We start from the raw sequence: 213,923 nt of genomic DNA, 5'->3' as shown, positions 1-213,923 counted from the left end.
AGTACCAGAGTCAAAACTCTTTTGCTTGAATCATAGAAGGTGAACAGATGGAGGGACTCTTCTGTCATAGTATAACTATATAATTTTTCCAACATTCCCTCCTGTTTATGCTATGAAGTATTAAAACTGTACAATTAACATTGAATGTATTTCTATCGTTCGCAGTGCATAGGAGCGAAAAACCCATTTGCTTTATTTACGGGAAAATTCTCCTATGGCCCCATTCTCTCCTTGGCGACCGACCGCTTAGTCACTTTCTCAGTATCAAAGGTCGCACTCCGAACCATTAATTTCAATGAATGGTGATGGACCTCGGTGTGACCAGCAAACACAAAACGGATACAACCAAAAATACATGGAAATAAGGACAAAAATCAATAAAACTATGACTAAATGATTAATGGACAAAATTAATACAATGGAATAATAAAAATGGAAATATGACACAAACAAAAATTAATGAAATGAAAATAATAAAATAAATGAAAATATGATTATATGCAATTAATAAATAATATGAAATTGATATTAAATGGAAAAATTAATAAAATGAAAAATAATAATAAATGAAAATCAAGAACAGTCAAACAATAATAATAATAATAATACAATGCAGTTTATTCAGTCCACTCTGCAATCGTCTGCTTCTGGCCGAACATCAGTCCGGCTGGGTCTGGAACTGCTAAGCTATCTTGGAAGGAGAGGTTACCAGCACTTCACTTCCCGGAAGAGGTCTTTACCACCTCTTATTCCCTAACTAATCCTCTTTTAGGACACTTCAGGATATAATTCAGCCATACAGTGGTTGGAGGCTGTAAATTGTTAGACGTTACTTGGTGGAATGAACTCTTCAAATCAGCTTTTCATTCAGTTGGGGTGGAGCGCTTAGCTTCACCGTCCACCCTTTTGTACACATGTGGATAAAAATTTGTGATTGTTCCGCCATCATCTTGGCATGATGGGAATTCCAGAAACCTGTTCAGTTACCTGACTTTGAGTCCTGTAGTGGTTCTGCTGCTGATGCAGTTAATTTAACCTGTGGACAAATGTTAGCAGGAAGAAGCAACATATCATCTTTACAATGCTCTACATTCAGGAATTGCCTTTTATTAGGTCCAATTCCCATGTTCATTGGTCTTTCATATGAACGCAAAAATAATCATTAAAGAAATCATTTAGAATTCACTCGGGGTCATTCAAAGTACTTTGAACTTTAAAGGTTATCATCGTCTCCATCGTCCACGTGTAGCTCGTTGTCATCATCTCCCTCTATCTGTTGATACATTATGCAGGTAAGGGTGGTTTCAATCAGTCTTTGGGACAGTCCTCTCAAGCATGTGATACAACATCAAGCACAGGTGGCTACTATGGCTGTTACAACAGACAGAGACCAAACCACTTCTCCATCATGTCAGTGAAGGGGTCGTTGATTTTCTATCAGCTCTGCAGAGAGTGAGGCGAGTCCCTCTTTGTGATTCTGCCATCTGCGGAAGTATTGTTAGGAATAAAGGAGCAGGATAAAGTTCCAAACATTTTAATTGTTCAGCAATGCCTCGTAGATGTAATTTATCCAATAAACATTTTTATTTATTGTTGCCCACCAGAAAAGAAAAGATTCAAAGTCTGTAGTTACTTGATTTCTAGCTTTAAATTCATCTGGGACTCAGAACTCCAATGCTATCCAGGTACACTCTGTTGTCAAATGAACCTCCAGACGCAGTTGAACGCTTGAGACATTGCAGCTTCTCACCCAAGGCCTTAAAGTCCCCCACAGGGAACAGATGGAGAGGCATCAGTAGTTGGGCTATTGTGCAGCTGCCAGTTAGGCAGAAGGACGGACCTCAGTTTCATATCCCCACACAGCCACCAGAGGTCTGTTCTCATGGAAGTTTGGTTCCGAAACCAAGATGCTGAGTAGTTACCTGCATCCTGAGTGACATTGATGGATTTTTTACAATAATCTGACATGAGTGTACCCACATTCTTACCTGTACCCCTGTGGATGAAACATATATAATTACCCTTATAAGCCAACGCTGAGGGCAGTTGTCTCTTTTCTTAACTGCTGGGAACAACAAAGAGAGAGTTTTACATTGCTCTGTGTTAGGTACAAAAGATTCATTATACAATTGTAATGCAATTGTAATGCTTCTTTTCTAAATTTATTTTCTGGCCTTTGCACATTCAATACAATTAGATTGGTTATTTTGTCATGCTGTATACATTCTAACAAAATTCCAACTGATACACTGATGATTCTTCAGAAATCTTGTATTAACATACGTTTCACATATGTACTTTTCAGAATACACATGGGCTTTTTGGTTGTCTTTACATAAAATAATTGAGCATAAGTCAATGTCAGCCACCCCATCTATTCCTGCAACAAAAAATAGGTTGACAAGTTGTCTGTTGGACCTGAGGGACCTCCTATCTCTGTGGTCAGTCTGGGTCTGTGTGATTCATTGTAGTGCATTATCTTTTAGTTTTTTATTAATCTGTGCTTAATCCCATAGAATTAGCAATACGATAATAAGAATAATGATTAACAATACACAGCTGGTTCCTTTTAACCTACAAAATCCTGGTAATCTGAATGGATGCCACGGCTGCTGTCTGTCTATCCCTGTCTTATTTTAGCCACACCCTATGTTCTCATTTTAGCCGTCGTTTTCTTCACTGAGGTTGAGACGAACCCCCTCCTGTTGAGAGAATTCCCCTTTGTAGTCAGACTTATGCCTCAGAGAACGGTGGTGGGTAACTAATCTTTCCCTACTTCTGCAGGTCGTGGCCTTACTGGTTTATAGTGTGATGAGGATCCAGGATATATTAGTTTAGCTGCTGTGGGTGCTGTAAGCAGTACCTGCTATGAACCTTCCCACCTTGGGCTGGAGCAGTTATCTTTCTTTATCACTTTGATGAGGATCCAGTCTCCAGGTTTTAGAGATTCCTCCACAGGGTCACCTGGAACAGACACTAGACAGAATAGATCTCTCTACTTGTTAACATTTTAACCATGTATCCTGCTAAGGTTTCTTCTCTTTCTTCATCATGTCTGGTGAATAGTTCTGTGGTAGTAAAAATGGTCATACATTTTACATCCTCTCAAATAGAGTTAATTCTGTGCTAGTTAGAGTAATATGTATGTTTAGGACTACTAGTGGTAAACAGTAACCCAATTCTTCCCAGTTTCTTCAGTCTTGCACAGTGGTTTCTGAGATCCTTTTTTGTTTTAAAGTTCTTCGCCATTTGTTTACAAAGTGCGTCCCTGTTATCACTGTAGATTTTTTCAGGAATTCCAAATCTAGGTACTATTTAATTCACCAGTGTTGAGGGTACATCTGCCTGTGCATCTGGAAATACTTCACTTCATTTGGTAAAACATCCCTAATCACCAGGGAGACACCTTTATTTAATTCAATGAAATCCATACAAACGTGTTGAAAAAGGTCCTCCGGCCTCGGGAACTGTCCTCGTCCCGGTCCTAGGCCATATGTATGGATCATATTTTGCACATATTTGACATGTTAGACAAAAATTCTTTATTATCATATTATGATATTATGATTTTATTATAATTAAAACCATACACTGCAAAAACCTTGTTCATTGTTGCTACCATCCCTCCTGTAGAGACATGCCGTGCTCCATGGCTCGATACTGAAGCATATTTAAACAAACTCTTTGGCAGTATAAGTTCTACATTTCATAGTAAATGGCACCTTTATTCTTCCATATCTGTCCTTGTAAGTGTACATTTGGTTTTGCATGTGTGGTCCAATTTAATGGACTAGTATATGCATCCAGTTTCCCAGAATACTCTATTCCTGGCTCCACCTTCTCCCAATCTGAGGCTTCTTCACATGCAGTCCCAAACACACCTAAACGCCTCCAGTGGTCATCTGTGGGTTTGGAGAGTGACACATGAGGCGCATTCCATGATCTTAAAAACTTTCTCATGCTGTGGGAGAGTGAGCAGCGAGCTGCATAACAACTCTCTTTATTCCAGTATAAGTGTTCTAACTTTAGCATGTTTTAACTTTCTCATTTGTTTAAAAAATAAAATATGTCCTCCCCTTGAGTATATTTGTAATACACAGTACAGTGTACTTCATGTGGTGACCTGAAGGTGAGCTTTCCTGAGGCGTGTTCTTTTGCCTTCTGAAGGAGAGGAAGCGTGATAGAGCTGGGGCCTGTAGACACAAGATCCAAACTATACCAGTATGAAGGTGGTCTCGCGTCATGCTGAATCATTGTTTGAGCGGACTTCATTCAAACTACAGTTAACCCTTTTTCTTCTGGAACTATTCCTAGCTTCAATAAATGGAGTAAATCCCTTCCCAGTAAATTACAGGGACACAGAGTGGACAAGACAACCTGACAATCAGCACTTACCCCACTCCGTGTATCTGTTACTGTCAAGAGTTTTGATAAACGCTCAGGATGGCTCTTACCATTTGCTGATTTGACCCAAATAATTTCTTTGGATTCCTCAACTCCCGGAATGTCATCAGGATGGATTACAGTTCGTGTTGCACCTGTGTCGCATAGAAAAGTTACCTCCGTCCCGGAAACATTCAATCTAATCTCAGGTTTGATGTCATACTATAAGATAAGTTCAATTCCCTCTAAGTTTAACACTTTTTCTGGCTTTCCTGCTTCTATCCTGGTTACAGCTCCTGTTTTTTTTTTCTTATCTAGTCATAACTGACTCCCAAACTCTTCCTCTATCTTACTGTTGCTCCTGCAGTCCCTCGCCCAATGCCCCCTCCTTCCACACAGCCTCCTGCTCTGTCTCTCCTTCTACTTCCTCTGTCTCTGCTCCTGTTGTGATCTGTGTTTTTGCTTTCCCTCATCACCTAAATAGTTGCTTCTCTCCCTTCCAACAAAAAGTTTAGTCCTTTCTTCCTTTTCTTTTTGTTGTCAGAGCGCTCCTCTGCATGCCCTCTTTATTCCATTGCTGTGCAAACACATTAAGATGACTGTTTATTGTCATGTTACAAGTCACACAAAATTACTCTCTGCATTTGACCCATCTAGTTTGGCACCTGTTGAACACACATGCACACACCTTTCTGTTTAATTTAATTAATATTTATCTGCAGGCTTAGAAACTGCTTATAGTATTAATATATTACTCCATATATTACGCTGATTTATTGCAGCTGTCTTTAAATTTCTCTTTAAGAAAACTATTGTTTGATATTTGACTCACATAGCATATTTCATTGCTGTGTTGGTTTTTTTAAAAATATATTTTATATATAAAATATATAAATATATTTATATATCTATATATATATACTAATACTCACTTTAACCCATTCTGTGAGATAAATTCTTTAATCTCTGATGAATATGATGTCAGTTCATAAGTTTTAGGGAAGTTAGTCAATCAGAAATAATGAAGCATTACTTAACTTAACATCAATATGTTAAATTCTCTATTTCCGGCTCATGTTTCTGATACACTTATAATTTTGTCTAAGAAAAGCTAATCTCAAATTTAGAAAATGTTTCAGTTTGGCTTGAAAACCATCTGCACCTGAAAGGTTTGACTGTCTGGTCTCAGACCTGCTTCAGGTGGAAAGTATTTCATTTTTAATGCCTTGAAATTTGTCAACTTCATTACCCTTATATGTAGAAATGAGTTCTAAATGCAACCTGGAGGGTTTGTTAATCTGTTTACTGTAGCAAGCAAGACATGAGAGTTGTTACTGCAGTTTTTTTTATGATTTCAGAAAATAACTCTCTCTTCATCTATGCAAAGTCACACACTGAGTTAGACCAAACATTTCAAAGACAGCAGTGAGTTCTTTAGCTTGCTTATTATGGGCTACATCTATGTGCACCTTCAAGTCCCCTGTTATGATTAAACAGTCAACAGCAGTGCACACAATTTAAAGAAATTCCAGTAAAATCATCAATAAAATCATTCTGCGGTGAGACAAAGTATTTAAGATAATTTTATCTCCCTTTTTAAATGACACATGCTCGAATTAAAGACAAAAATAAATGTTTTATCTTGTGAGTGGGTATATTGGCCCTGAATATGGCACAAAGACCCTCTCCACTCTCGGTCTTGTTGTTTCATCTCTCAGTTAAACACATAAAATCAAGACTGTGAGAGGAAAGTATCAAAAGCATTGTTAGACAGGAAAAAGTCAGAAAGCTGTTGGTATACAACTTTTCCTAGGACTTTGCCTAAGAATGGCAGGTTTGATATGGAAATGATAAAAATCACAGGTTGTAAAACATCTTTTGCTCAGACAGTTTTTCCTGTGAAAGGAGTAATGATTTGAAATGATCTGTTTGTTTGTCTGAGATCTTCTGAACTTTAACTCTTTAAGAGAGCTGCTAAATCTTAATACACAAACTTGTACAAATGTCTAGCTCTAATCCTTGTTGTTCTTTTTTTTTTTTTTTTTTGTGTTTTTTTAAACTAGATTTACTTTGTACATTACTTTTGTCTTCCCCTTCTCTAGGATTGGACAATTTTACCATGTTCAATTCTCCCTCAAACCCAAATTTATTTTCTCATCTCTCTAAGTATTCAATATTATCGGGTTTTTTCTGAAACATGATTTTAGCACTCCCACTTAACTCCCGGTTAGCTTTAAAACAGGTATTTCCCATACTGTCCTTTTGCAGCTAATCAATTTTCAGTGGAGTTATTTTGAGTACTACTGAATGAAACACTACTTCTGTCGTTATGTCACGAGCAACAACCAGATTCCAATGTTCACTTCAACTCAATTAGTCAGTAATACATTTTTTCTGTCGTCACCATCAACAACATCACACACCAGCAGCTGTTTCACTCTTATACATACATAGCAAATAAAACAACACTGCAGCAAAGAAGGAAAAAATCACAATTTAACAAACAAATAATTCAGCAACCAGCCCTTTTAGCAAACCAACAATTCTATCACAAAGCAACAGTTCAACAATGACCTATACCTTCAGCAACAATACACACACACACACACACAGCTGTTTTACTCCCATACATACATAGCAAATAAAACAACACTGCAGCAAAGACTTTAACAAACAATTCGACAAACAAACAATTTAACAACCAGCCCCTTTTTACAAACAAGCAAATTAATTTCACAAACTAACGATTCAACAATCAGGTCATTTAACAAACAAACGATTAGACGTATAACACTAACAAAAACTAACATGGATTTAAAACTTGCGATCTTTCATCGCAAACTCTCTTAAGAAAGATTCCGTTTTCTAACGCGCGGTGCGGAGTTATTTATTCCTGTAGTCTTCTCACACAGACTATGGACTAACCTTTTCTGACTGCATTTTTGTTGTCCTTGGTTAATCCCACCACTACACACGGTTACCAGTTAAAAGGTTGACCTTTTCTGATCGTTTCATATGTGGGTTAATCCAACACAACATACAGTTACCAGTTAAAAGGCTTTTTTCCTTTGCCTCACCTTTTCTGACTGCTATTATGTTTTCATGGGTTAATCCTATACACAGTTACCAGTTAAAAAGCTGACCTTTTCTGACTGCTTCTTTTATGGCTAATCCAACACAACCTACACACAGTTACCAGTTAAAAGGCTGACCTTTTCTGACTGCTATTAGGTTTTCATGGGTTAATCCTATACACAGTTACCAGTTAAAAAGCTGACTTTTTCTGACTGCTTCTTTTATGGGTTAATCCAGCACAATTTACACACAGTTACCAGTTAAAAAGATGACCTTTTCTGACCGCTAATTAGGTTTTTATGGGTTAATCCTATACACAGTTACCAGTTAAAAGGATGACCTTTTCTGACTGCTTCTTTTATGGGTTAATCCAACACAACCTACATACGGTTACCAGTTAAAAGGCTAACTTTTTCTGACTGCTTCATTTGTGAGTGATCCAACATAACTTTTACACAGTTACCAGTTAAAAGGCTTCTTTACTAGGTTGCATTCGAAATAGTAATATTCTTAGGAAAATAGCAACGACTCAATCTATTTAAAAGCCTCCAGTTACCATCAATTGCTAGTTAATTAATCAAAATTTTCCCTAATAATCACACTATTTCCAACCAACAATAGTAACATAAAGGGTTCCTTACCATAAATCCACTGGTAAGTTAAACAACGAAGAATCCAGCGAGTCTGTCCACTGATTCAAAAATAGATCCTGTCACCTTTCCTCCAGCCAGTGGCAGCCGGCCTCTATCAGAAACTGTGCTGAGAGGACTTCAGTTAGGAATCCTGGACTCCCCCGTGCACGGTTTCAGCTCCGATTCTGGAAGGTGGAAAGGACTTAGAATCCGGCTCGAAGGACCATTATGTTAGAAAAATTCTCTGTAAAATTAGGCTCAGAGTCGCTGGATACAATTAATTAACACAAAACATTTATTTCTTGCAAGAAAGAGACAAGTCCGCACAAATCCACACAACCTGTCGGGAAGACCGCTCAGAGTTGTCTCCCGACCAAATGGTGCTCCAGCTATTTATGTTGTTTATGCTTGCTGATCACACAATGTTATGAGAAAAGGCGCTTTTCTCACCATTCATTATTATGGGAAGGAACATTCAATGTTATGGGGAAAGGTGCTTCTCTCCCCATTCCTTGTTATGGGAAGGAACATAAGAGGTGCTTCTCACCAGTTAATATTATGGGAAAGACTAGTACCAGAGTCAAAACTCTTTTGCTTGAATCATAGAAGGTGAACAGATGGAGTGACTCTTCTGTCATAGTATAACTATATAATTTTTCCAACATACATGTAGGAGCCTTTTTCCTTTGTTCACTCAAGCAGATCTTTACACAGAACATTTAACAGCTTTATGTTGGTCTGCAGCTCAAAAACATCACAGTTTCTACATAAAGGGTGAAAAACTGTGGAATGACTGTTTTCCTGACTTTTCCCTCTTCCAGAGATACAGCTTACATCTCACTATGTGATGATGTTCATGTTAAACGTCAGTCAGCTGACTCCCAGGTCAGAGTTCAGACCAACCTGACATGTTGTCCACAGTCCGTTCACTTTGTTAGTTCGTTCTCACTCACCAATGATCACAGTTAGGAGTTAAAAACACACAGTCAGGGTTTTAAATTAGAAATGGTTACAGATCACACATTTGACCTCTCAGTCCAGCTGCATCAGGTGATCCGTGCAGTTTCACCACTTAATGACGTCCACATTTCTGGCCCTGATGGGCCTCTGCTGACTGGCTGCTGATGAACTGGTGCTGCTGCTGTTGACCTGCTCACTTTGGCATCGGTTCAGCATCAAATTCATCCTGTTTTAAACTCACTGTCATACTCTGAATGGACGTAAATGTGATTTTCAGATTCAGAGAAATCTTCCTCGTCATTGTCTTCCCAATCTTCTTTCTCTTTGGGCTTTGACTGAGCTGTTCCAGAACCCTGTGTTTCTGTTTCCTTTGGAGAAGTTTCTTGGTGGATTTACTGGAATGTTTTCTCTCATTGTAATGCAGCATGGTCCACCTCTGCTTCAGCTGCAGTTTCTGGACAGATGATCTCACATTTTCCTCAAAGAGCCTCTGAAATGGTGAAGAATTCATGTTGGATTCTGTGATGGAGAGTTGACCGGGCCCTGCCTCAGACCCAAACCATTACATTTACAGCTTCAGGCTTCACTGTTGGTTCTTCTGCTCAAATATTGCCTTTAGTTTACACCAAACAAGTTCCCTGTTACAGTGTCCAAATAATTCAGTTTTAGATCCATCCAAAATGATCCAAAGTCCAGGGACCAGATGCATAAATCCATTCATCCATTTTCTATAAATGCTTAGTTCAGTTCATGGTGGCAGGAACTGGAGCCTATCCCAGCAGCCACAGGGCGAGAGGCAGGTCCACCCTGGGTGGGTCTAGAGTCCATCTCACACACAAACCGCTCATACAGATGTTCCTGCATTAAATAAAGAGAATCTGCACACTTCACACATTCCTCAGACCGTGCATACAGATGTTTTCAGTGTAATTTAAGTCTGATCCGAAGTGGAGATGAAACTTCTGAAACATCCCATACTGTCCACGTACTTTCATAACTTATTTCCATAACTTCAGACACAGTCGGCTCCTTTTCCTTTCACCGGCTCATGAGCTGGTTAGAAGTGATGAGGAGCAGCGAGGGAGGAGCAAACCTCTGTCAGGAGGAGGAGGAAATGTCTGCCAGCATTAGCCGGTGTCCCCTTAAAACAGCGTGGATCTGTCAGAATGATGGAGGTTTATCAGGTCATTTCTGAGATAAATGGGCCACAAAGAAAACATACATACCAGCAATCATCTGCTGGTTAATGCACAGCCTGTAAGGAAACATATTCAGCAGATTCAGAGGCTTTATTCATCCAGTTAAAGGGATATTTCTGTGTTTTCCAAGTGTGGCTGTGTGAAGGACTCATGAGCAGTCAGCATCTTCCTCGGTGTAGAACAATGTGTGTGTGAGAGCCATGTAATGTCCATGTGTGCATGCTGAAAGAGACGGTGCTGCTCTGACCCCCCTCCTCCTTTCAGGGTGGAGCCTGCTGGAGAACGATGGCTGACACCAGGTCTGAGGAAGTGTAAGTGTGTTCTTCATCTGATTCATGACATCCAGCCATCTTCACACTGTCACATCACTCACTGATCAAAGTGAACAGATGATAGATCAATAACTGCAGCTGGATTGTGTTTGTTCTCTCCATCAGATTCCTGTCGACTCACCATCGACACAAACACAGTGAACAGAGAACTGAAACTGTCTGACAACAACAGGAAGGTGACACGTGTGAAGAAGGTTCAGTCATATCCTGATCATCCAGACAGATTTGATTTCTGGCCTCAGCTGCTGTGTAGAAATGTTCTGACTGGTCGCTGTTTCTGGGAGGTCGAGTGGAGCGGAGAGGTTTCTATATCAGTGAGTTACAGAAGAATCAGCAGGAGAGGAGGAGACTGTGTGTTTGGATACAACGATCAGTCCTGGAGTCTGAGATGCTGTGATGGTTCTGGTTACTCTGTCAGGCACAATAACAGAGAAACATCCATCCCCTTCTCCTCTGTCTCTCACAGAGCAGCAGTGTATGTGGACCGTCCTGCTGGCACTCTGTCCTTCTACAGAGTCTCCTCTGACACACTGATCCACCTCCACACCTTCAACACCACATTCACTGAAGAACCTCTGCATCCTGGGTTTACATTCTGGTTTGGGTCACCTGGTTCCTCAGTGTCTCTGTGTTGAGCATAAAGAGTTTCCTCCTGTCAGAGAATCACTGTTGAACAGATAGTTCAGTCTGTACATGTCTGTCTCTTTCACTCAGAAACACCTTTTCAGATTCATGGATTCAGTCAGTTTTTGGTTGAAACTCTTCTAAATGATTCCTTGGAAACTTCTTCCTCTTCCAGTCCTTTAAAGATGGAAGCTGCCATTCTTCCAGGATGTTGTTTTTCTGTGTTTCCAGTCAAAGCTTCACACTGAATATCAGTATGTTGTGTTTCTCTGCAGCTCACTGCAGCTGAGACCATTCAGCTGCTGTCAGCTGCAGTTAGTTTGCTGCACATGTGACAAACTGTGACATCAGAGAGGAATCACTGAGCTGCAATCAGCCCAGATGAATTTCCAACTTGCTGACAGATCTTCTCTGGTTCTGCTCCAATGAGCAGAAGGTTGGTGAGCAGCCAGGGTTCATCCTGATGATGTGCAATTATAGACTGAATTATTGAGTTCTGATCGCAGACTTTTGATATTTTACATAATTTTACATCATTATTTTTAACATTCAGTCTCACAATGTTTGACTTTGTGTTTGAAATGTTGAATTTTTAAAATCTTCAACAAATGTTTTCAAAAATCATTTTGATATTTTCTCTTTTACATTAAATTTGTTTTTAGTATCTGAACATTTAGACTTTTTAATGATTTTAGACTTTTTGATAAAACGTTTAATTATTTATCTAAAAACTTTACTTCATCGATGAAAATGTATCATTTTTACAAACTGTAAAAAGGATGATGTAAGCATGACATTAATATGCATCTCTATTAATGTCCTCACTGCTTTAACACCTGTCATTTGTTCCAGTTACTGGAAACTTAACTGCTCTATGCTACAAAATAGTGAAACTAAAAAATTATGAGGGATATGATCTCATTTTACTGGTCCAAAGCAAACAATGAAAACTCTTTTGGGACTAATTGGGAACTCCTTAAATATGAGTTGGGAACATTTTTAGGAAAGTGTGGAGCTCAAGCTGTCAAAGCGAGAAAAGCAGAAGAGTTGAAGCCTGTGTGGAGCAGAACTAACTTATCCAGCAAAAACCCGACTCCTCAACAGAGGAAGAAACAGAAGAACTCCTTCTCCTGCAAATCAAACTCCATGACTTATATTTCCAGAAAGCAAAGGGTGCCTTTATTAGGTCTCGTTCCAAATGGTGAGAAGAAGGAGAACAAAACACTCATTACTTCTTTAATCTTTAATGCCGCCAACAATAATATTAGTAGGTTCAGTATTAACGGAGCTGTTACTGAAGATCATCGTAAAATAGCAGGTTTTTGTTCTCATTGTTCTAAAGACCTGTACAGTTCCAAATGTTGTCAATCTGCAGCTGATAGTTTTTAAATTCCCTGTCGGTTAAGACAACAGGTGAAGCAGATAAAGTATCCTGTGACAGGCCTTTATCTGCTGTAGAAGTGCAGCAAGCCATCAATCAGCTCAGAAACAATAAATCTCCAGGGTCTGATGGACTAACAGCTGAATTTTAGAAATCTTTCATTGCTGAACTGACTCCCTTTTTACAGAAAGTCTTTATAGAATATAGAAATAACCAATGCCCCCCCCCCCCCAACACATTTACTCTCACTCTTAATTCCCAAAGCGAAAAAGGAAAATCTACTTTTAGACAATAGGCGAGCGATCTGCTACTAAAGAACGATTCCAACATATTAGCTCACTTATTGGCAACAAGATTCAGATCAGAGCTGGACTCTGTTACCATGGAAACACAGTCAGGCTTTATGAAGAAGAGGCATGTTGCAGATAATGTGAGGCTCGTCCGAGACATGTTGGATTATCCAGAAATGGTGGAGGATGATGGGTTCATTGTGTTTCTGGATTCCTACAAAGCCTTTGATACAGTCCAACATCCGTTCATTTTACAATCCCTTAAGAAATTTGGCTTTGGCAACTATTTTTTCTCAGCTGTCAAAAGTCTACATCACAGAAGTAACAGCTCAGTTAAACTAATGGGTGGAATGTCTCCTGGATTTAATGTCTCCAGAGGCATTAGACATCGGTGCCCTGCTTCACCTGTTCTTACTTGCAGCTCAGCTCAGAACATCAGAGGGATGTTCTGTTTGGGCTCTTTGACTTCAACGAAAATAAAGAAAAATTCAACAAAACATTTATTATTAACCTCATCATACTGATGGCGAAATTTCACATTCATAAATGTAAATTTACTCAGACCTTCTTTTGTTGCCTTTCACAGTGAGCTCAGGCAGTTTATTTTCTCCATTAAATTTTCTAACAACCATAAAGATAATATCTGAAAACAATTTCTTTAACAGTTCTTGGTGGGATGGCTCGGGAGTCTGCTGTATCTGTACAATGTTTTGTGTGCTGTGCTTTTTGCACATTTACGTAGAATAATATAAGTAATAATAATAATAATAGAGTTTCTTTCAAAGAATCCCAAGCGGCGCAGGAGAGTGACGTCAGTGACCGCTCTTCTTCTGCGTTTGTCGGGCTCAGCTGCACACAACATGGTGCCCTCTGACACCGTCGCACAATCCTGGTGAAAATTAGCTTCCCATGTGGAGTTGAACACAGTTTCTGAGTCGGATTCCCGTGACAGACTTGAGCAGATTATAGAGAACTTGGCTGCATACTCTGCCGTCACAGATACGATGTCAGCGAAGCTGCCCGAGCTAACTGGCTCTCAGTCCTTCAGCGACTCGACGCCGCGGTGCCTGAGAGGGGACGACCGGTGTCGTGCCGAAGTAGTTCTCCCCGACAGAAGCTGTAGGAGAGCTGGCTCCTCCTAACTATACCCGATTGCACCCATGTCCAGAGGAAAGAACAGTCTGCAGGTCCCTGAAGTTATTGTTTGATGGCTGCTGCTGTCAGTGAGGTTTTGCTAAGTCTCTCATTATTTGCAGCACAACACCTGCTTGGATTTGTCTGCAGCCAACGTAGGGCGCTATGATTCATTTCAAAGAGCTGAGAACACCCACACAGAGAACTAAACAATCGTACTGTAGCCCAAACTATTTCCCACCAAAATCCGTCTCATTCTTTTCTTTATCTTTTAACAATGTTTTAATGCGCGCGTGTCCTGACGCGATTCCACGAATAATGTGAAGAAGCGGTGTCCAATAACACGCTGGAAGAAGTTTCCAGCCAAGAATGCGCTGAATGAATGCGGCTGTTCTCATCGTGGTGACGGGCTGACAAATCTACATGGTTGGAACTTTTAATGTTGGAGGGTTGAGATTCCCATCATGCTGTGTGAATGTCACAAGTTACAATATTTCTGTAGAAGTCACAGAGAGTTAAAAACATGTAAAAATCCGCTCTGCCACTTACTGTGGGCTGGTTCAAACTGTCACAACTTGGAGGGTATAGTTCAGAAAGCTGAGAATTATCTCCAGATTTCAGCCACATCTCATTTAAAAATATAAAATCAGGCTGAATATAAATGATAAAACCATCTAAAATCAAAGTGCTGTTGGAAAGAGCTTTTTTACTTTAAAAAGAGTGAATTTAACCGAGAAAATAAAGAAGCTGAAGAACCTTTAATCAGTTCATATCAGTCAGTTATCTCTCTGCTGACTCTCTCATTATCAGACTGATGAACATTAGAGCCAGAATCCTGCAGTAAGAGGAGTAATGTTGGTCAGAACATCAGTATTACTGTATGTGAGGAGTTGTAGTTACTGACCGTGACCACTGGAGGGCAGTGATGATCGTAGTTTCTCTGTTACAGTCCACATGATGACAATGACGGCAGCAAGCAGCAGGGGAGTCACAATGCAACAGTTAAAGTAGTTTATACAGAACATTATGTTAGAATAACCAATAAGAATAAATAATGACAGAACAGCTGAAAATATAGATTAAAAATATAGAACTTTATCTACAGAGTGTCCCAAAATTTAAAAGTTGTATAAATATGGCAGTGCAATAAAACTATTTATTAACAGTGGTGTCATTAGGCTGAAGCCCCCCTAAAATATTATTTTTTAAATAAAATTAATTATAATCATATTTTTTTAAATAAAAAAATGCCGACATATTCAATATAAAATGGCCAGAATATGAGTAATAATAATATAACTTGTCATTATTCCCTTGAATATGATGATAAATCTGTCAGTTTCCCCTCACTTCATAGCGTAAGGTAGAGAGAGCCCCTTCAGGGCCTCGTTATCCAGCCCATTCCACCTGTTCATATGGAGAACTCCCACATCACTGAACATCCTGTCCACGTTTCCCTGTGACTTTGCTTGCAGTCGGTACCTGCAGCGCTGTACCTTTGAAGCACTCAGAGCCCAACAGAACAGCATCAGGAGAAGAACGGATGGATGAAGAATGGATAGAAGCACGTTCTTCCAAAAAGTCCTTCTTCATCACTGCTGGTAGTAACAGTTAGTTAGCTCCATCCCCAGCTAACAGCAGAAAGTCTCATGGAGTCAGTAAACCAAATGCTCTGTGTTTGACAAATAAAAACCTGGCTTGCATCCTGTAGACAATCTGTGCACGTCTTTGGTGTTTTTTGCTCAGTAGTTATATCTCAGCTCTGAAAGAGACTTCAGACCTGGCAGAAGCTTTGATCTGTGAACAAGCAGTGTGTGACACTGTGATTTAGTCACGTCAGGCATCATGGAGTGGAGCCAAGGCCGTAACTACCATTGAGGCCTCAGAGGTCGTGTCCTCGGTATTCTTTATTCTTTATCCTTTTTAGGAGTTGTGACTCATGACCTCAGTATTTATTCTGCTTACGGCCCTGAGTGGAGCCACATAGTTTTTTGACCTCACTCTTTTTATTTGTATTTCTCATTTTTGTGGATGGTCATGCTGGACTGTTGCATCTTGCTTTATTTTATAAGTAAATGAAGGAAACTAAGGAGAGGATCCTGTGGAGTTTTTCCTTTGAGTGTGAGGTGGATAACGAGGCTGAGAGCGTCCAGCTCATGGCTTCATTATTTAGGAACCTACACCAGAGATAACACAGCAATAAAGGCGACCTATGACCTCTGTTCAGTTTCTCTGACTGTGGGATTTAGCCACACCCATTCCTGAAGTCTCCATGATGGGCTCAGTTTTATGGAGTCACTCTGAGCTGCTCGGATAGATGAATTATTGACTCCTCAGGCTATCAAAGGTGGCTGCTGTGGGATGTGTTCTCTGCTGGTTATGGCCTGTAAAGTCTATCTGCCTGCAGAGGCCAGCAGCTGTGCTTCTGAATGTTTGTCTTTGTTGGTTTTATCCACCCTTTAAGAACATATTAAAAACCAAATCCAAGTGAAACACTTTTTCTGGATAAATCACTTGTTTCTGTGTTATTTCAATATGAATCTCCTCTGGGAGGGGAGGCGGGTGTCCTGATCGACTCCTGCCCTCCTGAACATTTACTGTCTGAGCTTCGGCCCTCAGAGGGCCCAGATTTTCATTATTTCTGCTCTTTATCCACCGTCTGAACCACCAAACATCTGAAAACCAAACAGAAAATTACAGGAAAGTGTTGTTTCCTTTAGCTTTTGTGAATCATTCCTAAACACCTTCCCCACATGACTGATCACATGATCAATCAGCTGTTTGAGGCAATAAACATGAGCAGCACTGATATAAAAGAAGAATCCCAGCAGTTTAAAGGATTCCTGCAGATCTCTCTCCATGTTTCTCTGCTTTTTCTTGTGTTTTCTTCCTTCAGGTTTAGTTTCCAGTGAGCCACCGATACTCTGTTTATTTGGACAGCAGCCTTTAGCGCCCCCTGCTGGCCGCAGCACACACTACTTTATTCAGCCCAAACCAGCTGATGGAAACACAATTAGATCACAGGGGGTCAAGGAAGAGCTGAACCGCATCAGCAGCTTCAGGCTTTCTCAGCTCATCCTGCAGGCATCACTGTGGAGACACTTCTGAGTCTTTGAAGGGAACATTTCAGAATAAAAGAGCAGGAAAGTCTTTCTCTACAGTCAGCAGCATAAGAGCATAAATTCTGTCCACACCACACTACATTTGGGCTGTTTGAGGCAACAGCATGAAATATTCAGAAAGACAGAAGTGAAACACTCAAAGCTTGTTGTGGCTGAAGTGTTGATGATGAAGCTCTGAGGCTCACTGTGCTGCTGTTTAATGTTTAAATCCTGCTTCTGCTGGGAGAAACAGAGAAATACACCTTTAGTTTGAAGCTTTGACGCAGGACAAAAGCAGCAGTCAAACACACCTAAAACTCTGGGGAAATGTTCCACCCAGTTTGCTAAAAACACCTTTGTCTTAGACTTAAAATCCATCTTTTTTTATTCTACTGAGATCAAAACTGGTCATCAGCAGGAAAATCAGAGCAAAATATCGACTGAGATTAAAGCCTGACTCAAAGCCAACCCTGGATCCAGTTCAGCCCATCCTCTGCTCCCTGACTGCCAGGATGAGTGGTCTGTTCACCCAGAGTTCATTTCACTGTTGATCCTGAGCTGGTGAACATCAGTCACACCTGAACACACCTGTTCTGATGCAGAGACAGCCCTACAGGAAGCAGAGACATGTTCATGAGGGGAAGTTAGAGGCTGAATCTCAGAGAGAACTGCAGAACAAAGTTCAGAGTTTGATGTTCAGGAGCTTGGAGGCGTGTTTTAACATGAACTCCACTGGTCAGACAGCTTCTATCTGTCCCGCCTCCATCACAGGTGGACTCTGCTCTGACTGGTTCCAGGAAGCAGCTCACCTGTGTCTCAGTCTGTCGAGTGGAGAGTCTTCTTCTTCTGCAGCTCTGAACAATCTGTGAGTTTCCTGTTTGTTTCTGCTCTGTAATGTTGGAGAACATGTTCGCTTCTTATTTCAGAACAAACTTTGATCACTTTGTGTTTGAAGACAAATCTACATGATGATCAGGTTATTGATGAACTGGAATCAATCAGCATGATGATCAGCTGATGTTTCTGTTTGTTTCCTTCTCAAACAAACTGCTTCATGTTTTATTTCTGGAATCAAAGTGTCGTCTCCAGCTTTAAAGTCAGAAAGAGCAGCTTCCTGTGAAAAAAAACACCGTAACAGATATTTTACAGTTTTCCATTTTACAGACGCCTTGTCCTCCCCCAGCAGGCGAGTATCACATGTAATAAATGAGATTCTGCCTCCTCCAGAGATAACACAGGAATAAAGGCGACCTATGACCTCTGACAGTGTTTAGTTTATCTGACTGTGGGACTTAGATCAGATTAGATTCAACTTTATTGTCATTGTGCAGAGTACAGGTACAGAGCCAAAGAAATGCAGTTAGCATCTAACCAGAAGTGCAAAATACAGAATTATTTACAGAAAGTGCAGTGGAAATCTTCTAGGAATAAATATCTATTATAAATATATGTACATTGTGAAGAGAGTGCATACAGATGAGGTGTGCACATTCAGTGAGTGGAGAGGGCAGCTTACTGTGCTAAGAGCTGCATGCAGACAGTGTTGTAGAATGAATAATATGTACAAAGGCGTGAGGCCTGAGTGAGACACATAAGCTGTGCAGAAGGTGCAAGGCTGCAGTGAAGTGACGATGGTAGAAGTTAAAGTGACGGTGCAGAACTCAGCAGGGTCACAGCCTCAGAAAGAAGCTCTTCCTGAGGCTCCTGTAACGTCTGCCAGATGGGAGAAGGGTGGAAAGACCGTGGCTGGGATGAGACACGTCCTTGATGATGTTCCTCACCCTGCCCAGGCAGCATCTGTGCTAAATGTCCTGGATGGAGGGTAACTGGGCGCCTGTGATGCGTTGGGCGGTCTTTACCACCCGCTGGAGTGCTCTGCGGTGTTATGAAATGCATCCCCTGCTGGTCCTGCTTTAAAGAGAGTCTGGGATGGAATGATGGGACTTCATCATAATCTGTTTACCTGATGAAGCATTAAAATAATCAGGTTTCACAGTTTTAGGTTCATTTTTAGATGATTTCATTGGGCTACACTGAGTAAAGATTGTTGATAGAAAATGTCTCCAGCCGTGTTTCGGGCTGACTGCAGAAGTGTTGCTCAGGGCCTTACTTTGGAGGATTTCTACAATAATATAATAACAGGTGAAACAGATGCTCTAAACTGTACAATTGTTGGATTAACATAAGTGTGCATGTATTATTCATCCATGAAGAAATGAGAAAAAAGATGAAGGAATGAAACACCGTTGTCAGCTCAGTGTTATCACTGTAACTTTATTGGATAAATGTAATAATCCACACCTGAAACGGCTCCCGCGCGCTCCCGCGAGCTCCCGCGCGCTCCCGCGCATATGGATGCATTTCTGTGCATAACAGCTGTCAGCTGCAGAGGAACTGCGGTCCCTGGAATCAAAGTGTCGTTTCCAGCTTTAAAGTCAGAAAGAGCAGCTTCCTGTCAGACCTTTCAGAATAAAATGAGCTGAATGTCAGTGATGAAGCTGTGATGCAGCATATATTTAACTTGTTTAGTCTGATGATGAGGAGGATGTTCAGAGTTCATTGTGCTTCAGTCAGACTTTACATTCAGACTAAAATAATTCTTTAACATCATCCTTTAGTTTCTGCTGTTGACCTGTTTCCTGTTTTCAAATGTTTCATTTGATCTAATTTCAGCTCCTTTTTCTCAGTATTTAGACTTTTGATCAGCTTTATTAAAGCCTCACACAGCTAAGATCTAACATCTGTCTCTGTTTGTATTTGCTGTTAAAAAGTCCTCTGAAAACTAAACTAAAGAATCCTTCATCATGGTCATCGGGATCATGAGGTGTGTGCTGGGCTGTAGCTCCATGCCTCCACCTAGTGGACAGGTAGTGGAAGTACAGCAGCTGATGGCAGCTTCCTCTGCCTCAACACTCCTGTCTGACTGCATTCAGAGACACTGATATGAAACAGAGAATCAGAGCCAATCAGTGGAGGAGCAGCTGATCTGTTTACAGCTCAGATGATGGAAAAGAGGATTTGAGTTGATGTGCAGATGAATGATCTGTGTTTCCTCTGCAGATGAAGGTAGAAAGTGTGTGTGAGCTGATGTGAATCCAGCAGCATGGATCAGTGTGAGGACACTAAAACCACTCTGTGTGGGGAACATGAGAGCCAGAGCAAAGCTCAGAGGTGAGACCACCATCTCTAACTGTCCATGACTCTTCTCCATGTCAGAGCTCAGCGCTCACATCACCAAACCACCTTTATTCACAGGAACCAAGCTGGATCTGCAGCTGAATCTGGACCTGAACCCAGCTGTGTGTCCTTTAAGAGCAACAGGTCCAAGGATCGGTTCATTCATTTCCAACATGATGTTCCATCAGACAAACAGTGAGTATCTGTCAGTATTCAGTGGAGGCTGCATCATGGTTCAGATGAATTATTTCAGACTTGGATCAGTTCTTGATGTCTCTGATGAGATTAATCAGCTGCATCATGTGTGTAATGTGATGTTTGCTTTAGTCTTTCTGCTCTTTATTAAAACAAAGTGAAGTTTTCAGTTGATTTATTCAAAATCAATAATTTTCTGTCACATTTTTACTTTTTAATCCAAACTGAATTTTACTGAACATGTAAATTTAAATTAAACAAGTGTTTTTTTTCCTATAAGCAGCTTTCAGAGACCTGAACCTGAACCTGAACCTGAACCTGAACCTGAACCTGAACCTGAACCTGAACCTGAACCTGAACCTGAACCTGAACCTGAACCCAGCTGTGTGTCCATGAGGAGCGACAGGTCAAACTATCGTCTTATTGACTTTAAATCAGTCCAACGTTCACGGTCTCAGAGGTGAGCTGAGTGTAAATGGTGTAACACTGTAAAATGTTGTAGAGCAACCCAGTCTCACAGCAAATTCTACTTGGGTCCACAACGGAAACTAACAGTTTCTGTCGGTGACAGAGATAGCAGCGTCCATGGCAACCACCTTAACAACGGTAGTAAACATTTTATTCTTATGTTTTCTTCAAGGAGACACTAAAATCTTCTGTGAAACTAATAAACGAGTAAAGCTCGTCTACATTCCCTGAACGAAGATGATGAAAATATTATGCGTAGTTCTCGCTAGAAATTTCATCAAAATGCAGACAAATGCTGTCTTAAAATGTTATATTTTTCACAGAAAATGGCCGACTTTCAGCCATTTTCTTTTTTTTAATCGCTGAGGGAAACTTGATAGTAAACAGTGAAAAGGCCAAATAAAACGTAGTATTGTCACAATATTGGGGGTCAAATTGTGACAATTCTATGTTTTATTTCTCTTGTGGACAAACCAATGAAGTGATTCCAGATTGAAGCTCTTGTTGTATTTTAGAAACTACAGCTACAATCCAACCAACACGTCAGCTGGACTCCTCACAAACACACAAATCTTCTGTCTGTTCACACAGTTCTGTGTCCCTTCCTCCTCAAACTGCTTCATCTGACATCAGCTTCCTCCCACTGTTAGAGACACACTGAGCTCTTATCTTCTGGAACACAGATGCTGCTGATGTGCAGCTTCAGAGTTAATCAGCTGCTTTATGGCTGCGTTCACTGTTCACATCCACACATCCCTTCATGGACCTTTACCTTGTGTTTGTCTCTGTGTGGACAGACACAATGTGAGCTCATTCTTCATCATTCCTCCACAGAGTGGACCAGCAGAGCTCAGAGGTTCCCAGTGGTCAGTCTGCCCAGCAGCATCAGACACAGCTGGACTCCATATTTATGGTCTGTACATGTACAACAGCTACTTTTCCATCTATTGTGTTCACAGTCATCTCCAGGCTGCACTTTGTAGACCAGCGGATTGTCAGTGTGTCCAACATGGATCTGATGTTTGGCTCCATGATTTCAGCATGATTGGCTCATTCTTATAGTATTCTGTTCCAGCTGCTGGAGGACAACATGCTCACTTTTGTTAAGGAGGAGCTGAAGAAGATGCAGAAGGTTCTGAGTCCAGATTACCCAGAATGCTTAGAGAGTCACGGGGAGGGTGAGGATGAAGAGCAGAGGAGCAGCAGAGAGGCATTAGTGAAGATCACAGTTCACTTCCTGAGGAGAATGAAGCAGGAGGAGCTGGCTGAGCGTCTGCAGAGCAGTAAGAGGATTTCTCTAAAGATTTAACCTGCTGGATAAATGACACATTTACTGATGTCTCAGCTCACAGAACAACACATGTTCAAATACTCATTCTTTACAGGGCGGAAATGTCTGTTTACTGATGTTATTTCTTGTCTTCATTCAGAACTTTCTCCAGTTTATAAACTTAAATCTGCTCTGAAGAAGAAGTTCCAGCGTGTGTTTGAGGGGATTCCTAAAGCAGGAAACCCAACCCTTCTGAATCAGATCTACACAGAGCTCTACATCACAGAGGGGGGGACTGGAGAGGTCAATGATGAACATGAGGTCAGACAGATTGAAGCAGCATCCAGGAAAGCAGGCAGAGCAGAAACATCCATCAGACAAGAAGACATCTTTAGACTCCCACCTGGAAGAGATGAACCAATCAGAGCAGTGATGACAAAGGGAGTGGCTGGCATTGGGAAAACAGTCTTAACACAGAAGTTCACTCTGGACTGGGCTGAAGGCAAAGCCAACCAGGACATCCACTTCATGTTCCCATTCACTTTCAGAGAGCTGAATGTGCTGAAAGAGAAAAAGTTCAGCTTGGTGGAACTTGTTCATCACTTCTTTACTGAAACCAAAGAAGCAGGAATCTGCAGCTTTGAACAGTTCCAGGTTGTGTTCATCTTTGACGGTCTGGATGAGTGTCGACTTCCTCTGGACTTCCACAGCAAGGAGCCCCTGACTGATGCTACAGAGTCCACCTCAGTGGATGTGCTGCTGACAAACCTCATCAGGGGGAACCTGCTTCCCTCTGCTCGCCTCTGGATAACCACACGGCCTGCAGCAGCCAATCAGATCCCTCCTGGCTGTGTTGGCATGGTGACAGAGGTCAGAGGGTTCACTGACCCACAGAAGGAGGAGTACTTCAGGAAGAGATTCAGAGATAAGAAGCAGGCCAGAAGCATCATCTCCCACATCCAGACATCACGAAGCCTCCACATCATGTGCCACATCCCAGTCTTCTGCTGGATCACTGCTACAGTTCTGGAGGATGTGTTGGAAACCAGAGAGGGAGGAGAGCTGCCCAAGACCCTGACTGAGATGTACATCCACTTCCTGGTGGTTCAGGCCAAAGTGAAGAAGGTCAAGTATGATGGAGGAGCTGAGACAGATCCACACTGGAGACCAGAGAGCAGGAAGATGATTGAGTCTCTGGGAAAACTGGCTTTTGAGCAGCTGCAGAAAGGAAACCTGATCTTCTATGAATCAGACCTGACAGAGTGTGGCATCGATATCTCAGCAGCCTCAGTGTACTCAGGAGTGTTCACACAGATCTTTAAAGAGGAGAGAGGGCTGTACCAGGAGAAGGTGTTCTGCTTCATCCATCTGAGTGTTCAGGAGTTTCTGGCTGCTCTTCATGTCCATCTGACCTTCATCAAGTCTGGAGTTAATCTGATGGAAGAACAACAATCATCATCAGCTCCTGTCGGGGCACAAACATCTCTTTTTTTGTCTTTTATAAATATGTTCGGTTTTCGCTCTGGTGTCAATCAGCAGAAAGAACAACAAACATCCTCCCAGACATCTGAAACAACAGAAGATCAATCTGCAGATTCTCTTCGACTCTTCCATCAGAGTTCTGTGGACAAGGCCTTACAGAGTCCAAATGGACACCTGGACCTGTTCCTCCGCTTCCTCCTGGGTCTTTCCCTGCAGACCAATCAGAGGCTCCTACGAGGCCTTCTGACACAGACAGGAAGTAGCTCACAGACAGGAAGTAGCTCACAGACCAATCAGGAAACAGTTGATTACATCAAGAAGAAGATCAGTGAGGATCTGTCTGCAGAGAGAAGCATCAATCTGTTCCACTGTCTGAATGAACTGAATGATCGTTCTCTGGTGGAGGAGATCCAACAGGCCCTGAGTTCAGGACGTCTCTCCACAGATAAACTGTCTCCTGCTCAGTGGTCAGCTCTGGGCTTCATCTTACTGTCATCAGGAAAAAATCTGGATGTGTTTGACCTGAAGAAATACTCTGCTTCAGAGGAGGCTCTTCTGAGGCTGCTGCCAGTGGTCAAAGCCTCCAACAAAGCTGTGTAAGTACAGAGATAAATATGTTTTAAATACTCTGTTTACTTGTTAAAAGGAGAGAAAATAACTGAGTTATTTCTCAGATAATTTCAGTTTGTAGATAACACAGATTCACAACAAACAGTTCCATCAGATCAGTTCACATAAAGAGGAAAGAAACACGCTGCAAGTATGTGGCAACACTTTATAATGTAGAATTAGGATAAATGTCATCATTATTTATTAATTTAACCATCTTTAATGTGAATAATTAATAATTACATAACTTAACTCTTTTCCTGTTATTCCTCCTCAGACTGAGTGACTGTAACCTCTCAGAGAGAAGCTGTGCAGCTCTGTCCTCAGCTCTCAGCTCCCAGTCCTCCAGTCTGACAGAACTGGACCTGAGTAACAACAACCTGCAGGATTCAGGGGTGAAGCAGCTGTCTGTTGGACTGCAGAGTCCAAACTGTAACCTGGAAGCTCTCAGGTCAGGATTAATTCAGCTGTTCAACTGCTGATCATTTTAATTCTGCTTTACAGTCATGGATGAACAGCTGAGCTGTTCAGGATGGTGTCTGCTGTTGGTGTCTTTTCTCTCAGTATCTGCCATTTGTGTTGTTTTCTGCAGCCTGTCAGGCTGTCTGATCACAGAGGAAGGCTGTGCTTCTCTGATCTCAGCTCTGACCTCCAACCCCTCCCATCTGAGAGAGCTGGACCTGAGCTACAACCATCCAGGAGACTCAGGAGTGAAGCAGCTATCAGCTGGACTGGAGGATCCACAGTGGAGGCTGGACACTCTCAGGTATGGAGAGGTCTGCTGCAGCATCACACAATGTCTGATGGAGGAGGAAGAGCTGGAAACATGTTCTCTGTCCTTCACTCAGCCCTGTCTTTTTGCTTCATGCTGGTTCTGAGTTTTATATGAACCTACATGTAGGAGCCTTTTTCCTTTGTTCACTCAAGCAGATCTTTACACAGAACATTTAACAGCTTTATGTTGGTCTGCAGCTCAAAAACATCACAGTTTCTACATAAAGGGTGAAAAACTGTGGAATGACTGTTTTCCTGACTTTTCCCTCTTCCAGAGATACAGCTTACATCTCACTATGTGATGATGTTCATGTTAAACGTCAGTCAGCTGACTCCCAGGTCAGAGTTCAGACCAGTTTTTGCTCATTGTAATGCAGCATGATCCATCTCTGCTTCAGCTGCAGTTTCTGGACAGATGGTTTCACATTTTCCTCAAACAGCCTCTGAAATGGTGAAGAATTCATGTTGGATTCTGTGATGGAGAGTTGACCGGGCCCTGCCTCAGACCCAAACCATTACATTTACAGCTTCAGGCTTCACTGTTGGTTTAAAGTTCTTCTGCTCAAATATTGCCTTTAGTTTACACCAAACAAGTTCCCTGTTACAGTGTCCAAATAATTCAGTTTTAGATCCATCCAAAATGATCCAAAGTCCAGGGACCAGATGCATAAATCCATTCATCCATTTTCTCTACCTGTTTAGTTCAGTTCATGGTGGCAGGAACTGGAGCCTATCCCAGCAGCCACAGGGTGAGAGGCAGGTCCACCCCGGGTGGGTCTAGAGTCCATCTCACACACAAACACACAAACCGCTCACACAGATGTTCCTGCATTAAATAAAGAGAATCTGCACACTTCACACATTCCTCAGACCGTGCGTACAGATGTTTTCAGTGTAATTTAAGTCTGATCCGAAGTGGAGATGAAACTTCTGAAACATCCCATACTGTCCTCATACTTTCATAACTTATTTCCATAACTTCAGACACAGTCGGCTCCTTTTCCTTTCACCGCCTCATGAGATGGTTAGAAGTGATGAGGAGCAGCGAGGGAGGAGCAAACCTCTGTCAGGAGGAGGAGGAAATGTCTGCCAGCATTAGCCGGTGTCCCCTTAAAACAGCGTGGATCTGTCAGAATGATGGAGGTTTATCAGGTCATTTCTGAGATAAATGGGCCACAAAGAAAACATACATAGCAGCAATCATCTGCTGGTTAATGCACAGCCTGTAAGGAAACATATTCAGCAGATTCAGAGGCTTTATTCATCCAGTTAAAGGGATATTTCTGTGTTTTCCAAGTGGGGCTGTGTGAAGGACTCAGGAGCAGTCAGCATCTTCCTCAGTGTAGAACAATGTGTGTGTGAGAGCCATGTAATGTCCATGTGTGCATGCTGAAAGAGACGGTGCTGCTCTGACCCCCCTCCTCCTTTCAGGGTGGAGCCTGCTGGAGAACGATGGCTGACACCAGGTCTGAGGAAGTGTAAGTGTGTTCTTCATCTGATTCATGACATCCAGCCATCTTCACACTGTCACATCACTCACTGATCAAAGTGAACAGATGATAGATCAATAACTGCAGCTGGATTGTGTTTGTTCTCTCCATCAGATTCCTGTCGACTCACCATCGACACAAACACAGTGAACAGGAGACTGAAACTGTCTGACAACAACAGGAAGGTGACACGTGTGGAGGAGGTTCCGTCATATCCTGATCATCCAGACAGATTTAATGTCTGTCCTCAGCTGCTGTGTAGAAATGTTCTGACTGGTCGCTGTTACTGGGAGGTCGAGTGGAGAGGAGAGGTTATTATATCAGTGAGTTACAGAAGAATCAGCAGGAGAGGCAGAGACTGTTTGTTTGGATACAATGACCAGTCCTGGAGTCTGAGCTGCTCTGATAGCTCTGGTTTCTCTGTCTATCACAATAACAGAGAAACATCCATCCCCCCCCCCTCCTCCTCCTCCTCCTCCTCCTCCTCCTCCTCTTCCTCCTCCTCCTCCTCCTCCTCCTCCTCCTCTGTCTCTAACAGAGTAGCAGTGTATTTGGACCGTCCTGCTGGCACTCTGTCCTTCTACAGAGTCTCCTCTGACACACTGATCCACCTCCACACCTTCAACACCACATTCACTGAAGAACCTCTGCTTCCTGGGTTTGGGTTCTGGTTCAGGTCACCTGGTTCCTCAGTGTCTCTGTGTTGAGCATAAAGAGTTTCCTCCTGTCAGAGAATCACTGTTGAACAGATAGTTCAGTCTCTACATGTCTGTCTCTTTCACTCAGAAACACCTTTTCAGATTCATGGATTCAATCAGTTTCTGGTTGAAACTCTTCTAAATGATTCCTTGGAAACTTCTTCCTCTTCCAGTCCTTTAAAGATGGAAGCTGCCATTCTTCCAGGATGTTGTTTTTCTGTGTTTCCAGTCAAAGCTTCACACTGAATATCAGTATGTTGTGTTTCTCTGCAGCTCACTGCAGCTGAGACCATTCAGTTGCTGTCAGCTGCAGTTAGTTTGCTGCACATGTGACAAACTGTGACATCAGAGAGGAATCACTGAGCTGCAGTCAGCCCAGAGGAATTTCCAACTTGCTGACAGATCTTCACTGGTTCTGCTCCAATGAGCAGAAGGTTGGTGAGCAGCCAGGGTTCATCCTGATGATGTGCAGATATAGACTGAATTATTGATTTCTGATCGCAGACTTTTGATATTTTACATAATTTTACATCATTATTTTTAACATTCAGTCTCACAATGTTTGACTTTGTGTTTGAAATGTTGAATTTTTAAAATCTTCAATAAATATTTTCAAAAATAATTTTGATATTTTCTCTTTTACATTAAATTTGTATTTAGTATCTGAACATTTAGACTTTTTTAATGATGTTAGACTTTTTGATTGTTTAATTATTTATCTAAAAACTTATCATTTTTAGAAATTGTATCTCAGATGTTTTATTTTAAATTTTTATTTCTTTATGGATTGTTAGTTCAAAAATTAGCCGGAGCAAAATTTATTTTATTTTATTTATTTGATAAAGATTTTATTTTCACGTATTCAGTTCTGCATTCTTCATGTGTGCTCCTTTAAAAGATCCCTTTAGTATGATGTAAGGCATGTATTTTGTATGTGTACGTTTTATAAATACTTTTTTTATTTTTTTTATTTCGCAATTCCAAGCGGCGCAGGAGAGTGACGTCAGCGGCCGTTCTTCTTCTGGGTTGGTTGGTCTCACCTGGTGCGGAAAGGAGCCGATGAGATGGCGGCGTGAGCAGTCTTAACCTTTCGAGCTCTCAGCACCAAACGTATTTTAAGCTTTTTCTGACGGTCCTTTTTAGTTGAAACAGCTGGCATAATCCATCTGAGACCTTTTATAGCTACCCTGAGTGTGAAACGAAGGCTTATCCAGCCAGGATGTCGAAGAAAACATCCTCTCATCATCAAACATAACTGTCGCGAAAAAACCGAACCCATTCCATCCGCTTAAAGATACATATTAGCTCACTTATTGGCAACAAGATTCAGATTACAGCTGGACTCTGTTACCGAGGAAACACAGTCAGGCTTTATGAAGAAGAGGCATGTTGCAGATAATGTGAGGCTCGTCCGAGACATGTTGGATTATCCAGAAATGGTGGAGGATGATGGGTTCATTGTGTTTCTGGATTCCTACAAAGCCTTTGATACAGTCCAACATGCGTTCATTTTACAATCCCTTAAGAAATTTGGCTTTGGCAACTATTTTTTCTCAGCTGTCAAAAGTCTACATCACAGAAGTAACAGCTCAGTTAAACTAATGGGTGGAATGTCTCCTGCCACATCCTGTGGGCTGGTTCAAACTGTCACAACTTGGAGGGTATAGTTCAGAAAGCTGAGAATTATCTCCAGATTTCAGCACCACATCATTACCTGGTAATCTCATGCTAATGTTAACGTTACAGCTTCACTAATGATGGATATGAAAACTGTGTCATAATGTTAACGTTTTTATAACGTTATGTTAGGTCTTCAGTTTAGAAAAACAATCATACTTTAATGTTACATCACTTCACACACACTCACAGCCAAGTCTCCTGCCAGTTCACACAAAATAAATAAGTTAATACACAACATACCATTTATGGCGGCTGCTGGTCTAATCCACACACACACACACACAAACACACACTTTAGACCTGGCAGAAGCTTTGATCTGTAAACAAGCAGTGTGTGACACACTTAAGGGCCTCTGAGCTGCATGAGAGAACCAAAGCCCTGTGCCACACCCACAGTATCCATGAACCAGGTGCCAAGACAAGGCATAAACAGAGGGAAATGGAGGATTTTGTGCTGGTGGCAACTGCAGGTTCATGCACTGAACTGAACAACTCAGACACAATGAAAAGAGAGTTACTTTTCCCTTAATATTAATGCAAACATTATGCAGTGTCAATACAGGGCCACTAAAAGGCATCCAGGCATCCTGAGAACTTCTTGAGTGAATCACACACTTGAGTGAACTTGCAAAACACTACAGTGACCTGAAAACAGAGGAGGTTCTGTTGGCCAGAAACTTGGTTCTCTTGCCGTCAGCATATTTAAATGTTAATCTTTCATCCATCACAAACAAACAGGATGGAAAATACGGGCTGAATCCTGAAAGGCAGGTTCATTGAACACCCGTAGAAGCATTGTTTGCTCACTCTGTATTTGTTTTTCCATCAGCTGACTGTGGGTTTGTCTTGTCATGCTTTTCTTTTACAATGATTCCACAGATTCGGCCTCCTGCTGTCCTTATAATGTGAGTGTTGATGTTGATTATAACAGTGAGTGAACAGGGGCAAGTACAGAGGAAATTAGTTCACAGACAACCCTTGCTTTATCTTGGAATAAACCTAAAATTTAATGCCAGAAAAAAGGTTAAAAAAATCATTTATACTGTATATTCTATTTATACTGCAGCCTCTCTGTGAGCTGCTGCCCACACCGCAGGCAAATTTCATGTAAATGTTCTTGTGTCATAACTGAAGGTAACTTAGTGGCCAACATAGATACATCCCAGGTCCCCAAAGAACTGAAACAGTTTGATCAGAAGGTGAACACAGTGATATTTCATGGATAAAAAAAAGTGGATAAAATACTCAGATTTCATATCATTTCTGGATTTCCAGTCATAGCATCAGAGAGTTCTTTAAAACAGAACTTTAAAACTTTAAAATCTTTAAAATTTGACTTGTTCTCAGACTGAGTCAGAGGAGGAGTCTGACAGCTTCAGTTGCTTCATCTCCTCTTTCAAACCCTCCTCCTCCATCTCATTGTCTCAGATTACAGAAATGTTTCCCTCTGGAGGCGACCGTCCAAGTTGCCCAACAGGTCCTGTAGTGCACTGCATCGGCTGCATCCTGGCTGCGTCAAACAATGGGTCAGAAAAGACTTCACAGTCTTGCAGTCATGTGTTGCACCCTCAAAATGAACTGCCAAAAACCACGTCCATCTTCGTTTTTGCAACTTTTAACAAAAGAAAAACTGTCCAGTGTTCAACACAGGCGCACCGTTTTTTTTTAGCCTGCATATGCAACAACGTACTTCACTTCCTCTTAAAGCGACGGTACATTTTCTAAAGAATGAATACAAACATTTCCAATCTTCAAAATATGCAGAAATTCAGGTAAATAATATTTTAACCTTGAAATAATTACAATAATATGAATTAACTGTAACACATATCAAGGAATATACTTCCACTGGACACTGATATTCTAACATTAACACATGAAATTACTGTTCCAGTGTCCCACACATGTCACCTGAAAAAGACGAGCTTCAGTATCTGAGTCCCAACAGAGTGAGCGATTTGCCACCCTTAAAAACAGCCGGTAGTCTTTGATGCTTCCATCTACAGAGTAACTGGTTATTTTTCTTGTTAATGCTGTAAACTGTGCAAACCTGTTTGTTGTTGTTCTGTATTAAAAAGACAGACTTAAATAATAATGATAATCAATAATTTCTCAGCCTTTGTTAGCTGTTTGTGAAGTTTTGTGCTTGTGCGCTACGTTCGCTCACATCCTGTGCATCTCCTGGGGGCTAAGCCCCCCTGTCCTTAAGAGCTAGTGACGCCCCTGGTCCCGAAGGTGATGAAGCCCGGCTGGTTGCTGCTGATCTGGCTGTTGATCCAGGACTGGTATGTGACACTCATCCAGCTGATCCAAAACCCTGCAGCCAGAGTTCTGATGAGATCTAACAGCAGAGATCATGTTTCTCCAGTTTTAGCTTCTCTTCATTGGCTCCCTGTTAAATTCAGAATAGAATTTAAGATTCTTCTCCTCACATATAAAGCTCTTAATGACCGAGCTCCATCACATCTTAAAGATCTCACAGTTGGATATTTCCCCAACAGAGCACTTTGCTCTCAGGCTGCAGGTTTCCTTGTGGTTCCCAGAGTTTCTAAAAGCAGAATGGGAGGCAGAGCCTTCAGTTATCAGGCCCCTAAAAGCAGAATGGGAGGCAGAGCCTTCAGTTATCAGGCCCCTAAAAGCAGAATGGGAGGCAGAGCCTTCAGTTATCAGGCCCCTAAAAGCAGAATGGGAGGCAGAGCCTTCAGTTATCAGGCCCCTCTCTGTGGAACCAGCTGCCAGTTTGGCTTCAGGAAGCAGACACCCTCTCTACCTTTAAGATCAGGCTGAAACTCTCCTTTCTGATAAAGCTTATAGTTAGGGATCGATCCTTTAGCTAATGGCCTCCTATAGTTAGAGTTCAGGTGCTGCTGTTTTTATATGTGTGAGCAGAAAAAGAAACTCAAGATTCCAAATGTCAGATCAGATTAATGAAGGTTTTGAAGTCCAGAAAAAGTTCTGATCTGTGACTGATCCTGACTCTCATCAGGAGAAAGACGAGGGAGAACAGAGAGGTAACAAAGTACAAATACTTTTTACCGTGTTTAAGCCAAAGGACATTTTTCTGTGACAACACTGGATCTTACTGTGGTATTCGTGTCTCATCCCATCATCAGCATTACAGCACCGCTGTTGGAGCTGATGCAGATACACAGGAGAGAGGACTTTAACATTTTATTAGCATCAGTTTTACACACAGACAGCTGGATCCAGGATGGCTCTGATTGGTCTGCAGACCAGAGAGATGTCACCTTGATGTGTTCACAGTTTGTCACATGATGACAGATGTTTTCAGTCTAGCTGCACACATCTGGTGCATCTGCAGCAGCACTAAAACTACAGAGCTGCTGCACAGAACAGATCCCAGTTCAAAGCCTGGTTTTAATGTTTCTGATGGCGATTCAGGAGAATCTCAGAGAACATTCAGAGAGAACGGCTGAATAAATGTTTTCAGATCAGAGTTTGATGTTCAGGAGCTTGGAGGCGTGTTTTAACATGAACTCCACTGGTCAGACAGCTTCTATCTGTCCCGCCTCCATCACAGGTGGACTCTGCTCTGACTGGTTCCAGGAAGCAGCTCACCTGTGTCTCAGTCTGTCGAGTGGAGAGTCTTCTTCTTCTGCAGCTCTGAACAATCTGTGAGTTTCCTGTTTGTTTCTGCTCTGTAATGTTGGAGAACATGTTCGCTTCTTATTTCAGAACAAACTTTGATCACTTTGTGTTTGAAGACAAATCTACATGATGATCAGGTTATTGATTAACTGGAATCAATCAACATGATGATCAGCTGATGTTTCTGTTTGTTTCCTTCTCAAACAAACTGCTTCATGTTTTATTTCTGGAATCAATCAATCTGTATGCACAGGACAGATTGAAATAGCATCTTATCTTATCTAAACATGAAGTAAAATATAAAGTAGAAGATAAAAAAACTATATTAAAAATATATATACAAGCTAAAAGATAAGAGAAAAGGTAAATCTGTATAAATATGACACATGGGGGGGGGGTTCAAACTGATCAGTCGAGTGATGTCGCTGTCACAGGTCTGTTGTCGGGGTTTATAGTCCCTGATGGTCTGTAGCCACAGGCTCCTTGTGTCTCTGCTGTCAGTGAAGTGTTGCGTCATCCTGCTGCTCTGCTGCCTCTTTGCTTGTCTGATGCCACGGAACCAGTTGGCTCTTGCTGATCTCAGACCAGCCTCATCACCTGCTCTGAAAGCAGCGTTCTGGGCTCCCAGTAAGATGTGGACTTCCCCCGTCAGCCATGGTTTCTGGTTGGCCCGTGCTGTGATGGTCTCGGTGTCCGTGACATCATCAACGCATTTCCTGATGTAACAGTTTACGATGAATACTCCTGGATGTGGATCTGGTGGTTGTAGGTGGCTGCCTGCTTAAACATGTCCCAGCCTGTGGTGTTAAAGCAGCCTGTTGTAGTGAAATGCTGAGGCGACACTGACCTGTACCTGCTGGACGGTCTGGTGACTTTAACCTTCAGCCTGTATGCTGGTATTAGCAGCGGGGGGGGTGAGACCTTGTATTGTGTAAACCAGGTCCAGTTTGTTGTTGGAAAGTCAATGTGTTGGTACAACTGAGGAAACACTGTTTTGAGATTTGCATGGTTGAAATCTCCAGCCAGGGTGGGACTTTCCACCTTTAAAGTCAGAAAGAGCAGCTTCCTGTCTGACCTTTCCAAATAAAATGAGCTTAAATGACCTTCCGTTCTGAAGCTGTGATGCAGTGTATGTATGAGGAAGTTCAGTGTTCATTGTGGTTCAGTCTCTTCACTTCCTGCATTGTCCTGCAGGATCCAGTTGGACCAATCAGAACCTGCAGTGTGGGATTCTGTTGCTCTTTCAGTCAGACTTCACATTCAGACTGAAATCATTCTTTAACATCATCCTTCAGTTTCTGTTGTTGATATTTATTCATTACATTCAGAGTACAGATGCTGCTGTTTTTCAGTTGTCAGCAGGAAAAGAAACTCTGAAGTGTCTAAAAGTCAGTTTAGAGGAGATGTTAAAGATCAGGGGCTGCGTTCATAAAAACTCTGTAAAGAGCTGCTCCTGCTGATGAAAATCTAACCAGATTCTTAGACTGGTTGAGAATGAAAGAGTAGATCCTACTAAAGATAAAAGTTATTCAGCAACATGTTAACCCTTAAAAGGAAGGAGGATTTGAGTTGATGTGCAGATGAATGATCTGTGTTTCCTCTGCAGATGAAGGTAGAAAGTGTGTGTGAGCTGATGTGAATCCAGCAGCATGGATCAGTGTGAGGACACTAAAACCACTCTGTGTGGGGAACATGAGAGCCAGAGCAAAGCTCAGAGGTGAGACCACCATCTCTAACTGTCCATGACTCTTCTCCATGTCAGAGCTCAGCGCTCACATCACCAAACCACCTTTATTCACAGGAACCAAGCTGGATCTGCAGCTGAATCTGGACCTGAACCCAGCTGTGTGTCCTTTAAGAGCAACAGGTCCAAGGAAGATATTATTAATTTCCAACATGATGTTCCATCAGACAAACAGTGAGTAGCTGTCAGTATTCAGTGGAGGCTGCATCATGGTTCAGATGAATTATTTCAGACTTGGATCAGTTCTTGATGTCTCTGATGAGATTAATCAGCTGCATCATGTGTGTAATGTGATGTTTGCTTTAGTCTTTCTGCTCTTTATTAAAACAAAGTGAAGTTTTCTGTTGATTTATTCAAAATCAATCATTTTCTGTCACATTTTTACTTTTTAATCCAAACTGAATTTTACTGAACATGTAAATCTAAATTAAACAAGTGTTTTTTTCCTATCAGCAGCTTTCAGAGACCTGAACCTGAACCTGAACCTGAACCTGAACCTGAACCTGAACCTGAACCTGAACCTGAACCTGGACCTGAACCCAGCTGTGTGTCCATGAGGAGCGACAGGTCAAAGGGTCGTCTTATTGACTTTAAATCAGTCCAACGTTCACGGTCTCAGAGGTGAGCTGAGTGTAAATGGTGTAACACTGTAAAATGTTCCAGAGTCAGTCTGAACAGTTCTTATTCCAACTTGTGTTTAATGTGAGCTCTTATTCACATCATTTCATGTTCACATGTGAAACTGTCAGAGTGGAAAGAATGGATGTTAAAACAGGTCTCTTTCAGTGAATCCTCACAGTCCCGCATTGAGACCAAGAGACACAGTCGACAACAGGAGCTGGTTTATCTCTCGACTAAGTCCATTCACTTTGCTTGCGAATTTTAATATCACACTCTAAATTAGCTCAAACTATGGTACTAAAACGGCTGCAGCTAACACAGAAATTTCCGGGCAGAAAGTATCTGGCTGAGTATACAGGTCTCGCTCCAGTATCCAGGTACAGAATGTCGTCTTGTCCCATCTCGTCCCAGTCGTCGTTTTTCGTCAAGCCCCGCCCACAAAATCCACACACACAGTCAAATCAATTAAGGACCAGGATTGCACATCTTCTCTACAAGTGCTTCCTCTTTCCCCATTAACTTCTTCAAAATAAAATAAAGTATTCAACATTGCACCTGTGTGTCTCTTTAAAATGTTTTAAACTTATTTATTGCAATTATTTTATCAAACCATTTTATGTTTGTTTATGTTCCTTTATGTATGATTCTGTATTTATATTTATGCATTTAGCAGACGCTTTTATCCAAAGCGACTTACAGATAGGCAGATAGAGTAAGGGGGCCTTAATGACATCTAATGGAGGTAATACTTTTCATGCAGGGGATTTACATTTTAAACTTCATGGAAAATTCTTTTTACACTTTTAATATCAGTTTTACCCAAGTATAACATATTTAAACTATTAATTATTTATTATCTATTTTTTATAGATAGGGATTTATTAGCAGGGTTACATGTGCAGCAGATGTGAAGGAAGCTGTCAGCAGCAATGTTAGGAAGCAGATAAATCAGTTTTTCCCAGAAGCAGCTGAAACGTGGACTCATCTGCCCACAGAACACGTGTCCACTGTCTTTCTGTCCATCTGAGATGAGCTGGAGTCCAGAGAACTGGGCCGTGGTTCTGCTCAGAGCTGATATATGGCTTCCTCCTGGTGTGATCCAGCTTCAGCTCACATTTCTGGATGCAGCCGTGGACTGTGTTGAGTGGAAATGCTTTTCCCAGCTCCTCCTGAGCCCATGTGGCTGTATGGATCATGGTGGCCTGACGGTTTCTCCTGCAGTGCTGCCTGAGGGCTCCGAGCTCATCCAACAGTGCTTTCTGTCCTTGGCCTTTCCACACTGAGATTTCCCCAGACTCCCTGAATCTGTTCCCAATATTCTGCTCTGTAGATGCTGAAAGACCAAAGTTCTTTACAGTCTGACTCTGAGGAATATTTCCTGAACTTATTGATGATTCTCTGATGGAGTTTGGCACAAAGCGGTGAGCCACGACCCATCCTTGTTGGAGAGGCTGAACCTTTGGTGGAAGCTGCTTTTATACCCAATCCTGACACCCTCACCTGGCAGCAGGTAACCAGCTTCCTCCCACTGTTAGAGACACACTGAGCTCTTATCTTCTGGAACACAGATGCTGCTGATGTGCAGCTTCAGAGTTAATCAGCTGCTTTATGGCTGCGTTCACTGTTCACATCCACACATCCCTTCATGGACCTTTACCTTGTGTTTGTCTCTGTGTGGACAGACACAATGTGAGCTCATTCTTCATCATTCCTCCACAGAGTGGACCAGCAGAGCTCAGAGGTTCCCAGTGGTCAGTCTGCCCAGCAGCATCAGACACAGCTGGACTCCATATTTATGGTCTGTACATATACAACAGCTACTTTTCCATCTATTGTGTTCACAGTCATCTCCAGGCTGCACTTTGCAGACCAGCGGATTGTCAGTGTGTCCAACATGGATCTGATGTTTGGCTCCATGATTTCAGCCTGATTGGCTCATTCATATAGTATTCTGTTCCAGCTGCTGGAGGACAACATGCTCACTTTTGTGAAGGAGGAGCTGAAGAAGATCCAGAAGGTTCTGAGTCCAGATTACCCAGAATGCTTAGAGAGTCAGAGGGAGGGTGATGATGAAGAGCAGAGGTGGAGCAGAGAGGCATTAGTGAAGATCACAGTTCACTTCCTGAGGAGAATGAAGCAGGAGGAGCTGGCTGAGCGTCTGCAGAGCAGTAAGAGGATTTCTCTAAAGATTTAACCTGCTGGATAAATGACACATTTACTGATGTCTCAGCTCACAGAACAACACATGTTCAAATACTCATTCTTTACAGGGTGGAAATGTCTGTTTACTGATGTTATTTCTTGTCTTCATTCAGAACTTTCTCCAGTTTATAAACTTAAATCTGCTCTGAAGAAGAAGTTCCAGTGTGTGTTTGAGGGGATTCCTAGAGCAGGAAACCCAACCCTTCTGAATCAGATCTACACAGAGCTCTACATCACAGAGGGGGGGACTGGAGAGGTCAATGATGAACATGAGGTCAGACAGATTGAAGCAGCATCCAGGAAAGCAGGCAGAGCAGAAACATCCATCAGACAAGAAGACATCTTTAAACTCCCACCTGGAAGAGATGAACCAATCAGAGCAGTGATGACAAAGGGAGTGGCTGGCATTGGAAAAACAGTCTTAACACAGAAGTTCACTCTGGACTGGGCTGAAGGCAAAGCCAACCAGGACATCCAGCTCATGTTTCCATTCACTTTCAGAGAGCTGAATGTGCTGAAAGAGAAAAAGTTCAGCTTGGTGGAACTTGTTCATCACTTCTTTACTGAAACCAAAGAAGCAGGAATCTGCAGCTTTGAACAGTTCCAGGTTGTGTTCATCTTTGACGGTCTGGATGAGTGTCGACTTCCTCTGGACTTCCACAGCAAGGAGCCCCTGACTGATGCTACAGAGTCCACCTCAGTGGATGTGCTGCTGACAAACCTCATCAGGGGGAACCTGCTTCCCTCTGCTCGCCTCTGGATAACCACACGCCCTGCAGCAGCCAATCAGATCCCTCCTGGCTGTGTTGGCATGGTGACAGAGGTCAGAGGGTTCACTGACCCACAGAAGGAGGAGTACTTCAGGAAGACATTCAGAGATAAGAAGCAGGCCAGCAGCATCATCTCCCACATCCAGACATCACGAAGCCTCCACATCATGTGCCACATCCCAGTCTTCTGCTGGATCACTGCTTCAGTTCTGGAGGATGTGTTGGAAACCAGAGAGGGAGGAGAGCTGCCCAAGACCCTGACTGAGATGTACATCCACTTCCTGGTGGTTCAGGTCAAAGTGAAGAAGGTCAAGTATGATGGAGGAGCTGAGACAGATCCACACTGGAGTCCAGAGAGCAGGAAGATGATCGAGTCTCTAGGAAAACTGGCTTTTGAGCAGCTGCAGAAAGGAAACCTGATCTTCTATGAATCAGACCTGACAGAGTGTGGCATCGATATCTCAGCAGCCTCAGTGTGCTCAGGAGTGTTCACACAGATCTTTAAAGAGGAGAGAGGGCTGTACCAGGAGAAGGTGTTCTGCTTCATCCATCTGAGTGTTCAGGAGTTTCTGGCTGCTCTTCATGTCCATCTGACCTTCATCAGCTCTGGAGTTAATCTGATGGGAGAACAAAAAACAACTTCTGTGTGGTCAAGATTATTTAACATGTGTAATCTAAAATATCTCCATCAGAGTTCTGTGAACAAGGCCTTAAAGAGTCCAAATGGACATCTGGACCTGTTCCTCCGCTTCCTCCTGGGTCTTTCCCTGCAGACCAATCAGAGTCTCCTACGAGGCCTGCTGACACAGACAGGAAGTAGCTCACAGACAGGAAGTAGCTCACAGACCAACCAGGAAACAGTTGATTACATCAAGAAGAAGATCAGTGAGGATCTGTCTGCAGAGAGAAGCATCAATCTGTTCCACTGTCTGAATGAACTGAATGATCGTTCTCTGGTGGAGGAGATCCAACAGGCCCTGAGTTCAGGAAGTCTCTCCACAGATGAACTGTCTCCTGCTCAGTGGTCAGCTCTGGTCTTCATCTTACTGTCATCAGGAAAACATCTGGATGTGTTTGACCTGAAGAAATACTCTGCTTCAGAGGAGGCTCTTCTGAGGCTGCTGCCAGTGATCAAAGCCTCCAACAAAGCTGTGTAAGTACAGAGATAAATATGTTTTAAATACTCTGTTTACTTGTTAAAAGGAGAGAAAATAACTGAGTTATTTCTCAGATAATTTCAGTTTGTAGATAACACAGATTCACAGCAAACAGTTACATCAGATCAGTTCACATAAAGAGGAAAGAAACATGCTGCAAGAATGTGGCAAAACTTTATAATATAGAATTAGGATAAATGTCATCATTATTTATTAATTTAACCATCTTTAATGTGAACAATTAATAATTACATAACTTAACCCTTTTCCTGTTATTCCTCCTCAGACTGAGTGGCTGTAACCTCTCAGAGAGAAGCTGTGCAGCTCTGTCCTCAGCTCTCAGCTCCCAGTCCTCCAGTCTGACAGAACTGGACCTGAGTAACAACAACCTGCAGGATTCAGGGGTGAAGCAGCTGTCTGTTGGACTGCAGAGTCCAAACTGTAACCTGGAAGCTCTCAGGTCAGGATTCATTCAGCTGTTCAACTCCTGATCATTATAATTCTGCTTTACAGTCATGGATGAACAGCTGACCTGTTCAGGATGGTGTCTGCTGTTGGTGTCTTTTCTCTCAGTATCTGCCATTTGTGTTGTTTTCTGCAGCCTGTCAGGCTGTCTGATCACAGAGGAAGGCTGTGCTTCTCTGATCTCAGCTCTGACCTCCAACCCCTCCCATCTGAGAGAGCTGGACCTGAGCTACAACCATCCAGGAGACTCAGGAGTGAAGCAGCTATCAGCTGGACTGGAGGATCCACAGTGGAGGCTGGACACTCTCAGGTATGGAGAGGTCTGCTGCAGCATCACGCAATGTCTGATGGAGGAGGAAGAGCTGGAAACATGTTCTCTGTCCTTCACTCAGCCCTGTCTTTTTGCTTCAGGCTTCACTGTTGGTTTAAAGTTCTTCTGCTCAAATATTGCCTTTAGTTTACACCAAACAAGTTCCCTGTCACAGTGTCCAAATAATTCAGTTTTAGATCCATCCAAAATTATCCAAAGTCCAGGGACCAGATGCATAAATCCATTCATCCATTTTCTCTACCTGCTTAATTCAGTTCATGTTGGCAGGAACTGGAGCCTATCCCAGCAGCCACAGGGCGAGAGGCAGGTCCACCCTGGGTGGGTCTAGAGTCCATCTCACACACAAACCGCTCATACAGATGTTCCTGCATTAAATAAAGAGAATCTGCACACTTCACACATTCCTCAGACCGTGCGTACAGATGTTTTCAGTGTAATTTAAGTCTGATCCGAAGTGGAGATGAAACTTCTGAAACATCCCATAATGTCCACGTACTTTCATAACTTATTTCCATAACTTCAGACACAGTCCGCTCCTTTTCCTTTCACCGCCTCATGAGATGGTTAGAAGTGATGAGGAGCAGCGAGGGAGGAGCAAACCTCTGTCAGGAGGAGGAGGAAATGTCTGCCAGCATTAGCCGGTGTCCCCTTAAAACAGCGTGGATCTGTCAGAATGATGGGGGTTTATCAGGTCATTTCTGAGATAAATGGGCCACAAAGAAAACATACATACCAGCAATCATCTGCTGGTTAATGCACAGCCTGTAAGGAAACATATTCCGCAGATTCAGTGACTTTATTCATCCAGTTAAAGGGATATTTCTGTGTTTTTTAAGTGGGGCTGTGTGACGGACTCATGAGCAGTCAGCATCTTCCTCAGTGTAGAACAATGTGTGTGTGAGAGCCATGTAATGTCCATGTGTGCATGCTGAAAGAGACGGTGCTGCTCTGACCCCCCTCCTCCTTTCAGGGTGGAGCCTGCTGGAGAACGATGGCTGACACCAGGTCTGAGGAAGTGTAAGTGTGTTCTTCATCTGATTCATGACATCCAGCCATCTTCACACTGTCACATCACTCACTGATAAAAGTGAACAGATGATAGATCAATAACTGCAGCTGGATTGTGTTTGTTCTCTCCATCAGATTCCTGTCGACTCACCATCGACACAAACACAGTGAACAGAGAACTGAAACTGTCTGACAACAACAGGAAGGTGACACGTGTGAAGAAGGTTCAGTCATATCCTGAGCATCCAGACAGATTTGATGTCTGTCCTCAGCTGCTGTGTAGAAATGTTCTGACTGGTCGCTGTTACTGGGAGGTCGAGTGGAAAGGAGATGTAGATGTATCAGTGAGTTACAGAAGAATCAGCAGGAGTGGAGGAGGCAGTGACTGTTTGTTTGGATACAACGATCAGTCCTGGAGACTGAGGTGCTCTGATAGTTTAGTTTACTTAAGTTACTCTGTCTGTCACAATAAAAAAGAAACCTCCTCCTCCTCCTCCTCCTCCTCCTCCTCCTCCTCCTCCTCCTCCTCCTCCTCCTCCTCCTCCTCCTCCGTCTCTCACAGAGCAGCAGTGTATGTGGACCGTCCTGCTGGCACTCTGTCCTTCTACAGAGTCTCCTCTGACACACTGATCCACCTCCACACCTTCAACACCACATTCACTGAAGAACCTCTGCTTCCTGGGTTTGGGTTCAGGTCCTGGTATCCTGTTTCCTCAGTGTCTCTGTGTTGAGCACAAAGAGTTTCCTCCTGTCAGAGAATCACTGTTGAACAGATAGTTCAGTCTGTACATGTCTGTCTCTTTCACTCAGAAACACCTTTTCACATTCATGGATTCAGTCAGTTTGGGTTTGTATTTCTTGTAGTTTTTCAACAAAGCTTTCCTTTGTTGTTGGTAAAAGGCAACAGTTTGGAGCGGGACCTTTTGTTTTTTTGGAGTTCAGAGGTCAGCCTCCACCTGGATGGCCAGAGGAGAATTCCCCATCAATAAAGTTATGCAAACTTTAAAACCCAAAGCAATACTCCATGTCAGATTATCTGAGCTCTGTAGGTGACCCCAGACTAAGTAAAACGTTGACTATGTACAGACTCAGCAACTACACTTTCTATCACACTGTTAATACACGTTTATTACCCTGTTATTTTCAAAAATTAAAAATGACCAAGATTTTGATCTTTCTGAAATCAGAAAAGAAATCCTTTCTGATCAGGAGAAAATTAAACGTATGCTTGGAGAACACAGTGTCATAGAGGCAGAAAAGATTATGTCACAGCCTGAGAGAGACACAACAAAACAACACAGTCTCCTAATAGCACTCTGCCTGTTTGGTGTAGAACGTGCATGGTATAAAATAGTTAATGTATTTCTATCTACCTATCTAAAATTGAATGTATCTAATGTATCTCATGTAAATAATATGTAATTGTATTAATATTTAATGTAAAATTGTATTATAATTCAATTGAGTCTATATATGTATATGTTTCAGCTTTCTGCAATAATAGTTACCAATAAATGAAACCATAAATGAATACCATTAAATTATCATGCCAATAAAGAAAATTTTAATTTCAATTTATGAGTTACAAACAGAAGCAGCCAGACGGGTTTTTCGCTCCAACACGCAGCAAACTGTGGATTAACAAGGTGGTAACAGTTGATTTATTACATTAGCACAACAATAAATGTGTCTAATACCCAGCTGGTTGACACCTGCAGCAATGCTGTGGCCCCATCTGTAATGCACCACTCGGGTATGATGCCTCTAGTTGCATCAGCTGAGTTGCTGCGGTGTGACACAGACGACCTTTGAACTCTGTCTTTGTTGTTAGTGAGTCTCTAAGTTTATTTCTCATGCTGTTTCCTGCCATTGTCCCTAGATGTCCTCAGTTGCCTTTCTTTCACCATGTTACCGCCTGCTCCTTGTGATCATTACTCACCTGCATCCACCCATCCAATCATCCCTCCCAGTATATCTGCTCCTGGGTTTTTGTTCTATCCAGGTCCTTGTTTGATGGTTAAAGGCTTGTTGGGGCTGAGGTTGCCGAAGTGGCAAGGCTCCCGGGGGTCAGTGAGGTCCGTCCGGAGTTCCTCAAGGCTCTGGATGTTGTCTTGGTTGACCTTTGCAACATCGCATGTACATCGGAGGCAGTGCCTCTCGACTGGCAGATCGGGGTGGTGGTCCCCCTCTTTAAAAAGGGGGGCCGCAGGGTGTGTTCCAACTACAGGGGAATCACACTCCTCAGCCTCCCTGGTAAGGTCTATTCGGGGGTACTGGAGAGGAGAATCTGTTGGATGGTTGAATCTCGGATTCCGGAGGTGCAGCGTGGTTTTCGTCCTGGCTGTGGAACAGTGAACAAGCTCTACACTCTCAACAGGGTCCTGGAGGGTGCATGGGAGTTCACCCAACTGGTCTACATGTGTTTTGTAGACTTGGAGAAGTCCTTTGGCCGTGTCCCTCGGGGAGTCCTGTGGGGGTGCTCCGGAAGTATGGAGTGCCGGCCCCATTGATAGTGGCTGTTCGGTCTCTGTATGACTGGGGTCAGAGTCTGGTCCGCATTGCCGGTAATAAGTCGGATGTGTTTCCGGTGAGGGTTGGACTCCGTCAAGGCTTCCCTTTGTCACTGATTCTGTTCATAATTTTTATGGACACAATTTCTAGCCAGGGCGTTGAGGGTTCCGGTTTGGCGACCTCAGAATTGGGTGTCTGGTTTTTGCCGATGATGTGGTTCTGATGATGAGGTTTAGCCCACTAGCCTGGAACAAGATTTGCAATAAGGTTTTTCCAAACTGCACCTTTATCTCTATACTATAGTTCCCTGATAACTCTAATCTCTGCTGTAAATGTAAAGTATACAAAGGTACATTCATTAATTTGTTTTGGTCATGTGACCACATTCAAACTTTCTGGAAAAGGGTTCATTCTGTAATTCAGAAGGTCAACAGCTACCACTAACTCCTTCTTTATGTCTTTTGAACCATACTGCAGACAATCTTTCAGACACATACTGAGTCACTGCTAAAGATTATTCTATTTCTGGCTAAGAGATGCATTTTGTTGTGGTGGTCTACTCCTCAGGTCCCTACAGTTGACACGTGGATATCACAGATATCAGCCCTTACCCCTCTTGAGAAACTGACTCATGATCATAATCACGGTCATGTCTCTAAAAGGGGACCACAGGGTGTGTTCCAACTACAGGGGGATCACACTCCTCAGCCTCCCTGGTAAGGTCTATTTGGGGGTACCGGAGAGGAGGATCTGTCGGATAGTCGAATCTGGGATCAGTAGGAGCAGTGTGGTTTTCGTCCTGGCCGTGAAACAGTGGACCAGCTCTACACCCTCAGCAGGGTCCTAGACCCTCTGGGATGGGAGTTCGCACAACCAGTGTACATGTGTGTTGTGGACTTGGAGAAGGAGTTCGACCGTGTCCCTCGGGGAGTCCTGTGGGGGGTGCTCCGGGAGTATGGAGTGCCGGAGCCCTTGATAGGGGCTGTTCGGTCTCTGTATGACCGGTGTCAGGTTTGGCGACCTCAGAATCGGGTCTCTGGTTTTTGCCGATAATGTGATTCTTTTAGTGTCGTCGGGTCGTGATGTATCATCAAGTGCAGCAGCTTTAGAAGTATCTTTAGAACCTGATTTGTATTTAGACGGCTTCTGCCCAGTTGATCTCTCTGAGCTAACAACATCAATAGTCTCTTCTAAACCATCAACTTGTATTTTAGACCCAATCCCAACCAGACAGTTCAAGGAGGTTTTCCCCTTAATCAATACATCCATATTGGATTTGATCAATCTGTCTTTGTTGACAGGACATGTACCTCAGACCTTTAAGGTTGCTGTAATTAAACCTTTACTTCTCTTGATTCAGAAGTGTTGGCTAATTATCGACCTATATCCAATCTCCCTTTTTGTCTAAAGTTCTTGAAAATGTTTGTTTTCTCCTTAAACTGAATAATTCCAGTGAAAGCTGTTTAAGGTAGGGAGGTGATGTGGGTTGGCTGGGAAACACGTTCAGTCCACAGGTAACGAATCAGCGTTTAATGAGAAAACAAAAAACTGGACTAACAGGATCAACCGTCAGGTATCAGAGCAGGAAAGCGTCAGTAGGTGAGTCACAGTGAGTTTAAAAAAAGCTGTGAAACTGTCACCTCTGAGCTTTTTCAACCAAGGTAAGTAAAGACAGAAAAGGTGTTTTTCTGGATCTATTGAAGATGTTTTTTTACTTCCTTTCCCTCAAATTGTATGTGACAAAGAACCCGTTTTCAGTGGGACGGATCTTTTGATCTTCTTATTTAAGTTTTCTCAGGTGTTATTAGGCTTCTTTGGCAGCAGGTTGACACAACAGGTCTCAGGCAGCGACTTGAACCCGGGATGCTTTCTTAACCCACGCCCCAGCTAAATACAAGTTCTGGGTCGACACGAAGAGAGATTTAGAGTTTATTGTGACTTGAGGGTTGAAATAATGAAGATATTTCAGATTAAATAAGACGCTGACATGTTTTAGATGTGAGGAAAAACTAGTTCAAATAAACCAAATCTGTCTGAAAAGTTTTTAAGGTAAAACGTAACGTTGGGAAAGTTTGTTTCGTGCACTAAAACGGACGCATGCGCACTCTTCTCTGCTAAACCTGGCTGTTGATTTAGCATCGGAGAGTCGTGTGACAGAAACCTCGATAGTTTCCTCTTCACATCGTGTTTTATAGGAAATTGTAGTAATAACATATTCGGTTTTGGATTAGCTTCAGTTTTAGAGCTGAAAATGTTTCCTGTAAAATATAAGCTGCTGATTTTCAATCAACTGGCTGTCAACCTCGTGTCGGCTGCATCAGGTGAGCTTTAGCTTTAGCTCTGAAGCTAAACTATGTTCGTATCTGCGATGTAAAGAAGGAAAATCAAAACCTTGTTTACACAGTGAGAATATCAATGTTTACGAGTGTTTTAGCAGCTTCTCTCAGACTCAACTTCACTTACTTTTTTAGTGAAATTTGAACTTTTCCTCAGAGACACTGAAGGTTGGCTTCATGTGTCACATGGTGGGCTGTAATGGGGGGACTGTAATGGAGGGCTGTAATGGGGGGCTGTAATGGTGGGGCTGTAATGGTGGGGCTGTAATGTTGGGCTGTAATGGGGGGCTGTAATGTTGGGGCTGTAATGGAGTGGCTGTAATGGTGGGAATGTAATGGAGGGCTGAAATGGGGGGGCTGTGATGGTGGGTTGTAATGAAGGGAATGTATTGGTGGGCTGTAATGGAGCGGCTGTAATGGTGGGGCTGTAATGGTGGGCTGTAATGGAGGGAATGTAATGGAGGGCTGAAATGGGGGGGCTGAAATGGGGGGGCTGTGATGGTGGGTTGTAATGAAGGGAATGTATTGGTGGGCTGTAATGGTGGGCTGTAATGGAGGGAATGTAATGGTGGGCTGTAATGGTGGGAATGTAATGGAGGGAATGTAATGGAGGGCTGAAATGGGGGGGCTGAAATGGGGGGGCTGTAATGGTGGGCTGTATTGGTGGGAATGTAATGGAGGGCTGAAATGGGGGGGCTGTAATGGTGGGGCTGTAATGGAGGGAATGTAATGGAGGGAATGTAATGGTGGGCTGTAATGGTGGGAATGTAATGGAGGGAATGTAATGGAGGGCTGAAATGGGGGGGCTGAAATGGGGGGGCTGTAATGGAGGGCTGTATATTCTGTGTGGAGCCACTCTTTTAGCAGAGAACTGGTTCCACCTGGTTCCAGCAGTAATGTCCCTTTAATCCTCTGATAAAAGCTGATCCTGGCAGGTTTTAGAGAGTCAACCAGCTCAGAGCCTCCTGAGGTCCAGTTCAGAGCAGTGTGGTCTCTCTGGTGTCTCCTCCCTCTGATGCTGCTGTGGAAGGGAATAGTTCCACTTTGACCTCTTTAACCTCTCTGCTCTGTGTTGTTTCCTCTCCTGCAGAACAGAGAAACATCCCAGCTGAACCTGGACAGGATGTTACTCTGACATGTGGAGTTCCCAACAACAACAAAACCATCATAGTTGTGAAGTGGAACAGAACTGATCTGGGTGAAAAACATGTTCTTTTGTACAGAGACAAACAGTTTGACCCATATAACCAGCATCCATCTTTTAAAAACCGGGTGGATCTGCAGGACAGTTGGATGAAGGATGGAAACGTGTCTCTGATTCTGAAGAACGTGACGACTGATGATGGAGGAACATATGAGTGTCGAGTCGCCCAGAGAGGAACAGACCAGGGGAGGAATGAACTAAAGATCCTCAGCATCATCTACCTGAAAGTTTCTCCAGCAGGTGAGTGTGAGTCTGGATCAGAGCTGAAGCAGCTTCCTGCTTGTTGATGTGAGAGTGAAACATCTCAGATCAGATGTTTTCTAAAGATGTTGTTGATGAGACTCTGTAGAAAGCAGCTGGTCTGAGTGCAGTGATCAGAGTGCAGTAGATAATGTGTGACAGCAGTTTGAAGAGGAAATGTTCTTCAGTCATCACCTGCCTGACAGCTGATACTCACACCTGCTTCTCACCTGCAGGGGACCAGGATGGAAGAAGAGAGGATGGAGGAGAAAAGAATGGATCTGTTGGACTGATAGTTGGTCTTTCAGTTTTATTAGTTTTTTCTGTTGTTGTTGTTTTTGTTGTTGTTACTTTATATAAAAGAGCTTCTAGACTGAGGTCAAATCAGGCTCCAGCTGAGCCACAGCAGGTAGAAATGAGTCTGATTCCAGTCCCCTGAGCGTCCTGCTGCTGAATGAATGAACAAATGAACAGTTTAACATGTGGAACAGAAGGTCTGAACAAAGGCAGAAGCTGCACATCCTGATGTGAAGGAAGGAAGGAAGGAAGGAAGAGAGAGAGAGAGAGAAAGAAAGAAAGAAAGAAAAAGAGAGAAAGAAAGAAAGAGAGAGAGAGACAGAAAGAAAGAAAGAAAGATAGAAAAAGAGAGAAAGAAAGAAAGAGAGAGAGAGAGACAGAAAGAAAGAAAGAAAGATAGAAAAAGAGAGAAAGAAAGAGAGAGAGAGAGAGAGACAGAAAGAAAGATAGAAAAAGAGAGAAAGAAAGAAAGAGAGAGAGAGAGACAGAAAGAAAGAAAGAAAGATAGAAAAAGAGAGAAAGAAAGAGAGAGAGAGAAAGAAAGAAAGAAAGCTAGTGAATGTGAAAACAGAGGCATCACATTGTTACCATCCATCTGTCTTTATATTGTTCATCGTGTTTTAAACACAAACCTAACTGTTAAATTCTTTATTCTCTAAATAAAGTTCCACATGTTCTGGAGTCGATCGTGTGTCTTTATTTCACTTCAGGTTGATGTTTCTCAGTTCTTTGACGAGTTGATCTGCTGGAAACTTCTCATCGGGTCTGTTCTGGGTCACATGACCTTTCCCCAGGCGTCACTTCCTGTTCCTGCTTCTGTCCCGTTAGTCTCCGCCCCCTCCTTCCTCAGCGTCCGTGCGTCAGGTCGACGTCTTTCAGAGTCGATGGCGGTGCGTTCGAGTGTCGCAGAGCTCCTCTGCAGATCAGAGTGAACCAGTAGATCTGCAGGGGCCACAGGAGGGCGGCCCCCAGGTTACACTGCCACGGGGCCACCAGGGGCACCGCGTACACCGGGATGGACGCATACCTGCAGCGGCAGACAGAGGGCGCTGTGGTCACAGTCTGAAACTGTCCGTGTAAAGAAAGACCTTTATGGAATGACTAAAATAACTGAAAAAAAGTAAAATAATTCCAGATTTTCTGCTTTAATGTTGTGTTGATTTAGATGTTTGTTTGATTTAACTCAGGTTTAAACTTTATTTTCTGAATTTAATTGGAATCATTCTGATTTCTGAGTTATTTTTGTATTAAGTTCTGTGATTTTTCCCTTTTATTGTATTTATTTATGTTTTATTTCCGAGATACATTTATTTACTTTTATTCAAAACTTATTTATTTATATATTTTAGTATTTATTTCAGATTCTGACAGTTTCGGTCCATAAAAGTCAGACCAACAGACGTCTGTGATTATATCAAATAAAATAAAAAATATATAAATGAAATAAACTGGAGAAAAATAAATAAAAATATAACAGAAATAAATAAGGTCTTAAAATAATTTGGAGTGAATAAAAAGATCATGAAATGGAGTAATTAATTATATTTTTTCTATTTAATTTCAGTCACATTTATCATGATATACTTCATATTAATTTAGATTTTTATATATTCTAATATTTATTTCAGATTCAGACAGTTTCACTTAAACTAAAGGACAGAAGCTGATTTTTGGGTTAATTTTTCACAAGTTAACTTATTGTTCAGGAAATTTCCTTTTTGCAGTAAAAAAAGAGAAATTAAGATGATAAATATACATGTATTTAAGCTTAAAATAGAAAGAAAATAGGATTACTATTATTATCAGACAGGTGAAAGTCCAGAAAAGTGTTGGAACTGGTTTAATTTATTAAAATGATTTAAAAAAGACTCGTTAATTATCAGGAAATCCTGTTAAAATCACTCAAAGTGCATTTTCTCAGTCTAAGAACAGTTTATAATGAGCAGGAGGTCAGAATCAGATCATCAGCGACACTTTGAGGTGTTTATCATGTAATCTGCATCAGAAATAAAACGTTAATATTACAGTTTATCTGCTTCCTGAAACATTAGTTCTATGGTGAAAATAATGCAGCGAATCCTGAGGGAAACACAGGTGTGGTTACCTGCTGTAGGCGTAGTACAGGTAGGGGAAGAGCAGCACCCGGCAGCTGAAGAAGGTGAGCAGCATGACGACGCCGTTGACTTTGTGGAGCAGAGTGTGTTGTTTCTTATACTGAAGAGACAGAAACAGACAGACTGACGGCTTCAGCTGAGACCAAACTGAAGAGGAGAAAGATTTAACGTCCAAGTCCTCAGAAAACACACTTTTTATTCTCCATCATATCTTAAAGATCTCACAGTTGGATATTTCCCCAACAGAGCACTTTGTTCTCAGGCTGCAGGTTTCCTTGTGGTTCCCAGAGTTTCTAAAAGCAGAATGGGAGGCAGAGCCTTCAGTTATCAGGCCCCTAAAAGCAGAATGGGAGGCAGAGCCTTCAGTTATCAGGCCCCTAAAAGCAGAATGGGAGGCAGAGCCTTCAGTTATCAGGCCCCTAAAAGCAGAATGGGAGGTAGAGCCTTCAGTTATCAGGCCCCTAAAAGCAGAATGGGAGGCAGAGCCTTCAGTTATCAGGCCCCTAAAAGTAGAATGGGAGGCAGAGCCTTCAGTTATCAGGCCCCTAAAAGCAGAATGGGAGGCAGAGCCTTCAGTTATCAGGCCCCTAAAAGTAGAATGGGAGGCAGAGCCTTCAGTTATCAGGCCCCTAAAAGCAGAATGGGAGGCAGAGCCTTCAGTTATCAGGCCCCTAAAAGCAGAATGGGAGGCAGAGCCTTCAGTTATCAGGCCCCTAAAAGCAGAATGGGAGGCAGAGCCTTCAGTTATCAGGCCCCTAAAAGCAGAATGGGAGGCAGAGCCTTCAGTTATCAGGCCCCTAAAAGCAGAATGGGAGGCAGAGCCTTCAGTTATCAGGCCCCTAAAAGCAGAATGGGAGGCAGAGCCTTCAGTTATCAGGCCCCTCTCTGTGGAACCAGCTGCCAGTTTGGCTTCAGGAAGCAGACACCCTCTCTACCTTTAAGATCAGGCTGAAACTTTCCTTTCTGATAAAGCTTATAGTTAGGGATGGCTCAGGTGAGCCTGAAACATCCCATAGTTCTGCTGCTATAGGCCCAGCCTGCTGGGGGAGCTCCCATGATGCACCTCTCCTCCCTCCATGTACAGATGACATCATTGCTGTCATTAACTTGTGTTTCTCTCTCTCAGCAGGTGTCTCTGGCCTGGTGTTACGGTGCTTGTTGTCCCCTCTTTCCTGTCCTCTCAGCCCCAGCTGGTCCAGGCAGATGGACCCTTCCTGGTTCTGGTTCTGATGGAGGTTTCTTCCTGTTAAAAGGGAGTTTTTTCTCTCCACAGTCGCCTCGTGCAGCTCAGGACAGGGGTTTGGATCAGAGAGAAGTTTCAGAAGTTTTATCCACACCAGCCCACCGAGTCAGAAAATCCCCCCGCCGAGCTGCTGACAGTCGTCCTCGCTGTTGCCTGGCAACGATCGCGGAGACGCCAACCACAGCTGTCGTGGAACACGGCCTTCAACATCTGGGACTGAGTCCAGCTGCTGCTGACGTGACTCATCAGTCTGTCACCGTGGCCCAGCTCCGGTGGTCACATGACTCCCCTCAGCCTGACTCAGCTGTTTGCTCCCTTCATGCTCCAGCTGTGGGATCATTCTTTAACTTAACACTTTCACCTCTGAAAATCCCAACAACTCGTTAAAGGAGGAACTTTCAGACAAAGGTAACTAAAATAAAACCAGGGTTGCGTTTTGGGGAGTTCGGACACCCTAATATCTGCTGCCAGGAACAGGAAGGAGGCATTTTCCACACCTTTAAGGTGCGAAACAGGAGTGTTTATGTTTATACATTTAGCATTTAGCATTTAGCAGACATTTACAGACAGGCAGGTAGGGGGTCTTGCCTAAGGACCCCTACTGGAGACAGTATCGTTCATGCAGGGGATTTGAACTCAGGTCCCCCACATGAAAGGTGGCAATCATATCACTACACTATCCAGAGTGAGAGTCTAAATAAGAAGAAATAACGTGTGCAGCTGAGGAGAAACTCAGTGAGGAATATTAACGATTTCTGAGGAGAACTAACAGGGTTTTCAAGGTGGAATCGAATAAAAAGGAGTTTCTGCAGGTTTCAAACAGCAGAAATCAAACATGAAATCCTGCGTTTTGGTCGGCTTTGATGTGAAAAGAAAAGAGAAAACGCTCATCACGGTGATTTCTGAGCAATTACTGAGGCGGGCGATGGATTACCTGGATCAGAACTTTCCCCAGACAGACGGACGGCGTGCTGAGCTCAGCCAGAAACAGGACACCCTGGAAGTAATCTCCTTTGCCCCGGCGCCACAGCTGATGCACACAGGAAGGAGGAAGGTCACACGGCTGCAGATTCTGTGCAGAACTTTTTATCTGAACAAAGGTAACAAACACTTCAGGATGGAGCTGCACCTGCTGCACCTCGGCATCATCACGCCTCCTGATCCGATCAGAACTATCAGAATCACATTCAGTCCGAAACCTTCTGCTGAGCTTTAAATGCTGCAAAAACACAGTTTTAGAACTAGTTTGGAACGCCGTTCAGACTCGGTTTAGACCTGATTCTGGACTTTGTTTTGAACTGGTTTCTGATTTGGTTTAAAACTTGGTTCTGAATAGGTCCATTTGGATTTCTATTTCGGCTTAATTTGCTTTTAGAGCCGAGTTTAAAGATGATTTTACATTTGGGACTTTCAGTGTTTGAATTTGGTTTTGGACCAGTTTTGTAGTTCGTTTTAAACTGGTTTCATTTGGTTTTGGTCCGGTTGTGGACTAGATTCAGTTCTGGTTTTAGAGCCGGCATTGTGCTAAAATTCAACTGGTTAACTTTGATGTGGACTAAGTTTAGATTTACTTGATCTCAGACTTCATTCAGTTGGACTGGTTCTGGGTTGGGTTTTAGATTTATTAAATATCAAAGTTGAACTGGTTTAAACTAGGATTTGGACCAGATTTAGTTGAACTCATTAGATTCATTATCGCCTCTATTATCTACCTCCCTGAAGGACGGGTTCTGGTCACATGATCCAAGGTGTGAATGGTTCTGAAACTGCCCGGGGTGCAGAGACAATGTGTTGTGGGTGCTGGGAAGGTGATTACACCTGGAGTTGGACTGGTTCCAGACCCAGGTTGAACTGGGATTTGGACTGGGTTTAGATTTTGTTTGAGAATCTTTCTTATTGATGCAGTTAACTCTAAGATTCATACACAGGTTTGAACTGGTTTCAGACCTGGTTCTGGACTGGGTTCTAATGGGTCGACTGGTTCTGGACTTTATCTTGATCTGGTTTTGTATTTGGTCTCCAACTGTCCATTTCTAGTTAAATTATTTAATTGATTGGTCAGATAAATGACAGTCAACCAGCGAGTTCATTCATGAAAGGTGATGTCATCCATAGCCTCAGAGTTAGCCCCGCCCACCCCGTCACTCAGATCGTGTTACCAGAGAAGCGGGGAAGCAGAAGGCCACCATGAAGACGTGATGCAGCACCATCAGGACCTCTCTGCGCAGGTAACCCCCCACCGCAGCGCTCATCGAGCCGTCGCCATGCCCCGACTCCTCGTGACCTTTGACCTGCAGCTTGTGCCAGTAGCACAGGAACATGGCGTAGATGTCGTAGGCGAAGTAAGGCGTGGCGAACAGGATGTAGGCGTTGGTCAGCCAGTGTCTGAGGAGGAAACAGCAGTTAAGCTGATGGAATGATGAACCTGACATCAGGAACTTCGGGTCATTAAAGCAAAGACGAGTCGGATTCTTGAAATCATTTCCAGAACCAACAGAGTTTTGGACTTTTAGCTTTTAATGTGGTCTGATTCTGCCATTTAAACGGGTTTTAGACCTGGTGTCGGATCCTGTATTTAAGCCAAGTTTAACTTTAGTTTAGACCGGGTTTGGAGCTGATTTTCATCTGGCTCTAGATCTAAGTTTATATTTGTATAATATATTTCAGATTTGAGTTATATAATGAGTTTAAACCTGTTTTAGATGAGTTTAAACCGATTTTAGATGAGTTTGAACTGGTTTTAGATGAGTTTGAACCAGTTTTAGATGAGTTTAAACCGATTTTAGATGAGTTTGAACCAGTTTTAGATTAGTTTAAACCGGTTTTAGATGAGTTTGAACCGGTTTTAGATGAGTTTAAACCGATTTTAGATGAGTTTAAACCGGTTTTAGATGAGTTTAAACCGGTTATAGATGAGTTTAAACCGTTTTTTGATGAGACCTGGTTTGGATCGGGTTCAAACTGAACCTGTTGATGGTCAGTAAATTAATTCAGGTGAACTTCAGACCACATTGACCACAGAAAACTTTGTCAGCGGCTGAGGAGCAACCTCAGCCATCATTTGGAGTCACTGATGGATCCAGAATCGACTCTTTTCGATGGACTTTTGGTCTCTACAGTTCCTGAAAGAACCACTTCGAGATCAGTTGAACTTCGAGAGCAAAGCTGATAGTGACGCCTGTAAGAACCCACATTTTGGTTCCCTTCACTCATTCAGACTGGGTGCAAAGTTCTGTTCCACTTCACATCTGAACGCATCATGTTGGGAGAAACACATTCAGGTCAGCTGGAGGAACCTGAGATGGTACCGACAGGAACCTGTGATGGTACCGAGAGGAACCTGTGATGGTACCGAGAGGAACCTGAGATGGTACCGACAGGAACCTGAGATGGTACCGACAGGAACCTGCAATGATACCGACAGGAACCTGAGATGGTACCGACAGGAACCTGCGATGAACCTGAGATGGTACCGACAGGAACCTGCGATGATACCGACAGGAACCTGTGATGAACCTGAGATGGTACCGACAGGAACCTGAGATGAACCTGAGATGGTACCGACAGGAACCTGCGATGGTACCGACAGGAACCTGTGATGAACCTGAGATGGTACCGACAGGAACCTGAGATGGTACCGACAGGAACCTGAGATGGTACCGACAGGAACCTGTGATGAACCTGCGATGGTACCGACAGGAACCTGTGATGAACCTGAGATGGTACCGATAGGAACCTGCGATGGTACCGACAGGAACCTGAGAGGAACCTGAGATGGTACCGACAGGAACCTGAGATGGTACCGACAGGAACCTGGGATGAACCTGAGATGGTACCGATAGGAACCTGCGATGGTACCGACAGGAACCTGAGAGGAACCTGAGATGGTACCGATAGGAACCTGAGATGGTACCGACAGGAACCTGAGAGGAACCTGCGATGGTACCGACAGGAACCTGAGAGGAACCTGAGATGGTACCGATAGGAACCTGAGATGGTACCGACAGGAACCTGAGAGGAACCTGCGATGGTACCGACAGGAACCTGAGAGGAACCTGAGATGGTACCGACAGGAACCTGCGATGGTACCGACAGGAACCTGAGATGAACCTGAGATGGTACCGACAGGAACCTGAGATGGTACCGACAGGAACCTGAGATGGTACCGACAGGAACCTGAGATGAACCTGAGATGGTACCGACAGGAACCTGAGATGAACCTGAGATGGTACCGACAGGAACCTGAGATGGTACCGACAGGAACCTGAGATGGTACCGACAGGAACCTGAGAGGAACCTGAGATGGTACCGACAGGAACCTGTGATGAACCTGCGATGGTACCGACAGGAACCTGAGATGAACCTGAGATGGTACCGACAGGAACCTGAGATGAACCTGCGATGGTTTGTTGGATCCCTTTTGTCAGAAGTCGCACTTTATTCCAGCTGAATAAAGTTCGACCGAACTCTGCAGCTTCGTTCAGGCTTTACTTTCACCAGATTTCACCCGACGGTTTTCTTTGCTTTTATTCTTTCTCATCCTGTAACTTCCTGTTTTCTTCCTGCTGATTTGATTTTAAAGCAAGTTGTTCTACTTTATCTGATTAGACTTCAGAGGTTTATTCTTTTTTAATGCTGATGGAGATACTGATTTGAATAAAAGCTTCAGGTTTGAGATGCTTTTTTAATGGCTTTAAGGCTGAAAGTGCATCATGAAAGTGTAAATAAGCATTTCTTTAAAGTCTAAATGAGAACATTAACTGTTGTAGTTTAGGATTAACTGCAGTAAACCGGCTGAAACTGAAGTTTCCTGTTGTTTCGGTGCTTTAACTTGACTGAACCTTTGGCCCTGCAGCTCAGCCGGATGATCAATGAAATTCTCCCAGAGTTCCTTGCAGCTCCTGGTTTGATTTGATAAACAAATGCGGCTCAGCTCAGACTCAGACCTCCGCTCCACTTTGACTGGGAAATGAGGAACCTTCACTTCCACCCTCCTCCTCCTCTGCATCGGTTCATCTCCCATCATGCTCAGCGAGGAGGATTAGAGACGGACTGAAATAGCTCTGCTGCCGCTCGGCTCAGAACTCAAATTAATCCCCGATTGTTAATTAGATTACAGGCTGGCAGGAAGACGCTCACAAACTGAGAGAAATCTGACATCAGGAAGAGGCAACGCTTCCTTTTAAGCACCGTTAACCAGCTAATCTGCCCTACATTCACAGACTAAAAGAGATGCATTTAATCTGAAGCAGGGAAACCAGATGTGGGACGATTGTTTACACAACATAAAAAACAAGTTGCAGCTGCTTCACGTCTAATTTTTTATATTTTTATGTGCATTAAACCAAAAAGTTTGAAATCACGTCGATGCAGCAAACAGGAAGGAACCAAAGCACAGACATGACAGAGAAAAGGTGGAGAGAGAAGAGGAGGGTTCACCTGTCCTCGATGACGTCACTGCAGGACGAAGCGATGATGCATCCGGCCGACGAGGCCATGACGGCCTGCAGGGACGACACCAGGCTGAGGGCACAGAGGGTCAATGTTCAGCTCAGCGAGTCCCAAGAGTCCCGAAACAGCTTTTAAAGAGTCGTGTTGTGGTTATTAGATGCACGAATGTGTAAAGAAAAGAGTCTGATCCATCACCGTCTGGGTGAGACTCAGAGTGTTAATAACTGCGTAAAAACTGCGTAAAAACTACATAATAACTGCGTAATAACTGCATAATAACTGCGTAATAACTGCATAATAACTGCATAATAACTGCGTAATAACTGCATAATAACTGCATAATAACTGTGTGAATAACTGCATAATAACTGCATAATAACTGTGTGAATAACTGCATAATAACTGCATAATAACTGACTCAGACGGTGAGTTTTACTGCGGAGACGAGCCGTCGCTGGATGCCAGATTCTGATCATGTGACTAAAAAACAGAAATAAAAAAACAGACGAGTTAAAAATCAACTTTTAAAGGAAAGATTTAAGAGAATCGAGCCTCTGATGGTTTCCTGCAGAATGACAGAAGAGAAATCTGATGATGTCACAGATGACGTCATCACTGAGCTGGACTGTTGTGACGCAAAATGTTTTCAGGAGGAGAATCAGCGCACGTGAGCGCGCACATCTCCAGTGAAACACAGTGTGTGTGATGCATTGTCCTCTGAAGCGTGTGCGTGTGTGTGTGTGTGTGTGCGTGCGCTCACCGCGTGGACAGCACCGCGGCGTCGCCCTCGCTCCATCCCAGCGGGCGCTGCAGAGCGTGCTTAGAGACCAGGAAGAGTCCGGGGAAGAAGACGGAGCCGGCAGCCACCAGGGCCAGCATGCTGGAGGAGGGAGAGACGGAGGAGGTGTGGGCGAGCGCCGACAGGTCTGAGGGAGGGACGGCGTGAGGGGGCGGGGCCTAAACCTGTCACCTGTCAGAGGAGGTGTGGTGATGGGGGAGGAGCCGAGAGGAGGAGAGAGGAGGAGAGAGAGGAGGAGAGAGAGGAGAGAGGAGAGAGAAGGAGAGAGAGGAGAGAGGAGGAGCAGAGAGGAGGAGGAGAGAGGAGGAGGAGAGAGGAGGAGAGAGGAGGAGAGAGGAGGAGAGAGGAGAGAGAGAGGAGAGAGGAGGAGCAGAGAGGAGGAGAGAGGAGAGAGAAGGAGAGAGAGGAGGAGAGAGGAAGAGAAGAGAGGAGGAGGAGAGAGGAGGAGAGAGGAGAGAGAAGGAGGAGGAGAGAGGAGGAGAGAGGAGAGAGAAGAGAGGAGGAGGAGAGAGGAGGAGAGAGGAGAGAGAAGAGAGAGAAGAGAGGAGGAGGAGAGAGGAGGAGAAGAGAGGAGGAGGAGAGAGGAGAGAGGAGGAGAGAGGAGGAGTGAGAGGAGCAGAGAGGAGGAGAGAGGAGAGAGAGGAGGAGAGAGGAGGAGAGAGGAGGAGGAGAGAGGAGGAGAGAGGAGGAGGAGAAGAGAGGAGGAGGAGAGAGGAGGAGGAGAGAGGAGGAGAGAGAGGAGAGAGGAGGAGAGAGGAGGAGCAGAGAGGAGGAGAGAGGAGAGAGAAGGAGGAGAGAGGAGGAGCAGAGAGGAGGAGTGAGAGGAGCAGAGAGGAGGAGAGAGGAGAGAGAGGAGGAGAGAGGAGGAGAGAGGAGGAGGAGAGAGGAGGAGAGAGGAGGAGGAGAAGAGAGGAGGAGGAGAGAGGAGGAGGAGAGAGGAGGAGAGAGAGGAGAGAGGAGGAGAGAGGAGGAGCAGAGAGGAGGAGAGAGGAGAGAGAAGGAGGAGAGAGGAGGAGCAGAGAGGAGGAGAGAGGAGGAGAGAGGAGGAGAGAGAGGAGGAGAAGAGAGGAGGAGGAGAGAGGAGGAGAGAGAGGAGAGAGGAGGAGAGAGGAGGAGCAGAGAGGAGGAGAGAGGAGGAGAGAGGAGGAGAGAGAGGAGGAGAAGAGAGGAGGAGGAGAGAGGAGGAGAGAGAGGAGAGAGGAGCAGAGAGGAGGAGAGAGGAGAAGGAGAGAGGAGGAGAGAGGAGGAGCAGAGAGGAGGAGAGAGGAGAGAGAAGGAGGAGAGAGGAGGAGCAGAGAGGAGGAGAGAGGAGGAGGAGAAGAGAGGAGGAGAGAGGAGGAGAGAGAGGAGGAGAAGAGAGAGGAGGAGAGAGGAGAGAGGAGGAGAAGAGAGGAGGAGGAGAGAGGAGGAGAGAGGAGGAGAGAGGAGGAGCAGAGAGGAGGAGAGAGGAGAAGGAGAGAGGAGGAGAGAGGAGGAGCAGAGAGGAGGAGAGAGAGGAGGAGAAGAGAGGAGGAGGAGAGAGGAGGAGAGAGGAGGAGAGAGAGGAGAGAGGAGGAGAGAGGAGGAGCAGAGAGGAGGAGAGAGGAGGAGAGAGGAGGAGAGAGGAGGAGAAGAGAGGAGAAGAGAGGAGGAGAGAGGAAGAGAGAGGAGGAGAGAGGAGGAGAGAGGAGGAGCAGAGAGGAGGAGCAGAGAGGAGGAGCAGAGAGGAGGAGAGAGGAGGAGCAGCAGAGAGGAGCAGCGAAGCATCGACTCCGGCTGCTTCAACTTATTTACATAATTTGATTAAGTGCAAATTTACAGAAACTGGAGCAACGTTTGATTTTTACGTTTCAGGTGAAATTTGACAGAAGCATCAATGAAATGTGGAAGTTTTCATCCAGGAGAGAAGCTGCGTTTCTGCCTGCTTCTGGGAATAAAGCCAGTTCCTGTGATTAGAAAGCAGCTCTCAGCTCCTTTTAAAGGTTTTCTCTCCTTAGAAACTGACCACAGGTGACTGAGCTGCAGCCTGATGTCTCAGAATCAGTCCAAAGCAAAGTTCTGGATGTTTAGACAAATCCCTGAAACTTCCTCAACGTTTAAACTTTACAGAAGACTGAGGCGGTTTGGAAGAATAAAGCAGCTTAGAGTGAATAAAAGGACCACATATGAACTCATATCAGAGGTAAATTTGACTTTTTTCTTTGGACATTTTCTGCTTTTTCCCTCATCTTCAGTCCTTCTTCTTCAGTATTTTCATGTGTTTTTTCTCTGTTCAGCCACTTAACTCTGACCTTTGAACCCTTCAGGCATAAAAAAGGCTCCTAACTCAAGGGATGAACCAGTGTTGTGTCGACACAGAACAGACAACTTAGCAAAGAAGCCATTTTAAACTGGATCTTTAGGCTCTTTGTCACAAAGACACATCATTTGTTCCCATTTCTTTAGCTGCATCTATGAAAAACAGCAAAGAAAACACAGTTTGACAGACAGAAAATAGGATTTCTGCAGCAACAAGGTGATTCCCAAAGAGCTATTAGCTGAAAACTTGGCCTATCTCAGCATGGTGTGCAGTGTGTCCTTAAAACATTTGAGGAAACTGGACAAGTGGAGGACAAAAGAAGAAGTGTCAGGCCTAAAAAACTATCTCCAGCAGATGAACAGGATCTGAAAGTGATGTCCTTAAGAAAGAGGAAAAAATCCAGCTGTGACCTGACAGGACCTGAGAGATGCATCTGGACCTTCAGCTGATCCATCTACTGTTGGCCCAAGCCTCATCAGAAATGGTCTCCATGGAAGGGTGGCTGTCAAGAAGCCGTTCTTAAGGAAGGGAAACAGGGAGAAAAGGCTGAGCTGTGCCAAATGACACAAGAAGTGGACTGAAAATCAGTGGCAACAGGTCTTATGGAGGGATGAATCCTCCCCAGAGCCCGGACCTCAACATTATTGAAGCAGTGTGGGATCATCTGACAGAGAACGGAACAAAAGGCAGCCCACATCCAAAGAAGAGCTTTGGGATGTCCTTCAAGAAGCCTGGAGAACTATTCCTGAAGACTCCTTAAAGAAATGACAGAAAGCTTGTCTCAGAGGGTTCAGGCTGTGTTGGAGAATAAAGGAGCTCAGACCAGAGATTCACTTTAAAGCTGCTGAGAACTGAGAAAAAACTCTGTTTCTGCCTCAGATTCTGGGTTTATGTTCAGGTTTGAACATGTTTCAGTGAATCTCTGCAGCTGCTTCCTGTTTTTATATAAAATATGTGAAGAAATGAAGCTGATCAGAACTGATGATTTTCTTAGAAATATCCACTTTAAAGTTGGATGCACATAAATAAATGAGTTAAACATTAAATCTTCAAACGATTTGCTTCATGAATTAAAAGAGTTTTTCTTTTCTGAAATAAATCACAAATAATCAGACGGCTGAGGAATATTATCCAGTGTCCATTTATTTATTTATGGTCATTCACTACTGAAACTAAACAATTTTTAAGAAATTCAAGTATTTGTCGGGAACACAAGTCAAAAATAAAAAAAACAACAAAACTTTTAGCTAAAACAAAGACAAAAAACATCAGTTTAAAACATCAGTTTCATATTTAGAATAAGAAGAATAAACACATCAAGTTTCTTTTCTGAGCAGGAAACGATCTAACGTCTACAGAGGCTCAGCCGCGGCTCGCCACCGCACCGGCGGCCCGAGCCCCGGACAGAGTGCGGGGAGGGGAAAGACCCAACGCGGGTCGTCTACTCAACAACGGCCGCTAACCCGGGGGGCCGCGCTAACACCACCACGGGGGAGGAGTCCAGAAGTGACGTTTGCTTCCAGCTTCACCTGAAAGTCACACGGTTTGTGCCTCAAATCAAAACGCAGCCGCTGTGGTGGCTCGACTCGTGGCGCCGGAGCCGTTTGTGGCGGCTCGACTCGTGGCGCCGGAGCCGTTTGTGGCGGCTCGGAACCTCAAAGTGGGATTATTGCTTTCGTGGTCGTGTGGAGGTGCTCGCAGCACGCTGGGCTGCTCCCAGAACGCAGCTGCTGAGGGAGCTGCAAACGAGCCAATCAGAGGCCAGCCTTGGTCTGCAGGGTCGCCCGCAGCGACGGGGGGGAGCTGATGCGGCACCCCCACAGAAAGCAGCAGCAGCTCGTGGGTCTGACACGTCTGCTGAGCCGAGGACGCGCTTTAGACCAAACAGCAGCAGCGTTTCTGTCATGTGACCACAGCCAGACGAACAGAACCTGTGTGAGCTTCGCTGCCCGGAAACAAGGCCTTCGGACTCCAGGAGAAGGAAAACGGAAAAGCTAACTCCATCACAACAAACAAAAAGAATCCAAGAAAATCACCTCCTAACCGATTAAATAAACGACCACGATCTCGCCGACGGACTCAACCGTCGCACAGCATCCAAACCCAAACGCTCGCCACGGGCTAAGAAATATACACATGCAGATATACAAGCCGGCACAGCGGCCCAGAGGAGGACCGGCTGAGGTTCAGGGCTTCCAGAAGGTCTCCGTCCAGCAGCCGGAGGGGCCCGCCATCAGGGGCCCCGCCCTCTGGAGGTTCAGGGTCAGTACAGGGCCCGCCATCAGGGGCCCCGCCCTCTGGAGGTTCAGGGTCAGTACAGGGCCCGCCATCAGGGGCCCCGCCCTCTGCAGGTTCAGGGTCAGTACAGGGCCCGCCATCAGGGGCCCCGCCCTCTGGAGGTTCAGGGTCAGTACAGGGCCCGCCATCAGGGGCCCCGCCCTCTGGAGGTTCAGGGTCAGTACAGGGGCCCCGCCCTCTGGAGGTTCAGGGTCAGTACAGGGCCCGCCATCAGGGGCCCCTCCTGCTGGAGGTTCAGGGTCAGTACAGGGGCCCCTCCTGCTGGAGGTTCAGGGTCAGTACAGGGCCCGCCATCAGGGGCCCCGCCCTCTGGAGGTTCAGGGTCAGTATAAAAACAGAGCTCTGAAAGTCAGACGGTGGGGACGCCGTCTGCGGCGCCTCCAGCTCTCAGAACATGATCCAGGAGCTGTGGGGCGTTTCCACGGTTCCTGACCCGGTTCTGCTGAACAAACACGTCAGGACGAGCCTGCAGCTGTGGAACCAGCCGACCCTCATTTATTTACACCTTCTCAGCCAACTGCAACCAGCTCCGAGCGGGTTTAGAACCTTCGTGGAACCGGGCCGTAGTCGGGTTTCACCAGACACCGAGCTCTCAGACCCAGTTAGAAGCAGTTGCTGAGCAGTTCCTGAGCTCTGGTGATGGAAACATAAAGATGGTTCTGGTTCTGAGCCAGAAGTGGAGCCACTTTGTTGGAAAAGAACAGGTTCAGAAAGGGGAACCAGCTCCAAATCAGCCCAAAAACAGCCAACTGAAAGGTTCCTGAGACAGTAAAAAAGAGCCTTATGGAACCGGTTCTGAGAGGAGGACCGGGCTGATGGTTCTTCGTGTTCTGAACACTGAAACCTTCTGAAAGCAGAACTTTGATGTTCCACAGGTGGAAATCACCCGTCAAACTAAAAGCTTTAAGGAACACGAGAAGAACCGCCAGCGCGGTCCCTGAACGCCTCGCCTGGACGCCTCGCCTGAACGCCACGCCTGAAGGCCTCGCCTGAAGGCCTTGCCTGAAGGCCTCGCCTGAACGCCACGCCTGAACGCCTCGCCTGAAGGCCACGCCTGAAGGCCTCGCCTGAACGCCACGCCTGAAGGCCTCGCCTGAACGCCTCGCCTGGAACCTTTAGTTCCTGGACCTTCGATGGAAAATGAGCAGGATGAACACTGGAGCGTCCTTTCGTGGCGTTCTACAGTTCATCGTCTACAACAGCACACCTGAGCCTTAAAGGAGACAAAATTAAAGGAACAGCAGCAGCATCCCACCTCAACCCGACCCGAGCGGCGTGCTGAGAGGCGAGCGCGAGGTACAGCCAACGTCCTTCAGCGTTTTATTTCAGTTCGTCTTCAAAGGTCTGAGGTAAGCGAGACTCATTTCTAATAACTTAAGAGGAAACCCGGCATCGCTGCTGCTTCCTCTCGCCGCTGGAACCAAACGAGGCGCTGGGCGGGGAAACGAAAACACTGGAACTCTGAGGAGGGATGAGACGGCGACAGGAAACCAAAGGTTTGGCGTCCTTCCATCAGCAAACACGGGTTCAGACGACTAAAACACTGAAGGTCTCACTTCCTGTCGTCCCTTTCAAAGTAAAATCCAGCTGTTGGCAGCGGGAGGAAACTCCAGCCGGGAAACAACGGAAAGCAGAAACACCGGTTGGTTAAAGCTGCTACATCTGGTAGGTTGCATTATTGTCGCCGCGAGACGAAAACACAGTGAGCCAAGTGTCCAAATGTTCGGATAAAGTAAAAGACGAGGGATGAGGGCGCTCCGAGGGTTCACGCCGCCCGCATTCAGCGCTCCTTTTTAGATTTCAACCATATTGCACGGGGCAGGAATGACTTCAAACATCAACTAAGCATCGATTCTAGCAAACAGTTCAAAGCATAATTCCTGAAAGTCTCTACACACTGAGTACCGAGTTCAGTCCTTTTCTGTCCAAGAGCAGCATTATTTTTCTGATTCAGCACCGCAAACGTCTCGCGCGTCACGTGTTCGGGTCGGTAAAGTTTCATATTCTGGGAGAAGATCGTTTTCTTGAGGTGGTCTGTTGTGGTTGGGCGTGTCGTTTCCCCTCCCCTCCGGACGAAGAAGAAAAGAAAAAAGGAGACCCAAACTCTTCGGTATGTTCAGACGCCACGGCCGATGAAATCCTCCCGGACTGCCGTCGCTCCTCGCCATGAAGAGGAGAGCGTTCATCTCTCCTCCTTCCTGGACACCTTGGAGGAGTGCCACGCCGTGGACCTGAGGACGCAGAAGAGGCATTAAGACGGCGCCGGCGTTAAAGCGCTACACAACGTTTAGATCTTCACAACCGCACGTAAGAGACGCCAAAACGGCGAATAAACAGACTCCAACATTCTAAAAAGTCTCGTCGTGTCCAGATTGAAAGTTAAATAAAAGTATACAGACATCTCATCTCAGCCTGTGCTCTTTCCTCATCTGATCTACTCATTTTATTATCATAAAGTAAAAAAATAGTGTTAAAATATACTAAACTGAGCGTATTATGAAAATATAAACTGACACACAACTGCCGGTACCGGCTGGAACCGGTTTGATCCGGCCTCAGAACACATGTGACACCCGGCTCCAAACCAAGCCAATAGGGGAGAAGTACTGGGTGTGACACCGCTGTTGCCGGGCAGTTTTTTTCCCAGAATATCAGTGAACAAAAGCCTGAATGAAAGAGTGTTTTTCCAGAAATTAGTCTAGTTTACTTCTTTTTTTCCTGAATAAACTCCCCAGCATCGGATCTTTGTTTTTTCTGACTCCAACACACACTTTAAAAGGAACTAAATGCTCTGACAGCAGCTGATGCTCCAACATCAGGTGGCTAACGCTTAAACGTTGTCTTTAAGCAGGAAGATTTCGTGGAACGTGGTCCAGTGGATCGAGTACTTCCTGCACTCCTTGTTCTTAACCTTTAAAGCTTCGGTTCGCCTTTAATGTTGAACCATTTCCACACCAGAAGAGAAAACGTTCAGCATGTGAATAAAGACTGATACGGACTTCTGACAGAACCTGATGAACCTGTGAGTATTCAAACTGAATGTTTCCTGCAGCTCGGCTTGTTTTAACACCCGGCTGTAACTCAAACAAACGCATATTTCTCACTGGAAGAGTGTAATATGCATGTTTTACAGAACAAGGCCAAGGCTTTCATTGCTGCCGCCTCATCTGAGCAAGAAAACCTCATCGACTGATTAGATTTACCCCAAAAGGCTGAAGGACGGGGGAATAAATCAGCTGTGGAGTTATTCAAGTTTCTGCTCAAATAAACGTTTCAGAATGAATTCATACGATTATAAAAGAAGCGTTTCAAACTAATAAAAACCAAAAAGATTTCAATTTGAACATTTTTCCTGCTCGTTTCTCTCGGTTTTCATATTTCAAAAGAGATTTTGAAGTAAGAGTGAAGCCGTCACCTGATGAAGGTCTTGAAGGCGGCACTCTGAGGGTTGATGCACAGCGGCACCCGTTTGCCCTGCTGGTGCTCCGTGATGAAGCGATGGATCAGCTCTGGAAGCACAGAAGCAGTAATTACAGCTCCATCTGCAGTGTGAGGAGCTTTCAGCCAGTTGACTACTGCAATGCTCTCCTAACTGGTTTCCTAACTGGTCTCCTAACTGGTTTCCTAACTGGTCTCCTAACTGGTCTCCTAACTGGTCTCCTAACTGGTCTCCTAACTGGTTTCCTAGCTGGTTTCCTAACTGATCTCCTAACTGGTCTCCTAACTGGTCTCCTAACTGGTTTCCTAACTGGTCTCCTAACTGGTCTCCTAACTGGTTTCCTAGCTGGTTTCCTAACTGGTTTCCTAACTGGTCTCCTAACTGGTCTCCTAACTGGTCTCCTAACTGGTCTCCTAACTGGTTTCCTAACTGCTCTCCTAACTGGTCTCCTAACTGGTCTCCTAACTGGTCTCCTAACTGGTCTCCTAACTGGTTTCCTAACTGCTCTCCTAACTGCTCTCCTAACTGGTTTCCTAACTGGTCTCCTAACTGGTCTCCTAACTGGTCTCCTAACTGGTTTCCTAACTGGTCTCCTAACTGCTCTCCTAACTGCTCTCCTAACTGGTTTCCTAACTGGTTTCCTAACTGCTCTCCTAACTGGTCTCCTAACTGGTCTCCTAACTGGTCTCCTAACTGGTTTCCTAACTGGTCTCCTAACTGCTCTCCTAACTGGTCTCCTAACTGGTCTCCTAACTGCTCTCCTAACTGCTCTCCTAACTGGTTTCCTAACTGGTCTCCTAACTGGTCTCCTAACTGGTTTCCTAACTGCTCTCCTAACTGGTCTCCTAACTGGTCTCCTAACTGGTTTCCTAACTGGTTTCCTAACTGCTCTCCTAACTGCTCTCCTAACTGGTCTCCTAACTGGTTTCCTAACTGGTCTCCTAACTGGTTTCCTAACTGCTCTCCTAACTGCTCTCCTAACTGGTCTCCAGCCTGTGAAACCTCTGCAGATGATCCAGAACGCGGCGGTGCGTCTGGTCTTGGATCAGCCTAAAAGAACACGTCCCCCCTCTGTTCATTGAGCTCCTCTGGCTGCCCTTAGCCGCCTGCATCAGATCCAAGTCCCTGATGTTAGCTACAAAGAGCTTAATGGAACGGCTCCATCTACTTGAATGCTCTTGCAAAGGCTTCTGTCCCAACTGGGTCCCTCCGTTGGTCCCAGGATTGTCGTCTAGCAGCTCCTACACCACGCCTAAGACAATCCAAACTCTGTTCATGTGTCGTCCCACGATGGTGGAATGACCTACCGAGCGCTACCAGAACAGGGGCGTCCCTGTCTATCTTCAGGAAGCTCCTGAAAACCCAGCTCTTCAGAGAGCATCTCCTATCCCAGCACTTACCTTGTACTTCCCTACCCCCTCTATCTCTGCTCTTTATCTTTCTGCACTTCCTTCTCTGCCTGCACCCTATCTCTACTCTGTCCCCTCTGACAGAGTCGGACTCCTGGGTTCCTTCTATGTAGCTTATTGTTAGCTTTTTATAAAGCTGTTATATCTTCTTTATAAGTCGCTTTGGATAAAAGCGTCTGATAAATACAGAAACAGAAACAGCTCTGGGCTCAGTTTTATCACCTTTTCCCTGCCACACAGACAGCAGGCTGTTCTCGTAGCTGTGGCTGAACGGCCGCTCGGCGACCGGCTCGAAGTCGCGGGTGTAAACTCGCCCGCTGGGAACGGAGTAGCAGCACTGACACATGCAGGTGTGGTAACGCAGACGGCCTTCGTCCAGGTACGGGTGGGACAGCGCGTCGCTGCCAGAAATCCTTTTAGTCTGGAAACAGAAGAAGAAGAAAACCACCGATTAGAGGACCAGGCAGGAACTTCTCACTCATGAACAGATAGGAGATGCCGGCTGAACTCACAGGATCGAACACCAGCATGCGACAGAGCAGGTGCACGGCCTCGTGCGTGGCGCCGTCCGACAGCATGTAGAGCACCGACAGCGACGGCTGAGGACAGAAAGACAAACTCATGTCCGATAACCAGCAACGACAGTTTCTGCTTTGAGATCAGGAGCGTCGTGATGTCATCAGAGGAGGAACAGAACCGCTCCATCATCAGAAGAAACCATGAAAACAGCATTTATTCAAGCTAAAACTCTTCATATTACAAGCTTCAGCAGGTACAGGAGGAAATACATGTTTTACTTTAACTTAATTAACCTGCAGCAAATCAGAAATAACTTCCAGATATTTAAAGTATTCTGGAAAAAAGGCCAAAAGCACCAGCTCACAGGACATTTTCTGTCCCTTCTATGGTTAAAAACGTGTGGAGGCTTCGGTGTTGAAGTTTAAAGCATTTCCTCCTTTAATCATCAGGGGAAATGTGAGATCTCTGGGGGATAAAATGGACGAGCTCGGAGCCCTGATGAGGACACAGCAGGAATATCAGGCAGAAAGCAGAAAAGGTGAACCTGTAGGTTGTAAAGAGAACACCTGAGCTCAGGTACGGGTGAGGCAGCAGGTGACGTACCGGTTTGTGGGGGCCCCGCAGGATGTGGGCTCTGGCTCCTTCACAGGCCGACGACAGGGCCGACAGCGGCGGCGTCCCGAGCAGATCTGTGATCAGATCCAGCTGGAGCAGAGAAGAAGGATTGAATGGAGGTGAAACCTCTTCTCTTTTAAAAAGGAAACTCGTTGTTATTTCACTCTGCAGAGTTCCTGCCACACATCACACCAACATTCAAACACACTCAGGTTCCTGTTCACCAAGAACAGACAAAAACACCATCAATCAATCATGTTTCCATCAAATCAGCTGTGGGGCCACCACAGGGGGGCGCTGGAGGCTACGCTGTCAATAACTCCATGTTGTGTCAGCAGGACTGGGTTTCTCCGAGTACTGATGAAGTGAACCGGGGGGGGGGGGGGGGGCTGTTGGCTGTGGAGCAGACAGATGGGACAGATGCTGAGCCCACTGAGCTTTTTTCCCTCTTCCTCACTGATGATTTCTGGACTCTGAGAACAGATGAAACTGACAGATATAAACACCAGTTCTCTGCCACTCAAACACTGAAGAATCAGGATCTGATTAAAGACTTTTCACTGATTCTTCCTGACGTTCCATAAAACTAAAACACAGCGTGGTTCCACAGGTTAGAACGAACTGTCTTAACCTTCCTATCAGCATATCATCCCTTATGAAACGTCCCCAGTATTCAACACACGCTCCTTCACAATCCTCCCTACTTCTGATGACCATCGTCCGACTCTCTGCATTAAGACCTGGTTGGTTGATCGAGGTTCCAGTTACTGAGCAGCTCTGGTAAATCCCAGTGAAGATCAGAGGAATAAGATGCTTCCCTTGGTAACCCCACAGCAGACGTTCAATCATTTTAAATAGCGTAAAACCATCCTGGTCAGGATCCATCTCTTTGGCCAGGTTCATCTTTAATAACAGAACAGGCAGAAGGGAAAACTAAAGTTTCGGTGCAATCTGTTGGTTTCCTTAGCTAGGATATTATTTTTTAATTGGCTCCATATGAATTAATTGGATTATGATTACAATGAATTGAATTCCAATTGGCTTGAATTGGACTTTATTACTTAAGTGCCTTGAGATGACAATTGTTGTAATCTGGCGCTATATAAATAAAAATGAATTGAATTGAATTTAAAACCCAACAAAGCCAACAGAGGAACCCTAAACTCACAATGTTTCTGCCACATCTGGGTCATTTCCTCCGAAAACATCAGACAAACATGAAAAACACCAGAACCTGCGACAGCTTTGGTCACAGATGTTCACACAAACTCAGAAAAGGATCAAAAACAAAAGAAAAACACGTGGAAGTGTGTTCAAAGTCCAACGTTCACGACAACTTGCACAATCCAAGCTGCAGTGACGTCATCAGTGATGTCATCGCATGCAAATTAGGTGATTAGAAGTGTTATCTTCCTAAACTTTGGGTCACCCTGAATATCTACCTTTCCCTCGGACTGTTTTTAAGCTGCAGCCTGTGGTCAGAATCCTTCAGTGGGTGGAGCCTAAATACCGCCGTGCCTCACCTGCTGAATGGGGCTCTGGGCCTGGAACAGGATACGCCGCCCCAGCAGCTCTGCGAAGATGCAGCCCACTGACCACACGTCGATGGCCGAGCCGTAGTGCCGGCAGCCCATCAGCACCTCCGGCGCCCTGTAGTACTGCGTCACCACCTCCTGGGTCATGTGACGCGATGGGTCGGGCTCCTCCACACGTGCCAAGCCGAAGTCACAAATCTGAGCAAAGACAGGTGGTGTCAGCGTGGCCTTTAACCCTCCAAACTCAGCTTTAAAGGTGACTTTTTCTGCATTTTTGACAATATGACAGTTTTCTGAGGTCTTTGGGACTTAAGGAGTCACACGAGGAACTAAATAAATCTCAGGGGTGTGTTTCTGGGGAGTTTTACACCTGCTGGTGGAGCAGGAAGAAGGGATTTTACACTTCAGATGCCCTGATATATGCTCCCAGGAACAGGAATAGGGGTTTATACACTTCGGACGCCCCGATATATGCTCCCAGGAACAGGAAGAAGGGGTTTATACACTTCGGACGCCCCGATATATGCTCCCAGGAACAGGAAAAGGGGTTTATACACTTCGGACGCCCCGATATATGCTCCCAGGAACAGGAAGAAGGGGTTTATACACTTCGGACGCCCCGATATATGCTCCCAGGAACAGGAATAGGGGTTTATACACTTCGGACGCCCCGATATATGCTCCCAGGAACAGGAAGAAGGGGTTTATACACTTCGGACGCCCCGATATATGCTCCCAAGAAAAGGAAGGAGGGGTTTATATACTTCGGACGCCCCGATATATGCTCCTAAGAACAGGAAGAAGGGGTTTATACACTTCTGACGCCCCGATATATGCTCCCAGGAACAGGAAGGACGGGTTTATACACTTCGGACGCCCCGATATATGCTCCCAGGAACAGGAAGAAGGGGTTTATACACTTCGGACGCCCCGATATATGCTCCCAGGAACAGGAATAGGGGTTTATACACTTCGGACGCCCCGATATATGCTCCCAGGAACAGGAATAGGGGTTTATACACTTCAGACGCCCCGATATATGCTCCTAAGAACAGGAAGAAGGGGTTTATACACTTCTGACGCCCCGATATATGCTCCCAGGAACAGGAAGGACGGGTTTATACACTTCGGACGCCCCGATATATGCTCCCAGGAACAGGAAGAAGGGGTTTATACACTTCGGACGCCCCGATATATGCTCCCAGGAACAGGAAGAAGGGGTTTATACACTTCGGACGCCCCGATATATGCTCCCAGGAACAGGAATAGGGGTTTATACACTTCGGACGCCCCGATATATGCTCCCAGGAACAGGAATAGGGGTTTATACACTTCAGACGCCCCGATATATGCTCCCAGGAACAGGAAGAAGGGGTTTATACACTTCGGACGCCCCGATATATGCTCCCAAGAACAGGAAGAAGGGGTTTATACACTTCGGACGCCCCGATATATGCTCCTAAGAACAGGAAGGAGGGGTTTATACACTTCGGACGCCCTGATATATGCTCCCAGGAACAGGAAGAAGGGGTTTATACACTTCGGACGCCCCGATATATGCTCCTAAGAACAGGAAGAAGGGGTTTATACACTTCGGACGCCCCGATATATGCTCCCAGGAACAGGAAGAAGGGGTTTATACACTTCGGACGCCCCGATATATGCTCCCAGGAACAGGAAGAAGGGGTTTATACACTTCGGACGCCCCGATATATGCTCCCAAGAACAGGAAGAAGGGGTTTATACACTTCGGACGCCCCGATATATGCTCCTAAGAACAGGAAGGAGGGGTTTATACACTTCGGACGCCCCGATATATGCTCCCAGGAACAGGAATAGGGGTTTATACACTTCGGACGCCCCGATATATGCTCCTAAGAACAGGAAGGAGGGGTTTATACACTTCGGACGCCCCGATATATGCTCCTAAGAACAGGAAGGAGGGGTTTATACACTTCAGATGCCCTGATATATGCTCCCAGGAACAGGAAGGAGGGGTTTATACACTTCGGACGCCCCGATATATGCTCCCAGGAACAGGAAGAAGGGGTTTATACACTTCGGACGCCCCGATATATGCTCCCAGGAACAGGAAAAGGGGTTTATACACTTCGGACGCCCTGATATATGCTCCCAGGAACAGGAAGGAGGGGTTTATACACTTCGGACGCCCCGATATATGCTCCCAGGAACAGGAAAAGGGGTTTATACACTTCGGGACGCCCCGATATATGATCCTAAGAACAGGAAGGAGGGGTTTATACACTTCGGACGCCCCGATATATGCTCCCAGGAACAGGAAGGAGGGGTTTATACACTTCGGGACGCCCCGATATATGATCCTAAGAACAGGAAGGAGGGGTTTATACACTTCGGACGCCCTGATATATGCTCCCAGGAGCAGGAAGGAGGGGTTTATACACTTCGGACGCCCCGATATATGCTCCCAAGAACAGGAAGAAGGGGTTTATACACTTCGGACGCCCCGATATATGCTCCCAGGAACAGGAAGGAGGGGTTTATACACTTCGGGACGCCCCGATATATGCTCCCAAGTACAGGAAGAAGGGGTTTATACACTTCGGACGCCCTGATATATGCTCCCAAGTACAGGAAGAAGGGGTTTATACACTTCGGACGCCCCGATATATGCTCCCAAGAACAGGAAGAAGGGGTTTATACACTTCGGGACGCCCCGATATATGCTCCCAAGTACAGGAAGAAGGGGTTTATACACTTCGGACGCCCCGATATATGCTCCCAAGAACAGGAAGAAGGGGTTTATACACTTCGGACGCCCCGATATATGCTCCCAAGAACAGGAAGGAGGGGTTTATATACTTCGGACGCCCCGATATATGCTCCCAGGAACAGGAAGGAGGAGTTTATACACGTCAGATGCCCCGATATATGCTCCCAGGAACAGGAAGGAGGAGTTTATACACAATATGTCACCTTTAAAACTTATAGCGAGTCAGTAACTGGATATTTTGGGTGTATTTAGGTGTGAGGTCTGCATCTTGACATAGAAACACTGTTTTGCCTCCTGATGTTGAAATCTTGAGGCCTTTCTGAAGGTCTGGGATGACTTTAAATCACTTTGCTGACAGTCTGGAGTGTTTTAACGGGATTCAGAGGGTTGATCTGATCTAATTTAATCTAAAGATAGTGTTTCAGATGTGGCTGCAGCCCCTCAGAAGGATGATGTTGGAGTTAATTACCCGAAATCTGGTGAAGAGTCAGAGGCTTTAGACCAATCTGACGCTTCTAAACATGGAATAATTCTACCTTTAAGTATTCCAGCCTTTTCTTTGCCGTCTCAGTGAGTTGCTGCACATCTGGTCAGTTTAAACGGCAGCTTCAACATTTATGTTGGAATAAAGCTGCAGATTATGCCAGAGGGTCGTTTCTTTATCTCATGGATCTGAGACTTTGGCTTTGCTTTTTTTATCTTTCAGTTATCTAAGTCTGGTCTGATTTCTCTGCAAAGATGCAAATTAATGCAAATTTTTCATAAACTAAGACAAACTGGGTCGCGGATGCTGAAGAAGGTGAAATCTGACACAAACAAACCCAAACAGAGCCTCGTTTTCGTCTCCCTGGTGGATGTTCAGCTCCATGATTCAGGATGAGTTTTAATTATTCACCATGTTTGTTGCAACGCGTCAAACTCTGCTTTTATCCACACGCCAACTTTTCCACCTGGGGGTAGAAGCTTTGTTTGAGAGGCAGCGGCACAGAAACAGACGGAGTTCAGCGTCACCTTGAGCAGACAGTTGCTGTTGACCAGCAGGTTTCCAGGCTTGATGTCTCTGTGCAGGATCCCAGCGGAGTGCAGGTACTTCAAACCTGAACAGAGACATTTTCATGGTTAAAACTGATTTTAGGGGAATCATCTCTACTGTTTACAGCTCGGTGAGCAGAACCGAGGCTTTTGGGCCTCGGTTTGAAGCTCGGTGAGCAGAACCGAGGCTGTTGGGCCTCGGTTTGAAGCTCGGTGAGCAGAACCGAGGCTGCTGGGCCTCGGTTTGAAGCTCGGTGAGCAGAACCGAGGCTTTTGGGCCTCGGTTTGAAGCTCGGTGAGCAGAACCGAGGCTTTTGGGCCTCGGTTTGAAGCTCGGTGAGCAGAACCGAGGCTGCTGGGCCTCGGTTTGAAGCTCGGTGAGCAGAACCGAGGCTTTTGGGCCTCGGTTTGAAGCTCGGTGAGCAGAACCGAGGCTTTTGGGCCTCGGTTTGAAGCTCGGTGAGCAGAACCGAGGATGCTGGGCCTCGGTTTGAAGCTCGGTGAGCAGAACCGAGGCTTTTGGGCCTCGGTTTGAAGCTCGGTGAGCAGAACTGAGGCTGCTGGGCCTCGGTTTGAAGCTTCTGCAGCCTGAGCTGGATGCAGATCTGTTAATACTCTGAAAATATTCTTTTTTTAGCACAGAATCTCTGGTTTTTGTTACACTTTACAAAATAAAAGCTACAAAACTAGTTCATGCAGCAGATCTGGAGGCTGAAGTCAGTCAGTTTACACTCCAACATGTGTGTGAATCTGGGCTGAATCAGCTAAACCCTCACAAAGCTGCATGGTCTCACCTCGGAGGATCTGATAGAGGAAGACCTTGATGTGGTCGGTGGTGAGAGGCTGAGGAGACACGATCACTTTGTGGAGGTCGCTCTGCATCAGCTCTGTGATCACGTAGCTGCGAGGCGGTTGGCTGTCAAGGAAAGATGGACCTCCGCCTACATGAGCACCTCCGAGCACAGGCCTCAGTTTCAGCTGCCGAGCAGCTTTCTTTACATATGAACTGCCCACATTAAACATTCAGCAGCTGCACATCTGCAGCCACGACTCAGAGCAGACCAGCAGCTAATTTAAGAGAATTAAAGGAGGGCAGCTAATGAGGGGAAAGTGGGACAGATGGGAGGAAGTAAATGAAGGTGGTGAGTCTGAGCGAACGCCAAACCGACCCGGGACTCCTGATCTCATCGTTTTCAGCTGATAAAGGATACATCTCCTCAAAGCAGTCGATCTGTGGAGGCTGCAAAATGTCCAGAGCCGACAACACCTGCAAACAGACAGCAGCAAACATTTAGAGTGATTTCACCAGCTGATCCGGAGCCTCTCACCCCCCTCTGCTCATTACGTTGTCATGCTTGAAGAAGCACAGCATCCTCAGCTCTCTGAACACCCTCTTGCAGGAGACCAGGTTCTGGAAGACATTAGGCATCTTCTTCAAAGCCACCTTCCGACCGTCCCGGGGATCAGTCACAGACCTGCAAACAACCAGGCGGTTCAGTCACGTTTCAGGCCAGAGTGGATGAAAAAGTGGCGTAATAATGGCTTTAATAATCTGATAAACCTTCTCTTCACAGAAACAAAGCTTCCATCTTTCTCTGAGCTTCTCCTAAAACTTCCAAGCAGCCTGAACCCAACAGAGTCAGGCAATGACGTCTGTTTTGCTCTGAGAAAGGTGGATGATGGGGCCACAGGAACGCCAAAACCTGACAGACAGGTTCACATCCACACCATGATCTCATAACTTAACTCTGGATAAGGCTGCAGCGAGCACAAACAGACCAGGTGTGGACTCACATCTCCTCCCCCAGACTTAATGCTGTGTGACCAGGCAGCCTGTGAGGGACAAATAGCTGGGTTTGACCTGGAAGAATCAGGTAAAATAAGGTCTGGATCTTGGCAGACCGTTGCTCAAAGGTGCAGATGTGCGATAAGTAAACGGATGGCTGAGCTTCTTCATAACCCGTCTGACCCGTGTTCATAGAGACTGAGAGGAGGCTGGTTAGTGCAGACAGAAAAGGACAAGGAGAGTAATGAAGCTGGGGAGGATGAGGCAGCCAATCCTGGATGATCCTCAGATTAGCAGCGCAGTCGAACTCCAGAGATCTGGCAACACAAGGCCGCCCTCTGCAGCCGATTTTAATCCCAGGGTTCCTAGTTTCTTTTACTTTCTGCGACTACATTACAGCAGCAGAATTACTGTAAAATATATACAGGCAGCAGCATGATAACACTGAGTTAATAAACAGGTTATAAGCAGTACATTTAGGTGTTTTCAACAGAAGTCTGACCAGTAAAAGCAGGCAGCACGCTCAGATGATGATGTCTGGGTCAGACATCTCCAGCATGGCTATGTTAGAAGAGCTGTGCCCATCCCCCACAGCTCCTGTCCTGGACTTGGACCAGGAAGTAGACGGTGCCAACAGAGAGAAACCACAAGGGATCGAGGTACAGCATGCATGGTGCTGTTAACCAGCTGCTTACCCTGCCCTCAACCAGCCCCTAACCATGCCCTTAACCCTGCCTTTAACCAGCCCCTAACCCTGCCCTAAACCAGCCCCTAACCCTGCCTTTATCCAGCCCCTAACCCTGCCCTAACCCTGCCCTTAACCAGCCCCTAACCCTGCCCTTAACCAGCCCCTAACCCTGCCCTTAACCAGCCCCTAACCCTGCCCTTAACCAGCCCCTAACCCTGCCCTTAACCAGCCCCTAACCCTGCCTTTAACCAGCCCCTAACCCTGCCCTTAACCAGCCCCTAACCCTGCCCTTAACCAGCCCCTAACCCTGCCTTTAACCAGCCCCTAACCCTGCCCTTAACCAGTCCCTCACCCTGCCTTTAACCAGCCCCTAACCCTGCCTTTAACCAGCCCCTAACCCTGCCCTTAACCAGCCCCTAACCCTGCCTTTAACCAGCCCCTAACCCTGCCCTTAACCAGCCCCTAACCCTGCCTTTAACCAGCCCCTAACCCTGCCCTTAACCAGTCCCTAACCCTGCCCTTAACCAGCCCCTAACCCTGCCTTTAACCAGCCCCTAACCCTGCCTTTAACCAGCCCCCAACCCTGCCCTTAACCAGCCCCCAACCCTGCCCTTAACCAGCCCCTAACCCTGCCTTTAACCAGCCCCTAACCCTGCCTTTAACCAGCCCCTAACCCTGCCTTTAACCAGCCCCTAACCCTGCCCTTAACCAGCCCCTAACCCTGCCCTTAACCAGCCCCTAACCCTGCCTTTAACCAGCCCCTAACCCTGCCCTAACCCTGCCTTTAACCAGCCCCTAACCCTGCCGTTAACCAGCCCCTAACCCTGCCTTTAACCAGCCCCTAACCCTGCCCTTAACCAGTCCCTCACCCTGCCCTTAACCAGCCCCTAACCCTGCCCTTAACCAGCCCCTAACCCTGCCCTTAACCAGCCCCTAACCCTGCCTTTAACCAGCCCCTAACCCTGCCCTTAACCAGCCCCTAACTCTGCCCTTAACCAGCCCCTAACCCTGCCCTAACCCTGCCTTTAACCAGCCCCTAACCCTGCCCTTAACCAGTCCCTCACCCTGCCCTTAACCAGCCCCTAACCCTGCCCTTAACCAGCCCCTAACCCTGCCTTTAACCAGCCCCTAACCCTGCCTTTAACCAGCCCCTAACCCTGCCTTTAACCAGCCCCTAACCCTGCCTTTAACCAGCCCCTAACTCTGCCCTTAACCAGCCCCTAACCCTGCCGTTAACCAGCCCCTAACCCTGTCGTTAACCAGCCCGTAACCCTGCCTTTAACCAGCCCCTAACCCTGTCGTTAACCAGCCCGTAACCCTGCCCTCAACCAGCCCCTAACCCTGCCGTTAACCAGCCCGTAACCCTGCCTTTAACCAGCCGCTTACCCTGCCTTTAACCAGCCTGTAACCCTGCCTGTAACCAGCCCCTAACCCTGCCTTTAACCAGCCCCTAAACCTGCCTTTAACCAGCCTGTAACCCTGCCTGTAACCAGCCCCTAACCCTGCCTTTAACCAGCCCCTAAACCTGCCTTTAACCAGCCTGTAACCCTGCCTTTAACCAGCCCCTAAACCTGCCTTTAACCAGCCTGTAACCCTGCCGTTAACCAGCCTGTAACCCTGCCTGTAACCAGCCCCTCACCCTGCCTTTAACCAGCCCCTAAACCTGCCTTTAACCAGCCCCTAAACCTGCCTTTAACCAGCCTGTAACCCTGCCTTTAACCAGCCCCTAAACCTGCCTTTAACCAGCCCCTAACCCTGCCCTTAACCAGCCCCTAACCCTGCCTTTAACCAGCCCCTAACCCTGCCTTTAACCAGCCTGTAACCCTGCCTTTAACCAGCCCCTAAACCTGCCTTTAACCAGCCTGTAACCCTGCCGTTAACCAGCCTGTAACCCTGCCTTTAACCAGCCCCTCACCCTGCCTTTAACCAGCCCCTAAACCTGCCTTTAACCAGCCCCTAAACCTGCCTTTAACCAGCCTGTAACCCTGCCTTTAACCAGCCCCTAAACCTGCCTTTAACCAGCCCCTAACCCTGCCCTTAACCAGCCCCTAACCCTGCCTTTAACCGGCCCCTAACCCTGCCTTTAACCAGCCCCTAAACCTGCCTTTAACCAGCCCCTAACCCTGCCCTTAACCAGCCCCTAACCCTGCCTTTAACCAGCCCCTAACCCTGCCCTTAACCAGCCCCTAACCCTGCCTTTAACCGGCCCCTAACCCTGCCTTTAACCAGCCCCTAAACCTGCCTTTAACCAGCCCCTAACCCTGCCCTTAACCAGCCCCTAACCCTGCCCTTAACCAGCCCCTAACCCTGCCCTTAACCAGCCCCTAACCCTGCCCTTAACCAGCCCCTAACCCTGCCTTTAACCAGCCCCTAAACCTGCCTTTAACCAGCCTGTAACCCTGCCTTTAACCAGCCCCTAAACCTGCCTTTAACCAGCCCCTAACCCTGCCCTTAACCAGCCCCTAACCCTGCCTTTAACCAGCCCCTAACCCTGCCTTTAACCAGCCTGTAACCCTGCTCTTAACCAGCAGTGGTTTAGAAACATCTGGAGGCACCAACTGCACTTCTATTCTTGTTTAGAAGAAATTAATCTGAAAAGCTGAATGGAAACAGCATAAATTAACTAACGTTGAGCTGGTTCCTGAGTCTCTGAAGAGGACCTGAAGCACATGTGAGGGGAAAAGGAAACTCGTCTCACTGACATTTCTCTTTCGTGCTTTCAGATCTGCTTTGATAGTTGATGGAAACCCAAATGTTTCCACCAAGATGAAGCTCGGTGGATAAAGCTCGTCTCCATCCGTGGTTGGAGTCACAACATGCCAACGTTACTGCCACCCACTGGTTAATTTGGAGTTAGAAATGCCTCCACCCACTGTCCAGCAACAAAATGTATGCTCATCCGTCAGCTACAGCTGCTCCTTCTGGAGCCATTACACCGATATTTATTCTGGTTGTCTGTTCCTGCATTATGTAAGACACCATCCTCCATCCTCCTTGGATGTTTTCCCTCCAACTTCTCACAAAAACAACACCCACAGCTACCGAGTCCTCCACTTTCTTCTTCTTTGGTCCTCTGAACAGTGCTCTTCTTCTGCTGGCCTTTTATGGTGGTAATCTGACCGGCTGCATAAATGAAACAACTGCTTCTTTCTGAGGGAATCAAGACGAAACCATTTGTTTTGCAAAGCTATGAGACCTCATCAGAAATATAGTTTTTAGTTTATGATATCCTGCTTCTTCTCATCAGAACCAAACTGCTGATCCTCATTCAGATCAATTCAGAGAGAGGAAACACAGAAATAAAAAGATTCTGACAGAATAAACTGCTTTCTCTTCCACTTTGTGTTTAAATGGTCCAAACCTGTAGAAAACAGTTGGTTTTCTGGTTGATGTTGGACCGTAAACGCATTTTAAACCTCATCTGTTTAATCACAGGAAGTCAAAATTCATTAATGTTCCACTACAAATGTAAGAATCAGGTGTACAGGCTGCGCTCAGCAGGCCGTAACAAACAGAAGTCATCGCTAACTGCAAACTAAACTTTGACAAAAAACAGAGAAAATGCAGAGAAAGTATGAACAGCTAATCAATGCATGAATATGTTGAATAAATCAAAACTTGTTCCACACGACAACTCCAGAAAGAAGAATTATCACGTTTCTTCTCTGCTTTTTCTGTGTTCAAATTAATTCATTAATGATTTAAACACAAAACAAATCAGCCATTAATGACAGCAGTGTTTTCTTCCTCAGTTCCACATTTCCAGCAGAAACAAACTCTTAAAGCAGTTAAGACGCTGACATGATGGAAACTAACATCATCCAGCTGCCTGGAGCTCTGATTATGAACCATTTCTAAAGTTTTACACTTATATAAGACGTCAGTAAAAAAGGGAAAAGTGTAGGATGTGTTTCGGCCCCTCTTCTTACCAAACGACACCGAATGCGCCATAACCAATGGGTCGGTCCGGCTCCATCTCGGCCGGGCTGGGCACCTCGCTGGCCGGGTTACTGTACGGCTGAGGCACCGCCGCTCCGCCGCCGGTGCTTCCTCCGAGAGCTGTGGGGTGTCGGGGGGTCCCCGCCGGGGCAGTGGGTCCAGTCAGGCACGGTGTGGCGCTGAGGCCCGTGGAGGGAGCTCCGCAGGAAGAGTTGACACAGAAATACTTGTGGCCCAGCTCAGAGCCCGGAAACAAATCTCCACAGACAGTCTGCCGGCCTGCGCCGTGAAATGCCATCCTCCTCCCACCGAACCCAGAAACAGTCCACTTTATGCGGGCGGAACCGAGCTGCTGCTGCTCCCGGCTAGGCGCGGAGGAAACACCGCTCCTCACTCAGCATGACCCATCAGCTTCCTGCGTGTGGACACGGGGAAATGTAACGTAAACAAGGGAGCAGAGGCCACGAAGAAGAGACGCAACCGCGGCAGGTGTAACGCGAAATTCCGTGACCGTCAGATTCTGTGACCCACACGCTGAGGAAATTTGGTGTTTTTACTCGCTGTCAAATCTGACAGTTCACTGTGAAACACTCATAACCAGAGTGGAAATGTTGGGTCAAACAGCTTTTAAGAGCTGTGGCTCTTTATAAATGTGGTGGTGCCATCATGTTCGTAAATTGTACAAAAAGTTGACTGACACCATCTAAAACAGCCAGAAATCCTTATCGGGTCACAGAATCTAAAGGGAACAGAACCTGCCGTTACACCGGAGTCAGGCTCGATTGTTCAGCCAACATGTGCAAACAGACACCTAAAAAACACGCGTTTTGAAGCAGGAAATTAATTGATTTAACACTAAACTGGATGTGGGTTAAAGGCTAAACTGAAGTCTACTAAATAACTTTAACCAGCTAGTTTAAATGCCTTTGTTAGCATCGAGCTGGTTGTTAGTGAAGCTGCTAACAGTAGCCACCTAGCAACCGAGTTAGCTTCAGTGTAACAAAATCAAATTCAACCAGATATTAATCCTTACCACCAAATCTACAGGGCACGTATCGCCAACACAAAGCATATGTCTATCTATTTGTAACTTTACAATTGAAGAAATAAAAGAAATCAATAAGCAGCTACCGTGCTAACCAGCTGTTCCAGCTAACTAGTTAACCCAACGATGTCTGTGACCCACATAATCAGACGACTACGGTGACCTGAATCTTTTTAAAACAGAGAAATCCCCATTTGATTTTATGAGAACATACAAACCCAGGTCGTTGAATAGGTTGATGACATGGCACAAAATCAGGCTCTTAAAGGCGAAACAGCAGTTAGATGCTTGTCGCCCCGGATCTCCCGGAGCTAGCTGCAGCTAGCTCTCCGCTGCTCGCTTGCTGTCCATCGCATCGTGATACCCGACGTTTCAGCGTCCCATAAAAGCAGTTTTCTGTGTTTTGTGTATTAAGGCTCATCCAGGAGGCTCTATATGAACACGGTTCTGCAGCCCAGTTGCACTTCTGGTCGCTTTTACAGCAACAGCTACAGCTAGCAGGCTAGCTGTAAGTAGGAGGAGCTGGAGAAGCCGGATGGGGGAGGGGTGGTGCTTTCCACTGCGCTGTAAACAACGTTAACTAGTCCTGCTGGAGCTTCATACCACCATGGACAGATTAGTCAGTGAGCCGACCAGGCACAGGGCCAGGCCACTAAAGCTCATATCCCGGGATTTATAATGTATTACAGCAACCAAAACAGATGCAAAGTGACCACAATGTGAGACCAAACACCCTAAATGACATGCAAATGACCACAAATAGATGAAAAATGAGCTAAATGAGACACAAAGCAACATTCAGCAGATAAAAAAATGACACCAGACGCAAATCGTCCAAAATCTGGCGCTAAACAACCAGAGAGATGAAAAATCTTCCCACAAAGAAACACCACAGGGTTATTAGGGAGCTGAAAATGACAAACAGCAAAAAAAAAAAAAGAAAACTACACAATAAATATAAATACAGTATAACTCACATCAGGAACAAATTAAGTAAATTAAAGGCAAAAAAACAAAAAGGAGTCAAAGATGGAAAATAACAAAAAGACACAAAGGAAACAGACAACAAAATGAAACAAAAATATTCAAACTGGGCCACAAAATAACAAAAAATGAGGCACAAATTCAACCCCTAAAAGGTACCAAATGACCTCAAAGACTCACAGAATCATTACAAAGATGCAAGATGACAATAATGAGTTGTTACACAATAAAAATGAAGAAAATAGGACAAATAGAATATAAATACATATATAAGGAGATTTAAAACTACCACAGAGATGCAGGATTGTCACAAACTAAGAAGAAAATATGAGAAATAACTTGTGGGAGAAACTGTGATGACCCACCTGAAGGATAAAACAGAACAATTATAACATTTACCATCAATAAAAGCTGAATTAAGACTGAATGTGAGCAAAGGGATCCAGAATGATCAGAGACACAAAAAGACCACACAGAGATAAAACGACCACACAGACGGCTGTTAAAGAGATGGAATAAAGCAACATGACGTAAAACAACATTTTACAGAGGAAAATAACTCGGATCAGACGCAAAACAACCAAATTAAAGGAAATAGATACAGAATGGCAACAAATCCTAAACTAAAAGAGACAAAAATAATAAAACTGGGTCAAAATACAACCATAAAGAAAAACAAATCAATAAAAATGACTTCAAAGCACACAGATCGGCTAAAAGGAGACGCAAAATGAGATGTTAATTAATAAAAATGGAACAAAAAAGACAAGAACAGTTACCAAAGAGATGCAAAACCAGCAAAAGAAGAAAGAAAATGACCATGAAAGATGCTAAATCCTTCATAAGAGACACAAACTGATGACCCGACTGAAAGAGAAAACAACATTATGACAGAAAATGGCCACAAACAGCCAATATGGCTTAAAAAAGATAGAAAATGACCATGAAAGATGCTAAATCCTTCATAAGAGACACAAACTGATGACCCGACTGAAGGAGAAAACAACATTATGACAGAAAATGGCCACAAACAGCCAATATGGCTTAAAAAAGACAGAAAATGACCATGAAAGATGCTAAATCCTTCATAAGAGACAAACTGATGACCCGACTGAAAGAGAAAACAATATTATGACAGAAAATGGCCACAAATAGCCAATATGGCTTAAAAAAGACAGAAAATGACTTCTAAAAGATGCTAAATCCTTCATAAGAGACAAACTGATGACCGACTGAAGGAGAAAACAACATTATGACAGAAAATGGCCACAAACAGCCAATATGGCTTAAAAAAGATAGAAAATGACCATGAAAGATGCTAATTAGCAACAAGTAGATGTAACCAGAGGAAACACAACCAGGAAGAGTTGTTTGTGTCTCTGTGTGTGACAAGTTTTCCTTCCTCAGAGGCAACAATCACTCAGACACACTTCAGTCCACGCATGCATTTTACTGCTTTTTAATAGAGTAACGAGGCGCTTTGCACTATGCATCAAGTACAATCAATATGCACAGCCACAGAAAGGTGTCACCAAGGGAGCTACAAAGTACATGGCAATTCAAAGAGTTACAAATCAGCATCCAGAGTCAGAACGAAGGTCAAACGAAGCAGAGAAGTTACGCACATTCAGTGTTCGGAGGGAATATTCACAGACAACGATCAGTTCATCAGCTTTAGAAAAGAGGGTCTGTACAGCAGGGTTCTGCCCGTCAGAGATCAGGAGGATCAATCAGTACCTGGTCAGGAACAAACACTGATAACATGGAGTAGAAACAGTTTAAAAACAGCTTTACAAAACCATGAGAGGCGGCGCAGGACATGATGGGAGCTAAATGCAAAGCGGCGGCGGCAACAAAAATACACATTTATCCTCCTCCTCCAGCAGGAAACAGAGTCCGCTCTTTGAGGCTCTTCTCTGAGGGCGCTGGAGGCAGCGGGAAGGTCCGGATCCGGGTCCACATGTGGTGAAACTATCTGAAACACAGAAACAGGCTGATGAAAGCACGCGGCGCCGTTTGTTCCTGTTTAACACGCCGCCGCCACCGCTGAGCGTTACTCTCTCAGACGCTCGCCGCTTTAACTCAACCCGACGTCTGAACCAGCTTCCTGCTGACGTTCTGGATCCATCTGTGACGCGTTTACACCCAAAACTGGTGTGAAATGTTGGATTTACCATCACAGCAGCGGCAGGACGTGTGAGATTTAATGAGTAAAAAAGCTTCTTTTAGCTTTTTGTTCCCTTTAACAGCGTCTGAGTCAAATTAAAGAGAAAAACTACTGTAAACGCAGTAAAACCCAAGAAGAAGAAGCCAGTAAAGTGGAGCGTGTTCCAGCGACTTCATCGCTCAGGTTTGGTGTTTTTCTCCGAATTAAATTCAATATAATTCAGTTAAAAAGCAGCATTCATTTACTGAAAAGAGAAGAAGAAAGCGTCTGAGTCAAATTAAAGAGAAAAACTACTGTAAACGCAGTAAAACCCAAGAAGAAGAAGCCAGTAAAGTGGAGCGTGTTCCAGCGACTTCATCGCTCAGGTTTGGTGTTTTTCTCTGAATTAAATTCAATATAATTCAGTTGAAAAGCAGCATTTATTTACTGAAAAGAGAAGAAGAAAGCGTCTGAGTCAAATTAAAGAGAAAAACTACTGTAAACGCAGTAAAACCCAAGAAGAAGAAGCCAGTAAAGTGGAGCGTGTTCCAGCGACTTCATCGCTCAGGTTTGGTGTTTTTCTCTGAATTAAATTCAATATAATTCAGTTAAAAAGCAGCATTCATTTACTGAAAAGAGAAGAAGAAAGCGTCTGAGTCAAATTAAAGAGAAAAACTACTGTAAACGCAATAAAACCCAAGAAGAAGAAGCCAGCAAAGTGGAGCGTGTTCCAGCGACTTCATCGCTCAGGTTTGGTGTTTTTCTCTGAATTAAATTCAATATAATTCAGTTAAAAAGCAGCATTCATTTACTGAAAAGAGAAGAAGAAAGCGTCTGAGTCAAATTAAAGAGAAAAACTACTGTAAACGCAATAAAACCCAAGAAGAAGAAGCCAGCAAAGTGGAGCGTGTTCCAGCGACTTCATCGCTCAGGTTTGGTGTTTTTCTCTGAATTAAATTCAATATAATTCAGTTGAAAAGCAGCATTTATTTACTGAAAAGAGAAGAAGAAAGCGTCTGAGGCAAATTAAAGAGAAAAACTACTGTAAACGCAATAAAACCCAAGAAGAAGAAGCCAGCAAAGTGGAGCGTGTTCCAGCGACTTCATCGCTCAGGTTTGGTGTTTTTCTCTGAATTAAATTCAATATAATTCAGTTAAAAAGCAGCATTCATTTACTGAAAAGAGAAGAAGAAAGCGTCTGAGTCAAATTAAAGAGAAAAACTACTGTAAACGCAATAAAACCCAAGAAGAAGAAGCCAGCAAAGTGGAGCGTGTTCCAGCGACTTCATCGCTCAGGTTTGGTGTTTTTCTCTGAATTAAATTCAATATAATTCAGTTGAAAAGCAGCATTTATTTACTGAAAAGAGAAGAAGAAAGCGTCTGAGGCAAATTAAAGAGAAAAACTACTGTAAACGCAATAAAACCCAAGAAGAAGAAGCCAGCAAAGTGGAGCGTGTTCCAGCGACTTCATCGCTCAGGTTTGGTGTTTTTCTCTGAATTAAATTCAATATAATTCAGTTGAAAAGCAGCATTTATTTACTGAAAAGAGAAGAAGAAAGCGTCTGCGGCAAATTAAAGAGAAAAACTACTGTAAACGCAGTAAAACCCAAGAAGAAGAAGCCAGCAAAGTGGAGGGTGTTTCAGCGACTTCATCGCTCAGGTTTGGTGTTTTTCTCTGAATTAAATTCAGTATAATTCAGTTAAAAAGCAGCATTCATTTACTGAAAAGAGAAGAAGAAAGCGTCTGAGTCGAATTAAAGAGAAAAACTACTGTAAACGCAATAAAACCCAAGAAGAAGAAGCCAGCAAAGTGGAGCGTGTTCCAGCGACTTCATCGCTCAGGTTTGGTGTTTTTCTCTGAATTAAATTCAATATAATTCAGTTGAAAAGCAGCATTTATTTACTGAAAAGAGAAGAAGAAAGCGTCTGAGGCAAATTAAAGAGAAAAACTACTGTAAACGCAGTAAAACCCAAGAAGAAGAAGCCCGTAAAGTGGAGCGTGTTCCAGCGACTTCATCGCTCAGGTTTGGTGTTTTTCTCTGAATTAAATTCAGTATAATTCAGTTAAAAAGCAGCATTCATTTACGGAAAAGAGAAGAAGAAAGCGTCTGAGTCAAATTAAAGAGAAAAACTACTGTAAACGCAGTAAAACCCAAGAAGAAGAAGCCAGCAAAGTGGAGGGTGTTTCAGCGACTTCATCGCTCAGGTTTGGTGTTTTTCTCTGAATTAAATTCAGTATAATTCAGTTAAAAAGCAGCATTCATTTACTGAAAAGAGAAGAAGAAAGCGTCTGAGTCAAATTAAAGAGAAAAACTACTGTAAACGCAGTAAAACCCAAGAAGAAGAAGCCAGCAAAGTGGAGCGTGTTCCAGCGACTTCATCGCTCAGGTTTGGTGTTTTTCTCTGAATTAAATTCAATATAATTCAGTTAAAAAGCAGCATTCATTTACTGAAAAGAGAAGAAGAAAGCGTCTGAGTCAAATTAAAGAGAAAAACTACTGTAAACGCAGTAAAACCCAAGAAGAAGAAGCCCGTAAAGTGGAGTGTGTTTCAGCGACTTCATCGCTCAGGTTTGGTGTTTTTCTCTGAATTAAATTCAGTATAATTCAGTTAAAAAGCAGCATTCATTTACTGAAAAGAGAAGAAGAAAGCGTCTGAGCTGATGGAGGAACGCACCTCTACTGGCTGCTGTGTCTCAGTCCTCTCCTCCACCCGCCCTCCGTCGGCGTGCTAGCTGTGGGGCTGGGGGGCGATACTGGAGCAGTCGGTGACCAGCAGCCCCACGGCGCTCGGGCTGGACACGGTGATGGCCACGCTGGTGGTTCCCACGGGCCCGGCGCTCGTCGGGTTGGGGTCGCCCTGCTGGGCGTGGGTGCCCATGTGACCCTGGAGCTGCGTGGCCGTCTTGCACTGCACCCCGCACAGCTGGCAGAGCAGCACGCCGCCGGCTCCCGTGCCGCCGAAGCCCCCCCGCGCCCCGCCGCTCTCCTTCCACTCCTGGCCGTGGTGCTTCTGGGCGTGGACACGCAGGTAGGTGAGGGTGGTGAAGCCTGCAACACATGAAGCCGTTAGGGGCGACGACGCTGGAGGAAATGGTGCATTCTGGGACTATTTCCGGCGGCGGATTGATCCCGGCAGCACACGTGACGTGATGCGGCGGCGGCGGCGTCTTACTGCGGTTGCAGAGGTGACAGGAGTGATGCTGCGACTGGTTGTGGACCCTCATGTGGTCGGTGATGTAAGCAGCCGACAGCAGCTTCCCGCAGATGTGACACGGCACCTTCTCCTCGTGGCGGATCAGGTGCGCACGGAGGCGGTCCCGCGTGGCGAAGGCCGACGTGCACGTCTGAGGAGGAAAGGTGGCGCATTTTTAATGAAGTTTAATGGAAATAAAGTCACGGATTTCAGATCTCTGAAACATTTACAGACAAAATATCCTAAATCTAGTGAAAACAAACCTCCTCCACCAGCATTTAATGATTAATTAGTGATTCATAAATGACTAAATGATTCATAAATATTAAATAATGACTCATAAATGACTAATAAATCATTAATATATGCACTCATGTGAAAAACAAAGTAACTTCTGCAGGATTTACGTATTAAAACAGAATAAAAGCCGTCTGATCCTCATCAGGAGGTAAAACTGATCCCAGATCACACCGTACCGTGCACTTGAAGGGTCTCTCTGTGGAGTGCACCTGCCGGACGTGACTGTTGAGGTGGTCCGGCCTGAGGACACAAAGCAGAACAGAAGTCACTCCAAACCAAAGAGTTTATTCACAGAGCAGAACAGATGAAGTAAGAGACAAGAAACCAAATAAAATCCTCTGAAAGGAAGTCAGACTGGAGCCAAATGCCAAGGAGAAGAGATATGGAGGTAAACTGTTCCACCATCACTTCTCACAGCATCTGGTTGGTGGATCTCAGAGCATCTGGTTGGTGGACCTCTGACCATCTGGTTGGTGGACCTCTGAGCATCTGGTTGGTGGACCTCAGAGCATCTGGTTGGTGGACCTCAGACCATCTGGTTGGTGGACCTCAGAGCATCTGGTTGGTGGATCTCACAGCATCTGGTTGGTGGACCTCTGAGCATCTGGTTGGTGGACCTCTGAGCATCTGGTTGGTGGACCTCAGAGCATCTGGTTGGTGGACCTCAGAGCATCTGGTTGGTGGACCTCAGAGCATCTGGTTGGTGGACCTCAGAGCATCTGGTTGGTGGACCTCAGAGCATCTGGTTGGTGGATCTCACAGCATCTGGTTGGTGGACCTCTGAGCATCTGGTTGGTGGACCTCAGAGCATCTGGTTGGTGGACCTCAGAGCATCTGGTTGGTGGACCTCAGAGCATCTGGTTGGTGGACCTCAGAGCATCTGGTTGGTGGACCTCAGAGCATCTGGTTGGTGGACCTCAGAGCATCTGGTTGGTGGACCTCAGAGCATCTGGTTGGTGGACCTCTGAGCATCTGGTTGGTGGACCTCTGAGCATCTGGTTGGTGGACCTCAGAGCATCTGGTTGGTGGATCTCAGAGCATCTGGTTGGTGGACCTCAGAGCATCTGGTTGGTGGACCTCAGAGCATCTGGTTGGTGGACCTCAGAGCATCTGGTTGGTGGACCTCAGAGCGTCTGGTTGGTGGACCTCAGACCATCTGGTTGGTGGACCTCAGAGCATCTGGTTGGTGGATCTCAGAGCATCTGGTTGGTGGACCTCTGACCATCTGGTTGGTGGACCTCACAGCATCTGGTTGGTGGATCTCTGAGCATCTGGTTGGTGGACCTCTGAGCATCTGGTTGGTGGACCTCACAGCATCTGGTTGGTGGATCTCAGAGCATCTGGTTGGTGGACCTCAGAGCATCTGGTTGGTGGATCTCAGAGCATCTGGTTGGTGGATCTCTGAGCATCTGGTTGGTGGATCTCACAGCATCTGGTTGGTGGACCTCTGAGTAACTCAGGCTATTTCAACCTTAAAAGTGAGCTCAGAAGACTGAGATATGATTTACGATCTGATCCAAATCCAAAGAATTACAGCAGTCCAAGAACCAGGTGAGGGGACACTGAGTTTATCTTCAGCTCCACTGGGGAAGAGAAGCTTTCATCTTGGAAATAAGGCTCACTGATAAAAACTAGTTTTAGCGGCTGCACTGATGTGTTTGTCCACTTTAAAAGAGCAGTGGACGATTATTCCCAGATTTCCCAGGAGCCAAACGACAGGGGCTAAAGTTCCCAAAACTAATCACCTCAGTTTAACTTTCATTTAGATTCAGAGCTGACCAGGTCAGCAGAGGTCAGATAGGCCTGTAAACATAAAGATGGACCCCAGAGCTAAAAGATGAAGAAGAAGAACCCAGAGTGATCAGAGGTGGTCGGTGTCAGAGCATTCAGAGAAGAAAACCCCTCAGACTGTCTCTGTTTCAGGCCTTTGGCTCGGCGGCGGAGGAGGAGGCGTTACCTGGAGAAGGCCTTGGCGCAGTGCGGACAGACGTAGGGCTTCTCCACGCCGCCTTGGTGCGAGCGCACGTGGTAACTCATCCGGTCTTTCCTCTTGAAGCGCTGCTGGCAGATGGGGCAGGAGTACGGCTTCTCGTCCGAGTGGGACAGCCGGTGGCGGTTGAGGTGATACACGTCTCTGAAGGCTTTCCCGCAGGCCTCGCAGGCGTGGTTCTTCCTCACCTGGTTGGAGCTGGGAATGGGGTTGGGGTTGGGATTCTGGTGGACAGAAGAAGAGAAGCTGAGAAAATCTGGGAATTTTATTCTATTACAGACAATGTGAACACAAGATATTTCACATAATAGTTCTCCAACATTCTCTGCTGGGGACGGTCCAGCACCCGTACCTCTTCTTCCTCAGCCAGGCCTCTGGAAGTGGGCCCTGATACAACCCCATACCATCACAGAGGTGGAAGTATAAGAATAAAAAAGTCAGGACAGTAAATCTTTTCCCACTTTGTTTCCTTCTGCCAACACTTAAAGCCGTTCTGACTCTGAGGAAACCAGGTGAGGCAGAGTTCCAGCTGTTATTTTGTCCCATTCTTCCTTAAACAGGTCTGAATACCAATAATGACCAAATTACACCAAATAATGTCCGAATTACACCAAATAATGATCAAAATATACCAAATAATGACCAAACACTTTGTTTCCTTCTGCCAACACTTAAAGCCGTTCTGACTCTGAGGAAACCAGGAGATGCAGAGTTCCAGCTGTTATTTTGTCCCATTCTTCCTTAAACAGGTCTGAATACCAATAATGACCAAATTACACCAAATAATGATCAAAATATACCAAATAATGACCAAATTACACCAAATAATGATCAAAATATACCAAATAATGACCAAATATACCAAATAATGACCGAATTACACCAAATAATGATCAAAATATACCAAATAATGACCGAATTACACCAAATAATGACCAAATTACACCAAATAATGTCCGAATTACACCAAATAATGACCAAATTATACCAAATAATGACCAAACACTTTGTTTCCTTCTGCCAACACTTAAAGACGTTCTGACTCTGAGGAAACCAGGTGATGCAGAGTTCCAGCTGTTATTTTGTCCCATTCTTCCTGCAAACAGGTCTGAATACCAATAATGACCAAATTACACCAAATAATGATCAAAATATACCAAATAATGACCAAATTACACCAAATAATGATCAAAATATACCAAATAATGACCAAATATACCAAATAATGACCGAATTACACCAAATAATGATCAAAATATACCAAATAATGACCGAATTACACCAAATAATGACCAAATTACACCAAATAATGTCCGAATTACACCAAATAATGACCAAATTATACCAAATAATGACCAAACACTTTGTTTCCTTCTGCCAACACTTAAAGCCGTTCTGACTCTGAGGAAACCAGGTGATGCAGAGTTCCAGCTGTTATTTTGTCCCATTCTTCCTGCAAACAGGTCTGAATACCAATAATGACCAAATTACACCAAATAATGACCAAATTACACCAAATAATGACCGAATTACACCAAATAATGACCAAATTATACCAAATAATGACCAAACACTTTGTTTCCTTCTGCCAACACTTAAAGCCGTTCTGACTCTGAGGAAACCAGGAGATGCAGAGTTCCAGCTGTTATTTTGTCCCATTCTTCCTTAAACAGGTCTGAATACCAATAATGACCAAATTACACCAAATAATGATCAAAATATACCAAATAATGACCAAATTACACCAAATAATGATCAAAATATACCAAATAATGACCAAATATACCAAATAATGACCGAATTACACCAAATAATGATCAAAATATACCAAATAATGACCGAATTACACCAAATAATGACCAAATTACACCAAATAATGTCCGAATTACACCAAATAATGACCAAATTATACCAAATAATGACCAAACACTTTGTTTCCTTCTGCCAACACTTAAAGACGTTCTGACTCTGAGGAAACCAGGTGATGCAGAGTTCCAGCTGTTATTTTGTCCCATTCTTCCTGCAAACAGGTCTGAATACCAATAATGACCAAATTACACCAAATAATGACCAAATTACACCAAATAATGACCGAATTACACCAAATAATGATCAAAATATACCAAATAATGACCGAATTACACCAAATAATGACCAAATTACACCAAATAATGACCAAATTACACCAAATAATGACCGAATTATACCAAATAATGACCAAATATACCAAATAATGACCAAATTATACCAAATAATGACCAAACACTGTAAAATCTCAGGGAACTTTTCTGCATTAATGCTGCCATCAGAAGTGGAAGTGGGCCCTGATCCAACCCCATACCATCCCTACAAACAGACAGAAACTAACCCTTGTTGGTTGAACCTCTCGGGTAGCTCCTTGACTCCAGTTCAAACTAAAACCAACATGTATTTTGACCAAAGCGCCTCACACAACGCATTCAGAGCTCAGAACTGTGCTGAATGTGTCACCTTTAAGCTGAGTTGCCTTCCACAGAGCAGAGCCAATAAAACCTGAGACTGGAACCAAAACTTGGTCCAAACACTTTTAAGCAGAAGAAGAAGAAGAAGAAGAAGAAGAAGAAGAAGAAGGCTGCACACCCACCTGCTCCATGGACCCAACTACGACCACAGCTGCCTGGATGGGTTGAGGCGGCGCAGCCATGGTTACTGTTGCAGGGGCGATGGACACGGGGACCAGCTGGCCCTCCGGGTTGGTGTGCTGACCGGGTTGGGGGAGGGTCTCTGTGGCGGGAGGCGGAGGCTGTGGGGGGAGGGTGAGCTGGAGGAGAGACAGGGGGATGGTCTGCTTCTCCACCCGGCCCGCCTTCGCCGCTTCCTCCTTCTCCCGCGCCGTTCGGTCCTTCATCTTGATGCCCGTGTGCACGGACTGGTGCCGCCGCAGGTTGTAGCTGTTCTTGAACTCCTTGTTGCAGGTGGCGCAGATGTGGGCCGGCCGGCTGGGCTTGGCGAGCGGTTTGACTGGCGGACACAGCAGACATGGCAGCAACAGTTCAGATCCGACTGAAAGAATCAGCACCAGTGAGGTTAAACCCTTTCTCTTTTTGCCCTTTGGCTCCGCCTACAGTTGGGTGATGTAACGCCGCCGTCACAGAAACACATCTCAGTGGGAGCCCTGCACATGCACAGCCACACACGTGAATTTCATGTTAAAGACGCCATCGGAGGCGGTTTCAAACCCGGGAATGTATCCTACGGTTGGAAATCAACCAATCACAGCAGAGACGGCTCGTCTTTGCAGCCAATGGCTGCCACTTCTACGGTTACCATGGTTACTAACCTGAGCAGGGAGGGGCTTTAAGGAGCTGAAGCACAGCAGAGGGAGGGGGAGGAGCCAAAATGTACTTTTTACTTTTGAAACTTTTTTAATTCATGTCCACAACGATGAACAAATCTAAAGTTCTGATCGTTTTCATGTTTTTTTGTCATTTTATCCACATAAAACAACAGGTGTGACTCAGGAGGTCATGTGACTGCACACAGGTGGACTTTAACTAATCATGTGGCACCAGATCAGATTCAGGCTTCATATTAAAGGTCTGTGTTTGTGTGCAACACTTCTTATTTTTTACATTTTGCATCATTAATCTGGAGGATTTTTCCACTGAAAACACTTTAAAATGAGGAAAAACAACAGGAAACAGAACCATTTGGATGGATGATCATCTCTCCAGCCTCCTGTGTTTACATTGTGCTCTAAGTCCTCACCGGGCAGCGGCTCCTCGCTCAGAGCGGCGGTGTCCACGGTGGACGGCGGCGCCACGATGTGCTCCGCCGGAGGACTCTGAGCCGGGCCGGTCAGCTCTGGCAGCAGCTCGGACTGCAGAGGCGTGTCCGGTTGGTTCTGAGTCGGCGTCGTCTGCAACGGTTCAACAACATCTGTATTAACAGTCCAGAAGTTTAAGGAGAAACCACACGGACCTGAGCCCAGGAGAACGGGACGTTTCACAGAAAAGTTTCAGAAAAGTTTCTAAAATACAACAAAATTTAGAGTTTTTAAATGTTTAACGGTTTATTTAACAGATAAAAATCTAAATAAATGATTTTCAGAGTCTTCACTGATCCACTTTATTGATCTCTGGACATTTCTGGATGCAGCCGTGGACTGTGTTGAGTGGAAATGCTTCTCCCAGCTCCTCCTGAGCCCATGTGGCTGTATGGATCATGGTGGCCTGACGGTTTCTCCTGCAGTGCTGCCTGAGGGCTCCGAGCTCATCCAGCAGGGCTTTCTGTCCTTGGCCTTTCCACACTGAGACTTCCCCAGACTCCCTGAATCTGTTCCCAATATTCTGCTCTGTAGATGCTGAAAGACCAAAGTTCTTTACAGTCTGACTCTGAGGAATATTTCCTGAACTTATTGATGATTCTCTGATGGAGTTTGGCCCAAAGTGGTGAGCCACGACCCATCCTTGTTGGAGAGGCTGAACCTTTGGTGGAAGCTGCTTTTATACCCAATCCTGACACCCTCACCTGTCAGCAGGTAACCTGCTGCTTGGAGAAGCTCCAGAAGCTGTTGCTGTAGATTCTATAAACTTTCTGTCTTTCTTTGGCTCCAGAACAACTTTTACTGAGTGATGCTGCAGCAGATTCTACATTTGCTTCTTTTTTCTAAATATAAAGAAGTTGGTCAGTGAAGACTCTGAAAATCATTTCTTTGGACTCGTTTCTGTTCAATAAAACCTCAAATTAATCACAGATTTATATTTTTAAAGGATAAAGGATGTAAATATATATTAGGCCTCCTGCTGTGGACGACTGAAACTTCAATACTGCAAAATAAATACAAAAATATGAGTGACTGAATAAATAAGTTTATATTATGATAAATGGAACTAAAATTATATTAAAAAATAATCTGTACAACAATTATTTAATAGAATGTGAAATAAATACATTTTTATGTTTTAATTTTCTTTACTTTGACACCTTTTTTTATTAATATTTAATTATCCTCAAAATGATCAATTGTCTTTTTGATGTGACTTTAATTTGATCTCATTTATGAAAATTCTCATTATTATTTCTCATATTAATTGTTTTATTACTTATTTTTAGTTGCAGTTTTTAAATCATAAACTTTTTTATTTAAATATTTTTGTATTAATTTAAAAGCAGTTTCTGTTCTCCTGTACATAAAATTAACTAATTAATAAACATTTCTAATATAATAAGTTCCTTTTTAAATGACTTTGAAAAGCTGAAATAATGCATCTTTTTGCTAATCTGAGCATCTAAATATGAGATTATTCTACTTTTCTGACTTCTGTCACTTTGACCTCGACACAAAGTTTTGGTTTCCGCCTCGTCGTCGTTATTCTGAGTGAAGATTCTGCAAATGTGACGATTATTTATCGTCTCAAATGTGTTCAGAAACAGAAAAAAAGGCAAAAGATGAAGTTTTTCTTTGATAAAAACGGAGCAGACGAGTCGTCTGCTGCCTGATCGGAGCAAAAAACCCGAGAAAAAAGGGAAAAAAGATGAATTAATACAAATAATAATAATCACAATGTTTAAAAGAGAAATACAGACATGAACAAACAAAGAAATTTATCAATAAATCATGATTTTAATCAGTCTTTGCATAATGCTGCATGTTGACTTAGATTTAAAATGCATCAATTTTCAGCTTTTTATGGAAAACTTCAATCATTTTGTGAGATTTTGACTATTTTGTCAAAACAAAGAAGCTTAAAGTGTCAATTTGTGTGATTATTTTTTGTGAAACATCCAATCAATCAATTAAAAGCGAAAAATTGTGATAAGTTGATAAAATTATTCTACTGATTTTTCTGTTTCCACGTTTTATTTTCTTCCTCTTTGTGGCACTCTTTGTATTCCATACACCCACATATGACCCACAGCTTCAACCCAACAGGAAGTCAGTCATTTTCTACGTTTATTTCTCAGTTTTGGTCCAGTTTCTGACATTTCTGCACATTTTAACAGCCTCTTTCAGGTCTACTTTGGTCGGGCTGAACCAGACGTGTTGGTGCGGCCCGACTGAGAAGCTTTGGAGTCTTTAAGGAGGCGAATCTCAATGTTTTGCCAAGAAAATGATGATGTAACCGACTGAAAATGTTCAATCTGCTCTGAAACTGACAGGTTATGAGACCAATCGCTGTTGATGTCATCATCGGTCAGGGTTCAGTTCAAGTTGATTTGAACCCAAATTCAGTTTCAGTCTGTGAGGACAGTGTATGGACCTCAGGTCATTAATTCTCTCTCTCTGGGGAGAACCAAACCAAAAACTCCCCCCTGACCCCTTAATGACCTCCCCCATCCTCTCTGACCCCATCCAGGGATGTGAAACACCCCCACCCACCTCCGTCTTCTCCTCCCCACACATATAAAAGCTCAACCACAAAGCAGCTCCAGCCTCAATTAACAACTCACCTGAAAGAGGAAATTACTCCAGGAGGTATCCATCCTGAGGGGCTGAGAACGACCCCGCCTGGGACCACAGAGGGGCGGGAGGAGGGCGACGGAGCCCTGGGAGAAACGCTCCAAGAGCTGCTACAAAAACAGTCTGAGGCCTGCGGCGCTCCTCTGCCCGCTCGGGTTATTGAGTGGAAAAATGTGCTGACACCGGACGATTTTCAGATTAAATAAACTAACACTTCTTGGCTGTTTCGCTGCTATAAATTATGACTTTACGTGAAAATCTGTTGGCGACAAACAGGCTCTGACGGGATGATTTTGTAGATGCGACAAAATGGTTGGTATCATGCTTGCTTTCAAGGTGCATTTTAATACAATTTGCTTATGTCTACTGTCGTAAAAATTAGTGAATTGCATGCAAAGTAGAGATTATTTTAATTCGGATGAGCAGTCGGACCGTGCCAATCATGTTCAGCAGCTGTTCAGGAGTCATTTATGCTCGGTAGCTCCGTGAAGGCCGCAGCGGCGGGATCCAAGCCTCGGCGTTGCGTACAGCTCGTCCCCTCACTAGAGGGCTCCCAGTCGGCCGCGGTCCGTGGCTCCGCCTCGGTGTTTCGATCGGCAGGATGACATCTTTCTCTTTTTTTCAAACTCCCTCCCTCCCTCTCTGTCTTTCTTCCTTTTCTTTTTTTATCTCCTCTTCACCCCCTCTGTCCCTCTCTGCTTTAAAGGGAAAGTATTTGGTGCGTGCACCCTCCTCGCGGACCCCGTCTCGTGCCGTGCCGTCCCACTCGCCCCCGCCGCCGCCGCCACTTGTCGGTAGGCCGACAAATAATGAAATCCGACATTTATACTATCAGCGCGGCCGTTAATCCTTCCGCTCAGCCGCTATAAAAATATCCGCCGCTGCCCGTCACAAACCCAGACAGCCGAACGGTCCGGACCGCGTTCGCCAAACTCGTCGATAAAATGGTGTCGGGTTTAGCTAAAACAAGGCTTTATCCCTCGAGCATCTTAAAGGTAACGATTCGCGCAAGTGCAACAGCTGGATCTAACCTCCATACACATGACGTCCAACCCTGAAAGGCCGGCGCCGAGCCGCCCGCCAGACTCCATGTAAAAAATGTTTGATTTTAGGTTTTCTCCTTCGTCCGCATGATTTGATGCACGAAAACAGCTTTTTACCATTTTATATAAAGCGTCCACGTATCCGGCTTACATGGAAATAAACATTTTATTACTTAAAATTATATTTTTAACTAACTGGTCAACATGTGGCTCGTTTTTTACGTTTATACGTCGGAATAGACACAAAATGAATTGAAAAATGCATGTAAAATAAATCACAGACATGTTGAATTAGTCGAGAGATGAGTAGAGATGGAAAACCGCCAAAAAGAGAAATTAAATATCTGTTTGATACACAAAACCCCCAAAAATCCATGAAATAAAACCAAATGGTCAAAGAGATGCTAAAGTATTTAACAAATGTGCCAAATATTTACACCAAAATGGGACAATATCACTTATGATCATAATAAATCCATTAAATTATCAACTGAAGCAAACAATATTATATTAATTATATATAAACTACCGAATGTGACACAAATTTAGCTTAAAAGTGACTAAATGATGTGAAATCTTTTGTGTTTAAACCGTTTATCTAAATTATTTTGAGCTGTAACATGATCATGTGACGATATGAGTTTAAACGTGTGATGGTTAAATCGACTAATATTTACAGTTTGATGGTAATTAATAAAAATAAGAAGCTGAAGATGCCAGAGTATCTTCAGCTGAGGTCCAAAACAGCTGAAAGAAAGCAAAACGGTGTTCCTGATCCTTCGTTTTATCGAGGTTTTCCTCCTCAGACAAACGAGGATACGTCAGGGCTGAGGAACCAGCTGTAACTCTGTGAGAACTGCAGGTTCAGAGGACTTTCAGCTCAAAGTTCTGGTCCACAGGTGCTGACCCAGACCTCCAGGTCAGCCGGGACGGCCCAAAACATCCAGAACTTCAGCATCTCGGGGCGAATCTCTTCCCTCAAAGCTGCGTCAGGAAGCTTTTCACCAACCAGAGCTCCTCCCGGGCCGAGCAGAACCTGGGGCGACCCGCTTTCCTTCAGACCAGCAGAACCTGGGGCGACCCGCTTTCCTTCAGACCAGCAGAACCTGGGTCGACCCGCTTTCCTTCAGACCGGCAGAACCTGGGGCGACCCGCTTTCCTTCAGACCGGCAGAACCTGGGGCGACCCGCTTTCCTTCAGACCAGCAGAACCTGGGTCGACCCGCTTTCCTTCAGACCGGCAGAACCTGGGTCGACCCGCTTTCCTTCAGACCGGCAGAACCTGGGTCGACCCGCTTTCCTTCAGACCGGCAGAACCTGGGGAGACCCGCTTTCCTTCAGACCGGCAGAACCTGGGGCGACCCGCTTTCCTTCAGACCGGCAGAACCTGGGGCGACCCGCTTTCCTTCAGACCAGCAGAACCTGGGTCGACCCGCTTTCCTTCAGACCGGCAGAACCTGGGGAGACCCGCTTTCCTTCAGACCGGCAGAACCTGGGGCGACCCGCTTTCCTTCAGACCGGCAGAACCTGGGTCGACCCGCTTTCCTTCAGACCGGCAGAACCTGGGGCGACCCGCTTTCCTTCAGACCGGCAGAACCTGGGGCGACCCGCTTTCCTTCAGACCGGCAGAACCTGGGGCGACCCGCTTTCCTTCAGACCGGCAGAACCTGGGGCGACCCGCTTTCCTTCAGACCGGCAGAACCTGGGGCGACCCGCTTTCCTTCAGACCGGCAGAACCTGGGTCGACCCCCTTTCCTTCAGACCGGCAGAACCTGGGGCGACCTGCTTTCCTTCAGACCGGCAGAACCTGGGGCGACCCGCTTTCCTTCAGACCGGCAGAACCTCCTGTTTTTCCTTTTTTCAGCTCAGGACCAAACATCAGACACAAACTCACACTTTCATAATTTCTTTATTCTGCAGCTTTTTTTACAGCAAAAACCCTCAAAATACTTCAACTTGTCTTAAATAGAACTCTAAAGTTGGCTTTTATCTCCACGAACAAACGTCTTCGTCTCACACAGTCCAGGAACTGAGCTCCACCAGACACGGCCTACATCAGCAGCACAAACAGAACACTTTTCCTATGACGTGCCGACTAAACGCACCTTTTCTACCACGATTAAAAAACATCAGGTTTAAATAAGCCGTCACCCGTTGATCCACAGCACAAATACCAAAGTGAGCAGTAAAAAACAACAAAAAGTGGCTCGGATGCAGGAAAAAAGGGAATATTCACACGCTCCCTGTTTCACGTGAACCAAAAGGATGAAAAACTATGAAAAAATGATGGAAAACGATGGAAAAAGGATGAAAAATGATGGAAAACGATGGAAAGGAATGAGGACTGAGCGCTGGACGGCGACACCGTTATTTAACAGGTCGTCCTGCTTTATTTCGGCCGCCAAAATAAAGCAGAATTCACCTTTAAAACCAGGTCAAATGGGTCGTTTGAGCTTCTGGACGAGAGCAGCGACTAAAGGCTGCGTCGTCACATGAGAACCGCTAAAACCTTCCATAAAAGCTCCTGCAGAGGAGACCTGAAACGTGGCTGCAGCTTTCCTTCAAACCTCGGCGCCGTTTTCCCTTCAGGCTGCAGACGGTGCGTTCAGGCCACAGGACAGACCGTCAGATTAATCAGTTTCTGGGTTAACGCCAACTCATCTGGACACATTCTGTGATGCAGACAGTTGAGGTGCTTCGGAAAGTCGAGGTTTCCTCAACAGGACGGGTTCTTCAGAGTCTCGGGGTTAGTCAGGGGTAACGTGGGGTCGGTATCTCACTGAAATCCAGCTGTTGAACCGACGCACAGCAGCTGCTTAACAGCTCCAGCATCCGATGATGCTGACATGCTGCATTCAGGGGGTGTAAATGATTGTGGGAGCTTTGAGAACAGTGAGGATACACAGAAAATCCTTGACTTTAAGACATGGATCCACTTGGGATCCTTCCTCGACTTTGAGAAGCACCTCTGGTCTGCAGACCAGGTGCGACCAACCAGGTGCGAGCGACCAGGTGCGAGCGACCAGGTGCTACCGACCAGGTGCGAGCGACCAGGTGCTACCGACCAGGTGCGAGCGACCAGGTGCGAGCGACCAGGTGCGAGCGACCAGGTGCGAGCGACCAGGTGCTACCGACCAGGTGCGAGCGACCAGGTGCGAGCGACCAGGTGTGAGCGACCAGGTGCTACCGACCAGGTGCGAGCGACCAGGTGCGAGCCGCTCACCTGCCCACATGGGAGGCTTCAGGACAGCTGATCCAGCAGGAAATCTTAGCTTTCCTGCTTTAAGCGACAAGAAGAAAACATCTCATGATTTCAAACTGTTGCTTCGTCTCAGCAGGCGCCAGGATCGTCCGAGACTCTGACTTAAAGACGTGAAAACACTGGTCAACACCAGAGGGAACATCTGGGAACCTCTGGGAACATCTGGGAACATCTGGGAACATCCAACCATGAGCAGATCATTAACTGTGAGCTTTTTTCTGAGGTCGGCTGACGTTTAATTCAGGAAATCTCCCGACCAAAACTGTTTTTTATGATCAACTCTAAGCCCATTCGGGCGTTTTGTGCAGCTGCGTCGCCCCCTGGTGGCCATAAGCCCCGCCCCCTCAAGGAAAAGCTGCCTCTGGTAACCGTGTGATGTCATTTCAACGCCACCTTTCTGTCGGTGTGGAATAAATAAGATAAATAAAAACAGAAGCTTCTCCGACTCCATCTGCCTGGTTTTGGAATATTCGGTGATATTTGGTCCTAAACCGCCGACTTCCCGCCGACAGCCTCCCGTCACAAACAAATAAAAAGTGATGTGGATTCGCCGCCGCCGCCTCCTGCTGCTGCTGACCTCTCACTGCCTCTTTGCTGCGCTCTCCCGCTCGGCGGCGTCCATGGCGGCCATGTTCTGGGAGGCGGTGACCAGGTGCAGGGCGCTGATGCCGGACTTCAGCAGACAGATGATCCCGCAGAGGCCCTGCAGCCAGTAGAGCCAGGCTGCAGCACAGAAACAGACTTTATTTCACCTGCTCACAGAGGAAACTGCTGCAGACAGAAGAAAAGGAGCCTCAAACCGCCTCAGACCTGATGACGTCATCAGGCTCAGACCTGATGACGTCATCAGGCTCAGACCTGATGACGTCATCAGGCTCAGACCTGATGACGTCATCAGGTTTATGCACATCTGGATCTCACAATAAGGCGTCACTACAGCGAAGAACCGACAACATGCCGCAGAAATAAGACGAAGCGGATCAGCTTCACAGGACCAGACTCACTCGGTTCTGTTGGTGAGGAAATTCAGTCCTGAGTGATGGAAAAACAACAAGGTGACGCAGCTGAAGAGGAACAGCTGGAAAACAGCTGCTTTATAAGATCAGAGCGATAAGATGACCTCATTATCAACGGGATCCTCTGAAAAAGCTGCAAACAGCTTCACGATCGTCTCTTTTCTCACTCAGAATCCACCATAAACCAGGAGTTAAATCCTTTAAAGGGACAATCCACAGAGAATCAGCCGGTTTGGGCTGAAACTGATCTGTTTAATGAGGTCAGAGGGAGGAGATGGAAGCTGGGAATCATCCTCTCACAGAGCAGGACGTCCAGCCCTCATTTCTTCATACTCTTACAGGAAGTGGGAGCAGAGATCTACTGAAACACTTTTAACAGAGTTCGGTAAATTCAAAGGAGCCTGAAAGTCAATCCAACAGCTCCTGTGACAGATGGTGATTATAAAAACATCAGAAGAAGAAGAAGAATGAGCAAAACTCTCCTTTTCTTCTGTAACCTGAAACATCAAAAGTTACTTCTTTTTTAACCAATCTGACAGGAAGCAGAGGCGTAACCGCCTCAGACCTGATGACATCATCAGACTCAGACCTGATGACATCATCAGGCTCAGACCTGATGACGTCATCAGGTTTATGCACATCTGGATCTCACAATAAGGCGTCAATACAGCGAAGAACCGACAACATGCCGCAGAAATAAGACGAAGCGGATCAGCTTCACAGGACCAGACTCAGTCAGTCCTGAGTGATGGAAAAACAACAAGGTGACGCAGCTGAAGAGGAACAGCTGGAAAACAGCTGCTTTATAGAAAACTCTGGGAGATCAGAGCGATCAGGTGACCTCATTATCTATCCTCTGAAAAAGCTGCAAACAGCTTCACGATCGTCTCTTTTCTCACTCAGAATCCACCATAAACCAGGAGTTAAATCCTTTAAAGGGACAATCCACAGAGAATCAGCCGGTTTGGGCTGAAACTGATCTGTTTAATGGGGTCAGAGGGAGGAGATGGAAGCTGGGAATCATCCTCTCACAGAGCAGGACGTCCAGCCCTCATTTCTTCATACTCTTACAGGAAGTAGGAGCAGAGATCTACTGAAACACTTTTAACAGAGTTCGGTCAATTCAAAGGAGTCTGAAAGTCAATCCAACAGCTTCTGTGACAGATGACGATTATAAAAACAGAAGAAGAAGAAGAAGAATGAACAAAGCCTAAACTCTCCTTTTCTTCTGTAACCTGAAACATCAAAAGTTACTTCTTTTTACCACATTTAGCTGCTTTTGTGTCACATTTACAGAGATGAAAGAACTCTGTCACGTGCACATGCACGTGCACACACACGTGCACACGCTGCCTCTGCCTCTGAGCAAACACTAGCTTAACCCGACGTTTCTCTGCGTAAACCGAGGCGGATCAGCCCTGCAACGCCTCGTGTCAGAATCTGCTGAGTCATGACGCCTCTTTGCTGACTCACAGTTTAACTTTGCCCCCCCCACCCCCTGCTTTACAGGACACCTGCACAGGTGAACAGAGCTGGAGGGTGAGCTCTTACCCGCCGGGTCCGGGACGTGGTGAAGGATGTAGAGCAGACAGAAGAAGAGCTCGTTCCCGGCGCACATCACGAACAGAACCGGCTGCAGGAGACACAGAACGGTTCATTTCCGCCTCAGCTTTGAACAAACACACTCAACGGAGCTTCTGCTCTGACCTTTGACGTGTAGTAGAGCCGCAGGACCGCGTTTCCAGACAGGTCGATGGTCTTGTGACTCGCTGAACCCTTTATGGTGGAGCTGAGGAAGAAGGGAACACCAATCAGTGGAGATCAATACCAGCAGGGCGTCACATGACCTCTCAGCAGAAAACCAGCGCCGCCTCACGGTCACATGACCCTCACACAGCGGGGCGTTCAACCCGAGGTGCCAACAAACCTGTGCAGGTGCAGCCAGTGGCTGGAGATGTCCAGGCACATGCTGAGCTGGAACAGGAAGGTGTAGGAGGGGTAGAGCAGGGACAGGTTGACCAGCAGACACATGGTGGCGCAGCGGTCCGTCAGCATGTCCATCATGGCGCCGAACTTAGTGGCTGAAGGAGGAGTTTGACAAAAGCACCCTGAATGTGTTTCTCTTTCAGCTAAAAACCCAAAAAATTCATCACAAACAGTTAAAAATGCGTGAGGCAGCGACACAACACCGCCCCCCTCAGGCCAGACTGGGAACTGCTTCACTCACCACCACAACCCCACGCTGGCTGCTGCCAAGTTAAGAGTTAAGGTGGAGGTAAGGTGGGGTAAGGGGGGGGTAAGGTGGGGTAAGGGGGGGGTAAGGTGGGGGGGTGAACGGCTGCAGATACGTACACTGGTTGAGCGCTCGCGCGGCGTGGCCGTCAAAGGCATCGAGCAGCGCGCTGAGCAGGTAGCAGAAGACGGCCGGCCACGGACAGCAGGGCATCAGGTAGAAGGAGAGCAGGGCCAGCACCACCCGGGCGTAGCCTGCGCACGCGCACACACGCACGCACACACACGTTCTGTTTATTTAGTTTGGGTTCGCTTCGGTACAAATTAAAACAACTTCTGCCTCAGTTCAGATCACATCCCAAAGCATTTATTTGATCTAAATCAAAGATTGTTTATGTGCATCTATGTTTTCACTTCCAAAAAGGAGGAATTTAGAGCGATTTTTAGCGATTTTCAGCCTCCATGACGGGTTCTGAGGATCTCCAGTTTGTCCATAAATATGATTAAAAACAACGTTCCTCAGAGAAAGATTGAACACTTTTACATATTTCTGCCTCTAAAGTGCAGAATTTAACCGAGACAAAAAGAGAAATATATGCTTATGTAATGGAGAAAAGGCAAAATAATGTAATTATTATTTCTATTTAACTCTTTCATGTCGTCATAACTTTGAAGAATCTTTGAAGAATTTGCTTTGAAGCTCGAGTTTGATCCAACTCAAATTAAACAGAACAAAACAACCTTTTTTAACAAGAATTAATCAGCAAACCGAAATCCTTCAAACACACAATATTTCCTTGAAAATATTTTGTTTTTCATTTTGACCTTCAGGGCCGCCGTAGAACTGGGTCAAAATCCGTCACACTCAAATCAAATTAGGTCTAAAATCATTTTCTGACACAATATTTATACATCTTTAGTGAGTCAAATCCTCCCCGGAGCCGTTCCGCCCAAATTTTATCAGCATTTATGCTTTTAGAAGGACCGAATCGAGGTAAAAAGAAGAATAAATAAAAAACGGCTTATATTAAAATCTTAGCTCGATTTCACCTCCGTACATCAACCGACTCTGGCAAGCCGAACCAAATCTAAAGATTCAACGCAAATACCAGCGTTTCCCTTAATTTCGCCCTTTTTTAAATGAAGTTTGGTGTGAGCGGTTCTCGGCGGCAGCTAACGCTAAGCTAGCTCTATAGAGACGGTTAAAACTTACCGATCAAATTGGGCACGAAGAGGAAAATATTTTCTTGCGACATCCTGGAAGTCTTTAGGCTCAAACACGGCGTGTCTCCGGGTTCGTTGCCAGCTGAAACCGGGGCCAAACTCCGCAGATGACAGTTGAATTCAGTCGGAGATGACTTCCGCTCAGCGGCAGCGGCTTTTAGAACCGGAAATGCTAAGTTGGACACATCCTTTATGTATTTTCAGAATAAAAGCAAAAACTTTAAACATGAATTTAGCCGCTAAATTAATGTTTAACTCACTAAATTAAATTAATGAGTTCTTCATACACGTTTTGGGACATTTTGACAGGAATAAAAGGACTTAAGTCACTTTAGATTATAAAAAAAAGGATAAAAACTTTATGTTAAACTCAAAAAATAAAAACAAATGCACATTTCTGTTTTTTTTTCTTTTATTTCTCCAAAAGTATTTTGTTACGTTTCTGTACAAGTAATTTTCCAACGTTCCTCCGAACACTTTGCACTGAACCTGAACATTTTAAACCCCTGCCACAGTTCCACCGTCAGCCTCCTCTTCATCATCATCATCATCGCACGTGCCGGCCGGCCACAAACATCACAACAGTCAGGAAGAGAGAGGTTTGTTTTCTTTATAAAACTGCACCAGGAAACCTTCGGACTCACACACCGAACCAGGATTTATGTCAGCACCTTGGGAAAAGTGCTCGTTTGGCTTTTAATAATGAAAACCAGCATTTTTCTTTCCATCTTTAACAATCTTTGCATGAATCCATCACTTAAAAATGTCCTAAATGACTGAAACGTGAAAAACAACCAAAGAAGTTCTGGATATTATCACCTGCTGCTTTAAAGTTACTCATTTAAAAGGATTAATGCTGCATTTTTAATTGATTTAGACAGATTGTGGATGAAAAGTCACAGTTTCAGGTGATGTTTTCATAAGATAAAGAGTTTCCTGTGATGAAGAAGTTCTTCTTCACGTTATTTCAAGCTGAAAACGAGCTTCAGCGAGAATTTAAAGTGTCGAACAAGCAGAAAATCTACATTTTTCAAACTTTTAAGCCAAACAGGAAAGTTTCCCAAAATGTTTCTTCAACGAGCTGAAAGAAAAAACTCCTTCGATGAGTAAAACCGTCGTTTTCTGAGCGCAAATCAAATAAAAATGATTAAACTCGGGGTGCGGCGGCGTTCCTGCTGCAGCTTTAACGGCGGAGAAAACACCTCAGGAATGGTCGACGTGTCACAACAACGTACTTAAAACAGCGATGGTCAGATCAAACCTCTGAAAAGAAGAAGAAGAAGAAGAAAGTTCATCCACCGGCAGATTCCCGTCAGACGGCCTCCGCTCCCAACGTGGCGTCCGTTTGCCGCCGTCTGTCCTGCTCTCGCTCATCGTCTCAACATTTGCACAAACATGAGAACAAAAAGGAAACGTTTCCTCCTCTAAAGTCCGCCCCAACATTCTTTGACTATCAGTGCAAATGAGGTAGGAATGACAACTGCAGACGGCATCGACCACACGGAGGTCGCACGCCACGCCACGCCACGGCGGCGGCGAATTTCAGCCCATTCGGAGTGCAAAAATCAACCCGTGAGGCGTTTGTTGGAAAACACGGAGCGGAAAACAAAGAAAAACCACAAATAAGGAAGAAATAATCACATGTAAAAAGGGTAAAAAATCTAAAGTAAAAACTTCTTTTTCATCTTTAAATTTGACGTTTTTAATTATTTTATTTGAACGTTTTTAACTGAAAACACAAATTAAGTCACTTCTTACTTAAATATTAACATTAAATTTTTTTCCTGAAATTGTCTCAAATTTAAATTTTTCTACAGAATTTTCAACTTTTTAAAGAACAATTTAATTTCTTAAAGTTTCTTCAGTTTAACTTAAAATTTAGATTTTGTCACATTTTCTTTAAAAAAAAACCAACAACTTTCATTTAGCATCAAATTCAGTTAAATCTTTTTTAAAGTTTATTTTAACGTCTGTTTTTCAAATTTAAATGAATTCAGAACTTTTTAAATTCACTTTGAATCTTTTTGACTGATTAAAAACGTCTTTAAAGGGAGAATTTGGTTCAAATATTCAACCCGGCTCATACATGTGATCATTCCTCTCATTTCTTCTTTTTCGTGGATAAAACCGACGACTTTCTGGGCTCCAGATGTTGCGTTTACAGTGTTTTCGGGAACGTAATTCGCCCGTAGAGCGCCTGGATACAAAATAAACGTTAAAAATAAGAAAAACTTGGCACAAATGTAGTGAAAGAATCTGAGATAACGTGCGTAACTCAGCTCGACCTTTGAATACTGGCTCAAAACAAAGAGTAAAGAGTAAAAAGTAGAACGCGGCCCTGCCCAGAACCGGAGACCCCGCCCCTGAGACCCCCGCACGGGATTCTGGGAAACGTAGTCCTCCTTAAAAACATTTATATTTTATAGCTCTATCACAGTAACTTTGCGCTTATTCCCCACCTAGTGGTCAAAAATTGGCAAAAACATTTTAAAAACTTAAAAATTAGCATAAATATTCCAACTGTATTAATAATAATAATAATAATGTTGATGATGGCGTCTATTTGTCTGCATCTAGTACAAATCGGTTCAACTCACGTGACAAAATAATCATTATTACTCTAAGACAGTCTCAAAGTTAGTGCTTCTATATACACTGTAAGTACAATGTGAGTCAAAGTGTTGGACAGCGAACAATCTTCAGTTCACCTGCTGCATTTACAGGCGTTTCTACATTTATATGCATTTATATAAATAGGTAGTGTGCATGTTCATTCATACAAATGCCGTCTGTACACCAGTCCCATGCACTGAATTGTACTAATCTGTAATGCACATGTACATCTTATCTACAGATGCAGATAAACTCACAACACACGAAACGCGCAGCGGCGGCGCCACGGACGCCACGCCGGATTCTCTGGTTTCTGTCAGATGTTTGTGTTCAGTTCAGGAGAAAAAAGGACTAAAAACAGCTTTAAATGAGCGTTTCACACCAGTGAAATGAGTAAAAAGGAAAGATTAAAGCAGCGATTCATCTGAAATCTGCTGATTGAGGAAGAGTTTTAGTTGAAATTCTGCTTTTAACTTTATAAAACTGGAATAAACTTAAATGTTTAAGCAGCTTCTTTGTGTTGGTGAAACACAAACCAAAGAATTCAGGTTTGCAGTGAAGGCTGGAGATAAAAGCAGCTCCAACACAAAGAAGAAGAAGCAGCCTGTTGATGTCTGTGGAGGTCAGGTGATGAACAGCAGGGGGCGCCAAACCTCCACTTCATCTAAATCATTGAGCAAACTGAGGTTTCTAAACGTGTAAATGTGATTGCTCTGAAGCGTTTCTTCTGCTTCTGCACTGAACACGAACTGATCGAACCGATCGAACTGATCGAACCGATCGATCATCCTGACAGTAAACGAGCGCCACAGAAGGACCGGAGGGCGGCGGTGGAGTAGTTGTGGGTCGGCCCAACAAAAGATGGCAGTGTTTCTTCTTTTATGGTCTTATTCACAATCTTATTACTACAAATAAAAATCCTGCTTTAAAGAACTCTTCCCTCCGTCGACCCACGCCTCTTAAGCCCCGCCCCTCAGGCCCCGCCCCTCAGGCCCCGCCTCTTAAGCCCCGCCCCTCATAACGTAGGAAACACTTAGAAACCGGGTCTACAGGTATGTACATAGTTACAGTGGTTTTAAAGCACCGCCAGCCGACTGGAAGCAGCTCAGAGTTACAGAACCAACAAACGGGCTCCAGTTTGGACTTTTATGGAAGAGACGGCGGCTCGACTCGTTTGACTTCTTTTTTTTTGTAACGTGGACGTTGAACCGCCTTTTTTGGCGTCTTTCTGCTCGTCCGTGAAGGAGAAATTAAAATCTACTGTTTCAGACCCGGTTCTGTGCGAGGGACCAGAACATCGGCCGGGAGGCGGGCGCCGTCCCGCTGCAGGACGCAGCCGCCGGTCGGCTCAGGAGTAGGAGAGGTGGGAGCCGTTGGAGATGTGCGAGGTGACCGACGTGCTCCGGCTCAGCCCGCCATCGCTGCCGCCGCCCGGCCCCCCGGAGGCCGTCCTCCTCAGCGGCTGGGGGCTGTTCCTGAGGGCCATCAGGCTGGGGCCCCTGACGCTCAGGCCGCCGCCCCCGTAGCCCCCCTGTGACGAGGAGGAGGAAGACGCCGAGGAGGGAGGGGACGAGGTGGAGAGGGAGATGGGGGGAGGAGCCGGTGGGGGGGGCAGCAGAGCCAGGGACTGCGAGGAGGAGTGGGCGGAGAGGTGGTGGTGGTGGTGGCCCTGGGAGTGGTGGGAGTAGTGGCCCCCGCCTCCCACCCACTCCCTGGCCCGCTCGCGGTCCCTGGGGTCGCGGTCGTCCCGGTAGAGCTGCGGCGTGCTCTGGTGGTGCTGGTAGTGCTGGGGGAGGTAGTGCTGCTGGTGGTGGGAGGAGGAGGCGTGGCCTCTGCTGCTCTTCATCAGCTCGCCGTCCCGGCCGAGGCCGTGGGAGGAGGTGACGGACTCGGCCCGGCTGAAGCCTGCTCCGCCGTGGTTCTGACTTCGCCAGGACGGCGTGGCCACCGAGTTCTGCACGCTGTGGCTCCAGTGGCTGCCGGAGCGCGGGACGGGCCGCGACGGCCAGCCGCCGGAGCCCGAGGACGGGCTGGGGGTCGGGTAGCCCTGGTTGAAGGCCTCGGCGGGGATGCCGGAGAGCGCCATGCTGCTGAAGCCCAGACGCATGCTCTCCGAGTCGAAGGCCTCGATCTCGTGGGCCTGGCGCTCGAGCAGAGTCCGGATCCGCTCCGAGCGTTCGTTCTGCAGGGAGAGCATCTCCTCCTCGATCTGAGGGACACAAAACGGTCGCAGCGTCACTTCTGGCAGCGAAACACAAACAACGAGCAGGTTCTCAGGCCCGATTCAAGGCTCTGAGATCAGAGAATTCACAGGTTTACGTTTCATCCAGCAGAGACTCACTAGTTTTCTGAGATCATTTCCCATAATGCACCTGGTGGAAACTCTAAGCAGCTGTCCTGAGTTTTCTACAGTTTGTGGAGGAGAACTGGCTCTTACTGTGAAACATCAGAGTTCTGGTGTTCAGAGCTCTGAACCACAGCTTTTAATCGTGTCGAACAGATTTAAGAACAGAGACGCTGCATCAGTTTAAATCACATTAAATCCTATCTATAAAGATTTGAAATGAACTCAGCTAGTAAGAACCAATCAGAGAAGAGGAGTCTCAAACCCTCTGAGGTTAAAACGGCGGCAGGCGGTCCTACCCTCTGCTCCAGCAGCGCCCGGCGGATGGACACCCTCTGCTCCAGGTCCTTGACCTCCCGCTCGTGCTGGGTGTCGGTGTGCATCTTGATCTTGCTCTGGTAGGCGTTGAGCAGCTCCAGCTCCTGCTGCAGCTGCATGCGCAGCACCTGGTACTCCGCCTCCTGCGTCTCGTCCAGCCGCAGCTGCAGAGAGAAACGGGACGAACCATTTATTCAAACTGCGTCTCTAAGCTTTGCAGCAGGTTCTGAAAACAGAAGCATTCATAGAGTGAACCTAAGGAAACGTCAGTGTGTGAACCGGTCCGCTAACCGAAGCTAATGTTCCGGTCAGCTAACCGAAGCTAATGTTCCGGTCAGCTAACCGAAGCTAATGTTCCGGTCAGCTAACCGAAGCCAATGTTCCGGTCAGCTAACCGAAGCCAATGTTCCGGTCCGCTAACCGAAGATAATGTTCCGGTCCGCTAACCGAAGCCAATGTTCCGGTCCGCTAACCGAAGCCAATGTTCCGGTCAGCTAACCGAAGCCAATGTTCCGGTCCGCTAACCGAAGCCAATGTTCCGGTCAGCTAACCGAAGCCAATGTTCCGGTCCGCTAACCGAAGCCAATGTTCCGGTCCGCTAACCGAAGCCAATGTTCCGGTCCGCTAACCGAAGCCAATGTTCCGGTCCGCTAACCGAAGCCAATGTTCCGGTCCGCTAACCGAAGCCAATGTTCCGGTCCGCTAACCGAAGCCAATGTTCCGGTCCGCTAACCGAAGCTAATGTTCCGGTCCGCTAACCGAAGCCAATGTTCCGGTCCGCTAACCGAAGCTAATGTTCCGGTCCGCTAACCGAAGCCAATGTTCCGGTCCGCTAACCGAAGCCAATGTTCCGGTCCGCTAACCGAAGCCAATGTTCCGGTCAGCTCAGCTAACCGAAGCCAATGTTCCGGTCAGCTCAGCTAACCGAAGCTAATGTTCCGGTCAGCTAACCGAAGCTAATGTTCCGGTCCGCTAACCGAAGCCAATGTTCCGGTCCGCTAACCGAAGCTAATGTTCCGGTCAGCTAACCTAAGCCAATGTTCCGGTCCGCTAACCGAAGCCAATGTTCCGGTCCGCTAACCGAAGCCAATGTTCCGGTCCGCTAACCGAAGCCAATGTTCCGGTCAGCTAACCGAAGCCAATGTTCCGGTCAGCTAACCGAAGCCAATGTTCCGGTCCGCTAACCGAAGCCAATGTTCCGGTCCGCTAACCGAAGCCAATGTTCCGGTCCGCTAACCGAAGCCAATGTTCCGGTCAGCTCAGCTAACCGAAGCTAATGTTCCGGTCAGCTAACCGAAGCTAATGTTCCGGTCCGCTAACCGAAGCCAATGTTCCGGTCCGCTAACCGAAGCCAATGTTCCGGTCCGCTAACCGAAGCCAATGTTCCGGTCAGCTAACCGAAGCCAATGTTCCGGTCAGCTAACCGAAGCCAATGTTCCGGTCCGCTAACCGAAGCCAATGTTCCGGTCAGCTAACCGAAGCCAATGTTCCGGTCCGCTAACCGAAGCTAATGTTCCGGTCAGCTAACCGAAGCCAATGTTCCGGTCAGCTAACCGAAGCCAATGTTCCGGTCAGCTAACCGAAGCCAATGTTCCGGTCCGCTAACCGAAGCCAATGTTCCGGTCAGCTAACCGAAGCCAATGTTCCGGTCAGCTAACCGAAGCCAATGTTCCGGTCAGCTAACCGAAGCTAATGTTCCGGTCCGCTAACCGAAGCCAATGTTCCGGTCCGCTAACCGAAGCCAATGTTCCGGTCCGCTAACCGAAGCCAATGTTCCGGTCCGCTAACCGAAGCCAATGTTCCGGTCAGCTAACCGAAGCTAATGTTCCGGTCAGCTAACCGCAGCTAATGTTCCGGTCCGCTAACCGAAGCTAATGTTCCGGTCAGCTAACCTAAGCCAATGTTCCGGTCCGCTAACCGAAGCCAATGTTCCGGTCCGCTAACCGAAGCCAATGTTCCGGTCCGCTAACCGAAGCCAATGTTCCGGTCCGCTAACCGAAGCCAATGTTCCGGTCAGCTAACCGAAGCCAATGTTCCGGTCAGCTAACCGAAGCCAATGTTCCGGTCCGCTAACCGAAGCCAATGTTCCGGTCCGCTAACCGAAGCCAATGTTCCGGTCAGCTAACCGAAGCCAATGTTCCGGTCCGCTAACCGAAGCCAATGTTCCGGTCCGCTAACCGAAGCCAATGTTCCGGTCCGCTAACCGAAGCCAATGTTCCGGTCAGCTCAGCTAACCGAAGCTAATGTTCCGGTCAGCTAACCGAAGCTAATGTTCCGGTCAGCTAACCGAAGCTAATGTTCCGGTCCGCTAACCGAAGCCAATGTTCCGGTCCGCTAACCGAAGCCAATGTTCCGGTCAGCTAACCGAAGCTAATGTTCCGGTCAGCTAACCGAAGCCAATGTTCCGGTCAGCTAACCGAAGCCAATGTTCCGGTCCGCTAACCGAAGCCAATGTTCCGGTCAGCTAACCGAAGCCAATGTTCCGGTCCGCTAACCGAAGCTAATGTTCCGGTCAGCTAACCGAAGCCAATGTTCCGGTCAGCTAACCGAAGCCAATGTTCCGGTCAGCTAACCGAAGCCAATGTTCCGGTCCGCTAACCGAAGCCAATGTTCCGGTCAGCTAACCGAAGCCAATGTTCCGGTCAGCTAACCGAAGCCAATGTTCCGGTCAGCTAACCGAAGCTAATGTTCCGGTCCGCTAACCGAAGCCAATGTTCCGGTCCGCTAACCGAAGCCAATGTTCCGGTCCGCTAACCGAAGCCAATGTTCCGGTCCGCTAACCGAAGCCAATGTTCCGGTCAGCTAACCGAAGCTAATGTTCCGGTCAGCTAACCGCAGCTAATGTTCCGGTCAGCTAACCGCAGCTAATGTTCCGGTCCGCTAACCGAAGCCAATGTTCCGGTCCGCTAACCGAAGCCAATGTTCCGGTCCGCTAACCGAAGCCAATGTTCCGGTCCGCTAACCGAAGCCAATGTTCCGGTCCGCTAACCGAAGCCAATGTTCCGGTCAGCTCAGCTAACCGAAGCTAATGTTCCGGTCAGCTCAGCTAACCGAAGCTAATGTTCCGGTCAGCTAACCGAAGCTAATGTTCCGGTCAGCTAACCGAAGCTAATGTTCCGGTCCGCTAACCGAAGCCAATGTTCCGGTCCGCTAACCGAAGCCAATGTTCCGGTCAGCTAACCGAAGCTAATGTTCCGGTCAGCTAACCGAAGCCAATGTTCCGGTCAGCTAACCGAAGCCAATGTTCCGGTCCGCTAACCGAAGCCAATGTTCCGGTCAGCTAACCGAAGCCAATGTTCCGGTCCGCTAACCGAAGCTAATGTTCCGGTCAGCTAACCGAAGCCAATGTTCCGGTCAGCTAACCGAAGCCAATGTTCCGGTCAGCTAACCGAAGCCAATGTTCCGGTCCGCTAACCGAAGCCAATGTTCCGGTCAGCTAACCGAAGCCAATGTTCCGGTCAGCTAACCGAAGCCAATGTTCCGGTCAGCTAACCGCAGCTAATGTTCCGGTCAGCTAACCGCAGCTAATGTTCCGGTGCGCTAACCGAAGCTAATGTTCTGACCCGTGATGCGGACTGTGTGCAGGTGTGGCCGGTGGGCGGGGTTTCTTGCCTTACTCACAGCCTGCGTGGACAGCATGTCGTTGATGGAGTGGTCGTACTGCTCGGCCAGGATGGCCAGCTTACGTGTTTGCTCCTCCTTGAGGCGTTTGAGGACGGCCTTGTGGTCGGACTTTGGAGTGCTCTCCAGCAGGTGGTTCCGCAGAGCTTTGTACTGACGGGTCTGGATCTTACAGGTTTCCTGGAACTGATTTTTTATCTGAAGCTCTTTGGACTGAAACATGAAGTTGTGCAGAATTAGTGAATTTCTGACTACATTTATCGGGTATTTAGTGACCCGACTTTGGTTTGAAAGCAGAGGTTTTCTGGTAAAACGGGCCTCCGCGTACCTTGAGGCTCTTGGGCTGCTGTCGGACCTCCATGGTGTGTTTCTGGCGAAGTTCCTGCTCGCGCCTCTTGTTGTACTCCATCTGGTTGGTGAGCTCGGTCTGGTGCTGCGTTCGGATGAGCTCGGCCCGGGTTCGCTGCACCAGACTCAGCTGTCTGAACTCCAGCTCCTGCGTGGACTCGTGGTGCCGCAGCAGCATGGCGCACTCCAGGTCCTTCTGGGTCTGCTTCTTGTTCAGGTCCTGGAGGAACAGCACAGGCAACACCATCTTAAAACTGTCTCAGATACCAGAGGAAGTTCTTGTTCCTACCCGCAGAACTTCGGGGTCGTACCTCTCTGAGCAGGTCCTGCTCCAGGTTGTGGCGAGCCAGCAGCATCTTCCTCTTGTACTGGCGACACTGCAGCTCGTAGTACTGCCTCTGCCTCCTCAGCAGGCTGTTCTCCTCCTCCGCCTGCATCTGCTGCAGACACTCCTTCTGACGGATCAACCACTCCTGCTTCTCCCGCTTCGGAGTCGACTGGTTCTCACTGAGCTCCTGCAGAGAGAAGAGAGACCGAGGTGAAGGACTGCAGGTAAAACTGCTCCTTTAAATTAAACCTAACAGAGAGGAGAAAGGAGATTCCCTCCATAAACGGGCTTTTGTGGAGTTTCTGAGGGCTGATGTGAACTCAGAGCTCTGTGTGAGCGGGAGATGAAGGTGAAAACAGACACAACTGAGCTTCTGAACGGTGCTGGCTCCATCACAGAAGAGCTGACGGAGGCTCTGAGGGTTGATCACAGAGAGGTAAGGATCATCCCCAACACCTGCCTCACTTCTCATGTCATAGTTTTACAAACTTTGACCAGAGACAGGTGGGACCTACAGGATTTTAACTGAACAAAGAGGATCAGTTCCAACTCTCAGAGCCTGAACTTCAGAGCAGGGAAATGGAAGCATCTGAGAAATAATTCCTCATGGTTTATTTATTGATTTATTTCTTCCTTTAGCAGCAGCTAACGCTAACAGCTTAGCTAATGAAGATGACGTACACCAACTTCTAAGGAGTTACTGCTGCTCCTTTCTGAAAGATGAACATTGTTCCCACATTACTTTGTTAGCTGACGCTAACGCTAACAGCTTAGCTAATGAAGATGACATACACCAACTTCTAAGGAGTTACTGCTGCTCCTTTCTGAAAGATGAACATTATTGTTCCCACATTACTTTGTTAGCTGAAGCTAACGCTAACAGCTTAGCTGATGAAGATGACGTACACCAACTTCTAAGGAGTTACTGCTGCTCCTTTCTGAAAGATGAACATTATTGTTCCCACATTACTTTGTTAGCTGAAGCTAACGCTAACAGCTTAGCTAATGAAGATGACGTACACCAACTTCTAAGGAGTTACTGCTGTTCCTTTCTGAAAGATGAACATTATTGTTCCCACATTACTTTGTTAGCTGAAGCTAACGCTAACAGCTTAGCTAATGAAGATGACGTACACCAACTTCTAAGGAGTTACTGCTGTTCCTTTCTGAAAGATGAACATTATTGTTCCCACATTACTTTGTTAGCTGAAGCTAACGCTAACAGCTTAGCTAATGAAGATGACGTACACCAACTTCTAAGGAGTTACTGCTGTTCCTTTCTGAAAGATGAACATTATTGTTCCCATATTACTTTGTTAGCTGAAGCTAATGCTAACAGCTTAGCTAATGAAATAACTCCTCATGGTTTATTTATTTCCTCCTTTAGCAGCAGCTAACGCTAACAGCTTAGCTAATGAAGATGACGTACACCAACTTCTAAGGAGTTACTGCTGTTCCTTTCTGAAAGATGAACATTATTGTTCCCACATTACTTTGTTAGCTGAAGCTAACGCTAACAGCTTAGCTAATGAAGATGACGTACACCAACTTCTAAGGAGTTACTGCTGCTCCTTTCTGAAAGATGAACATTATTGTTCCCACATTACTTTGTTAGCTGAAGCTAACGCTAACAGCTTAGCTAATGAAGATGACGTACACCAACTTCTAAGGAGTTACTGCTGTTCCTTTCTGAAAGATGAACATTATTGTTCCCACATTACTTTGTTAGCTGAAGCTAACGCTAACAGCTTAGCTAATGAAGATGTCGTACGCCAACTTCTAAGGAGTTACTGCTGTTCCTTTCTGAAAGATGAACATTATTGTTCCCACATTACTTTGTTAGCTGAAGCTTTCTAGCTGAACGGTTCCGTTCTGTAACTCAGACAACCTGCAGCTGTGTTTAAGGTGTGTTTCCAACACAACACCGGTCCTCTCCTCACTCTCGCTGCTACATTTGCTCATTTGTTTTTCTACTGCAGACAGATAATTAACTACAACTAATTCAAGTCTTAATTCAGACCTCCTTCAGCAGCTCCTTCCTCTGGCGATATTGCCGTTTCTGGGATTCCAGTAAGCTGGTGAGTTCCTTCTTCTGTTGACCCAGAATGTGCTGCTGGAACTTCTTCTCTTCGGTCAAAGCTGCTTTAGTCTGCAGGAAACAAACAGTCCCTGGTTAAAGCACCACAAAACAGGGAAAAAGTCCCATATGACACATCTTGTTTCTACTCACTACCACTAGATGGCAGCCTTGTTTTATCTGATTCGTAACTCTGAATTATGGCGTGTTCATATTTAAAAATGTTCCAGTTAATTCATGAGGAAGTGAGTGAATTAAAAGCCGAATCTATAACATTAGTTCATGAGGACAGGGATTTCAACAGAAAACCACACACTGAAGCTAAAATCAGAACCTCAGAGCTCAGAGAACCTCAGAGAAGGTACCACACAGGCTTCCTGTGACATTAAAGAACATGATTATTGACCTCTTTCTCCAGGATGGCCTGGTGCTTCTTGGCCAACTTGTCAGCCTCCGTGGAGAAGCTGTTCCTCTGGTTCTCCAGCTCTTTGTCCAGCTTCAGCTGGTGCTCGTCCATCTCCGCCTTCAGCTTGTTTTCCAGGCCCATTAGCTGCTTCTGGTGCTGCCGTCTCATCTGTTTGTACCCGGACATCTGCTCCCGGAGCGCCGAGCCCTGCTCGTGTTCCTGGATCTGACGGGTCACCTGGAATAGGACAGAGGGAACAGCGGAGTCTTTAACACCTGATAAAATAACTCAGGTGGAAGCAGCAGTGAGTGTAACATCTCCGCTAGCTTCCTTCTGTTCTCCGCTAGCTTCCTTCTGTTCTCCGCTAGCTTCCTTCTGTTCTCCGCTAACTTCCTGCTGTTCTCTGCTAGCTTCCTTCTGTTCTCCGCTAGCTTCCTTCTGTTCTCCGCTAGCTTCCTTCTGTTCTCCGCTAGCTTCCTTCTGTTCTCCGCTAGCTTCCTTCTGTTCTCCGCTAGCTTCCCTCTGTTCTCCGCTAGCTTTCTTCTGTTCTCCGCTAGCTTCCTTCTGTTCTCCGCTAGCTTCCTTCTGTTCTCCGCTAGCTTCCTTCTGTTCTCCGCTAGCTTCCTTCTGTTCTCCGCTAGCTTCCTTCTGTTCTCCGCTAGCTTCCTTCTGTTCTCCGCTAGCTTCCTTCTGTTCTCCGCTAGTTTCCTTCTGTTCTCCGCTAGCTTCCTTCTGTTCTCCGCTAGCTTCCTTCTGTTCACCGCTAGCTTCCTTCTGTTCTCCGCTAGCTTCCTTCTCAGCTAACAAGCCGACTGATTTCCATTAAAATGCTAAAGTGAAATCTTTTGTGTTTGTTCCGCTCTGTGGACTTTATATGTGAACTGGCTGCTTTCTGCTGAGATGCTGTAGCATTGACGTTGTGCTATCATGCTAAGCTATCTGGCATTTACCATGGACCCACTGTATTTTCTCTTTTCTTGGAAATGTTTAAATGTGAAGTCTACAGCGTCTCGTGTAAAATTCGTCCACATTGACCAATGACTGCGTGCCCAGCCATAAATACACCAACATTAAATGTGCAGACGGCACCACAGCGTTTGTCAGAGAGCAGATTCAACATCATGGCGCTCTGACAACAACAAACTGGACCTTAATGTCAAAAAGACCAAAGAGCTTCATCGACGGAGCTGAAGCTGAGCGCGTTACAAGCTTCAAGTTCCTCTATGTTCCCCTCTCTGAGGACCTGGTCCCCGGACACCTCCTCTCTGATTAAGAAGGCCCAGCACCACCTCCACCCTCTGAGGAGGGCCCAGCTGTCACATAAACATCTCGTTCTACCGCTGTGTTGTGGAAAGCGTGAGAACATATCTGCTCTGTGGCTGATTAAATCTGTCTACAGAGGGAAGGAAGAGCTGCTGAGCACACCTCTGGTGCTCGACTACCTGCTCTCACACACATTCATCATAAAAGCAGCGCTCAGCGTGGACTTTAATGTCACCCCTGACCCCACCTGCCCCTGATACCTCCAGCTCCTACAAAGATAAAGATACGGTGGCCTCCAGAGACTCCACTTTACTGTTGGGACTTTAACTGAAACATCATCCGCAGATTTATTTAGTTATTTCTGTCTGATGTCTTTTTAACATTCCCTCAATTCTGGCTTTGATCTTCCAGCTTGGTTGGCTCAAACCGAACTGACAACAGCTCCTGGTGTGAATAAACTCTTCCTGCACAGTCCAATCAGATGCAGGCTTCATTCAGAAGCTCTCTTGGCTAAAAATCTGATCCCAGCAGGTCTCACCAAAGAGGCAGTGCGGATGGTGGCGAAGTGGTCCCGGTTGCGATAGTAACCTCGGCGGCGTCCAGCCGACGGCGCCTGAGGTTGGTCCATCTCCGGCTGGTACGGGTCGTCGTAGATGTTGTCCTGACCCTGAGGAGGAGGCAGAGGGGTGAGACCTTCCAAGCTCACGGGGAAGTAAAAGTCCCTCTTGGACGGGTGCTTACCGAAGGCCGGTGGATGATGGAGCTGTTGGAGGTGACGGTGTGCTCCCCCTCCTGCATCATCGCCATCTCGCTGCTGCTGTCGTCGGAGGCGTCGGCCAGGCTGTTGACCGAGCTGCTCTGGGAGCTGGCCGAGATGGACATGCTGGGAACGGACTGGGAGCTCTCCATGCTGCTGACGGTGCCCGTCTGCAGCAGGTACGGCTCCACCTCCTGAAACACACCGACTCCATCAGTTCAGCTTCATTTCTGTCAAACCTCCGGCTGAACAGCTCCTCTTTTTACCCGCCAGCCGTAGAAAAGTAATAACTTTTTAAAAACAAAGTTCAGGAAGTTATTAAGTCAGAAACCATCACAAATTAAAGATAAGACAAGAAAAATCAATTATTAAAAGATGTAAATGTATAAAAACGGCTTTTAAGAAGTGATTTAAAGAAGCCAATCTGCAACAATGAGAGCCCAAAAACTGACTTCTGTCCTTAAAGAGAAGATAAAACTGTCCAATTGATTATTTCCCATCATGCACCTGGTGGAAACTCTTAGTAACGCTGCATTTTTAACTGTAGAGGAAACATCGTAGAGACACTCGTACCCGTTTGATTTTGCCGTGAGAAAGAAAGAGATCCCAGGCGCACTGCAAATCAAGTCTGACTTTAGTCTGGAGCGGGTGGAGGGCGCCACCTGCTGCTCCCAGCATCATCACCTTCACAGGACGCGATTAAAGTCGCTGCTTTCCCCACATGAAGGTCAGACAGAGACCCTGGAGCGGCCGGTAAACAGCAGGTAGGCTAACGGAGGCTAATGGTAGCTGTTCACCAATCAGGGAGCTTATTGATGATGATGATCAGGTTTTTTTTGTGTTTTTAATTAATTCTTTATTAATTTCTGTCTGAATCTCTGCCGCCAAGTGGTAAAGAAAATGTTTAAACTGTTCGTTATGTCGGCCATCCTTGGTTTCGTTATCTGAGCGGCGTTGCTATGAGACGGATCAATGAATACTTCCCTGATCCAGAGGGAAATTCCATCCACTGTGCATGAATTACTATAATGTACTTCAAAAGTTAGTTAGAATTAAAAGAATAATATCTATGATGTTGGATATTAGTCCCTCTGAACGGTGGGAAAGCTGGTTCCTAATTTGCTGTGGTTGTAGCCGAGTGAACGTGTGTTTTCAGTCAGATTGTTGTGCCTGGATGTGACAGAAGGGTGGAATAAACCTGAGGTATCATCTTAAAGTTAGACTGACGCTCTGAAAGGCTGCTGATTGGATTTCGTGGTTATTCTGTCGGGTCGGAGGTTACTTTGGGCGCAGAGCTGCGGTAGCAGCTTGTGTCGGACGGGCCGTATATCGACCCTTTAAGGGGAAAAGTCCAACACAGAGCTAGCTGCCTCGGACTTCAGCTTGTTGGCCCAGCAACCAACAGATAGATCTGACTCTAAAAGCATATTCATCACCTAAACTGCTGAAAACAAAGTGAGCATCAGGGCAGCTCGCTGCTTCAGAGCTTAATTATGAAACTGGATGAATATTCTAACAGTTTTCTGCACCCTGGGACGGCGGTCACCTAACTAGCACTAGTTAACTCACTAACTAATCTCAGCAGGACCTGTATGACGTCACAGTCCTCACAACAACAAGGTGGTGCTAAAAAATGCATCTTTGACAGCTTTTTCTGTCCATCCTGGTTCACGGACAGTGGAATAGCTGTAAAGATGTTCATCTGCTTCCAGTTTTTAAGAAAAAACACCTTTTCAGGTGACTTATTTAGTCTCTTTCTGCAGATTAAAGCTTCAGAACTGCAACATGTCAGCAGCAGGAGGAGGAGGATGCTCACTTTAGGGGCTTTTTCTTGGTTTTTCTCTGTCTGGAGTCGATACGTTCATGTGGGGAAACAGATTTTATGAATCATTACATCTTCCTCACATCAGCTGTTTCTACTTCTTTAAAATAAAAATAACAACTGCCGTGTTTAGCTTTAAGGAGTGAATCATTTCAACTAACAGATGTTTAATTCAGGCTTTTTGTTTCTACCAGCTGTTCATCTCTGTGAGCGACTGTATAAATAAGGTAATTATTTCATTTATTTCCTTTAAATTATGGAGGACTGAAGCTGCCACAGAACATAAATGTTCCTAAAAGTAAATAACTGAATCGAATGTGAAATAAAAGTGTTTTCCTGTTGAACTGCACTGATTTAAACTCGTGTTAAATCTCTTTCTCCTCGCTCCCGGCACATTTCACCCCCGTCCTCACCTCCTCATCCTCGCCGCCCTCGGACACCGGCCCGTTCTGCTGGGTTTCCTGGAAGAGGATCTTCTTCATCTTGCGGTACTGCAGGTTGTCCAGCTCCCTCACTGCATCCTTGGTTCGTGCGATTAGGTCCATGATCACCGTCTGCGGACGCTCGCGGCACAGGAAGCGATGCTGCGGGAGGAGGGAGGACACGAGAGGTGAGGGAGGGTCGCCATCGTGGGAAGAGGAGGAGCCGTGTGGACGCTCACGTTCAGCAGCACGTCCGAGGTAGGCCGGTCCTGGGGAATCTTCTGTAGGCAGGAGTCCACGAAGTTACGGAAGGAGTCAGACCTGCAGAACAGAGAGAAACAGGAGCAGAAAGAGCTGAAAGTGTCAGATAAACAAAGGCTGACAACATTTCCACATCAGAAAATCACGGGTCATCTGTCTTAGCTTCATTCAAACTGAATTCAGGTCAGAGGAGACTCACCAGTGGTTGGACTGCAGGATGGGGCTCTCGTTCTGAGCGATGTGGTATAAGGCACTCATAGCGTTCATGTTGAACAGCGGGGGCTTCCTCTCAGCTGTGAAAACAAACAGACTTTTAGGACCCCGGAGCCTCACATTCACCCATAAACACCCATGCTTGGGTCGGCAGGTCGTACCCAGCTCTATGGAGGTGATGCCCAGCGACCAGACGTCCACCTTGCCGTCATACTGGCCCTCATCCATGGCCAGGATCACCTCTGGAGCCATCCTAGGAGCCAGCACACAGCAGAGTTAACAGCGTTTTCAGGGCAGATTCACGCCAGCTTTAATGAGTCCTTTCATTTCTGAATCCACCCCGATCCGTCTGTCCGCTAAAGCCCAGCTGCAAGTTTCCATCTCTTTAAATTACAGAGGATGTCTGTGGTTTCACCAGCCTCTACTTAACTTCTGAAGCACCACCGTCGCAGAACTGTACGCCCAAAGTAAGGTGTGCTCACGTTCAAATGATGCCGAGTAACTTGATGAGGAAGTCTATCGGTGAGTTTCCTTCAGAGAGGGCGGGCATTTCAACGCCCTTCAGGTACCTCAGAATACCTAAAACCTCAGCCTGCAGGAGCCTGCAGGAGCTCAACACTCACCAGTAGGGGGTCCCCACGAAGGAGTTGGCTGGAGCCACGATGGAGGCAGAACCAAAGTCCCCCAGTTTGACCTGACCCGGCTCCGTCAGCAGGATGTTTCCTGCCTTCACGTCTCTGCAGACGGAGACATCACAGCGCTGCCTTTAACCACATCTGTGCAGTTTACGTCAACATTTACAGTAACACCAGAGAACCGTTTGCTCTTCGGCGCCCCCTACAGCTGTGGCATGAAAACACATCTGTGTGAGCCGTGCTCAGCCAAACCTGTGAGGTGATATCTCACAGGTTTGGACTTCAAAATGAGTCAGAAGCAGCTAATTTAAGGTTCACAAACTTCTCAAACCTCATGTGACGGATGTAAGAAGCTGTGGGATGTTTAGCTGAAACAGAATAATTTAACTCCAGGACAGAAGCACAGCCTTCTTCCAACCTTAATCGCACTCGACCTCCCTAAAAACTACAAATGCAGCACATCACAGACGACACAAAGCAGCAGAACGCAGCGGAACAAGACTTCACCTGTGAATCATGTTGTGAGAGTGAAGATATGCTAATCCCTGCAGAGCACCGTGGGTAATAGCAGCTATTTCCACCTCCTGGAGCGGCTTTTTGTGGACTGCGGGGAGAGAAAACAAGTCAGGAGTGAGAGAGAAAGCAGAAGAGTGATTTTAAAGTGGAAAAATAAAGGTGAGCAAACCTTCGAGGAGGTCTGAGGCCGAGCCGAGGCAGTACTCCATCACCAGCTGAGGGACAAACAACAGGGCTGGCGTGAGCAGGCAGTCTGATGCCTGTGCGTTTATGGATTTATGGAAGGTATACGAACCCAAGCCGTGTGCTCCTTCAGGTAACAGCCTCGGTACTCGATGGTGTTCGGGTGGCGAAGTTTCTGCAGGAACTTCACCTCTTTAATGATGTCCTGCCATTTCTGCACATGAGCAGGAGGTCAGAGACACGTCTAATCAGGCTGAATCAGCCGTAAAAAGGGGACTTCCCCGCCGTTCCTTACCTCATTGGTCTGTTTGCCGCTGTAGGACATCTTCTTGATGGCCACCACCTCGTTGCTGCGCACATCACGGGCCTGTTGAACAAACACGAGGTTTAATCTGCAGGTCGGCAAACATTACAGGTAATAAGACACCAGCTTTCCTGCTAAAGCTTCTGCCAGGAGGCTGAAAGCTTCCTTCATGGCCTCCTTTAGGAAACACCGGAGCATCCTTAAGGACCTCCTTTAGGAAACACTGGAGCATCCTTAAGGATCTCCTTTAGGAAACACCGGAGCATCCTTCATGCTCTCCTTTAGGAAACACCGGAGCATCCTTAAGGACCTCCTTTAGGAAACACTGGAGCATCCTTAAGGATCTCCTTTAGGAAACACCGGAGCATCCTTCATGCTCTCCTTTAGGAAACACCGGAGCATCCTTAAGGATCTCCTTTAGGAAACACCGGAGCATCCTTCATGCTCTCCTTTAGGAAACACCGGAGCATCCTTAAGGATCTCCTTTAGGAAACACTGGAGCATCCTTAAGGATCTCCTTTAGGAAACGCCGGAGCATCCTTAAGGATCTCCTTTAGGAAACACCGGAGCTTCCTTAAGGATCTCCTTTAGGAAACACCGGAGCTTCCTTAAGGATCTCCTTTAGGAAACACTGGAGCATCCTTAAGGATCTCCTTTAGGAAACACCGGAGCATCCTTAAGGATCTCCTTTAGGAAACACCGGAGCTTCCTTAAGGATCTCCTTTAGGAAACGCCGGAGCATCCTTAAGGATCTGCTTTAGGAAACGCCGGAGCATCCTTAAGGATCTCCTTTAGGAAACGCCGGAGCATCCTTAAGGATCTGCTTTAGGAAACACCGGAGCATCCTTAAGGATCTCCTTTAGGAAACGCCGGAGCATCCTTAAGGATCTCCTTTAGGAAACGCCGGAGCATCCTTAAGGATCTGCTTTAGGAAACACCGGAGCATCCTTAAGGATCTCCTTTAGGAAACGCCGGAGCATCCTTAAGGATCTCCTTTAGGAAACGCCGGAGCATCCTTAAGGATCTCCTTTAGGAAATGCCGGAGCATCCTTAAGGATCTCCTTTAGGAAACACCGGAGCATCCTTAAGGATCTGCTTTAGGAAACACCGGAGCATCCTTAAGGATCTCCTTTAGGAAACGCCGGAGCATCCTTCATGCTCTCCTTTAGGAAACACCGGAGCATCCTTAAGGATCTCCTTTAGGAAACGCCGGAGCATCCTTAAGGATCTCCTTTAGGAAACGCCGGAGCATCCTTCATGCTCTCCTTTAGGAAACACCGGAGCTTCCTTAAGGATCTCCTTTAGGAAACACCGGAGCTTCCTTAAGGATCTCCTTTAGGAAACACCGGAGCATCCTTAAGGATCTCCTTTAGGAAACACCGGAGCATCCTTAAGGATCTCCTTTAGGAAACACCGGAGCTTCCTTAAGGATCTCCTTTAGGAAACACCGGAGCATCCTTAAGGATCTCCTTTAGGAAACACCGGAGCATCCTTAAGGATCTCCTTTAGGAAACACCGGAGCATCCTTAAGGATCTCCTTTAGGAAACACCGGAGCATCCTTCATGCTCTCCTTTAGGAAACACCGGAGCATCCTTAAGGATCTCCTTTAGGAAACACCGGAGCATCCTTCATGGCCTCCTTTAGGAAACACCGGAGCATCCTTAAGGATCTCCTTTAGGAAACACCGGAGCATCCTTAAGGATCTCCTTTAGGAAACGCCGGAGCATCCTTAAGGATCTCCTTTAGGAAACGCCGGAGCATCCTTAAGGATCTCCTTTAGGAAACGCCGGAGCATCCTTCATGCTCTCCTTTGTTTACAGAGCACTTTTTCCCCTTCATAGCCAGAGGTCCTGAACTCAGCATTAAAACATGTAACAATGAGGCGTTTTAAACCAAATATCTTGAACATGAAGGCCTGACTGAGCCGCTGTCTGAGAACTTCCAGTTAAACTGATTCTGTGACCCTCTGAGACACGGTGGAGGTGTTCGTCTCCCCGAGGGGAAACAAACGCCGCTCAGGCTTTGTGGGTTCGGGGAGCGTTCACAGGAGAAATGACCTTCTAAACACCTTCTGGTGTTGAACATCATCTAATCAGAGCACAAAAGAAGAAGAAAAGGCCTAAAAATACAGAACCCAGCTGACTGTACATCCACTGAAGGACGTTTCCAGCAGCTCTGCAGGCGATGATTCATGCAGGAACTCGACTTATGCAACACGATCTGCTTCACTTCTTTGTTTAATCCTCACACAGCTCAGTGTTACGGCCTAACAAAGAGGAGACGAGCGTGAGCTTCCAAGCACTCAACTTAAAGAAGGCGACGGCAAAAAGAAACGTAACCATGGTGACCTGTCGGCTGTGGGTCAGGCCGTGTCCAGGGTTTCACTTCAGCTTGTTTAGCTAAAAACTAAACTGAACGATCCTCCTCAGATAAAACGGAGTCTCGGTAATAATTTGGAGTAGGCGCCCAAACGGTGCGTTTAAGACTGCAGGACATCACAGCTTCAAACCAGCCCAGTCAAAAATATAAAGAGTCAGAGGAATTATACTCCTAACGTCGGTTAGATGAAAGAAACGCTGAAGAAAAGATTAGAAATGTCTGAAGTTTAAAAGATTAAAAAGCAAAAACACTGTAAAACCACAACACTGTAAGCCTTTAGCATCCTGCTCATGTTTCACTGACAGTGAACCCCACTAAAGCACCTCTAAGACCTGGTTTAGGTGTGTTGAGCTCAGAGAAAGTGCAAGAAATCCCTGCTTTTACCATAAAGCGTCTGATTCTGATTATTATCGCTCTGAGGGAAGGAAAGAAAACATTTTTCTCAGTGTGGAAGTTAAAGGGTTAATGCAAATCTGAGCTCAGCGCTTTTACAGAATCAAGATAATCTGCTGCTAGAACTGGGGCAGTAGAGCTTCTTTTTTAAACTAATATTGGTTTTTTTTCCCCCAACAGCATCTAAATTTAGACAATACAGATGTAATCTCATGCCATCTGTGTACATCTCCTCTCACGACACAACTTATTGACTTTGTGTGTTTGTTTTTTTTAGAAGGAGGATTTACTGGAGCTGCTTCCTGGATGAATGAAGGCAAAACGCTGCTGGAACTGAACCAAAACTGGATCATCTCCCTGTGAAGTGTTAAAAGCTCGTCTTTGTTTGTGTCCTAACCTGCAGAAACCATCTACATTTAAAAGGGTTTAAGATGATCTGATTAGGACTGAATCTGTATTATCAGTAAAACTGTAACCTGCTCCTTCAGCAGCATAATGAGCCTCTCCCTGATGTTCAGAACCACTATCACCCAATTAAAAGCTGCAGGGATTACAGCCCGTCAAGGTTTTTGGAACTTTACTCACATTAAGACCAATGTTTGATGGAATAAAACAGTTAAAGTTAGCTTAAAGATTTAAATAGGCTTCATGCGACACTGAAACCAAACTCCGGCTGTGAAAGGTTGTTAGAGCTGGAGATGAAGACTTTACTCAGAGTTCAGGCACAAAGAGAAAAGTACCATTTGGACAGAAATGAGACGACTGAAGATACTGGTGGAATAATACTGCTAACAGGCGGTTAATGAGCGCCATCGGGTCGGATTAAAGGCTAAATTACAATAAAACTGAGTTACTCAGCTCATGTAGACGCCTTAATCTGACAGGAAACGGATCGGGTTTCCTTTGTAGTAACCTTTGACTGTGAAAACAGGTGATGAGCAGCTCTGTTTAATGTTTCTGGTGCTAATTCAGCATCATATTTAAGTAGCCTCCACCAGATATCTGCATTCCCCACTTTAATTATGCTATAAATTCACAATTTTTTAGTTTTAACGCCGTTTGTCGACTTTCAGTGCGGTTACCTGAGCGCCATCGGATCGGATTAATGGCTAAATTACAATAAAATGGAGTTATTCAGCTCATGTAGACGCCTTAATCTGACAGGAAACGGATCGGATTAAGACCCGAGATAACTCGATCCAAACAGCGGATCGGATCGAGCGTTCTGAGCATGCTCCAGATTTTTTCCCGCGATCGTCACCCAGAAGTGGAAGGAGACGATGTTACTGTTGTTGTCGTCAGAAAGAAAGAAACAACGGATGGAGAATGCGCCGTTGTGCATCGTCTGTGCCATAACCAGCTCATCACAGATGGAGAGGGACGCAGCTTCATCTCGCTCTGCGTTCGCCATCTTTCTGAATGCCTGAGTTTGTTGTTGTTGGTGGTGAAGACGTCAACAGGAAGTGGCTCTATTAGCGATAGCTGAAATGGGGACAGCGCCACCTATCGTACCGGGGTATGACCTGCTTTGTGCCAGTGATTCCATTCATTCACCGCCATATATCCAAGGATAATTACCCTCAGATAAGGAGCAGAACCCAACTACAGCTGTAATCCAGTTAATCTGGACCCACTGACTGTCATTACAGCTGATCTATAACAGTAATCAGGTCTGTTTACATGTAAATAAGAACGTCAGAAATTCAACGCTTCTTTAGCTCGTAGTTTATGTGGAAAGTTAAGATAAAACCCGATGAATATAGCTATAATCCAGCTAATCTCATCATGTAGACCCTCTAAGTGAGAGCTCATCTGTAAACTACACCAGAGTCTTACAAAAGATCGAAGGACAACAACTCCATGAAAGAGAGATGGGAAAATGAATTAAATGATACAAAAACAAAGGGGAAACATATCTGAAGCAGCTTTTTCCACTTCCTGCTCTCCGTTTTGGTCTGAATTTTATCAGAAGAGCTTCATTGGCCTTTTTTTTTCCCTCCCAACACATTTCACACCGAGAGGTCCAGAGAAAGTGGAGATGAGGACATATTCAACTGGAATTCCACTCAACACTTTTCCTGCGTAAAAGGCTCCAAACAGAAACACCTACAGCTGACAGTTCGATGGAAAGATCGACCTATTCCCATTAAAAAGTGGGTAAAACGGCTGAAGTATCCATTGAAATAAGAGCTGTGGAACAGCTTCACATCAACTGAGAACAGAGGCTCACACTAAATATCTGCTCCTTCGCTGCTGAACACCAGCTGGGTCCGACGATGCTGGTGCTGAAGATAAAGGCCCAAAGCAACACCTGCTGAATGACACACATCACATGACGTCCTACTCACAAAGTACACGGCTCCAAAGCTGCCGTGGCCGATCTCACGGAGGTCGGCGAACAGCTTCTCCGGATCATCTTTGCAGAAGAGGTCTGCCACGTCTGGGTCCTTCAGATTGCCGGCCCGTGCATTCGAGGGCATGGCCAGGGCCTGGGGGGCGGGGTTAAAACACTCAGGTTAGAGGTCACCTCAGAGCTCATTGTTAAATTTCCCTCCCGACAGTTTGAACACACGGAGCAGAGTTACATAACCGGCTGCTTTCTGTTGACAGTTAACGTCGGGTTGGCACCTCTGAGAACTAGCAATCTTTTCTCTCTAATTTTATCTTCCTGGACAGCTACCAGCTGACAAGTCGAGGCAGGCGCAGAGTTACAGGAAAAGCCTGGATGTTTAACAGCCGAAAGAGTCGGATCCAAGCAGCCACTCATCAGCTGGGTGATATTCTGACATATAAAGCAGAAATGATGCGAGTTTAGAGCCATTCTACTGATCCAGATTCTGCCTAAAGATACCAAATATCACTAAATCTGACTGAACTACAGCTCTTAAAATAGGAAAAATGTATAGAATCAGTAATTAACCCTTTTTAATCACAATTCAGTCGACCAACAGTGGAAGGATTTTATTAGATTAAAATAACTTCACAATGCTTCAGATTCAGCTTTCTGATCAACTAATTTAGCTATAAATGCTAATTTAACTTCTATAGCACGTTTAAAACTGATCAAAGAGCTTTATAGGTTAGTTTAGATACAAACGAGAAAATAAAACTGTAAGACATTAAAGACCCGATGGCCTGAAATCAATTTAAAAGCAAAGCAAATCTTTATTTTAGTCCAAAAACACATGTCTGAGACGAGTTTTGTGCATTCTTATAATTCTAAAGTGGGCTTGTTCCTCTGGTTTCCTCCACCTGATCAACATGTAACTGCAGCGATCCTCAGAGCAGCCCAACCCTCAGACAAACCAGGAAATCGCTTCGTTTTCCTTTTAACCAGCGAAGCGTGAAGGTCGTCATGAGACCGTGGCGAGAAGGCGGCGCCGTGGTCAAACCCAAACCAACGCGGGTGACTCCATCACGGGTCCACACTGCATTACAGTTTTCTGAAAAGTTTTCATCAGGTGGGACTGAAATACGGCTTCATGGAAACCGGTCATCGCCGCGGGTTTTAACCCCGAAGAAGAAGTCAGAGAACAGACAAAATGTCCAAATTAAGGTGAATAAACGGATTGTAATTTCATGCTTAAACTCTCAGAGTCGAGCTGTGACCACATCTCATACCTGAACCGAGCGAAACGCTCCGATTCATGTTTAATAAAAAGTGATTAAACCATCAGAGCTGCTGTTAAAGTCGGAGCTTCTCCGCCCTGACAGGCCAACTCAAATCAAAGGCAGATTTAAATAAACCCATGAAATCCAGAGATGAGCCGAGCTGAGCCCCAAATCAAATCATCTGGCTAAATCAGCCCTCTGAATGTAATCTCAGGCTGCACACTGAGCCGTATTGACAAATGCGACATTGCTGTATAATGGGGTTAATGGGGCTGCTCATCCTTTGAGTGTCAGCTGGAGCCCCGAGGAGAACATAACCGGGCCTGTGTGAGTCAGTGAATGCACCAGCACACGGCCCCGGGGCCCCTGTTTAATGCAGAGCTGTGAGGTTTGTTCCTTTTATAGCGCTGCCGTTAAACGCCGCGGCAGATCGGTGCGAGACGAGGATTTCCAGCCTCCCGCCCCCTGACCCAACAATACTTCAAAACGCGATGAACCCATTTCCAATTATACATCATGTGGCACTCTGATGGTGTTCGATCCGAGGAAAGCAGGCAGAGGCCTGCAGCTCGTCCAGTTTGTACAAACCACAGAGAAATACAGCCTGAATGTGACTAATGTTGCTCTGAAACAACCACGACACGTTTCCCCCGCACTAAACAGCTCTAAAACTCTTTCATACCCTCAGAAAATGTGCCACCTTCGTGTTACCGGGTAACAAATGGAACCAAAATATATCTAAAAACAGTCTCTTAACAAGCAAAAACCATAAAAGACATAAAAAGACTGAGTTTGGACGGAAAAAAAGCAGCAGCAATGATGTAGGTCGATATAATTTCTCTTTCTGAGACACAAAACACTCCAAAATAAGACTGAGCGGGACACAGCACAACCTGGACCGATAACATTTAATATAAAACCTCTTTAAAGGTCTTACAGGTCCCTTCACAATAAAATGGAGGATCAATTTACTTTCACCTCCAAATGGGGTCATGCTAACTTTATTGCATAAGTCCACTGCTTTGGTGAGTAAGAGCAAACTTGATGAAAAACAAGCCCCATCCCCGCCACTGCGGAGCATTTTATGATTCCTCAGCCTCTCGCTGTAATCATTCAGCATCTCAGAGACACGACGCCGTCTTGTATCTATTTCTGTCATCTTCCAGGGAACGGCTCTGCTCTCAAACGCTCGGGCACGCAACTCTGGGAGAGCAAGATTCCTCGACTTCCTATGTGGAAAAAACAAAGTCTAAAAAAACAGGGAGGAGAAAAGGGGAACAGAGCCCAACGCTGTTCTTTTTAAACACAAAGTGTGACGCCAAATCTGGTGTGTCGGTCGTGCCGAATGACCACAATCACATGGCTGAATTCAGGCCCGATCCCACCGCAGTTCTGACGTGAATGAACTGCTCACACAAGTGTGTGCGTTTGTGGCGGTTATCAGATGCAAAGGAATGAAAGTGGACCAAAGAAACTTCCTGCACTGTAACACAGCTGTGATTAGATGCTGAAGCTCCAGAGACACACTCAGCTTTTTAAAAGGTTGTTTGGGAAGATGTGAAGCTTTGATTGTAGGTTTGCTCCAAAGTTTGTAATTTACATCACAACTGAAAGCTGAACTGGTTTATTGCGCAGTGATTTCTGGTCTCTATCTAACAGGACAACACATAAACACCTTGTTCAGATGGTTATCACCATAGTGTGCTGTTCATACGGAAACTGCTGCCCTCTCTGAAGCTTGTAAGATACATTTTAGTTAGTTGGGATTCCTCTTATTGTCGTGTTATCATCAGCGGCTGCAGACACATGTTGACTTAACCTAGAAGATCCCAAAATGGAAACCAAATTATATTAAATGTCTGCTCCTCACTGAGAACTAAAATTTCATTCTGCCAACTAACGGAGTTGAAAAAAATTAATCAGAATGAGATGCAGGTTAAGAAATGGCTGGAGTACGTTTGCGATATTTATCACTTTAGAAAACTACTCTATAAAGAAACTAAAGACCATCAGAAGTCCTTGGATCCAAGTTTCCAAACCTCCAAAACAGCAAAATAGGTTCGTTAGCATCACCGCTATCTGGAAGCTAGCAGGATGTAGCATTACTCACCGCGACTTATTGTGGTTCCCCTCTGGAACGAAAAACAACTGTTAGCAGCCGCACTAGCAGAAAACCCCGATCCTCATAGCCCGGGTTTCTTCTCAGCACGACGTCTGCTCCATTTCCGCCAAAGTCCCTCCTGATTTCACAGCGATGGCGGCGATAAACACCGGTTTATGGACGACAGTGGTTGGTTTAGCGGGCTAAAACGGAAACCTGAAGCTCACGAGCCGCCGAACGGCTGTTCCTGGGCTACTAGCCTGAGCTAATTGGCTAGCTTAGCATTTGATAGCTTGCGAGCTAACGTTAACATTAGCCGCTCAGCGGGTGTGGCTTGTGTTTCTCTGTGGTGCTACACTTCCAAACATATTATCTGAGAGCACCGTTTAAAACACACTCCCAAACTAGCACTAAAACCAGAGCCCCAGAGCCTAACTGGACCCGTTCCTACACCGATTTTTTTGTTCCAGCTAAACACAAGATGGCACAGGCTGCTGGGGCGGGACTCAAGTGGTAACCGGAAACCGGTTAATTCTATTTCCGGTGAGGGCTCCGCTTCACAAATAAAAGGGTATAAATACACCGACCTACATAATGTTAATAATCTGGTACAGTCGCTGGAAGGCTTGAGTTGGTGATTAGTTTATACAAGACTGAACATTGAGACGCTGTGAACCAGGAATATATCTGCTTTACCCAAAATAATTATTTTTGAGTTTGTTTAACAGCGAAAATTACGAAAACATAAATTCGGAAATTTTACAACAGGCTGCAAGTGTAATAGATTTGAATATTATGTACAAACAGGACGAGCTTGTATAATTTTTCTTGTGACCCACATTTAGCCTTGAATAACTTTTGTTCCGTTCTCTGTCAGATGATCCCACACTGCTTCAATAATGTTGAGGTCCGGGCTCTGGGGAGGATTCATCCCTCCATAAGACCTGTTGCCACTGATTTTCAGTCCACTTCTTGTGTCATTTGGCACAGCTCAGCCTTTTCTCCCTGTTTCCCTTCCTTAAGAACGGCTTCTTGACAGCCACCCTTCCATGGAGACCATTTCTGATGAGGCTTGGGCCAACAGTAGATGGATCAGCTGAAGGTCCAGATGCATCTCTCAGGTCCTGTCAGGTCACAGCTGGATTTTTTCCTCTTTCTTAAGGACATCACTTTCAGATCCCGTTCATCTGCTGTAGATAGTTTTTTAGGCCTGACACTTCTTCTTTTGTCCTCCACTTGTCCAGTTTCCTCAAATGTTTTAAGGACACACTGCACACCATGCTGAGATATGCCAAGTTTTCAGCTAATAGCTCTTTGGGAATCACCTTGTTGCTGCAGAAATCCTATTTTCTGTCTGTCAAACTGTGTTTTCTTTGCTGTTTTTCATAGATGCAGCTAAAGAAATGGGAACAAATGATGTGTCTTTGTGACAGGCTGCTGGTAACAAAGTGCCTAAAGATCCAGTTTAAAATGGCTTCTTTGCTAAGTTGTCTGTTCTGTGTCGACACAACACTGGTTCATCCCTTGAGTTAGGAGCCTTTTTTCTGCCTGAATGGGTCAAAGGTCAGAGTTAAGTGGCTTAAAAAAGAATAACTCAGGTACAAGGACTGAAGATGAGTGAAAAAGCAGAAAATGTCCAAAGCAAAAAGTCAAATTTACCTCTGATATGAGTTCATATGTGGTCATTTTATTGATCAGGACACTTTAAAGATTGCAGGAAGGAAACAGCAAGAAATGAGGACTGGATCAGGACTTTTGGAATGGACTTTTGTTATGGAAAGAAGTAATTTGTTCCAAATGCAAACCCAGACAGAAAAGAATGCTTGGCCCAAGTATAGCCAGCATGGACACTATCTTTTTAGCTCAGATTTGACCCTGAAAGACCGAAGCTGCTTCAACTCATCCACAGATCGAACAGACATGGCACAAATCTGCATATCTTTGGGTCATGTAAGCTCATAAACTTTGGGCTGTGCCCAGATCAGGCTTACATGTGTCCGTAATGCTGGAAATAAGACGTCTGGTAAGAAGACGCTGGCAGCAATGCAGAAACAGGTTGATTGGAAACTAACTATTTCAGAGGTGTCCAGTAAATCTTTATTTAAAACAGACAGATTCACAGAAGCAGGTATTACTACAAAAGTGGGAAGTACACTGTAAATCTGGAGTGTGAAAACATATAATTATTCAATTAAAAGGCACATTAGATCTGTTAAAACTGATTGGATTTAGTCTATAAGATACAGAATGACATAAATACATTTTGTACACGTTTATCATTGAGGCATCATTTACATCTGGAGGAAACTATTCCATATTCTTTAAGTAAAGGACCTGAATACATCCATCCTTTGCAGCTTTCACTACTTTTCATGCCAGTTCATTATTCTAAAAATCACATTTCTACGTTAAAGGAGGAGCTTTTACAATATGACTCTTTAAAGATTAAATGACCAAAATGTTAATGACTGTGTCGACTCCATCCATCAGCTGTCATCCCTCAGAGGACTGCAGAGCAGCTGGACTGGTTCAGAGTCTCAGGAGGAAATCTCTGAAGCATCTGAAAAAAAACCTCGTGTTTCCTGATGAAACGTGTCATGCAGGCTGCTAAAGTAACACAGTTAAACTGCGACATCTAGTGGTGCTAAAGCACACTGTGCTGCTTGTACCAACAAGGAGGAAGAAGGTAAAAATGCTGTTATTTTATCTCAGTTTATGGGGGGAGAAGGAAAGTTTAAATGTGATTAATCTGCCGAAATAAATTATTTGAATCAGTGTTCTTTTTTTTTTTGTTTTAGATCAAACTAAAAATAGAAAAAAATTTAATTTCTCTTTATAAGAACTGAACAGCAAATGACCAAATTTCACATGTAAATATGAATAAAAACCAGAAATATTCAGCTGTGGCTTCTTCAACACATTTAAAGTTCATTTTCCTCCGAATGAAAACTAAAGCGGGTCTGTAGCTTTAAGTCGGTCGTCTGATATTTGAAAAAGAGCAACAAGAACAACTTTAGTTATTCTAATTAATTTTCATCTTCAATGCAACGTCCAGCACAGCAGAGATGAAAACGCTCAGATGGCACTAATCCAAAGTCTTATTCCACATTACAAACAAACTGACATTAAATATATATTTATAGATTCAGTTCAAAGTATTTCCAGCTCTTAAACTGTCTGTACAGCTGAAACATCCCTGAGGCATGAACTCAGAGTGAAACAGAGCTCAGAGCCCACATTAAGGCGGCTTTAGTCCACCTCCTCAATAGTTGGCCCCTGGCTGGCGGCCCCTGCCTGCTCTCTGCAGGAACCGGCGGGCGTCCCTCCCTGATACAACTTGCTGATGATGGGGTTGCACACTTTCTCCAGCTCTTTCTGCTTGTGTTGGTACTCGTCTTTCTCAGCCAGCTGGTTGTTCTCCAGCCAGGTGATGGTCTCCTCACACTTCTCAGTCACCTTCTTCTTGTCCTCCTCGCTGATTTTGCCCTTCAAGCTCTCGTCCTGCACGCTGCTCTTCACGCTGAAGGCCAAGGACTCCAGGGAGTTCTTGGCAGCCATTTTGTCCCTCTGCAGGTCGTCCTCAGCTCTGTATTTGTCGGCGTCCTGCACCATCCTCTCGATCTCCTCTGGGCTCAGGCGGCCCTTATCGTTGGTGATGGTGATCTTGTTCTCTTTGCCGGTGCTTTTGTCCACCGCCGACACGTTCAAGATCCCGTTGGCGTCGATGTCGAAGGTGACCTGGATCTGCGGGACCCCTCTGGGAGCGGGTGGGATTCCCGTCAGCTCAAACTTGCCCAGCAGGTTGTTGTCCTTGGTCATGGCTCTCTCCCCTTCGTAGACCTGGATCAGGACCCCGGGCTGGTTGTCACAGTAGGTGCTGAACACCTGGCTTTGTTTGCTGGGGATGGTGGTGTTGCGTTTGATCAGGGACGTCATCACCCCTCCGGCCGTCTCGATACCCAGGGACAGAGGCGCCACGTCCAGCAGCAGCAGGTCCTGAACGTTGCCCGAGGCGTCCCCGGAGAGGATGGCGGCCTGGACGGCGGCGCCGTAGGCCACCGCCTCGTCCGGGTTGATGCTCTTGTTCAGCTCCCGGCCGTTGAAGAAGTCCTGCAGCAGTTTCTGGATCTTGGGGATTCTGGTGGAGCCTCCCACCAGCACCACGTCGTGGATCTGGCCCTTGTCCATTTTGGCGTCCCTCAGGGCTTTCTCCACCGGCTCCAAGGTTCCCCTGAACAGGTCGGAGCACAGCTCCTCAAAGCGAGCCCTGGTGACGGAGGTGTAGAAGTCGATGCCCTCAAACAGAGAGTCGATCTGGATGCTGGCCTGGGAGCTGGAGGACAGGGTCCTCTTGGCCCTCTCACAAGCTGTGCGCAGCCTCCTCAGGGCTCTCTTGTTCTGGCTGATGTCCTTCTTGTGCTTCCTCTTGAACTCCTCCACAAAGTGGTTGACCATGCGGTTGTCAAAGTCCTCTCCGCCCAGGTGAGTGTCTCCGGCCGTGGCCTTCACCTCGAAGATGCCGTCTTCGATGGTCAGGATGGACACGTCGAAGGTGCCCCCGCCCAGGTCAAAGATCAGGATGTGGCGTTCTCCCGACTTGCCTTTGTCCAGACCGTAGGCGATGGCGGCCGCCGTGGGCTCGTTGATGATTCTCAGGACGTTGAGTCCCGCGATGACGCCTGCGTCTTTAGTGGCCTGTCGCTGGGAGTCGTTGAAGTACGCCGGGACTGTGATGACGGCGTTGGACACCTTTTGGCCCAGGTAGGCCTCGGCGACCTCCTTCATCTTCACCAGGACCATGGAGGAAACCTCCTCGGGGTAGAAGGCTTTGTCCTCCCCTTTGTACTCTACTTGTATTTTGGGCCTCCCTCCCTCTGAAACCACCTTGAAGGGCCAGTGCTTCATGTCCGCCTGCACCACTGGATCATCACACTTTCTTCCAATCAGTCTCTTGGCATCAAACACAGTGTTGCTGGGGTTCAGAGCCACCTGGTTCTTGGCTGCGTCCCCAATCAGCCTCTCGGTGTCGGTGAAGGCCACATAGCTGGGGGTGGTCCTGTTGCCCTGGTCGTTGGCGATGATTTCTACTTTCCCGTGCTGGAAAACCCCCACACAGGAGTAGGTGGTGCCCAGGTCGATGCCGATCGCTACGCCTTTAGCTGCAGGCATCTTGGCTGAGTTGGCTTTGTGTCCTAAAGCTGCAGAGACACAAATGAGGAGGAGCATGAGGAAAGGGAACATCTGCAGCAGCTGTTGGAGCTTCAGCTGTTTTCTGTCACAAACTGAGTCCCAGCATCAGAGGACTGAGGTCATTCAGAGTGAATGCATCGCTTCAAATCACATGAGTTAAATATATCAAGAAAGAACAGAAACTAAACCATTAAGCTGTTAAATCTGCAACAAGACTCAATTATTTAGATACACATAAAAAGCTTCTGTTCGCTTTAATGTTACAGAACCGCAAAGTAGGCAGAAAACCGAGTTACTGACAGATTTGAACAGTTCTGTGATAAGTCAGAGCTTCTTATATTCTTACTGTTCAAAACAAGTATGATTAGATAAAAAGATGTTCATTTTTTAAATAAAGTCACTTAGTAGCAGCAAATTATTTCTTTTGGCGTTAACAAACAGAAAAATATCTAGAAGTAGACCTAAAACAGGGAAAACTTTAGATGAGTACTTACTCTGGATGGAAGGTCAAATAAAGCTGGATTAGAATTGAAATCAGTTCCTCTCCGCTGCGCAGCTCGTCTTCAGCTGTAGTCTTCAGTGTCTCTTCTCGGCTCTCTTCTTCTCTGAACTGCCGGTGTTCACCACCAGCACCGTTTTTATTCTTCTTCGCTCCTTTCTCGTTGTTTCTTGAGCTTTCCCTTGACTCTCTTGTCCAATCACAGGTCAGTGCGGCGCTCTGCGTCATGACGTCATCCGCGAGAAGTTTCTACTCGCTTCTCGTCGCTCAGAGAAATCGTTAAAAGTATTAATCAGAAAAATATAGTTTTAGGTCATTTAGGATTCATCTTCTGAATACAGTAAGAGTGACAGCGAATATAGACAGAGTGATGTTTAAAAGCTCCGTGAAAAATTCAAATAAATCAGGACACAAATCTACTTTAAAACCAACCGTTGATCGAATTCTTCTTAATATTATTCCATTAAAATCTCAAATATTTTTTTTTTGAATAACAAGATTTAATCCATGCCGAAATGATTAGAGGACATTAGAGATTAAAATGAGTTGCTGGACTCTTTTTACAACTCTGTACAAAAACCAGGAGACCAGAAATGCTTTAAAACGGTCGTTTCTTAAATGGAGTCTTGGAGCACAGCGTCTGTTTGGAAAAGGAGACATTTAATCAACATTTACATATAAATTTGGATATTTATATTTGAAAGTGAGGTCAATCTGTTGATATTTACTACAATTGCTTGAAAATTCAAAATAATTCATAAAATATAAGCCTTTGGGCCTTTTTTCTTCTATTCAGACTATATTATTTAGTAGTTACTGTGTATTTTTATTCATGATTTGGTGCGTTGATGATCAGCTCAGATCATTTGATTGTCATAGCAACGAGTCACAACAAAAGACATTTAAAACACTTCGGCTTCTCTTACTACAGTGAGGAACCTTGGAGTTATTTCTGACCAGGATCTGTCCTCTGACTCTCATATAAAACAGGTTTCTGCCTTCTTTCACCTTCATAATATCATTAAAATCAGGAACATCCTGTCTCAGGGTGATGCAGAGAAACTGCTCCATGCATCTGTTCCTTCAGGACTGAACTACTGTAATTCTTTATTATTGGGTTATTACTCTTTACTATATGTTTGGTTTAGTTTTGAACCTTTCTTTTCTCTCTCTGCTGACTCTAAACAGTTATTTACATGTTGAATAAATGGAGATTCTGATGCTGATTAGAGATTAAAGCACCCAGCAGTTCATGTCAGTACGGCTCAGTGCTTAAACTGACACAGAAGTGGAAATATTCTGATCGTTGCTCTGTAACAAAACCTTTAGAAACCAAACAATCAGCCACATTATGGAGATGAGACAGTTAAAAAGCGTCTCCATGACTCAAGGACAAGAGAATAAAAGCTGGATTTACTGTAATTATGAGTGAACTCCCACTCTGCTGGTGATAGAAACTGTGGTGGGAAACAAAACCTTCATACTTTAAGTTGTTTAAGATGATTTAAGTGGGTTTCTTCCTCCATCGCTGCTCTTTCTGGTGATTTTACATCATTTTGTGACTTCATTTGGAGCCTTTTTATATTCATTTAGAGTCTTTAAGGCTGTTTTTATTGGATTTATTTGAGTTTGCTTATCTTTGAGGTTGATGTGTCTCTTCGTGCTGATTCACAATCTGAAGGTTTTAGAAAGTTTTAGGTTTCTTCTCCGTCATTATGGCTCCTCTTTTACCCCTTTTAGATCTCAGTGTTTGCAGCTTTTGTTTCCTTGAGTTCATTTTGAGTCTTTGTGGAGTTTTTGAAGCTTTTTCTCATCATTTTTCCTCTCAGTCCATCCATCATATTAACAGATGCACCCAACAAAATCCCCTCCCAGCTGTGGTGAAGCGACCAAACAGACGACCCATTTAATCCCACACAGCCCTGTGTTACACGGCCGTGTTGAACTCTGGTCCCATTGCTGCAGAAAACACTGCTGTTCTGCTGCAGCTGGTGTCTTAACCCCAAAGGGATCATTTAAACTGAAGCTAACTGTACTTTTAGCAGTGAATAAAGAACAATTCCACTCTCTGTTCAGGTTTGATGGGATTTCTGATCTTCCTGCTCAAACTGTTTCCAGATCAGTTTCAGCATCTTTACAAAGCTGCATTCACTGCCCTCTAGTGGCTAAAACGGCTCATTTAGTTTAAATTTACTTTAAAACGGGTTTCATTCTATTCAATCAGGGGAAAAGATGACGTTAATTGTTCTGTGTGAAAGTCAAACCCAGTTTAACTGGAGATAACAGATGTTAGCTCTGTTTTCAGGTCACATTTCTTATTTTTGCATTTACCTGAACAAAAGTATTGAATCCAGCTGTTTATTGACTGTGTCTATGACAAGAAATCTGATAGAAACAAACCAGTCATGTTCTACGTTCCTCTGGAGGCTTTTTATTGGTCAATTTCTAAAAGAAAACAAGAAGCAGAAAGAAAGAAACAGTCATAAAACTGACTTTAGTTTTTATTGCACAGTCCAGCAGAGCAAAGATAAACATATTTAACTTCTGTACATCTTCAGCATCACTGATTTTAGGAATTATTCATCAAAAATATACAATTTAGATACAAAGTTCCAGTTCTTCAGCCACAGCAGTGAAACCGGTTCAAACTGTTTTTAAGGGAAGACGTGGAAACAACCAGTTATTTCTGAGCTATAAAACGAGGCTCCGACAAACAGCTAAACAGAGCTCAGAGCCCACATTAAGGCGGCTTTAGTCCACCTCCTCAATAGTTGGCCCCTGGCTGGCGGCCCCTGCCTGCTCTCTGCAGGAACCGGCGGGCGTCCCTCCCTGATACAACTTGCTGATGATGGGGTTGCACACTTTCTCCAGCTCTTTCTGCTTGTGTTGGTACTCGTCTTTCTCAGCCAGCTGGTTGTTCTCCAGCCAGGTGATGGTCTCCTCACACTTCTCAGTCACCTTCTTCTTGTCCTCCTCGCTGATTTTGCCCTTCAAGCTCTCGTCCTGCACGCTGCTCTTCACGCTGAAGGCCAAGGACTCCAGGGAGTTCTTGGCAGCCATTTTGTCCCTCTGCAGGTCGTCCTCAGCTCTGTATTTGTCGGCGTCCTGCACCATCCTCTCGATCTCCTCTGGGCTCAGGCGGCCCTTATCGTTGGTGATGGTGATCTTGTTCTCTTTGCCGGTGCTTTTGTCCACCGCCGACACGTTCAAGATCCCGTTGGCGTCGATGTCGAAGGTGACCTGGATCTGCGGGACCCCTCTGGGAGCGGGTGGGATTCCCGTCAGCTCAAACTTGCCCAGCAGGTTGTTGTCCTTGGTCATGGCTCTCTCCCCTTCGTAGACCTGGATCAGGACCCCGGGCTGGTTGTCACAGTAGGTGCTGAACACCTGGCTTTGTTTGCTGGGGATGGTGGTGTTGCGTTTGATCAGGGACGTCATCACCCCTCCGGCCGTCTCGATACCCAGGGACAGAGGCGCCACGTCCAGCAGCAGCAGGTCCTGAACGTTGCCCGAGGCGTCCCCGGAGAGGATGGCGGCCTGGACGGCGGCGCCGTAGGCCACCGCCTCGTCCGGGTTGATGCTCTTGTTCAGCTCCCGGCCGTTGAAGAAGTCCTGCAGCAGTTTCTGGATCTTGGGGATTCTGGTGGAGCCTCCCACCAGCACCACGTCGTGGATCTGGCCCTTGTCCATTTTGGCGTCCCTCAGGGCTTTCTCCACCGGCTCCAAGGTTCCCCTGAACAGGTCGGAGCACAGCTCCTCAAAGCGAGCCCTGGTGACGGAGGTGTAGAAGTCGATGCCCTCAAACAGAGAGTCGATCTGGATGCTGGCCTGGGAGCTGGAGGACAGGGTCCTCTTGGCCCTCTCACAAGCTGTGCGCAGCCTCCTCAGGGCTCTCTTGTTCTGGCTGATGTCCTTCTTGTGCTTCCTCTTGAACTCCTCCACAAAGTGGTTGACCATGCGGTTGTCAAAGTCCTCTCCGCCCAGGTGAGTGTCTCCGGCCGTGGCCTTCACCTCGAAGATGCCGTCTTCGATGGTCAGGATGGACACGTCGAAGGTGCCCCCGCCCAGGTCAAAGATCAGGATGTGGCGTTCTCCTGACTTGCCTTTGTCCAGACCGTAGGCGATGGCGGCCGCCGTGGGCTCGTTGATGATTCTCAGGACGTTGAGTCCCGCGATGACGCCTGCGTCTTTAGTGGCCTGTCGCTGGGAGTCGTTGAAGTACGCCGGGACTGTGATGACGGCGTTGGACACCTTTTGGCCCAGGTAGGCCTCGGCGACCTCCTTCATCTTCACCAGGACCATGGAGGAAACCTCCTCGGGGTAGAAGGCTTTGTCCTCCCCTTTGTACTCTACTTGTATTTTGGGCCTCCCTCCCTCTGAAACCACCTTGAAGGGCCAGTGCTTCATGTCCGCCTGCACCACTGGATCATCACACTTTCTTCCAATCAGTCTCTTGGCATCAAACACAGTGTTGCTGGGGTTCAGAGCCACCTGGTTCTTGGCTGCGTCCCCAATCAGCCTCTCGGTGTCGGTGAAGGCCACATAGCTGGGGGTGGTCCTGTTGCCCTGGTCGTTGGCGATGATTTCTACTTTCCCGTGCTGGAAAACCCCCACACAGGAGTAGGTGGTGCCCAGGTCGATGCCGATCGCTACGCCTTTAGCTGCAGGCATCTTGGCTGAGTTGGCTTTGTGTCCTAAAGCTGCAGAGACACAAATGAGGAGGAGCATGAGAAAAGGGAACATCTGCAGCAGCTGTTGGAGCTTCAGCTGTTTTCTGTCATAAACTGAGTCCCAGCATCAGAGGACTGAGGTCATTCAGAGTGAATGCATCGCTTCAAATCACATGAGTTAAATATATCAAGAAAGAACAGAAACTAAACCATTAAGCTGTTAAATCTGCAACAAGACACAATTATTTAGATACACATAAAAAGCTTCTGTTCACTTTAATGTTACAGAACCGCAAAGTAGGCAGAAAACCGAGTTACTGACAGATTTGAACAGTTCTGTGATAAGTCAGAGCTTCTTATATTCTTACTGTTCAAAACAAGTATGATTAGATAAAAAGATGTTCATTTTTAAAATAAAGTCACTTAGTAGTAGCAAATTATTTCTTTTGGCGTTAACAAACAGAAAAATATATAGAAGTAGACCTAAAACAGGGAAAACTTTAGATGAGTACTTACTCTGGATGGAAGGTCAAATAAAGCTGGATTAGAATTGAAATCAGTTCCTCTCCGCTGCGCAGCTCGTCTTCAGCTGTAGTCTTCAGTGTCTCTTCTCGGCTCTCTTCTTCTCTGAACTGCCGGTGTTCACCACCAGCACCGTTTTTATTCTTCTTCGCTCCTTTCTCGTTGTTTCTCGAGCTTTCCCTTGACTCTCTTGTCCAATCACAGGTCCGTGCGGTGCTCTGCGTCACGACGTCATCCGCGAGAAGTTTCTACTCGCTTCTCGTCGCTCAGAGAAATCGTTCGAAGTGTTAAACAGAAAAATATAGTTTTAGATCATTTAGGATTCATCTTCTGAATACAGTAAGAGTGACAGCGAATATAGACAGAGTGATGTTTAAAAGCTCCGTGAAAAATTCAAGTAAATCAGGACACAAATCTACTTTAAAACCAACCGTTGATCGAATTCTTCTTAATATTATTCCATTAAAATCTCAAATATTTTTTTTTGAATAATAAGATTTAATCCATGCCGAAATGATTAGAGGACATTAGAGATTAAAATGAGTTGCTGGACTCTTTTTACAACTCTGTACAATAACCAGGAGACCAGAAATGCTTTAAAACGGTCGTTTTTTAAACGGAGTCTTGGTGCACAGCGTCTGTTTGGAGAAGGAGACATTTAATCAACATTTACATATAAATTTGGATATTTATATTTGAAAGTGAGGTCAATCTGTTGATATTTACTACAATTGCTTGAAAATTCAAAATAATTCATAAAATATAAGCCTTTGGGCCTTTTTTCTTCTATTCAGGCTATATTATTTAGTAGTTACTGTGTATTTTTATTCATGATTTGGTGCGTTGATGATCAGCTCAGATCATTTGATTGTCATAGCAACGATTCACAACAAAAGACATTTAAAACACTTCGGCTTCTCTCACTACAGTGAGGAACCTTGGAGTTATTTCTGACCAGGATCTGTCCTCTGACTCTCATATAAAACAGGTTTCTGCCTTCTTTCACCTTCGTAATATCATTAAAATCAGGACCATCCTGTCTCAGGGTGATGCAGAGAAACTGCTCCATGCATCTGTTCCTTCAGGACTGAACTACTGTAATTCTTTATTATTGGGTTATTACTCTTTACAATATGTTTGGTTTAGTTTGGAACCTTTCTTTTCTCTCTCTGCTGACTCTAAACAGTTATTTACATGTTGAATAAATGGAGATTCTGATGCTGATTAGAGATTAAAGCACCCAGCAGTTCATGTCAGTACGGCTCAGTGCTTAAACTGACACAGAAGTGGAAATATTCTGATCGTTGCTCTGTAACAAAACCTTTAGAAACCAAACAATCAGCCACATTATGGAGATGAGACAGTTAAAAACCGCCTCCATGACTCAAGGACAAGAGAATAAAAGCTGGATTTACTGTAATTATGAGTGAACTCCCACTCTGCTGGGGATAGAAACTGTGGTGGGAAACAAAACCTTCATACTTTAAGTTGTTTAAGATGATTTAAGTGGGTTTCTTCCTCCATCGCTGCTCTTTCTGGTGATTTTACATCATTTTGTGACTTCATTTGGAGCCTTTTTATATTCATTTAGAGTCTTTAAGGATGTTTTTATTGGATTTATTTGAGTTTGCTTATCTTTGAGGTTGATGTGTCTCTTCGTGCTGATTCACAATCTGAAGGTTTTAGAAAGTTTTAGGTTTCTTCTCCGTCATTATGGCTCCTCTTTTACTCCTTTTAGATCTCAGTGTTTGCAGCTTTTGTTTCCTTGAGTTCATTTTGAGTCTTTGTGGAGTTTTTGAAGCTTTTTCTCATCATTTTTCCTCTCAGTCCATCCATCATATTAACAGATGCACCCAACAAAATCCCCTCCCAGCTGTGGTGAAGCGACCAAACAGACGACCCATTTAATCCCACACAGCCCTGTGTTACACGGCCGTGTTGAACTCTGGTCCCATTGCTGCAGAAAACACTGCTGTTCTGCTGCAGCTGGTGTCTTAACCCCAAAGGGATCATTTAAACTGAAGCTAACTGTACTTTTAGCAGTGAATAAAGAACAATTCCACTCTCTGTTCAGGTTTGATGGGATTTCTGATCTTCCTGCTCAAACTGTTTCCAGATCAGTTTCAGCATCTTTACAAAGCTGCATTCACTGCCCTCTAGTGGCTAAAACGGCTCATTTAGTTTAAGTTTACTTTAAAACGGGTTTCATTCCATTCAATGAGGGGAAAAGATGACGTTAATTGTTCTGTGTGAAAGTCAAACCCAGTTTAACTGGAGATAACAGATGTTAGTTCTGTTTTCAGGTCACATTTCTTATTTTTGCATTTACCTGAACAAAAGTATTGAATCCAGCTGTTTATTGACTGTGTCTATGACAAGAAATCTGATAGAAACAAACCAGTCATGTTCTACGTTCCTCTGGAGGCTTTTTATTGGTCAATTTCTAAAAGAAAACAAGAAGCAGAAAGAAAGAAACAGTCATAAAACTGACTTTAGTTTTTATTGCACAGTCCAGCAGAGCAAAGATAAACATATTTAACTTCTGTACATCTTCAGCATCACTGATTTTAGGAATTATTCATCAAAAATATACAATTTAGATACAAAGTTCCAGTTCTTCAGCCACAGCAGTGAAACCGGTTCAAACTGTTTTTAAGGGAAGACGTGGAAACAACCAGTTATTTCTGAGCTATAAAACGAGGCTCCGACAAACAGCTAAACAGAGCTCAGAGCCCACATTAAGGCGGCTTTAGTCCACCTCCTCAATAGTTGGCCCCTGGCTGGCGGCCCCTGCCTGCTCTCTGCAGGAACCGGCGGGCGTCCCTCCCTGATACAACTTGCTGATGATGGGGTTGCACACTTTCTCCAGCTCTTTCTGCTTGTGTTGGTACTCGTCTTTCTCAGCCAGCTGGTTGTTCTCCAGCCAGGTGATGGTCTCCTCACACTTCTCAGTCACCTTCTTCTTGTCCTCCTCGCTGATTTTGCCCTTCAAGCTCTCGTCCTGCACGCTGCTCTTCACGCTGAAGGCCAAGGACTCCAGGGAGTTCTTGGCAGCCATTTTGTCCCTCTGCAGGTCGTCCTCAGCTCTGTATTTGTCGGCGTCCTGCACCATCCTCTCGATCTCCTCTGGGCTCAGGTGGCCCTTATCGTTGGTGATGGTGATCTTGTTCTCTTTGCCGGTGCTTTTGTCCACCGCCGACACGTTCAAGATCCCGTTGGCGTCGATGTCGAAGGTGACCTGGATCTGCGGGACCCCTCTGGGAGCGGGTGGGATTCCCGTCAGCTCAAACTTGCCCAGCAGGTTGTTGTCCTTGGTCATGGCTCTCTCCCCTTCGTAGACCTGGATCAGGACCCCGGGCTGGTTGTCACAGTAGGTGCTGAACACCTGGCTTTGTTTGCTGGGGATGGTGGTGTTGCGTTTGATCAGGGACGTCATCACCCCTCCGGCCGTCTCGATACCCAGGGACAGAGGCGCCACGTCCAGCAGCAGCAGGTCCTGAACGTTGCCCGAGGCGTCCCCGGAGAGGATGGCGGCCTGGACGGCGGCGCCGTAGGCCACCGCCTCGTCCGGGTTGATGCTCTTGTTCAGCTCCCGGCCGTTGAAGAAGTCCTGCAGCAGTTTCTGGATCTTGGGGATTCTGGTGGAGCCTCCCACCAGCACCACGTCGTGGATCTGGCCCTTGTCCATTTTGGCGTCCCTCAGGGCTTTCTCCACCGGCTCCAAGGTTCCCCTGAACAGGTCGGAGCACAGCTCCTCAAAGCGAGCCCTGGTGACGGAGGTGTAGAAGTCGATGCCCTCAAACAGAGAGTCGATCTGGATGCTGGCCTGGGAGCTGGAGGACAGGGTCCTCTTGGCCCTCTCACAAGCTGTGCGCAGCCTCCTCAGGGCTCTCTTGTTCTGGCTGATGTCCTTCTTGTGCTTCCTCTTGAACTCCTCCACAAAGTGGTTGACCATGCGGTTGTCAAAGTCCTCTCCGCCCAGGTGAGTGTCTCCGGCCGTGGCCTTCACCTCGAAGATGCCGTCTTCGATGGTCAGGATGGACACGTCGAAGGTGCCCCCGCCCAGGTCAAAGATCAGGATGTGGCGTTCTCCTGACTTGCCTTTGTCCAGACCGTAGGCGATGGCGGCCGCCGTGGGCTCGTTGATGATTCTCAGGACGTTGAGTCCCGCGATGACGCCTGCGTCTTTAGTGGCCTGTCGCTGGGAGTCGTTGAAGTACGCCGGGACTGTGATGACGGCGTTGGACACCTTTTGGCCCAGGTAGGCCTCGGCGACCTCCTTCATCTTCACCAGGACCATGGAGGAAACCTCCTCGGGGTAGAAGGCTTTGTCCTCCCCTTTGTACTCTACTTGTATTTTGGGCCTCCCTCCCTCTGAAACCACCTTGAAGGGCCAGTGCTTCATGTCCGCCTGCACCACTGGATCATCACACTTTCTTCCAATCAGTCTCTTGGCATCAAACACAGTGTTGCTGGGGTTCAGAGCCACCTGGTTCTTGGCTGCGTCCCCAATCAGCCTCTCGGTGTCGGTGAAGGCCACATAGCTGGGGGTGGTCCTGTTGCCCTGGTCGTTGGCGATGATTTCTACTTTCCCGTGCTGGAAAACCCCCACACAGGAGTAGGTGGTGCCCAGGTCGATGCCGATCGCTACGCCTTTAGCTGCAGGCATCTTGGCTGAGTTGGCTTTGTGTCCTAAAGCTGCAGAGACACAAATGAGGAGGAGCATGAGAAAAGGGAACATCTGCAGCAGCTGTTGGAGCTTCAGCTGTTTTCTGTCACAAACTGAGTCCCAGCATCAGAGGACTGAGGTCATTCAGAGTGAATGCATCGCTTCAAATCACATGAGTTAAATATATCAAGAAAGAACAGAAACTAAACCATTAAGCTGTTAAATCTGCAACAAGACTCAATTATTTAGATACACATAAAAAGCTTCTGTTCGCTTTAATGTTACAGAACCGCAAAGTAGGCAGAAAACCGAGTTACTGACAGATTTGAACAGTTCTGTGATAAGTCAGAGCTTCTTATATTCTTACTGTTCAAAACAAGCATGATTAGATAAAAAGATGTTCATTTTTAAAATAAAGTCACTTAGTAGTAGCAAATTATTTCTTTTGGCGTTAACAAACAGAAAAATATCTAGAAGTAGACCTAAAACAGGGAAAACTTTAGATGAGTACTTACTCTGGATGGAAGGTCAAATAAAGCTGGATTAGAATTGAAATCAGTTCCTCTCCGCTGCGCAGCTCGTCTTCAGCTGTAGTCTTCAGTGTCTCTTCTCGGCTCTCTTCTTCTCTGAACTGCCGGTGTTCACCACCAGCACCGTTTTTATTCTTCTTCGCTCCTTTCCCGTTGTTTCTCCAGCTTTCCCTTGACTCTCTTGTCCAATCACAGGTCAGTGCGGCGCTCTGCGTCATGACGTCACCCGCGAGAAGTTTCTACTCGCTTCTCGTCGCTCAGAGAAATCGTTCGAAGTATTAATCAGAAAAATATAGTTTTAAATCATTTAGGATTCATCTTCTGAATACAGTAAGAGTGACAGCGAATATAGACAGAGTGATGTTTAAAAGCTCCGTGAAAATTTCAAGTAAATCAGGACACAAATCTACTTTAAAACCAACCGTTGATCGAATTCTTCTTAATATTATTCCATTAAAATCTCAAATATTTTTTTTTGAATAACACGATTTAATTCATGCCGAAATGATTAGAGGACATTAGAGATTAAAATGAGTTGCTGGACTCTTTTTACAACTCTGTACAAAAACCAGGAGACCAGAAATGCTTTAAACGGTCGTTTTTTAAATGTAGTCTTGGAGCACAGCGTCTGTTTGGAGAAGGAGACATTTAATCAACATTTACATATAAATTTGCATATTTATATTTGAAAGTGAGGTCAATCTGTTGATATTTACTACAATTGCTTGAAAATTCAAAATAATTCAGAGAATTTAAGCCTTTGGGCATTTTTTCTTCTATTCAGACTATATTATTTAGCAGTTACTGTGTATTTTTATTCATGATTTGGTGCGTTGATGATCAGCTCAGATCATTTGATTGTCATAGCAACGATTCACAACAAAAGACATTTAAAACACTTCGGCTTCTCTTACTACAGTGAGGAACCTTGGAGTTATTTCTGACCAGGATCTGTCCTCTGACTCTCATATAAAACAGATTTCTGCCTTCTTTCACCTTCGTAATGTTGTTAAAATCAGGAACATCCTGTCTCAGGGTGATGCAGAGAAACTGCTCCATGCATCTGTTCCTTCAGGACTGAACTACTGTAATTCTTTATTATTGGGTTATTACTCTTTACTATATGTTTGGTTTAGTTTTGAACATTTCTTTTCTCTCTCTGCTGACTCTAAACAGTTATTTACATGTTGAATAAATGGAGATTCTGATGCTGATTAGAGATTAAAGCACCCAGCAGTTCATGTCAGTACGGCTCAGTGCTTAAACTGACACAGAAGTGGAAATATTCTGATCGTTGCTCTGTAACAAAACCTTTAGAAACCAAACAATCAGCCACATTATGGAGATGAGACAGTTATAAAGCGTCTCCATGACTCAAGGACAAGAGAATAAAAGCTGGATTTACTGTAAATATGAGTGAACTCCCACTCTGCTGGGGATAGAAACTGTGGTGGGAAACAAAACCTTCATACTTTAAGTTGTTTAAGATGATTTAAGTGGGTTTCTTCCTCCATCGCTGCTCTTTCTGGTGATTTTACATCATTTTGTGACTTCATTTGGAGCCTTTTTATATTCATTTAGAGTCTTTAAGGATGTTTTTATTGGATTTATTTGAGTTTGCTTATCTTTGAGGTTGATGTGTCTCTTCGTGCTGATTCACAATCTGAAGGTTTTAGAAAGTTTTAGGTTTCTTCTCCGTCATTATGGCTCCTCTTTTACTCCTTTTAGATCTCAGTGTTTGCAGCTTTTGTTTCCTTGAGTTCATTTTGAGTCTTTGTGGAGTTTTTGAAGCTTTTTCTCATCATTTTTCCTCTCAGTCCATCCATCATATTAACAGATGCACCCAACAAAATCCCCTCCCAGCTGTGGTGAAGCGACCAAACAGACGACCCATTTAATCCCACACAGCCCTGTGTTACACGGCCGTGTTGAACTCTGGTCCCATTGCTGCAGAAAACACTGCTGTTCTGCTGCAGCTGGTGTCTTAACCCCAAAGGGATCATTTAAACTGAAGCTAACTGTACTTTTAGCAGTGAATAAAGAACAATTCCACTCTCTGTTCAGGTTTGATGGGATTTCTGATCTTCCTGCTCAAACTGTTTCCAGATCAGTTTCAGCATCTTTACAAAGCTGCATTCACTGCCCTCTAGTGGCTAAAACGGCTCATTTAGTTTAAGTTTACTTTAAAACGGGTTTCTTTCCATTCAATGAGGGGAAAAGATGACGTTAATTGTTCTGTGTGAAAGTCAAACCCAGTTTAACTGGAGATAACAGATGTTAGTTCTGTTTTCATGTCACATTTCTTATTTTTGCATTTACCTGAACAAAAGTATTGAATCCAGCTGTTTATTGACTGTGTCTATGACAAGAAATCTGATAGAAACAAACCAGTCATGTTCTACGTTCCTCTGGAGGCTTTTTATTGGTCAATTTCTAAAAGAAAACAAGAAGCAGAAAGAAAGAAACAGTCATAAAACTGACTTTAGTTTTTATTGCACAGTCCAGCAGAGCAAAGATAAACATATTTAACTTCTGTACATCTTCAGCATCACTGATTTTAGGAATTATTCATCAAAAATATACAATTTAGATACAAAGTTCCAGTTCTTCAGCCACAGCAGTGAAACCGGTTCAAACTGTTTTTAAGGGAAGACGTGGAAACAACCAGTTATTTCTGAGCTATAAAACGAGGCTCCGACAAACAGCTAAACAGAGCTCAGAGCCCACATTAAGGCGGCTTTAGTCCACCTCCTCAATAGTTGGCCCCTGGCTGGCGGCCCCTGCCTGCTCTCTGCAGGAACCGGCGGGCGTCCCTCCCTGATACAACTTGCTGATGATGGGGTTGCACACTTTCTCCAGCTCTTTCTGCTTGTGTTGGTACTCGTCTTTCTCAGCCAGCTGGTTGTTCTCCAGCCAGGTGATGGTCTCCTCACACTTCTCAGTCACCTTCTTCTTGTCCTCCTCGCTGATTTTGCCCTTCAAGCTCTCGTCCTGCACGCTGCTCTTCACGCTGAAGGCCAAGGACTCCAGGGAGTTCTTGGCAGCCATTTTGTCCCTCTGCAGGTCGTCCTCAGCTCTGTATTTGTCGGCGTCCTGCACCATCCTCTCGATCTCCTCTGGGCTCAGGCGGCCCTTATCGTTGGTGATGGTGATCTTGTTCTCTTTGCCGGTGCTTTTGTCCACCGCCGACACGTTCAAGATCCCGTTGGCGTCGATGTCGAAGGTGACCTGGATCTGCGGGACCCCTCTGGGAGCGGGTGGGATTCCCGTCAGCTCAAACTTGCCCAGCAGGTTGTTGTCCTTGGTCATGGCTCTCTCCCCTTCGTAGACCTGGATCAGGACCCCGGGCTGGTTGTCACAGTAGGTGCTGAACACCTGGCTTTGTTTGCTGGGGATGGTGGTGTTGCGTTTGATCAGGGACGTCATCACCCCTCCGGCCGTCTCGATACCCAGGGACAGAGGCGCCACGTCCAGCAGCAGCAGGTCCTGAACGTTGCCCGACGCGTCCCCGGAGAGGATGGCGGCCTGGACGGCGGCGCCGTAGGCCACCGCCTCGTCCGGGTTGATGCTCTTGTTCAGCTCCCGGCCGTTGAAGAAGTCCTGCAGCAGTTTCTGGATCTTGGGGATTCTGGTGGAGCCTCCCACCAGCACCACGTCGTGGATCTGGCCCTTGTCCATTTTGGCGTCCCTCAGGGCTTTCTCCACCGGCTCCAAGGTTCCCCTGAACAGGTCGGAGCACAGCTCCTCAAAGCGAGCCCTGGTGACGGAGGTGTAGAAGTCGATGCCCTCAAACAGAGAGTCGATCTGGATGCTGGCCTGGGAGCTGGAGGACAGGGTCCTCTTGGCCCTCTCACAAGCTGTGCGCAGCCTCCTCAGGGCTCTCTTGTTCTGGCTGATGTCCTTCTTGTGCTTCCTCTTGAACTCCTCCACAAAGTGGTTGACCATGCGGTTGTCAAAGTCCTCTCCGCCCAGGTGAGTGTCTCCGGCCGTGGCCTTCACCTCGAAGATGCCGTCTTCGATGGTCAGGATGGACACGTCGAAGGTGCCCCCGCCCAGGTCAAAGATCAGGATGTGGCGTTCTCCTGACTTGCCTTTGTCCAGACCGTAGGCGATGGCGGCCGCCGTGGGCTCGTTGATGATTCTCAGGACGTTGAGTCCCGCGATGACGCCTGCGTCTTTAGTGGCCTGTCGCTGGGAGTCGTTGAAGTACGCCGGGACTGTGATGACGGCGTTGGACACCTTTTGGCCCAGGTAGGCCTCGGCGACCTCCTTCATCTTCACCAGGACCATGGAGGAAACCTCCTCGGGGTAGAAGGCTTTGTCCTCCCCTTTGTACTCTACTTGTATTTTGGGCCTCCCTCCCTCTGAAACCACCTTGAAGGGCCAGTGCTTCATGTCCGCCTGCACCACTGGATCATCACACTTTCTTCCAATCAGTCTCTTGGCATCAAACACAGTGTTGCTGGGGTTCAGAGCCACCTGGTTCTTGGCTGCGTCCCCAATCAGCCTCTCGGTGTCGGTGAAGGCCACATAGCTGGGGGTGGTCCTGTTGCCCTGGTCGTTGGCGATGATTTCTACTTTCCCGTGCTGGAAAACCCCCACACAGGAGTAGGTGGTGCCCAGGTCGATGCCGATCGCTACGCCTTTAGCTGCAGGCATCTTGGCTGAGTTGGCTTTGTGTCCTAAAGCTGCAGAGACACAAATGAGGAGGAGCATGAGAAAAGGGAACATCTGCAGCAGCTGTTGGAGCTTCAGCTGTTTTCTGTCACAAACTGAGTCCCAGCATCAGAGGACTGAGGTCATTCAGAGTGAATGCATCGCTTCAAATCACATGAGTTAAATATATCAAGAAAGAACAGAAACTAAACCATTAAGCTGTTAAATCTGCAACAAGACTCAATTATTTAGATACACATAAAAAGCTTCTGTTCACTTTAATGTTACAGAACCGCAAAGTAGGCAGAAAACCGAGTTACTGACAGATTTGAACAGTTCTGTGATAAGTCAGAGCTTCTTATATTCTTACTGTTCAAAACAAGCATAATTAGATAAAAAGATGTTCATTTTTAAAATAAAGTCACTTAGTAGCAGCAAATTATTTCTTTTGGCGTTAACAAACAGAAAAATATCTAGAAGTAGACCTAAAACAGGGAAAACTTTAGATGAGTACTTACTCTGGATGGAAGGTCAAATAAAGCTGGATTAGAATTTAAATCAGTTCCTCTCCGCTGCGCAGCTCGTCTTCAGCTGTAGTCTTCAGTGTCTCTTCTCGGCTCTCTTCTTCTCTGAACTGCCGGTGTTCACCACCAGCACCGTTTTTATTCTTCTTCGCTCCTTTCCCGTTGTTTCTCGAGCTTTCCCTTGACTCTCTTGTCCAATCACAGGTCAGTGCGGCGCTCTGCGTCATGACGTCATCCGCGAGAAGTTTCTACTCGCTTCTCGTCGCTCAGAGAAATCGTTAAAAGTATTAATCAGAAAAATATAGTTTTAGATCATTTAGGATTCATCTTCTGAATACAGTAAGAGTGACAGCGAATATAGACAGAGTGATGTTTAAAAGCTCCGTGAAAAATTCAAGTAAATCAGGACACAAATCTACTTTAAAACCAACCGTTGATCGAATTCTTCTTAATATTATTCCATTAAAATTTCAAATATTTTTTTTTAATAATAAGATTTAATCCATGCCGAAATGATTAGAGGACATTAGAGATTAAAATGAGTTGCTGGACTCTTTTTACAACTCTGTACAATAACCAGGAGACCAGAAATGCTTTAAACGGTCGTTTTTTAAATGTAGTCTTGGAGCACAGCGTCTGTTTGGAGAAGGAGACATTTAATCAACATTTACATATAAATTTGCATATTTATATTTGAAAGTGAGGTCAATCTGTTGATATTTACAACAATTGCTTGAAAATTCAAAATAATTCAGAGAATTTAAGCCTTTGGGCATTTTTTCTTCTATTCAGACCATATTATTTAGCAGTTACTGTGTATTTTTATTCATGATTTGGTGCGTTGATGATCAGCTCAGATCATTTGATTGTCATAGCAACGATTCACAACAAAAGACATTTAAAACACTTCGGCTTCTCTCACTACAGTGAGGAACCTTGGAGTTATTTCTGACCAGGATCTGTCCTCTGACTCTCATATAAAACAGGTTTCTGCCTTCTTTCACCTTCGTAATATCATTAAAATCAGGAACATCCTGTCTCAGGGTGATGCAGAGAAACTGCTCCATGCATCTGTTCCTTCAGGACTGAACTACTGTAATTCTTTATTATTGGGTTATTACTCTTTACTATATGTTTGGTTTAGTTTTGAACCTTTCTTTTCTCTCTCTGCTGACTCTAAACAGTTATTTACATGTTGAATAAATGGAGATTCTGATGCTGATTAGAGATTAAAGCACCCAGCAGTTCATGTCAGTACGGCTCAGTGCTTAAACTGACACAGAAGTGGAAATATTCTGATCGTTGCTCTGTAACAAAACCTTTAGAAACCAAACAATCAGCCACATTATGGAGATGAGACAGTTAAAAAGCGTCTCCATGACTCAAGGACAAGAGAATAAAAGCTGGATTTACTGTAATTATGAGTGAACTCCCACTCTGCTGGGGATAGAAACTGTGGTGGGAAACAAAACCTTCATACTTTAAGTTGTTTAAGATGATTTAAGTGGGTTTCTTCCTCCATCGCTGCTCTTTCTGGTGATTTTACATCATTTTGTGACTTCATTTGGAGCCTTTTTATATTCATTTAGTGTCTTTAAGGATGTTTTTATTGGATTTATTTGAGTTTGCTTATCTTTGAGGTTGATGTGTCTCTTCGTGCTGATTCACAATCTGAAGGTTTTAGAAAGTTTTAGGTTTCTTCTCCGTCATTATGGCTCCTCTTTTACTCCTTTTAGATCTCAGTGTTTGCAGCTTTTGTTTCCTTGAGTTCATTTTGAGTCTTTGTGGAGTTTTTGAAGCTTTTTCTCATCATTTTTCCTCTCAGTCCATCCATCATATTAACAGATGCACCCAACAAAATCCCCTCCCAGCTGTGGTGAAGCGACCAAACAGACGACCCATTTAATCCCACACAGCCCTGTGTTACACGGCCGTGTTGAACTCTGGTCCCATTGCTGCAGAAAACACTGCTGTTCTGCTGCAGCTGGTGTCTTAACCCCAAAGGGATCATTTAAACTGAAGCTAACTGTACTTTTAGCAGTGAATAAAGAACAATTCCACTCTCTGTTCAGGTTTGATGGGATTTCTGATCTTCCTGCTCAAACTGTTTCCAGATCAGTTTCAGCATCTTTACAAAGCTGCATTCACTGCCCTCTAGTGGCTAAAACGGCTCATTTGGTTTAAGTTTACTTTAAAACGGGTTTCATTCCATTCAATGAGGGGAAAAGATGACGTTAATTGTTCTGTGTGAAAGTCAAACCCAGTTTAACTGGAGATAACAGATGTTAGTTCTGTTTTCAGGTCACATTTCTTATTTTTGCATTTACCTGAACAAAAGTATTGAATCCAGCTGTTTATTGACTGTGTCTATGACAAGAAATCTGATAGAAACAAACCAGTCATGTTCTACGTTCCTCTGGAGGCTTTTTATTGGTCAATTTCTAAAAGAAAACAAGAAGCAGAAAGAAAGAAACAGTCATAAAACTGACTTTAGTTTTTATTGCACAGTCCAGCAGAGCAAAGATAAACATATTTAACTTCTGTACATCTTCAGCATCACTGATTTTAGGAATTATTCATCAAAAATATACAATTTAGATACAAAGTTCCAGTTCTTCAGCCACAGCAGTGAAACCGGTTCAAACTGTTTTTAAGGGAAGACGTGGAAACAACCAGTTATTTCTGAGCTATAAAACGAGGCGCCGACAAACAGCTAAACAGAGCTCAGAGCCCACATTAAGGCGGCTTTAGTCCACCTCCTCAATAGTTGGCCCCTGGCTGGCGGCCCCTGCCTGCTCTCTGCAGGAACCGGCGGGCGTCCCTCCCTGATACAACTTGCTGATGATGGGGTTGCACACTTTCTCCAGCTCTTTCTGCTTGTGTTGGTACTCGTCTTTCTCAGCCAGCTGGTTGTTCTCCAGCCAGGTGATGGTCTCCTCACACTTCTCAGTCACCTTCTTCTTGTCCTCCTCGCTGATTTTGCCCTTCAAGCTCTCGTCCTGCACGCTGCTCTTCACGCTGAAGGCCAAGGACTCCAGGGAGTTCTTGGCAGCCATTTTGTCCCTCTGCAGGTCGTCCTCAGCTCTGTATTTGTCGGCGTCCTGCACCATCCTCTCGATCTCCTCTGGGCTCAGGCGGCCCTTATCGTTGGTGATGGTGATCTTGTTCTCTTTGCCGGTGCTTTTGTCCACCGCCGACACGTTCAAGATCCCGTTGGCGTCGATGTCGAAGGTGACCTGGATCTGCGGGACCCCTCTGGGAGCGGGTGGGATTCCCGTCAGCTCAAACTTGCCCAGCAGGTTGTTGTCCTTGGTCATGGCTCTCTCCCCTTCGTAGACCTGGATCAGGACCCCGGGCTGGTTGTCACAGTAGGTGCTGAACACCTGGCTTTGTTTGCTGGGGATGGTGTTGTTGCGTTTGATCAGGGACGTCATCACCCCTCCGGCCGTCTCGATACCCAGGGACAGAGGCGCCACGTCCAGCAGCAGCAGGTCCTGAACGTTGCCCGAGGCGTCCCCGGAGAGGATGGCGGCCTGGACGGCGGCGCCGTAGGCCACCGCCTCGTCCGGGTTGATGCTCTTGTTCAGCTCCCGGCCGTTGAAGAAGTCCTGCAGCAGTTTCTGGATCTTGGGGATTCTGGTGGAGCCTCCCACCAGCACCACGTCGTGGATCTGGCCCTTGTCCATTTTGGCGTCCCTCAGGGCTTTCTCCACCGGCTCCAAGGTTCCCCTGAACAGGTCGGAGCACAGCTCCTCAAAGCGAGCCCTGGTGACGGAGGTGTAGAAGTCGATGCCCTCAAACAGAGAGTCGATCTGGATGCTGGCCTGGGAGCTGGAGGACAGGGTCCTCTTGGCCCTCTCACAAGCTGTGCGCAGCCTCCTCAGGGCTCTCTTGTTCTGGCTGATGTCCTTCTTGTGCTTCCTCTTGAACTCCTCCACAAAGTGGTTGACCATGCGGTTGTCAAAGTCCTCTCCGCCCAGGTGAGTGTCTCCGGCCGTGGCCTTCACCTCGAAGATGCCGTCTTCGATGGTCAGGATGGACACGTCGAAGGTGCCCCCGCCCAGGTCAAAGATCAGGATGTGGCGTTCTCCTGACTTGCCTTTGTCCAGACCGTAGGCGATGGCGGCCGCCGTGGGCTCGTTGATGATTCTCAGGACGTTGAGTCCCGCGATGACGCCTGCGTCTTTAGTGGCCTGTCGCTGGGAGTCGTTGAAGTACGCCGGGACTGTGATGACGGCGTTGGACACCTTTTGGCCCAGGTAGGCCTCGGCGACCTCCTTCATCTTCACCAGGACCATGGAGGAAACCTCCTCGGGGTAGAAGGCTTTGTCCTCCCCTTTGTACTCTACTTGTATTTTGGGCCTCCCTCCCTCTGAAACCACCTTGAAGGGCCAGTGCTTCATGTCCGCCTGCACCACTGGATCATCACACTTTCTTCCAATCAGTCTCTTGGCATCAAACACAGTGTTGCTGGGGTTCAGAGCCACCTGGTTCTTGGCTGCGTCCCCAATCAGCCTCTCGGTGTCGGTGAAGGCCACATAGCTGGGGGTGGTCCTGTTGCCCTGGTCGTTGGCGATGATTTCTACTTTCCCGTGCTGGAAAACCCCCACACAGGAGTAGGTGGTGCCCAGGTCGATGCCGATCGCTACGCCTTTAGCTGCAGGCATCTTGGCTGAGTTGGCTTTGTGTCCTAAAGCTGCAGAGACACAAATGAGGAGGAGCATGAGAAAAGGGAACATCTGCAGCAGCTGTTGGAGCTTCAGCTGTTTTCTGTCACAAACTGAGTCCCAGCATCAGAGGACTGAGGTCATTCAGAGTGAAGGCATCGCTTCAAATCACATGAGTTAAATATATCAAGAAAGAACAGAAACTAAACCATTAAGCTGTTAAATCTGCAACAAGACACAATTATTTAGATACACATAAAAAGCTTCTGTTCACTTTAATGTTACAGAACCGCAAAGTAGGCAGAAAACCGAGTTACTGACAGATTTGAACAGTTCTGTGATAAGTCAGAGCTTCTTATATTCTTACTGTTCAAAACAAGCATGATTAGATAAAAAGATGTTCATTTTTAAAATAAAGTCACTTAGTAGTAGCAAATTATTTCTTTTGGCGTTAACAAACAGAAAAATATCTAGAAGTAGACCTAAAACAGGGAAAACTTTAGATGAGTACTTACTCTGGATGGAAGGTCAAATAAAGCTGGATTAGAATTGAAATCAGTTCCTCTCCGCTGCGCAGCTCGTCTTCAGCTGTAGTCTTCAGTGTCTCTTCTCGGCTCTCTTCTTCTCTGAACTGCCGGTGTTCACCACCAGCACCGTTTTTATTCTTCTTCGCTCCTTTCTCGTTGTTTCTTGAGCGTTCCCTTGACTCTCTTGTCCAATCACAGGTCAGTGCGGCGCTCTGCGTCATGACGTCACCCGCGAGAAGTTTCTACTCGCTTCTTGTCGCTCAGAGAAATCGTTAAAAGTATTAATCAGAAAAATATAGTTTTAGATAATTTAGGATTCATCTTCTGAATACAGTAAGAGTGACAGCGAATATAGACAGAGTGATGTTTAAAAGCTCCGTGAAAAATTCAAGTAAATCAGGACACAAATCTACTTTAAAACCAACCGTTGATCGAATTCTTCTTAATATTATTCCATTAAAATCTCAAATATTTTTTTTTGAATAACAAGATTTAATCCATGCCGAAATGATTAGAGGACATTAGAGATTAAAATGAGTTGCTGGACTCTTTTTACAACTCTGTACAATAACCAGGAGACCAGAAATGCTTTAAACGGTCGTTTTGTAAAAGGAGTCTTGGTGCACAGCGTCTGTTTGGAGAAGGAGACATTTAATCAACATTTACATATAAATTTACATATTTATATTTGAAAGTGAGGTCAATCTGTTGATATTTACAACAATTGCTTGAAAATTCAAAATAATTCAGAAAATATAAGCCTTTGGGCCTTTTTTCTTCTATTCAGGCTATATTATTTAGCAGTTACTGTGTATTTTTATTCATGATTTGGTGTGTTGATGATCAGCTCAGATCATTTGATTGTCATAGCAACGATTCACAACAAAAGACATTTAAAACACTTCGGCTTCTCTTACTACAGGGAGGAACCTTGGAGTTATTTCTGACCAGGAGCTGTCCTCTGACTCTCATATAAAACAGGTTTCTGCCTTCTTTCACCTTCGTAATATCATTAAAATCAGGACCATCCTGTCTCAGGGTGATGCAGAGTAACTGCTCCATGCATCTGTTCCTTCAGGACTGAACTACTGTAATTCTTTATTATTGGGTTATTACTCTTTACTATATGTTTGGTTTAGTTTTGAACCTTTCTTTTCTCTCTCTGCTGACTCTAAACAGTTATTTACATGTTGAATAAATGGAGATTCTGATGCTGATTAGAGATTAAAGCACCCAGCAGTTCATGTCAGTACGGCTCAGTGCTTAAACTGACACAGAAGTGGAAATATTCTGATCGTTGCTCTGTAACAAAACCTTTAGAAACCAAACAATCAGCCACATTATGGAGATGAGACAGTTAAAAAGCGTCTCCATGACTCAAGGACAAGAGAATAAAAGCTGGATTTACTGTAATTATGAGTGAACTCCCACTCTGCTGGGGATAGAAACTGTGGTGGGAAACAAAACCTTCATACTTTAAGTTGTTTAAGATGATTTAAGTGGGTTTCTTCCTCCATCGCTGCTCTTTCTGGTGATTTTACATCATTTTGTGACTTCATTTGGAGCCTTTTTATATTCATTTAGTGTCTTTAAGGATGTTTTTATTGGATTTATTTGAGTTTGCTTATCTTTGAGGTTGATGTGTCTCTTCGTGCTGATTCACAATCTGAAGGTTTTAGAAAGTTTTAGGTTTCTTCTCTGTCATTATGGCTCCTCTTTTACTCCTTTTAGATCTCAGTGTTTGCAGCTTTTGTTTCCTTGAGTTCATTTTGAGTCTTTGTGGAGTTTTTGAAGCTTTTTCTCATCATTTTTCCTCTCAGTCCATCCATCATATTAACAGATGCACCCAACAAAATCCCCTCCCAGCTGTGGTGAAGCGACCAAACAGACGACCCATTTAATCCCACACAGCCCTGTGTTACACGGCCGTGTTGAACTCTGGTCCCATTGCTGCAGAAAACACTGCTGTTCTGCTGCAGCTGGTGTCTTAACCCCAAAGGGATCATTTAAACTGAAGCTAACTGTACTTTTAGCAGTGAATAAAGAACAATTCCACTCTCTGTTCAGGTTTGATGGGATTTCTGATCTTCCTGCTCAAACTGTTTCCAGATCAGTTTCAGCATCTTTACAAAGCTGCATTCACTGCCCTCTAGTGGCTAAAACGGCTCATTTAGTTTAAGTTTACTTTAAAACGGGTTTCATTCCATTCAATGAGGGGAAAAGATGACGTTAATTGTTCTGTGTGAAAGTCAAACCCAGTTTAACTGGAGATAACAGATGTTAGTTCTGTTTTCAGGTCACATTTCTTATTTTTGCATTTACCTGAACAAAAGTATTGAATCCAGCTGTTTATTGACTGTGTCTATGACAAGAAATCTGATAGAAACAAACCAGTCATGTTCTACGTTCCTCTGGAGGCTTTTTATTGGTCAATTTCTAAAAGAAAACAAGAAGCAGAAAGAAAGAAACAGTCATAAAACTGACTTTAGTTTTTATTGCACAGTCCAGCAGAGCAAAGATAAACATATTTAACTTCTGTACATCTTCAGCATCACTGATTTTAGGAATTATTCATCAAAAATATACAATTTAGATACAAAGTTCCAGTTCTTCAGCCACAGCAGTGAAACCGGTTCAAACTGTTTTTAAGGGAAGACGTGGAAACAACCAGTTATTTCTGAGCTATAAAACGAGGCTCCGACAAACAGCTAAACAGAGCTCAGAGCCCACATTAAGGCGGCTTTAGTCCACCTCCTCAATAGTTGGCCCCTGGCTGGCGGCCCCTGCCTGCTCTCTGCAGGAACCGGCGGGCGTCCCTCCCTGATACAACTTGCTGATGATGGGGTTGCACACTTTCTCCAGCTCTTTCTGCTTGTGTTGGTACTCGTCTTTCTCAGCCAGCTGGTTGTTCTCCAGCCAGGTGATGGTCTCCTCACACTTCTCAGTCACCTTCTTCTTGTCCTCCTCGCTGATTTTGCCCTTCAAGCTCTCGTCCTGCACGCTGCTCTTCACGCTGAAGGCCAAGGACTCCAGGGAGTTCTTGGCAGCCATTTTGTCCCTCTGCAGGTGGTCCTCAGCTCTGTATTTGTCGGCGTCCTGCACCATCCTCTCGATCTCCTCTGGGCTCAGGCGGCCCTTATCGTTGGTGATGGTGATCTTGTTCTCTTTGCCGGTGCTTTTGTCCACCGCCGACACGTTCAAGATCCCGTTGGCGTCGATGTCGAAGGTGACCTGGATCTGCGGGACCCCTCTGGGAGCGGGTGGGATTCCCATCAGCTCAAACTTGCCCAGCAGGTTGTTGTCCTTGGTCATGGCTCTCTCCCCTTCGTAGACCTGGATCAGGACCCCGGGCTGGTTGTCACAGTAGGTGCTGAACACCTGGCTTTGTTTGCTGGGGATGGTGGTGTTGCGTTTGATCAGGGACGTCATCACCCCTCCGGCCGTCTCGATACCCAGGGACAGAGGCGCCACGTCCAGCAGCAGCAGGTCCTGAACGTTGCCCGAGGCGTCCCCGGAGAGGATGGCGGCCTGGACGGCGGCGCCGTAGGCCACCGCCTCGTCCGGGTTGATGCTCTTGTTCAGCTCCCGGCCGTTGAAGAAGTCCTGCAGCAGTTTCTGGATCTTGGGGATTCTGGTGGAGCCTCCCACCAGCACCACGTCGTGGATCTGGCCCTTGTCCATTTTGGCGTCCCTCAGGGCTTTCTCCACCGGCTCCAAGGTTCCCCTGAACAGGTCGGAGCACAGCTCCTCAAAGCGAGCCCTGGTGACGGAGGTGTAGAAGTCGATGCCCTCAAACAGAGAGTCGATCTGGATGCTGGCCTGGGAGCTGGAGGACAGGGTCCTCTTGGCCCTCTCACAAGCTGTGCGCAGCCTCCTCAGGGCTCTCTTGTTCTGGCTGATGTCCTTCTTGTGCTTCCTCTTGAACTCCTCCACAAAGTGGTTGACCATGCGGTTGTCAAAGTCCTCTCCGCCCAGGTGAGTGTCTCCGGCCGTGGCCTTCACCTCGAAGATGCCGTCTTCGATGGTCAGGATGGACACGTCGAAGGTGCCCCCGCCCAGGTCAAAGATCAGGATGTGGCGTTCTCCTGACTTGCCTTTGTCCAGACCGTAGGCGATGGCGGCCGCCGTGGGCTCGTTGATGATTCTCAGGACGTTGAGTCCCGCGATGACGCCTGCGTCTTTAGTGGCCTGTCGCTGGGAGTCGTTGAAGTACGCCGGGACTGTGATGACGGCGTTGGACACCTTTTGGCCCAGGTAGGCCTCGGCGACCTCCTTCATCTTCACCAGGACCATGGAGGAAACCTCCTCGGGGTAGAAGGCTTTGTCCTCCCCTTTGTACTCTACTTGTATTTTGGGCCTCCCTCCCTCTGAAACCACCTTGAAGGGCCAGTGCTTCATGTCCGCCTGCACCACTGGATCATCACACTTTCTTCCAATCAGTCTCTTGGCATCAAACACAGTGTTGCTGGGGTTCAGAGCCACCTGGTTCTTGGCTGCGTCCCCAATCAGCCTCTCGGTGTCGGTGAAGGCCACATAGCTGGGGGTGGTCCTGTTGCCCTGGTCGTTGGCGATGATTTCTACTTTCCCGTGCTGGAAAACCCCCACACAGGAGTAGGTGGTGCCCAGGTCGATGCCGATCGCTACGCCTTTAGCTGCAGGCATCTTGGCTGAGTTGGCTTTGTGTCCTAAAGCTGCAGAGACACAAATGAGGAGGAGCATGAGAAAAGGGAACATCTGCAGCAGCTGTTGGAGCTTCAGCTGTTTTCTGTCACAAACTGAGTCCCAGCATCAGAGGACTGAGGTCATTCAGAGTGAAAGCATCGCTTCAAATCACATGAGTTAAATATATCAAGAAAGAACAGAAACTAAACCATTAAGCTGTTAAATCTGCAACAAGACTCAATTATTTAGATACACATAAAAAGCTTCTGTTCGCTTTAATGTTACAGAACCGCAAAGTAGTCAGAAAACCGAGTTACTGACAGATTTGAACAGTTCTGTGATAAGTCAGAGCTTCTTATATTCTTACTGTTCAAAACAAGCATGATTAGATAAAAACATGTTCATTTTTAAAATAAAGTCACTTAGTAGTAGCAAATTATTTCTTTTGGCGTTAACAAACAGAAAAATATCTAGAAGTAGACCTAAAACAGGGAAAACTTTAGATGAGTACTTACTCTGGATGGAAGGTCAAATAAAGCTGGATTAGAATTGAAATCAGTTCCTCTCCGCTGCGCAGCTCGTCTTCAGCTGTAGTCTTCAGTGTCTCTTCTCGGCTCTCTTCTTCTCTGAACTGCCGGTGTTCACCACCAGCACCGTTTTTATTCTTCTTCGCTCCTTTCTCGTTGTTTCATGAGGTTTCCTTTGACTCTCTTGTCCAATCACAGGTCAGTGCGGTGCTCTGCGTCATGACGTCATCCGCGAGAAGTTTCTACTCGCTTCTCGTCGCTCAGAGAAATCGTTCGAAGTATTAATCAGAAAAATATAGTTTTAGATCATTTAGGATTCATCTTCTGAATACAGTAAGAGTGACAGCGAATATAGACAGAGTGATGTTTAAAAGCTCCGTGAAAATTTCAAGTAAATCAGGACACAAATCTACTTTAAAACCAACCGTTGATCGAATTCTTCTTAATATTATTCCATTAAAATCTCAAATATTTTTTTTTTTGAATAACAAGATTTAATCCATGCCGAAATGATTAGAGGACATTAGAGATTAAAATGAGTTGCTGGACTCTTTTTACAACTCTGTACAATAACCAGGAGACCAGAAATGCTTTAAACGGTCGTTTTGTAAATGGAGTCTTGGTGCACAGCGTCTGTTTGGAGAAGGAGACATTTAATCAACATTTACATATAAATTTGCATATTTATATTTGAAAGTGAGGTCAATCTATTGATATTTACTGCAATTGCTTGAAAATTCAAAATAATTCAGAAAATATAAGCCTTTGGGCCTTTTTTCTTCTATTCAGACTATATTATTTAGCAGTTACTGTGTATTTTTATTCATGATTTGGTGTGTTGATGATCAGCTCAGATCATTTGATTGTCATAGCAACAAAAGACATTTAAAACACTTCGGCTTCTCTTACTACAGTGAGGAACCTTGGAGTTATTTCTGACCAGGATCTGTCCTCTGACTCTCATATAAAACAGGTTTCTGCCTTCTTTCACCTTCATAATATCATTAAAATCAGGACCATCCTGTCTCAGGGTGATGCAGAGAAACTGCTCCATGCATCTGTTCCTTCAGGACTGAACTACTGTAATTCCTTATTATTGGGTTATTACTCTTTACTATATGTTTGGTTTAGTTTTGAACCTTTCTTTTCTCTCTCTGCTGACTCTAAACAGTTATTTACATGTTGAATAAATGGAGATTCTGATGATGATTAGAGATTAAAGCACCCAGCAGTTCATGTCAGTACGGCTCAGTGCTTAAACTGACACAGAAGTGGAAATATTCTGATCGTTGCTCTGTAACAAAACCTTTAGAAACCAAACAATCAGCCACATTATGGAGATGAGACAGTTAGAAAGCGTCTCCATGACTCAAGGACAAGAAAATAAAAGCTGGATTTACTGTAATTATGAGTGAACTCCCACTCTGCTGGGGATAGAAACTGTGGTGGGAAACAAAACCTTCATACTTTAAGTTGTTTAAGATGATTTAAGTGGGTTTCTTCCTCCATCGCTGCTCTTTCTGGTGATTTTACATCATTTTGTGACTTCATTTGGAGCCTTTTTATATTCATTTAGTGTCTTTAAGGATGTTTTTATTGGATTTATTTGAGTTTGCTTATCTTTGAGGTTGATGTGTCTCTTCGTGCTGATTCACAATCTGAAGGTTTTAGAAAGTTTTAGGTTTCTTCTCCGTCATTATGGCTCCTCTTTTACTCCTTTTAGATCTCACTGTTTGCAGCTTTTGTTTCCTTGAGTTCATTTTGAGTCTTTGTGGAGTTTTTGAAGCTTTTTCTCATCATTTTTCCTCTCAGTCCATCCATCATATTAACAGATGCACCCAACAAAATCCCCTCCCAGCTGTGGTGAAGCGACCAAACAGACGACCCATTTAATCCCACACAGCCCTGTGTTACACGGCCGTGTTGAACTCTGGTCCCATTGCTGCAGAAAACACTGCTGTTCTGCTGCAGCTGGTGTCTTAACCCCAAAGGGATCATTTAAACTGAAGCTAACTGTACTTTTAGCAGTGAATAAAGAACAATTCCACTCTCTGTTCAGGTTTGATGGGATTTCTGATCTTCCTGCTCAAACTGTTTCCAGATCAGTTTCAGCATCTTTACAAAGCTGCATTCACTGCCCTCTAGTGGCTAAAACGGCTCATTTAGTTAAAGTTTACTTTAAAACGGGTTTCATTCCATTCAATGAGGGGAAAAGATGACGTTAATTGTTCTGTGTGAAAGTCAAACCCAGTTTAACTGGAGATAACAGATGTTAGTTCTGTTTTCAGGTCACATTTCTTATTTTTGCATTTACCTGAACAAAAGTATTGAATCCAGCTGTTTATTGACTGTGTCTATGACAAGAAATCTGATAGAAACAAACCAGTCATGTTCTACGTTCCTCTGGAGGCTTTTTATTGGTCAATTTCTAAAAGAAAACAAGAAGCAGAAAGAAAGAAACAGTCATAAAACTGACTTTAGTTTTTATTGCACAGTCCAGCAGAGCAAAGATAAACATATTTAACTTCTGTACATCTTCAGCATCACTGATTTTAGGAATTATTCATCAAAAATATACAATTTAGATACAAAGTTCCAGTTCTTCAGCCACAGCAGTGAAACCGGTTCAAACTGTTTTTAAGGGAAGACGTGGAAACAACCAGTTATTTCTGAGCTATAAAACGAGGCTCCGACAAACAGCTAAACAGAGCTCAGAGCCCACATTAAGGCGGCTTTAGTCCACCTCCTCAATAGTTGGCCCCTGGCTGGCGGCCCCTGCCTGCTCTCTGCAGGAACCGGCGGGCGTCCCTCCCTGATACAACTTGCTGATGATGGGGTTGCACACTTTCTCCAGCTCTTTCTGCTTGTGTTGGTACTCGTCTTTCTCAGCCAGCTGGTTGTTCTCCAGCCAGGTGATGGTCTCCTCACACTTCTCAGTCACCTTCTTCTTGTCCTCCTCGCTGATTTTGCCCTTCAAGCTCTCGTCCTGCACGCTGCTCTTCACGCTGAAGGCCAAGGACTCCAGGGAGTTCTTGGCAGCCATTTTGTCCCTCTGCAGGTGGTCCTCAGCTCTGTATTTGTCGGCGTCCTGCACCATCCTCTCGATCTCCTCTGGGCTCAGGCGGCCCTTATCGTTGGTGATGGTGATCTTGTTCTCTTTGCCGGTGCTTTTGTCCACCGCCGACACGTTCAAGATCCCGTTGGCGTCGATGTCGAAGGTGACCTGGATCTGCGGGACCCCTCTGGGAGCGGGTGGGATTCCCGTCAGCTCAAACTTGCCCAGCAGGTTGTTGTCCTTGGTCATGGCTCTCTCCCCTTCGTAGACCTGGATCAGGACCCCGGGCTGGTTGTCACAGTAGGTGCTGAACACCTGGCTTTGTTTGCTGGGGATGGTGGTGTTGCGTTTGATCAGGGACGTCATCACCCCTCCGGCCGTCTCGATACCCAGGGACAGAGGCGCCACGTCCAGCAGCAGCAGGTCCTGAACGTTGCCCGAGGCGTCCCCGGAGAGGATGGCGGCCTGGACGGCGGCGCCGTAGGCCACCGCCTCGTCCGGGTTGATGCTCTTGTTCAGCTCCCGGCCGTTGAAGAAGTCCTGCAGCAGTTTCTGGATCTTGGGGATTCTGGTGGAGCCTCCCACCAGCACCACGTCGTGGATCTGGCCCTTGTCCATTTTGGCGTCCCTCAGGGCTTTCTCCACCGGCTCCAAGGTTCCCCTGAACAGGTCGGAGCACAGCTCCTCAAAGCGAGCCCTGGTGACGGAGGTGTAGAAGTCGATGCCCTCAAACAGAGAGTCGATCTGGATGCTGGCCTGGGAGCTGGAGGACAGGGTCCTCTTGGCCCTCTCACAAGCTGTGCGCAGCCTCCTCAGGGCTCTCTTGTTCTGGCTGATGTCCTTCTTGTGCTTCCTCTTGAACTCCTCCACAAAGTGGTTGACCATGCGGTTGTCAAAGTCCTCTCCGCCCAGGTGAGTGTCTCCGGCCGTGGCCTTCACCTCGAAGATGCCGTCTTCGATGGTCAGGATGGACACGTCGAAGGTGCCCCCGCCCAGGTCAAAGATCAGGATGTGGCGTTCTCCTGACTTGCCTTTGTCCAGACCGTAGGCGATGGCGGCCGCCGTGGGCTCGTTGATGATTCTCAGGACGTTGAGTCCCGCGATGACGCCTGCGTCTTTAGTGGCCTGTCGCTGGGAGTCGTTGAAGTACGCCGGGACTGTGATGACGGCGTTGGACACCTTTTGGCCCAGGTAGGCCTCGGCGACCTCCTTCATCTTCACCAGGACCATGGAGGAAACCTCCTCGGGGTAGAAGGCTTTGTCCTCCCCTTTGTACTCTACTTGTATTTTGGGCCTCCCTCCCTCTGAAACCACCTTGAAGGGCCAGTGCTTCATGTCCGCCTGCACCACTGGATCATCACACTTTCTTCCAATCAGTCTCTTGGCATCAAACACAGTGTTGCTGGGGTTCAGAGCCACCTGGTTCTTGGCTGCGTCCCCAATCAGCCTCTCGGTGTCGGTGAAGGCCACATAGCTGGGGGTGGTCCTGTTGCCCTGGTCGTTGGCGATGATTTCTACTTTCCCGTGCTGGAAAACCCCCACACAGGAGTAGGTGGTGCCCAGGTCGATGCCGATCGCTACGCCTTTAGCTGCAGGCATCTTGGCTGAGTTGGCTTTGTGTCCTAAAGCTGCAGAGACACAAATGAGGAGGAGCATGAGAAAAGGGAACATCTGCAGCAGCTGTTGGAGCTTCAGCTGTTTTCTGTCACAAACTGAGTCCCAGCATCAGAGGACTGAGGTCATTCAGAGTGAATGCATCGCTTCAAATCACATGAGTTAAATATATCAAGAAAGAACAGAAACTAAACCATTAAGCTGTTAAATCTGCAACAAGACACAATTATTTAGATACACATAAAAAGCTTCTGTTCGCTTTAATGTTACAGAACCGCAAAGTAGGCAGAAAACCGAGTTTCTGACAGATTTGAACAGTTCTGTGATAAGTCAGAGCTTCTTATATTCTTACTGTTCAAAACAAGCATGATTAGATAAAAAAGATGTTCATTTTTTAAATAAAGTCACTTAGTAGTAGCAAATTATTTCTTTTGGCGTTAACAAACAGAAAAATATCTAGAAGTAGACCTAAAACAGGGAAAACTTTAGATGAGTACTTACTCTGGATGGAAGGTCAAATAAAGCTGGATTAGAATTGAAATCAGTTCCTCTCCGCTGCGCAGCTCGTCTTCAGCTGTAGTCTTCAGTGTCTCTTCTCGGCTCTCTTCTTCTCTGAACTGCCGGTGTTCACCACCAGCACCGTTTTTATTCTTCTTCGCTCCTTTCTCGTTGTTTCTCCAGCTTTCCCTTGACTCTCTTGTCCAATCACAGGTCCGTGCGGCGCTCTGCGTCATGACGTCATCCGCGAGAAGTTTCTACTCGCTTCTCGTCGCTCAGAGAAATCGTTAAAAGTATTAATCAGAAAAATATAGTTTTAGATAATTTAGGATTCATCTTCTGAATACAGTAAGAGTGACAGCGAATATAGACAGAGTGATGTTTAAAAGCTCCGTGAAAAATTCAAGTAAATCAGGACACAAATCTACTTTAAAACCAACCGTTGATCGAATTCTTCTTAATATTATTCCATTAAAATCTCAAATATTTTTTTTTGAATAATAAGATTTAATCCATGCCGAAATGATTAGAGGACATTAGAGATTAAAATGAGTTGCTGGACTCTTTTTACAACTCTTTACAAAAACCAGGAGACCAGAAATGCTTTAAACGGTCGTTTTTTAAATGTAGTCTTGGAGCACAGCGTCTGTTTGGAGAAGGAGACATTTAATCAACATTTACATATAAATTTGGATATTTATATTTGAAAGTGAGGTAAATCATTTGATATTTACAACAATTGCTTGAAAATCCAAAATAATTCAGAGAATTTAAGCCTTTGGGCATTTTTTCTTCTATTCAGACTATATTATTTAGCAGTTACTGTGTATTTTTATTCATGATTTGGTGCGTTGATGATCAGCTCAGATCATTTGATTGTCATAGCAACGATTCACAACAAAAGACATTTAAAACACTTCGGCTTCTCTCACTACAGTGAGGAACCTTGGAGTTATTTCTGACCAGGATCTGTCCTCTGACTCTCATATAAAACAGGTTTCTGCCTTCTTTCACCTTCGTAATATCATTAAAATCAGGACCATCCTGTCTCAGGGTGATGCAGAGAAACTGCTCCATGCATCTGTTCCTTCAGGGTTGAACTACTGTAATTCTTTATTATTGGGTTATTACTCTTTACTATATGTTTGGTTTAGTTTTGAACCTTTCTTTTCTCTCTCTGCTGACTCTAAACAGTTATTTACATGTTGAATAAATGGAGATTCTGATGCTGATTAGAGATTAAAGCACCCAGCAGTTCATGTCAGTACGGCTCAGTGCTTAAACTGACACAGAAGTGGAAATATTCTGATCGTTGCTCTGTAACAAAACCTTTAGAAACCAAACAATCAGCCACATTATGGAGATGAGACAGTTAAAAAGCGTCTCCATGACTCAAGGACAAGAGAATAAAAGCTGGATTTACTGTAATTATGAGTGAACTCCCACTCTGCTGGGGATAGAAACTGTGGTGGGAAACAAAACCTTCATACTTTAAGTTGTTTAAGATGATTTAAGTGGGTTTCTTCCTCCATCGCTGCTCTTTCTGGTGATTTTACATCATTTTGTGACTTCATTTGGAGCCTTTTTATATTCATTTAGTGTCTTTAAGGATGTTTTTATTGGATTTATTTGAGTTTGCTTATCTTTGAGGTTGATGTGTCTCTTCGTGCTGATTCACAATCTGAAGGTTTTAGAAAGTTTTAGGTTTCTTCTCCGTCATTATGGCTCCTCTTTTACTCCTTTAAGATCTCAGTGTTTGCAGCTTTTGTTTCCTTGAGTTCATTTTGAGTCTTTGTGGAGTTTTTGAAGCTTTTTCTCATCATTTTTCCTCTCAGTCCATCCATCATATTAACAGATGCACCCAACAAAATCCCCTCCCAGCTGTGGTGAAGCGACCAAACAGACGACCCATTTAATCCCACACAGCCCTGTGTTACACGGCCGTGTTGAACTCTGGTCCCATTGCTGCAGAAAACACTGCTGTTCTGCTGCAGCTGGTGTCTTAACCCCAAAGGGATCATTTAAACTGAAGCTAACTGTACTTTTAGCAGTGAATAAAGAACAATTCCACTCTCTGTTCAGGTTTGATGGGATTTCTGATCTTCCTGCTCAAACTGTTTCCAGATCAGTTTCAGCATCTTTACAAAGCTGCATTCACTGCCCTCTAGTGGCTAAAACGGCTCATTTAGTTTAAGTTTACTTTAAAACGGGTTTCATTCCATTCAATGAGGGGAAAAGATGACGTTAATTGTTCTGTGTGAAAGTCAAACCCAGTTTAACTGGAGATAACAGATGTTAGTTCTGTTTTCATGTCACATTTCTTATTTTTGCATTTACCTGAACAAAAGTATTGAATCCAGCTGTTTATTGACTGTGTCTATGACAAGAAATCTGATAGAAACAAACCAGTCATGTTCTACGTTCCTCTGGAGGCTTTTTATTGGTCAATTTCTAAAAGAAAACAAGAAGCAGAAAGAAAGAAACAGTCATAAAACTGACTTTAGTTTTTATTGCACAGTCCAGCAGAGCAAAGATAAACATATTTAACTTCTGTACATCTTCAGCATCACTGATTTTAGGAATTATTCATCAAAAATATACAATTTAGATACAAAGTTCCAGTTCTTCAGCCACAGCAGTGAAACCGGTTCAAACTGTTTTTAAGGGAAGACGTGGAAACAACCAGTTATTTCTGAGCTATAAAACGAGGCTCCGACAAACAGCTAAACAGAGCTCAGAGCCCACATTAAGGCGGCTTTAGTCCACCTCCTCAATAGTTGGCCCCTGGCTGGCGGCCCCTGCCTGCTCTCTGCAGGAACCGGCGGGCGTCCCTCCCTGATACAACTTGCTGATGATGGGGTTGCACACTTTCTCCAGCTCTTTCTGCTTGTGTTGGTACTCGTCTTTCTCAGCCAGCTGGTTGTTCTCCAGCCAGGTGATGGTCTCCTCACACTTCTCAGTCACCTTCTTCTTGTCCTCCTCGCTGATTTTGCCCTTCAAGCTCTCGTCCTGCACGCTGCTCTTCACGCTGAAGGCCAAGGACTCCAGGGAGTTCTTGGCAGCCATTTTGTCCCTCTGCAGGTCGTCCTCAGCTCTGTATTTGTCGGCGTCCTGCACCATCCTCTCGATCTCCTCTGGGCTCAGGCGGCCCTTATCGTTGGTGATGGTGATCTTGTTCTCTTTGCCGGTGCTTTTGTCCACCGCCGACACGTTCAAGATCCCGTTGGCGTCGATGTCGAAGGTGACCTGGATCTGCGGGACCCCTCTGGGAGCGGGTGGGATTCCCGTCAGCTCAAACTTGCCCAGCAGGTTGTTGTCCTTGGTCATGGCTCTCTCCCCTTCGTAGACCTGGATCAGGACCCCGGGCTGGTTGTCACAGTAGGTGCTGAACACCTGGCTTTGTTTGCTGGGGATGGTGGTGTTGCGTTTGATCAGGGACGTCATCACCCCTCCGGCCGTCTCGATACCCAGGGACAGAGGCGCCACGTCCAGCAGCAGCAGGTCCTGAACGTTGCCCGAGGCGTCCCCGGAGAGGATGGCGGCCTGGACGGCGGCGCCGTAGGCCACCGCCTCGTCCGGGTTGATGCTCTTGTTCAGCTCCCGGCCGTTGAAGAAGTCCTGCAGCAGTTTCTGGATCTTGGGGATTCTGGTGGAGCCTCCCACCAGCACCACGTCGTGGATCTGGCCCTTGTCCATTTTGGCGTCCCTCAGGGCTTTCTCCACCGGCTCCAAGGTTCCCCTGAACAGGTCGGAGCACAGCTCCTCAAAGCGAGCCCTGGTGACGGAGGTGTAGAAGTCGATGCCCTCAAACAGAGAGTCGATCTGGATGCTGGCCTGGGAGCTGGAGGACAGGGTCCTCTTGGCCCTCTCACAAGCTGTGCGCAGCCTCCTCAGGGCTCTCTTGTTCTGGCTGATGTCCTTCTTGTGCTTCCTCTTGAACTCCTCCACAAAGTGGTTGACCATGCGGTTGTCAAAGTCCTCTCCGCCCAGGTGAGTGTCTCCGGCCGTGGCCTTCACCTCGAAGATGCCGTCTTCGATGGTCAGGATGGACACGTCGAAGGTGCCCCCGCCCAGGTCAAAGATCAGGATGTGGCGTTCTCCTGACTTGCCTTTGTCCAGACCGTAGGCGATGGCGGCCGCCGTGGGCTCGTTGATGATTCTCAGGACGTTGAGTCCCGCGATGACGCCTGCGTCTTTAGTGGCCTGTCGCTGGGAGTCGTTGAAGTACGCCGGGACTGTGATGACGGCGTTGGACACCTTTTGGCCCAGGTAGGCCTCGGCGACCTCCTTCATCTTCACCAGGACCATGGAGGAAACCTCCTCGGGGTAGAAGGCTTTGTCCTCCCCTTTGTACTCTACTTGTATTTTGGGCCTCCCTCCCTCTGAAACCACCTTGAAGGGCCAGTGCTTCATGTCCGCCTGCACCACTGGATCATCACACTTTCTTCCAATCAGTCTCTTGGCATCAAACACAGTGTTGCTGGGGTTCAGAGCCACCTGGTTCTTGGCTGCGTCCCCAATCAGCCTCTCGGTGTCGGTGAAGGCCACATAGCTGGGGGTGGTCCTGTTGCCCTGGTCGTTGGCGATGATTTCTACTTTCCCGTGCTGGAAAACCCCCACACAGGAGTAGGTGGTGCCCAGGTCGATGCCGATCGCTACGCCTTTAGCTGCAGGCATCTTGGCTGAGTTGGCTTTGTGTCCTAAAGCTGCAGAGACACAAATGAGGAGGAGCATGAGGAAAGGGAACATCTGCAGCAGCTGTTGGAGCTTCAGCTGTTTTCTGTCACAAACTGAGTCCCAGCATCAGAGGACTGAGGTCATTCAGAGTGAATGCATCGCTTCAAATCACATGAGTTAAATATATCAAGAAAGAACAGAAACTAAACCATTAAGCTGTTAAATCTGCAACAAGACACAATTATTTAGATACACATAAAAAGCTTCTGTTCACTTTAATGTTACAGAACCGCAAAGTAGGCAGAAAACCGAGTTACTGACAGATTTGAACAGTTCTGTGATAAGTCAGAGCTTCTTATATTCTTACTGTTCAAAACAAGCATGATTAGATAAAAAGATGTTCATTTTTAAAATAAAGTCACTTAGTAGTAGCAAATTATTTCTTTTGGCGTTAACAAACAGAAAAATATCTAGAAGTAGACCTAAAACAGGGAAAACTTTAGATGAGTACTTACTCTGGATGGAAGGTCAAATAAAGCTGGATTAGAATTGAAATCAGTTCCTCTCCGCTGCGCAGCTCGTCTTCAGCTGTAGTCTTCAGTGTCTCTTCTCGGCTCTCTTCTTCTCTGAACTGCCGGTGTTCACCACCAGCACCGTTTTTATTCTTCTTCGCTCCTTTCTCGTTGTTTCTCGAGCTTTCCCTTGACTCTCTTGTCCAATCACAGGTCAGTGCGGCGCTCTGCGTCATGACGTCATCCGCGAGAAGTTTCTACTCGCTTCTCGTCGCTCAGAGAAATCGTTAAAAGTATTAATCAGAAAAATATAGTTTTAGATCATTTAGGATTCATCTTCTGAATACAGTAAGAGTGACAGCGAATATAGACAGAGTGATGTTTAAAAGCTCTGTGAAAAATTCAAGTAAATCAGGACACAAATCTACCTTAAAAACCAACCGTTGATCGAATTCTTCTTAATATTATTCCATTAAAATTTCAAATATTTTTTTTTGAATAATAAGATTTAATCCATGCCGAAATGATTAGAGGACATTAGAGATTAAAATGAGTTGCTGGACTCTTTTTACAACTCCTTACAAAAACCAGGAGACCAGAAATGCTTTAAACGGTCGTTTTTTAAATGTAGTCTTGGAGCACAGCGTCTGTTTGGAGAAGGAGACATTTAATCAACATTTACATATAAATTTGCATATTTATATTTGAAAGTGAGGTCAATCTGTTGATATTTACTACAATTGCTTGAAAATTCAAAATAATTCAGAAAATATAAGCCTTTGGGCCTTTTTTTTCTTCTATTCAGACTATATTATTTAGCAGTTACTGTGTATTTTTATTCATGATTTGGTGTGTTGATGATCAGCTCAGATCATTTGATTGTCATAGCAACGATTCACAACAAAAGACATTTAAAACACTTCAGCTTCTCTTACTACAGTGAGGAACCTTGGAGTTATTTCTGACCAGGATCTGTCCTCTGACTCTCATATAAAACAGGTTTCTGCCTTCTTTCACCTTCGTAATATCATTAAAATCAGGAACATCCTGTCTCAGGGTGATGCAGAGAAACTGCTCCATGCATCTGTTCCTTCAGGACTGAACTACTGTAATTCTTTATTATTGGGTTATTACTCTTTACTATATGTTTGGTTTAGTTTTGAACCTTTCTTTTCTCTCTCTGCTGACTCTAAACAGTTATTTACATGTTGAATAAATGGAGATTCTGATGCTGATTAGAGATTAAAGCACCCAGCAGTTCATGTCAGTACGGCTCAGTGCTTAAACTGACACAGAAGTGGAAATATTCTGATCGTTGCTCTGTAACAAAACCTTTAGAAACCAAACAATCAGCCACATTATGGAGATGAGACAGTTAAAAAGCGTCTCCATGACTCAAGTACAAGAGAATAAAAGCTGGATTTACTGTAATTATGAGTGAACTCCCACTCTGCTGGGGATAGAAACTGTGGTGGGAAACAAAACCTTCATACTTTAAGTTGTTTAAGATGATTTAAGTGGGTTTCTTCCTCCATCGCTGCTCTTTCTGGTGATTTTACATCATTTTGTGACTTCATTTGGAGCCTTTTTATATTCATTCAGTGTCTTTAAGGATGTTTTTATTGGATTTATTTGAGTTTGCTTATCTTTGAGGTTGATGTGTCTCTTCGTGCTGATTCACAATCTGAAGGTTTTAGAAAGTTTTAGGTTTCTTCTCCGTCATTATGGCTCCTCTTTTACTCCTTTTAGATCTCAGTGTTTGCAGCTTTTGTTTCCTTGAGTTCATTTTGAGTCTTTGTGGAGTTTTTGAAGCTTTTTCTCATCATTTTTCCTCTCAGTCCATCCATCATATTAACAGATGCACCCAACAAAATCCCCTCCCAGCTGTGGTGAAGCGACCAAACAGACGACCCATTTAATCCCACACAGCCCTGTGTTACACGGCCGTGTTGAACTCTGGTCCCATTGCTGCAGAAAACACTGCTGTTCTGCTGCAGCTGGTGTCTTAACCCCAAAGGGATCATTTAAACTGAAGCTAACTGTACTTTTAGCAGTGAATAAAGAACAATTCCACTCTCTGTTCAGGTTTGATGGGATTTCTGATCTTCCTGCTCAAACTGTTTCCAGATCAGTTTCAGCATCTTTACAAAGCTGCATTCACTGCCCTCTAGTGGCTAAAACGGCTCATTTAGTTTAAGTTTACTTTAAAACGGGTTTCATTCCATTCAATGAGGGGAAAAGATGACGTTAATTGTTCTGTGTGAAAGTCAAACCCAGTTTAACTGGAGATAACAGATGTTAGTTCTGTTTTCATGTCACATTTCTTATTTTTGCATTTACCTGAACAAAAGTATTGAATCCAGCTGTTTATTGACTGTGTCTATGACAAGAAATCTGATAGAAACAAACCAGTCATGTTCTACGTTCCTCTGGAGGCTTTTTATTGGTCAATTTCTAAAAGAAAACAAGAAGCAGAAAGAAAGAAACAGTCATAAAACTGACTTTAGTTTTTATTGCACAGTCCAGCAGAGCAAAGATAAACATATTTAACTTCTGTACATCTTCAGCATCACTGATTTTAGGAATTATTCATCAAAAATATACAATTTAGATACAAAGTTCCAGTTCTTCAGCCACAGCAGTGAAACCGGTTCAAACTGTTTTTAAGGGAAGACGTGGAAACAACCAGTTATTTCTGAGCTATAAAACGAGGCTCCGACAAACAGCTAAACAGAGCTCAGAGCCCACATTAAGGGGGCTTTAGTCCACCTCCTCAATAGTTGGCCCCTGGCTGGCGGCCCCTGCCTGCTCTCTGCAGGAACCGGCGGGCGTCCCTCCCTGATACAACTTGCTGATGATGGGGTTGCACACTTTCTCCAGCTCTTTCTGCTTGTGTTGGTACTCGTCTTTCTCAGCCAGCTGGTTGTTCTCCAGCCAGGTGATGGTCTCCTCACACTTCTCAGTCACCTTCTTCTTGTCCTCCTCGCTGATTTTGCCCTTCAAGCTCTCGTCCTGCACGCTGCTCTTCACGCTGAAGGCCAAGGACTCCAGGGAGTTCTTGGCAGCCATTTTGTCCCTCTGCAGGTGGTCCTCAGCTCTGTATTTGTCGGCGTCCTGCACCATCCTCTCGATCTCCTCTGGGCTCAGGCGGCCCTTATCGTTGGTGATGGTGATCTTGTTCTCTTTGCCGGTGCTTTTGTCCACCGCCGACACGTTCAAGATCCCGTTGGCGTCGATGTCGAAGGTGACCTGGATCTGCGGGACCCCTCTGGGAGCGGGTGGGATTCCCGTCAGCTCAAACTTGCCCAGCAGGTTGTTGTCCTTGGTCATGGCTCTCTCCCCTTCGTAGACCTGGATCAGGACCCCGGGCTGGTTGTCACAGTAGGTGCTGAACACCTGGCTTTGTTTGCTGGGGATGGTGGTGTTGCGTTTGATCAGGGACGTCATCACCCCTCCGGCCGTCTCGATACCCAGGGACAGAGGCGCCACGTCCAGCAGCAGCAGGTCCTGAACGTTGCCCGAGGCGTCCCCGGAGAGGATGGCGGCCTGGACGGCGGCGCCGTAGGCCACCGCCTCGTCCGGGTTGATGCTCTTGTTCAGCTCCCGGCCGTTGAAGAAGTCCTGCAGCAGTTTCTGGATCTTGGGGATTCTGGTGGAGCCTCCCACCAGCACCACGTCGTGGATCTGGCCCTTGTCCATTTTGGCGTCCCTCAGGGCTTTCTCCACCGGCTCCAAGGTTCCCCTGAACAGGTCGGAGCACAGCTCCTCAAAGCGAGCCCTGGTGACGGAGGTGTAGAAGTCGATGCCCTCAAACAGAGAGTCGATCTGGATGCTGGCCTGGGAGCTGGAGGACAGGGTCCTCTTGGCCCTCTCACAAGCTGTGCGCAGCCTCCTCAGGGCTCTCTTGTTCTGGCTGATGTCCTTCTTGTGCTTCCTCTTGAACTCCTCCACAAAGTGGTTGACCATGCGGTTGTCAAAGTCCTCTCCGCCCAGGTGAGTGTCTCCGGCCGTGGCCTTCACCTCGAAGATGCCGTCTTCGATGGTCAGGATGGACACGTCGAAGGTGCCCCCGCCCAGGTCAAAGATCAGGATGTGGCGTTCTCCTGACTTGCCTTTGTCCAGACCGTAGGCGATGGCGGCCGCCGTGGGCTCGTTGATGATTCTCAGGACGTTGAGTCCCGCGATGACGCCTGCGTCTTTAGTGGCCTGTCGCTGGGAGTCGTTGAAGTACGCCGGGACTGTGATGACGGCGTTGGACACCTTTTGGCCCAGGTAGGCCTCGGCGACCTCCTTCATCTTCACCAGGACCATGGAGGAAACCTCCTCGGGGTAGAAGGCTTTGTCCTCCCCTTTGTACTCTACTTGTATTTTGGGCCTCCCTCCCTCTGAAACCACCTTGAAGGGCCAGTGCTTCATGTCCGCCTGCACCACTGGATCATCACACTTTCTTCCAATCAGTCTCTTGGCATCAAACACAGTGTTGCTGGGGTTCAGAGCCACCTGGTTCTTGGCTGCGTCCCCAATCAGCCTCTCGGTGTCGGTGAAGGCCACATAGCTGGGGGTGGTCCTGTTGCCCTGGTCGTTGGCGATGATTTCTACTTTCCCGTGCTGGAAAACCCCCACACAGGAGTAGGTGGTGCCCAGGTCGATGCCGATCGCTACGCCTTTAGCTGCAGGCATCTTGGCTGAGTTGGCTTTGTGTCCTAAAGCTGCAGAGACACAAATGAGGAGGAGCATGAGAAAAGGGAACATCTGCAGCAGCTGTTGGAGCTTCAGCTGTTTTCTGTCACAAACTGAGTCCCAGCATCAGAGGACTGAGGTCATTCAGAGTGAATGCATCGCTTCAAATCACATGAGTTAAATATATCAAGAAAGAACAGAAACTAAACCATTAAGCTGTTAAATCTGCAACAAGACTCAATTATTTAGATACACATAAAAAGCTTCTGTTCGCTTTAATGTTACAGAACCGCAAAGTAGGCAGAAAACCGAGTTACTGACAGATTTGAACAGTTCTGTGATAAGTCAGAGCTTCTTATATTCTTACTGTTCAAAACAAGCATGATGAGATAAAAAGATGTTCATTTTTAGAATAAAGTCACTTAGTAGCAGCAAATTATTTCTTTTGGCGTTAACAAACAGAAAAATATCTAGAAGTAGACCTAAAACAGGGAAAACTTTAGATGAGTACTTACTCTGGATGGAAGGTCAAATAAAGCTGGATTAGAATTGAAATCAGTTCCTCTCCGCTGCGCAGCTCGTCTTCAGCTGTAGTCTTCAGTGTCTCTTCTCGGCTCTCTTCTTTTCTGAACTGCCGGTGTTCACCACCAGCACCGTTTTTATTCTTCTTCGCTCCTTTCTCGTTGTTTCTCCAGCTTTCCCTTGACTCTCTTGTCCAATCACAGGTCAGTGCGGCGCTCTGCGTCATGACGTCACCCGCGAGAAGTTTCTACTCGCTTCTCGTCGCTCAGAGAAATCGTTAAAAGTATTAATCAGAAAAATATAGTTTTAGATCATTTAGGATTCATCTTCTGAATACAGTAAGAGTGACAGCGAATATAGACAGAGTGATGTTTAAAAGCTCCGTGAAAAATTCAAGTAAATCAGGACACAAATCTACTTTAAAACCAACCGTTGATCGAATTCTTCTTAATATTATTCCTTTAAAATCTCAAATTATTATTTTTTTGAATAATAAGATTTAATTCATGCCGAAATGATTAGAGGACATTAGAGATTAAAATGAGTTGCTGGACTCTTTTAACAACTCTGTACAATAACCAGGAGACCAGAAATGCTTTAAACGGTCGTTTTGTAAATGGAGTCTTGGTGCACAGCGTCTGTTTGGAGAAGGAGACATTTAATCAACATTTACATATAAATTTGCATATTTATATTTGAAAGTGAGGTCAATCTGTTGATATTTACTACAATTGCTTGAAAATTCAAAATATATCAGAAAATATAAGCCTTTGGGCCTTTTTTCTTCTATTCAGACTATATTATTTAGCAGTTACTGTGTATTTTTACTCATGATTTGGTGTGTTGATGATCAGCTCAGATCATTTGATTGTCATAGCAACGATTCACAACAAAAGACATTTAAAACACTTCGGCTTATCTCACTACAGTGAGGAACCTTGGAGTTATTTCTGACCAGGATCTGTCCTCTGACTCTCATATAAAACAGGTTTCTGCCTTCTTTCACCTTCATAATATCGTTAAAATCAGGACCATCCTGTCTCAGGGTGATGCAGAGAAACTGCTCCATGCATCTGTTCCTTCAGGACTGAACTACTGTAATTCTTTATTATTGGGTTATTACTCTTTACTATATGTTTGGTTTAGTTTTGAACCTTTCTTTTCTCTCTCTGCTGACTCTAAACAGTTATTTACATGTTGAATAAATGGAGATTCTGATGCTGATTAGAGATTAAAGCACCCAGCAGTTCATGTCAGTACGGCTCAGTGCTTAAACTGACACAGAAGTGGAAATATTCTGATCGTTGCTCTGTAACAAAACCTTTAGAAACCAAACAATCAGCCACATTATGGAGATGAGACAGTTAAAAAGCGTCTCCATGACTCAAGGACAAGAGAATAAAAGCTGGATTTACTGTAATTATGAGTGAACTCCCACTCTGCTGGGGATAGAAACTGTGGTGGGAAACAAAACCTTCATACTTTAAGTTGTTTAAGATTATTTAAGTGGGTTTCTTCCTCCATCGCTGCTCTTTCTGGTGATTTTACATCATTTTGTGACTTGTTCATTCATTTGGAGCCTTTTTATATTCATTTAGTGTCTTTAAGGATGTTTTTATTGGATTTATTTGAGTTTGCTTATCTTTGAGGTTGATGTGTCTCTTCGTGCTGATTCACAATCTGAAGGTTTTAGAAAGTTTTAGGTTTCTTCTCCGTCATTATGGCTCCTCTTTTACTCCTTTTAGATCTCAGTGTTTGCAGCTTTTGTTTCCTTGAGTTCATTTTGAGTCTTTGTGGAGTTTTTGAAGCTTTTTCTCATCATTTTTCCTCTCAGTCCATCCATCATATTAACAGATGCACCCAACAAAATCCCCTCCCAGCTGTGGTGAAGCGACCAAACAGACGACCCATTTAATCCCACACAGCCCTGTGTTACACGGCCGTGTTGAACTCTGGTCCCATTGCTGCAGAAAACACTGCTGTTCTGCTGCAGCTGGTGTCTTAACCCCAAAGGGATCATTTAAACTGAAGCTAACTGTACTTTTAGCAGTGAATAAAGAACAATTCCACTCTCTGTTCAGGTTTGATGGGATTTCTGATCTTCCTGCTCAAACTGTTTCCAGATCAGTTGCAGCATCTTTACAAAGCTGCATTCACTGCCCTCTAGTGGCTAAAACGGCTCATTTAGTTTAAGTTTACTTTAAAACGGGTTTCATTCCATTCAATGAGGGGAAAAGATGACGTTAATTGTTCTGTGTGAAAGTCAAACCCAGTTTAACTGGAGATAACAGATGTTAGTTCTGTTTTCAGGTCACATTTCTTATTTTTGCATTTACCTGAACAAAAGTATTGAATCCAGCTGTTTATTGACTGTGTCTATGACAAGAAATCTGATAGAAACAAACCAGTCATGTTCTACGTTCCTCTGGAGGCTTTTTATTGGTCAATTTCTAAAAGAAAACAAGAAGCAGAAAGAAAGAAACAGTCATAAAACTGACTTTAGTTTTTATTGCACAGTCCAGCAGAGCAAAGATAAACATATTTAACTTCTGTACATCTTCAGCATCACTGATTTTAGGAATTATTCATCAAAAATATACAATTTAGATACAAAGTTCCAGTTCTTCAGCCACAGCAGTGAAACCGGTTCAAACTGTTTTTAAGGGAAGACGTGGAAACAACCAGTTATTTCTGAGCTATAAAACGAGGCTCCGACAAACAGCTAAACAGAGCTCAGAGCCCACATTAAGGGGGCTTTAGTCCACCTCCTCAATAGTTGGCCCCTGGCTGGCGGCCCCTGCCTGCTCTCTGCAGGAACCGGCGGGCGTCCCTCCCTGATACAACTTGCTGATGATGGGGTTGCACACTTTCTCCAGCTCTTTCTGCTTGTGTTGGTACTCGTCTTTCTCAGCCAGCTGGTTGTTCTCCAGCCAGGTGATGGTCTCCTCACACTTCTCAGTCACCTTCTTCTTGTCCTCCTCGCTGATTTTGCCCTTCAAGCTCTCGTCCTGCACGCTGCTCTTCACGCTGAAGGCCAAGGACTCCAGGGAGTTCTTGGCAGCCATTTTGTCCCTCTGCAGGTGGTCCTCAGCTCTGTATTTGTCGGCGTCCTGCACCATCCTCTCGATCTCCTCTGGGCTCAGGCGGCCCTTATCGTTGGTGATGGTGATCTTGTTCTCTTTGCCGGTGCTTTTGTCCACCGCCGACACGTTCAAGATCCCGTTGGCGTCGATGTCGAAGGTGACCTGGATCTGCGGGACCCCTCTGGGAGCGGGTGGGATTCCCGTCAGCTCAAACTTGCCCAGCAGGTTGTTGTCCTTGGTCATGGCTCTCTCCCCTTCGTAGACCTGGATCAGGACCCCGGGCTGGTTGTCACAGTAGGTGCTGAACACCTGGCTTTGTTTGCTGGGGATGGTGGTGTTGCGTTTGATCAGGGACGTCATCACCCCTCCGGCCGTCTCGATACCCAGGGACAGAGGCGCCACGTCCAGCAGCAGCAGGTCCTGAACGTTGCCCGAGGCGTCCCCGGAGAGGATGGCGGCCTGGACGGCGGCGCCGTAGGCCACCGCCTCGTCCGGGTTGATGCTCTTGTTCAGCTCCCGGCCGTTGAAGAAGTCCTGCAGCAGTTTCTGGATCTTGGGGATTCTGGTGGAGCCTCCCACCAGCACCACGTCGTGGATCTGGCCCTTGTCCATTTTGGCGTCCCTCAGGGCTTTCTCCACCGGCTCCAAGGTTCCCCTGAACAGGTCGGAGCACAGCTCCTCAAAGCGAGCCCTGGTGACGGAGGTGTAGAAGTCGATGCCCTCAAACAGAGAGTCGATCTGGATGCTGGCCTGGGAGCTGGAGGACAGGGTCCTCTTGGCCCTCTCACAAGCTGTGCGCAGCCTCCTCAGGGCTCTCTTGTTCTGGCTGATGTCCTTCTTGTGCTTCCTCTTGAACTCCTCCACAAAGTGGTTGACCATGCGGTTGTCAAAGTCCTCTCCGCCCAGGTGAGTGTCTCCGGCCGTGGCCTTCACCTCGAAGATGCCGTCTTCGATGGTCAGGATGGACACGTCGAAGGTGCCCCCGCCCAGGTCAAAGATCAGGATGTGGCGTTCTCCTGACTTGCCTTTGTCCAGACCGTAGGCGATGGCGGCCGCCGTGGGCTCGTTGATGATTCTCAGGACGTTGAGTCCCGCGATGACGCCTGCGTCTTTAGTGGCCTGTCGCTGGGAGTCGTTGAAGTACGCCGGGACTGTGATGACGGCGTTGGACACCTTTTGGCCCAGGTAGGCCTCGGCGACCTCCTTCATCTTCACCAGGACCATGGAGGAAACCTCCTCGGGGTAGAAGGCTTTGTCCTCCCCTTTGTACTCTACTTGTATTTTGGGCCTCCCTCCCTCTGAAACCACCTTGAAGGGCCAGTGCTTCATGTCCGCCTGCACCACTGGATCATCACACTTTCTTCCAATCAGTCTCTTGGCATCAAACACAGTGTTGCTGGGGTTCAGAGCCACCTGGTTCTTGGCTGCGTCCCCAATCAGCCTCTCGGTGTCGGTGAAGGCCACATAGCTGGGGGTGGTCCTGTTGCCCTGGTCGTTGGCGATGATTTCTACTTTCCCGTGCTGGAAAACCCCCACACAGGAGTAGGTGGTGCCCAGGTCGATGCCGATCGCTACGCCTTTAGCTGCAGGCATCTTGGCTGAGTTGGCTTTGTGTCCTAAAGCTGCAGAGACACAAATGAGGAGGAGCATGAGAAAAGGGAACATCTGCAGCAGCTGTTGGAGCTTCAGCTGTTTTCTGTCACAAACTGAGTCCCAGCATCAGAGGACTGAGGTCATTCAGAGTGAAGGCATCGCTTCAAATCACATGAGTTAAATATATCAAGAAAGAACAGAAACTAAACCATTAAGCTGTTAAATCTGCAACAAGACTCAATTATTTAGATACACATAAAAAGCTTCTGTTCGCTTTAATGTTACAGAACCGCAAAGTAGGCAGAAAACCGAGTTACTGACAGATTTGAACAGTTCTGTGATAAGTCAGAGCTTCTTATATTCTTACTGTTCAAAACAAGCATGATTAGATAAAAAGATGTTCATTTTTAAAATAAAGTCACTTAGTAGCAGCAAATTATTTCTTTTGGCGTTAACAAACAGAAAAATATATAGAAGTAGACCTAAAACAGGGAAAACTTTAGATGAGTACTTACTCTGGATGGAAGGTCAAATAAAGCTGGATTAGAATTGAAATCAGTTCCTCTCCGCTGCGCAGCTCGTCTTCAGCTGTAGTCTTCAGTGTCTCTTCTCGGCTCTCTTCTTCTCTGAACTGCCGGTGTTCACCACCAGCACCGTTTTTATTCTTCTTCGCTCCTTTCTCGTTGTTTCTCGAGCTTTCCCTTGACTCTCTTGTCCAATCACAGGTCAGTGCGGTGCTCTGCGTCATGACGTCATCCGCGAGAAGTTTCTACTCGCTTCTCGTCGCTCAGAGAAATCGTTAAAAGTATTAATCAGAAAAATATAGTTTTAGATCATTTAGGATTCATCTTCTGAATACAGTAAGAGTGACAGCGAATATAGACAGAGTGATGTTTAAAAGCTCCGTGAAAAATTCAAGTAAATCAGGACACAAATCTACTTTAAAACCAACCGTTGATCGAATTCTTCTTGATATTATTCCATTAAAATTTCAAATATTTTTTTTTGAATAATAAGATTTAATCCATGCCGAAATGATTAGAGGACATTAGAGATTAAAATGAGTTGCTGGACTCTTTTTACAACTCTGTACAATAACCAGGAGACCAGAAATGCTTTAAAACGGTCATTTCTTAAATGGAGTCTTGGTGCACAGCGTCTGTTAGGAGAAGGAGACATTTAATCAACATTTACATATAAATTTGGATATTTATATTTGAAAGTGAGGTCAATCTGTTGATATTTACTACAATTGCTTGAAAATTCAAAATAATTCAGAAAATAAAAGCCTTTGGGTATTTTTTCTTCTATTCAGACCATATTATTTAGTAGTTACTGTGTATTTTTATTCCTGATTTGGTCCGTTGCAGCTGCCATATCTCTGTGTTAATGATCAGCTGAAATACATTTTTAAAATCTATGCTCCTCAGCTTAGTTTGGAGATAAATTAGGTCAACAGGATGTGTTAGTTGTCTCTGCTGAGAGCTAAATATGTGCTGTAATATGAAATGTGGTAAAACTAAAGTTCTTTGTTTCCACCAGATGTCACCAGAGTTTGGATGTTTTAAATCAGCAAACAGGAAAATATTGACCATTATGGATTTATTTAGTGTATTTGACAGAGCTTTCCTGCCTTTATAACAACATTAATGATTTTCTTTTTAATGAATAGCAACATATGATATAATACAGTTGTTGTTTTGTTAAAGAAGTGATAAATAAGGTGAATTTTTTGGTATTTATGAGTTATGAAATCTTTAGAGACTAACCTACAAAGCTTCAGTCATTTTTCCCATCTTTCTTTTATTGTGTGTGAACATTTTTATGTGACATATTGTTAACCTACAACAGATCAACTTAAAGAGATAAGTTTATTTCCGTGGCTTCTGTATTGTGTCTATCTTTATCATACAGGCTGTTTCGGTTAATTATTCTCACTGCAGTGACATAAATATACGTCGGAGGACTTTTAAAGACTCAGATTTGATGAAAAGTTTTGTTTCTGTCTCAATAAAAGAGGAAATCAGTCACAAAGGTTAGTGTAGAACTGAAGAATGTAAAAGAACAGGTAAATAAGGTGTTAGATGGCTTAAAGACAGCCTTTGTTCCACCTTCAGTCGCGTTTCCATGAAGGAACATTCCAGACCACACCTGCCCTGATGGTGTCCTTCAGCATCAGGTTTATGACGTTTCTGCTGGAATTCTGACCAAAGATTTACGAATAAAACGTTTCTCCACATAAAGACACGTTCTCCTGCCAACCATATCAGGTACAGAGAGTCGTTTATGGCGTTTTTATCAGAGGGGGAACGCCGGCTGCTTCACTTTCATTGGCTCTTGGACTTTGTTCCTTTCAGGAAACCTGTTCTGATTCAGGGTCGATGTTGGGCCCAAACGGGTCTCAGAAGCGTCATTAAACACAAAGGAAGAATTGCAGAATTTCAAGGGCAGGTTCAGCAACAGAGAAGGAAGAAAGACGAAGTCACATGTGTCCATACAGGTCTGTCAGCATTGCAACGGTGTAGAAACGCAGGCTTAAGATGAGGAATCTGCTCCAGTGAGACGGACAAACAGCTGCCGTTTATGATCAGAAATACAGCTGTGATTCAGGAACAGTTGGGAGGCTTTGGGAACATATAAATTCATTTTTAAAGCCATAAAAAACACTGATTCGGACCTTTATTTTAGCTCTGATCTGAGTCGTTCTGACATCTAGGACAGCGAGAGACGAAGAGTTTCCGCAGTTATTTTGACGGCTTTGTGCTTGCCTTAAAAACCACATCACAGATCTGTAAAGTGAACCCTGAGGCTCCCTGTTTACAGTCTGAACACCACGAAGCAGCAAGAATGCAGCGCTGCAGGCCCTGCTGGCACAATAAGAACTGTTTTAGTTGTATTATTACAGAAACTACAACAACAGAGTCTGCCTGGACTGGATAGTTTAGTGATGTTATTCCCACCTTCCATGTGGGAGATCTGGGTTCAAATCCCCTATTTGAAAGGTATTACCTCCAGTAGGGGTCCTTAGGCAAGACCCCCTTACTATCTGCCTATCTGTAAGTCGCTTTGGATAAAAACATCTGCTAAATGCATAAATATAAACATAAACATGTTCTCCCCGTGGGTTCTCTGCGGTTCTCTGGTTCTCCGGCTTCCTCCCACCATCCAAAAACATGCTGTCAGGTTAACTGGTGTCTCTAAACCTGTCCTTAGGCGTGTGTCTGGTGGTCTCTGTGTCTCTGTGATGGACTGCTGACCGGTCCAGGGTGACCCCGCCTCTCGCCTGCTGACCGCTGGGATAGGCTCCACCCCCCCGCACCCCGCCTCTCGCCTGCTGACCGCTGGGATAGGCTCCACCCCCCCGCCTCTCGCCTGCTGACCGCTGGGATAGGCTCCACCCCCCCGCACCCCGCCTCTCGCCTGCTGACCGCTGGGATAGGCTCCACCCCCCCGCACCCCAACCCACGGGTGAAGCGGGAATAGAAGATGGACAACAATGATAACAGAAGAATCTCAAGAATGGGAGAACTTCTAGATATTTTCCATTTCCTTCTTCCTCCCTCCTGCTTCCTGGTTCGTTCATGCATCTGTTTTAGTTCAGTTTTAGGTTTCAGTCACAGGAGCGACTGAGGTTGTGTGTTTCAGACTCATTTTCATTTGCAGCCGGTGACAAACAAACTGGAGGAAGTGACTTTGTTCGTTTCAGACCTTCGGGTTGATTTGGACGGTGTGCTTCATGTTTTTCATCCCCTCTGGGTTCACTTTCTTCCCCCCCCCCCTTACCTCCATCTGGGCTTGTGTTACTGCACTGGATTCTTTACTCTCTGCACTGGATTCTTTACTCTCTGCACTGGATTCTTTACTCTCTGTACTGGATTCTTTGCTCTCTGCACTGGATTCTTTACTCTCTGTACTGGATTCTTTACTCTCTGCACTGGATTCTTTACTCTCTGTACTGGATTCTTTACTCTCTGCACTGGATTCTTTACTCTCTGCACTGGATTCTTTACTCTCTGCACTGGATTCTTTACTCTCTGCACTGGATTCTTTACTCTCTGCACTGGATTCTTTACTCTCTGTACTGGATTCTTTACTCTCTGTACTGGATTCTTTACTCTCTGTACTGGATTCTTTACTCTCTGCACTGGATTCTTTACTCTCTGTACTGGATTCTTTACTCTCTGCACTGGATTCTTTACTCTCTGCACTGGATTCTTTACTCTCTGCACTGGATTCTTTACTCTCTGTACTGGATTCTTTACTCTCTGTACTGGATTCTTTACTCTCTGTACTGGATTCTTTACTCTCTGTACTGGATTCTTTACTCTCTGTACTGGATTCTTTACTCTCTGCACTGGATTCTTTACTCTCTGTACTGGATTCTTTACTCTCTGCACTGGATTCTTTACTCTCTGCACTGGATTCTTTACTCTCTGCACTGGATTCTTTACTCTCTGTACTGGATTCTTTACTCTCTGTACTGGATTCTTTACTCTCTGTACTGGATTCTTTAGTCTCTGTACTGGATTCTTTAGTCTCTGTACTGGATTCTTTAGTCTCTGCACTGGATTCTTTACTCTCTGTACTGGATTCTTTATTCTCTGCACTGGATTCTTTACTCTCTGCACTGGATTCTTTACTCTCTGCACTGGATTATTTACTCTCTGCACTGGATTCTTTACTCTCTGCACTGGATTCTTTACTCTCTGCACTGGATTCTTTACTCTCTGTACTGGATTCTTTACTCTCTGCACTGGATTCTTTACTCTCTGCACTGGATTCTTTACTCTCTGCACTGGATTCTTTACTCTCTGTACTGGATTCTTTACTCTCTGCACTGGATTCTTTACTCTCTGTACTGGATTCTTTAGTCTCTGTACTGGATTCTTTAGTCTCTGTACTGGATTCTTTAGTCTCTGCACTGGATTCTTTACTCTCTGTACTGGATTCTTTATTCTCTGCACTGGATTCTTTACTCTCTGCACTGGATTCTTTACTCTCTGCACTGGATTATTTACTCTCTGCACTGGATTCTTTACTCTCTGCACTGGATTCTTTACTCTCTGCACTGGATTCTTTACTCTCTGTACTGGATTCTTTACTCTCTGCACTGGATTCTTTACTCTCTGCACTGGATTCTTTACTCTCTGCACTGGATTCTTTACTCTCTGTACTGGATTCTTTACTCTCTGCACTGGATTCTTTACTCTCTGCACTGGATTCTTTACTCTCTGCACTGGATTCTTTACTCTCTGTACTGGATTCTTTACTCTCTGCACTGGATTCTTTACTCTCTGTACTGGATTCTTTGCTCTCTGTACTGGATTCTTTACTCTCTGTACTGGATTCTTTACTCTCTGTACTGGATTCTTTGCTCTCTGTACTGGATTCTTTACTCTCTGTACTGGATTCTTTACTCTCTGCACTGGATTCTTTACTCTCTGCACTGGATTCTTTACTCTCTGCACTGGATTCTTTACTCTCTGTACTGGATTCTTTACTCTCTGCACTGGATTCTTTATTCTCTGCACTGGATTCTTTATTCTCTGCACTGGATTCTTTACTCTCTGCACTGGATTCTTTACTCTCTGTACTGGATTCTTTACTCTCTGCACTGGATTCTTTACTCTCTGCACTGGATTCTTTATTCTCTGCACTGGATTCTTTACTCTCTGCACTGGATTCTTTACTCTCTGCACTGGATTCTTTATTCTCTGCACTGGATTCTTTACTCTCTGTACTGGATTCTTTACTCTCTGTACTGGATTCTTTACTCTCTGCACTGGATTCTTTATTCTCTGTACTGGATTATTTACTCTCTGTACTGGATTCTTTACTCTCTGCACTGGATTCTTTACTCTCTGTACTGGATTCTTTATTCTCTGCACTGGATTCTTTACTCTCTGCACTGGATTCTTTACTCTCTGCACTGGATTCTTTATTCTCTGTACTGGATTATTTACTCTCTGTACTGGATTCTTTACTCTCTGCACTGGATTCTTTACTCTCTGTACTGGATTCTTTATTCTCTGCACTGGATTCTTTACTCTCTGCACTGGATTCTTTACTCTCTGCACTGGATTCTTTACTCTCTGTACTGGATTCTTTACTCTCTGTACTGGATTCTTTACTCTCTGTACTGGATTCTTTGCTCTCTGTACTGGATTCTTTACTCTCTGTACTGGATTCTTTACTCTCTGCACTGGATTCTTTACTCTCTGCACTGGATTCTTTACTCTCTGCACTGGATTCTTTACTCTCTGTACTGGATTCTTTACTCTCTGCACTGGATTCTTTATTCTCTGCACTGGATTCTTTATTCTCTGCACTGGATTCTTTACTCTCTGCACTGGATTCTTTACTCTCTGTACTGGATTCTTTACTCTCTGCACTGGATTCTTTACTCTCTGCACTGGATTCTTTATTCTCTGCACTGGATTCTTTACTCTCTGCACTGGATTCTTTACTCTCTGCACTGGATTCTTTATTCTCTGCACTGGATTCTTTACTCTCTGTACTGGATTCTTTACTCTCTGTACTGGATTCTTTACTCTCTGCACTGGATTCTTTATTCTCTGTACTGGATTATTTACTCTCTGTACTGGATTCTTTACTCTCTGCACTGGATTCTTTACTCTCTGTACTGGATTCTTTATTCTCTGCACTGGATTCTTTACTCTCTGCACTGGATTCTTTACTCTCTGCACTGGATTCTTTATTCTCTGTACTGGATTATTTACTCTCTGTACTGGATTCTTTACTCTCTGCACTGGATTCTTTACTCTCTGTACTGGATTCTTTATTCTCTGCACTGGATTCTTTACTCTCTGCACTGGATTCTTTACTCTCTGCACTGGATTCTTTACTCTCTGTACTGGATTCTTTACTCTCTGTACTGGATTCTTTACTCTCTGTACTGGATTCTTTGCTCTCTGTACTGGATTCTTTGCTCTCTGTACTGGATTCTTTACTCTCTGTACTGGATTCTTTGCTCTCTGTACTGGATTCTTTGCTCTCTGTACTGGATTCTTTGCTCTCTGTACTGGATTCTTTACTCTCTGTACTGGATTCTTTACTCTCTGTACTGGATTCTTTGCTCTCTGCACTGGATTCTTTATTCTCTGCACTGGATTCTTTACTCTCTGCACTGGATTCTTTACTCTCTGTACTGGATTCTTTACTCTCTGCACTGGATTCTTTACTCTCTGTACTGGATTCTTTAGTCTCTGCACTGGATTATTTACTCTCTGCACTGGATTCTTTACTCTCTGCACTGGATTCTTTACTCTCTGCACTGGATTCTTTACTCTCTGCACTGGATTCTTTACTCTCTGCACTGGATTCTTTACTCTCTGCACTGGATTCTTTACTCTCTGCACTGGATTATTTACTCTCTGCACTGGATTCTTTACTCTCTGCACTGGATTCTTTACTCTCTGCACTGGATTCTTTACTCTCTGCACTGGATTCTTTACTCTCTGCACTGGATTCTTTGCTCTCTGTACTGGATTCTTTAGTCTCTGTACTGGATTCTTTAAAGAAAACCCACAACAGGTCGAGGAATCACGTGAAAACGGAAGTAAACCCGTCTTTCACCTCAAAGGTTTGATGTAAACGGACATAAAATACTTCCAGATTTTAAAAAGAAGAAAGTATAACCTCAGATGAACGACATCTGGACTGTTGTCCACCCGAAGATGTCGAAGCAGGCCGTAACCATTAATAATTGTGTTTGTAGAATCTGTGAACTCTGTGGTCCAATGAGACTGTTTCTGGGAGGGCGGCCATCTTGCTTTTTGAGGCACCATCCAATCAGCTCAGACTTTCCACCTCTCGTCCAGTTCCTCCTGAGGAGGAAATCACGAGTTTCTCCAAAGCTTCTCCTCACATTTCTTCTCCCAGAGCTGCTTTGGTATCTTTAAACTAAGCCTCATCTTTCTCATCTTAGAGTTCACAGCTTGCAGCTCGTGATGAAGCCGCTGTCTTACTCTCTCTGGAGCTGACTCCGCTGACTCGTCTTCTCCCTGAAGAGTCTTATTTGCTTTGCTGGATGTTTATAAAGGGATTTTCTTTCAGTCTTATTATCTCTGTTGGCATATCTAAAGAACAGTGAGCATAACTGCCATCGATACTTCCCTCTGGCTACAGGAACCTGTCATCCAGCCACCAGCCACCAGCAAACTGCATCTGAACAAGTCCACTGAATGACCAGAAGTGGAATCATCACCATTTAGGAGAAGCTCCACCACAGTTTATTCTTATTTTCTGTATAAAAAGGTTTTGTCTGTTCTTGCATGACATCAGAAAATGATCCTCCTCTCAGTCTCTCCACTTCCCTCCTCTTCATCATTCTGTCTGTGATAAACTGTGCAGAAGCAGCTGTTGCAGTTCCTTCTTCCCTCTCACTGACAGCGTCTGACAGCAGCAGCTTCCACATGACACACCCAGAATTACCTGCTTAAAGGGTGAACTAATCCTGAATAGCTGTTGCTCAACTGTTCCCGGGCTGTTGATAGAAATCTGTGATTTATTCCTTCAGTCTGCCTGAATACCTCCAAATCTGAGCTAAGTTTCATCAAACAGTGTTTTTATCTCCATATTTCAGGCCCCACCTGCCGGCCTTTGGCTTGGGTTTGCAGAGAGGTGAGTTTCTGGCATGAAGGTGTGGCTTCATGAGGTTGACGGTAGTTGACAGGAAGGCAGGTTACAGAGAGTCACTCCCTCATAAAGCGCTGAGCGATCAGACTCCAGTCACAGAGAATCGCATCATGAGGGTCAGACTGTTCACTTACGGAGTCCTGCTGCTGGCCCTGGTAGCGACAGGTGAGTCCTGCTCCTTATTTATCTCCATGAGGCAGTGAAAACCACTTTTTCTAGTTCTGGCACATTCAGGTAAGTCATTTTCTATGTTTGGTCAGGTTCAATCGGGCTAAAACTGCCACACTTGTTTATCTTTGATTCTCCACGGCGAAGCTGAACATGAAAATCTAGAAAAGTCAGTTTGTGATGCACATCGTGTCCTGCTCAGTCAAGTTCTTCTTCTTTGGTTATTTTAACAATAGAACAAGACAACTGGGACAGCTGAAAAGGGAAAATCAATAATATATCCTAAAAATGTGAAAAATGACCCTAAAATGGTCTGGAGCCCATCCCCGCTGTGACTGGGTGAGAGGCAGGGCAGAGAAGGGTTCACTTTAAAGCTATTTCTACCACATTTCAGAGGTGAATCCTGTTTGTTAATCTGACAGCTGCTCTCCAGAAAAACAAAAAACGCGACAAACAAAAGATTCAGGAATCAGAAATCCAGAGTTTTTTAACTAATTAGGGAGAAAAGGTGATAAAAAAGCAAAGAAAACCTGGTTTGGTTTGAAAACTTTGGCTGAAACAGATGAAAGTGCCACAGCATGATGCTGCCGCCCCATGCTTCCCTGAAGGGACGGCGCCCTGACACCTGTCAGGCGTCCATAAAACTCTAAATCTGTCGTTCAGTCGGTTGTTTTCATCGTTATTCAGTTCGTTCTTTATCCGTCCAACTTTACGGTTTCCAGACATAACAAAAAATGAAGAATCTGATGCAGCAACTCGCTGAAAGGCGTCTTGTTTCCCATCAGCTGTCTTTAAATGACGCTCCGTAGATGCTGAAAGACCAAAGTTCTTCCCCTGAGAAAGATTTCACAGTTTTTCTTTGGACTTTTTCTGCTTTTTCCCTCATCTTCAGTCCTCGTTCCTGAGCATTTTCAGAGGAATGTGTTTTTTCTTATTGTCTTCTTTAACTTATTGATGATTCTCTGATGGAGCTTTCTCGTGTTTCTGCGTTAAATTCACACGATGAAGCTGAAATAAACCCTTTGGACTCGTGTCTGTTGAGCTTAAAACAGTTTAACGAACACAGATGAAGGTTTAGTTGCATTCTGTAAAATCTGTTTGTCATTTAAACTGTAAAAAACTGAGATGCAGTTTCTGGTGTTACAGAAATTCCTGAAAAGATTCACTCAAAGATAGAGTTTGAGCAGGTCTTCCTCCCTAAAGGTGTGGGATTACAGTCAGGCGACACATTGGACCAGGTCACAGTTTGATTAATGAATCTGCATCAAGCTCAGACTCTCATTAAGATTCTCAGGGTTTGAGCTGCTCTTTATCGAGTATTTAATCTCCGTTTAAGATCCTCAGCAGAGGTGGAAGCAGAGTCCTTTTTACTGACAGTGTTCATGTGATCAGAATGAATTTCTGAGCTATTTTTGTTCCATCACAACAACAAAAACAGCTCGTGAGTCAGACCATGAGCTCATTGGACCTTTTCTGCATCAAACATTTGTCTCTATAAAAAACTGGGAGAACCAGTTTGACCCTTTGTGCCGCTGAAAGTCTTTGTGACTCAGCGGATTGGAAGATCCCACAGATACTGAACAGCTGTCAGAGGTCAGAGGTCAGTCGGCTCCTTTAAAGGGTCACAAGTTAAATCTGAGGGGTCCTGGTTTCATTAAAAACTAAATTCTGATAAATAACTTAATTTGATTGGTGTTTTACTGATTTAACACATCGTTACAAACTTATTTACTCCACAAAATGTCACTCAAACGTCTTTGAGCTCAGCTGAAGTGGAAACTTTAGCTAAACTGGAATAAAACTGAGAGAGATGCCATTTTTTCATCATATCTCCTGTGTTTGAGCTCATTTTGAGGTGCTTTCTTCTTCTGTGCCTCCTGGTGTTTTTCTAATATTCCAAACTGGTTTCTTACTAAGATGTAAATAAGGTGAAAATGCAAATCCATGACTGTACTTATGCATGAATGCATCCTCTTTGTGGCAGACATGGTGATTTATGAAAGCCACAGACCATGTTCTATTTGTTTTTGCTTTGGTTTGTATATGATGTAGGAATCCTGATTCAAATTAATGCTAAAACTCCCCTGATTGTACAGTTCATCACAGTAAAAGTCCTGATCAGCTCTAGTTTCTTTATTTATTTCCATAAAAACAGGAAGCAGCTGCAGAGATTCACTGAAACATGTTCAAACCTGAACATAAACCCAGAATCTGAGGCAGAAACAGAGTTTTTATCAGTTCTCAGCAGCTTTAAAGTGAATCTCTGGTCTGAGCTCCTTTATTCTCCAACACAGCCTGAACCCTCTGAGACAAGCTTTCTGTCATTTCTTTAAGGAGTCTTCAGGAATAGTTCTCCAGGCTTCTTGAAGGACATCCCAAAGCTCTTCTTTGGATGTGGGCTGCCTTTTGTTCCGTTCTCTGTCAGATGATCCCACACTGCTTCAATAATGTTGAGGTCCGGGCTCTGGGGAGGATTCATCCCTCCATAAGACCTGTTGCCACTGATTTTCAGTCCACTTCTTGTGTCATTTGGCACAGCTCAGCCTTTTCTCCCTGTTTCCCTTCCTTAAGAACGGCTTCTTGACAGCCACCCTTCCATGGAGACCATTTCTGATGAGGCTTGGGCCAACAGTAGATGGATCAGCTGAAGGTCCAGATGCATCTCTCAGGTCCTGTCAGGTCACAGCTGGATTTTTTCCTCTTTCTTAAGGACATCACTTTCAGATCCTGTTCATCTGCTGTAGATAGTTTTTTAGGCCTGACACTTCTTCTTTTGTCCTCCACTTGTCCAGTTTCCTCAAATGTTTTAAGGACACACTGCACACCATGCTGAGATATGCCAAGTTTTCAGCTAATAGCTCTTTGGGAATCACCTTGTTGCTGCAGAAATCCTATTTTCTGTCTGTCAAACTGTGTTTTCTTTGCTGTTTTTCATAGATGCAGCTAAAGAAATGGGAACAAATGATGTGTCTTTGTGACAGGCTGCTGGTAACAAAGAGCCTAAAGATCCAGTTTAAAATGGCTTCTTTGCTAAGTTGTCTGTTCTGTGTCGACACAACACTGGTTCATCCCTTGAGTTAGGAGGCTTTTTTCTGCCTGAATGGGTCAAAGGTCAGAGTTAAGTGGCTGAACAAAGAAAAAACACATTCCTCTGAAAATGCTCAGGTGCAAGGACTGAAGATGAGGGAAAAAGCAGAAAATGTCCAAAGAAAAACTGTGAAAGAGCTTCAGAAAGCTGCAGAACTGTTGATCAGGACACTTTAAAGGCTTCAGAAAGCTGCAGAACTATTGATCAGGACACTTTAAAGGTTTCAGAAAGCTGCAGAACTGTTGATCAGGACACTTTAAAGGCTTCAGAAAGCTGCAGAACTGTTGATCAGGACACTTTAAAGGTTTCAGAAAGCTGCAGAACTGTTGATCAGGACACTTTAAAGGTTTCAGAAAGCTGCAGAACTATTGATCAGGACACTTTAAAGGTCTCAGAAAGCTGCAGAACTGTTGATCAGGACACTTTAAAGGCTTCAGAAAGCTGCAGAACTGTTGATCAGGACACTTTAAAGGTTTCAGAAAGCTGCAGAACTATTGATCAGGACACTTTAAAGGTTTCAGAAAGCTGCAGAACTGTTGATCAGGACACTTTAAAGGCTTCAGAAAGCTGCAGAACTGTTGATCAGGACACTTTAAAGGTTTCAGAAAGCTGCAGAACTGTTGATCAGGACACTTTAAAGGTTTCAGAAAGCTGCAGAACTATTGATCAGGACACTTTAAAGGTCTCAGAAAGCTGCAGAACTGTTGATCAGGACACTTTAAAGGCTTCAGAAAGCTGCAGAACTGTTGATCAGGACACTTTAAAGGTTTCAGAAAGCTGCAGAACTATTGATCAGGACACTTTAAAGGTCTCAGAAAGCTGCAGAACTGTTGATCAGGACACTTTAAAGGCTACAGAAAGCTGCAGAACTGTTGATCAGGACACTTTAAAGGTTTCAGAAAGCTGCAGAACTGTTGATCAGGACACTTTAAAGGTTACAGAAAGCTGCAGAACTGTTGATCAGGACACTTTAAAGGTTTCAGAAAGCTGCAGAACTGTTGATCAGGACACTTTAAAGGTTTCAGAAAGCTGCAGAACTGTTGATCAGGACACTTTAAAGGTTTCAGAAAGCTGCAGAACTGTTGATCAGGACACTTTAAAGGTTTCAGAAAGCTGCAGAACTGTTGATCAGGACACTTTAAAGGTTTCAGAAAGCTGCAGAACTGTTGATCAGGACACTTTAAAGGTTTCAGAAAGCTGCAGAACTGTTGATCAGGACACTTTAAAGGTTTCAGAAAGCTGCAGAACTATTGATCAGGACACTTTAAAGGTTTCAGAAAGCTGCAGAACTGTTGATCAGGACACTTTAAAGGTTTCAGAAAGCTGCAGAACTGTTGATCAGGACACTTTAAAGGTTTCAGAAAGCTGCAGAACTGTTGATCAGGACACTTTAAAGGTTTCAGAAAGCTGCAGAACTATTGATCAGGACACTTTAAAGGCTTCAGAAAGCTGCAGAACTGTTGATCAGGACACTTTAAAGGTTTCAGAAAGCTGCAGAACTGTTGATCAGGACACTTTAAAGGTCACAGAAAGCTGCAGAACTGTTGATCAGGACACTTTAAAGGTTTCAGAAAGCTGCAGAACTGTTGATCAGGACACTTTAAAGGTTTCAGAAAGCTGCAGAACCGTTGATCAGGACACTTTAAAGGTTTCAGAAAGCTGCAGAACTGTTGATCAGGACACTTTAAAGGTCACAGAAAGCTGCAGAACTGTTGATCAGGACACTTTAAAGGTTACAGAAAGCTGTAGAACTATTGATCAGGACACTTTAAAGGTCACAGAAAGCTGCAGAACTGTTGATCAGGACACTTTAAAGGTTACAGAAAGCTGCAGAACTGTTGATCAGGACACTTTAAAGGTTTCAGAAAGCTGCAGAACTGTTGATCAGGACACTTTAAAGGTTTCAGAAAGCTGCAGAACTGTTGATCAGGACACTTTAAAGGTTTCAGAAAGCTGCAGAACTGTTGATCAGGACACTTTAAAGGTTTCAGAAAGCTGCAGAACTATTGATCAGGACACTTTAAAGGTCACAGAAAGCTGCAGAACTGTTGATCAGGACACTTTAAAGGTTACAGAAAGCTGCAGAACTATTGATCAGGACACTTTAAAGGTTACAGAAAGCTGCAGAACTGTTGATCAGGACACTTTAAAGGTTTCAGAAAGCTGCAGAACTGTTGATCAGGACACTTTAAAGGTTTCAGAAAGCTGCAGAACTGTTGATCAGGACACTTTAAAGGTTTCAGAAAGCTGCAGAACTGTTGATCAGGACACTTTAAAGGTTTCAGAAAGCTGCAGAACTGTTGATCAGGACACTTTAAAGGTCACAGAAAGCTGCAGAACTGTTGATCAGGACACTTTAAAGGTTACAGGAAGTCTGGCTGCTTGGAGGGAAACAGGAAGAAACGAGGATTTTGTATGAAGCACAAAATAAACAAAGAAATAAATAAATCTGGGTTTTTCTCCTGGGACACGAACCCTGAGACCTCGTTACATCCGTGAGATTCATATTTCCTCTGAAATCATTTAAATATGAAACCAAATTCAAATGTAAACTAAGTTAACGTCTGAAAAATAATAAACTTTAAAGTGTTTTCTGAAGAACCACATGTTTAATATTCAACATGCGCTTTAAAATCATCTGAAGTTCTTCATGTTTATGTGAGAAAGACAAAGTTTCTCCCACTGATCTGGAGTAGAACAGGATTTATTACTATTCTTAAGTAGGATCACATTTAAACATGTTATGCAGCAGCTGTTCTGTTTATCAGAAGAAGAAATATCCAGCCAGCTCTGAGTTTACCTGCTTTAATGGGCAGCATACATATGACCTCATTTCATACCTGAAATGTTTTCTTGGAAGCGGACGAACACGTAGAAGATTTGATCTTTTGTTTGGCCACAAATTCCTCAGCTGACACCTCACATGATGGAGAAATAAATAAGCTGGTAAACAGAAACCTGTTAGTTGGGTCCTCAGAAACGAGGCTGAAAATACTTCTAAACTCTCTTTTCTTTCTCTCCTGCAGGAAGTGACGCACAGCTGGATGGTGAGTTTTCTTTCTTTTACCAACAAAAATTCAACTTAATATTTAAAAAAAGTAAAACTCAAAGTTTGGTTGAACTTTACCAGAAAACTCCACAGATCCTGGCTTTTTATCCAGCTTCCACAGGTCCAAAAACGCTCTAAACTGTCCATTTAACTCAGTTTCTGTTGTCCCAGCTGCATGAAAGAAACTGAAGCTGCATGCAGTCACTTATCAGGCAGCAGTATCAAGGATATTAATACTTTAGATTTAGTTTGAAACGCAAACTAAAGTTACTTCAGAGGGTTAATGACACAGCTCAACAGGTCCTGGCTTTTTATCCAGCTTCCACAGGTCCAAAAACGCTCTAAACTGTCCATTTAACTCAGTTTCTGTTGTCCCAGCTGCATGAAAGAAACTGAAGCTGCATGCAGTCACTTATCAGGCAGCAGTATCAAGGATATTAATACTTTAGATTTAGTTTGAAACGCAAACTAAAGTTACTTCAGAGGGTTAATGACACAGCTCAACAGGTCCTGGCTTTTTATCCAGCTTCCACAGGTCCAAAAACGCTCTAAACTGTCCATTTAACTCAGTTTCTGTTGTCTCAGCTGCATGAAAGACAAAGTGAAGCTGCATGCAGTCACTTATCAGGCAGCAGTATCAGGGCCTCATCCTCTCAGAATACTTTAGATTTAGTTTGTAATGGAAACTAAAGTTACTTCAGAGGGTTAATGACACAGCTCAACAGGTCCTGGCTTTTTATCCAGCTTCCACAGGTCCAAAAACGCTCTAAACTGTCCATTTAACTCAGATTCTGTTGTCTCAGCTGCATGAAAGAAACTGAAGCTGCATGCAGTCACTTATCAGGCAGCAGTATCAAGGATATTAATACTTTAGATTTAGTTTGTAATGGAAACTAAAGCTACTTCAGAGGGTTAATGACACAGCTCAACAGGTCCTGTCATGTTCTGAGGTTTTTCCTCAACTCGCACTCACACTTCATCCTGTTCACTTACTTATGACCTGAACCTCAGAAAACTCCCTCAGACGAGTACATCTTTGTTTTGTGTGTTTGCACAAACATTCAGGACACATGAGACTCCTTATATCTGAGCTTTAATCTGCCGTCAGCTGATTTTTGTTGACATCATCCGGTCTGAAACGGCTGCTCAGCTGTTCTTCAGAAACAGCTGAGCAGCTCAGGCAGACCAACCTGGCAGCGGCTTCATTTGTCTGTACTTGCCTGCAGTCTGTGGCACCGCTCCGCTCAACACAAAGACCGACACGAGGATCGTGGGCGGCGAGGACGCTCCTGCCGGGTCGTGGCCCTGGCAGGCCAGTCTGCACAGGAGCTCACATTTCTGTGGAGGGTCCCTGATCAACAACCAGTGGGTCCTGACAGCTGCCCACTGTTTTTCCTCGTGAGTTCTGACCCCATCACCTGCCTGGAATCATGCACATCTTTTCATCTTTCCCGTTTGTAACCCTGAGGTTTGGTTTTCTCAGCACCAGCACTTTTAATCTGCGCGTCTACCTCGGACGGGACACCCAGCAAAGCCTGAATCCCAACGAGGTGTCCCGGTCCGTGTCCCAGATCATCAGGCATCCCAGCTACAATGACGACACCAGTGACAACGACATCGCCCTGCTGCAGCTGTCCGACACGGTGGAGTTCACGGACCACATCAGGCCCGTGTGTCTGGCTGCAGAAGGCAGCGTCTTCTCCGATGGGCAGAACAGCTGGGTGACCGGCTGGGGAAACACAGGGGATGGAGGTGAGGATTCTTCTATCCTGCTGTCACAGACTTTACTGAAGTCTCATATCTTCTGAAATCACTGCACACCAAGTTTTCAGCTAATAGCTCTTTGGGAATCACCTTGTTGCTGCAGAAATCCTATTTTCTGTCTGTCAAACTGTGTTTTCTTTGCTGTTTTTCATAGATGCAGCTAAAGAAATGGGAACAAATGATGTGTCTTTGTGACAAAGTGCCTAAAGATCCAGTTTAAAATGGCTTCTTTGCTAAGTTGTCTGTTCTGTGTCGACACAACACTGGTTCATCCCTTGAGTTAGGAGCCTTTTTTCTGCCTGAATGGTTCAAAGGTCAGAGTTAAGTGGCTGAACAAAGAAAAAACACTGAAAATGTTCAGGAACAAGGACTGAAGATGAGGGAAAAAGCAGAAAATGTCCTGAAATCAAACCGTGAAATGTCTGTTCTGAGCCTTCAGTGAGGGTCCAGCCTGTTCTGTTGCATTACAACCTGTAAGTTATGTGCATCTGTGGCGAGGAGCGGGTAAAATAAGGAGCTGTATGGGCCAACAACGCCACCTGGGGACCTGCACCCCGAGATATAACAACTGGAATACAAATATGTAGAAGGACACAGGGTCGTGACTGAGGAGGCAGGGACAGGAACGTAAATAAAACAAATCTATTAACTGCTCCTGTAGAAAAAGAAAAGGGTTAAACACAAGATACCTTTGGAAAATTATTTTTATTAACAAAAAGGAAGCTAAAAGGCAGATTATAACAATGCTAAAACCCAAAAAGAAACCACTACAGCCACACTAGATGTACCCCAGTGTCTACTTGCATGCAAAACAGGAAGTGAGCCCCCCCCACGGCGCCCAGCCTCCCACCTGATGACAATCAGGCCGCGCTGAAGCTCAAAGGAACAAACAAAGAGTTAACAAAACCAGCAACTTAATCCATAAAACAATATTACAAATGTAAATGGGACAAAAACACTTAAACTAAACTGGATAAACAAAGAAATACACAAAACAGAACAAAGGGAAACAAGCCAAAAACTGTAGAACAGAACAAACTAAGAACAGCAGCAGCTAAACCTGAAAGACAAAGCACAACAGGTTAGTGAGAAGTCAGATTTTAATTACACCCACAGACAGGATGGGGACCCTACTCACCACCTTCATCAGGTAACTGCTCAGCAACAGGCTGAATGGAGCCATTTTCAGCCTTTATAAAGTCACACATCCTGGGGAGGAGCTAAGGGAGGCCACCTGGGCTGCATTATACAACCCTTAGGCCCACTATGTGTGTTTTTATCAGAATAACCCAAACAAAATGGATCAAATTATGAAAAGAAATGAAAAGAAAAATCATTTTTAAGCAGTGCATGTGTAACCAGTCCTTGGTACTGGTTCAATTCCCTCTGATGATACCCGGCGTTGGGTTTTTTTTAGCCGTTTATTCTCTCCTATAAACACACGGGAGAAAGCTGGTCAGGCATACTGCAGAGGAATGAAAATATTAATTTAAAAGATAACTCACAGACAGACTGCTAACAAAGAACCGACTCACCTCGGATGCATCCGTCTCCATACTGACGTCCATCAGGTGCAGCTGATGATGTCACCACGCCAAGTTAGGAGACCAGTTAGGAGACCAGTTAGGAAACCAGTTAGGAGACCAGTTAGGAGACCAGTTAGGAGACCAGTTAGGAGACCAGTTAGGAAACCAGTTAGGAAACCAGTTAGGAGACCAGTTAGGAAACCAGTTAGGAGACCAGTTAGGAGACCAGTTAGGAAACCAGTTAGGAGACCAGTTAGGAAACCAGTTAGGAGACCAGTTAGGAAACCAGTTAGGAGACCAGTTAGGAGACCAGTTAGGAGACCAGTTAGGAGACCAGTTAGGAAACCAGTTAGGAAACCAGTTAGGAGACCAGTTAGGAAACCAGTTAGGAGACCAGTTAGGAGACCAGTTAGGAAACCAGTTAGGAGACCAGTTAGGAAACCAGTTAGGAGACCAGTTAGGAAACCAGTTAGGAAACCAGTTAGGAGACCAGTTAGGAAACCAGTTAGGAAACCAGTTAGGAGACCAGTTAGGAGACCAGTTAGGAGACCAGTTAGGAAACCAGTTAGGAGACCAGTTAGGAGACCAGTTAGGAAACCAGTTAGGAAACCAGTTAGGAGACCAGTTAGGAAACCAGTTAGGAAACCAGTTAGGAGACCAGTTAGGAAACCAGTTAGGAGACCAGTTAGGAAACCAGTTAGGAGACCAGTTAGGAGACCAGTTAGGAGACCAGTTAGGAAACCAGTTAGGAGACCAGTTAGGAAACCAGTTAGGAGACCAGTTAGGAAACCAGTTAGGAAACCAGTTAGGAGACCAGTTAGGAGACCAGTTAGGAAACCAGTTAGGAGACCAGTTAGGAGACCAGTTAGGAAACCAGTTAGGAAACCAGTTAGGAGACCAGTTAGGAGACCAGTTAGGAAAACAGTTAGGAGACCAGTTAGGAAACCAGTTAGGAGACCAGTTAGGAGACCAGTTAGGAAACCAGTTAGGAAACCAGTTAGGAGACCAGTTAGGAAACCAGTTAGGAGACCAGTTAGGAAACCAGTTAGGAAACCAGTTAGGAAACCAGTTAGGAGACCAGTTAGGAAACCAGTTAGGAGACCAGTTAGGAAACCAGTTAGGAAACCAGTTAGGAGACCAGTTAGGAAACCAGTTAGGAGACCAGTTAGGAGACCAGTTAGGAGACCAGTTAGGAAACCAGTTAGGAGACCAGTTAGGAGACGCGTTCTAACCCTCATCAGACCAAATAGATATCAGTTATGTGTGCCAACATGTTGCGAAACTTTGGACACGTCTTCACTTCTTGAAGGTTTGTCAGCTGTTGGGAAACAACCTGCTGCAGGTGGAGCTGGTTTTACGAGTCCTCAGTGAAATGATAGAAGAGGCCAATTCCTCAGTATGACTCATGCCAGTGTCCTGCAAAGAAGTGCCTCCCTCAGAAGAATTCAAACAGACGTCATCGTTTGACGTAGAAGCAGCAATGTTCTGATAATGAGGAGCTAACGCCTCCAACCCTCAGCCTTTGCATGACGGCGCACTTTTGTCACTTCCTGGTTGGGTTTCGGTCACTGAGTTAAGGTTGGTCAACGATCCCGGTTTCATCTGAAATACATTCTTCTTACCAGGCGACCATCATCATCCTGGGCGCTGTGTTTACTGGTCACCATGGTTACAGTTAAAACCCTCTGTTGGTCGTACCTTCATCTGTCTGCATGAACTAAGATCACTGGGGCAGGTTTTGAGGTGGAGGAAAGTCTATTGTTTTCACCAATTTATGCTCTTTCTCCTGGACGTTCTGAAAAACTAATTTCTGTAAATCGGGTGCGAATTGGGATCATTTCACGAGTTCTGCTGGAACATTTACAGATCCTGACCTAAATGAGATCTGTTTTCATTGGTTTGTCGACAGATCCTCCAACTTAGATAATCAAAAAGGTAGTTTCTTCTCGTCATTAACACACGTCCCCCCTCTGTTCATTGAGCTCCTCTGGCTGCCCTTAGCCGCCTGCATCAGATTTAACTGGTTTCCTAACTGGTCTCCAGCCTGTGAAACCTCTGCAGATGGTCCAGAACGCGGCGGTGCGTCTGGTCTTGGATCAGCCTAAAAGAACACGTCCCCCCTCTGTTCATTGAGCTCCTCTGGCTGCCCTTAGCCGCCCGCATCAGATCCAAGTCCCTGATGTTAGCTACAAAGAGCTTAATGGAACGGCTCCATCTACTTGAATGCTCTTGCAAAGGCTTCTGTCCCAACTGGGTCCCTCCGTTGGTCCCAGGATTGTCGTCTAGCAGCTCCTACACCACGCCTAAGACAATCCAAACTCTGTTCATGTGTCGTCCCACGATGGTGGAATGACCTACCGAGCGCTACCAGAACAGGGGCGTCCCTGTCTATCTTCAAGAAGCTCCTGAAAACCCAGCTCTTCAGAGAGCATCTCCTATCCCAGCACTTACCTTGTACTTCCCTCCCCCCTCTATCTCTGCTCTTTATCTTTCTGCACTTCCTTCTATGCCTGCACCCTATCTCTACTCTGTCCCCTCTGACAGAGTCGGACTCCTGGGTTCCTTCTATGGAGCTTATTGTTAGCTTTTTATAAAGCTGTTATATCTTCATTTGTAAGTCGCTTTGGATAAAAGCGTCTGATAAATACAGAAACAGAAACATTAGATGTGCTTTGTAAGTTCATGGATTCAGGCCTCATTAACGTGTCGGTTCTGTCTCAGTTTCCCTTCCCTCCCCCCAGAGGCTGCAGGAGGTGGATGTTCCGGTCTGGTCCAACACTCGGTGCAACGCTGCATACAGCATAATCACGAGCAACATGATCTGTGCTGGTCTGACTGAGGGAGGAAAGGACTCCTGTCAGGTGAGTCTGTCTGCCACGGCTTCATGTTCTCCCTGGGGTTCTGGTTCTGGTTCGGTGTGGCTTCTGATTGGCTGGTCCAGCGTTTTACCATTTCCGGCGTCCCTTTTGGCCTTTTGTTTATATTTTGGGAGGTGGAAGATGACGGCATGGTTCGATTTACCAAACACTGGCCGAGAGATGGCTTTATCAGTGTCTTTCAATTCGATTCGATTCGATTAGATTCGATTTGGTTTATATAACACCAAATTACAACAAATGTCATCTCAAGGCGCTTCAAAGATTCAGTCCAATTCAAGCCAATTATAATCCAAACAAATCCAATTAATCAAATTCCAAATTAGTCCAGTTCATACAGAACTGATTAAAACAGTTTCCCAGCTCAGGAAACCAACAGAATTGAAACTTCTCTCTGATCCTGAGCTGCACGAGGCGACTGTGGAGAGAAAAAACTCCCTTTTAACAGGAAGAAACCTCCATCAGAACCAGAACCAGGAAGAAACCTCCATCAGAACCAGAACCAGGAAGGGTCCATCTGCCTGGACCAGCTGGGGCTGAGAGGACAGGAAAGAGGGGACAACAAGCAGCGTAACACCAGGCCAGAGACACCTGCTGAGAGAGAGAAACACAAGTTAATGACAGCAATGATGTCAGAGGGAGGAGAGGTGCATCATGGGAGCTCCCCCAGCAGGCTGGGCCCATAGCAGCAGAACTATGGGATGTTTCAGGGTCACCTGAGCCATCCCTAACTATAAGCTTTATCAGAAAGGAAAGTTTCAGCCTGATCTTAAAGGTAGAGAGGGTGTCTGCTTCCTGAAGCCAAACTGGCAGCTGGTTCCACAGAGAGGGGCCTGATAACTGAAGGCTCTGCCTCCCATTCTGCTTTTAGGGGCCTGATAATTGAAGGCTCTGCCTCCCATTCTGCTTTTAGGGGCCTGATAACTGAAGGCTCTGCCTCCCATTCTGCTTTTAGGGGCCTGATAACTGAAGGCTCTGCCTCCCATTCTGCTTTTAGGGGCCTGATAACTGAAGGCTCTGCCTCCCATTCTGCTTTTAGGGGCCTGATAACTGAAGGCTCTGCCTCCCATTCTGCTTTTAGGGGCCTGATAACTGAAGGCTCTGCCTCCAATTCTGCTTTTAGGGGCCTGATAACTGAAGGCTCTGCCTCCCATTCTGCTTTTAGGGGCCTGATAACTGAAGGCTCTGCCTCCCGTTCTGCTTTTAGGGGCCTGATAACTGAAGGCTCTGCCTCCTGTTCTGCTTTTAGGGGCCTGATAACTGAAGGCTCTGCCTCCCTTTCTGCTTTTAGGGGCCTGATAACTGAAGGCTCTGCCTCCCATTCTGCTTTTAGGGGCCTGATAACTGAAGGCTCTGCCTCCCATTCTGCTTTTAGGGGCCTGATAACTGAAGGCTCTGCCTCCCATTCTGCTTTTAGGGGCCTGATAACTGAAGGCTCTGCCTCCCGTTCTGCTTTTAGGGGCCTGATAACTGAAGGCTCTGCCTCTTGTTCTGCTTTTAGGGGCCTGATAACTGAAGACTCTGCCTCCCATTCTGCTTTTAGGGGCCTGATAACTGAAGGCTCTGCCTCCCATTCTGCTTTTAGGGGCCTGATAACTGAAGGCTCTGCCTCCCATTCTGCTTTTAGGGGCCTGATAACTGAAGGCTCTGCCTCCCATTCTGCTTTTAGGGGCCTGATAACTGAAGGCTCTGCCTCCCATTCTGCTTTTAGGGGCCTGATAACTGAAGGCTCTGCCTCCCATTCTGCTTTTAGGGGCCTGATAACTGAAGGCTCTGCCTCCCATTCTGCTTTTAGGGGCCTGATAACTGAAGGCTCTGCCTCCAATTCTGCTTTTAGGGGCCTGATAACTGAAGGCTCTGCCTCCCGTTCTGCTTTTAGGGGCCTGATAACTGAAGGCTCTGCCTCCCGTTCTGCTTTTAGGGGCCTGATAACTGAAGGCTCTGCCTCCTGTTCTGCTTTTAGGGGCCTGATAACTGAAGGCTCTGCCTCCCTTTCTGCTTTTAGGGGCCTGATAACTGAAGGCTCTGCCTCCCATTCTGCTTTTAGGGGCCTGATAACTGAAGGCTCTGCCTCCCATTCTGCTTTTAGGGGCCTGATAACTGAAGGCTCTGCCTCCCATTCTGCTTTTAGGGGCCTGATAACTGAAGGCTCTGCCTCCCGTTCTGCTTTTAGGGGCCTGATAACTGAAGGCTCTGCCTTCCGTTCTGCTTTTAGGGGCCTGATAACTGAAGGCTCTGCCTCCCTTTCTGCTTTTAGGGGCCTGATAACTGAAGGCTCTGCCTCCCATTCTGCTTTTAGGGGCCTGATAACTGAAGGCTCTGCCTCCCATTCTGCTTTTAGGGGCCTGATAACTGAAGGCTCTGCCTCCCGTTCTGCTTTTAGGGGCCTGATAACTGAAGGCTCTGCCTCCTGTTCTGCTTTTAGGGGCCTGATAACTGAAGGCTCTGCCTCCCTTTCTGCTTTTAGGGGCCTGATAACTGAAGGCTCTGCCTCCCATTCTGCTTTTAGGGGCCTGATAACTGAAGGCTCTGCCTCCCGTTCTGCTTTTAGGGGCCTGATAACTGAAGGCTCTGCCTCCCGTTCTGCTTTTAGGGGCCTGATAACTGAAGGCTCTGCCTCCCATTCTGCTTTTAGGGGCCTGATAACTGAAGGCTCTGCCTCCCTTTCTGCTTTTAGGGGCCTGATAACTGAAGGCTCTGCCTCCCATTCTGCTTTTAGGGGCCTGATAACTGAAGGCTCTGCCTCCCATTCTGCTTTTAGGGGCCTGATAACTGAAGGCTCTGCCTCCCATTCTGCTTTTAGGGGCCTGATAACTGAAGGCTCTGCCTCCCATTCTGCTTTTAGGGGCCTGATAACTGAAGGCTCTGCCTCCCATTCTGCTTTTAGGGGCCTGATAACTGAAGGCTCTGCCTCCCGTTCTGCTTTTAGGGGCCTGATAACTGAAGGCTCTGCCTCCTGTTCTGCTTTTAGGGGCCTGATAACTGAAGGCTCTGCCTCCCATTCTGCTTTTAGGGGCCTGATAACTGAAGGCTCTGCCTCCCATTCTGCTTTTAGGGGCCTGATAACTGAAGGCTCTGCCTCCCATTCTGCTTTTAGGGGCCTGATAACTGAAGGCTCTGCCTCCCATTCTGCTTTTAGGGGCCTGATAACTGAAGGCTCTGCCTCCCATTCTGCTTTTAGGGGCCTGATAACTGAAGGCTCTGCCTCCCATTCTGCTTTTAGGGGCCTGATAACTGAAGGCTCTGCCTCCCATTCTGCTTTTAGGGGCCTGATAACTGAAGGCTCTGCCTCCCATTCTGCTTTTAGGGGCCTGATAACTGAAGGCTCTGCCTCCCATTCTGCTTTTAGGGGCCTGATAACTGAAGGCTCTGCCTCCCATTCTGCTTTTAGGGGCCTGATAACTGAAGGCTCTGCCTCCCGTTCTGCTTTTAGGGGCCTGATAACTGAAGGCTCTGCCTCCCATTCTGCTTTTAGGGGCCTGATAACTGAAGGCTCTGCCTCCCATTCTGCTTTTAGGGGCCTGATAACTGAAGGCTCTGCCTCCCGTTCTGCTTTTAGGGGCCTGATAACTGAAGGCTCTGCCTCCTGTTCTGCTTTTAGGGGCCTGATAACTGAAGGCTCTGCCTCCCGTTCTGCTTTTAGGGGCCTGATAACTGAAGGCTCTGCCTCCCGTTCTGCTTTTAGGGGCCTGATAACTGAAGGCTCTGCCTCCCGTTCTGCTTTTAGGGGCCTGATAACTGAAGGCTCTGCCTCCCATTCTGCTTTTAGGGGCCTGATAACTGAAGGCTCTGCCTCCCATTCTGCTTTTAGGGGCCTGATAACTGAAGGCTCTGCCTCCCATTCTGCTTTTAGGGGCCTGATAACTGAAGGCTCTGCCTCCCATTCTGCTTTTAGGGGCCTGATAACTGAAGGCTCTGCCTCCCATTCTGCTTTTAGGGGCCTGATAACTGAAGGCTCTGCCTCCCATTCTGCTTTTAGGGGCCTGATAACTGAAGGCTCTGCCTCCCATTCTGCTTTTAGAAACTCTGGGAACCACAAGGAAACCTGCAGCCTGAGAGCAAAGTGCTCTGTTGGGGAAATATCCAACTGTGAGATCTTTAAGATGTGATGGAGCTCGGTCATTAAGAGCTTTATATGTGAGGAGAAGAATCTTAAATTCTATCCTGAATCTAACAGGGAGCCAATGAAGAGAAGCTAAAGCTGGAGAAACATGATCTCTGCTGTTAGATCTCATCAGAACTCTGGCTGCAGGGTTTTGGATCAGCTGGAGGCTTTTCAGAGAATCTGTGGGACAGAACAATAATAAAGAATTACAGTAGTTCAGTCCTGAAGGAACAGATGCATGGAGCAGCTTCTCTGGATGGTCCTGATTTTAATGATATTACGAAGGTGGAAGAAGGCAGAAACCTGTTTTATGTGAGAGTCAGAGGATGGATCCTGGTCACTGATTTCCCTGGTTTCCATGTCTGATGTGTGCAGGGGGACTCTGGGGGCCCGTTGGTGAGTAGAAATGACACCAGATGGGTTCAGTCTGGAGTGGTGAGTTTTGGAAGAGGCTGCGCTGAGCCGGGCTTCCCAGGAGTTTACGCTCGAGTGTCGGAGTTCCAGTCCTGGATCAACAGCCAGATCAGCAGCAACCAGCCGGGCTTCGTCACCTTCGGGACGTCCTCCAGTTCAGGCAGTTTAACCACAGGAAGGGCACACGGCTTCTCCTTCTCCATCCCTCTGCTGCTGTCCATCCCACCGGTCGTCTTTTGCCTCTTTGTCCTCTCATGAGGATTCGAATGAGCTCAGATAAAAACACAGACTTTGAGTCATTATCTGCAAACATTTATTTTTAGGTTCATTCTTTCTAAAACAAGCAAAATTCTGCTCATGGAATCAAAAAATGACTCTAATTTCATGTCTTTTAATAGTTTAACAAGAATCAGAGCCATAAGTATCCAGGAAACGTCTGTTTTCATTGATAATGAATCAGACTAATACCTGCTGATATGGAGCTGGATTCTGGGTCATTTCTGTTCTTTTTATAGCAAATTTACTCCAATAAATAACTAAATTAGATAACAATCCGATCAATAATCTCATGTATTAATTAACTGATTAAACCTGCAGTGCTACTGAATGAAAAAGAAAACTTATCGATTGTGATCAATCGTTCCATCAGCAGTTTACTTTAAAACTTGTGAATATATGGAAGGTTTTTACTGACCAAACTGAAAAATAGAAACGTTAAAAATGCATCTCATAATAATATGAATGAATACTAAAGATAAGTCCAAGTGGTTTGTGCTGTGCAACATTAATAGATATTCTAATTTTTATCAGGCTTCTTTATTCATTTATCAAACATTTTTTACCAAATAAAACAAGATTAAACTAAACATGATTATGAAGGTGAAATATTACACATCAAATCAACACGTTTAAATTCACAATCATGTGTTTTCAGCTCAAAATTAATTCAAATTCAGTAACTTCGGGATTTAAATGACAACAAATGCTGAAAAATGCTAAAGTAACATTTAAATTGAAGCAGTTTAAATGCTATTCCTTCATCTTAATTCGAGGTAACAAAGTGTTTTAGACGCTGAATCAGGGATTAAACATGTTCAGGAATAAAAAGGTTAAAGATGCAACGTCAGAATTGTTAAGTAGGAAGCATTAGGTGCACATTTGGTGACTGTAATAGAGTTTAGAAGCTTAATTTTTCCAGTTTATTCTCATATTCAAACACTGACTCACTATTTAAGGACAATAATGAGACAGAAGTGTATATTTCTACGTTTTTGTGTCTTTATCTTTGGGTTTTCCAGTATTTAAGTTGAAATAAAGCATAAAACCTCCTTCATTACTCATTTATTTAACCCTAACTGTGTATTTTGTCCCTCTCTGGACACTCTCTGGAGCAGTTTTGGTCTGAAACTTCTCAGAGAATCTGAAGCCTTCGTGTTTTTAAAGTGAAAAATCTCAGGAACAATCTTTCTGTCAGTTCCAGGTTTCTGTGTTCATGAAGACAAATATTAAACGTTTGCACTGATGCTGAATTGAATGTGTGATGCAGCAGGAGCAGAAAGCAGCTGTTTTCTGACTTTATTCGTGTTTAATCTGTTTCTGTGGAGTAACTTTTACTTTTAACACCTCTGAATGTTTGAACTGACCACATACAGCTGGAATCTGCTGTTTGAGCACAAACCTGTGAAGAATCAGATCTTACTGATGTAACTTTCTTCTCAGAGGTGGTCAGAGGGACAGTTTGACCTGACTGCATCTGTTTTAAGTTGGATTTATTCATCAGGAAACAACACAGACTGTGAAGTTAAATAATTCCTGTTTTCCTCACGTTTGAAGCTGTGACAGTTTAATGGAAAGTCTTTGTTGTGTGTTTCTGGAAGGTGGTTCAAAGTAAAGCCAACATGAAAAAACATCACATTCCTTCTGCATTTGGTCTGTTTTTTGCTCAATAAATAATGACACAGAATATGTAAAGTGTTGCTGATGTGAAGTAGATTTACCTCATTTTAAGAGCTGCTGAGAACCAGATCATTTCTGATTTTATCAGAACCCCAAATAAGCTGAAATGCTGGCAATGAGATCAAATAATAATGCTGTTATTTGAGTCTGTGAGCAGCAAAGATGTTCAGAGGAGCTCCAGTTTGTGTTTAAAACAATGTTCCTCAGAGAAAGACTGGAAGGGATCTGCATATTTCTGCCTCTACAGAGCAGAAAATCATTAAAGCATTCAGGGAATCTGGAGGAGTTTCAGTGTAAAGGACGAGGGAGCAAGCCTAAGCTGGACCCCGTGACCTCTGACCCCTCAGACGCCATATTTATACAATTTATACTTTTAAATCTTGGGAGATAAAGTTCTATATTTTTAATCTATATTTTCAGCTGTTCTGTCATTATTTATTCTAACATAATGTTTTGTATAAACTACTTTAACTGTTGCATTGTGACTCCCCTGCTGCTTGCTGACGTCATTGTCATCATGTGGACTGTAACAGAGAAACTACGATCATCACTGCCCTCCAGTGGTCACGGTCAGTAACTACAACTCCTCACATACAGTAATACTGATGTTCTCACCAACATTACTCCTCTTACTGCAGCATTCTGGCTCTAATGTTCATCAGTCTGATAATGAGAGAGTCAGCAGAGAGATAACTGACTGATATGAACTGATTAAAGGTTCTTCAGCTTCTTTATTTTCTCGGTTAAATTCACTCTTTTTAAAGTAAAAAAGCTCTTTCCAACAGCACTTTGATTTCAGATGGTTTTATCATTTATATTCAGCCTGATTTTATATTTTTAAATGAGATGTGGCTGAAATCTGGAGATAATTCTCAGCTTTCTGAACTATACCCTCCAAGTTGTGACAGTTTGAACCAGCCCACAGTATGTGGCAGAGCGGATTTTTACATGTTTTTAACTCTCTGTGACTTCTACAGAAATATTGTAACTTGTGACATTCACACAGCATGATGGGAATCTCAACCCTCCAACATTAAAAGTTCCAACCATGTAGATTTGTCAGCCCGTCACCACGATGAGAACAGCCGCATTCATTCAGCGCATTCTTGGCTGGAAACTTCTTCCAGCGTGTTATTGGACACCGCTTCTTCACAGTATTCGTGGAATCGCGTCAGGACACGCGCGCATTAAAACATTGTTAAAAGATAAAGAAAAGAATGAGACGGATTTTGGTGGGAAATAGTTTGGGCTACAGTGCGATTGTTTAGTTCTCTGTGCGGGTGTTCTCAGCTCTTTGAAATGAATCATAGCGCCCTACGTTGGCTGCAGACAAATCCAAGCAGGTGTTGTGCTGCAAATAATGAGAGACTTAGCAAAACCTCACTGACAGCAGCAGCCATCAAACAATAACTCCAGGGACCCGCAGACTGTTCTTTCCTCTGGACATGGGTGCAATCGGGTATAGTTAGGAGGAGCCAGCTCTCCTACAGCTTCTGTCGGGGAGAACTACTTCGGCACGACACCGGTCGTCCCCTCTCAGGCACCGCGGCGTCGAGTCGCTGAAGGACTGAGAGCCAGTTAGCTCGGGCAGCTTCGCTGACATCGTATCTGTGACGGCAGAGTATGCAGCCAAGTTCTCTATAATCTGCTCAAGTCTGTCACGGGAATCCGACTCAGAAACTGTGTTTAACTCCACATGGGAAGCTAATTCTCACCGGGATTGTGCGATGGTGTCAGAGGGCGCCATGTTGTGTGCAGGTGAGCCCGACAAACGCAGAAGAAGAGCGGTTGATGACGTCACTCCCCTGCGCCGCTTGGGATTCTTTTAAAGAAACTCTATTATTATTATTATTACTTATATTATTCTACGTAAATGTGCAAAAAGCACAGCACACAAAACATTGTACAGATACAGCAGACTCCCGAGCCATCCCACCAAGAACTGTAAATTAAATTGTTTTCAGATATTATCTTTATGGTTGTTAGAAAATTTAATGGAGAAAATAAACTGCCTGAGCTCACTGTGAAAGGCAACAAAAGAAGGTTTTCTCTGAGTAAATTTACATTTATGAATGTGAAATTTCGCCATCAGTATGATGAGGTTAATAATAAATGTTTTGTTGAATTTTTCTTTATTTTCGTTGAAGTCAAAGAGCCCAAACAGAACATCCCTCTGATGTTCTGAGCTGAGCTGCAAGTAAGAACAGGTGAAGCAGGGCACCGATGTCTAATGCCTCTGGAGACCTTAAATCCAGGAGACATTCCACCCATTAGTTTAACTGAGCTGTTACTTCTGTGATGTAGACTTTTGACAGCTGAGAAAAAATAGTTGCCAAAGCCAAATTTCTTAAGGGATTGTAAAATGAACTGATGTTGGACTGTATCAAAGGCTTTGTAGGAATCCAGAAACACAATGAACCCATCATCCTCCACCATTTCTGGATAATCCAACATGTCTCGGACGAGCCTCACATTATCTGCAACATGCCTCTTCTTCATAAAGCCTGACTGTGTTTCCATGGTAACAGAGTCCAGCTCTGATCTGAATCTTGTTGCCAATAAGTGAGCTAATATGTTGGAATCGTTCTTTAGTAGCAGGTCGCTCGCCTATTGTCTAAAAGTAGATTTTCCTTTTTCGTTTTGGGAATTAAGACTTGAGTCAAGGTGTGTGTGTGTGTGTGTGTGGGGGGGGGGGGGGGGCATTGGTTATTTCTATATTCTATAAAGACTTTCTGTAAAAAGGGAGTCAGTTCAGCAATGAAAGATTTCTAAAATTCAGCTGTTAGTCCATCAGACCCTGGAGATTTATTGTTTCTGAGCTGATTGATGGCTTGCTGCACTTCTACAGCAGATAAAGGCCTGTCACAGGATACTTTATCTGCTTCACCTGTTGTCTTAACCCACAGGGAATTTAAAAACTATCAGCTGCCGATTGACAACATTTGGAACTGTACAGGTCTTTAGAACAATGAGAACAAAAACCTGCTATTTTACGATGATCTTCAGTAACAGCTTCGTTAATACTGAACCTACTAACATTATTGTTGGCGGCATTAAAGATTAAAGAAGTAATGAGTGTTTTGTTCTCCTTCTTCTCACCATTTGGAGCGAGACCTGATAAAGGCACCATTTGCTTTCTGGAAATATAAGTCATGGAGTTTGATTTGCAGGAGAAGGAGTTCTTCTGTTTCTTCCTCTGTTGAGGAGTCGGGTTTTTGCTGGATAAGTTAGTTCTGCTCCACACAGGCTTCAACTCTTCTGCTTTTCTCGCTTTGACAGCTTGAGCTCCACACTTTCCTAA

General features: G+C 45.2%; 19 protein-coding genes and 1 long non-coding RNA gene across 32 annotated transcripts; 5 read left to right on the top strand and 15 right to left on the bottom strand.

Moving 5' to 3' along the window:
- Positions 1 to 19,541: 19,541 nt before the first annotated feature.
- LOC140273963 (uncharacterized) lies at positions 19,542 to 27,676 on the top strand. The gene is made up of 9 exons (XM_072369623.1): positions 19,542 to 20,282; positions 20,367 to 20,483; positions 21,786 to 21,864; positions 22,027 to 22,252; positions 22,391 to 24,299; positions 24,590 to 24,763; positions 24,905 to 25,078; positions 26,518 to 26,564; positions 26,691 to 27,676. Exons 1-9 carry the CDS (start codon positions 20,215 to 20,217, stop codon positions 27,281 to 27,283), a joined length of 3,387 nt encoding a protein of 1,128 aa, XP_072225724.1. The 5' UTR covers positions 19,542 to 20,214; the 3' UTR covers positions 27,284 to 27,676.
- Positions 27,677 to 33,756: 6,080 nt separating this feature from the next.
- LOC140273961 (uncharacterized) lies at positions 33,757 to 37,193 on the top strand. 2 transcript variants are annotated; one of them, XM_072369621.1, is made up of 5 exons: positions 33,757 to 34,280; positions 34,365 to 34,481; positions 34,761 to 34,928; positions 36,648 to 36,726; positions 36,889 to 37,193. In XM_072369621.1, the coding sequence occupies exons 1-5, from the start codon at positions 34,213 to 34,215 to the stop codon at positions 37,120 to 37,122; spliced, it is 666 nt and encodes a 221-aa protein (XP_072225722.1). In that variant the 5' UTR covers positions 33,757 to 34,212; the 3' UTR covers positions 37,123 to 37,193. The 2 variants fall into 2 exon arrangements, with proteins under 2 accessions (XP_072225722.1, XP_072225723.1); XM_072369622.1 differs by lacking the exon at positions 34,761 to 34,928.
- Positions 37,194 to 37,205: 12 nt separating this feature from the next.
- On the top strand, positions 37,206 to 39,951 carry LOC140273090 (NLR family CARD domain-containing protein 3-like). The gene is made up of 5 exons (XM_072368614.1): positions 37,206 to 37,211; positions 37,282 to 39,053; positions 39,344 to 39,517; positions 39,659 to 39,842; positions 39,934 to 39,951. The coding sequence occupies exons 1-5, from the start codon at positions 37,206 to 37,208 to the stop codon at positions 39,949 to 39,951; spliced, it is 2,154 nt and encodes a 717-aa protein (XP_072224715.1).
- An 825-nt stretch (positions 39,952 to 40,776) lies between these two features.
- On the top strand, positions 40,777 to 185,892 carry LOC140273964 (uncharacterized). The gene is made up of 3 exons (XR_011908069.1): positions 40,777 to 40,870; positions 40,997 to 41,074; positions 185,880 to 185,892. It is a non-coding gene; the product is annotated as an uncharacterized lncRNA (long non-coding RNA).
- Positions 48,296 to 57,212, bottom strand: tlcd3ba (TLC domain containing 3Ba). Its single transcript, XM_072368613.1, has 6 exons — positions 57,018 to 57,212; positions 56,246 to 56,329; positions 52,966 to 53,191; positions 51,741 to 51,836; positions 49,554 to 49,663; positions 48,296 to 48,476 (listed from the first exon to the last, which is right to left on the bottom strand). The coding sequence occupies exons 1-6, from the start codon at positions 57,134 to 57,136 to the stop codon at positions 48,296 to 48,298; spliced, it is 816 nt and encodes a 271-aa protein (XP_072224714.1). The 5' UTR covers positions 57,137 to 57,212.
- nlk1 (nemo-like kinase, type 1) lies at positions 60,457 to 80,955 on the bottom strand. 2 transcript variants are annotated; one of them, XM_072368521.1, is made up of 12 exons: positions 80,606 to 80,955; positions 79,337 to 79,761; positions 74,279 to 74,408; positions 74,145 to 74,200; positions 73,728 to 73,834; positions 72,913 to 72,998; positions 69,138 to 69,347; positions 67,603 to 67,704; positions 66,993 to 67,079; positions 66,703 to 66,901; positions 65,048 to 65,141; positions 60,457 to 63,863 (listed from the first exon to the last, which is right to left on the bottom strand). In XM_072368521.1, the coding sequence occupies exons 2-12, from the start codon at positions 79,642 to 79,644 to the stop codon at positions 63,815 to 63,817; spliced, it is 1,428 nt and encodes a 475-aa protein (XP_072224622.1). In that variant the 5' UTR covers positions 79,645 to 79,761; positions 80,606 to 80,955; the 3' UTR covers positions 60,457 to 63,814. The 2 variants fall into 2 exon arrangements, with proteins under 2 accessions (XP_072224622.1, XP_072224621.1); XM_072368520.1 differs by having other exon boundaries at positions 80,610 to 80,955.
- On the bottom strand, positions 82,819 to 96,528 carry maza (MYC-associated zinc finger protein a (purine-binding transcription factor)). The gene is made up of 8 exons (XM_072369211.1): positions 95,439 to 96,528; positions 92,754 to 92,904; positions 91,630 to 92,006; positions 88,974 to 89,230; positions 87,193 to 87,256; positions 86,696 to 86,867; positions 86,198 to 86,571; positions 82,819 to 83,350 (listed from the first exon to the last, which is right to left on the bottom strand). Exons 1-7 carry the CDS (start codon positions 95,469 to 95,471, stop codon positions 86,252 to 86,254), a joined length of 1,374 nt encoding a protein of 457 aa, XP_072225312.1. The 5' UTR covers positions 95,472 to 96,528; the 3' UTR covers positions 82,819 to 83,350; positions 86,198 to 86,251.
- On the bottom strand, positions 98,373 to 104,382 carry cdipt (CDP-diacylglycerol--inositol 3-phosphatidyltransferase (phosphatidylinositol synthase)). The gene is made up of 6 exons (XM_072369438.1): positions 104,214 to 104,382; positions 103,121 to 103,255; positions 102,696 to 102,849; positions 102,476 to 102,557; positions 102,320 to 102,401; positions 98,373 to 100,475 (listed from the first exon to the last, which is right to left on the bottom strand). The coding sequence occupies exons 1-6, from the start codon at positions 104,254 to 104,256 to the stop codon at positions 100,333 to 100,335; spliced, it is 639 nt and encodes a 212-aa protein (XP_072225539.1). The 5' UTR covers positions 104,257 to 104,382; the 3' UTR covers positions 98,373 to 100,332.
- Positions 108,104 to 131,641, bottom strand: taok2a (TAO kinase 2a). Of its 2 annotated transcripts, none has more exons than XM_072368074.1 (20): positions 131,151 to 131,641; positions 127,777 to 127,917; positions 122,647 to 122,718; positions 122,464 to 122,565; positions 122,338 to 122,383; positions 122,160 to 122,256; positions 121,641 to 121,754; positions 121,179 to 121,270; positions 121,004 to 121,097; positions 120,783 to 120,864; positions 120,535 to 120,705; positions 118,284 to 118,493; positions 118,081 to 118,209; positions 116,280 to 116,516; positions 115,817 to 115,945; positions 113,780 to 113,983; positions 113,449 to 113,688; positions 113,112 to 113,333; positions 109,481 to 109,663; positions 108,104 to 109,046 (listed from the first exon to the last, which is right to left on the bottom strand). In XM_072368074.1, exons 2-20 carry the CDS (start codon positions 127,906 to 127,908, stop codon positions 108,186 to 108,188), a joined length of 3,417 nt encoding a protein of 1,138 aa, XP_072224175.1. In that variant the 5' UTR covers positions 127,909 to 127,917; positions 131,151 to 131,641; the 3' UTR covers positions 108,104 to 108,185. The 2 variants fall into 2 exon arrangements, with proteins under 2 accessions (XP_072224175.1, XP_072224176.1); XM_072368075.1 differs by having other exon boundaries at positions 113,121 to 113,333.
- On the bottom strand, positions 134,365 to 136,994 carry LOC140273575 (heat shock 70 kDa protein 1). 2 transcript variants are annotated; one of them, XM_072369188.1, is made up of 2 exons: positions 136,826 to 136,994; positions 134,365 to 136,339 (listed from the first exon to the last, which is right to left on the bottom strand). In XM_072369188.1, the coding sequence occupies exon 2, from the start codon at positions 136,308 to 136,310 to the stop codon at positions 134,391 to 134,393; it is 1,920 nt and encodes a 639-aa protein (XP_072225289.1). In that variant the 5' UTR covers positions 136,311 to 136,339; positions 136,826 to 136,994; the 3' UTR covers positions 134,365 to 134,390. The 2 variants fall into 2 exon arrangements, with proteins under 2 accessions (XP_072225289.1, XP_072225290.1); XM_072369189.1 differs by having other exon boundaries at positions 134,365 to 136,333.
- Positions 139,314 to 142,211, bottom strand: LOC140272926 (heat shock 70 kDa protein 1). 2 transcript variants are annotated; one of them, XM_072368435.1, is made up of 2 exons: positions 142,017 to 142,211; positions 139,314 to 141,530 (listed from the first exon to the last, which is right to left on the bottom strand). In XM_072368435.1, the coding sequence occupies exon 2, from the start codon at positions 141,499 to 141,501 to the stop codon at positions 139,582 to 139,584; it is 1,920 nt and encodes a 639-aa protein (XP_072224536.1). In that variant the 5' UTR covers positions 141,502 to 141,530; positions 142,017 to 142,211; the 3' UTR covers positions 139,314 to 139,581. The 2 variants fall into 2 exon arrangements, with proteins under 2 accessions (XP_072224536.1, XP_072224537.1); XM_072368436.1 differs by having other exon boundaries at positions 139,314 to 141,524.
- On the bottom strand, positions 144,504 to 147,358 carry LOC140272927 (heat shock 70 kDa protein 1-like). 2 transcript variants are annotated; one of them, XM_072368437.1, is made up of 2 exons: positions 147,207 to 147,358; positions 144,504 to 146,720 (listed from the first exon to the last, which is right to left on the bottom strand). In XM_072368437.1, the coding sequence occupies exon 2, from the start codon at positions 146,689 to 146,691 to the stop codon at positions 144,772 to 144,774; it is 1,920 nt and encodes a 639-aa protein (XP_072224538.1). In that variant the 5' UTR covers positions 146,692 to 146,720; positions 147,207 to 147,358; the 3' UTR covers positions 144,504 to 144,771. The 2 variants fall into 2 exon arrangements, with proteins under 2 accessions (XP_072224538.1, XP_072224539.1); XM_072368438.1 differs by having other exon boundaries at positions 144,504 to 146,714.
- Positions 149,693 to 152,548, bottom strand: LOC140273582 (heat shock 70 kDa protein 1). The gene is made up of 2 exons (XM_072369198.1): positions 152,396 to 152,548; positions 149,693 to 151,909 (listed from the first exon to the last, which is right to left on the bottom strand). Exon 2 carries the CDS (start codon positions 151,878 to 151,880, stop codon positions 149,961 to 149,963), a length of 1,920 nt encoding a protein of 639 aa, XP_072225299.1. The 5' UTR covers positions 151,881 to 151,909; positions 152,396 to 152,548; the 3' UTR covers positions 149,693 to 149,960.
- LOC140273577 (heat shock 70 kDa protein 1-like) lies at positions 154,881 to 157,748 on the bottom strand. 2 transcript variants are annotated; one of them, XM_072369190.1, is made up of 2 exons: positions 157,584 to 157,748; positions 154,881 to 157,097 (listed from the first exon to the last, which is right to left on the bottom strand). In XM_072369190.1, exon 2 carries the CDS (start codon positions 157,066 to 157,068, stop codon positions 155,149 to 155,151), a length of 1,920 nt encoding a protein of 639 aa, XP_072225291.1. In that variant the 5' UTR covers positions 157,069 to 157,097; positions 157,584 to 157,748; the 3' UTR covers positions 154,881 to 155,148. The 2 variants fall into 2 exon arrangements, with proteins under 2 accessions (XP_072225291.1, XP_072225292.1); XM_072369191.1 differs by having other exon boundaries at positions 154,881 to 157,091.
- Positions 160,070 to 162,937, bottom strand: LOC140273599 (heat shock 70 kDa protein 1-like). 2 transcript variants are annotated; one of them, XM_072369214.1, is made up of 2 exons: positions 162,773 to 162,937; positions 160,070 to 162,286 (listed from the first exon to the last, which is right to left on the bottom strand). In XM_072369214.1, exon 2 carries the CDS (start codon positions 162,255 to 162,257, stop codon positions 160,338 to 160,340), a length of 1,920 nt encoding a protein of 639 aa, XP_072225315.1. In that variant the 5' UTR covers positions 162,258 to 162,286; positions 162,773 to 162,937; the 3' UTR covers positions 160,070 to 160,337. The 2 variants fall into 2 exon arrangements, with proteins under 2 accessions (XP_072225315.1, XP_072225316.1); XM_072369215.1 differs by having other exon boundaries at positions 160,070 to 162,280.
- Positions 165,251 to 168,133, bottom strand: LOC140273574 (heat shock 70 kDa protein 1-like). 2 transcript variants are annotated; one of them, XM_072369186.1, is made up of 2 exons: positions 167,955 to 168,133; positions 165,251 to 167,467 (listed from the first exon to the last, which is right to left on the bottom strand). In XM_072369186.1, the coding sequence occupies exon 2, from the start codon at positions 167,436 to 167,438 to the stop codon at positions 165,519 to 165,521; it is 1,920 nt and encodes a 639-aa protein (XP_072225287.1). In that variant the 5' UTR covers positions 167,439 to 167,467; positions 167,955 to 168,133; the 3' UTR covers positions 165,251 to 165,518. The 2 variants fall into 2 exon arrangements, with proteins under 2 accessions (XP_072225287.1, XP_072225288.1); XM_072369187.1 differs by having other exon boundaries at positions 165,251 to 167,461.
- On the bottom strand, positions 170,441 to 173,397 carry LOC140273545 (heat shock 70 kDa protein 1). Of its 2 annotated transcripts, none has more exons than XM_072369154.1 (2): positions 173,144 to 173,397; positions 170,441 to 172,657 (listed from the first exon to the last, which is right to left on the bottom strand). In XM_072369154.1, exon 2 carries the CDS (start codon positions 172,626 to 172,628, stop codon positions 170,709 to 170,711), a length of 1,920 nt encoding a protein of 639 aa, XP_072225255.1. In that variant the 5' UTR covers positions 172,629 to 172,657; positions 173,144 to 173,397; the 3' UTR covers positions 170,441 to 170,708. The 2 variants fall into 2 exon arrangements, with proteins under 2 accessions (XP_072225255.1, XP_072225256.1); XM_072369155.1 differs by having other exon boundaries at positions 170,441 to 172,651.
- On the bottom strand, positions 175,901 to 178,509 carry LOC140273579 (heat shock 70 kDa protein 1-like). Of its 2 annotated transcripts, none has more exons than XM_072369193.1 (2): positions 178,336 to 178,509; positions 175,901 to 177,849 (listed from the first exon to the last, which is right to left on the bottom strand). In XM_072369193.1, the coding sequence occupies exon 2, from the start codon at positions 177,818 to 177,820 to the stop codon at positions 175,901 to 175,903; it is 1,920 nt and encodes a 639-aa protein (XP_072225294.1). In that variant the 5' UTR covers positions 177,821 to 177,849; positions 178,336 to 178,509. The 2 variants fall into 2 exon arrangements, with proteins under 2 accessions (XP_072225294.1, XP_072225295.1); XM_072369194.1 differs by having other exon boundaries at positions 175,901 to 177,843; positions 178,336 to 178,508.
- On the bottom strand, positions 181,099 to 183,730 carry LOC140273959 (heat shock 70 kDa protein 1-like). Of its 2 annotated transcripts, none has more exons than XM_072369618.1 (2): positions 183,534 to 183,730; positions 181,099 to 183,047 (listed from the first exon to the last, which is right to left on the bottom strand). In XM_072369618.1, the coding sequence occupies exon 2, from the start codon at positions 183,016 to 183,018 to the stop codon at positions 181,099 to 181,101; it is 1,920 nt and encodes a 639-aa protein (XP_072225719.1). In that variant the 5' UTR covers positions 183,019 to 183,047; positions 183,534 to 183,730. The 2 variants fall into 2 exon arrangements, with proteins under 2 accessions (XP_072225719.1, XP_072225720.1); XM_072369619.1 differs by having other exon boundaries at positions 181,099 to 183,041.
- A 5,861-nt stretch (positions 185,893 to 191,753) lies between the features above and the next one.
- LOC140273960 (trypsin I-P1-like) lies at positions 191,754 to 208,937 on the top strand. Its single transcript, XM_072369620.1, has 6 exons — positions 191,754 to 191,841; positions 197,959 to 197,979; positions 199,208 to 199,379; positions 199,465 to 199,733; positions 203,993 to 204,132; positions 208,628 to 208,937. Exons 1-6 carry the CDS (start codon positions 191,787 to 191,789, stop codon positions 208,922 to 208,924), a joined length of 954 nt encoding a protein of 317 aa, XP_072225721.1. The 5' UTR covers positions 191,754 to 191,786; the 3' UTR covers positions 208,925 to 208,937.
- The last annotated feature ends 4,986 nt before the right edge of the window (positions 208,938 to 213,923 follow it).

Source organism: Leuresthes tenuis, unplaced genomic scaffold (assembly GCF_036924035.1).
Source record: "Leuresthes tenuis unplaced genomic scaffold, fLeuTen1.0.hap1 SCAF_17, whole genome shotgun sequence".
Classification (NCBI taxonomy): Eukaryota; Metazoa; Chordata; class Actinopteri; order Atheriniformes; family Atherinopsidae; genus Leuresthes; species Leuresthes tenuis.
Note: the sequence above shows the minus strand (reverse complement) of the source record. Positions and strands in the feature narration are given on the sequence as shown.

What these genes read in the sequence shown, in the direction of transcription:
- LOC140273959 (XM_072369618.1), bottom strand. Translation starts at nt 183,018, where the DNA reads ATGCCTGCAGCTAAAGGCGTAGCGATCGGCATCGACCTGGGCACCACC.
- LOC140273582 (XM_072369198.1), bottom strand. Translation starts at nt 151,880, where the DNA reads ATGCCTGCAGCTAAAGGCGTAGCGATCGGCATCGACCTGGGCACCACC.
- taok2a (XM_072368074.1), bottom strand. Translation starts at nt 127,908, where the DNA reads ATGCCCTCGAATGCACGGGCCGGCAATCTGAAGGACCCAGACGTGGCA. An exon ending in TGAAGGAGCACACGGCTTGG is followed by an intron (nt 122,384 to 122,463) that starts GTTCGTATACCT and finishes TTTGTCCCTCAG; the next exon opens with CTGGTGATGGAGTACTGCCT. An exon ending in AGCAGCCCAAGAGCCTCAAG is followed by an intron (nt 113,334 to 113,448) that starts GTACGCGGAGGC and finishes TTCATGTTTCAG; the next exon opens with TCCAAAGAGCTTCAGATAAA.
- LOC140273574 (XM_072369186.1), bottom strand. Translation starts at nt 167,438, where the DNA reads ATGCCTGCAGCTAAAGGCGTAGCGATCGGCATCGACCTGGGCACCACC.
- LOC140273963 (XM_072369623.1), top strand. Translation starts at nt 20,215, where the DNA reads ATGGATCAGTGTGAGGACACTAAAACCACTCTGTGTGGGGAACATGAG. An exon ending in CAGTAAGAGGATTTCTCTAA is followed by an intron (nt 22,253 to 22,390) that starts AGATTTAACCTG and finishes CAGAACTTTCTC; the next exon opens with CAGTTTATAAACTTAAATCT. An exon ending in TGGAGGCTGGACACTCTCAG is followed by an intron (nt 25,079 to 26,517) that starts GTATGGAGAGGT and finishes TCCTCCTTTCAG; the next exon opens with GGTGGAGCCTGCTGGAGAAC.
- LOC140273960 (XM_072369620.1), top strand. Translation starts at nt 191,787, where the DNA reads ATGAGGGTCAGACTGTTCACTTACGGAGTCCTGCTGCTGGCCCTGGTA. An exon ending in GCTGGCCCTGGTAGCGACAG is followed by an intron (nt 191,842 to 197,958) that starts GTGAGTCCTGCT and finishes TCTCTCCTGCAG; the next exon opens with GAAGTGACGCACAGCTGGAT. An exon ending in GCTGCCCACTGTTTTTCCTC is followed by an intron (nt 199,380 to 199,464) that starts GTGAGTTCTGAC and finishes TGGTTTTCTCAG; the next exon opens with CACCAGCACTTTTAATCTGC.
- LOC140272926 (XM_072368435.1), bottom strand. Translation starts at nt 141,501, where the DNA reads ATGCCTGCAGCTAAAGGCGTAGCGATCGGCATCGACCTGGGCACCACC.
- cdipt (XM_072369438.1), bottom strand. Translation starts at nt 104,256, where the DNA reads ATGTCGCAAGAAAATATTTTCCTCTTCGTGCCCAATTTGATCG. An exon ending in CACTGGCTGCACCTGCACAG is followed by an intron (nt 102,558 to 102,695) that starts GTTTGTTGGCAC and finishes CTTCTTCCTCAG; the next exon opens with CTCCACCATAAAGGGTTCAG. An exon ending in CCACGTCCCGGACCCGGCGG is followed by an intron (nt 100,476 to 102,319) that starts GTAAGAGCTCAC and finishes TCTGTGCTGCAG; the next exon opens with CCTGGCTCTACTGGCTGCAG.
- LOC140273545 (XM_072369154.1), bottom strand. Translation starts at nt 172,628, where the DNA reads ATGCCTGCAGCTAAAGGCGTAGCGATCGGCATCGACCTGGGCACCACC.
- tlcd3ba (XM_072368613.1), bottom strand. Translation starts at nt 57,136, where the DNA reads ATGCTGGCCCTGGTGGCTGCCGGCTCCGTCTTCTTCCCCGGACTCTTC. An exon ending in TCTGCTTCCCCGCTTCTCTG is followed by an intron (nt 51,837 to 52,965) that starts GTAACACGATCT and finishes TGTGTGCATCAG; the next exon opens with CTGTGGCGCCGGGGCAAAGG. An exon ending in TGGGGAAAGTTCTGATCCAG is followed by an intron (nt 49,664 to 51,740) that starts GTAATCCATCGC and finishes CTGTCTCTTCAG; the next exon opens with TATAAGAAACAACACACTCT.
- LOC140273575 (XM_072369188.1), bottom strand. Translation starts at nt 136,310, where the DNA reads ATGCCTGCAGCTAAAGGCGTAGCGATCGGCATCGACCTGGGCACCACC.
- LOC140273599 (XM_072369214.1), bottom strand. Translation starts at nt 162,257, where the DNA reads ATGCCTGCAGCTAAAGGCGTAGCGATCGGCATCGACCTGGGCACCACC.
- maza (XM_072369211.1), bottom strand. Translation starts at nt 95,471, where the DNA reads ATGGATACCTCCTGGAGTAATTTCCTCTTTCAG. An exon ending in TGCGCCAAGGCCTTCTCCAG is followed by an intron (nt 87,257 to 88,973) that starts GTAACGCCTCCT and finishes TTGTGTCCTCAG; the next exon opens with GCCGGACCACCTCAACAGTC. An exon ending in CTGTCACCTCTGCAACCGCA is followed by an intron (nt 86,572 to 86,695) that starts GTAAGACGCCGC and finishes CATGTGTTGCAG; the next exon opens with GCTTCACCACCCTCACCTAC.
- LOC140273579 (XM_072369193.1), bottom strand. Translation starts at nt 177,820, where the DNA reads ATGCCTGCAGCTAAAGGCGTAGCGATCGGCATCGACCTGGGCACCACC.
- LOC140272927 (XM_072368437.1), bottom strand. Translation starts at nt 146,691, where the DNA reads ATGCCTGCAGCTAAAGGCGTAGCGATCGGCATCGACCTGGGCACCACC.
- LOC140273961 (XM_072369621.1), top strand. Translation starts at nt 34,213, where the DNA reads ATGGATCAGTGTGAGGACACTAAAACCACTCTGTGTGGGGAACATGAG. An exon ending in AGCCAGAGCAAAGCTCAGAG is followed by an intron (nt 34,281 to 34,364) that starts GTGAGACCACCA and finishes CTTTATTCACAG; the next exon opens with GAACCAAGCTGGATCTGCAG. An exon ending in CAACGTTCACGGTCTCAGAG is followed by an intron (nt 34,929 to 36,647) that starts GTGAGCTGAGTG and finishes ATTCCTCCACAG; the next exon opens with AGTGGACCAGCAGAGCTCAG.
- LOC140273090 (XM_072368614.1), top strand. An exon ending in AAAGCCTCCAACAAAGCTGT is followed by an intron (nt 39,054 to 39,343) that starts GTAAGTACAGAG and finishes ATTCCTCCTCAG; the next exon opens with ACTGAGTGGCTGTAACCTCT. An exon ending in TGTAACCTGGAAGCTCTCAG is followed by an intron (nt 39,518 to 39,658) that starts GTCAGGATTCAT and finishes TGTTTTCTGCAG; the next exon opens with CCTGTCAGGCTGTCTGATCA.
- LOC140273577 (XM_072369190.1), bottom strand. Translation starts at nt 157,068, where the DNA reads ATGCCTGCAGCTAAAGGCGTAGCGATCGGCATCGACCTGGGCACCACC.
- nlk1 (XM_072368521.1), bottom strand. Translation starts at nt 79,644, where the DNA reads ATGGCATTTCACGGCGCAGGCCGGCAGACTGTCTGTGGAGATTTGTTT. An exon ending in CCTCTATCAGATCCTCCGAG is followed by an intron (nt 72,999 to 73,727) that starts GTGAGACCATGC and finishes GTCTCTGTTCAG; the next exon opens with GTTTGAAGTACCTGCACTCC. An exon ending in CCCAGAGCCCCATTCAGCAG is followed by an intron (nt 67,705 to 69,137) that starts GTGAGGCACGGC and finishes TCTCTGCTCCAG; the next exon opens with CTGGATCTGATCACAGATCT.